We start from the raw sequence: 288358 nt of genomic DNA on the forward strand, positions 1-288358 counted from the left end.
CTTGCTATAGATGTGTTTGGAATGCTAACCTTCTTTTGGTGATGTTCTTGATGATGTGAAGATTTTTAGGAAGTTTTTCATGGTTGGGAATTGTTTACATGTATATAGGATTATTTTCTGGAGTTTCTAGAGGAGAATTTACTGAGTTTTGAGGTTTACCAAAGGGTAAAACAAGTTACCAATGGAGTGAAAACATAATAACTTACATTTCCTTCATTAGACGTAAATTACCTCTCCTAGTAAGGCCCTTCCTAGAGGTAGGAACAACGTTACCCTCTCTAGACTTTGTTTCCAACATTATATGCACATGCCAAATAATTCTAGAGGTGTTTTACCAGATGTTTCTTCATGGTTATGTGTGGAAGAATCTATTGACTTAATCCACAGTTGGAATAATTGTTTGAGGTGTGAATCCTTTGATATTTTGAGTATTGGAGATAGTGGATCAAGTAGGTTAAAAAGATGAGTAGATCTATCATTGTGCAGCTATAAAGTGCTCACAATGACTTGCAAAGTTTTATGTAGATGCTACAAGTAGAGATAGCGAAGGAGGTGAATACATAGAAGTATATCAAAGAGATTAAAGGATATTATCATGCATGAAGAGGCCAACTACAATGACACAACTTGTGATGTAGAGGAAAATATGAATGTGAAGGTTATGATAGACTTATAGAGGCTATAGAAGAGGTAAATTAGAGGGAGAATGTGTTGGGTTAGAGCTTTATGGATGGCAAGAGTTCATAGCATGTTGTAGCAGATATTTATAGTTTTATGGAAGAGGAGAAGAGGAGAGTGTAGCTCCTTGATTGTATCACTGATCTATTTATGATTGCAGGGTGAGAGGCTTCACATATATGGTTGTAGCATTGTTTCTTGGTTTTTATGGGGTTTCCATAGTTACATGGATGATTTTTTGAATTTAGTTTTATTATGTTGCTAATGTAGATGTTATTGATAGTGTGAGTGCAGGAGGTTTTAAGTGTGGAGGTGTTGTAGGAGTTTTATATATGTTGTTAGTTGTTGTTGTGAGTTGAATTGTTGAGAGATGATGTTGTTGTTGATGTGTTGAGGGTTTATTTGTTGAGTTGTTGCTAATGTATTGAGACATTATGTGATGAGCATGACGTATGGCTGTGCATGAGAGAGCTATGTGTGGGATTTTTATTGGTTGTATTGGTTGTGTTTTACCATAGAGTCGGTGTGAACCCAATTTGAAAATTGATGAAAAAAGGTTCACATTTATTTGTATGTTGAGTATATGGGCCTAGTATGAAATATTTTGAAATGCCATTTATGAGGGTTTGAAGATCGAGGACCTTAGTGCTACAGGTAAAGGCTTGCAAGTGAGTGGTGTCTTTCCAAGGGAGTAGTGGAATCCTTCTAGTAGAGGCTGGAGAACTTACTAAGGGAGAAGACGCTTCCTTCTAATAGTGGCTAGAAAACTAGTGAGGGTGGTGCCTTGCACAATTTATGGGAGTGGCGACTTCCAGTGAGTGGTGGCTTACATCTCTTTGCGAGTAGAGGCTTGCACACTGGTGGTGGCTAGTGAATAGGTAAAGAATAATTTTTATATAATACAAGAGTAGACGACAAAGAACCACCAACTGATGGTGGCTTTTACCCTTGTGGTTTCCACCTTACATATGGTGTTTCTGTATGATGTTCTTATTGATTGGTTTTTTCTATATTCTTTGATGGTTTATGTTTTATGCATTGTTGATATATCTATATCTATATCTATATCTATATATATATATATATATATATATATATATATATATATAGCTATATGCTCATTAGTATTGTTTCCCATACGATCATGATTATATAGATGGAGTTTTCTACTAATACAATGTGATGTGTTGGTTAATTTGTGCATTAATCATTTTTTTTGAAGAGAAAAGATAAAATTGAAAAAAATATATCATATGTCACACTTCTTATTCACGCCCCCTCTCAGTAGCTCTCAATATTTATAACAAGCATTTCACTTTAAAAATGGAATACATGGACAATGGAAGCAACCAAGAAATTACATATTGTAACCTTGACAAGTGAGGAATTCAAGGAAATATGGATTGTTGCATATGAAGTAATAAATGAATCATTTTGGAAAAACATATATTGGTAGAAGCACAATATAGAGCAGCTGGCAGGATATATGGAGTAGGGTTTTAAATATTTTTGAATCTTAACAAACCATTGGTGTTGATTCCCAATGTTTTAAATATTTTTGAATGTTAACAAACCATTGGTGTTGATTCCCAATGTTTTAAATATTTTTGAATCTTAACAAACCATTGGTGTTGATTCCCAATGTTTTGTCAAATTCTAATATGTCCAATTCATAGAGGAAACAATCAACAATAATCAAAAGTGAAAAGAACAAAATCAAATACATGGACTTCCAAGTGGATAAGAAGCAAAAATCACTACAACTATGAGCATATGATTAGACAAGGGAGTTGTACCAAAGAGACTATACAGAGGCAAAATTAGGTTTTGGATCATGGATGGTTGCAAGAAGTAACATAGAAACAACATGATAATATGGCAAGTAAAAAGAAAAAACACAAGATTTTGGATCGAAGAGGACTTCAATAGTATGAAAAATAAAAATCAGGAGATCATGAATAACTTATTGTTACGATTGTGATGAAGAAGCATGGATTAAACTCAAATGACCGATAATATCAAAACTTTTATACAAGTTGGCTCCTCAAAAAGTGTGGGATTTTTTTAGCTGGATTTGGATTAATATTGTTAAATGCCATATCATCCCTTTTATTTTTATAAAATTGTTAATATAGCAGTTTAATTTGAAGCCAAAATTGGTCCATTAGATCTAGTATTCATGGATTGTGGATGATGCCATACTTGTATTTTTTCATATTTGAATTTAGTAAAAAAAAACACAGAGAGCGAGAAGCGATTTTGAGTGTGTAAAAATTGCAAAAATCGATTGCATCTCTTCCCTATTATTTCTATATAAATATTTCCCAATTATTCATTAATTGTTTTCTTATGGTCAGATTTGATCCCAGATGTGTCACAAGGGCATCTTTTGTGTATGTATTTCAGTTTGTTTAGCCCCTATGTGATCCCCCTCAAATCCCTGTCAAATTTTTCTTTTTATTCACGTAATTTAGTTATATCTGAGTGACGTAGTGAGAGTCTTCTTTAATTTTGAATCGGTAGGAACTTATCGCAGTTTGGTCACCCTTTATTCATCGACATAAATGTGAATATTTATAGAACCACCAAACACTTCGATTTATTAGGTTCAAGACAATATGTTAATTACTGGGGACTACGACAATGGGAGGAATTTACATAAAAAATCTTTGTCCTGCGATTTATTTTCCTTGGAAGTTATCAAAGGAGCTAAAATTCAGAGAAGAGAACACCTCAAGATCAACAGTTGCCATTGTCGAACGCTGAATTTGTTAACCATCGTGAAAAAGGGAGAAGGTCAAAGTGCTAGGACAATTTTTTTATTTACAGGATAGCATTTTGGAGAGTGGAAATTAAAAAAAAATATAAATAAATAAATAATCCATCTTCGAAATTTCAAAGGCATGTCATTCGTAAACCAAAAGAAAACACACGCAGCTGAGGTTTTGGTCATGAGTATGGTAATATATCCCACATTCGGAAGTAAGGGTCAACTAGTCATGTACTTATATGTTATATCGGTTTGTGATATGCTGGTTCTTAAGCCTCGGACCCATATCGTTGGTTTTCAATAGGATGTCCTACTTCATTTCCCTTTTACTTACATATTATAAGCCCTTTTGTATTTATAAAAAGGGAACACCACATAGGTGGGGACCTTTGGTGTATTCCACTTTTGGGGTTAAAATCCATATTTGGTCCACGTATATATATTGGCTTGGATCCAAAGTGGTGGTCTTATAAAGAGGGATTGCATTTGATAGTTCTATTATATAAAAGAAGCAAGCCCTCCCATTCGGCTATTTTATATTACAATTCGTCTAATTTATATTACAATACACTTATAGCTCGGAACTTGCAACGAAGAATTTATATTACAATACACTTATAGCTTGGAACTTGCTCCCATGTCTTGGTTGAAGTGGTTCTGTTCCCATGTCTTGGTTGTAGTGGTTCTGTTATGAATATAAATTTGTATATATATATATAGATTTTTAAATAAGTTCCCATGCCTACACCAATCTTATCCTCAAAACTATGGAGAATCCAATGTAATGAATCCTTTCTAGTAAGCAACTATAGATGAGGAGTACAACTCCCTCATTAAGAACCAAAATTGGGACTTTATTCTGCTTCCTTTAAATCGTACACTTGTGAAATGAAAGTGTTCAATAGGAAAATGCTAGTTGTGGATAGACTTGTGAGTAGATACAAAGCATGGTTGGTGGTAAAAAGATTTCAACAAGATCATGGAATTGATTATGATGAAACCTTTGGTCTAGTGGCCGAAAATGGACTCTATTCAGTCAACTCTTGCCGTTGCAGTAGCAAGAAGGTGGAAGGTATAGCACATGGATGCAAATAATTCATATCTACATGGTGATATCAATGAGGAAATTTACATGGAGCAACGAAAAGGATATCTACAGAATTCATCTTTAGTTTACCAACTCAAGTAGTCTCTTTATGGTCTCAAGTAATCACCTACACAATGGTATGTTAAAATGGATTTCTATTTACTCTCTCAACATCTCATTTGATTTAAATCTCATCCAAATGTTTATGTGCTAAGAAAATATGACTATTGCTCATAGTGCTCTATGTAAATGATCTACTGATTGTAGATAGTTCAATCTCACATATTTCTACAGTCAAAACTACATTGCATGACAAACTTTCTGTGGGAGATATGGTTTTATTACACTTCATTCTTCGACTATAAATAAACTATAATGATTCAATGATCAAATCTTATAAAATCCAAGTGTGAAAGGTCTCTGAATTCACCTTCACATGACCAAGTGCAAGCCTACAACTACACCTTTCTCATCAAGGGTACACCATGAGGATGGAAAGGATACATCTTTGGTTGAACGCCCCATGTACACATAGCTTGTTGAGAGTCTCCTCTATCTTAGGTATGTCTAGGTAACCATCAACTATGAGATTCATTATTCAGAAGGATGTACCTCGGATCTCATTGGCCAAACTAATTCAGATTGGGCTAGTAATAACTAGTAATAACATTGATTGCAAGTCCACTTTAGGATATGTTCTCAATTTGGGTTCCACCCCTATTTGTTGGTGCAACAAATAGTAATATGCAATTTCTCTATCACTGAAAATGGGAAAATAGAGAGGTGCTATGAAAATTTCCATTTAGACCATCTGGTTGCATAAATTTCACATTGAACTTGGTATCACATTTCATCGTCTCACTATCATCTCCTATCACAATTGAAGAACAATAAGGTTTTGCAAATATCCAGTGTAGTGGAATTGAATGAAACGCATCAAGATCCACATGCACTAGATCGAGGAATTGCCACATGATAGGGTTATTGATTTGTAGCATTATCCCAATTCTGAAAGGACTACCAACATCTTCACAAATAATTTCACTAAGAAGAAGTTTCACTTTCTATAAAACTGCCTTGGCTTCAAGTACATAACCACCTAGAAGTTGTATTTCTTTTTTGGTATTTTATTTTGTGTTTGGGTGTGGGGGGGGGGGGGGGAAGGGGGGGTCTATTACCATGTGCTTTTCCTTCTTTCTTCATCTTGCAGTTATTTTATGTTACTTAGATACATTGTAAAATGGGTACATTAGATGGCTTCTTTCCACGACCCATTAATTTTTTTCTCTCTATTAGTGCTTTTGGGGAAAGGAGGGAGGGTATTGGAGACAATATACACTTAATTGCACTTTCATTAACTAGGACTACATCCACTTGCATGAGATAGTTAATTGATGACTACATGGCCATTTAAATAGGACTACATTTCATTTTTATTTAGTGCATGTTCACATCACTCAGGACTCTCGAATTGTATTCTCTCATAATTTTATTTTCAATGCATGAATATAATTCATTAATCAATTCCTCTATGAATTTTCTTTCTTCTTTCTTTGAAAGTTTTGTTCATTGTTTTCTATGTAGTTACAACCTATGAAGTTTTGCTACAATTTTAGATATATAGATATATATATATATATATATATTAAACTCTCAAACTTGCATTCTAATTCTCACAATTAAAAACATTATATTTGCATGTTTATCTTTAAAAGTAATTTTTTTTTCTTTCTAAAAGTCTAATATCAGACATTTTCAAATGATAGTAACATTATCTATGTATTATTACAATCTTTATCATAATGACTTATGATTATTTTTTGAATTCCAGACATTAGTAGATCTCCTACAATCACCCATTAAGTAGCTTAATCTCAATATCTTTCAACTCTAGCTCTAAATTTCTTTTGTATTAGCTAATTCTATCATAATACTGAATGGTGAGCAATAGTATGGGCATAGGCATGTCTAACTTGGAATAGGTTTACAAAATTTTAATTTAATTGTCAATAATTACCAAGTGGATTTTAATTATAGAATATTCTTAATCAAAGGTTGGAATTTGTTTCCAAAGTAGTTATGTTTTTTTTCTAACTTTTTATTAAATTCATTAATTAAAAAATTCCACATGAACAAGTATGACATGAACTGAGTTATGGTTTCCTAGAATGTAGTATTGTTAAGCCACATTATTGGCCCAAGATATTGTAACAAAGCCTATTTATAGTTAACAATCCATGATAAAGTGGGGGTGAATATCTATGGTTAAGAATCTTGTTCCATGTTTCCTAAAAATTATATATGTCTAAATTATATATTAATTATCTTTCTTATTAATAATGATACTAATTTTAGATAAATCTATAATTTAGTTAATTCTTATGACATTTTAATTTTATCAACTTGAGATGTATGATGATGTAAGTGTTTGGATGATTATTATGTATTGATTCCTATTAGTATTTATGATTAATTTAATTTATATGGATGCATGAGTATACTACATTTTCAGAAAAGTTAATTATAAAAAATTTTGATACAATAGATTTCCTTCTTAAAATATAAGTTACACCACTTATTCCACTACACAAATATCATTCGCATATGCATTGCTTGTGAAATCCACCAAAACAATGATGGACACATGTTATTGGCCCATCATATTAGCCTATACCATTATGACAAATTCTACTTAAGTTAACCATTGGGAGTATTATATACATGTTAGGAAATGAAGAGTTTCATTTATTAAAGATATCCAAGAAAGGAAAACATATTTTAGAGTTAGTACACCTAGATGTGTTTGGTCAATTCAATGTTGAGTCTTAAAGAGCATTCTCATATTTTTTTACATTCATAGATGACTTATTCACAAATGTTGGGCACTACTACCTATAGAAGAAAGGTGATGTGTTTGAGATATTTCATAACTTCCATATTTCTATTGAAAAATATGTTAACAATAGATAATAGTGGAGATTATTGATCAATGAATTCAAGGATTATTGTAAAAGGTTTAGCATAAAACATGGAAAATTGTCTTAGTACTCCTCAAAAGAATGGTATTGTAGAAAAAATGAATTGCACTATCATGGAGAAGGTGACAATTATGTTTTCAAATTCAAGGATGAAAAATAACCTTTTGGAAAAAAAGAATATCACGTACTATATCTTTGGATGGTGGCATCCCTGAAGAAGTTTTGACTCATAAGAAGTAAATTATTTTCGCATTATAAATTTTAGATGTGAAAAATTTATGAATATTCCCATAGAGCATGGAATCAAGTTAGAAAATAATTCAATCAAATGATTTTTTTTGGGATATGTGGATGGTGAATTTCATTACCATATATTGGATTTAGTTTAAAAAAAATTATGAGTTACGGCTTCAGTGATGTGAATAGTTTAGATCTAATTCTTCTCAACAAAAAAAATTGTCGAAGAAGGGATTTCATATTTAGTGATTCAGAGATATATAAAATGGCTTGAATAACAAAAACAAAATATGCCACGATTCCAATAAACCGAGTATAAAATTCAAGTACATGGTGGAAAACAAATAAAAAATGAAAGACAAGAGAAATAATAAACCTTGCAATAGATGTTACATTATATCCAACATAAAAATAGACCACCACAGTTGGTTCATAGGTTTAGTAGGGCTCATAAAAAATCAAAAAGGTATCCATCCTCAAATTATGTTTTGGTAATTAGTGAAGGTGAACCTCATATTTTTTAGGATTCTTATAATGTGGAGACTAGAAAAGTGTGGAAGAAATCAATGGAAAAAGAAAAGGACTCCCTATTTGAAAACAAAACTTTAGAGTTAGTAAATCTTCTGAAACAAAAAAATTCATAGAAGACAAAGGGGTATATAGGATTAAACACGAGGGTAAGGGAAACAACAAAATGTACAAAGCAAGGTTGATGGTAAAGTGATTTTCCCAAAAGGAAGGTATTGACTTGAATGAATTATTTTCACCCATTGTTAAGGTGTCATCAATAACAATTATTCCTGGTATTGTTCCTTCTTTATATTTCAAATGTGAATAATTAAATGTAAACATCATTGCTTCATTGAGAATTGAATGATGAGATTTATATGGATCAGCCAAGAGGATTCAATGTAAAAGGTAAAGAGAATCTAGTTTCCAAGTTGAAGAGGAGTGTTTATTGGATGAAAAAGGCACCTTAGCAATGGTGCAAGAAGTTTGGTTCATTTATGTTGGAGGGTACTTTTAAATTAATCAAGGATGAAAAGTAAGTTTACATTAGGAGATATACATAAGAAAAGTATATTATATTTTTTTTATACATGGATGACATCCTAATTGTTGGACATGATAAAAACATGATCAATACATTGAAGAAGAATTTGCGTAGTCAACTTGTGATGATGGATTTAGGTATAGCATAAAAAATATTGCATAGGAGGAACATGCATGACAATAAAAGCATAATGTTGTGGATATAAAAAGAGTAATGCATTGAGAAGGTATTAAATATGTTTAGCATGAAGGATGGAAAACTATTTCATACACCTCTAGCATCCCACTCCAAACTCATTGTTGAGTTCATCCCTTGTGAAGACAACAAAAAGGAGGAAATGAGTAAAATCTCGTATACTTCAACACATGACAACTTTAATTAAACCATGGTATGTATGTTACCATATCTTTGACATGCACTAGGGATCATAAGTAAACTCCTTGAAAATCCATAAAAAGAACATTGTGAAGTGGTAAAGTGGATTCTAAGACATCTCAAGTGTAGAAATAATTATTATTTATTCTTTTTTAGAAATAATAATTCCATCCTTGAAATTTATATAGATGAAAATATGGATGGATATATGGACAATAAGAAGTCCACCACTAGCTATTTATATACTTCTATAGGCGAAACATATTCTTGGGTGTCTATATTAGGAAAAATACTAGCCCACTTCACCACAAAAGTATAATATATAGCTCCGAAAAAATATTGAAAAGTGATGTTGTGGATGCATTGATTCTTAGGAGAGATGTGAATAAATAAAGGCATGTGTTGCTTGTAATAGTGAGAGGTCCCTTCATTTGGAAAAGAAATTCCAACATATCATTCTGAGACAAATCTCATTGATGTGATGCTATATCATTGAGTTAATCAAGCTCTAGAGCTTGTGATGGTAAAATTTGATAAACTACACATAAAATATAATCCATCTCATATGCTAATAAAGATTTTTCCAAGGGATAAGTAGGAGTTTTATAGAACATTTGATAGGCTAATACAAACATGATGAAATACATATTAGGAGAGGATCAGTAACAAGGAGAACGAATATTCACTCAACCTTCTCTTTGGTATTGATTGGGAGACCTTTAGATGTGAGACAAAATCAAATTGAAATAAAATATATATTATTTTGACTTTTCCATCTCAAATTTTTACAGAAGGATTCAAATGAGCTGGGGTTATTTGGGCCCATGGTCTTAACCCATGGTATTGTAACAAATCCTATTAGAAAGCTAGGAATAATATATGGTAAACTGGGCATGTGTGATTGATATGTCAGTGTAATTATGTATGCATTTTTAATTAAATAATTCATTTTTACCGTGGTCTCTTTTTATTGCTAGGTTTCTCAAAGTATGTTGTATTGTTGTAAATTTTGTCTTTACTCTTTTTTATTTTAAATTTATTTTTGGTCCTTTGCTTTTTGTTTTATTAACAACAACATAAAACTACTCAAGCTTCATTTCATTTCCCTAATGTAATTTTGTTGTTAAGAGCTTTGCCATGTAAGGTAAAACTAGAACAACAAGGAGTGGATAAATGCTAATTTCATAAATAAGTGTTCCTAAAAATCTAGCAAAACCTACATAGCATTTAGTAAATAACCACTGATCAGGCTTCTAATCCCGTAGTTCAATTATCCTATATCTTTTATCCGTTTGGTCATATCTCTTCATATTTGACATATTGAACATGATTATTTTTATTTAGTTTGAGAGGTTATAAATTTCATATGTATATTTGAAATGCTCACTCTTAGATTTTCGAACAAGTTTTATTTAGAGAGATTTCAACATGTAAGAAGATTTATTCTAAAGATATCACAAAATTGGAATGACCTTATCAGGGCCATTCTATCTCTTGATGAATTGATTGTTTCACTCGCTAGGGAGTAGGATATGCCAGTGTTCTTTAAAAAAAAATAAAAAATTTATTATAGACTCATGCAAGAATGCAATTAACTAGTTTTTCATATGTATTTTTATATCAGATAATATGAGATCACATATATCTCAATTTGTGTTTCTTCATTTATATTTTTTCATCACATTGCAATATTAGGTAATTTCCATCACAATGCAACATCTAGTAATTTTCCTCACATTACTATATTAGCTAATGTTAATCACAATGTGGAATCACGTAATTTTGATATGCTTGTTTATTACATAGCAACACCATCTTGTGTTCATGACATTGTGGTGTTGCACTGTAATAATTAGGGAATGTTCAGTGCACTATGATGTTGGCTAGTATTCATCATGATAACTGGGAAATGTGTGACATTTTAACTTCAAGTAACATTTGTATCATTGCAACATTCTACTATAATGTTTTTCATATTACATTATCTGGGGATGGTCATCACATTGCAACATGAGGTGATTCTTTATACGTTACATATTTTGAGTAGTTTTCATTATATTCTAATGCTTAGGAACTATTCATGTCATTGTGTTGTAGTGGCGACAACCACCCTCCAAAATTTTTGCCTGCACCTGATTTCAGAGCCTCACTTGAGAGTTTCACTTGATGACTGCACACACCCGGGTTCACTCTATGAGCTTGTGTGAGTCTTCACATCCACCTTGCTTGTTCATTTCACCCAAGTCTTTACATGTTGATGTCAAAGTCATGCTTGCAACCATGTTTTGGTACGCTCAAATTCTTCTCTTCGTGTGTACTTGATGTGTTCGATATGAAAACATCTGTCGCACTCACACATGGATTCACATTTACTATAGCGCAAGCATCATCATGGTCGATCAACGATCAAGCACAAGTGTCGCGCTTGTCACTCATGCTATCAGTTAGTCATGTTGAGTGTGTGTGCTTGGATGGTTTGGGTCGTCTTGTCATCAAGTCATGTGGGTGTGTTTTTGTAAGATCACATATGCATATTTCACTCATTCACACACTTAGTCATTTTGATGAAGTTTTGATGACTGGACCCCCCTCCGACAGTCGGACCACCACCTCACTATCAACGCAATCGACTGTCACCCAAAACAGTGTAGAAGCACCAAGAAATTCATTTCAAGATGTGTTGTTTACAAGCAAATCAATCAGCCTTCATGCTGGTCAACTAGAGAGTTTGACCCGTTAGTCACCTCTGGACTGAGTCCCCTAAAAAATTGCACAGAGGCTATAGACCATGTCCGCACCACTGACTAGGAAAATTGTGCACACAGGTCACAGAGACACAATGCCTCCCCCTGTCTCCCTCAAAAAATTCCACAATTTTCCCAACAAGGCCTCTTGATAGTCGACCAACTGCTCATCAAGAAAATTGCCTAGTATTCATGAGAAAGCCCTCTACTACCCAGTAGTCTGCTCAGCTCGAAAACTGCACAGAGGTGATCAACAGGTCAACCTCCTAGCATCAACATAGTTTTTCTCACCAGCAGATCCCAGTGGTGGACTGCCAGTTCCTTCCATGAATTGTGCAGGTTTTGCTCCAAAGCTCCAGCAGTTGACTACCAGTTCCCCTTAGGAATTGTGCAATTTTTGCTGCGAGTGATCGAGAAACAAACTCCCAGTTCCCTCGAGGAATTACACAGTTTTTTATGTCAATGTCCGAGGAGCCAGCTACGAGTTCCCTCCAAGAATTGCACAATTTTGGCTACCAAGCTCCCACTGCCTACTCGTTCCAAAAACTGCGCAAATTTTTCCTGCCTAGCCTTCTTGCAGCCCAGACTATTCCTACAAAAGACTGTGCAGTTTGTCCTCCAGCTGAGCCAGACCTCGTGGATAGTCACTATCCATCCTGATTACCCATACTCATCACCCAGTGACTCTTGCGCAATTTTCATTAGTAGCGCCCAGAGCCTCCATCCCGCCTCGCAACCTTATTACCTCTCCGGGTCACTTGCATCCAAAATGATGATGTATCATGGTAGACTAGTAGGTTTTTGGATTTGATGTCATCTCATCATAAGTGACTATAGCTATAGGTACACAAACAAACATGGCGGGACAATGGATGGGATGAAGGAATGGAGCACATGCAAAAGGATAGGTTCACCAATGGACGAACAAATGTTGCATGCAAAGAGATGTGCTCACAAATGGATCATCATGCAAATATGTTTTTGAGGATGCATGGATGAGCAAACATGCAAAATGTGCTCATGGATGGACCAATGAACGAAAATTCACCTTTCGTGAATAGACAAATCTGTCAAGCCTTCCAAGATACAAGAAAGGAACAATGTGCAAAAGCAACATCAAGGGAACTGATAACAATCGAAGACTCCACACACTTTTCCATGAAGAGGTGAAGCTATGACACACCATGAGGACATCCATCACTCAGCAACACTATAGCTTGACATTCACACCAGCAGCAGCACGAGTGTACCGGCACTGTCATGTCTAGTCATGACATGAGTCGTGTCATCCACATCTCTATTGTGGGACATATTGTCAATCAATGTAATGTAAAGTGGAAGTCCAAAAGACCCACTTGTTATAAAAAGAGTCATGTAATGTAGAAAAGTGATGGAAGTCAAATAGTCGTGAGGGTAGTCGAACAGCCACAAGGGTCAGTTTCACCCTTGGCTATAAATACTGGCTCATTTGTACATGGAATGGACCTTTCAGCTCAGCTTCTCGCACATAGCCCTCAGAGTCTATAATATTTTCTTTGAGGAGTAAGTAGTGGCTTCAACGCCCCGCCCACGGGGTTAGTGATGTATGGTGTAATGATGTGTCTTGGAACTTTCACTTAATTCAGAAGCCTGCTAACAGGCCAACACATTTTCACACATATATTGTAATTGTTGTAAGACTAATCTTGAACACTTATGATGCATGTTTCTTTAACCTGTGTTTCACACTTAAACTCATTCACTTGTTGTAATACATATCTATTAATGAAAATGTGTTGTATATGTTGCTAACATTGTCCTGCCCATGGTGGCAACCTCCCCGAACATCAAACAAACCTTTCACATAAAAATTTCTATAACAACTCTTGTACTTGCACAGACTCATCCACTGAGTGTTGTATGTGTTATCCTCCCTTGTGTGTTGCGACTGTCGCATCCGTGTGGAATGTTCTTCTAGAAGTTGTGCACATCCTATTATGTTTTGTGTTCCTCAAAGTGTTGGGGCTTCCTCCCAACTGACTTGGGACTCACACCCACCCTCTCCGTCTACAACGAAAGAACCATTGACACAAATAACACTAAAAATCAGTAGGAACGTGAACCTAAATTCATGAAGACAAAGCAGACCACTCTCCTGTGCTGACAAGAAAGAGTTGAGGCAAATCTTTAAGATAATGGAAACCAGACCATCATACCAGATGGGACTCCCACACCAAATGGTGTGAGGTATAGTTGGGACATCATAATGGGGTGATCCCCTAAATGTTGGCAGGTCCAACACCATCAACATTTTGAGCACTAGAAGGAGGGAAGCTAGTTGTATATTGTTGAACATCCTCTCACACTCATTCATCAACCATTTGGTCAAGGTAGTAGCTCGTAGTTCCTCTCACTTACACACGACTTTGCAGTTGGTTACTTCTCACCTCCAAGGACTGAACACAAAATTCCATATCATCAACTTTGCTCCCTCCATCCCATCACCTGACAGTTTGTGAAAGTAGTCAGACTGGTCCCAGACATACAACATCTTCCATATGTATCAAGAAAGCCAAAATCCACTCCCACAGTCGTTGTTGTATCATCAGTGGAAGAAGCAGTTCTTGCCACACTTGAAGTTATGGAAAAAGATATTGAAGACAGAGAGGAACATCTAGTCTTCCGAAAAGGGGAACGAGATACCCTTGTGATGATGGGATCAAACTTCGGTACAAGAGGCGGAGGGGAAGGTAGTGGAGGAGGTAGAGGTGCTGACGAAGCAACAAACCCAAAGTTAGAACCATTAGATTCTGAAGGAGAGGAGGAGGAAGAAGAGATGACTGACCAGAATCTGGAATGGATGACTCAGGGACCATTTTCTCTTCTTGGTGTCTTGCATAAGATGTCGAAGCGAGCAGAGGTAATGAACATCAAGTTCAACCGTAACAACATGGTGAAGGCAAGAAACCATTTGGACAACTTCTACCTGTAGTTGCAGACCCTTGAGGTACTATATGACAACGTAGCATGTAGATTGTTTCCATGTACCTTGGATGGTCATGTAATTGCATGGTATCATAGCCATCCACCGAACTCCATACAAAACTGGGGTGCATTCAAATGCATGTTCCTTGAAAATTTTGTTGATGACACGACCCAAACCATGCTACTCAAATAATTGGGAAGCCTGAAGATGGAGGGAAAGTAGAAATTCAAAGACTTCAATAAGAGGTTTACAAGCATATTGAACAAGTTAGTAGATTGCACTAAACCTCATGACTCCATCACTGTTGATTACTACATGTTCACACTGCCAACTAGCATCATGGAGTTCGGCAAGCGAGCTATGAAATCGACACTCTTAGAAAGCTGTGAAGAGGCTATTGTTGTTGAGAAAGACCTGCATGCGATTGGAGTCATTAAGGATGATGAACCAACAAAGGACTCCCAAGACGCGAGTAGGAAGTCCTAAGTGATGGTGAGTAAGGCTAGAGACAAGGAAGGAGCCGACATTGAAACCCTCACTCACCTCATCAAGAACTTGACAACATAAGTGTTTGAGCTTAAACAATGGAAAACAAACACATCTACAAGCAACCATCCAACCAGGCAGAGACATGCAAGTAGCTCATCAGGAAGCAACCAGTTCACTCCAAAAACTGTGCAAAAATCCATGTTCCATGTCAAATAGTGCATAAATCCTACGTTTTGTTCATTCCAAGAAGAAAATCACCCCGAGAACTCTTGTTTGGACTGGAAGTGAGTTACAAGCTCTATATGTAGTCATACACTTGATGCAGAAAGAAATATCAAGGAGTAGCTAGAAGACACTAATGATGACGAAGAGGTTGCACCTGATGAAGCATCATGTTCTGGACATGTGGTGAGTGCATATTAGTGCTCACAAGTAATGTCGAATATGAACACTGAGAAGAAGCCCCAAAAGAAAAATGATCATTACAATATTAGGAGTAAAGAGGCTCCACTTACACTTGGGCAAGCACAAGAAAAGATGAGACTGTTGTTGAGGAAGGTTGATCCACCAACAACCCCAAAGCAGAAACAAAAAAAAAATCCAAGAAGACGGTCGTGGATAGGAGTATCTCCATGAGTAGAAAAATGTAAAACAGTCCACTAGAAAACATGAACATCAGTGCTACCCTGGACACCTCGGTGAGCCTACCACCTATGGACTACAACATTGTAGATGACGTGAAGAAAACTTGAGCGAACATTAGTTTGTTTGAGTTAGCTAAGATCCAGAATCAGCGAGACATCCTATTGCGTGCATTGGGACAAACAGCTGCAGATAGCGCAACCTCTACCAGCAAGGGAGAATGCAGACATTCTGGATCACTTTCCACTATGCTCAACACACTTCGAATGGAAGAAGAAAACACAGGTTGCCTTCCATTCCTGCTATCATTTGAAATTTGTAACTATAATGTTAACAACTGCTTGGTTGATTTTGGTGTGGCTTCCAACATCATGCCACTCTCTATTGTGAAAAAGATCAATTCATAATGGAGTGAGACATCTGCACGAATCATCCAACTTGATCGAACATCGGTACCAGGCATTGGTGAACTGCGAGACGTGATCATCTGACTATCTCATGACAGTCAATTCCACCAATGCATCAACATAGTTTTTTTGGACATACCAGAAGTATACGGACTATACTTAGTAGAGATTAGTCTAGCAAGATGGACGAATATTTTTCTAAGATTGGTCCCACATGTGGCTTCCGTACAAGGGAAAATGCAACCAAATCTAGATATTGTCTGAGAGGTATATGGAGCACATTGTTAGCCCCCTTAATAGTGAGAATGAACCATTGGCCTTCGTAGAACTCATGTTTGGAAACTACTTCCTAGAAACAACATTAGGGTGTTATCCTGCAAGGCCAGCTCCAACCCCACCAGACACGCAGGTGGGACTCCTTCGTTGCCCAACTGATGGTAATGAAACATGTACAATGCGTTGTACCAATAATAGCACTAGCAGTAGCAATGGTACAAGTAGTAGTACTAGCATTTCAAATGGGCCGTGTACAGACAAGCTGTAAGCCATGAATTTTGATGGATCAAAGATACATGATAGCTCAAGAACCGAGTATATCTTAGTCACCCAAAATAACAGAAAATGCATGATTTCAATATGCTTGAAGTTCGAGTGCGCAAACAATGTTGCTGAGTATGAAGAACTCATGTTGGGCTTACAAAGGGTCATAAACCTCAATGTAGTTGCACTCAAAGTACTACTACACCCTGCGAACAATTTTTATGCTTTCAAGGACACAACAAGTGATGAATATGAGCATGAGAAGCCCCTAAAAACTGTAGGTGATGGCAAGAAAGACAACCCCATCCCCAAGGGTGTGGTTTCTCTCAACAAGCTCTATCATTTGCAAAACTTTTGTCAAGGGTCAAGAAACAATAGAACCCATAGGTCCACCACTACAAACAAAGAGAGAAACCTGGGAACCAATCACGATCTGAAGATAGTTTGTCTTAGTAGAAACCGCATACTGCAGCAGTGGAAAGCTTTTGATCGCTTGATAAAATAGTACCAGGATATGTTCGCGCGGGATGATGATGACCTTAGTACATATGACACACAAATAATTAAACACAGGATTCCAGGTAAAGGAGGAGCCAAGCCATTGCAACAAAATCCAAGTAAAATACATATGTCGTTTGAATTTCTTATAGAAACAAAATTGACTAAGATTTTTGATGTTTGGATTACTTACAAAGTTCGTCATCATACACGTGTTTCTAATTTAATTTCTGCACATAATAAATATCAGGGAATTCACTTATGCATTGATTTTAAAAACTTCAACCCTCCAAGAATAAAAACAACTACCCCATGTCATCATCAGAGCCTATGTTGCATGCAATATCTGAAGTAGTATTGTCATCTTCACTTAAAGGTCTTTTGGAATACCACCAAGTTCCGTTAGAGGAACTTGGTAGGCTTATACTGGTTTGTGAGAAGCTTGGGACACGCACGCGTTGTCTGTAATCACTTCACAGGAGGATTGAGAACCTTCCTATCAATGGCCAAGACCTCAAAAACTACTTCTAGTAAGTCAGACTGTGCCCCGTGCCATGTACATAGTTTGCTTGCTGCTTGTTATTTCATTTTGTTTGCGTTGCTTATTGTCTTTATTTTCATTTGGTTGTTTCACTTACTATTTTTGTTTTCATTTGTTGAGTTTCTTAATAACTTACTATTTTTGTTTTTGAAAATAAGTGCTGCCAACTATTATGTTTTGGCTTTCGAATAGAGTACGTGGCAAAAATTTGTAGAGACTTGTGACATTGAACCACTTGGCCAGTCTCGTGTTCGTCTTCTCTGTGCTTGGTTACAACCTTCGACCATTGAAGTCTTGATGAAAAATATGAGCCATCTGCAAGGGAAGTTTTGGTCCAACCATGAACCTGTGTCCACACTGGGAAGCCCCATGCCTGTACTTAGACTTCTGCTCTGTGTGTTCAAGCTCATCCAACTAGTAGAAAAATAGAAGGGGGAAATCTAAACGAGAAAACCTCTCTCAGAGGACTTACATGCTTCTCTAAAGGAACAACCTTTCATGCTCTCAATAAGTCAGGATCCCTCTTCCACCCTGTTTAAGGCTCAAAAAATTAGGTCTACAACAAGGGGGATAACCACCCGGTCTGGACTTTAATGCAGATCCTTTTCCATTTGGAATAATGGCTCCGACTGGGGATGATGGGACATGTTTCCCAATATATTTATGATGTGTGTGCTAACGGGATCATGTTCTTCTTTTTGGGTTTTTATGGGGTGAATGGTTGTTCTAAATCAAATCTATCTTTTAACTATCATATGCAATCTATTGTAATCAAAGAAAATATCTAACTCTAAACTGTCCTGGGAGTAACATTTACTTATGCGATCTAAAGTAATTTCTAACAACAATTGATAATGAAAATCATTCAATCACCACGAGAAAGGAATCCATTAGAAATGATTGTTTTGTATAAAAAGTTAGCCAAAACAACTATGAGAAATATATCACATAAGAGTTATTCATATATTCAACATAAAAAGTAAGTTATCACCATACAGAAGTGCAATAATGACAACTAAAAATTCAAACTTTCATATATCAATAATTGAAAATGATTTATCACTTGGCACATAAGTAAAAAGTATTAGGAGATAAAAGTACCATTGGTAATAAGTTTTACTCATGAGCTGCAACAATATAGATTTATCCTCAAATCACTTAACATCAACTTAGAGTACAAAAGTGCATTTCAGTAGCAGATATCAAATTCATATAAAAATAAATCTCGTTCCATTCATTTTATCAAAACCTCCTCAGTGGGGGTCAAGATGCACATTCTGAAGAATTGTTTTTTATAAAACTCTAGACCCCTCTCTAAATGCATGAGAGGGGTTTAAATACTACTCTATGAAATCTAAAAATAAATATTACAAAAATAGACGAGAAGGCTTAAATGACCTGCCTTATTTTAAGCAAAAATGAACTAAAACAAAACTAAACTGTATCTACGATATATCCTACATCTGATCCTTTAGATTGCAAATATCCAGCATCGGTTTCAAGAGCATTGGTTGGTCGACTTCAGCTTTTAACTATCCTGCAAATATAGCGTTGGCAAGAGCTGGCACTATCTTCTCAGCAGAGGTTATGAGGCATTTCAGGGTCATCCATTAGCTATGTGGCTTTGCTAGGTACTGCCAGTATGTGTCCCAATTTAACCTGTTTACCTATTTAATCACCTTTGCCTTTTACTTTGCTGTTTGTTTCCACTTTGTTTGAAGTTGTTGTGCCTTTGGAAGGAATCCTGGGGTACTCTCTGACATCAAATTGGCCTTGTGCAGATTTTCATTTATGCACTCAATGACATTGTTCACTGCTGCCACTGCCTCTTCCATTACCTGTTATGCTTCTCTAAGCTAGGAATCCCACTTCACAAATAAAATCTCTTTGTGCAATCCATCAATTCTTGGCAATTCTGCTCTTTTCCCTTCTTCAGATCTTTGCCAGTTCAAGAAGTCTGAAACCTTCTTAAAAATTGAATCATAATCAAGTCATAAATCTACGACTTGATTTGGAATATTATCGCTCATTTCACAATGGGAATTCCATTGTGAGATATTCTGGAAAAGTATTTCTTCCTGTTGTAAGAGCTGGGAATTAAGAGCAAGTGCTTCTGTGATAGATTCCCCAATTTTGGGATCATCTTTATGCAGTTCTATCATAACTTGTAATTGTTCTTCTTTATTAGCCAAATTGCTTTGATGATCCAATTGCATCTGATGGAAGTTTTGCTGGAGTTTTGCTAGCTGTGTTTCTACTTCTTGATTGATGCTAATTTGTTGTAGTTGCTGTTCCAAAAAAAAAATCCTATCCTCTTTCTCTTTATGTAGTAATTGAGCCTCTGTTTCTTTATCAATTGTTGCAAAAGCATATGCTCCTATGATCTCTGAGAGCCTAGTTCGATTTTCCAATGGGTCTGTAGTGGGGTCTTTCCAAAGAACATCCAAAGGTTCATCCTCTGGAGCGAGCACAACATCTACCTTTCTTTTCTTTCTTTACCTCCTAACGACGGCCTTATGTTGAGGGCTATAAAATATGTCTAGAGGAGGAATTTCCTTTATCCTTAGTACAATTTCAGACGATGGAGCAATAGGAATATGCTCCATTTGCTGAGTATTGATAGGCCCTTCTATCACCATTTTTGTGGTTGTCTCTTTTGGGTTTGTCAGTGGCTCTGTGCTCTATTCTTCAGTGTCATTAACTTATTAAAATTCTTCCATTCCCCTTCTAGATCCACTATAAGTGGTTTTGTTGGCTTTGCAAGGAGAGTGGGAACTTCAACTTGTTTTGGGGACAAAGCCTGCTAGTCAAGCTTTTTTGTAGATTGAGTTGTGTCTTTAATTGACCCCTCACTTTTGCTGTGTTCAATCTTGGATGGATCACCAAACTTTTCAGTTGATTCTTTTCCAGAATTGGTTTAGATTTCTCTTTTGAACTTCCACTCATGCTAACACTGGGATTAGGCTCCCTTATTGGCTCGATGAGCAATTGGTCCAACGAGAGCTTTGATAACCTCTATTTTCTGTAATTGTCAAACTTTTGGAGTTTTTCTTGGTCAAACTGAATTCGTGCCATATGTAGAACTTCTTTAAAAGTGTTCTTCTACAGAAAGACATCGTCAAAGAGATCTTCTTCACTTGAAAACACTTTTTATTTTAACCATTGTAATAAAATCACTTACAACACCAAAGGGATCATATTGCCTCCCTAGGAACTTTGGTAGTTGTAAATATAACATATTATCAACTTCCTTAAAAGCATGACCTAAGTCATGCAATGCAAAAGCTCCACATATTATAGGAAATTGGGGACAAATGGCCTTCTTAGAATCTTTCAGTACCTTACTCATTCCCCCCACACCACAGATCTGATAGGCTATTTCCCTAGCCATTAGTTTGTCAGGGACGTAAAAAGGTAGCACATGGGGTGAAGAAATGCTACAAATCACTCTGATATACGTGAAAAACTCTTCCCCAAACCATCTTGACACAAGGAGAATGTCCACCTCAGCCTCCGGGGAAAACCTTGGGGCATCTCAGTTGTAGAGCATTTTATGAATAGGGAGCATAACTCCATGACAAATCTTGAAGAAATGTGGGATAAAATTGGATTCCCACAATACTTTGTGATAAACCTAAATGGGAAGTGTATTTTGTACCATCCACTTCGATCTCATAATAGGGAAATCAGAAACAAGACAAATAGCGTCCATGACATAGGCACTTAAAAAGAATGGAGGGTAAACCCTTGAAGTAAAGTTTTTTTTAGTTCTATATCTAAAATTGAAGTGGCTAAATTATTTGATAGAATTTGGGCCCAATCCATTATGGTGGCATTGGTGGCCACATCCAATAGAGGTAACCATTATGATGAAAACATGTTGATGTCTGGTCTCCCAAACAGTCTACATAACATTGCAGTGGCAAAACAATAAGCAGAAGAAAGAGAGCCAGTGGCATACATAAGGTTTTTAACCTTCTTCAATCTTTCCTCATTGTTTGACCAGTGCTTTATGCATTCTGTCAAGTCTTCTTTCTCCTTGGCGAAATTTTCTACAAATTGCTTGTTGTAGCTAGCCTGGTGTTCTAGAAAGTGCTATATACGTCTCAAATTGTTTGTAGTAAACGAACCCATGACTTGTTGACTGGCCATCTTGAACTCTCTATCAGATATGTTTGTGTGATCTATAATCCATTTCACCATATCAATGTAGGGGAGTATCTTCGGCCTCGCAGCAATGCAGTAACAAGCATGCAAGCTCAGTTAGGGATGCTTAAGAAGAGACGCATCCATCTGCTGTAACTATAACTTTCATAATTCTCAGGTTTTCCTCTTCTAACAACTGGTACATAGCTTCCCAGGTAGATATCTCTGCGTCCCTACTACAGGTGGTGTCTGTGAATAATGGGGTTATTTTTGTCTTCTTAGATGGAGGAGCCTTGCTTTTCTTCCCCATTTCTTTGTATATTACACTCTAGGTATTCTTCCTGAAAGTTTCAAGCAGAGAGCAAAGATATGATAAAGATGATAGTGAATACAGGAAAATCAACAGAAAGAGAAAAATAAGGTGACAGGAAAGCTTTAATTCTAAATCATATCAAAATTTATCAACTTGCGTCAAATGGTCCTTTACGCTGATCTGAATCATTTTTAATAAATGAGCACTAATGGAACGTTAAGCTAAACTTTAATGTTCATAACTTTGCATTGAACACCAGAAAATACTGTCCTAGAACTTTGAGCCCTTTGATCCACAATAAAAGAAATTTTGCAATTTGCTTCGCAATATCGCAGATCGCAATATCGTAAAACCTGCTATCATTAAAAACCATCGTTACGTTGGGTTGTTGCAATATGCGATTTGCGAGAGGCTATCACATTTTGTGATATTTGGTTGTGTCACATAAAGTAATGCTGTGGTATTGGAATTTGCGATGTGATGAGGTTGTAAGCTTTGTGATCTCGCATTCTCATGGATCCCACTTTTAAGGGGTGGCTTTTATAAGGGATGCCCACTGTGACCTTTTGCGATGCGATAATAATTGTTTTAAAGAGGGTTTTTCAAGCTCTCCTTAATGTTCAAGACTTTCCATTATAAAGATTTTCTTAGGTTTTATGGTCATGTAGCGCTCTTTATAAGGAAACAAACAGTTTGTGATGTTTTATGCGCTTGGATTATGAAAAGGTAAATTTACATGTTTTAGCAAGTTCCACTTTGATACCTTATTTTATTCTAAAAACAAAAAGGCAACATTAAATGCTAAGATTGATTTTTTTGGAAGGGTCCCCATTTATTAATGTTATTACTAACACTAATAAAAGGGGGGTTTTTGATGGTCACAACAATTGGCGATTCACTTGAAAGAACCATTTATCTCTAATGGTTTTTTGAATTTTGTAAAACTTCTAAAATAGATATGGTTTTGAAAATGAAACTTCATTGTAGAAATATAAGGTACACAGTGCTATTTATTAACAACAATATTTTGTTCTAACTATCTTTAATCTGATTATCTTCTCCCCAAAGTTAGTCATTTTACTTAAATCAGTCATTACTTGGTTGTAAAGATGAAAACAAAGACATCTCTTTAGATCAGTTTAGGTGTACACATTTGTCGTAGGTAGTGCCTTTGCTGCCAGTAGGCATCCATAGCCTTGACAGGGTTACCAGTTACCCAGCAGTGATCCAGTGTGCCACTTTGAGAAGCATCCAATTTTAAAATATAAATCCTAATATACGCTTATTGCTTTTTCTTTTATTATTTCTCTTTTAATTCTTAAAGAACAATGCCTTGGTTTGGTGGCCAAAATTGACAGTGCCATTCACTTGATTTATAACTTAACTGAAGAAGCTGGCTCGTGATGAGACGCCTTGTGTTTTGGTTGAAACAATCTCAAGCCATTGCCTTGTTTTGGTATGCACTATGGCAATGTCAGTTAGTTATAATCTTTATGATCATGATACGCCGGCTCTTGATGAGACCTCTTATTCTTTAAGTTTGAAGTGCATAGTTGGATTACTCTTTGAATCTTGCAATTTCCTAAAGTGGGGAGGAAGTCATTGGTTCCTTAAGAATTCTTCCAGATGACAATTGTAGAGTTTAAAAATAGCTTTTCTGTAGAGAATCTTTGTTTTGTTATTGGTACCTTTTATCATTGATATGAGGAAAACTTCTTCCTAAGGTTGATTCCAACCAAAACTTGTATAGTTGAAACAAAATAACAAGTAAAAAATTTCAGACTGATAGCACTTGACCCTACGTTTCAAAAATAAAGATTAATTTTCCTAACCACTCCCACTTATACAAGTGAAAAAACAAAATTGACATGAGACACTATTCTTTTCATGGAAACCAAAAGTAAACATTCTAAACCTGTTTTATTATCAAAAAGAAACCTAAACTAAAAACAATAATCTACAGAGAATAGAAGAGATCATCTTCTATGGGAAATATTTCTTTAGGATTTGTCCATTACCAGGTAAAGACTCTCTTTTCCCTGCTAAATCTTGTAGCATGGAAGTTGATGGACCAATGATTTCGACAATCTGGAATGGTCCAAGCCACATCTGTTGGAATTTATTATGCTTTCCTTTCTCTTAATGGGCCTTATCCCATTTTAATACTAAGTCTCCAAGCTGAAAATCTTTTCTAGATATCAAGTTTGAATCAAAAGAAGCTTTTACTAATTGTTGATAATGTGCATGGGTAATTATGGCCTTTTCTCATTCCTCTCCAAGCTTAAGGATCTCCAATTGTCTTAATTGCAAGGATGAGGAAGGGGTTTCTTCAATGAATTGAACTAAGGCTAAAGAAGGAATAGCTAGATTTGTTGGTAGGACCACTTCTTTCCCATAAACTAAATTAAAAGGAGAAGTGCCAATAGAAGTTTTCTGAGTTATTCAATTTTCCCAAAGAGCATATGTTAAAGACTTATGCTAGTTTTTATGATTTTGATCAATAGTCCATTTAATGATTCTAAAGAGGTTTTTGTTCATTGATTCAACCAACCCATTTCCTTGCAGATAATAATTAGCAAAATATTTAAGCTTAAAACCTATTTTGAGCACAAATTTAGTCATAGAATTACCTTAGAAATATGATGCATTATCAAACATTAAAGCAGAAGGTAAGCCAAACCTGATAGTCATGAATTGATCTATAAATTCAATGATACTCTCAGAGTTGGCTGTCTTAAGCGGAACTACTTCTACCAACTTGGTAAAGTAGTCGGTAGTTGTAAGGATGTACTTATGTTGTTTAGAAGAGTAAGGAACAATCTCACCTATTATATCTAATCCCCATTGTTCAAATGGTTGATCGATGTTAACCAGTTGTAATGGCAATGATGGTTTCCTCTGTCTTCTAGTAGCAGTCTGGCAAATCTAACATTTCCTTACATAGCTATGTGCATCTTTAAATAATGTTGGCTAGTAGTAACCTACGCACAAGATTTTATGTGCTATCGCATCTCCTGCGTAGTGTCCACCCGCTGGTCCGTCATGAAGTTCCTGCAATACTTTTTTGGCTTCAGATTTCTCAAGGCATCTAAGGAGAACAAAATCATAATTCATCCTAAAGAGTACATCATTTACAATTTGATATTGTTTAGCTTTTAACCTCAAGGCTCTTTTCTTTGTATGATTCAAATGTGGAGGAGCATATCCATTTTTTATGTAAAACATGATATCCACATATCTTGATTCAGAGTCGTTTAGGCTTACCTCATACATTTGTACTTCACTGTATGGAGACTCTGTTTCTGACATGTGCGATGCTCCAGCCAACATCCTGCAAAAACCTTGACCTTTCACAATATTTTCTGGTCTAATTTTAGCATCATATTCTTGCAGGGCCATGACCCAATTTTCCCTCTTTTCGCCCACATCTTTTTGTACCAAAAGATTTCTTACCCTGGAAATGGTACTATTATTTTCGTATGAGTCTTGAGAAGGAACGGTCTAAATTGTTTGATTTCTTTGAATACTACATAAGCTTATTTGTCAATGTCAGAGTAATTTAATTTAGCTCCTTGCAAGTTTGAACTGAAAAAGGAAATTGGGGCTTCGACTTTATCTTGATTGGCTTGTGTGAGTATTGCAGATTACGATTTTTCAGAGAGAAATGTATACAAAGTGAAAGGATCAGAAAAGCTTGGAGTCGCTAGAGATGGGGCATTTATAATTGCTTGTTTTATCAAACCAAATGCTTCATGTCTTTCCTGACCCCATTTGAAGAGAGAGTTTTTTTTATCATGGCTTGGAGAGGTGACACTATTCTTGAGAAGTCAGAGACAGATCTTTTAACAAAACTGATCTGACCAAGGAATGATTGCATCGCTTTTTGGTTATGGGGTAGGGATATCTCAGAAATTTCCTTTATCCTATCTGGGTCGATATGGATTCTAGATTTAGACACTATGAATCCAAGAAGCTTTCCTTCACTTAATGCAAAAATTTTTTTTTTTTGGATTAAGTGAGATCCCGTATTTTTGACATCGTTGGAAGATCTGTTTTAAGTCTCTGAGGTGACTACTACATTTTTGAGAATACACTGTTATGTCATCTAAGTAAATCACCATTGACCTATTCACTAATCCTTTAAATGCAATGTCCATGGCCCTTTGAAATGTGGCACCAACGTTAATCAGCCCAAACGACATCTTTCGATATGCATAAGTGCCCAATTTTGTTCTAAATGTAGTCTTCAATTGATCATCTGGGTGGACCAAGATTTGATTATACCCTGAGAAGCCATCTAAAAAGGACATTAGTTCAGACCCTGCGACCGATTGTAATAATTGTTCCATAGGGGGTAGTGGAAAATTATCCTTTTGACAAGCTTTATTGAGATTTCGAAAGTCAATACAAATCCGGATATCTCCGTTTTTCTTTCTGACTGGTACCAGGTTGGAAACCCATCTAGAATGCCCAGTAGGAAAAATAATCTTGGCTTTCAGTAATTTTTTCAACTCAGACTTCATTTGGTTTTCTAAATTAGGATGGATTTTCTTCAATTTCTGCTGGACAGGTTTATCATCAGTGATCATCTGAATTGTGTGTTGTATAATCGAAGTGTCGTAAGTTTTGAGATCATTGTATTTCTAGGAAAAGACATTTTTGTATTGTTTTAATAGTTGAATGAAAGCTGATTTTTCCTCGGGTGTTAGACCAAGACCTAGGTTGATGTTTTGTTGTTTTATGTCAATCCCCAGATTCACTAATTCATATCTCAGAGTTGAACTCTGAAGTTTTGAATTAGTGGACCATTTGAATCTATCCTTTAAGTAATATAGGTCCTCCAACTTGACTACAGATTTGAGTATAACGTTATTGCTGTTTCCTTGTTCCATCTGCTTGTTGTGTTGGTCTTCATCAATTATCTGATTATTGTAAGAGCCTTCTGAAGCCAGAAAACTCACAATATCAGGATCATCATTGAAAACTCTCCAGTTGGTAATGTTATTAGGAATGGAGGGTCTAAAGATTAATTCAATCAAAAATCTGTCTGGGCTATAGTCCTCTGATGGAATAAGCTTGGAAGTTACATTAGCAAGGAGATCAACACTAGCATTTTGGAGTCTTGGAATGGATGAAATATTAAATGCTATAAAGTGTGAAGTCAGATTTTGTACTAACGATTGATAGTGCTTCAAGTGTCCTGACAGACAATGTATAGTATTTCTTACCTGTTTGATAACAATTTCAGAGTCTCCAAAGACTTGCAGATATTTGATATCAAGCAAGATTGCCTTGTATAACCCTTGAACTAACGCTTCATATTCAGCAGTATTGTTTGTGCAATCGAACTCGAGTCTACATGTTAGCATGGTTTTCTTTCCTTTTGGGCCGACTAATATACACCCTGCTCCTGCTCCATCATTAGACTTAGAACCATCAAAAAATAATTTCCAAAACAATGTTTTATTTACAGGTCTATCTACAAAATTAATGCATCTAGAAGTGTCTGTTTGAGAGAAATTTTCTATCTGAGATAAAAAGGAATTTTCTAAGAAAGGTAAAGTATGAATGTTGAAATTCCCTAAGAACAAATCAATAGAATAGTTTCCAATTATATTGTTGTTGTACGCTATAGGCTCGTTTTCTCCTTCTAACTCCATCACTATATACTTTTGGTGTCTTTCTCATTCAACCTTTGTCTTGTTTGGTTTACCATTGTAAGGGACCCACATATGAGACCAGTCAGTCACAAAGTAACCATGAAGCTTCTCTAACCAATCACTGCTAAGGATTAGTCCACAAAATTTAGGAATATCTGTGACAAGTATATCAATAACTTGACATACCTTTGGGTTTGATGAAAGCCTTATGGTCACCTGATTAAGTTCACCGATAACCTTGACTTGAGACCAATCCAGCTGCACTATGCGTACTGCAGATTTCTGAGGTTGGACATTTAACTTTGCGCAAACTGTCTTAGGAAAAGTATTAGATGAAGCACTAAAATCTACCAGACAATTATGCAATTTTTATTGAAAACTTCAAAGGTAAGGAGAAATGGCGGAGTATGGGATTTCAACCTTCCTCCAATCAAAGCAATGTCATTTTGATTGACTTTATTTGACAAGCCAGTCTGAGGTCTTCCCATTTCATGAGTAGCTTGTGAAATTACGGTGGCAGGTAGAGGTGTAATAAGTACTACATGGAGCTCTTTCAAGAGAAATTTCTATTGATGCTTTAATTTGCTGAGTTCATGAAAAGTAATATTAGCCCTAGTTTTATTCATGTATTCAACAATGTTATACTCCATTTCATTAGAGGTGATAAGCATTTTAGATGGATTTGTTGAATCAGATTGGACTGGGTTTTTCTGAGTAGCCTTTGGTGAGGATTTCTTACCTGCAATTTTATCCTTAGGAATCGGGCTTGGATATTTCTGTTTAGCACTGGATTGTGGAGAATCAAGTTGATTTCTACTTCTGGTAGCAATTGGTAACACATCTTGATCTTCTTCATCTAGAAGAATGAAGTCCCACATTCCTTATAGTTCTACAACTTCATCATCATCGGTTTGTTCCTCATTCGAAACTTCTTCTTCTTCCCCTTTCAATTCTGCGTTTGTTATAGAATTTGGTGGTTTGGGATTAGTTGAAGGATTTCTCCTAAAGGTTTTAAAAGGTTTCTTAGAAGAGGTTTCTGCTACTTGTTTCTTAATATCAATCATCTCGTTGGACATGGTTTTCAAAAATTTCTATAACTCTTCCAGGTCGAATGGGTCCTTTGATTGTTCTTTCTTAGGATCATCTCTAAAAGAGACCTTTTTAGACTTTCTTTCATCTACATTGTTTTTCATTTCTACAGCTAGGATACATTTCTCTACATCTATCGCCTCTTTCATATTTTGAGCTAACGTTGGCTTGGAAGCCCTATCTACAAACATAGTTGAATTTGAAGGAAAAGTGGAAATATACCATTTATTTTGGACTTCGTTGCTAGGCTTCAACATTGCTGGTATTTTGTTTAATAATTTATTGAAGTGAGAATTGAAATCCTTAATTGGTTCTGCTAGTTCGGCTTTCAAATTGGAGACGTCATTTATTAAAGTTGTTGTAGATTGGTCATCTACAAATTTTGTCAAAAACTGATCTTGAAATGTATCCCGGTTATTAATGGAGCTTGATGGTAATGAAAAATACCACGATCCTCTTCTATTACTCCATTTAAATTAATAGACAACATGAAATTATTTATGTTCTCTTCAACTGATAGGCCATTGTCAGGATTGAACTTGCAGAGCCATTTCTCAGGATGAGCTGGTAATTGTGATAAGGGTGCAAGCATTCTCACAGCTCCTGGATTGGCCCGTGGCCTTGGTGGAGGATTTCTTGCCATCGTTGGGGTATGAGTAGGAGGAGGTGTTGTAGTAGTTGAAGGTGGTTGGGTAGAGGAGGACGTTGCTTCTGTACTGGTGTGAACCACGATCTGGAGTTGAGGGATGGATGAATGAACTTGTGATGATATGGATGGGATGGTAGATGAAGATGATGATAAAACCTCACTCTAAGATTATTTTGGTGTTTTCCTAGCTTTCTTATGACTCGGTAAAGGGAAATCAACTGGTGGGATTCCTAACTTTTCGCTTTGTGCTCTAGTCAGTCATTGAGTCGGGGTTAGATGAGAAGTGACACTACCTTGGGAAAGCTTAGATTCCTCTTGAGAAAAAGAAATTCCCTATAACTTTTGAATTAAATTTTGTAACTCAGTGGGCTCTGAAGAAGAATGATTTGGCTTATTTGGGATTTCAGCAATGTGCTCTGTATTTTTCTTTTCAACTTCTGGTTCAATATTGGAAGATTTGGAATGTGAACAAGAAGTTGAAGGTGATGGTGAGCGAGTTTTACCCTTAGAATGGCGTGATGATGTAGATTTACTTGCCATTCACAGTCAAGCCCTCCTTCTAACGCCAAATATGTTGAAGGCTCAAAAAATTGGGTCTACAACAAGGGGGACAACCACCTGGTCCGGACCTTAATGCAGCTCCTTTTCCATTTGGAATAGTGGCTTCGACTAGGGATGATGGGACTGGTTTCCCAATCTATTTATGATGTGCGTGCTAACGGGATGATGTTCTTCTTTTTGGGGTTTTATGGGGTGAATGCTTGTTCTAAATCTAATCTATCTTTTAACTATCATATGCGATTTATTGTAATCAAAGAAAACATCTAACACTAAACTTTCCCGGGAGTAACATTTACTTATGTGATCTAAAGTAATTTCTAACAACAATTGATAATGAAAATCGTTCAATCACCACGAGAAAAGAATCCATTTGAAATGATTGTTTCATATAAAAAGTTAGCCAAAACAATTATGAGAAATATATCGCATAAGATTTATTCATATATTCAACATAAAAAGTAAGTTATCACCATACAAAAGTGCAATAATGACAACTAAACATTCAAACTTTCATATATCAATAATTGAAAATGATTTATCACTTGGCACATAAGTAAAAAGTATTAGGAGATAAAAATACCATTGGTAATAAGTTCTACTCATGAGCTGCAGCAATATAGATTTATCTTCAAATCACTTAACATCCACTAAGAGTACAAAAGTGAATTTTAGTAGCAGATATCAAACTCATATAAAAATAAATCTCGTTCCATTCATTTTATGAAAACCTCCTCAGTCGGGGGCAAGATGCACGTTCTGAAGAATTGTTTTTGATAAAACTCTGGACCCCTCTCTAAATGCATGAGAGGGGTTTAAATACTACTCTATGAAATATAAAAATAAATATTACAAAAATAGATGAGGAGGTTTAAATGAACTACCTCATTTTAAGAAGATATGAACTAGAACAAGACTAAACTGTATCTATGATAAATCCTTCATCTGATCCTTTAGATTTCAAATATCTAGCATCAGTTTCAAGAGCATCGTTTAGCCGACTTCAACGTTTAACTGTCCTGCAAATACAGCGTTGGAAAGAGCTGGCACTATCTTCTTGGTAGAGGTTATGAGGCATTTCAGGGTCATCCATTGGATATGTGGCTTTACCAGGTACTACTAGTATGTGTCCCAGTTTAACTTGTTTACCTGTTTAATTGCCTCTACCTTTTCCTCTGCTGTTTGTTTCCACTTTGTTTGAAGTTGTTGTGCTTTTGGAAGGAATCTTGGGGTAGTCTCTGATATCAAATTGGCCTTGTGCAGATTTTCATTTATGCACTCAATGAAACTATTCACTACTGCCACTACCTCTTCCCTTGCTTGTTCTGCTTCTTTAAGCCAGAAATCCCACTTTGTAAATAAAATCTCTTTGTGTGATTTGTCAATTCTGGGCAATTCTGCTCTTTTCCCTTCTTCAGATCTCTATTAGTTCAAGAAGTTTGAAACCTTCTTAAAAATTGAATCATAGTCAAGTCATAAATCTACGACTTGATTTGTAATATTATCACTCATTTCACAATGGGAATTGCATTGCAAGATCTTCCGGCAGAGTATTTATTCTTGTTGTAAGAGCTGGGAATTAAGAGGAGGTGCTTATATGATAAATTCCCCAATTTTGGGATCATCTTTATGTAGTTCTATCATAGCTTGTAACTGTTCTTCTTTATTAGCCAAACTGCTTTGATGATCCAATTGCATCTGATGGAAGTCTTGTTGGTGTTTTGCTAACTATGTTTCTGCTTCTTGATTGATGCTAATTTGCTATAGTTGCTATTCCAAAAACAAAATCCTATCCTCTTTCTCTTTAAGCAGTAATTGAACCTCTGTTGCTTTATCAATTGTTGTCGATGCATATGCTCCTACGATCTAAGAGAGCCTAGTTAGATTTTTCGATGGGTCTGTAGTGGGGTCTTTCAAAAGAACATCTAGAGGTTCATCCTCTGGAACGAGCATGACATCTAGCTTTCTTTTCTTTTTTTTCCTTCTGATGATGGCCTTATGTTGAGGGCTATAAAATATGTCTAGAGGAGGAATTTCCTCTATCCTTAGTACAATTTTAGACGACAGAGCAACAGGAATATGCTCCATTTCATGAGTATTGATAACCCCTTCTATCACCATTTCTGTGGCTATCTCTTTTGGGTTTGTCAGCGGCTCTGCACTCTGTTCTTCAGTGTTTATTAAATTATTAAAATTCTCGCATTCCCATTCTAGATCCACTACAAGTGGTTTTGTTGGCTTTGCAAGGGAAGTGGGAACTTCAGCTGGTTTTGGGGACAAAGCCTGCTAGTGAGGCTCTTTTGTAGATTGAGTTGTGTCTTTAATTGACCTCTCACTTCTACTGTGTTCACTCTTGGACTGATCACCAGACTTTTCAGCTGATTCTTTTTCAGAACTGGTTTTAGACTTCTCTTTTGAACTTCCACTTATGCTAACACTGGGAGTAGGCTCCCTTATTGGTTCAATGAGCAATTGGTCCAACTAGACCTTTGAGAACCTCTGTTTTCTATAATTGTCAAACTTTTGGAGTTTTTCTTCGTCAAACTGAATTCTTGCCATATGTAGAACTTCTTTGAAAGTGTTCTTCTATAGAAAGACATCGCCAAAGCGATATTATTCATTGGAAAACACTTTTATTTTAACCATCGGAATTTTTGCCATATGTAGAACTTCTTTGAAAGTGTTCTTTTGTAGAAAGACATCATCAAAGGGATCTTCTTCATTGGAAAACACTTTTATTTTAACCATTGTAGTAAAATTACTTACAACACCAAAGGGATCATATTGCCTCCCAGGGAACTTTGGTAGTTGTAAACATAACATATTATCAACTTCTTTCAGTACCTTGCTCATTCCCCCCACACCACAGGTCTGATAGGCTATTTGCCTGGCCATTAGTTTGTCGGGGACGTGAAAAGGTAGCACATGGGGTGAAGCAATGTTTCCAAACACTCTAATATACATGAACAACTCTCCCCCAAACCATCTTGCCACAGGGAAAATGTCCACTTCAGCCTCTGGGGAAAACCTTGGGGCATCTCGGTTGTAGATCATTTTATGAATAGGGAGCATAACTACATGAGAAATCTTGAAGAAATGTGGGATGCAATTGGATTCCCACAATACTTTGTGATAAACCTGAATGGGAAGTGGATTTTGTACCGTCCACTTCCATCCCATATAGGGAAATCAGAAACAAAACAAATAGCGTCCATGACATAAGCACTTAAAAAGAATGGAGGGTAAACCCTTGAAGTAAAGCTCCTTTTAGTTCTGTATCCTAAAATTGCAGTGGCTAAATTATCGGATAGAATTTGGGCCTAATCCATTATGGTGGCATTGGTAGCTACATCCAATAGAGGGAACCATTCTGATGAAAACTTGTTGATGTCTGGTCTCCCAAATAGTCTACATAACATTGCAGCAGCAAAACAGTAAGGAGAAGAAATGGACCCAGTGGCATACATACCATTTTTATCCTTCTTCAATCTTTCCTCGTTGTTTGACCAGTGCTTTGTGCATTCTACCAAGTCTTCGTTCTCCTAGGCAAACTTTTCTACAAATTGCTTATTGTAGCTAGCCTGGGGTTTTGGCAAGTGGTACATACGTCTCAAATTGTTTGGAGTAAAGGACCCCATGATTTGCTGACTAGCCATCTTAAACTCTCTATTAGATATGTCTGCGTGATCTATAATCCATTTCATCATATCAGTATAGGGGAGTATCTTCGGCCTCGCAGCAATGCGGTGTAGAAACAAGCATGCAAGCTCAGTTAGGGATGCTTCAGAAGAGCCACGTCCATCTGCTGTAACTGTAACTTTCATAATTCTTGGGTTTTACTCCTCTAATAATTGGTACATATCTTCCTAGGTAGATATCCCTACGTCCCGACTACAGGTGGTTTCTGTGAATAATGGAGTCATTTCTGTCTTCTCAAACACAGGAGCCTTGCTTTTCTTCCCCATTTCTTTGTATATTATGCTCTGGGTATTCTTCCTGAAATTTGCAAGTAGAGAGCAAAGATATGATAAAGATGATAGTGAATACAGGAAAATCAATAGAAAGACAAAAATAAGGTGATGGGAAACATTTAATTCTAAATCATATCAAAAGTTATCAACTTGCATCAAATGGTCCTTTACCCTGTTCCGAATTGTTTTTAATAAATGACCACTAATGGACCGTTAAGCTAAACTTTAATGTTAATAACTTTACATTCAATGCTAGAAAGTACCGTCCTAGAACTCTGAGCCCTTTGATCTGTGATAAAAGTGATTTTGCGATTTACTTCACAATATCGCAGATCGCAAAATCACAAAACCTGCTATTGTTAAAAACCATTGTTACGTTGCACTACTGTGATATGTGATTTGTGAGAGGCTATCGCATTTCATGATATTTGGTTGTGTTACATAAAGTAACATCACGGTATTGGAATTTGCGATGCGATGAGGTTGTAAGCTTTGTGATCTTGCATTCTCACAGATTGCACTTTTAAGGGGTGGCTTTTATAAGGGATGCCCGTTGTGACCTTTTGCAATGCGATAATAATTGTTTTAAAGTGGGTTTTTCAAGCTCTCCTTAATGTTCGAGACTTTCAGTTATAAATATTTTCTTAGGTTTTATGGTCATGTAGCGCTTTTTATAAGGAAACTCATAGTTTGTGATGTTTTATGCACTTGGAGTATGAGAAGGTAAATTTACATGTTTTAGAAAGTTCCACTTTGATACCTTGTTTTATTCTAAAAACAAAAAGGCAACATTAAATTCTAAGATTGAATTTTTTGGAAGGGTCCCCATTTATTAATGTTATTACTAACACTAATGAACAACACAACCCAAAAATAAATAAGTGCCCATGCACATTCCTCTTGAAAAAATACAAAGGCGAAAGAAGAGAAAAGCTTCCTGCACAGAGAGGTGAAGCATGCAACTCCATCGAGGTAATGACTAGGCTCGCTAGAAGTGGAGCAATGCATGTCTTCCTACGTGACTCCACTGAGGTACTTTCCAAGCATACTTGCAGCGGAGCAACATTAGAGATGAAAACTTATACTTTGAAAATCTTCAACTCATGAGCTAAACTACCCATCCCGAATTCGAAATACTGTGATCATGCTGAACTTTTAATTGTGTTTGACTCAGCTGGAAAAAAAGTGAACCATGTATGTCCATGGGGTAAGTGGGGAAGCTGAGGTAACCCACATAGCGATTCAATACTCCAGAAATACCAAGGCCCTGTGTTAGAAATGAACCAAACAGAGAAGCTAGAGTTCTACTAGTGTGTCACCAAGTGTTGTAGTGGCTACAATCACAGTCCAAAATTTTGGCCTGCACCCAATTTCAGAGCCTCCCTTGAGAGTTTCACTTGATGACTGCACACGCTCAAGTTCACTTTGTGAGCTCATGTGAGTCTTCGCATCCACCTTGCTTGTTCATTTCACCCAAGATTTTTCATGTCGATGTGAAAGTCATTCTTGCGACCATGTTCTACTCATGCTCAAAGTCTTCGCTTCGTGTGTAATTGATGTGTTAGATATGAAAACATATGTCGCACTCACACAAAAAGTCACATTGATTGTCGTGTAAGGGTCACCACTGTCGATCAACAATCAATCACAAGTTTCATGCTTGTCACTCATGCCATTGGTCAGTCATGTTGAGCATGTGTGTCTAGATGGTTTCTATTTTCTCGTCGTGAAGTCATGTGGGTGTGTGATTGCAATATCACATACACATCTTTCACTCGTTCACACACTTAGTCATTTTGCTAAAGTTATGACGACCAGACTCCCCTCTCACAACAGGACCATCACCCTACTATTGACTCGATCAACTGTCACCCAGAACAACACAGAAGCACCAAGAAAGTCATTTCAAGCTCTGCTGCCCCCAAGAAAATCAATCAGCCTTCATGTTGGTCAACTGGAGAGTTTGACCCAACAGTCACCCCACGACTCATTCCCCTAAAAAATTGTGCAAAGGCTACAGCCCTCGGCCGCTCACCGCTAGAGACATGTTGGAAAAACACCCAGTGCTCGCCCTTGCCTGCCTTAGGAAATTGAGCAATTTTTCCAGCAAGTCCTCTTCACAGTCGACTGACTACTCAGTAAGAAAATTGTGCAGTTTTCATGAGCAAGACCTCTGTTGTCCAGTAGTGTGCTCAGCTTAGAAGCTACACAGAGGTGATCAACAGACCAGCCTCCCAGCATCAGCGCAGGTTTTCTTGCCAGCAGCTCCTGGCAGTAGACTGCTAGTAGTTCCTGGTAGCAGACTGCCAGTTCCCTCCAGGAATGTGCAGTTTTTGCTGCCAAGTTTCAACAACTGACTCCCAATTCCCCTCAAGAATTGCATACTTTTTACTATCAGTGACCTAATAGCAAACTGTCAGTTCGCTCTAGGAATTGCACAATTTTTGCCACTAGTGTCCTCGTAGCCAGCTTCCAGTTCCCTCTAGGAATTACGTAGTTTTGGCTACCAAGCTCCCACTACCAGCTCATTCTGGAAACTGTGTAAATTTTTCTTGCCTAACCTTCTTGTAGCCCAAAATGTTCCTCCAAAAAATTGTGCAGTTTTGTTCTCCAGCTGAGCCAGACCTCGCAGATAGTCAATGCCGATCCAGATTGTCCATCTTCCTCACCCATTGACTCTTATGCAGTTTTCATCAACAGTGCCCAAAGCATCCATCCCACCTCACAACCTTGTTACCTCGCTCAGTCACCTTCATTCCAAATGATCATGTATCATAGTAGACTAGGAGGTTTTTGGATTTGATGTCATCTTCTCATGAGTGACTATAGGTGCACGTACAAAAGCAAACATGGCGCAATGATAGATGGGATGAATGAATGGAGCACATGCAAAAGGGAAGGTCCACCAACGGACGAACAAATGATTCATGTGAAGATATGTGCTCATGAACAAATGATCATGCAAATATGTGTTTGCGGACGGATGAACAAACAAACATGTAAGACGTGATCACGAACAAACCAACATATGAACATGCACCTTTCGTGAACAAATAAACCTGTCAAGTCTTCCAACATACAAGCAAGGAGGAATGTGCAAAAGCAACATCAAGCGAACTGAAGACCATCGAAGAGTCTGCACACATTGCCATGCAGAGGTGAAGCTATGACATACCATGAGGACATCAATCACCCACCAACACTATAGCTCAACATTCACATTAGCAGCAACACAAGTGTACCAACACTATCATGTCGATTCATGACATGAGTCGTGTCATCCAAATCTCTACTTTGGGCCATACTATCAATCAATGTAATGTAACATGGACATCCAAGAGACCCACTTGTTGTTCAAAGAGTCATGTAAAGTCAAAAAGTCATGGAATTCAAACATTCATAAGGGTAGTCAAATAGCCACAAAGGTCAGTTTCACCCTTGGCTATAAATACCCCCTCATTTGTACATGGAATCAACTTTTCACCTCAGCTCCTCCCACATAGCCCTGAGAGTCTATAATATTTTTTTGAGGAGTAAATAGTGGCTTCAATGCCCCGCCCAGGGGGCTAGTGATGTATGGTGTAATGATGTGTCTTGGAAATTTTGCTTAACTCAGAAGCCTGCTAACAGGCCAACACATTTTCACACATTTATTGTAACTATTATAAGACTAATGTTGAACACTTGTAATGCATGTTGCTTTAAGTTGTGTTGAACACTTGAACTCATTCACTTGTTGTAATACATATCTATTAATGAAAATGTGTTGTATATGTTGTAAACGTTGTCCTACCCATGGTGGCTACATACTTGGACATCAGAGATACCTTCCACATGAAACTTGTTATAACAACCATTTCACTCGCACGGAATCATCCGCTGAGTGTTGTATATGTTATCTTCCCTTGTGTGTTATGACTGTCACAGCCATGTGGACTGTTCTTTTGGAAGATGTTCACATTCTATTGTGTTGTGTGTTCCTAACATAGTTGGGGCTTCCTCCCAACCGACTTGGAACTCACTCCCATCCTGTCCCTCTATAGTGAAAGAACCATTGACATAAGTAACACTAACAATCACCAGGCACGCGAACCTCACTTCCTGAAGACAAAGTAAACCACTCTCTTGTGTTGACAAGCAAGATTTGAGGCAAATCTTTAAGATAATGGCCACCAAGCCATCATACCAGATGGGACTCCCTCACCAAACAGTGTGAGGTCTAGTTGGGACTTCATACCGGGGTGATCCGCTAAATGTTGGTGGGTCCAACAACGTCAATACATTGGAATGTTGAGAAATTTTCAACAAATTATGACATAGATAAATTTTCATCACATTACATCTTTAAATATTTTTCACCAAAATATTCATGTCTCATTTCAAGATTTAGTAATTTTTATCATAATGTGACATTTGGTTATTTCTTTCATATAACAATGTGAAGAAAATTTATTCACAACATGATTTTGGGAAATGTTTATCACATCACCATGAATGTTTGTCATGTGTGACCAATCTTCATCATGTTCGTCACATTGTAAAGTTGGATAATGTTTTTGATGTTGCAATGTCAGCTCACACTTACCACATTGCAATCTCAAGTAATGTTCATGACATCGAGAGATCAAATAATCTTGTTACTTTATAACATCTGAGATTGTTCATCACCTTGCAATATAGTATTATGTTATGCAATTGAAAGGTTGGTTTATGTTAGAAGCATTACAAGAAAGAAGTTTTGGCTAATTTTTCTAGAAGCATTTCAATGAGGTTTTTACTTTGTGTATAAGATAGGAACTTTCAATTGCTGAAATTCTAGGTAAATTATAATTTATCATAGTTTATTGGATAATCATTTCATAATTATTTAAAAGGAAGTTGATATAATAAAATCACCCTCAAACTGATGAAGTTTAAAATTTTTTATTTTTAATACCAGTGGTTGTGCTAGAATACTATTAAAAATTATTAATATCAAGTGAAAATTAACTAAAATTATATATCGTTCTTGCTATCAATATTTAGTATTCAATGGTTTTCATTAATGTTCAACTTTTCTCTTTAATTGTCCATGTTGAATGGTTCTTAATAGTTTTTAATGTTCATTGGTTCCCTTTAGTTTCAATGGTTCTAACTATTGTTCTTGTTATTAATATTGTTCTTGTTATCAATGGTTTTCATTCTCATTGTTAAGTGAAAGCGCTACATATGAGTTTTTCATCATAAAATGTATACTCTAGAACCCCTATTCTAAAATAGAGGATGCCTAACGATGTGAATATTTGAGAGTAAGCCTCATCCTCACTTTGTTTAAATCTATTTACAAAATATTGATAAAAAATCAATTTTGTAACACTAATACACTCTTTATATAATGATATTTATAAGCAAGTGAAAAATGGAATGTGACATAGGTTGGCGTATATGAATGACTTTATTAATATTTTTGTGCTAATATTAATATGAAGTTATTAATTCTTTAATTGTTATTTCATAATTTGACAATCATAAAAAATAAAAATTATAAATCATTAATATTTGAAATTTAAAACTTAATATTAATATTCAACTTTAAAATAAGAGATATTAAAACTTTATTTTAGTACAAATTAAGAAATTATGATATTATATTCCTGAAATTTAAAACCTATTATTCAAATATTATAAAAAATAAATATTAATTGCAATATTAAATATAATATTGAAATACATATTATTCAATATTGTGTACTTGAAATATTATAATATGAAGGTGTAAAAATAAACTTATAACATTAAGATTATGATATAAATTAACTATACATTGATTATAATATAAAATAAACTTATATTATATCATAATATAAATATGAGCATTGACATCTATAGGAGTAAAAACAGAGTGGTCTCACTCCTCCCTCCATCTTTTGGAGAAAGACCTATGTATTTCATTGTAAGGTGTCAAACAATTAGTGATCACATATTTAATCGAAAAAAGAATGAGGAAATAAAAATAGCCCAGTCGTGCATATGAACTGAGGAAGGATGTGAAAATTTGGAGCACCATGAAGTGAAGGCGAAATTTCAATACTTGAAGTGGCTAAGATGTAGATAAAAGGGAAGATTAAAAACAAATATTCTAGGGTATAGAGGAAGTATACACCTATTGAAGAAGTGAATAACTAGTGAATAAGCGAACATAATAGAAAACATGTTTTTCCTTCCTAAGAAAAATGAGAAAATGGAAAAACAATCAAAATTAGGGTTTTATAGCAATATCAACCATTTATTCCTGACGGACATGAATAATATTTGGTAGATTTTAAATATTAACCATCCGCATATTAATTATCAACCAAAGACAGTTAATTTGAAAGCCCAATTCTAAAATAAAAAGCTCGTATCACATAAATACATACCCATTAAAAATAACAATATCTATCATTAATAAACTTCATTTATTCACTACAATTACCATGTCAATTTATCTTTCACTGAAAATCAAGTATCAATCTTCTCAAATTATAGTGTTTAATGTTGTTTACCATTAATGAAATTTCATTATTTTCACTAAAATATATGTTTTAAATGAATGGTTAATATATTTTTTTTTTTTTTAAATAAAATGGTAATTTTAAGAACTTGTTCAAAACAAAATGGTAATAGATAAGTTGAAAAAAGAATTTTAAAGAAAAACGAAATGGAAATGTCTAAGATTTCTTTTCTTAATTAAAATCACATTATCTTAAAATTTTAGTATTTATCATAATAATATATCCTGGTTCATGCAAAACTTTCTCTCAATATATTAGTAGGGAAACTATATTTGTTGACTATTGATTGAAGAAAAAATAATTTAAAGTAAAAACATCTAATACTCAGAAACTACTAAAACTACCATATATTAGTGTACAAAAAGAAATAAAACAATTTCTAGAAGGCACAACATGATATGAAGAGTTTGAAGAGTTAGAAGAGGTAACTAGAGTAGGGTCTTAAGTGTTAAAGATAGCAACAAGAAATCCTAATTTAATTTGCCCTTGAATTAAATTAGGAATTAAATAGAAATTCTATTCTCATAGTAACTTATAATAATTAACTAAGTTTATTTGACTTAGCTGTATCAGTAAATTCGAGTTAGAAGTCTATATAGAGTCATGTAGAGTGATTCCTAAATTTTAGGGGTCCAAGTTGAGTTTTTTTGAGTTGTAATTAACTAACTTAGTCTAATTGAGTTATAATTAGTTAAACTAGTTCAAACAATTGGAAGAACTAGTAGGAGGTCTAGAAGTGGGGATCAACTTCAGTGAAACTTCACTGATCCACCAGTTAACTGAAGATTAACTCATAAATAACTCACGCATGTAAGTTTAGAGGAAGACTTAGTTGATATTAGAGTTTAGGGACAATGTAATATAAGTTGTATACTTTTCTAAGTTGTACAAATGGTGCATGCAATCAGTAGAAGGCCTATTATGGATTGCGCAGTTATGAGTGGGGAATTTCCCAATTAAATATGGGCTCATTCTCTCAGGAATTGTGCAAGGAAGTAGGGGCTTGGCAAGTAGCAGAATTGACTAAGTGTTGTCTTGAGCTAGCTTGTGAAGCAGAGAGATAGATTGTACTTGTGCAAGAATTGTTCAGGTTGAAAAAGAATTGTATTTTCTTCTCAGATCTTCTAGTTAATGAATAAAGATAGTCATGGTTTTGAGAAGTTTCTTTTGCCAGAAAAATATTGTGTTGTCATTGAAATTATTACTTTTCTTCTCAGTGCTTTTATCGATCAATTGTTATTTCCACTGATCAATTGTGATTTTAACATATCACACAAGTTTTTCAATCTACAAATAAAATATACATGGTATCGGAGCTGAAGACATTATAGAAGAGGATAATTCAATATTTTTTTCCAGGTGAAATCGAATTTGCAAGTTCATACTTTAGAGTCAGCAGTATGCCATTCTACAGTTTGAGAGTTGAGTGTGCCCTTGAGGGAAGCTTAAACTATGTAGCTTGGAAGGACAGACTAAAGGTAGTGCTGGAAGATAATGACTTGAATTAATTCATAGATCATGATATTCCAAAGCCTCCAACATCTAATGTTAAATATCTAGTTGATTGGAGAAAGTGTGTGGGAAAAGAGAGAAGGATTATCCTAAAAGGAGTTAGAGATCATATTGTCTTAATCTCTTTGGAAAGGAAACTCCATTTGCAATGTTGAAGGCATTGATGGGCCTATTTCAAAATAGTAGTGATCACGGGAAGCTGGCACTGAAGGAAAAACTTAGAAAGATGAAGGGTGACTCTATTTTGAAGTACTTGACCAAGCTCACCCAATGCCGGGATGAGCTTGGAAGTGTCAGGATTACTTTTGTCAAATATGATCTGGTGAACCTAGCACTTCTAGGACTTCCCAAGAGATGGCATAGTTACCAAGATTTGGTTAATGTGATGCAGAAGCTACCAGAGTGAGATTGATTTTGGTACAACTTGGTAAAGGAAGAGATTCGACGAAACAGGAGAGATGGATCCTCGTCAAAGCACGATGATTAGGATAATTGTGCCTTAGTGAGTGATCCAAAATGGATCCTAAACACCATCTAAGTCTTCAAACATGCAAAACTATCACATAAGAAGAACCTTTAAAAATGGCAGATTGCACTATTGGGAGGCAAAAACATGAAGAAAATTGTGAAATCAAGCCTATATGAGGCTTAAAACAACTTTGCACAAGAGCCATCAGATCTATCTGATCAATAGTCCAGATCCGATCAACATATCGTAATTGGTGAAGGCAGGTGGAGCTTATCGGAGGTAGCCATATAAATCTTGCGATAGGAATCAGTGGGTTCAACAAGGATGGTCAATCAAGTGCGCAGATTGATGGCCTAGGTTAACCCGCCATATCACATCAGCAGATTACAATGGAGTGCTTACAACGGCCCGAGGGCTTATGCGATATGCAATTGCAACAAGTTGCATCATAATATCACATCCGAGCAACACAAAGGAGCAGGGCCGATGCATGTGACTGCGATAGCCAAATCCGACGGGATTATAAATGAAAACACATATATTTTGAGTTCTGAGAAACAGGGTTTTCCTTTGTATTCGTGCTTTCGTTAAATAAATGAAAAACCAAAGAAATGCAAATAAAGCGATGAAAGCGGACCCAAAAGGGTTTATACATGTAGGTGTATATGTTTTGAGATCCGAAACAAGTGAAATTTCGGGCGGGCTGTAGGCAGTAAGTGGTCTTGACAGGGCTCCGCCTGATTCCATCCACTGGCCGACATGTGGCATGAGAAAATTGTCTTTTTGGGCGGGTAATATTCATATGCCTTCGACGCCTAAAATGAATCTCAGTCGTTGGATCGAGATCCCTCAGATTAATGGTGGAGATGCGATCATGATATAAAGGTAGACCCAATAGGAATATAGTGCGGATTTATGAATATTTGAAGTCTGAGGAACAGTTTTTTGGCGGATTTTTCTAGTGTTTTATAGTGTTTCTCTATGTAAACAAAAAATGATATTTTTGGGGATTTCAAAGGCCCGATGGTCCCTTTCGTTGTAAAATAGGTGGCCACCTTCCCTGAAGATGTTATGCAATGATTGCTAATGCTTAGAAGAGGATTCAAGCGGACAGAGGCCGGGAGCCAGAGAGCCCGAGAAGGGGAAACAAACAAACAATGCTGATTGGATTTAGAGCCATAGACTAATAGAGACAGAAGGGAAGCAATGCTGAGACAGAGAGAAAACAGAGATAGAGAGTTAGTGAGGAGAGTCCGTGTACTCCGAAAGACTTGGGGGATCCAAGTAAAGCCTTGTTGTTTTGTATCTATTGTGTGAGACTCAAATTGAGCTCACTTTTGTAAAACTTTGTTTTCAAAGACATAATAGAGATGTCACCACTAAAGGCTGGACCAAGAGACGTAGCCCAAGAGTGTTGGGTGAACTCCATATTAAATTTGTTGTGTTATGTGTGTTTACCTATTATGTTTCTTTAACTGCATCATTGTCTATGTTATTCACAATCTTATAGATCCATTGCACTAAGTAATATAGATAAATCCATGCACATGAGTCTATAATACCTTAAAAGTAATCTAGGATCTTCATTTTCAGATCAAGTGGTATCAGAGCTTTAGATTTGCTAAGGTTAGACAAGCCTGTGTTGGATTGTTGAACACTAACTAGGTCAAAGCTCAAACAAGGAGAAGGAGAGCTTGTTGAGAGTAATCCAGAAATTGGAAGAGTCTATCCTCATAGGAAAATGGCAGAAGAGATTCCACTGGAATCAGAATCTCAATTCATGGAGAGTTTCATGACCACGAGAGCCATGGTGGAAGAAATGTATCAGGAATTTAAGAAGGATCGAGGTGGAAGCACCTCTACACCCGAAAAAGGCAAAGGAGTAGAGGAACCTCTTCTATTTTCTCATTTAGAAGGCAAAGGGAAACGAGAAAGCCTCCTCCATTAACTCCTCCTTCTAGCCCTGAAAATAAAAAGAAGAAAACATCTTTGATTAAATTAGATATAAAGTTTTATTTGCCAATATATGATGGAGAATTAAATGCAGTAAAGCTAGATAACTGGATTAGATAGATTGATGTGTATTGTAGGGTGCAGAACATTGATTCAAAAAGGAGTAAGATTCAGCTGGCTAGCCTTCACCTTAGAGGAACTACCCTAGTATGGTGGGAAGGCAGGACACAAGCTGATTTGAAGAAGCATATAAAATTCTTTCTACCTAGATTGAATTTATTTCTGCCCTTAAAAAAAAATTCTATCCACTACATTATATGCAACAAGCAATGATGAGTTGGCAAACTCTTCGCCAATTAAAGGGTCAAAGTGTACAAAGCTAAACCCAGGAATTTAGAAAAAGAGCTTTAATTATAGGCATTTCTCTAGACTCACCTGAAACATTGTTGAAGTATATAGGTGGTCTACATAGCTATTTGAGGCACACCATTCTCATGTTTAACCTTACTGGCATAGATGAGGTATCATTTCAAGTGACACATCTAGAGGCTAGAGGCAAGAATGTGAACCCAGAGATCTGGGGATCATCAAAACCCACTGCAAGCAAGAGAAAGGAAAGGAAGAAGTAGAAATGGAAAGAGAGGAAGGAAAACACTGTACAAAAAGACAAACCTTCATGCATTCACTGCAAAAAGGATGGACATGATGATGCACATTGCTAGTCTTTGCATCCAGAGCTAAAACCCAAGAAGTTCGATGGCAAGAAGAAGAAGATTGTTGCTGCTATTCAAAAAGATTTGCTGTCAGACTCATGTGATGAAATAACAATCACAACCACAAGTATAAAAGATAAAAATTCTGAAGCATCTACCAGTAATTCTGCACAATCTATTGATAGTGAAGAAAATGAGAGGAAAATACATTACCTTTTTCATATTATAGTTATTTCTAAGCATCAAAAGATTGATACTTTATTCGATAGTGGTTCACAAGTAAACTTTATTTTTGAAGCAATTGTAAAGAAGTTGGGACTACTAACCACACCTCACAAGAAGCCATATCCGTTAGGTTGGGTATGTGATAAAGCAAAGCTACAAGTGACTAGACAATGTAAACTTAGGTTTGCTTTTGGGTCAACATTTGTAGATGAGGTTGAGTTAGATATAATTCCCTTGGATATATGTGGTATTGTTCTGGGAAGTCCTTACTCGTATGATAGAAAAGCCATTTTCTATAGAACTAAAAATAAGTATCAACTCACAAAAAATGGAATAGAATATATTGTAAGAGCTCATTAGCTCAAAAATAACTACACTCTCATTAACTCAGGGTAGATGAAAAGAATTGTGAACTCATGCAAGCAATTTTTACTAATGGTTGTAAAGGAAAAGAACCTTGATAAAACCAATGTATTTGAAGGTTGTGATGCTAAATAGAAATTTGATTTAGAAAAGGTTGTTTCAGAATATGAAATCCTATTTCAAGAACCTAAAGGTCTGGCAGCCAAAAGGGAAATAGTACATGATATTCATTTGCAGCAAGATGCTCCATTGCCTAACATCGCAATGTACAGGTTATCCTTTTAGAGAATGCATAGATCAAGAAGCAAGTACATGAGCTACTCAATAAAGGGTTCATAAGACGAAGCACATCACCATGCAGATCTCCAATCGTGTTGGTGAGAAAGAAAGATGGTTCGTGGAGGATGTGCATTGATTACAGTGCACTGAATAAAATAATGATCAAGAATCTTTATCCTCTTCCTCGCATTGATGATCTATTAGATGAGCTGAAAGAAGCTGTTTACTTTTCCAAGTTAGACTTGCGTAGTGGTTACCATCAGGTCAGAGTAGCAGAACAGGATGCATGAAAGACTACTTTCAAAACAAAGCAAGGGATGTATGAATGACTGGTTATGCCTTTTGGCTTAACTAATGCTCCTGCCACTTTCATGAGAGTTATGAATGATGTACTCAGGCCTTTTATTAATGATTTTGTAATTGTATATTTAGATGACATTCTTGTTTTCAGTAAAACATGGGAAGAACATTTGAAGCATGTAAAGCAAACTTTAGATGTTTTGAAAAGAGAAAATCTATATGTTAAGTTATCAAAATGTGAGCTTGGCAAAACATCTTTAAATTATTTGGGTCATATTGTAGGGGATGGTGAATTGAAGATAGATCCCTCTAAGGTTGAAGTCATTATGAATTGGCCTAAACCCAAATTTGCTATAGAAGTTAGAAGCTTCCTAGGAGCAGCATAATATTGGAGAAAGTTTATTGCTAACTTTTCCTTGATTGCAACTCCCTTACATGCTTTGACAGGATTGAACAAGGTGTTTCAGTGGGGTGGCAAACAGAAAAAAGCCTTCGACGCCTTGAAAGAAAAATTAGTACAGCACCAGTACTAGCATTACCAGATCTTCAAAGACCATTTGAGATTGAAACAAATGCCAGTGACTATGCGATGGGAGCAGTGTTGATGCAACACGGTAAACCCATATGTTATCATTCTGAGACATTTAATTCTACAGCAGTTAATTATCCCACATATGATAAAGAATTGTATGCATTAGTGTAGAGTGTGAAAAAGTGGAAACATTACCTATTGGGCAAAGAAACAATTATACATACAGGTCATCAACCACTTCAATATTTTCACTCACAAACTAAATTGTAGCAATCAAGACATTATAGGTGGATGGGGTTTCTACAACAGTTTCATCTTGTCATCAGATATAAGAAAGGCATACACAATAAGGTTTCAGATATGTTATCCAAACCAATCATAAATGCATCTACTATACTTAAGCATAACTCAATATTGCATGAAAGCTACATTGAACAATATGATCAAGATGTAAATTTTAAAGATGTATATGCAACTTTAAGTCATGGCAAACAAGTAGAAGAATTGGATTATCATTTTAAGGACCAATTCTTATATCATTTGGGAAAGTTATGCATTCCTCAAACTAAAAGAGTTAATATAATCTGAGAACCACATACTTCTCTAATATCAGGTCATTTTGGGGTAAGTAAAACAGTTGCACAACTACAATGATTCTGCTATTGGCCAAGAATGCATGAAACGATTTTTAGATATATTAAATGGTGTACCATGTGTGCTAAAAGCAAGACCAGTAATAAAAAACTAGGCTTATACACTCCCCTTCCAGTTCCTTCTCATCCTTGGGAAAGTGTTTGCATCGACTTTGTTGGGGGATTGCCAAAATCTAGAAAAGGTCATGATTATTTATATGTTATTGTGGACAGGTTCAACAAAATGTGTATTTTAATACCTTGTAAGAAGCAGATTACAGCAGAACAAATGACAAAGTTGTTCTTTCAGCATGTATGGGTTCATTTTGGGTTACCCACTTCCATTGTATCTGATTGAGACTCCCGATTTGTTGGGAAGTTTTGGTCAAGTCTATGGGAATTGATGAACACCAAATTGAAGAAGAGCACAACCTTTCATCCACAAACAGATGGCCAAACAATGGTGGTCAATAGGACAGTGATCCAGCTGCTTAGGGGATATTGCATCAAGCATCCCAAGCTTTGGGATGAACATTTATGTTATCTGCAACATGCATACAACCGTGCTAAACACTCTTCTACATAAAGATCTCCTTTTGAGACTTGTTTCGGTTTTACACCAAGGTCTCCCTTGGATTTTGTCTTTACTAAAGACATGGTAGTTGATGGACACAATGATGTGGACAAAAAAACCAAGTTCAATGAACAGATCCAAGAAATTCACCAAGTAGTGTAGGAACAACTGGAAAGAAGACGAGCCAGGTATAAGGCAAGGCATGATAAGCATGGAATTGATAATAGCTTCCAAGTTGGTGATCAAGTCGGGTTGTACATCAACAAAGACAGAATGCAAGGTGAAGGTAAGAAGCTAAAGCCAATAAGGTATGGGCCTTTCAAGATATTTGAGAAAATTGGTGAGAACGCTTTTCGCCTTGATTTGCTAGCTTACATGCACATCTATTCAGTAGTTAATACATAGAACTTGAGACTGTTTGATCCTTCATTGATTGAAGATCCCAAAGAGCAAAGTCAGTTGTCTTCTGTTGATGATTTGTTGCCTGAATATCTTAATGAGTTACAGGAAGACATAGTTCTGGATAGGAAGGTGAGAACTACGCACAGTGGGGATGTTGAGTACCTGAGAATTGGACTCAAAGGTTCAAAACCAAGCAGTGCAAGATGGATAGAGATTGGACAAGTGAGGAAGCCGTATCCTCACTTGATTGATGCTTAACAACCAACTTTTGGTGATCCAAAAGATTTTTCAGTGGGAAGGCATGATCCAAAATGGATCCTAAACACCCTCTAAGTCTTCAAACATTTAAAACTACAAAGACATGAAGAAAACAATGAAATCAAGCCTATCGGAGGCTTAAAACAACTTTGCATAGGAGCCGTCGGATCTGGCCGATCAACAGTCCATATCCAATTGGCATATCGTAATCAGTGAAGGCAGGCAGAGCTTATCTTAGGCGGCCATATAAATGTTGCGATAGCAATTGGTGGAGTCAATGAGGACCATTGATCAAGCACGTAGATCGACAGCCCAGGTTAACCTGCCATATCTCATTAACAGATTAAAATGGAGTGCTTACAATAGTTTGGGGGCTTATGCAATACACGATTATGACAAGTTGCATTGCAATATCGCATCCAAGAAAAAAAAAGGAGCGAGGCCGATGTATGCAACTGCAATAGCCAGACCCGATGGGATTATAAATGAAAACACATATATTTTGAGTTCTGGAAAATAGGGTTTTCGTTTGTATTTTACGCTTTCGTTAAATAAACGAAAAACCAAAGAAATGTGAATAAAGCAATGAAACTGGACCCGAAAGGTTTTATACATGTAGGTGTATATGTTTTGAGATCCGAAACAAGCGGGATTTCAGGCAGGCTATAGGCGGTAAGAGGTTTTGATAGGGCTCCGACCGATCCCATCCACTGGCTGACACGTGACGCGAGAAAACTGCATTTTCAAGCTGGTAAGCTCCGTATGCCTTCGACACGCGAAATGAATCTCAGTCATTGGATCAAGATCCCTCAGATCAATGGTGGAGATGCGATCATGATATAAAGGTAAACCTGATAGGAATATAGTGCGGATTTATGAATATTTGAAGTTCGATGAACAATGTTTTGGCAGATTTTTCCTCTGTTTTATAGTATTTTTCTGTGTAAATAGAAAACCTATTTTTGGGGATTTCAAATTCCTGATGGTCGCTTCTGTTGTAGAACATGTGGCCACCTTCCCTGAAGACATTATGCAATTATTGCTAATTCTCAGAAGGGGATTCGAGCTGACAAAGGCTAGGAGCCATAGAACCCGAGAAGGGGAAATGAACAGACAATGCCGATTGGTGTTAAAGCCACAGACTGACAGAGATAGAAGGGAAGCAGTGCTAAGACAAAGAGCAAACAAAGATAGAGAGTCAGTGAGGAGAGTCTGTGTACTCAGAAAGACTTGGGGGATCCAAGTAAAGCCTTATTGTTTTGTATCTGTTGTGTGAGACTCAAATTGAGCTCACTTTTGTAAAACTTTGTTTTCAAAGACATAATAAAGAGGTCACCACTGAAGGCTAGACCAGGAGATGTAGCCCAGGAGTGTTGGGTGAACTCCATATTAAATTTGTTGTGTTATGTGTGTTTATATATTATGTTTCTTTAATTGCTTCATTGTCTATGTTATTCACAATATTATTGATCCATTGCACTAAGTAATATAGACAAATCCATGCACATGAGTCTGTAATACCTTAAAAGTAATCTAATATCTTCATTTTCAGATTAGTGAGTAAGGAAAAGAAAGGGAAGGGGAAGTCATCCCATTCAAAATCACATTCTTATCAAGGAAATAAGAAGAAGGGCTTGTTGAGAATCAAGTGTTTTCACTGTCATGAGCTCGGACACTTTTCCACAAAGTGTCCGCTCAAGACAGCCAATAAGAAACCCTTAGGAGGAGTAGCAGGTGAAGATCTTGCTTCAGAGTTCGAACTAGATTTTATCCTCATCACTTGTATGGTGTCATCGATGATGGGAAATGTGTGGTACTTGGATGGTGGAGCTTCATTCCATAAAACTGGTAACAAAGAGCTCTTTAGTAACTTGGAGGAAAAGGATCTCTACATGCATATCGATATGGTTGATGATGGAAGGTATAGCACAACCTGGATTGGTATAGTAACTTTTCAGAGGGAGTTTGGTTCTACCCTCACTTTGTGAAATGTTATGTATATTCTGGGTTTGAAGAAGAACTTGGTTTCTATTGCCATGTTGGAGGATAGAGGCTATGATGTGATATTTAGTAAGGGAAATGCGCTCCTTCATCACACAGCCACAAGACAAGTGAAAGGGATAGGGTTTCAAGTGAAGAACCTCAACAAATTGTAGGTATAATATTGCACTCCTTTGAGCACTATAACAAAGAAGGTGCTGAGCCGAGACATTGGTGAGTCGTGGGAGAGGAGATTGGGTCACTTGCATCATGGATCTTTGAAGATATTGTAGAAAATTTCTACGATAATTCCCAAGGGTACACTAGAAGAGAGACACATGCAAAGGGTGTACATTGGGGAAGTACACCAAATCTTTCTTTCATGAAAGATATAGTCGAGCACATGAAATCCCTAATCGAGTTCACTCAGATCTATGTGAACAATTCTCGACAACATCCATGGACAAGAACATGTATTATAGTATATTTGTTGATGATTGTTCTTGTAAGTTTTGTATTTTCTTCATGCAAAAGAAAGACTAGATGTTCGAAAAGTTTTGTGAATTTAAAGCACTTGTCGATAAATATACTTGCATGAAAGTTAAAACTCTCATAACCGATAGTGCTAGAGAGTATGTGTCAAATGGGTTCATAAAATTATGTGCATAAGAAGGCATTCAATGGGAGTTGATAGCACCTTATAACCCACAGTAGAATGGGGTCGATGAAAGGAAGAACATGAGTATTGTGGGAGCAGCACAGGCAGTGTTACATGATCAAAGGCCTACCATTTCACTTGTGGGCTGAAGCATTCAACATAATTGTTTATTTTCAGAACATAAGTCTTTATCGAATTCTCGAGATGAGTACACCGAAAGATGACTTTTCAAGGAAGAAACCATATGTGGCACACTTTAGGATCTTTGGTTGATCATTCTATAGCCATGTTACCAAAGATGTATGAAGAGCCAACAACAGTGTTGGGCATAGTTGTGGGGTCCACTTATACACCTCAAAAATATTGAGTGTACCTTCCAACCAATAGGATGACAATGGTTCACAGAGATGTAAAATTCAATGAAGATAAGGCTATGAGATGTTCCCTTGCGAGGGAGCATCAACTACATGCATATGAGGAGCTTTTAGCTTGAAAGGAGGAACAATAGGATGATGTCGAGCAACCACATGCAGAGAGGAGCAGGGAGTGGAAACACCTGCTCATGCCGAGTATAATAGAGATGGTAGAAAGTGCACCAGAGAGGTTGACAGGTTATTACATGATTATAGAGAGAATGTGGTAGCACTCACATCACATCGCAGGAAGAGAAGGTCATGAAAGATGTACATTGGCTACATTTCTCTAATAGGCGGGAGTGTAGAGATTGAGCTATCCTATTTTGAGGAAGCAATGCAACAACTAGTTTGGTTTGATGCCATGGTTGAGGAGTATGACTCTATTATCAAGAAAAGTGTTGGGGAAGTGGTCCCAAGACCGACATACAAGTCAATGGTGAGTTCCAAATGGATTTATAAGATAAAGCAAGCAAATGATGGTAGTGTGGAGAAATAAAAGGCTAAGTTTGCAGCCAAATGTTTCTCTCAGGTGGAGGCAATTGATTACGATGAGAATTTTTCCTTTTTAGCATGGTACTCATCAATCAGATCCATTATAGAACTATTAGTGTAGATGGGATGGAAGATACATCAAATGGATGTAAAGACAACATTCCTTAATGACATGATTGAGGAAGAGGTGTATATTGAGCAAACTGAATGATTTGAGACCTTCAACAGAGAGTCACACGTGTGTAGACCCAAGCGAGCACTATGTGTATTGAAATAAGAACTTTGTGCTTGCTACACTAGGATCGATATCTACTTCACCGATTGGGCTTCACCAAAAGTGGTGAAGCAAATGAAAACCTTTACCATACTGTGGGTGAAGGTATATTGTGTATTATTTTTTAATATATCGACGATTTGATTATGAAAGGTGATGATAAGATGATCAATTATTGCAAGAGAATCTTGCAGGAGAGTTTGAAATGAATTACTTGGGGGTTGTGCACTACTTTCTGGGGATGGAACTATGGCAAGGAGATGAGGAACTTTTTTTCTCTTCGGGCAAGTATACCAACACGATATTGAAGAAGTTCCACATGGACAGAAGTAAACCCATGGAGACTCCTCTAGTGGTTAATTGGAGGAAGGAGGATGCTAGCTCAGGTGAAGTAGTGGATGCTACTATTTATGGGAGTTTTGTGGGTTAGCTAATGTATATGGTGACCACATGACCAAACATGTGTTATGCAGTTAACTTACTTAGTCAATCTATGGTTAAGATGACCAAATTGTATTGGAAGGCAGCCAAACATGTGTTGAGATACCTCAGAGGCACCACTCAGTTTGGTGTTTGCTGTAGACGAACAAAGGGGCTGAAGCTTCAAGGCTTCATTGATTCAGATTGGGCAGGGAGTCCATCAAACATCAAGAGCACATTAGGTGGTATCTTTATTATTGGGTCAACAACTATTTCTTGGTACAACAAGAAACAATGATCAATTGTACTCAATTCAACAAAAGTAGAGTACATGGCTACCAGTAAAGAAACTTGTGAGGCTATCTGGATGAGGAAGATTCTTGTTGGTTTGTTTGGTCATCAGATGGATCCAACAATGATTTACTGTCAGAATCAAAGTTGTATCAAACTCTTTGAGAATCCAATTTTTCATGATTGGCCCAAGCATTTTGATATTTGATATCATCATCTTCGAAATTATATGCAGAGGAGAATCATGTTGTTGGAGTACATTCCCAGGGAGGAGTAGGATGCATATATTTTGACAAAGGCCTTCTCAAGATGAAAATTTGAGTTTCACAGAGGTAGGATCAGGGTAGCATATACTCCCTTTATTACTGAGAGGGATTGTTAAGAATAGCAACAAGAAATCCTAATTTAATTTGTCCTTGAATTAAATTAGGAATTAAATAAAAAATCTATTCTCATAGCAACTTGTAATAGTTAACTAAGTTAATTTGACTTATTTGGCTCACTAAATTCGAGTTGGAAGTCTACCTAGAGTCATGTAGAGTGATTTCTAAATTTTAGCTGTCCTGGTTGTGTTCTTTTAAGTTTTAATTAATTAACTCAGTCTAACTGAGTTATATTCATTTAAACTAGTTCAAACAGTTGGAGGAACTAGTAGGAGCTCTAGTAGTGGGGATCAACTTCAGTACAACTTCACTTCTCCAATAGTTTATTGAATATTTACTCATAAATAACTCATGCGTGTCAGTTCATATGAATACTGAGCTGAGATTAGAGTTCAGGGACATTGTACTATCATTTGTATAATTTTCCGAGTTGTATATATGGTGCATGCAATTAGTAGAAGGCCTATGATGGATTGCGCATTTATGAGTGGGAAATTTCCCAATTAAATATGGGCTAATTCTCTCAGGAATTGTGTAAGGAAGTAGGGGCTTGGTAGGTAGAAGAATTGGCTAAGTGTTGGGTTGAGAAGGTTTGTGAAGTAGAGAGATAAATTGTATTTGTGCAGGAATTGTTTGAGTTGAACAAGCATTTTTCTTCTTCTCAGATCTTTTGGTTAATGCAATATAGATAGTCGGGGTTCTGAGCAGTTTATTTTCCCAGAAAAATATTTTTTTATGTGTGATTGAAATTATTCCTTTTCTGCTTAGTTTTTTCATCGATCAATTTTGGTTTCCGCTGATGAGTAGAGTAGATTCTTGTCTTATGTTTTAGCATATCAGATAAGTTGTTATACCTACAAGTAAAAATATACATTAAGCATTAATATCAGTTAAAGTATGAGGCTTTTTGTCACACTGAAGGTGGCTTTCTAGATGAGAAAGATCAGCGTTTAAACTAGCATGCCATGAGTGTTGATATCATTTCACCCGCTTGATTTCTTTGAAAGAGGAGATTATATCAATGGAATATTCATGTTTTTCCTCCAATACCATACCTAGAGGTGTTTTCATATGCTAATGGAGGGCAATGGAGTTCAAGTACTAGTTTTGTCTTCCCCAGGTATGATGAGGGTTGGGTATGCAATTAAATATGTCCTCTTGGATTTATGAATTAAAATAAGCTTATCAATCATTTGTTGTGAGGGCTTTAGGTTGAAAAAATTCTTTATGACTTCAAGGGGTGTGGCAAATGGAAGATGGCTATAACTTTTAGGGCATGGGGTTGGCCACAAGGCTTGTCCTAAGGGGCTTTTCCCCAAGCCCCCTGGTGACTGGATATTCACTGATGTGGTGTAATGTGCATGAAAAGAGATATCGAGTTTAGATAAATTAACCACAACATCCTATGACTTAGAGGAATAAGGCGGAGAAAAACCCGAAGAGAAAATCAATGGATTTTATGAAACTAGGTTAGACAAGGATAATATAGATGAAAAAACAAATGAAAATAATTAATAGATAAAATTCTTCTAGTAGAGCCTAGCACATTATAGGAGACATTGAAATTCTAGCCACCTACCTAACCTAGCTAAACTCACAACCAAGGTAACATGCATCCACTAGTGAGAAACAAAATGAAAGGATGACATTAATGAACTAGAGATATAAGAGAATACCTTAAATTTTCTATCCCATCAAACCTAGACCATAAAAGTCATATACTTTGAAGGAAGGAAGATGTCATAGGCTCCTATATCCGTCATATTGAACACAACAAGGGAGGTCGCGAAATTTGAAATCTCTTTCTTCCCAAAGCCTAAATCCTAACCATTTATCCACTACAGAAGTATCCATTGCATGCCTCTATACCAAGAGACTATTATAACTCACATGCAAGTGCTAGTTAATTCTACTCCATGAAAAAAGGCCAACATCCATGCCTAGTTAAAATCCCACAGATTATACAATGACTATGATAATTGCTCGCCACACATAAACCCTTTTGTCAAATTCCTATGGGAATTGTCCCAACTATGGTGAAAGAATGGTCCTGGCATATTATAAAATCCAAGAAATAAGATACCTTATATAATAGTCAAATGAAAGAAGGCTTGACATTATAATGGGGATAGTAGATGCAATTCGCATCTGTGTTACATGGGGATTGCTAGCCATGCTACCCTCATATTCTAAATTATGTGGGAGGTGGATGGATTCACCTACACATCCTCCCATGAAACCCTTCTAGACCATGATTTTGTTAGAGAAATGTTCTAAATGATGTGGGAGGTGGAAGGATTCCCGGACACATCCTCCATGAAAGCCCTCTAGACCATGATTTTGTTAGACAAATGTTACAATCCAGGCGCTTCATCTTGGCCAGATAAATCAGCCACTTGATTACCCATTCAACAGAAATATAAATATTTAACATAATGGATTGATTACTATTATTTTCAATAAAAAAAACATTCTTTCAATTTATATGATTATAATGATTAATCTCTTTTAAGTTAAAATTTATAAATTTATTAAAAAAAAAAAAAAAAAAAAACTTACAATTAAAATGTGATAAGGAAAAAGGATGGAAAGAAGACGAAGGCCAACTGCATTTTATACGCTACAATTCAAACATTAGCAAGTTAATTAATCTTAGAATTATTTATTACATGTCAAAAGGATAAATCCATTTCATTAAAAAAAAAAAAAAAAAAAACTTACAATTAAAATGTGATAAGGAAAAAGGATGGAAAGAAGACGAAGGCCAACTGCATTTTATACGCTACAATTCAAACATTAGCAAGTTAATTAATCTTAGAATTATTTATTACATGTCAAAAGGATAAATCCATTTCACTCTTGTATTGATTTATTGACTTTAGAAATATTTTTAATAAAGTATTTATAAACCATTTAGGAGAAATTGCTAAAAGTAATTGCTAAATTTGAAAATAATAATGGTTAGCTAGAAAAACTTAAATGATGTTTTGGAATAAAATTTCTGTGCCAGCAATATTTTAATTAGAAAGGTTATCATCTTCTTCTTTATAATTACTATATTGTTTAAAACACTATAAATTTTATCATCTTATTCCTTTAATTACTATATTGTTTATGTTTTTAAAAAGCTATTTGATATTTAAAAGCATTTTAAAATTTGTATAGAATTTTTTGTTCTAATATATATTAAATTAGTTAATATACATGAGACAAAGGTTATTATAAAAAATTTGGAAACCATTTATCATAATTTTATATATGATTATAAAAATTAAAGGAAGTTATTTCGTACAAGCATGTTAAGATTGAACTTAATTGCAAGACTAACATAAAACATAAGTGTTGAGATAATCATTGATATATAACGAAAAACCTATTTTTGTCTTAAGAACCTATGTATTTTTTAGTTGAAAAAAGAAAAATTATATTTTATATATTAATTATTAATCCCTTTATCCTCAATTACTATAGAATTCATTTCACAATTAAAATGTATCAACTCTTCATTATTGCACTGTGTTTTTGCAATTTTAACCAAATTTTCTAGAAAATACTTAATATTTCTATTTTTCATAAATTCTAAAAAAAAATTCTAATTTTAACAAAATTTATTTCTAAGTTCTATTTGGTTGAGGGAGCTTTGATGGGACATAATTCCCTAGTGAAGGGCATTTTATTTTCAGTGTTTGTTAGTTCCTAACAATTCGGTTTAAAATTAAAATAAAACTAATTTTGTGAGTGGTCATTTCGTTGGTGAGTTCTCTCACACTAACACTATTATGTTAGCTCTTTGCTCAATGATGCTAGAACTGATGAGATTGTAGGTTCTTTGAATAGGCATAGGTGTGGCAGTGAAGGGCCTGAACAAATATCCAATTAATATTATTATGTTTCCTCATGTGGATCTTTTACTGTGCAGAGGATGAAGTACGTCCAGGAGAACAGTGGTCCTTTGCACATGCAGGGGTGCTCTAACATTGACACTATTTTGTTATTGCTCTACTTAATGATGCAAAAATTCATACAGTTGTAGGTCCTTTGCATACGTCGGGGGGGTGGGCGCTGAACAAATTTTGAATTAATATTATTATGTTTACTTGTGAGGAGCTTTTACTATGTGAAAGATGAAGAATGTGTGGGAGAATGGAGTATATGTGGCGAAATGAGGCCATTTGCATAACTAGGGTGTTGTGACATTGACATTGTGGCTGAAAGTGAAGCTTTTACTGCATGGAGGATGAAGTGATTTTAGATATTAGATGTTAATTCATGGCTTAGATGCCTTATCTCTTTTGACAAAACATTTGTAGGCATGTTGGCTATGAAATAAATTTATTAATGTTCGTCTTGCAATGATTGGACAAAACTACATCGAAATATTCAAATTAATATCAAATTTTGTTATAGAATACTATGTGCATTTGTTATTTTCAATTGAACTCATATTATGGAATATTAAATAAATTGAAGTGTTGTGTGGTAAAATGAATATATGAACCATACTATGAGTGAGTCAATTGAGTAGCAAGTTGTGCCATGAAAATTTTGGTATATGTATGCAAAATTAACTAATCAATGAAACACCTTCATGTTTCTTTTTACAAGTCTTTTCTGTGTAGAGAAAGGAATGTGTTCCTGAGAATGTGGTTGCATAGATGACCTTTTTTTTGTAGAGAGAAAATTAATTTTAAACTCTTTCCTATTTAAAATGTTTATCGATCTAGTTGTGTGAAACAATAGTTTCATAGAGTTTTGAATATGTGTGGAATCAAGGATGCTTGAAGGATAGTGTATGTGCGACAAAGACAAGGTTGGAATATAGAGTTGAAATGTGCAGATGATGGGTTATGTGTGGGATAATAAGGGTGCAAAGATGACTTCGTTTCACAGAGATGGAATTATTTTTAAACTATTTTCCATTTAAAACTTTTAAAGATCTACCTATGTGGAAGAACATTTGCATGGAGATGTCAATATGTGCAGAATGAAGGATGGGATAAAGGATCTTTTAATTGTGATTAATTTTGGAGTTAGTACATGTGAAATTTGACCTTCCTCATTTATTATTATGGTTATCTCAGTGTAAGTAGGAATGATTCACTTTTTTATTATTAGATTCTGCGGAGTGTGGAGGTCCACACAATGAAATATTGAAACATTCGTTCACAGTCTGGCATAATACAAGTGGTTATTTTATTATTAATAGATTGTGCGGAGTGTGGAGGTCAAAAAAATGAAATCTTGAAAGATTCCTCTGCACAATGGATTTCCTATGTAGTCCCACATATATGAATTTGTGTTATTTTGAAAATATATGTTAGTATTAATATTTTAATTCTTTAAAATCATGCAGCTTAATTTGATATTTTAATGCTTGTGTTATTTTATCGTTTCGTCTACACATCAGTACATTGAATAAATACATGTGCAAGTGTGTTGTTGGTGAATTGAATTTTTATAGGACTGATATTTTCCCACGTCAGTGTTTTTTATTAATCATACGATAAGCATTTGGTCGATACAAAATCTTGATGGAAGGTTTATCTTTGTAATGTGTTTCGAACAAAAATTAGTAGCAGGTGGTGATTTCTAGGGAAACAAGTCTACAATTATTTGAAATAGCGATTATAGTGAGGAAAAAACATTATTTGCAGCGATACAAGTAAGTCCTTTTGTCCCGATTATGTTTGTCGAATAGAAGAATGTGTAACTTTTTCTCTTTCTATTATATTTCATTTTCAATGTTGTTGTCTTACAACTAAATTTCCCATGATCAAATTTCTTTCCCACACATGTTATTGCTTCTTAAATTTGTGAATTAAATACTAATGATAGGATGGAAAGTCTGACGATAAAAATATCTGGATTCGAGCTTTATCTCTGATACAAAGATTTTGGGACATATGTTAGACACAAAAATGTAACATGTCTTGATTTATAGGGAAATGAGTCAAAAATCATTTGAAATCATTAATGGAAAAAGGAAAGAAGACATTTTATCATATCGATAAGTGCCTTTTATAATCACCTACATATTTCGAATAACAGATCATGTAATGGTTTCTCTTTTCAAACTGGATTTAAAAGCTTGGACTATTGTGTGAGCTTTTGTTTCCCTAAATAAATTGTTATCTCTAAAGATGAGGTTGCATAAAAGCAAATAATTGGCTTCAGCAGTGTCTCAATGGTGTCTCTATTAATTCATGGTTGGTAGAAGTAGTGTAGAAATACATAAGTTGTACAATACTATGTGCGTTTAAATAGATTCACCTTTGGCAATTTTCTATTGACATTTAATATTCGTAGTTTCTTAGCTGATTATCATCATCATAGGTAGCTCAAACTTATTTTATATGGTAAATTATTGCTTCCTAACGTATAAATATGATAATAAAGCAGTGGAAAGTGGAGATTAAATTCATGTGATGGTGATTAGATTTGGGATGTTTAATTGCTAATTATAGTGTGTGTCAAGAGTAATAGTTTTGACACCGGTAATAGTAAAAATTGTGGAAGAATGGGTGTGTTGAGAAAGGAAGATACAAATTTTCATTGCAATGTTGCATATGTGCATATGCATTCAACATTATAGAACTTCATAGCAAGAGATTGTTATTAGAGGTTATCATTCGAAGACTGGAATGACAAATATCTAAACATAGTACTAATGGGAACTTTTCTTTGTGCGAAGCTTCTAATGAAAGTACCTATGTGGGGTTTGGATACATTGTAAATGATGGAAAATTAATTCGCATAATGTATGCAGATGTACAAAGAGTTGATTTTTATGTTCCTTGACTTGTGTAGTTTGCATGACATTATTGGTCCTTTGTTTCGAATGCATTCTAATGTAAAATGGAATTTTCCCCCATTATAGTAGTGATTTCAAATGATTGATCATTTGTTTCCCTCAAAGTCACTACCTACTACTATTTTACATCTGAAACATGTTACCAAATATTTTTCTTGAAGATAAACCTGGTATTCATACTTTATATCCTTTCGATGTTTATTATTTTATTAAAAGAAAACACTACTATAGGTAAATATCAGTGCTTTTGGCATTCAATTTATTGAGTACGCATGTGTAGATGTATTTATTCAATCTACTAATGTGCATAGTGTATCAATGTTTCCCATCTTTGTTGCACATATACATTATCTTGCAGAACGCTATTTGTTCACATGCATTAAAAAGACTATCTAATATTGCATAATAATAATAAGTATTTAATCCATAAAATATTGATTATTTCTAGCTTTCAAATGATCTTTCTTTAGTTTCCCCCATAGTGGTTACCTAGCATTGGTGATGTCATAAAGTGTACAAAGTCATTGCAGAGTACAAGACACCTGGCCATGCATTCAATCTCTCAGTGTGCCGACACTCGACTCAACATGATACTCACACTCATAAACCATCGAAGATTATGCATTAGAATTCACTTCCCTTGTGGGATCATGATGGTATCTCATAATTGTTCATTACAGTTTTTGGTAAGGAAGAATGGGGATGGTGTCAATACGATCTAGTGTCCCTCATTGAGCCCTCTTTTAATTCTGCCAAGCTCCAAACCATACCATTCATCAAAGGCAATGATGATTATGGTAGATGGTATGAGCGAGAACTATGCTTCTAATGTTAATTCTCTCCTCTCAGTAAAAAATGGGCCTATTCATAAGTATGATCTATGTATCACAGCGTTGGAACACACTCATTGCATTTCAACTACATTTCAGACATCCTTGGCCTCCTCAATTCACAGGGTGGTCATGGTATCTATAATTCCCCCCTGGTCTTACAGTGTTCACTTCACCCACCAACGAAATCCTTTGTTTCATCATTATTCATAGGTATTAGGCTAGAAGAGAATTCATGGAGATTGGAATAATTTCATCACCCTCTTCATTATGAATGGTTTTTGTCAATATAGTGTGGTCTTGTCTTGGGATTTAGATCAGAATGACATTGGAATATTCCCCTCTAATCACTATGAAGCCTAATTCATTGTTGTTATGCCTTCAAGGATGATATTTCATATAATTCAGCTCCATTTTGATCTACTTTGCCTCTCAATGAAACTTAACCAACACCCACAAGCGCTTTGAGGCTTGATCAGTATTCCTCTTGGGATGGTTGACCAACCTCAGCTTCCTGGTAGCTCAAATTCTAGTGCTGACCCTTCTCAAGGAATTCAATGGCAAGTTTAGATGCAACCTGAATGGATTGAAGAGTGGACTCAATTGAAGACTTCATCGACCACTTCTCACATTAGGATTTCAATTGGATTATGGTGTTGGAATTATCATGCATGTGTTGTACTTGATGGAAACCCACTTGTAGCAGAACAAGTATATGGTAACTAGATGAATCTATAGGACATATGAGAGATTTGATACATGGATATTGTTAGTGTGTGTTGTCCTTGATAAGAGTTTTTATTTGATGAATGAACTAATTGATAAAAGTATAAACAAGATGTGACTAAATGCATGGGATTTGTGTTTAGAGATGTGACAAAATGTAGGGTAGTTCAGAGGAATCAGTTTAGAAGTAATGTACAATAACAAATCACATTATAACAAGTCTATTAAGAGGTAACATAGTAATGGTACAGAAGAACGGAATGATGGAACAAAGGACTATAGATTAGAATCAAGAAATTGAGGAAAAAGAATGCTTCAATGTATGTTAAGTTGTATACCTGGGTTCACCTAGTCCAAGTAGTGTATAAAAATAGGTTCACTCTACAAAAAGAGTGTATACGTATGCATGCACTTTCACAAGAAGAAAAGCACGTATGGGATGGAAAATTAAGGAAAATTAAAGTTAAATAATACCAGGGGTCCATACCATCATATTAGCCCATAATATTGAGTGGAATAATAGTTACTTGATCCCGTCTAAGAACACCACAGGTTCTAAGTGTTGTTTTGCTTTGAGGTATTTAGAATGGCTAAAAGTATATAAGGAGGAGAAGATCAAGGGGCTAAGTTCATAAGTAATGAATAACTTATGAAGTGTTAGATGAAAAGAAAATATGCATATTATGGGTTGCTGATGCTTTTCTTGATCTGGACTAAGTATGCACTTGAGTGTTTGATGATGGATGAGATCTAATAATGGATCATGATCATAATGATTTATCATTATGTGATTTGATAATGGATAGGCTAGATTTGAGTTCTCACAAATGTTTTGTCCTTTAAATACTATGATATGTGTATATCTGAAGTCTAGAATAGCTGCGAAGTTATAAGTTTTTATTTTCAGATCCATACGCTGGCTCGCCTTGGTGAAGCCACGTATACACACTGGTTTGACACTTCCAAGTAGCATATTCATAAGAAAATATTTTTGTTTAGGGATGACCAATCTATCCGATCAGTGTTGTTGTTTTACTGTTGTTTATCAATGAGTTTTCATTAGATATGAAAGTAAAATTGATTGTATAAGGATATTGAGTGTAGTTGATTGATTGATTGAGTAAGAAGGGTGATCCTTTCTACCATCTGTTCAGAAATTTGTAATATGACAATAGATCTTTAGAATGTCATTGGTTGGTACAACTTTGATTCATAAGTTTTTATGGTTCAGTATCCTTAGAGGTATACGCAGGTTGGGTTAAAGGCGGTAGTGTATACATGTAGGTCGGCTTCATTGAAGTAGCATATACAATCTGACACATGATTTTCGAGGTTGTAGCTGGTTCTGGTTGTTGATGAGGTGTTCTGGGTTCAGATTCGTGTTTTCGTTACAGTGATCTGACTGTTCCAGTTGATTGGTTTAATTTTGATTATTTATCGGTTGATTCGGTTTTGAGTAAATGGCTAATTCAATTATGCCAGAAGTTCAGTCATTGTTTGATTCAATTGTGTCGAAGATTCAGTGATTTTTCAATGATTGGTTGATTTAGAAAGTGATGATTAGGTTTCAGTTATATCAGATATTGATGATTGGGTTTCAGTGATTGGTTGATGCAGATGTATTTGATGGTTGTATTGCAGTGGTGATTGATTTTGAGCTTCAATGTTACTGATGGGTCCAGGATGAAAATTCGATGAAATGTGGCCTACATATTGTGTTATTGTGTACTAGGAGTATCCAGTCTAAAAATTTATGAAATGTGGTCCCTAGAGGATACTGAGGCTTGGATGTGTTAGTGAGGAAGTCTAATCTTCCTACTAGTAGTGGCTGGTGATTACATCTAGGGGCTGGAGCTCCCTTCCAGTAGCAGTTGGCAAACGAGAAATGTAGTATCCTTCTGTAGGCAAAATCCTACGTACTGGTAAACATATCATCCAATACAAGAGCTAGGGGGTCGTAGCTCCCTTCCAGTAGAAGTTGGAGAATGAGAGAAGGTTGTAGCCTTTTGAATGTTGGTGCTTGTGTACTGGTATGAATCTGCACTAGTACAATATTGTAAACAACTTATTATTTATATTAAAAAGAAGACATAGACAACATCAGCAGGTGGTGTTTCTCCTGCATTGGGTTTCTACCTTAAATCTTGGTGTTCATGTGTGTTGTTTATGTGTGATGGTTTATTATGTTATTACTACACATGGTTACTATTTAATGTTTAATAAAGTATTGTGCACTGATTAAATATCAACATAGGATGAATTAACTGAATCATAAGTTCATTGGATATACATTGGTTGCCTTAAGAAAAGTTGCATGCACACGCAGGTTCCCTTCACTGAAGTACCATATATAAATCTAATTATGAAATGAAAAGGTTATTGATTTGTGAATATTGATTCACCCCCCCTCTTAGTATTATTCCCAACATATGGTCAACTTTGCACACTGATCAACAGGCAACATTTGGCTAGAGGGCATGCAAATGTAGCGAAATTCCATGCCACTCTAAGCTCACCAACTCCCCTTTGGCTCAAGGTACATGGTTATTCGAATGTCTCATTACAAAATTTGACATGTAGTTGCCTTCTTATGGATATGTTTACATAATTTTGTCATAATATGGCTTGCTCCTCCTAGAAAAGCCATCAATTTAGTAATCAACAGTTTCATCGCTCGAGACTGTGTCATCAAATTTTTTTACCAAACAAGATAGTTAAGAAAAGTATATACAATCTCAAGAAGCTCAACATGTTTTATTGGGTCAATTTCCCAATAGGATGGCCCACAACACCAAGAAAAACACTATGTATTTTTTTGGCCACAGTAATATAAAGCCATGCCATTACAAAAAGAATAATTTCTTCTAGTTTTGTCCATTACATTATGAATAAAGTTTCTATTTCTAGTAATTAAATTAATTTCACATCTACATAATAAAGTAACCAATTCACCTCGTCCTCCACACATATTTAATTCTACATAGATTCACAACTTTATGCAAATGCACTTTCACACAACTAAGTATTTACAAGCTTGAAGTAGGAATTTGATTCAAATTTTTATGCATCTACTTTTTTGCACAGTTAAATCTGTAAAAGTTTTCAATGGAAGAGTTTAAAATTAAATCTGTCTATACAAAATAAGGTCCACACTACATCGAAATTTCCTGTCAAGCTGTGAGGGAGATAGGTATATGGGAGGAATTTGTGGGGGATAATATGCAACTCCATCCATCTCGCTCGAATGCGTCTTGAAACTTAGATTTATGTCATAATGTTCAAAATAGTGTGTCTGGTAATTCATAAATCAAATTTGGTCTAGTATTACATAGTAGCGGGGACTAGCTATCAAGTCGATTCATCATAGAAGGTAGTTGAATATGTATTTTGTATAATATTTATTTGCAAATTTCCTTGCATAGTTTACTATTTTTAACTATTATTTATATTTTTAATCTAAATTCCATGATCATATTCATACTCTAGTGAGACTTCAAATTTGTTCGGAAAAATAATAGAAATTCTAGCACATTCTTGATAAAATCTGGGATAATTTCTTTGTAACTCTAGATAACAATAGTCAACTTTCTTAGGTGTCATTGGGGTTTTTGATGATGTTGAATGCATTTCCACTATGAAATACATGATTCAAACACTCATACTACCAATTTTTTTTTGAAAAAAAATATCGAATTCATGTGATTTTTGGCCGTGTTGGAAAATTTGTGGCCTCGATAGACAACACCTATTATTTTATATCACAATTTTATGGTTATTATAACACATATATCAATGATATTGAAGCATGAGAAAAGTGCGGAGTAAATGGACAAGATGCTTTTGGAATTTGCTAATTTTTTTCCATTACTTTCTGTAAACATTAGGTTGGGTATTTTTATTTACTATTTATTGAAAGTGTCATATGTAATAGTTTGCATATGAGCAATAGCAACAACCAGTGATAATGAAGAGAATGGAGAATTATAATGTTAAACAATACTTGAGGACTTTATTCATTGACTAAGTATTTTTTATTTCAAAGCAAAAATGGGTAGGAGAAGATGGAGAGAGGCTATTTGCAGTGGTACAGTTAACTGACTTGTTGATATCAATGATAGCTTTCAAAAGTCAACATTGTATGAGAGATATGTGAATCTATCAAGCAAAAGCTAAAACAAGAAAAAATATTTGGAATAATTTATTAGCAAAAGTTAGGTGTCTTCCAGAGGTCTTTAATTTCAAAGAAATTGTTTATCTATATGCAAATAATTTCAATTCAAGAATGAGAAGAATTAAGCGAGGAGTGACAAAGTTTCCTATGAGTCCCAAGGAATTCAGATGGTTAGTCAATATACTACAATCAAATGACCATTTATAATTGTATAATATGAATAACTTCCTAAATGTAGAAGTAGGCAGGAATGTCATTGTTCGAGAATTCATTTCTCCAAATTTTGAGGTTTCTCTCGATCTTTATTTGCTAGATATTTGTTTGTTTAGAAAATTGTTTAGGGATTTATATTGGCTCTTTACCCATGTAATAGGCCAATAAAGCAGGTGGATTGAAATCTGAGGAAGAATGGAGGCGCGTCGAGGACTTAGGGTTTCAGTGGAAAAACTCTGCGCCGTCGAGGTCCCAAATGGCCTGATCCGTCTTGGATCGGCTAGATGCATGGTCGCGGGAGATTTAGAGATCGATGCCTCACATGGTTTCTGGTCTGGATCGACTGATGGAAAGGTTTCTTTCGAATCAAATCACAGCAAACAGCGACTGGGGTGATCCTCCTCATTCAGTTTGCAGATTGTTTACCTCACGGCGGCAACGAAAACTCTCTGTCCGGAGCTTCTTACTTCAAATCAAACGGTTCTTATCTTGTTCTGGATTGATACGCCCGTATTCAAGAACACACTGCTTAGGTATGGAAACTCTGCTTGCGAATACGGAGAAAAGAGGTGCATGCCAGCTTCCAAGCCTCGTATTGGTACACCGGGGCTTCGTTTTGCAGATCTAGGGTGGTTTTTAAAATGGCAAAGCCATAGATCAAGTATGGGGTGGAGTAGGGACTTGGGTTCGCGGGGGAGTAGGGACCTGGGCTATGAGGTCCCTATATTTCTGGCAGCGCAACAAATCTTCATCAGAGCAACTGAAGGCAGACATTTTTGTCTGCAGATCTGGGGAAGCATGAGGGTTCTGGAGCTTAAAAAAAAAATCCAGGACAAACTGGGAATCCCAGCTGCATTTCAAAGCTTAATATTTTCTGGGATATGCATACAGGAACAGCACACACTCCAGCACTACAGGGTAGCAAAGGACTCAACAATTATCCTCAATCACCGTCTGCGAGGTGGGTCAAAGGGATCTACATCAAAACCTACAGGCACCTATCGTGATGCAGCCAAAGGGAAAGAATCTCTAAAGGGGAAAGAACAGGCAGCAGTCAATATATCGCCGGGGCAGTATATCGTGGATCAAATGCCAGAGAGCCCCTCCATATGGCTGGATATTCCAGAGGTAAAGTGCATTTTTTCAGATCTGAAAAAAAATGCTGTAATTTGTAGATTTAACGGTTTCTGGCCTAAAACTGAGGCTTTGTATCAATGGATCCACACGGTCTGGACAAAAAACTGCCAGATCCACCTATGCTTGAAGGGCTTCTTCATAGTAGTTTTCCTCGTAGATGAAGAAAAGGAAAAAATTCTCAGTGAGGGACCATGGTTCTGGGGCAGTGCGGGATTATTTGTCACCCCATGGTTTCCAGAGTTTGATGCCAATACTATGGTGGTATCAAGGATGCCAGTATGGGTAAGATTGCATAATCTCCCAATACATTTTTGGCATTTCAAGACCTTATCAGCTATAGGGAATACCCTTGGAAGAATGTTAAAGATTGATACAGATAGACACTTAAAAGGAATTTTTACTTTTGCTAGGATATGTGTCGAGGTAGATCTCAGCCAAGGATTACCTGAAAGCATCATCCTGAATTTCAACAATATTCAGTGGAAACAACCTTTGGACTATGAGAACACAACATTCAGGTGCAGGGGATGTCAACAAACAGGTCATTTGCTCAATGCATGTCCCAGCAAAAGTAAGCCACAACAAAGGAAGCACAAAGGATGGCAGAACATAGATGAAGTCTTAAAGAGGAGAACCGCACGAAAGAAAGCCCCTTCGGTAACAGAAGAGGAAGAAACAGAAGCAGAAGAGGATGATACCACCATAGAGGAAGTTGAAACAAAAAATCAGAAGGAAAGTAGAGCAGTCAATAAGGATCCACAGCCTCATACAAATCAGGGAGAGCCCCAACAAATCAATGCAAAGATGACAAGCGTGGATCAAAGCATGGGAGGCAACAAATGGAAACATCACTCAGATACCTCAGATTCAGATAAAGAATCAGGGCAGCCGAACGAAACAACTCAGTTAGTCATTGCTTCCAACGAGCCCACTCTGGGTGAGTGGCGCAAGGTCGAAAAGAAAAAGGGGCGAAAAACATGAAGCATGAGTTTTGCTCATTGCTGGAGTCTTTTTTCCCGTCCTTTCTTGCTCTTTGTGGGGTGCTTCAGCACTCGTGCCCAAGTGGCAATTTTCTGAATGCTTCATTGCATATGCTAGTGTAACTTTTCATTAATTTTTTAATAAAAGGTTACCGTTTTTTTCCTTGGAAAAAAAAAAATAGGCCAATAAAGTATAACAAATGTTCTGGAATACATTTTCTATGCGCTTTATGAGACATACAAAAATAATTATATTTTTTTATTGGGCTGATGTCATTTCTAATCAATTAGCTATTTAATTAAGTACACTATCCAAGAACAATAAATTATTGACAATGGTGTATATGATAATAGTTGTCTTTTCAAGACATGTGTTTGATGGTTTACCCATTAATCCTAAATTCATTTTCGGCAAGGAACCAATGCAGATATGGTATCCTATATTATGGAATCATAGAGTTGCTTTAAATTCAAGATGTCTTTGTAAGGAATGTCTGTTACATGGTAATTGACAAGAGCCTCCTTGAATATCTATAGAGTTTGAGTTTTTCCTATCTGGAAAAGGGGAACATGAGGAAGGAGGAAGAAATATTGCAATTAAAACTTATGGTTTTGAAGATAGGTTGTTTCTCTTACCGAATTTTGTTCTAGATGGGTATTTTGTTGTTGAAGACTATAGGAAATATCATCATTGGCTACCTACATTTGAATAGAAAAAGAAAAAAAAAATATTTCCTTTTTATTTACTATTAGAAACGTCTTTGCGAAGAGAATGGCTCATGCTAACATTCTTACAAAGTCTTTAGATTATTTTAACTTAGGTGAATATGAAGATATTGAAGGCTTTGATAGAGCAAAAACTAAATATGAGAACTTGCTTCTAAGAACTAGAGAGTGGAGCAAGGAAAGGCACGATGTATCAAAAAAAAAAAATCTAGTAGGTGTCAAAGAGATCACTAAAAAATAGATCACTGACACAAGAGGAAGATACAAGAAAAGTGGCACAAATCCTATGGAACAGTCTCAATATTTCACACACAATGATATTACAACCTCATCTACCAGCCAAAATAGGAAAAATACTACTGCAATAAAAAAAATAATTGGTGATAGACTATTAGGTGGTGGGGACACTGAAGAGCCTCTTTATAGAGTAACTCTAGAAAGAGCACACATGGATGAATCAATTAGATCCAAGAGTCCTATAAAACAGGGAGCATTGAAGAGTCCATTGAACATAATAATGGAGAAAATTTTCTAAGAGGTCATTACTTTGATGGCCTTTCTATCAAATTGCAAGATATAAATTATTATAGAGGCAGTAAAATAGTGAATATTGAAAGAGTACAACTTTGTAATAAAAATTGTGTTGATCGAGCATAGTTGAATGTTGATTTGTCTAGGATTGCAGCATCAGGGATGATGAAATTTGATCAAGCTGTTGGTGATGTGCTTGTAGAGTCTATTAGTCAACAAAAATAGAATATTTGAAGTTGAGGTAAAAAATAAAAAAGCTAGAATATACTCTAAGCTTGGGTCCTTCGTTGAAGATTCCACTAGAAATATGTTGATCACCATTGCTAATTTCTTGTCTTGGTAGATCTCATAGATTCAATAGAGCCTTTGATCTTATCAGTTGAGTGAAATCGTATATTATTAGTAATATGCCTAAAATATTGTCAATTATTGAATCTACATGGCAAAAAGCTTTAAATCTATAACATTTAAGGTAGAGAAATAAGTCTTTTGCGAGTTGGTCAAACATGAGCTCGAGGGAGAAAAGGAATTCATAGAAAATGACCTACTAAATTTTAGTTGAAAACTTTGTTTACTATACTAACTGGAAAAAGATGAAAAAAGGGCTTTAGGATGTTGATCGAATGAAGTAGATGAAGGTTACATGCTTTGAGAAATTTAGAACATTACAGAACATTATTTATAAGTGTGGAGGCATAGAAACTAAAAGAGATGATTTCTATCTCAAAGCGGTAGTGATTGTTCATGGTTTAAATAGCCTATCTATTACATATGAGTCTCGCTTAATTCCAAAATATAAGTTGATGATTGAATTGAATAAGTTTAAAACAATCATAGGAAGGAAAGCTCGATGATATAATTAGTTTTACTATAGAGGAAATTATCAAATGGTTAATTAGCTTTGTTAGTGGTAACAAAAAGTACTCTCCCTTGGCTTCATAGATGTAAGAAGGAACTAGAGAAGAGGTATTCAATAAACATGTTAAACGTGACATTACTATCGCTCCAATGAAAGAATTTATTGAAGCTAAAGTAAAGGAATTTGTTGTAGAAAGTGTGAATAAGAGAGATAGATGAAAACTAAACAATGTCATGCTATAATTTTGCATCTTGTGATTGTTTTAATACATTGGAAAATTTGTTTTTATGTTCATAGTATTTAACTATTGAAGTTTTTTGGGGACATTATGATGGAATAGTCTAATTTGTGAATGCATTTTCTTATTTTTCGTTGCAGATGACTTTTAGAGATTACAGTCGACGAGAGCCCAATCCTTGTCCACATTGGGAAGAATGCATTTACTTTTACAACTTAAGTATTAGCATTTTTATAAATTCTTTATCCAACAAAGGATATTTTCTGGACCATGAGTCGATAATCATATCTTGTTTGCATTTTGGTTACTGTCTTTTTTATTTCTCAATATGCTTACTAATTATTTAAACAATTATCAGATAACATTTTACATGGGATTTGTATAGGCATGCATTCTAAGATGTTGCATAAAAATAACTAATTATATATGTGTTTTCTAGTATTTTCTTTGAGATTTATTATATGAGCTAATGTTATGTATTTCATGATAATTAAAATGGATTTATGTTTACTCTATCCTAATTCTGAAAGTGCTTAATAGTTATATCAATAAATTTTAGATAATTTTTTTGCATGTAAATGTGTATTACAATGGATTCTATAGCATTCTTCCAAAACATTGATTGAACATATGTTCAAGAGATTATGCTTTTGATCTTTTATATTCCATGTAATGGTGTGAAATTCATGACAATGAAAGTGAATTTTTAGGAGTTTTGGTTGACATATATCTGTTCCATTTGTAATGCTTGTTTTAATGATATATATAGTGATTATCATTTGAATTTGAATAGAATTGTTGTTACTGTAACTGTGTTCATTACTGTTCAAGGATTATGAAGAGAAAAGATTGATTAATATGTTCCAATTCTATTTACAATAGAAATGAATGTTTGGCAAACATTTTGGTTGTCAAGTATATTTTTCATTTGTAATGTTTATTTAATGACATCTACGATGATTAAGATTTAAATCTGAATAGAGTTATAGTTGATGTAACTATGTTGATTACCATTCAAGGATTATCACATAGAACGATTGATTGATTATTTTGTCCCAGTTGTATGTATTTATGAATACATGTACAAAAGAGAGAGTAGCATACATCAATGTTTCATTGTGCAGACCTTGGAATGAAAGTTTTCATCCTACAAAGTAAGCTTCCTGTCTAAAATAAAAGCTTCGCACGATGGAACATTAACTAAGACTAAAGCATAATTTTTTAATAATAACTTTTTTCAGTTTGTAAGAAAACATGAGGAACTAACGAAACGATAATTTATTTTTCTCAACTTGAAAGCAATATCTCATAATAATAATAATACATTAGACTATGGTTTATATTTTTCAAAAAATTGTGTTAAACTCCATAACTTGTTTTGCAATAGTTAATGGTAAATAAGTCTTTGTAAATAATGTAGTTATAGGCATGTAAAATTTGTTTTCTCGAAGAAAATAAGTATTTAAATAACTCGTGCTAGACATAGAAACCTCTTTCCTAGTGCGGAGCATTTCTTAGGTGAAACTCATATTAAAGTTGACATTGTTCGCACAAAGCTACTTCCACACAATGAAATATTTTATCAAACAACCATAAACTTAAAGAAAATAAATATAAATAAAATTAATTTAACTTTAGGATGGAATTAATATTATTTAATAACAAATTTTATCCATTGCAAAAACAAAATTAATAACGTTATTATGAATGTAAATTTAGTTATTTTTTAATACATGTATGAAAGCTTTGACCTTATATTAAACTAAGAACTATAATTGTATGTGTATTTTCCATTATATGGAGCGAGATTATCTCTGTTTCAATTAGATATCAAGTTTGTGGTTGAAGTTTTAGTAATTCCATGCATGCATAATCATTTTCTTCCGATTATAATTGTTGAATAACGAAGTCTGTAATGTTTTATCTTTACACAATATTTTTTAATACTATATGCATTTTTAATAAGTGTTATTTTAATGCATGTGATCAATTATTGTTGTGAGGGAGAACAAGTTTTGCATGTAAATTTCCCATAAACAATTTCTTTCCCATACCCATTGTTGCTTCTTACATTTTTGAATTAAATACTAATTATCAAATACTTAATTAAATGTTTTTTAGTGCATGTGAGAAGCATTACTGTTATTGAATCAATACTAATGAAAGTCTACAATTATAATGAATGGGAAGGGGCATGTTGCAAATGGAAAAAGGAACAAAACTATAAACTAGCGTTATTTACAAACGAAAAAAAAAGATTTCATTGTGGGGAATATGCTTTCCTCGGTTTCATACTTGGCATAATGAAATTAACAATTTATATTCTTATCGGGAATGACTGAATCAACATGTAATCAGAGACGGTAAATTTTACTACCTATAAACTGACATCAATATAGTAGTGGGTTTGATTCGAACTATGAAGTCATTTTGTAATAGAGATTATTGACGACCTATAGCCTAGCTATCATTATTACAAAAGATTCACATTTACTTTGTTTCGTACATGGAGTAAATGGTTTCAAAATTTCTAGATTTATTTTTAAATTATTTCCAATATTTCTTAGAAACGTCGAATTTTCTATTTCGTATTTTATATTTATTCAAAATTTTCCATCAAACAGATTTCACATGCAAAATAGTAACAAATAGCTGAAATGGAAAAAGCACAAAATTGCAAATTAGCATTATAATTTCAGTATTCATTTCAACATTATTTTTGGTAGAAATGGATTCAGTGGCATAACAGTGACCGTGAGATTGAAAATCCTGAAGCTTTCCAACTGTAATTCATTTTTCCAGAAATTTGTGTCAGGTTTTCTAAGAATGGTGCCAAAATTTGTATTGTTTTATGGGTAGAATTATGGCATGTTTAGAATATGCAAATTATTTTCTACTATTTCTCTTAAATGTAAGCTTTGCTATTTTAAATTACTATTTATTGATAGTGTCTTGCAAAATATATTTCACATGCATAACAGTAATAGGTTGTGATATTCTAGCATATTGATAAATATATACTTAAAGGATAGTGAAACCGTTACTGATTGACAAAATATTTTAAAATTGCAAAGAAAAAATGGAAACCAAGGGAAGGAAAGAAGATATCTTCACTAATGTGATTAACTCACTTGTGCTTAATGATCAAAGCTTTGAATGTTCGACTACGTATTAGTGATATGTGAATTTGTCCACGTAGGAGAAGAATAGTGATAATATTTGGTCCATTGTATTAGTGAATGTTGCATATGTCCTAGAAGTGTTTGATTGCAAAGAAATTGTTTATTTGTGCAAACAAAATTTGATTTAAATACGAGAAAAAATATGCGAGTAGCCAAAAATATTCCTATTTATTTAATTCGGAAGGCATTCAGGTGCATAGCCAAGCTATTGAATCCAGATATATGCTTAAATTTTTGAAAGCGAATAGTTTTTCAAAGTCACAAGCAAGTGGCTCGAACTATTGAGAAGTTGGGAGCCTAAGAATTTACTTTAGATTTCTCTTCCTTTAGTAATTTCTTGTGACTTTTGTTCATTTCTTATTTATTTTATTTTGTTTCTTTCATCAAAAGATTACCTAAAATATCAAAATAAAGATCACATAAACACAAAGAACACAAAATATAGTGTCCAAGCCAGGGACAAACCCATCAAAGGCTTAAGCCCAGAAAAATTCTCTTCTTATAGAATCAGATCAATAGTGATGTATCCAAAAAGAAAGGCCACAAAAAAATCCTCCTCTAAATGCAAATTCAATCCATTCTTCTTTCTAGTAGCTCCATCGACAAGAGACTAGCAACAAGAGATGTACCAAGGAAAAATTTCCACAATTTCTAGCTTAAGAAGAAATCCTCTCTTTTGCACTTCATCCCTCCACTTATTTTCCCTCTTTGTGATATTTCAAACAAAAATCCATCAAGTGAGCGTATCCAAAATACCTCCATCTTCTCTATATTTATAAATTTCAGAGGGGTGCAAATAGACACATCCATTGGGATAAGGTTTCCTTGACATGCTGGCCAACTTGACACCTAGAGTGGTTTTTGACCCAAAGTTAGATATTTGAAAATTTGTCTTATTTTTCTATTACAATAGGTTCAAATAGGAATTTGACTCTCTCTCAAAAACCTAAAAGCATGAACGAGATGCTTTCCTAGAAAAATAATAATAATTTTTCTTTTTCTTTGCTTTTAATATAAGATACATAATGGTACAAATTATGAAAACCAAACATAGTTAGATTCTACAACATAAACCCTTAAATAGGGATGTATTCATAATTATACACTTGGTACAAGGATACTCTCAATTTAAAATGTTCACATAAGAAGAATCAGATTAATAAGCCATCTTTAAGCATTGACATCATAATCAAAATTTTCAACCTAGAAATGAATTGACTAAAAAGCTCTATTGTTCCACTAGATGAGAGCATAATGTCAGGAGGATTTGCATGAGATACCACAATACCTATTAAGGCACATACCACATCTGAGTTTTCACCAGCTATGTCCTTTTAGGACTATTCTTGTCTTCGATTTTGAATCCTCAAAGAATATCGGTCCTCTTTGACCACTCTTGTCCTGGGTACCTATCAAATTCTCAAAGAGTATTGATACAAAAGACTAATTCCTATCTTGGATTCCCAATCCTCAAGGATTATTATCCTTATATGCTTATCCAATCCTCTAGACCCCATTCTCCCTCCATGGACTTAATTCAATAGACATATGGATGTTAGCTTTTTCCTAGTGCATGACTCATGAAGGTGAGAATATAATGTCCATCATCACTCCCTATCAACCGAGGAGGAGATCTTCATTCCATATCAATAAGGGAATAAATCCTTTCTCCTTCTGAAATATTTAAGGATACTTCTTACTCACTCTCAATCATAGAGGAGATTCCTTACTTCCTTTTAATTGGGAAGTCATAACCACGAGCTCTTTAACTTGTCTTAATCAATACATTAACTACTAGTTCTTCATGGATATATTTAAGTAGTAATTGCATGCCTCCTCATCCCCTTCTCATCTCATCATATTGAGCTTTTGTACTGGAGCCAAACTTTCTTTAGTCTATGACAGGGCTTAAGCCATCAATATTTCATATCACTTTCCTCTAGTCATCATTAGTAGATGCACTATATCGATCCAATCGAGATATAGCTAATCATATCTTCCTTTAGTCATAAAAGTGATATTCATTTCCATTGAAACATACATATGGTGTTAACTTCTTGTAGTACTATATTTCAATCCCAATATAATGTATACATCTTGACCACATAATCATTCAAGGATTACCAAAGCCATCCACTCAATCCATGTATTCAATGAGTTGAGTTCAAAAAGAATACTTGTCTTAAATTCTGTTATCCACTTTTGCAACATCTTTCGAGTCAAAAAAACCATATACCAATAAGATGACCAAAATCAAATCATCAATAAATTACCTCATTATGATGGCCTATTTTCAAGATATTAAATTTCACTTACTTGATCAACATACTTTGACATATTATACAAATATCACTCTCGATGTTTTTCACTTTTTCAATCAAAGCTCTTATGGAGCTAACTAATCAATAAGCTGCAATATCTTCTTTCTTGGAGTTGTCACTGTCAACTCTCCCTCTTTCTTCATAAGACGATATTTGGTGTTGATTAATATCATCATACGAAATGTCCTTCTGCCTTCTCTACATGATTTTATAATATGTCTTACATGGGATCCAAGTCATATCCCATGCAAATCATCAATACTAGAGTTGTAAAATCATAAGATCCTCTAGTTGAGGCTGTTACGTCAAATTATGTTGCTTGCTTCCTCTGAAGTTAACATCCTTTTGCATGTTCTATATTCACATTGCAACAAGTTTTTGCTTCATCTTTTAATCATCAATGTTTTTTTGAAATGAAATCATCAGCTAGAAGCTTCAACGTCATTTCCTTTAGGGTCCTTATAGTTCCCTCCTTCCATCATGCTCTTCATTTTCAAGGAGTCATCAATAAGCATGAGCGTTTCTCTACTTTTTTTTTCATCCTTATCATATTTCTTCCCTAATTTTGATAGCTTTCATTATGTGCCTTTAATTATTAGGATAAAGGAAAACTAAGAAAAATATTCAAATACAATAGCAAGTTCTCAATTTTGTACTTCTAGGGTTCCTACATTTCCTGATTTAACCCTTAATGTGGTTTTTACCTTCAACGGAAATATTATTCCTAGGGTTTTGAGTTTCAATCCTGAGAGTCTATATAATTCAACCCTTGCTAGCGTTTACCACATACCCTATATTATTATTAAAAATTTTAAATTTGTAAACCTTAGATATTATATCTCGGGTGCTAGGGTTCCTTAAGAGGGAACAATCAAATAGGGTTAGGGTTTTCATTATCCTAGGGTTTTCAAATTCAACACCCATCTAGGGTTTATGATCCAAGGATACCAAAAACCTTTAAAAATGTAAGATCTACAAACCCTAGATTCTTACAATGTAAAGTATACAACCACACCCTAATGAATTTTATATTAATATCTAGTATGCATCATGTCATTAGTCTCTCTATTAATTATGCAAACCCTTATCCATCATAAGCTAGACATGCATATAATAATTATATATACCACATAAACAAAGAATATGCACCTTTATCTTTCTTGATTACAAGGAAATGCTTCAAAAATACTTTTCAAATAGCATGAATACATTATACTATCCTCTTTGCAAGATTTATGTTGAGCAACCATATTATGCATTGACTTCATCAAGATTTTCATCAAACTCAAAACCTTGGTCTTCCTTTTAGATTTCTATAGTTGGAGTAAGTTATTTGTTTATGAGGATACGATTTCTCATAGTAATTATTCTCACAAGATAAAAAAAACTAGAACCAATTTCAGGTTATCCTTTTTTAGAATAGGTTTATCCATCAACCACCATTATCAACCATACACTATTTTCATTGTTTTATGATAGTTTTGGTTCTTTTAGTATGAACCATGACAAGGTAACATTCCAAACTTAAGTCCATTCCATGATGAAATTATTTCTTATATTATGTATAGTTTAACTTCATAATGCTTCATACTTCATCATCCACTTGTCATAAGCCATATAAGAATACTATTGTTATCACTTCGAATCCAATTTCCAAATCACATGAATACATTTTGTCCATAATTCAACCACAGATTTAATAAGCAAGCCATTGTTGTGTCATTATATAATATTTTGTTTCCCTCTCAAAATATGGCTATGCCCCAATGTCAAATTTCTTCTTAGAATATCACTTCCATACATGAATATTGAGTTATTATTTATTGTTTCAACAATCACTATTTTTCGAGTGCCATAGTCATGTCTTATTGACATTATAGTGTAAGATCATTTGTCATACATTGTTTTCCTCATTCGAAGAGTGATAGCATTCACTACAAGAGTTCATTTGTAGATTGAAATTGATGCCATAGGTGTCAAATCCATATTTCAATTGTGAGAGCCATGTGAGTCCATAACTCTCAGTTACTCGTCAATTTATGTGAGCTTTAGAATTGTGCTTTAGAGAGACAACAAACTATTGAGGTGATGAGCCATGGTGCGAGCTTCTTGAGATACTCTAGATTCCAAGAGTAATATAGTGATTCCGAAAGCATTTTCAAGGGTGATTCCATCGAGAGTTGTAATAAAACCATTGTGTATACATGTCGAGCCTCATAGAAATAATGAGCTAGTACCATAGAGATAAATGATTTATTTTAGAGAAAATGAGGTACCCAAGTGTATAAAAAGTTATATATTTATAATCCTTCAATTATAGGAATTCATTTGATCCATTCTTTAGAAGTCCGAGTGAGAATTATGTTTAATACACAAAAACTATCCAATAAAACCACAAATATGAGTTTTATGTTAATGAGGCATATACGAATCACAAGCATAGGTCAATGAAACAATCCATAGTGAGCTTCTTCAAGTCATAATATTTACATCGAGATTATGTCAACTAATGAGAGCCACATGATACAAGAATGTAAGGTTGTGCCCAGAAATATGGTCTGAAAACATTGTGAATCAATTCCAGTGAGAAGAGGGGTTCGAGCCATAGAAGATGATCATATCATAGATATGAAACTATCACAAAAGGTATGAAATTATGGTATAGAGTGGTAGATCATTCAAATCTACTTAAAACAAAATTCTAACATAATATGATCTCCAATCGTTATTCTATACCTTAGCTTTGATTCCATGTTGAAAAATAGGGAGGCTAATAATTTACTTTAGATTTCTCTTTCTTTAGTAATTTCTTGTGAATTATGTTAGTTTCTTGTCCATTTTATTATTTTTCTTTCATCAAACAATTAGAAAAAATATAAACATGAATATGAAAAAAATAAGAAGAACGCAAGATATAGGCTCAAAGCCAGGGAAAAACCTCTCCACGGGGAAAATGCCTGCAAGGGGAAAACCCAAAAAAATTCTATTCTTGGAGAATCAAATAAATATTGAGATATCCAAGATGCAAGTCCATAGAAAAAATTTCACCTCTAAATCCCAATTCAAGAATTTTTTATTTCCAATAGCTCCATCAACAAGAGACGTACCATAGCATAAATTCCACAATTTCTAGTTTAAGAAGATATTCTCTCTTTCAGACTTCGGCCCTCCACTTCTTTGACATCTCTGAATTACTTCAAACCACAATCATTTAAGTGGTTGTATCCAAATGAGCTCCACATTCCCTCTATTTGTACATTTTATAGGGGTACAAATAGAAATGTCTAATGGGGCAAGGTCAAATTGTCACCTAGAGTAGTTTTTGACCCAAAATTGAATATTTCATTTTATTTTATTTTTAAATTGGTCCTGTTGTCCTCTGAGATGATTCTAGATTAATTAATTATGCCAGAGCATCTAAAATGTTTTGTTGTTTTAAATTTTTTTGGATGAACAATATTTTGAACAAATTAAGGCATGCGCTGAAACCTTATTAATATTGAATATTAAGAAAGGGTTGATTCTTTACCTCTAAACAATAATTTGATTTAAAAGTGTGTGGAAAGGCACAAATGTAAGAGGCTATGTTTTCCTAAATATTCAAATTGAGTTTTTAGTTAATAATAAGAAAGCATGCAAGTAAACAATGTTTACAGCTCAACAAAATATATTTAATCTTATGAATATGGTTGAAAATTTATAAATGTAGAGGAGCTTATAAAGACAAATATTCCAATAAACTAATCTCTAAAATACTTTATAACTTCAAAGGGGATATAAGATAGATTGATATTCATTTTTCTCTTACCCAATTATCTTCACAAAAACTTAAATACATGAAAGACAACAAAATGAAGTGAAAACATAAGACAAACTCACAAAGTAACAAGTTGTTTGAAGAAAATCCAAAATCATTTCATTAATATGAAGCCATTTCAATTTGATACAATTCTTCTTTAGAAAACTTATCCAAGGGTTCAACCCTTAATACATCAAATTCCTACCTATTTATACAAAATATTTTGGATTTTAGAAACATCTAAATGACTACAAAAATAGTAAAAAATTGTAGGAATTCTTAAACTATTGAGATTGCTAGCACTATCTTCAAGGAAATTGTTGATGAATTGGCCCAAAAGTATGTTGTCTTGTTCTCTTTGTATTGGAGATAAAACATTTTTACTTGATAGTCTCACACAATTGGTCCCACCTTTCATTATTTAGTATAGAAAGATTTATTAGCTTTCTATAAACTTCATCTAATTCAATATATTTCTTGAAAGTTGGCTTGTTGATGAACATGTTCTTGATTTCATGTTTGATAGTTAAATCAAACTCCAAGGCTTCAATGAAAGCTTTTCTTAAGACATGTCCTTTAATACTTGCAAACTTGGATGCATCTGGTGCAATAGTGTAAAGTTTCCCACAATAATCTTCCAAGCTCATTATTCTGTTATTGGGTTCTACTAACCTTGGCAATCCTCTTTGATTCAAAAAATTAAAATTTAGCATGAAATCTCTGGACAACATTTTCTAGATCTTGACGCTTAGTCTCCAACTGAGCCATTATGTTTTCTGCAATACCTTCTTGATCTCTAGGATTGTGTTTGTCCTATCTGCAATCTAAATCTTCTCTAACTCTAACCTAGTCTTTGAGTTCAACACTTTGATCATGGATGTAGCCTCAGCTAGTTATTGTCCAAGTGTTGTTATCACTTGTTTAATTTCTGTTTGGCACTTGTCGATTAACTCTTCTTGTTCAAAAATAATCTGAATGGATGGCCAAACCTTAGTTATGGCATGATTGATATCAACCCAAATCCTTTCCTTGGTTTGGGCCAAGGTGTGAGCCATCAGTGACTGATCTATCTTCTTGGCAAGTTGATGAGATTTATTCATCTCTTCCACCAATAGGGTATCATTTTTTATCTTTTGTTCTTCTAGATTCTTTAGTTTATGTTGGAGCTTATCATGTTATTGTCTCTTAAGAGACAGGTCCTGGATAAGTTTGTTCAAAGCCCTTGTTACTGATTTTGAATCCCCTGCTATCACTGCAACTATAATTGATATGGATGTTACTGGAGCTATAGTTAATTGTGAAACCAATTCTTTTTCCTTAAGTAGCTTCTCTATCTATTCCTACATCTCCTTTATTTGTATATTTTGCTCAATGATCAATTTGAGCATGTCTTCTTTATGCTGCTCATTTTCTTCTATCTCTTTTGTTTTTGGATCCTCTATAGAAGGTAACACTATATGTTTCCTGAGTGATGCTATGTCTAAATTATCTTTCTTGATGATCTCTTCTAATGCTCTGACATCACTAGGATCATAACCCAGCTAGATCACCAAACCTTCCAATGTTTTTATTTTGATGTCCTTTGCTAATGAAGAAATTTTCTCTAATTTTAATTGTGTCTAGACATTTGTGAGAGATGTCCTTAACTTTAATAGTTCTATTGCAGTATTTTTCATCGTGGATAAAATAATTTCTCTAGATTGTCTATGCATATACATTTCATCAATGGAATTTATTTGATTCGCATCGAATGAGAAGATAATCTTCTTATAATCCACAGTAGTTTTTGGAGATGGTACTTGAGCATGTAAGAATTCCATTTGCATCCTTCCTTTCGCACTATCAAATGTTGTTAACAACCTGTGTTGGGAGGTAGAATTCTGCTTCCAAAATTGAGCATAGTTGTTGGCTTTGAGTGTTTCATTTTTCTACTTAATCTAGAAAAACTTACTTAATATATTGGGAGATAATGTTCACCCAATTCTGTTGACTGTTATTTATCGAAAGGATTCTTTGAGGCCAAGGAGGATGCGATGTTAGGGAGGAGTTCCTCTAGCCCTGTGGAAAACTGTAAACCACTCATAACAATAGTTTTTTGTTCTTCCTCATTCTGAATGGTGACATGTTTCAGATCTGTCCACAGCTTTTTCTGTTGAATAACGAATTCTTGTGCACTTATTTTTGTACTTGCTAGAGATGAAATTTCTTCTTTTTTCCTTTTCCCATGTTTATCTTGAGGTACTGGAGTGTGGATGGTGGTTGTAGACAAAATCTTGTCTTTTGCTTCTTGTATTGTATTTTCCTCCCACTTGTCTTGATTCATCAACTTCTCAAATTATGGTCTGGGGGTATGATTATAAGGTGTGGTTTTGAGTTCCACCCTTAAATTAGAAATTATGCTAAATTGATCATATGACCAGGTAAAACTAAGCTGAAAATTGAATTGCTTGAGGATTGTGTCTTCCTCATGTCCTCGTGTTTTGGAATTACTTATGACTGGTCCCACTTGAGTCTTGATCTTGAATTGTGATTTTCTTTTACCTGAGACAAAATGGATTTCATCCGTACTAATCATATGTCTTATGTATTCTAGAGAGAAAATACTCATTGGAGGATATTTAGAAAACTTGTAGGGAGCCAACACACATCCATATACTCTTATCTTTATATAATTCTGGTATAAATATGAGTCTCCAGTCTTTGTCTGCTCACTCGAGTACAAAACCATTTTAATCCCTGAATTGATCCTTCGCTCACTCTGATTGCTAAGAATACATGCAATTGTATGAACAAAACTGTCTATGAATTCTATAAATTTAAACTTCGTTGACATTTTTATGACTATTGAAGTCCACTATATCATTGATTGGTTGATTCCTTGATCATATTGCTTATGTAGAGTTATATGAAACTTATCTCCTTGCTAAAAAAGAAACATATAGACTAATACATATGTATAATTAAACATTCCTTCTATAGTAATTTTAATCATCTGTTCATGCATATTATGAGCCAAAAATTGGCTAAAATTGAACATGAATGTTGGCTTGTTTTCATTAGATAAAATAGATAAAAGCCTAGAATAGGCTTATCTATCCACTGGTCTAATGGATACCCTAAAAGGCAAGAAACTAAAGTAATGATTTGTTCAGCTTTATCTAGGAACATAGAAGCTGGATAAGTGGGATTTTTCTTAGGAAGCTGACAGTCTTTTCGAAGGAAAATATCGAAAATCTAGGCTCTCTGAGGAAAGGTGAGCTTATGATACAAATACATAAGAACAATTGTAGAAAAATTAGGGAGGGAGTCATTTTGAGGAATAATAAACATTTGGTTTATGGTTTTAGGTGCAATTGAGATGATAATGTCTCCATTCTGAGCCATAATGTTTATTTGCAGTGGATTGTATCTAGCTTGACACCACATGAGCAAATCAAGGAAATAATGTGTTTGTGGGAAAATGAACATGGGCAACACGAATTCCCAAAGGTTAATCTCATATTGTTGGTCTAGGTAGTTTTGCTTCACCCAGTGATGTAATTCGAACAGGTCAAGTTCACACTAGATGTCAATAATTTTGAAATATTGGTCTGTTAATGGCATATGGTCAAGGTCCAAGGTAGCATAGATGTTAGGGTTATCCTGACTCTTTGATTTACTACCAAAGGATTGGTCCTTTCCATTTGGTGCCATGCTTGAGGAATTTTAATAGGAAAATATAAGAGAGGACAAAGCTTTGTCTTGAATAGGTACCTGGATAAGCAATGAATCTATGTTAAGTGTAGTGGGTTATGAATTGCTGAAATTGACAAGTTCTAGCAATAATAGGGGTTGGAAGAGATGAAAAAATACCTGGAATTAAAAATAGTGACAACACACCTAGGAGAGTCGTATGGGATGAGACAAGGTGATTTTATAGATTTGATCACTTATCGTTACAGTTAAAGCCCTTACAGAATGAGATCAAGGTGAATTAATGGGAAACGAGAAATTTGTAACGAATATGGTATAACAAGAAGATAGAAATGGGAATGGAATCTGAGAAAATGGAGGAATGCCAAGTGGTGGGATGTGATTAGTGGAAGGAAAAGCATGGGAGGTGACATGGTGACTCTGGGTGGGAGCAAAAGAGTGATAGGCAGATTTTTTTTTTTTTTTGGGGGGGGGGGGGGGGGGGGGTGTGATGGTATATGGTTTGGATGACGGGATACAAAGTCATGTGGGAGCACCATGTTGCGTCGGGCCTAGGAAAATAAATACCACTTTTCGAAGACCACCCCCCCCCCCCCCCCCCCCCCCCCCCCCCCCCGCCCTTGGCGTTAATGCTAAATGAGATGAGGGGGTGCGAAGTGGTTTCCTCACTTTTGATATGGGCATGGAAAATCATGGTCATTGAAAAGTGCTCTTTCGATATCACAAGCCAATAAAACATCATGTCACTGCCTGACTTTATAATAAAGCTCAATGTTTCATTCTTATTACATCTTGCTAATCATGTTTAAATGACATGATTAGTTCATTATTTAACCAAAATTAATATATCTAAAGCATAATTTAAATTCCTAGGGGCACATTTAATCTAGCAAACCCTTTTTTATTTTTAAAGTGACTTATGACCCTATTCTAGTTCATAAAATGCAATTGACCAGGATTAAATGCTTTGGTCACTTTTTTTCTAACCTATTCTTTCTACTAATTTCAACCAATATTAAACTATTACGTTGAATTATTTCCTGAACTAAAAAAAAAAAATTAAACATGCTTGATCATGATTATACTATATCATTCAAACAAGAATTATTTCAAGTGGCATTTGAGCTTACTTACTTCTACACTTGTTTTTCTTTTCATGGGTTTCTTTTCATATTCTTTCAACAATTTTCATATTTTCTTTCTTTTATTCTATTTTTTGTTTTTTTTTATACCCTCTTTTGTACATATATAACTTATCAAAACCATTTATTTTAAAATATTGACTCCAATTGGGGAGTGCTTCCTCCTGCAAGATCCAGAGAACTTTCAGATCCATGTGCCTTCAACTTAGGCTAATGGTGTCTCTATTGAAAACAATTACACACTCAAAAATAAAAACAATTCGGTTATGTACAAATGATGAATGAATGAAGGAATCTTAGTATTGGATATAATGCTTCAAATATTACCCATTGACAAGAAATTAGGAATATTGTCCTTCAAAGTTTTTCAAGATAGAAGTGTTGTTTCCTTCAACCTCTGCAATGCTAAAAGGTCCAAACCAGATACTATCATACTTTCCATGTTTTCCTTTATCATCCGTTTTTGCATCACATCTTAACACTAAATCTCCTTTAAAATCTCTTTCTCTAGCCTTTCTGTCAAACAAACTTTTCATTTTGTTCTGATATTTCCAAAGCTTGTAATGAACTTCATCTATGTTTTCATTAAGTTTTATAATCTAATTGATTCTCCTAGAAAAATCATCAGGTTCTTCATTTGCTTCTTATAAAAATCTCATGATAGGAAAAGCTAGATGTGTAGGAAATATGGCTTCCTTACCATAAACAAGCTGAAATGGAGATTTACCTATTGACCTCTTTGGAGATATTCTGTTTGCCCAAACTGCATATATGAGATGGTTGTCCCAACTCCTTTTTTGGTATTTCAGTGTTTTCTTAATGAGTTTAACCAAGCTCTTATTTGAAGACTTTGCCAGACCATTTCCTTGTGGATAATAGGCGATATAATGATGCAACAAAATTTGGTATTTCTAACAAAATTCAATCATTTTGACACTGCTGAATGCTGTTCCATTATCTATAAATATTTTTTTGGGGCATCCAAACCTAGATAGTATATTTTCTTCAATAAATTTAATAATTATAGTGTTAGTTGAATCACTAACTGGAATTTCCTCTACCCATTTAGTAAAGTAATCTATGGCAGTTAATATGCATTTATGTTGGTTTCTTGATGGTGGATGAATTTCTCCAATGAAATCCAATCCCCACTGTAAGAAAGGTGCTTGAACTAGTACTGGAACTAGAGGAAGTGTTGCTAATATTTGTTTTCCATCAAACATTTGGAATTCGGTACATCTTCTAACATTTGCTCCTACTTGTGAAAACAATGTGGTCCCGTAAAATCCCGCTCTCAAACTTTTATATGTTGTTGCTCTCCAAGCATAGTCTTCTCCACAAATACCTTAATGAAATTGATCAATAATTCCTTCTGTCTCACTTTCTATTAAGAAAAATAAAAGGATGTTGAGTGGGTCTTTCCAATACAGATTTGCATTGATGATACAATACTTTATGGCCTTGAACTTTAGTGTCTTGCATTGATTCTTTGTAAATTCAGATGGACACTCAAAATCTCTACGAAAATGTACAATATTAGTGTAACATTTAGATAAAAATAACTTCTCATCAATATGTATAGGAGTTGATTGAATGGAAGATGAAGGTTCTTATGGATTCTTCTCTATTGAAATCCGAGAAGGTTATTGTGGATTCTTCTATGCTGAAGTCTAAGAAGGTTCTTCTGGATTATTTTATGCTGAAATTTCCAAAACAGAATTTATCCCCAAAACTTTACAATTTAACTTAGCTAAAATTTTAGCCAAACCTTGACCTTTCACCAACTTAGTAGTTTTGATAATGAGGTCAAATTCTAATATCTGAGTGATCCATATTCCTCTTCTTCAATCAGTATCTTTTTTTTTTCTCGGTAAAGACTAAATCTATTAAGAAAGATATAGTACAAACAGGAAAAGAAAAGACCGGCAGACCAGAAATGATGGATTCATCAACCTCGGTCCCGGAAGAAAGATACAAACTCAGCGCTACATCAAAAAATTTGAGAGCAAAGACTGACTAACGGGCTTTTACCCCAGAGGGTCAGTGACTACAACACAATGTTTTTTCCCTTTCTTTTTGTTGACTTTTGTCCAGCCATCTTGGGGAGAATGCGCTGGAACAACTTGAAGACTGGAATTTTCTATCTTCGGGAACTCCTTCTCTGATTCAGAGGATGAAGTCTCATGGGCTCGTTTCTGGGAGCTTGCTGTGACATGGGTGTGCCCCATAGTGTCCGTGGGCGGAACCATCGGCTGAGGCGCTGGTTCTGGTTCTGAATCGCTTTCCTCCTTCTCCATACTTGGGGAGCTAGAGCTCCCAGCTGGCGGCGGTGGACAGGGAGCCCAACGCTTGGGCTTGGATTTTGCGAAGATGCCTTTTTTCGTTCTTGCTGTCAGCGAAGGGCAGGAGTTATGCAGGTGCCCTGTTAGGTGACAATGGCGGCATCGGAAGGCAGTGTTTTCGTACTCTAGAAACTGGGTCCAGACAAAGTCATTGATCTTGAGATTGATATACTCTGGCAATCCCTTGCTTAAGTCAAGCTCCACACATACTCTAGCATATGTATAGAGACCTTGCCGTTCCCTCTTGTAATCTCCCATTAAAAAGCAACCCAAGGTATTGCCTATTAGCCTGTATACTTCTGTGCGCCACAGGTGTATTGGGAGATTTGGAAGTCTGATCCATACAGGAGCTTTAGTGATGGCTGCTGAAGCTGGGTCAAAGTCTGGAAACCATGGAGTTAAGAAGAGGCCTGCTGAACCCATGAACCAAGGGCCTTCTTCTAATGCATTTTCGTAGTGCTCGAGGTTATCGAACAGCACTATAAAATATCCCTTTGCACAGAAATAAACCTTGCAACGGTCGGTCCAGTTGTCCTTGATCCAGTCATAAAGATCCTTTGAGCGTGGCCAGAGCCCATTGAATCTGCAGATGATGGCCCTTTCAGCAAATTTTTGGGTTTCGTCTGCTAGATCAGAGAAGGAGATCTCAACCGAGGGAACTTCCTCCAATTTATCAACCAAAAAAGGTTTGGGTTTGGGAAGTTCCGGGGTTGCGGGAATCTCAGAGCGGACTGCATCTTTGTAGGAGTTTGGAGGAGCAGAAGAGGATTGCCCTGCAGCTCCACCTCTCAAGCGAAAGGAAAACACTAAAGAACTGTTGCTTTTTATGCTGTAAAAAGAGAGAGGAAGAGGATCTTCGAGCTGTTTACCTTGGAAAATAAGTCTCTGAAGGGCTGAGGGGATCCCCAGTCTGAGCTCCAGATTTGCTTTGAGGTTCTGCACCAGATCTGTAGGGTTTACCCATTGCAGAAATGGTTTTGCCAGATATCTGTGCTATTTGAATCTGAAAGGGGGCAGAGGAACTTTCAAAAGATTTCTGGAGCAGCACGGGGCCAGAGTCTTTTGCATCTTCTAGCTCTCGACGCAAAGGAGGCCACAGGTGAGAAGAAGTCTTCTGCCTGAGGTATTTGTTGCTCCATCGCTGATCTGCTGCAAAGGGATCTGAGATTCCTCTATTGAAACGTTGCGTCAGGGTGAAAAAGGCCCAGATCTGCGCAGCCGAGAGCAGAGAAATCTCTAAACATCGAGGATCCAGGTCCATATTCCACCCCCAAACTCGATCTTCGACCCTGTCATTTGAAATCGACCCTAGCTTGTCCGATCGGAACCGCGTCTTACCAAAATCGGGCATGGAAACTATGCGCCTCTGTATTTCATAGACGCAAACGGATCTGCCATGCCTGAGCAATGCGATCACGGAGGGGGACGCATCTAGACAAGGCTGGGTGAGGATCGGTTGAATTAGAGTGAAAACCTCTGGATGAGAGGCTGGTGCCGCCCTGAGGTAATCGACCTGCTCCCAAAAGAAAGGGAAACATGCCGGACTCTTTTTGCTGTAGTTTGAAACATTTAAATACTTCCCTTCAGTGAATCCGACCCAGGGTGGGAGGGAAGCTTCAAGCATTGAGTAACCAGCGAACAGGCTTCTGGCCGTTCGAGAGCAGAGCAAACCTTCAGGGGCTGCGGCGGCGCAGTCTTCTGAAACCCTAATACCGAAAAACGCCTCCATCGCTCAGAATCCAAATCCTCAGGACTCAACCGGTCTCTTCTTCAATCAGTATCAGGTTGAGTTAACAAAGCTTTAGCAACACTATTGGGAACATAGGAAATAATGGAAAAATGAAGGACATAGACTCTAAAATATTTTAAGGCTTGAACTAAGGAATAGGCATGTTTTTCAATAATATCATATTTGAGTTCAACATCTCTCATCACTTTATTGAAAAAGGAAATTGAATGGTCATCTCCATTCTCATTCTTTTGTAAAATAAAAATAGATAAGGTGGTTTCAGAGGCAAAGGAAAAAATGCAAAAGGGTTCAAAATAGTTTGGACTGGCCACTATTAGGGCTTCAGAAATAGCTTTTTTAATCTAGTCAAAAGAAAATATTGCTAGAATTTTCCATTTGACTTCATGATCTTTCCTCAACATATCAATGATGTCCTTAACTATTTCAATCTAGTTAGGTATAATTTACTTAAAAAGTTGACTTTTCTAAGAAAATCCTAAATTTCCTTTTTATTCCTTGGCAATGAAAGTGCTTGGATAGATGAAACTCTTCTAGGATCAATGACCACCCCTTCCTTAGAAATAATATTGTCAAGAAAATTTTCCTTTCTTGATTGCAGATAGGGACATTTTGGGATTGAGTGATATCCTAAACTTCCTACACCTATAAAAAAATTTCCTCAAGTTCTTTAAATGTTTTTTTATCAGAATTAGAAAATACAGTAAGATCATCAAGATAAATGACAACAAATTTATTTGTCTTACCGACAAATGCTACAATCCATAGATCTTTGAAAGGTAGCTTCAATGTTGGTTAATCCAAAAGGCATCCTTTCATACATAAATGTACCCCAAGGAGTTGTGAATGTTGCCTTTTCTCTATCCTCTGGGTTCATCATGATGTGATTGTATACATAAAAATAATCTAACATAGAAATTATATTAGCACCTGAAATTTTTTAAAGCAATTGGTCCATCTTGGGTAATGGATAACTTTCTTTCAAAGTTTGTTTCTTTAAGTTACTGAAATCTACACACAGTCTAATTTCACCATTTTTCTTTCTTACAGGAACTAAATTTGCTACCCAATTAGAATACCTCAACCGAACTATGATCTTAGCATCAAGTAGTTTTTAAACTTCTTTCTCAATGGTAGGAAGGACTGGATTAATTCTCCTTAACTTTTGCTTCAAAGCTTCAGCTTCTAGTTTTAAAGGGACCTTATGTTTAATGAGTGTTGTATCGTATGTCTTTAACTCACTACAGGACCAAGAAAAACATCTTTATAAGCTTTAAGGAGATCTAAATATTTATCTTTCACTTCCATTGGTAAAGATGTAGAGACTAATATTTCTAATTTCTTCTGAAGTTCCAATATTACATTCTTCTATATCTTCTTCTCGTAAATTTGATAATCAATTTTTAGGAACATCATTGTGGTCAAACAGTTTTTCAAGAGGAACTAAGCCCTTAGGAATGAAATTGTTAGATAACTGAATGATGTTATAATCACCAATTGTTGAATCTAATTGTGAAGTTTGATTTTCCTTATTCATCTCATTGTTATCATGTTGTTCTTCTTCAATTTGTAAGCCTGAAAATTCATCAATTAATTGCAAAAAGGATTTCAATTATTCATCATCATCAAATATTTGCCAATGTTTAAGATTATCAGGAATTGAAGGCCTATATTTAACTTGAATTTGATATCGAATGAGCATTTGATCAGGAATTTTAAAAGAACTGGTTGAATTTTAAAGAGTCTGCATGAATATTCTCATCCCTTAGAATAGCAGTGATATTAAATTCTTCGAATAAATTATCCATTGAGTCCCATACCTCATTTCTATAAGATCTAAGTCTAGCTTGTTTTGTTTGAAAATTATTCCTTACTTGTTTAACAATGAATTCTGAGTTACTAAATACACTTAGATTTTTCACTTTAAGAGTTTTGGCTAATTCCAATCCTAGAAGGAAAGCTTCATATTTTGCTACATTATTTGTAACATCAAATTCAAGCTTATAAGATTGAGTTATATTCTCTTTGTTTGGTGAAACTAGTACAAAACTAGCTCCAACTCCTTCCTTTGAACAAGAACCATCGAAGTATAACCTCCAAATATCAATCTTAATAGTCTTTGGTTTTTCTACAATGTTTTCAATGCTAAGCTGAGTGTTTTGTAAGTTATTTGATGATAATCTGAAACATCCAAAATCTTGATCTACTGCACAAATGGGATGATCTCTTTCTTGATCTAATTTGCAAATAGTATTCATGAATCTTACCTCTCTATATAACCTAAGATGTTCATCCCAATATAAAGCAATGGTAGCATAAGACATGTCCATTTGAAAACTTCCTCCTAATTTGGCACAACATGATCTCAATAATAACATGGAAAATTTAGAAGGAATATCAGTAACTACAATATCTAATACGACACTCTTAATAAGGATTTGAGTTAAAATGATCACTAGATCCATTATAAGTCCAAGACATGGTACTTTCTTGGAATCAAAAGTATATAGATCATGATAAGATTAGGTGACTTCTAATTGAAGTTGATCCATAATTACCTTTGCCATCGGATTATAGGAGGTGCCAGAACCTAACATGTAGTTGTATAATAAGAAATCATGAAACTTTAAAGTAACATAGAAAGGTGGTACATTTTCATCAATCATATATGAGTTGGGTCCAAATACTAGTGAAGGTTTTTCATCTTGTAAGCTTATTACATCTCCTTCAGCGTCAACACTTCATGACTAGATCCATTTAGAAACTTGACTTTTATAACCTAGATTCTTTGAAAGTTTAGGCAAAGGAATGGGTATTTTGACTCTTTCTAAATCCCTTTCAATATTGAAAGTGGTTAGAACAATTTTATCAATTGAAGTTGTTTCATTTGGATTATTCAATGGATGGATTGTAGTTGTTTGATATTCAGTAGATTTAATTTATGGTTCATTTACAGTGGTACTTTTGGGAGGTTTAGTAGGCCCTAACCTTGGTATCAAATCATATCTTCTATTAAGTTTTTCAATTAAAAACTCATAAAGGGCCTGATGTTTTGAAGCTTGTGAGTTTTCTTGATCTTGCTGAGAAGATTGATTTAGAGGAAGAGAGATAATAGCATTTTGGATATATGAATAATCAATAATATTGATATCCTCAGTAATCAAAGTGCTAGTGTCTTTAGGTTGTTGATCATCAATAATTAATGGAGGTTGAATTTGTTGATCAGAATTTGGTCTTTGTAATATTTGGGGTTGGGGAGCTCTCCTAAATTCAGTTTCAAGTCTAGCAACAATTTGTTGAATTGTTCTAGGCTGAGCTTCTATTTTTGAAATCCTATTTCAAATATTTCTAAGAAATTAAGTGATTTCATCTATCTTTTGATCTTCCTTTTTAGTTTTTGAGGAAGAACCATCTTCCTTGGCTTTCATTTTCCTTTCAGTTTTTTCTACCTTAGCTTTAGGTTTAGTTGATGCTGACCTATTGGCTTTAACTTTTATGGTCTCTTTTTGGATGTATTCTAAGGTATGACATGTTATTTCCCTAAGAATAACTGCAAAAATCATCTTCAAATGCTTTGGAAAATCTAACTTTGGCTACTCCTAGTGGTGGTTTGCAATCAAGTGGCATTTTATGATAAATTTTATTAAATCTCTTTATAAAATCAGCCACTGGCTCACCAGGGTTTCTTTTCAGTTCTTCAAATTCTGTAAGAAAATACACAGGATCCTTCTTCACCCCCCTTTGAATCTTAGAAATGGTAGTTAATTCATTACAATATCAGATAGAATTTGGTCTAAGTTTTCTAAACCAAATTCTAACATTCCCTTCTAGTGATTGAAAAAACAATATCACATATACATTTTCATGCTCAATATTCATGTTATCATCAAAATCTAAGAAGGACGCTAAATGCTCTTCAACATACTAACTAGTTTCTCCATTAAGCTTAGGTAGGTGTTTTAAATACCCGTCAAGAAAATTATTGAGTATATTGGGAAGCTATAAAGAAACATACCTAGCTTGAACAATACATTTAAAAGTAGCCATACTTCAAGATGAAGATGAATCAGTAGAATATGTGGTAGAGGATGATGAAGTTGTAGGTGAAGATGGAGGTGTAAAAGTAGGTGGAGGAGGAAAGGAGGGGGGGTTTTCTTAAAGTTTTTAAATGTGTTTTGATAACTAACTTCTAGGCCTCTATTTCAACCTCTTCTTTGCTTTCAAACAAAGGATTTGAATATACAGAAAATGTTTCCTTAGGTTGGGCAAAAGTTGATGCAGGAGCATCTGACCACTCTTAATTAAAATGAAATTCAAAACAGTGAAAGGGGAGACATGGACAACAATTCGAAATGGAGCACTAACTTCCATGAAATTCAACTCAAAGTGATAAATTTGTTATCGATGTGGCATCAAGAATATTTCAATTCGTTTCAAAATCTATTATGTAATTAAAAAATGAGTGATTCTAGGTGATTTGTGGGAGGAAATTGTGGATCCTAGATGATCCACACTTTTGTAGTTTCTTTTTAAATGTGAAGTTTATTTGGTGTGGAGACAGAGCTATAATGTAGATCAGCTAGTGAAAACTAGGGCCTTGGGAGGCCACAGAAAATGTAAATTAGGCTTGAGATTTAAATTAAGAAAGTGTGTATTTTATGTATCCAGGAATATTCTGTTTCATATGTTATCTAAGTGCATTTTATATTTGTCATTATCTTCTTGGGCGTGTTTATTTGAGATGTATACCTGCATGAATGTGCTTTGTAGCATTGATGTGAGTTGGTGTGGAGCCACAGAGCTGAGCACTATTTGACCGAGACATCTAATCGCAATTGTTCCAAAGTGTTCCCATAGGGTATCATATATCGACAAAGAGAGTCGCGGTTCATGATGAATTGGATGAGCGAGGGACGAAACCGCAATAAGCTGAGATCGTGATCTGCCGAAGTGTGACATATCTTAAAATATGTGATATTGCAGAAAGGGCTAGATCTAAGATTTGCGATCAAAGTGGTGGAAAGTGGAAATTAATCAAGTTTTGTGGGCCATAACCCATAGGTCCATGCATTGATTTCAGGACATAGTTTTGTTGCATCATAAGTGGTATCAGAGCATAATAATATTCTGCGTGTAATTAAAAGAGGTGCAAATATGTTGAGAATTGGTAAGCGTATGGTGTTTATATTGTCGTACAGGTAGCGGCAGAAGAAAGTGAGAATATTGCAGCAGCCTAGAGCCAGGAGTGCTCAAATGGTTCCAAAGAAGAGAGAACCAGAGAGATGCCGAAGGACTGAGCTCAGAGGAGAGAAGCTTGGTGAGGTAATAGGTAGCAAGGAGGACTTGTTACTGTAGAGGTTTTGTTGCAGCTCACGGAAAGATCATAAAGGTAATTTCATAGAGGATGTCGGTAGAATTGCTAAGGGATGAAGAAGGCATATGACCAAGAGGTCATAGAAAATTTTTGTACCTCAAGAGTCTGATGTAGGAGCATCTGGCCACGCTTAATTAAAATTAAATTCAAAATAGTGAAAGGGTAGACGTGGACAATGATTCAAAAAGGGGCGCTAAATTCCATGAAATTCAACTCAATGTGATAAATTTGTTATCGATGTGGCATCTATAATATTTCAATTCGTTTCAAAATCTGGTATGTAATTAAAAAATGGGTGATTCTAAGCAATTTGTGGGAGGAAATCGTGGATCCTAGTTGATCTACTTGTAATTTATTTTTAAATGAAAAGTCTGTTTGGTGTGGAGAGAGAGCTACAATGTAGATCTACAAGTGAAAACTAGGGCCTTGGGAGGCCACATAAAATGTATAATCAGGCTTGAGATTTAAATTAAGAAAGCGTGTATTTTATGTATCCAAGAATGTTCTGTTTCATGTGTTATCTGTGTGCATTTTATAATTGTCATTATCTTTTTGGGTGTGTTTGTTCAAGATGTATGCCTGCGTGAATGTGCTTTGTAGCATTAACATGAATTGATGTGGAGCCATAGAGCCAAGCGCTATTTGACTGAGAGATCCAATCAAAATTGTTCCAAAGTGTTCCCATCGCATATCATACATAGACAAAGAGAGTCGCAGTTCATGATGAGTTGGATGAGCGAGGGGTGAAACCACACTAAGCCAAGATTGTGATCTGCCGAAGTGTGACATATCTTAAAATATGTGATATCGTGGAAAGGGTTGGACCTGAGATTTGTGTATTGATTTCAAGATGTAGTTTTCTTGCATCAAAAGTAGATGGAAAAGTATAAATAGTTGGAGAGATAAAATTAGTAGGTTTTAACTCAGGCAAATGAAGATCCAATTCTTCTTCCGACTTAGGTGATTCTTAAGGTAATTCAAGAATTTTATACGATTCTAGTGAATGGACTAAAAGAGATGACTACAGATCAACTCCTTTGGATAGTAGTTCTAAAAACCTAGGTTCTAAGTCTACCAAATATAAAGGAGATGGAACAAACATAAAGGGATCAATGGATGAAATATCCTCACGTTGCAATGGTACAGAAAAACAGGAAGAAGCTTCAAGTCTTCTTCTTAAAGAGGCTTCTCTTATCAGTCTCTATGGATCAGATAATGGAGAAACCATTTCAGAACCAAAATGATATCTAGTGTGTCTTGAAGGATCCAATTTTGGTTTGTGAAGTCACCAGGTGAAAGATTTTAACCTACTAGTCCTTTATTCACCTTAAAGGAAAAGTTCAATCATTGCCTGAGGGAAAATAATTAAATTTCTGTTCCCTGGCAATAATGCCAATCTGATGTTGTCCTCAAAGATAATTCTACGCTAATTAATTATGCCAGAGCATCTAAAGCATTTTGTTGTTTTAAAATTTCTTGGATGACCAATGTTATGAGCATATTAAGGGAGGTGATTAAACCTTATTAATACAGGATATTAAGATACGTCTGATTCTTTACCTCTGAATAGTAATTTGATTTAAAAGTGTGTGGAGAGGCAAAACTGTAAGAGGCTATGATTTCCTAAATATTCAAACTAAATTTTTAGTTAATCATAAGAAATCATGCAAGTAAACAATGTTTACAGATCAAAAAAAATATATTTAAGCTTATGAAGATGGTTGAAAATTTATAAATGTAGAGGAGATTATAAAATAGTCCAATAAAATAATCTCTAAAACATATTATAACTTCAGAGGGGGTTTAAGATAGACTGATATTCAGTTTTCTCTTACCCAATTATCTTCACAAAATCTTAAATACAACATAATGAAGTGAAAACATAAGAAAAACTCACAAAGTAAAAAATTGTTTGAAGCAAATCCAAAATCCTTTCATTAATATGAAGCCATTTCAGTTTGATACAATTCTGCTTTAGAAAAATCATCCAAGGGTTCAACCCTTAATACATCGAATTCCTACCTATTTATACAAAATATTTGTATTCTAGACACATATAACTGATTACAAAAATAGTAAAAAAATGTAGGAATTCTTAAACTATCGAGGTGGTTGGCACTATCTTTAAGGAAATTGTTGATGATTTGGCCCAACTTGTGCTACCTTGTTGTCTATCTTTTGGAGATAAAACTTTTTTTACTTGATAGTATCACACAACTGATCCCAACTTTCATCATTTGGTATAGAAACATTTATTAGCTTTCTATAAACTTCATCTACTTCAGTATATTTCTCAAAAGTTGGCTTTTTGATGAAAATGTGCTTGATTTCATATTTGATAGTTAAATCAAACTCCAAGGCTTCAACGAAAGCTTTGTCTATGACATGTCCTTTAATACCTCTAAACTTGGATGTATCTTTTGTAATAGTGTAAATTTTCTCTCAATAATCTTCCAAGCTGATAAATTTATTAATGGGTGCTACTAACCCTAGAAGTCCTCTTTGATTCATCAAATTAAATTTAGTATGAAATATCGGGACGAAATTTTCTAAAGCTTGACACTTAGTCTCCAATTAAGTCATTAATTCATTTTCTACAATACCTTCTTGATCTCTAGGATTGTCTCTGTCCTAACTGCAATTTGAATCTGCTTTAACTTTGACCTAGTCTTTGAGTTCAGCACTTTGATCATGCTTGTATCATCAACTGGTTTTTTTCCCAGTGTTTTTCTGACTTATTCCATTGTTGTTTTTCACCTGTCAATTAACTCTTCTTGTTAAAAAATAATATGAATGGATGGTCAAACCTTAGTTATTGCATGATTGATATCCACCCAAATCCTTTCCTTGGCTTGGGCCAAGATGTGAGCCATTGGTGACAGATTTTATACTTGATCTATCTTCTTGGAAAGTTGGTGATATTTCGTCATCTCTTCCACCAAGAGGGTATCATTTTTTATCTCTTTTGCTTCTAGATTCTTTAGTTTATGCTGGAGCTTATGATTTTATTGTCTCTGAAGAGACATGTCCTGCATAACTTTGTTCAAATACCCTATTACTAATGTCAAATCCCATGTTTTCCCTGTAATTGTAATTGGTATGGTTGTTACTGGAGCGATAGTAAATTGTGCATCCTCTTATGTTTCCTTAAGTAGCTTCTCTATCTACTCCTCCATCTCCTTTATCTATATATTTTGCTCAATGATTAATTTGAGCATTTCTTCTTTATGCTACTCACTTTCTTCCATCTCTTTTGTTTTTGGATCCTCTGTAGAAGGTAACTTCAGTTGTTTCTTGAGTGATGCTATGTCTACATTCTTTTTCTTGATGATCTCTTCCACTTCTTTGAAATCACTCAGATCATAACCCAGCTTGATCACCAAATACTCCAATGTTTCGATTTTGGTGTCCATTGTTAATGAAGAAATTTTCTCCAATTTTAATTACTTTTGGACATTTGTGAGAGGTTTCCTTAACATTTATAGTTCTATAGTAGTATTTTTCATGGTGGAGAAAATTATTTCTCCAGACTGTCTATGCATATCCATTTGATTAATGGGATGTATTTGATTTGCATCAAATGAGAATATAGTCTTCTTAATATCTACAAGAGTTTTTGGAGATGGTACTTGAGCCTGTAAGAATGTCGTTTGCCTCTTTCCCTTCTCACTATCAAATGTTGTTAACAACCTATGGTCAAAGGTAGAAGTCTTCTTCCAACACTAAGCATAGGTGCTCTCATTCAGTGTTTCATTTTTCTGCTTCATTAAGAAAACCTTACTGAAGATATTGGGATCATCATGTTCACCCAATTCTATTGATTATGACTTTTCTGAAGGATTTGTGAGGTTGAGGAGTGTGGGATGCTAGGGAGGAGTTCCTATGACCCGGTGGAAAAATGTAAACCACTCATAACAATAGTTTGTTGTTCTTCCTCATTCTAAATGGTGGCATCTTTGAGATGTGCCCTCTACATTTTTTATTGAATAGTGAATTCATGTGCACTTATTTTTGTACATGCTAGAGATGAATTTTCTTCTCTTTTCCTTTTTCCCTATTTATATTGAGGTACTGGACTATGGAGGGTGGCTGTAGACAGAAATTTATAAGGTGTGGTTTTGAGTTCCACCCTTAAATTAGAAATTATGTTGAATGGATCATATGACGAGGTAAAACTAGGTTGAAAATTGAATTACTTGAGGATTGAGTCTGCCTCATCTCTTGTTGTTATGGTATTACATATGAATGGTCCCACTTGAGTCTTGATCTTGAATTGTGATTTTCTTTTACCCAAGAAAAAATGGATTTCAACCATATTAATCATATTCCTTATGTATTCCAGAGAGAAAATCCTCATCGGAACATATTTAGGCAGCTTGTAGGGAGCCATCTCACATCCATATACTCTTATCTCTGTAAAATTATAGTATAAATATCAGTCTCCATTCTTTGTCTTCTCACTCAAGTACAAGACCCTTTTAATCTCTAAACTAATCCTTGGCTCACTTTGACTTCTAAGAAGCCGTGCAACCCTATGAACAAAATTGTCTATGAAGTTTGCAAATTTAAATTCCATTGAGTTTTTTCTCACTAATGCAGTCCACTCTATCACTGACTGGTTGATGCCTTGATCATCTTGCTTATGTATAGTTATAGGAAACTTATCTCCTTGCTGAAAAATAAACATATAGACTAATACAGATGTATAATTAAACATGCCTTCTGTAGTAATCTTCATCATATGTTCATGCATATTATGAGCTAGAAATTAGCTAAAATTGAGCATGAATGTTGGCTTTTTTTCATTAGGGAAAATAGATAGAAATCCTGCAATAGGCTCATCTACCCATTCGTCTAATGGATACCCTAAAAGGCAAGAAACTAAAGTAATGATTTGTTTGGCTTTCTCCGGGAACATCGAAGTTGGATAAGGGGGATTTTTCTTATGAAGCTGAAAGTCTTATAGAAGGAAAATCTCGAAAATATGGGCTCTCTAAGGAAAGGTGAGATTATGATACAAATTCATAAGAACATATACAAAAAAATAGGTGGGAGAGTCATTTTGAGGAATAAGCAGCATCTAGTTTATGGTTTCAGGTGTAATTGAGATTAGAATGTCTCTATTCTAGGCTACAATGGTTCTTTGTAGTGGTTTGTATCTGGATTGACACCACATTAGCGAATCAAGAAAATAACATATTTGTGTGAAAATGAAAATAAGCAATAGGGATTCCCAAAGGTTAATATCATCTTGTTGCTCTAGGTATTTTTGCTCCAACCAATGATGTAATTTGAATAGGTCGAATTCACACTTGGTGTCGACAATCTTGAAATATTAGTGTACTAATGGCATATGGTCAAGGTCTAGTGTAGCACAGGTTTTAGGGTTATCCTCATTCTTTGATTTACTACTAGAGGATTGGCCCTTCCCCTTTGGTGCCATGTCTGAGGAATTTTAAAAGGAAAAGATAATAGAGGACAAAGCTTTGGCTTGAACAGGTACTTGGATAAGAAATGAATCTCTGTCAAGGATAGTGGGCTCTGAATTGTTGAAATTGACAAGTTATAGTAATAGTAAGGGTTGCTAGAGCTCAAACAGTACCTGCAATCAAAAATAGTGAAAACACAACTAGGAGAGTCATGCAGGACGAGACGAGGTGATTTTATAGACATGATCACTTATCGTTGTGGTTAAAGTCATTATAGAACGGGATTAAGGTGCATTAATGGGCAATGGGAAATTTGCAATGCTTATGATATAGTAGGCATATAGAAATGGGAATGGGATGTGATCAAATGGAGGAATTGCAAGTGGTGGGATGTGATTAGTGGAAGGAAAAGTGCGGGAGGTGACGTGGTGATTTTTGGTTGGAGCAGAGTAGCAATAGGTGGATTTCGGGGGTGGGGTGTGATGGTATATGGTTTTGGAGGAGGGGGTTGTGAAATCATGAGAGAGCACCACATTGTGTGACACCTGAGAAATGAAATACCACTTTTTGGATTCCCCATTTGGCATTTACTAGAAATGGGATGAGGGGGTGCGAAGTGGTTTCCCCGCCATTGATCTAGGCAGGGAAAATCATGGTTGTTGAAAAGTGCTCTTTCGATATCACAAGACGACAAAACATCATGTCCCCTCCTAACGTTATAAGAAAGATAAATGACTAATGCTTATTACATCTCACTAATCATGTTTAAATGACATGATTAGTTCATCATTTAACCAAAATTAATCTATATAAAGCATAATTCAAATTCCTAGGCCATATTTAATCTGGAAGACACTCTTTTTATTTTCTGAAGTGACTTCTAACCCTATTCTAGTGCATAAAATGAAATTGACCGAGATTAAATGCTTTGGTCACCTTTTCTACAATCTATCCTATCTACTAATTTCAACCATGATTAAACAATTTGGTTGATTTATTCTTAGTCTAAAAACATAAATTTAAACATTTTTTATCATGATTATACTATATGATTCAAACATGAATTATTTCAAGTGAAATTTGACCTTGCTCACTTGTACACTTGTTTTTATTTTCATGGGGTTCTTTTCATATATTCATTCTTTTATTGTGTTTTTTGTTTATTTTTATTTTTATTTTTATACTCTCTTTTATACATATCTAACTTATCAAAACCATTTATGTTACAACAGATCCAAATAGGACTTTGACTCTTTGACTCAAAAACCTAGAAGCATGAAGAACATGTTTTTCTAGAATGATAATAATAAATTGTATTTTTCTTTTCTTTTTCTTTTTCTTTTTACGTAAAATACATAATTAACAAAGTTACCAATAAAATGATAATTATTACCTCAAAACATGAAATATAACAAAATAACGCCAAAAAACATTAAAAAATAGCCTAAAAATGAAAAGTGTCGACGCTCGAATAATGAATTTTTTTTTAGGTTAATTTTCAAATTAAAAAAAAAATGGAAATTAAATTAAATTTCTTTTGTGCAAAAAGCATCTTGAAAATGAAAAGTGTTGATGCTGGAATAACGTCCTTTTTTTGGGGGTAAATTCTCGACATATTTTAATAATGATGTTAAAGATAAAATATCATGACTGTGGAAAACCTTAAAAATCTAAGGATAGGCATGCCATTAAAGATAAAACATCACGTCTCTAAAAGTCTTAAAATTGCAATGATTTCCAGGCATGGTATTAAAGATAAAATATCATGTCCCTGAAAATCCTAAAAATGCAAAGGATTTTCAGGCATAGCATTAAAGATAAAATATCACGTCTATCAAAAGCCTTAAATTTCCAAACATTTTCAACAATGGTGTTAATAATATTTTAAAAAATTATTACCATTTAATTTATATTAATTTATTTTTCTTTTTTGTTTATCATATTAATAACAATTTGTCAAATGTAATGTATTGAAGTCGCTCGATAGGAAACACTTCACTTACGATGAATGAACAACTTTGCAAAACAAATGAACTTATATATGATTTTGGAGCTTTTTATATTCTCTCCATTAAAACATTAGTTTTTTTTGGAATTTTGTGTAAATATTTTATTTTGAAACAATTTTAAGATGTTCAAATTTGCAAATTATTTTCTAAAAATTATATTTCACTATTGTGAAATATAAATATTTTAATTTAATTTTTTTATATATAATATTAATAATATTAATAATAATTTAATATTAAAATTATATTTCTTCTAAACTTAATAAATTGAAACTGATAAACATCTTGAAGATTATGAAAAAAATTTATCATTTCTAGAAACCTATCAACTGCAAACAAAGTACATCATCAACACAAAATTGTTCTCCTACACTTATTACTTCTACAAACTCTTTATTTTGACATATATATCCAATCAAATATATTGCAAATATGAAAACAATGAAAAAATAAAAACTAAAACACAAAAATCACAAAAAAAAAAAAAAATAAACTAATAATAAGTAAAAAAAAAAAAAAATCACAATTACCAAAACAATATATATATATAAAATCAAACACTTTAAACACTTTAATTGAAAAATTGAAAAAAATAACAAAATTTAAGAATTTTTTATGAATTTTATATTAAAAAATGATGACATTTCAATTTTTTTTTTCCAAAGAAAAAGCTATTGAGATAGGATTTATAGTAAATTTAACAAAAAATGATATAAAAAAAAAATAGAACATATAGTTTTAAAAAATAATAAATAAAAAAAAAAAAAACGAAACAAAAATGTTAAAAATAAAAATTAAGAATATCAAAAGTTTAAAAAATGAACAAAATACACTTAAATTAAAAAAAAATGGGGGTTCAAAAAGGAAATAAAAAAATAAAAACAACAACAACAACAACAAAAACTTAAACAAAAATTAAATGAAAGAAATTATTTTTTTTCTCAAATTAAGCGCAAAAAACATTTGAAAAAATGAATTGAAAAAAATAAAAATATATATATATATATATATATATATATATATATATATATATATATATATATATATATATATATATATATCAAATTAAATATAATAATAATAATAATAATTAAAAATAATATTAAAGATAATAACTTTAAGAAACACATCTCAAAAAAAAATTTAAAAAATAAAATATAATTTGGTTCGGGCAGCTGCCGCGGGGCCCAGCCCTAGGCAGGCAAGCAGGTGCGGGCACAACTCCCCACCCGCCCAAGCTGCTGCAAGGCCTAGCCCTAGGTGCGCGAGGAGCTGCAGACACAGCTCCTCCCCCATCCAAGGCTAGAGCCCACAGTCCCCTCAGCGGGGACAGAGTTACCCAACCCCGAAATTTTAATTTCTTTTTCATTTTTTCTGTTAAATTTAATTTTGAATTTTTGTTTTTGTTTTTTTTTTATTTTTTTTTAATCTTTTAATTTTTTTAATTTAAAAAGAAAATGGCTCTTAGTTATTAATTTTAATTTTTAAATTTTTATCTAATAATTTTTTATTTTTTTTTAATATATCTTTATGTTTTTTTTAAATTATATATATATATATATATATATATATATATATAAATAAGTTTTTAATATGTTTTATTTATTTATTTATTTTTAATGTTTTTCTTGAGTCAATTTGAAAAAAAATATTGTTTTGATTTTTTTTCCTCTCGTGTTTGTTATTTTTTATTTTCTTTTTTTCTTTTTTTTTTATTTCTAATTTTTAATTGACTTGTACTATTTTTTTTATTTTTATTTTTATATTTCTATTTTTTATTTTCTAAGATATGCATATGAATCACTTTTTGTGGAAAAAATACTTAAAATATCATTATATTTGAATATAAAATTCATAGAAATTGCTATTTTTCAAACTTTGTATTCAAAATTTTTATAAAAATATTTTATTTAACATGTCATTTCACCGAAAAAAATCGTAAAATACATATTTTTTAATTATATATATATATGCAAAAATGTGTATTTTTTTTGGATTGTTTAAAATCATTAGTTTTTAGTGACAATTATTTTATGTGTATTGAAATATTAATTAATGATATATAAATATGTAAAAAATCTTAACCTCAAAATATTAATGTTAATATTTTTTTCAAACTTTGCAAAACAAATTAAAGAAATCATTATAAAGAAGCATTGCAAACAGAAACAAAAAACACATGTTTGAAAAACCCTTAAAAAATAAACAACTTACGACAAAAAACAAGAAGATGAATAAGAAAACTTGGAAAACGGTAAAATAATAAACATTTAAAAAATAAATATTCACAGTTAATACACTAGAAAATTTCAACTGTAAAAAACAAGCCCCCTAAAAAAGGGGGGTTCATGCTGCATCAACGCTTTTCAAAATCATCATGAAAATCACTAACATTAAAAAAAAGACGTTCATACTTGATATGTAAGAAGATTTAAAATGCCAAAAATATGCTCCAAAAAAAAAATTATTCTGAATAACCACTTTTCAAAATTAGGTGTTTTTTTTGCCGTCTCAAAAAAAGAGGTAATCATTCATTTTCTCGTTTAATTGGTAACTATGTTAATGGTACAAATTATGAATATTGAACATAGTTACATTCTCCAACACAAACATCATTCAAGAGTTCATTTTACCAACTTTTGAGGTCCCCTTTGATCTTTCCTTTCTAGACATTACCTTGTTTAGACAACCATTTAGAGAGTTTCATTGGCTTTGTTCTTGTCTAATAGGATAAGAAGCTATGGCCAGTGTCCCAAGATCCATTCTTTATGTGCTCTATTATTCATATAAAAAATTGTGTATTTGATTGGGCTAATCTTATTTCAAATGAATAGGTTTTTCAATTAGTGAATTTGTTCAAAAGAAATAAATTCTTCATGATGGTGCATCTAGTAACATCTGTCGTCTTGATTCATGTCTTCAATGAATTACCACATAACCCCATGGGAGATTCACCAGGGAAGAAATAAAATACCATGTGCATTCATATTGGGGGATATATATTGTGGACAAAATGAAGTAATATATTGAGCGTAGAATACGTGGTAAAGTGTTTTTATATATTGTGTATAAACAATGGAACTGAAAGTTAATAAAAATGTAAAGGGGTATAAAAAATGTTAATGGAAAAATGGATACCTACAATATCTAAGAAAGGACTTTTTTAAATTACGAAGGTGCATTGGGTTTGTATTGGCAGGGGGTTAAATAAAGTTAGTTTCAAAGGTATTTGCATTATGTAATCAAAATAAAGGTATTGTTTATTATGCCATGAGTGCATGTGTTATGTCATAGCTTAATTGAGTGAATCCCCCGTGCATAATCGTGGCTTTAATTTTAGCGAAGAATCAATGCATTTATGGTATTCCATTAGAGATATTTTTGTAATCTGGGTTATCTCCATGATAACTGTACAACATCCCCATGGAATATCTAGTGAAACACAATTTTTCTTATGGGGAAAGGGATAGATGAAGAAATAGGAAGTAATACAATAATTCACTTTTATGGGCTTTGAGGTAAACAATTGTTTCTTCCGAGAATTGTTATATACATATTTTGTTATCAAAATGTACATGCAAATGCTACAATTGGAAAGTTATATTCGAAAAAAAAAAGAAAAAGAATTTATTTCTTTTCGATTTAGTATTGTACCCATGAAAAAAGGAAGCCATCTTGCAGAGCTTGTGAAGTATTTTCATTGTTTTAATTTAAAATAAGATGAAGCCTCGTGAGGGTGCAATCCAAAAGGCCTATTTATCGCAAATTTAGTTGCTATTAGATATGAGATCTTGTTGAAAAGACCTGAAAATTGAAATAAAAAGGATTCACAATTCTCTAAGAAATAATCAATAACCGACAATGAATACTAGAGAAATTGTTTAAAAAGCTATCATCAACACTAAAACAAGGTACAATCAAAGAGGCAAAAACTAGGCACAATCATCAACTTGCACATTCAGAATTGGTTCGATTTCATTTTCAAGTCAAAGAAAGTGAAAAGATACTGATAGTGCAAAGTTGATTCATTTTCATCTATCAATTGGTGCGGATGACGAGGAGCCTCATCGAACATTTATTCCAGAAAATGCACATCATTGAATTGGCCAAATCTAAAAGTCTGCTTCAAAAAGGAAGCATTAAAGAATATATGAATGTGTAAAGTGAATAGTCTCCGCTACCTAATTGGGTCAATAATAGTTTGAAGAAAATCATATAATAATGGTGTAAATTTCCAAACAATATCTTAGTCTCAATGATTGTTTTATCATTTTTCAAGATGCAATTTGTAACAAGGATAGTAAAACATTGAAAATTATAAATAAATTATAAACCAATGTTGATATGTTTGGAATTGCATTCAGTGGACTCATGAGATTCCATGAAGCTAATAGGAATGCACTTGCATTGTATATTGAGCATCAGGAAGTAGGGAACCTTGTACTGAAAGAAAAAATAGAAGAGTTGGAAAATGCCTTAAATGTAGGTCCTTTATTGATGACTCAACTCACAATACGGAGACTGTGATTTGCAATTCCCATTCCTAGCACATTTCATGGATCTATTAAATCTCTAAGTCCTGTTAATGTAGCGAAATGTCATATCATCACTAATATATGCCAAATATTAGAAATTGTTGAATATGCATGGACAATAGTTTTTGATATACTACAGTTAGCACGAGAAATAAACTCATATGTTGATTTGGTGAGAAGTAATACTAATGAAGACACACATTTAATTAATAATGACTTACTTGATTTTAGTCAAAGGAATTAATTTCTATAGGATCTAGGCATGCTAATCGAATGAGGATAATCAAAGTTGGATGGTCCAAAGAATTAGTACACTAGAAAAAAATGTTTTCGAATGTGAAAGCATAAAGAATAGAGGAAGTTATGTGACTCTAGAGGTAGTGTAAATTGTTGAAGATCTAGATGGTCTAGGAATGATACAAAATTCTTAATTGATCAAAAAAGATACACTAACAGATGAATTGGAAAAGCTAAAAGAGTCCATGGAAGAAAAAATTGATAATATAATGGATTTTACTAAAGTATAAATTACAAAATGTCTAGTTAGATTTGTTATTGTTAATGATGAGAAGTCTATCTCAACTACTCAATTACAAGAAGAGGCTATGGAAGTCAAAAATCATATATTCAGTCAACATGTTAAGCTAGAGATTACAATCGATCCAATGAAATATTTCATTGCGGCTATGTTGAAGACATTGGTTCAATGGGTCATGGATACGAAAGATAGTTGATAGTGAAATAATTAGCTTATATGCTTTCACATATTGCAAGTGTCCTTAAATATTTGAATATTCATGTTTTATTTATTAGTATTTAGTTATTGAGTTTTTTTAATTTTATTAATGTCACGTAATCTAGTTGCTCAATGTAGCTCCTTTTTTTTCTTTTTAAGTTGCATTTCTCCATATTACAGTTCATAGGAACTCAATCCCAATCCCCATAGGGATGAACACGTTTATTAGGGATAGTTAAAGAGAAGATACAAAATAGAATAGTGAATGAGATAATGAGCTAAGCTATTGAGCATTTTCATTATCAATATAAGAGATTTCCACTGAGAAACATAGCGGTTACTGTTTTTCATAAGATCTTGTATGCATTTGTAGTCTGTGACGCTATTTAGAAACATTAATAGAGCATAAGTTACTGATTATAGTTATAATGAATAACCGATAACAACTTTAGATTTCAAATGTATGTTCTATGTATTTTATTTATTTTAATCTTAAATATCATGATTTAAATTTGAAACTCAAAAGAGCTCTTATTATTTTGATTTTATTTCTTAATGTTAGAGACATATGTTTTGAGCCTGTATTATGTCATGCATAAATATGCCAATAACACATACTAAAAATATATTTTTAAGTACTTCTGTTTGATATGAACCTTAAGAAATGTTGATTGTATTAATATTTTAATTTTTTACAGACTACTTAAATCGAAGAAAGGATTTTATCACGTTTTCCCCACATATCTTTATTATACATAATAAAATATTTTTCTGTATTTCGAAATGAAATTCATATTTTGATTTTATGCGATTTTGATTTTCAGTTATACAGTCGCTTAATATAAAACATTCAATCTTAAGTAAAATAATAACTTCCCGGAAAATGAACCAATATTGTTAAAAAATAAAAAAAAATTGTGGAATGTTTTGTGTGGAAATATTTCATTCTATGGAAAAAATTTCTTTGTGAAAACTACACAACCTTTAATTAATAGATTAGTGGTAGATATTTGTGTAGAGATTTTTCATTGTGTGTAGAGATTTCATAAACAGTGAACAAAGAGTTTGTTATACATATCACTTTTGACACAAATTGCCATAACAAAGTAGTGCATTGTGCACATTGAAATATTTTTAGAGAGAAGTCTGTTATTCCTCCACACTCCATAAAATGAAAACATTGACTACTTTCTCGCATAATGAAAGATTTTTCACCTTCATAATTCCTTATAATTCTAAGACATAATGTTGAGTGGAAACATGTGCAAAGTTCGAAGGTCTCACCAAACCTATATGCGGAGATAAGAAAAAGTGTAGCAGCTCTTTGTAAAATAAAAAATTTTACTCCACTTTCGCTCTCCACACAAATATCTTTCTATGAAGAAATTTTTCACACATTATCTCAAGAAAATCACTTCACGACATATTTGTTAACATTACAAAAGGATGCGAACGTGGCCTATCAATGTTCGCATCTTGATAGACCACCTTTCTGTACTTCATTTACCATCTGGATAGGTCCGATAGGTCTTGCCCTTCATAGGCCACTGTGAAGTATGGAAATGACCAGTTTCAAGCCTCTCTTCAATTGAAAAAGAGTAAGTCAGTAGTCAAGCCTCCTAACCTCACCTTCCAGGGCTTAAGGCTATGACTCTTAAAAGGCTCCTGGGCTTAGATTCTGGGATTCCCATTTCATAGCGAACCTAGGCGCCTGTTCTTTAGACCGTATTTGGCAGATTATACTCAAATTGTCAATCAACGTATATAACTACGTGTTGTATATCCGTGTTGGTGGGATGGATCGTGTAGTCCCTGGTGGTGGTGTCGTGTAGGTGTGAAGGGAAAGGAGGGAGAGAATAGATCAGGGATAGAGATAAGCTATCAGTCAGTGATCAATCGAGAAGAGATCGGGTGTATCGGTTTCCTCCTTCAGTCTCCCACCCCGCTCCCCCGAGTAGGGGGATATAATGTGACATAAGCGAAGCGTCCCGTGTTCATTCATTCAGTGTGCTCACTGGTTCGGGTTGAACTGTGTCACGATGGGTGGTTTGTGTGGGCTGGGCTGTAAGGTCAATGCTACTGGTCGGATAGGTGCTCATTCTTGTCTCTCCCTCATACCTCCTAATCTGGCCGCTCAGTAACGGCAAGGCAGTTATCTATTCGTTTCCAACCCCGACACATCCATCCATCATAGATTGTGCCTTCGTCCGGTGGACCACGCACGCCTCCCTCCCTACACACAGAAACATCTAGCCAGGCAGGAAGCACGTAAGTAATCCCGCCCGCCGTGTTGCATCATTCATTCATTATTGGACCAGCCCGTCCGTTCGTTTATTCTCCTAGCCCGGGTTGATTCGACCAGCAAGCAGCCGTCGTCAAGTTATTTCATCGTCTCCAGTTCAGATCCGGGTCTCAATCGAAAAGATCCATCCCAGGCAGGTATCACTCAATCGAGAGACGGACAGGTATAAAGATCTTCGATCTCAGGTGGATAGATCCGGGTAAGATAGATCTGGGTCTCAATTGAGATCCAGATATCAATCGAAGTATTGATCAGGTCGAAGGTAGCAGTAAGTTTGATGAAGGCAGGCGGCAAGATCGATGAAGTTATCAGGGGTAAGTTCGCAAGGTCGAAGGCAGCAGTAAGTTCAAAGCAGTAAGTCAGGCGGTCTCAGGCAGTTAGCAAGAGAGGTCGATATCAGATCGAAGGTTCAGTTTCTTGTTGAGCGAAGCATCATATCGTCGGGTTGTTCTAGCCACTCTAGCATTATGGGTTAACCATCCATCCCTAGGGGAGAATTCAACCAGCAGCCTGCCCGTAACGAACGATGCCTACACTAACTCAAAGCCAGCAGCAGCGAGGGTCCTCCCCCCCTAAAACATCAAAGGATTGTCTGGTGTACCGTAAGTCTTGCGTGGTTCATTTTCAAGGTTGCCAGGTCGAAGGTAGTAAGTTCAAGCGGTATCAGGCGAGCATCAAGATAAAAGAGAGAAGGGAGGGTAGTTGAACTGCTTTCGGTGAACGGTGGACGATCGGTTAACAGTGCACTCGTTGTTGGTCACATGGTCCTTAAGTTGAACGGCTGTAGGAGCATGGGTTCTATCGATCAATCGAATCAATCCAATCCAATCAATCCAATAAATAGATCAAGCCCGCAATCAAATCAAGAGGTAGAACGGTATAAGAATGTATATTCTATAAGCAGCTACGTGTGTAATAAGCACCACCCCACCTCATCAGATAATAAGGCAAAGCCTCACTTCACCAGCTGGACTGACTGGAATTATGAATTGAACTGGACTAGTGGTTAATCGTTCGCTCTTGGCGGTCGTTCCTTTTGGTGGTGGTTCTTTCTGGTTCTGAATTGTGCCATTACGTGGTGATGCGCTGGCATGCATAATGGTGAGCGCATCGTTCCCGCCATCATTTTCGTTATGGTAATGATGAATGATGAATGCGAATGGGGAAGGTTCAATTGCTTGCATTGATCGAAACATTTGCGACAGGTCCTAGCAAGCATTAGCATGAGCTTGTTGACGCCAGCTCTAGGAGAATGCAACTAATACCAATCAATCTCTCGATACCTCTCCTTATTAAGACGAGCAACTCTCTTTTGGGCCCCTCACCAAATAAGCACCCCATACGAACCCACTCTCCCGACCAAAGAAGGGGGAGGGGCCCCAAAAGAGAGGACCGACAGGGTGCGTAAGCACACTCGACTGGCCGCCATCGGCTCGACTGATAAGGAGAGGCCCGGTAGGGTGAGGACCGACAGGGTGCGTAAGCACGCTCGACTGTTAAGAAGAGGGCCCCATATTACTTAGGGGTCACTCACTCATTCCGATGGGTGAGGGGCTCGACTGCTAAGGCCGCCATCGTGAGCCTGTCGAACTCTCGACCTATGGGAGAGGTACGTTAAGTGACTCGACTAACAGGAGAGGTACGTTAGTGACTCGACTAACAGGAGAGGTACGTTAGTGACTCGACTAACAGGAGAGGTACGTTAGTGACTCGACTAACAGGAGAGGTACGTTAGTGACTCGACTAACAGGAGAGGTACGTTAGTGACTCGACTAACAGGAGAGGAACGAACGCTCGACTATAAGGCCGCCATCGACTCACTCATTCCGATGCCCCCCCACCCAATAAGTAAAATGAAACTTGAGAACTAAAAGGCCGCCATCGGCTCGACTCTTTTTTTTACTTATTTGGGGGGGCCAATAAGTAAATTGAAACTTGAGTTGCTCGACCAACGGGCCGCCATCATCTCTATCTACGTCATTTCATTCATGTCATTTCATTCATTATATATGTCATTATGCATGAATGAGATATGTGTCATACCAGATTGATGACTGATCTGATAGATGTCATTAGTTGCTCGACCCTGCTTTTTCACCCTGAGAATCCGCTAGCAAAGTAAGCAGTATATATATAGCATCAGCAGTAGCTGATCCAGTAGCAGTTAACCACATTCGATGACAACTTCTATCAGTAAAGCTCGGGTAATACGGAAATGAATCAATCCAAATTCACCAAAAACTTCTACCAGTAAAGCTCGGTTAATACGAAAATAAGCTTTTGGTTAATACGGAAATAAGATGGAAAAAAACAATTGGTAAATGCGGAAATTCTTCCAATACTTGAGCGAGCTACTGCCAGCAAGAAAGACAACCTGTAGCCAGTCATCTAAAGTTCGAAAGCCAGCCACCAGCCAGTCAGCTCTAGTCAGTTGAAGCACAAAGCCAGGCAGTCCCAAGACCAAGCCAGCCAACTCCCCCACCTAGCCAATAGAAAGCCATTCTCGCCGGTCACAAAGCCATACAGAGCCAGTGCTCACCGATAGCCAGTCTCATTGCCAGGTAGTCGACGACAGCCAGGAGGTCATAGCCAGGTAGAGTGGACCACTGCCCATTGAGACATATTTTCATAACTCCTATATCTACAGCTGCCACAAGTGAAGCATGATTGGGTAATACGCCAATTTGACCACTATTAGTAGATAGAATTATTTCTTTAACTTCTGAATCCCAAATGACTCGATTAGGAGACAGTACACGAAGATTTAGGGTCATTTTCAGAATTAACTTTCCATGTTGGAGTTTATAGCCTTCGCGGTAGCTTCATCAATATTACCCACCAAATAAAAAGACTGTTCAATAAGACCATCTAATTCTCCAGAAAGGATCATTTGAAAACCTCTAATTGTTTCCATGAGACCCACATATTTTCCCGGGGAACCTGTGAATACCTCTGCTACGAAAAAGGGTTGTGATAGGAAACGTTCAATTTTTCTTGCTCTTGCCACGATTAAACAATCTTCCTCCGATAATTCATCTAGTCCAGGAATAGCTATAATGTCTTGAAGTTCCTTATAACGTTGTAAAGTTTGCTTAACCCCTTGTGCAGTTTCGTAATGTTCTTCGCCTACGATCCAAGGTTGGAGCATAGTCGATGTTGAATCTAAAGGATCCACTGCTGGATAGATACCCTTCGCAGCTAATCCTCTCGATAGTACGGTAGTAGCATCTGAATGTGCAAATGTCGTAGCAGGAGCAGGGTCGGTCAAGTCGTCAGCAGGTACATAAACTGCTTGAATCGAGGTTATGGATCCCTTTTTTGTGGAAGTGATTCTCTCCTGCAAAGAACCCATTTCCGTGCTAAGAGTTGGCTGATAACCCACAACGGAAGGCATTCTGCCTAATAGGGTGGATACCTCTGATCCCGCTTGGACAAAACGGAAGATGTTATCAATAAATAATAGTACGTCTTGCTCATTGACATCTCGGAAATATTCGGCCATGGTTAGAGCAGTTAAACCGACTCTCATGCGAGCTCCCGGTGGTTCATTCATCTGACCATAGACCAGAGCCACTTTTGATTCTGATATTTTTTGTTCATCAATTACTCCCGATTCTTTCATTTCCATGTAAAGATCATTCCCTTCACGGGTACGTTCTCCTACTCCTCCAAATACAGATACCCCTCCATGAGCCTTAGCAATGTTGTTGATCAACTCCATAATGAGTACTGTTTTACCCACTCCAGCTCCTCCAAATAAACCAATTTTTCCCCCACGGCGGTAAGGAGCCAAAAGATCTACTACTTTAATGCCTGTTTCGAAGATGGATAATTTTGTATCCAACTCTGTAAAGGTGGGAGCAGGTCTATGAATAGGAGATGTTATGCGAGCATCTACAGGACCCAAATTATCGACAGGTTCTCCAAGAACATTGAAAATTCGTCCGAGAGTAGCTCCACCAACTGGAACACTTAGAGGAGCTCCCGTGTCAATCACTCTCATTCCTCTCGTCAAACCATCTGTAGCACCAATTATGAAGAACCGGAGAAGGTGATCCCTGGACTGATAAGGTCCTGAAAGGCAGGCCCCAACACTACTATTATGTCTTTCTATGGTGTGGTGTAACTAGTAAGGTCCAGGCCAGGCGGCTATCCCAGTCAGTCCTTTCTTGAAAGAGACAAGCAACAAACAAGGAACAAACAAGGAGCCCTTGAACAGGTTTGGTAATGAACGAATCGAAATTTCCCTCTTCGCCCGCCTCATAGTCCCCTTTCTTTATGCTTTGTTATGGCTCTGTCTCTAGCCCTCTTTCATGCTATGCCCTGGCTTGGTCCAGCATCAGTAGTAGGGGCAACTTACCTTCGCCCAGTTTCATAATTCTAACCAGTGAATGGACCAGTCGGTCGATCCAGTTGATTCATCAGTTTCAATGCCAACAGATCCCCCGAACGTGCATTCATAGCCCCACGATATCAGTGACCCGCTCAAAGTGAACAATGGAAGTCGCATCAAGCATGTCCCACGCTACAGGTATACCGCAACTACCGTAGCATTCTCTACTCCAGAACGCCAAAACTCTGCCTAGTCATCTGTCCCCTATCCATTCTGTATCAGCCCGGATCAATGTCTATCGAGAGGGAACACGTAGGTTCTATTGGTTCTCCATTCGCATTGATGAGTGGGTTATTGCTGCAGTTGAATGTGCTACGATTAGATGGGTTTGCTACTACGATTGGCTTAGTGTGTCGGTACTGTACTACTGAGCGTGTAGGGCTCCTGTAGGCGTTCTCCTCCTGTAGGTGCTTCTCTAGGTGCATTTGGTAGATGTGGTTTGCTTTGTTGTTCATCGGCATCATAGGTGTTACTTTATCGACTGTGTAGTTTCAGCGCTTTCGTTGTTCCCATCTCTCGCTTCCTTCCAGAATGAACGCACATTATACAGAATTATGAACCACAAACATTAGGTTGACTTTCCCTTGATACTAGATCCGCTTGCGGAATCACCACACCATTAGAGAAGCTGCTCAAGAGGGATGCTCGGACACCAGACTTTCAAAAAGATTTTGATACATTGAAGGAGAAGTTAGTGACTGCAACTATTTTTATATTCCTAGATTGGCCCCAGCTCATTCTTCCTCCTAACCTCTACCATGATATTATCAGACACCATTCGAAGTTGGGCAGGGGACAGATCAAAAGGCTAGTCCTCATTCAAGAATACTTCCTCCTCTTTCATTTATTCCTCCTCTCCCATCATTCCCCATTATTATATAGCTCAGCAACGAATTCGTTGGATTTGCTCCAGAAATGCCCATTATTCTTAAGATGGGAGGGCCTTCTTCTTCTTTCATCTCGGAATTAAGGCTTCGCCCTCTATGAAATGCTTTATTAGGGGGTGGAGAGAAAGATTTCACGGACGGAGGAAATGGTTGGTTTATCACTCACTGGATCAGGGGAAAGGGAAAGGATTTCTACTTCTTCTGGAGGGGCCCGGGGAAGGGAAAAACGAGTGTTTTAGTTATATAGTCTATTTCTTTATTGAGAGTGCGACAAATAGTTGGTTCCCATTTCTCGTTGCACAGGCCCCTCTTATGAAAAACATTTCAACCGCCTACTCGAAGAAATCCGGAACGACTCAATCTGCTGCTCTGCAGAGCCCCGTAACATCCCGGCCTCCCTATAGTGGTGACTTGCTAAAGTGAAAGTGAGGTGTCAACTCCAGAGAAGTTGATCAATTGAATTCATGGAGATTGTTCCGGAAACGAGATATGGTATAGATGCGTGCACGCCGCGAGGAAGAGTAACAAATTCTACAGTAGATCCAGTAGCAGCAGAACTCTTCATTGGAGATACAGGTCCAGTTCACCGAGATGATGAACAACCATGACCCGGATGCTTGAGCTGCGGTTCAATACATGGTTTTCCCCATAGAAAGAAATAGCGCTTCCACACTATATATTAGTGCCTATCCGATTCATCACTATTCAATAACCAGGCGGGCACCAACCTTACCACCTGTGGGCTTCGTTCACTGGGAGCGAGACTCCATTTACTTAGGAAATTGACAGGTTATGGCCGATAATCACCCGAGACTATTGAACCGAAGGAATTGACCAGGTTATGATAGCGAGTAGATTCATCATAGGCATGATAGGTAGAAACAAAAACAAAGGTGGAGGTAGTAGTGTAACCATGTAAAGATGAAGTTCCAGATGATACAGAGGCAAAGGCTGCACCTCGCCTAGTGTACCTTCCATATCGAAACCCTAAAGCGGGGAGGGTAGCATGGCTAACAATAGTAGAGGTGGAGACAGGAGAAGCTAGGGTGGAGGCACCGTGGTTGCATTTGACCGAGTGGTTGACCTTAAATCAGAGGCGAAGGGAGCAAAGAGAGCATTGGTTTTGATTCAATCTCCACCGCAGCGACAGGACCAGGTTCAGGTTATACGGATCCAGAGCTACCAGCATCATATTGAGATCCCTTGCCATTAGTTTGACCGCGTAGCAGAACCGGTCCTAAACCCTGAATAATTACTGTTTGCTTTGCTCACATCGCATTCGTGGGCTTAATAACGAAGCTAGGCAACTACGGGCAGTGAAAGTTTGATCAGCAGCATCTGAGCCAGGTACATATCTAGATGCGGAGTCTGCATCCCCGCCAGTTCTACTATTGCACTTAATATCTAACATACTATGCCATGTCTGGTGCTTCTAAGATAAGGTCTTCATGGGTTGTTGGGCATTCATATCCTGATGAAGCGGTAAAGAAAGTCAAGAGTAAGGCCGAATGATCAATATATCAGAAAGGGAAGGAAGGAGACGAGGAATAGAAGTAGGGGACCTATATACCTTACCTTGTTTCTACCCACTCACCTGCAAGGGAGCCCTAGACCAGGAATGCACGTAGTTAGGAGAGAACGTTATGAGCCCTTACCTTAGAAGCAACGAATGGGATGAGTTGATACCTTACCTTATGTCTAGAAACGTCACTCACTGTCTGCCATATGCCCTAGTGTAGTGGTGTTCCCTTATCCTTCCCTTACTGCCCCACACATAGCGTAGTAGAACCATCACGTAGCAAGTACATGTTTTCACACAGATGCTTGATTAGTTGCCATTCCTCACCCTATCAGCCCTATCTGCACTTGATTAGTGCCATCCATCTATCCAGTTTGCTCATCCACACCCTGGGGTAGGGGGCCCCTATCTGTCTGCCATCCCCCTTACCCTATTAGTTCCATCTATTCAAACAATCTTACCAATCTGCAATTATCCACCTGCTCGAATGAATAGGGCTTGAACGAACTATCTGTCTGCCATCCCTTACCCTATTAGCTCCCATCAGATAGGTGAACCATATCCGATCTTGATTGGCCTTTCACCCCTAGCAGCCACGGATTCATCCCCGTCTTTTGCCACATACGCGGGTTCGGTCCTCCAAGGCCTTAAGGAGCTCGCTTCAACCTCTCCCTATCGGTCGTGCACTCCGTTCCTATCACACGGCTCACTAACTCTGCCCCAACCCCAGAACTACTCAGTCCGCTGTCGCTCTCTGCACTTCGCTCGTCTTTGGCTAACTAACCCTGCCTCAACCACGGAATGGCTCACTAACTCAACCCCAACCTAAGAACGGCTTTGACACGGTTTCCCGATCAGAGGATATCCAGGGTGGATCACGGACGGTATATCCCATTTACTGCTCTAGCCCTAGGTTCTCCAATGAATCGTTATTACATACGTAATATGACCTGCTCCCATTCACTCATCCGCCGTAGTCGTTCGTATCATAGACGTATTAATACGACTGACTTAGTTCGCTGTCGCTAGGGGTCTCCTTTTCCTGGGGCCCCGAAGGTGAATTCGGTCATCATCCATGCTGTTTTCTAAGAAAGTAATGGTGCTTAGCTTGAGTTCATAAGCTAACTCCTAGCTCTACTCTCTGTGCTTAGCCTCTCTGTAGTGCGATAATGACTGGACTCTCTCTGTATCCATACGGACTTCTAGTTCAAGCATAATAGAAGCCGGTAGGGTAAGTGATTAGCCTTAGTAGGTTGGTTCAAGCCGGTTTGGTCAAGCCAGCCTGCACTCCGGATGTGATTGTTCCATTAATGATCTATTTTCTTTCTAATTGATTAAGCCTAAGCAGTTACCTATTCTAAGGTTGTACCTATTTCATAAGGTTTCATACACTGTAACCACTTGCATGAGACTCTAAGCTCTAATTACACTAGTAAACGTAATTTCCACTACTTGACCTGGCACTACGCTTGTTTCCCGTTTTCAAGCCATGACTATGACTTCCGTGGTGATCTAGCTTTAGTCCATTTGATTTCTTTCAATCAATCACTCTTCATAGGTGCACCTACCTACCTCACTCACTCTGTCGGGATGGGGTAATTATTTCATGTATATAGATTTCACGTATATGAACTGAACAGAACATCTGTATCTAATGGATTGAAAAGAACGTGTCTGCTGTAACTCCTATCCATCCATTGGTTCACATCTCTCATTCTTTGAAGTTGGCACCTTGTCATGCATGGATAAGTTGTTAGGGTAATCGGTGCACCTCCTCACACAAACACTTTCGGGATGGGTTGTTCTGGCTTTCACGTCTATAGACTTACCGTATCTGGACTGATGAACTGAACGTCTAGAGTATAAAGTATTTAGTATCGGTAGAGAGAAGTAGAGATAGCGGTGGATAGGTTACAGTAGAGAGAGGTAGAGATAGAGGGTAGAGGGGATAGAGGGATGGGGAATATAGAATTGTTTCTTTTCCTACCTAGCTCATGTCGTTTCTTCTGCCAGCCGGGGTTTCATCGACAAGCAAGTTTCTTGTCCCAGCGAGCAGTAAAAGAATCTCCAATACCGAAGCAAGTAACTCAAGCAGTACTAATTCAATTCTATTATTATACACGTAATTATCCAAAAGTAAGCTCAGCAATTAATATGCTTTTCCTTCCCCCCCCTCCTTTCAGAATCATATTTGTATTGTAGGCACCCTCTTCATTATTCTAGGCAGCGGTACCATCAATCATTCTGTCCAGCTATCCAGCAAGCAGCAAGTTCGAAGCAGGTCCACTGTGTCCTATCGTTTCTTCAAATCCCTAGGTATTCATAGCGTAAGTAAACAAGCATGGCTCAATGTCTTCTGATGGGAACATGGGGGAACTCATCTCAATCTATATCGTTCTGTGTATTGATTACAATGGGTGGGATGTCAAGCCAGGTCAATCTACTACTGGTGGGTTCAATGCTCTTGTTTCGCGAAGCACCATAATCGTGGGTCTAGTCACAGGTTCTAGCATTATGGGTTCGACCCTCCTGCCCGGGGTAATTCAACCAGCAGCCTGCCAGTAACTAACGAGGCAAGTAACGAACGATGCCTACACTAACTAAAAGCCAGGCATTTTGTAAGGCATAATCCCCGACCGTACTTGGCAGTTTGCTCATAAGCCCCGGCCGTACTTGTCGGACTTGGCCTTCAATCCATTCGTGAGGAAGCGAGAAGCTACTCTCTTTTGGGCTATGGGTCCTAAGACACAATCCAACCAAAGGGAGAGTCGGGAGAGACAGATATCGTTGCTCGACCAAAGGGAGAGTAAGGATGGATATTAACACCCTTACTTACCGGGTTGGAAGGCGAAGCCTGACCTCACACCCACTCCTATTGACGGGTTGGAAGGCGAAGCCTGACCTCCCTCCATCCATGGGCGCAGCCTTACCTTCCCTCCATCCATTTCGCTATTGCTCCTTGTACCCTTTCCTCGATATAGTAATTGACTCGATAGAGATAGTCACCCGAAAGACTTACTCCGACTCTTAAGGGAGCTCTGCTTAGGTTTTACAGAATTCCATCCGTGGAGTTATGTTTTCTCTTTCTGCACCAAAGAAAGGGTAATCCCACGCCCGCTTGCCAGACTGCCCGTACCTTCGGGTATATTAGCAGTTCGAAGAATGGAGGCAAGTCGAAAAGGAAGGGAAGGCCGATCTGCCGGGGCGAGCTCAGGTTCGCTTATTTCTTTCCTTCGCGTAGCTCAGGTAGGTAAGGTATTGACCGGCCGGGTATTAGAAGGGTTGGTATATTCGCTCGTGCCAAGGGTCGAAGCTTCAAGATCTTCCTCCATGCCCAGGTACACTCACCAGGGATTTTCAATTCCCAGAAATTATTGGCTCTGATCAGATGAGTGCGGATCCAAGTCGACCACACTGATTGTTCCTTGTCAGTGCATATGTGCCACAAATGCTTGAGCATAGCGGCCCTATTCCACTCTTCTAGACCTCTGAGACCAAGGCCCCCTACCTTTTTAGGAAGACACACATACTCCCAAGCGACTTTTGCCCCTCTTGTACTCAGATCGCTGCCCTTCCAAAGGAAGGCTCTAAGTGTTTGCTCAATCTGCTTGATCACTGCCTTGGGAAGGATAAATATCGAAGACCTGTAAACCTGGATGGCAAATAGAATAATCTTCACCAGTTGCAATCTCCCAGCATAAGAAAGGGCTCTACAAGTCCAACTCTTCGCTCTGGCAATGATTCTGTCCACTAGAGCTCTGCAGTCGGATCCTTTGAGTCTGGAAGAGATCAGTGGCACACCAAGATACCTAACCGGAAGACAACCTGCATTATATCCAAGCAAGCTCAAGATCTGCTCTCCCACATTCGCTGCTATGCCACACATGAACACGTTGCTCTTGTCAGGGTTAGGAGAAAGTCCGGAGAGCTGCCTAAACACCTCAAGGCACTGAGCAACACAGGAGACAGAGTGGATTTCACCTTTACAGAAAATAAGGTCCCGGAGGGGCTTGCGCTTCCTAGTGCAAGGAGATCATCAGCAAAGCACAAGTGGGATATCTTTTCCTTGTCGCACTTCCAATGGAACTTCAATTTTCCTTTGGATACCATGCTATTCATTAGTCCGGAAAATGCTTCCATGGCCAACACAAAGAGATAGGGGGACATTGGGTCCCCTTGCCTCAATCCTCTGCCTCCAGGGAAGAAGCCATTCAACTCACCATTAATCATAATAGAAAACCTGGTCGTAGTAACACACTCCATAATCCACTGTACAACTTTGTTGGGGAAGCCAATGGTCCTGAGTACAGCAAGGACAAAGTCCCACCTCACCGTATCATAAGCTTTCATTAAATCAACCTTGAGAGCACACCGGGGTGTTCCTTGATCTCTGTGGTAATTCCTTAACAATTCCTGGGCAAGCATAATGTTGTCCCCAATTCTCCTTCCCTCAACAAATGTCGTTTGCTGCTTACATCTGCGGTGGGGCAGGACTGGCTTGATCCTATTGGCAATGATCTTGGAAATGCATTTATAAATGGTATTGCAACAAGATATAGGCCTATAGTCTTTCCATTTTGTAGGGTTTGGTACCTTGGGTATCAGTGCGATAGCGGTTGCATTGACCTCCCTCAGCAAGCATCCTGAAGCAAAGAAAGACTTAATAGCCCTCACCACATCGTTCCCAACCCCACGCCTTCTTAAAGAATAGAGCATTATATCCATCCGGGCATGGTGCCTTGTTATCCTTCAGAGAGAAGAGAACATCCTTGCACTAGGAAGCGCAAGCCCCTCCGGGACCTTTATTTCACCCTCAGTAACCCCTCTCAATAGATCATTGCACTGGTCAGGGGTTAGTCTTCGAGGTGGGGCCTTCCTAAGCACCTCCTGATTGATAGGCATGTTGGATGGCACTTCACTAAGTAGTCTCTGAAAAAACCCCACTATTTCTTCCCGGTAGGATTCTCTACTCTTGTCCCATCTTCCTTGCACACTGACATGATCTTCTTTTTGCTTTGGTGATTCTTCATAGCCCTGAAGAAGAATTTAGTGTTATAGTCCCCCAAGTTTAGCCATTGCACCCGTGACTTTTGCTTGAAGAAGCTCTCTTCGGCTCTACTAAGATCACCATACTCTTTGACTGCACTCGCCTCTTCTTTACACAAGTTTCCATCTAACGTGCTGGACAAGTTTCTGGGGATTCTCCATCCTCTCTTTAGCCCGTAGTACCCTATTCGACAGGTCAGAGAATTGATCCTTATTCAACTTCTCCTTCTTGAGTCTTTTCAGCCTAGTACAAAGCTGATACATCGGAGTACCTGAAGCTTCCCCTCTCCAAACCTCATCAACCGAAGTCAGAAAGTGAGGGTGATCCACCCTAGAATCTGAATGGTTTTTTTTTCCTGGGCATATCTGCAAGTTTAATGATCATAGGAGAGTGGTCAGAAACCCCTGCAGGCAAAAATAGTGCTTCAGAACCTGGGAAGGTGTTCTCCCATTCTATATTGGTCAGAGCTCTATCTAGCTTTCTAAGGATAGGACTATCTTCTCTTCTATTTGACCAGGTGTAGAAAGCTCCCCCATACCTCAAATCATCTAACTCGGCATTATCAATGCAGACATTAAACTCATCCATCCAGCTAGGCCACACGGTCGACCTCCCAAGACTTTCATTCTGATTTCTGATAGCATTCAAATCCCCAGCAACCAACCAAGGGCTACCCTCCACAATAGTAGCATGGCATCCAATGTCAAGCCAAAGATCCTCTCTCCTTACATGGCAGTTTTCACCATATACAAAAGACACAAAGAAACTCCAAGTGTTGTCAATGGCATCCACTCTACATGACTTGGGCATTTTGGCTAATCAGAACTACATCCACTTCCCCAGGATTCCAACAAACCAAAATCCTATGCTTCCCACCGTAGACGCAACCCGGTCCGCTTCGAGATCAGTTCAATCAGCAGCTAAGTCCGCTTAAGTACTCACTTCCGCTCCACGGTAAGCATGCGAGTCAATTAGCCCCTTGACCACTTCTGTCTCTGAACTCACTTATAAAGTCTGACCTTTTCCCTGAGATCGGTTCATCACTCGCAAACCGGCCAGTCAGCGGTTTAGTCAACGAAAAGCAAATACAATACAAGTACGAAAGGAGCTAACCAACCAAGCTCGGAAATAGGGAAAGACTACCTAAAGACTCCTCCGCTTGTACGTTGCAGGTGCTTTCCTTGCCCTCAGAAGCGCAAGCCCTCCGGACCTTTTTTTTTGCAGCGGGATTTCGGGTGAGGTACGGTGTCTGGTTCATTCAACCTATTCTTTGTTGGTGCCTGCTCCGATTCTATAAAACCAAGACTCCAAGACCTACGAATGATTCTTTGACCATATTTTGGCGGTACCACCACATTCTCTTTCTATTTCATTAAGTAGGTTATAACTCTTTTTAACAGCCTTCTAACAAGTTCGGCTTGTTAGTTTCCCGGGAAAGGAAAAGTGCATCAATCTATTATAAAGAAATTTGAGTGCATTTGGATACTACCAGTCTAGTTCAGATTGTTAGTCATAGAGTCCCGAAGTACTCATTCATTCTAAGAGCTTGGCCTGGTTCAGATGCCCATTCCTTAACGGGCTCTCCTCTCTATGGTTAGCTAGCCCCAAAAAAAGTAAACAAGGGCAAGGTTAATACTGACTTTTACTAAATGCTCGCTTAAGGCCTCTACGAGTAGGGCTTTCTATTGGCTAGCCGGATTCCTAAAAGAATAGTGGTTTCCTCTTTCAGGGAGGACTAACTTAGATTATGTAATAGACGGCTGGCCCAACAAGGACAGTACGAAGCCTCTCAGATCGCGTTAGAACGACTTATACGCGTTCTTAAGCAATTCAATACGCATTTATCCAAGATGAAAGCATTTATAGAATCGAGCGAAAAAGGGCTTTCGAGTGAGCTTGGGGGATTCGATCGAGGTCAAGGATTGGTCTATGCAAATGGTAGTTGCTCATTTTTCTCCACCCATTTTCTCATAATGATCTTCCGATGGATAAGGAGGATCTTCCAGAGAATATAGATCTACTAGAAAAGAGATATTCGTTAGAGAATGGAGATCGAAAAAAATTGGGTAGGCGATTTTTCTCTTTCTCTTTCTGTATCGGAAAGTCTTTGTAGTGGATATAGTTTATATAAATAAAAAGGTTATGAAATTGAAAATGGGTCTTCCAGGACTGCTTGTACCGCTGTCTAGACAAAGCGAGGACCCTCCGGAAAAGCCAACTCAATGAAGAGCAGGATCTGAGCGAACCAGAGCACCCAATGTCTTTATCTAGCCTTAAGCCAAAGTAGTCAGTAGTCATTGTTCCTTAGTGCACCTTTCGGGTGTGGGATGCTCGTTTAACCCCTGTATTCATCTCGTCTCTTATTTACCCAGGTGCATCGCATTCCCAAAAGCTTCCTGTCGAACCGGCTCCTATTTCAATCCGTGTTGGACCGATAAATATACCAATAATTAAGTCCCCCATCAACCGGTGGAATACATCGCATCAACCTGGGAGCATTAGCCAATCTGGTACATCGATACATGTTCCTATGCTCATTCCAATCTTGTTCAACTTTGCTAACTTCCTCTTTCCAACCCGTATCTTGCTCGTTTTGGAAACACGTCTTCCTATTCCATCCTTTCCCGAATCTCCCTTAACGGAAGAAATGGAAGCTCGAGGATGGGATGCCAAAACCTAGTTCACTCGCTGTTCCGAAACCCCCTTATTATATATAATAGTAGCATAGAATGTACAATTCACTGGGTCCAGATCCCAATCCTTTGTTAGCGCCCGTACCAACCAAGCGGGCATCCCAACAACTACTTATTGGTTGGTTGGGGACTCCGAAGGGTTAAGAAGATCTCATTCATCGGACCGAGCTCATCTTATTTCTTCATTTCATAGGGGGGGGCGCAGAGCTTAGAGAGAGGTCCGCTCACTTTCTAAATCAATAATCGAGCACAGCCTTGAGCAATATATAAACCCCAAAATGGTTCGTTCGGGTGCTGCAGGCAATAGCATGTGTAGAGGGGGGAATGAATTGTAGGGTCTTGTTTCTGGCGGTCAGGACGTTCCTGCTGCCGGTTCGTCTTAGTTACTATTGGATACTCCACTGCACTACTCACCGCTGCTGGGCTAATTGACTGCTTGCCTTGGCTTCGCTGAACGGTTCGGTGGGAATCAAGATGCGGCATTACTTACGATGGCACCTCAGGATCTTCGCCATACACATGGTTTCATTCACGCTAGGAAGGTTGTGCCCGTAAGGGAGGTGGTTTGGGCTTGGATAGTTATTGATTGATAGCCCACATCTTCTGAGAGAGGTGGGGTCCCACGAACAGTTTCCCTTACACAGCTTACCCCTAGAACCGGAGTTCCCACCTTGGCTGGGATACTCAACTGGGCCTACTCAACTTTTGCTGCTGCGCTATTTGGCTGGACTAATCAAATGGGCTGATCAGAGCTATCAGGCTGGGCTATTGGCACCTCCTGGAAGTGATCGACTCTTGATTTCTTAGCGTAAAAGATGGATCGAGTGCTCATCGAAACCTGGATCAACTCTTGGATTGACTGATCGAGTAGCAGCAAAAGTCTTGGCATCGACTGCATCGACTCTAGGGCTTGAGTACCACCAACATTTAGTACCGGCATTGAGTCCTTGATTACAACTGGCTATCAGCCTGCCCCTATGGCTCTGTGACTGGCTGACTATAGTACCGGCTGGCAAGGCCTCTCGCCGCCAGAAGCCTTTCTTCACCCAACTCAAGTTTCATTTTACTTATTGGGTGGCCCCTCTCAAATAAGTAACTAAAAAGCCCTCACCCATCGGAATGAGTGAGTGACCCCTAAGTAATATGGGGCCCTCTTCTTTTGGCTTATCACCTTGGCGGAGGTTTTTCAAGATCTCCCTCTTCAATTTACTTATTGGGTGGGGGGGCTTTTGGTCGAGCACCTAAAGGTCCTCTCCTTATCAGTCGAGCCTGCTTACGCATCCTTATGCATGAATGCTTTCTTTCTTAACTTCAATTATCCACTAAGGTCGTTTCCTCTCTCTTAAGTCCTAGACTTAAGTTGCCTATAAGGACCCCCCTGAGCTTAGGGTCCGCCGATTAAGGCATCGTCTAAATGGAAAGACACCCCCTCATCGGGAAATCCGGCTCATCGGGGTGGGAAATCCTGGTTCAAGTCCAGGTGCTTTATGTTCCGGCGGAGGTTTTGGACATTCTCCCTTAATTTACTTATTGGGTGGGGGGCCTGGTCGAGCGTTAAAACCCTACTAATTTGGGCATTTTAGTTTGGCGGAGGTTTTCAAGATTTCGATGGCGGCCCGCTTCACGTTTCATTTGACTTATTGGGTGGCCCCTCTCAAATAAGTAACTAAAAGCCTGCTTCCTTGATGCTTATTGGGTGGCCCCTCTCAAATAAGTAACTAAAGGGTGGTCGAGCCTGCTTACGCATCCTTTCAGACGATTTCTGAGGTCTACGCAGCGAGGGCCAGCTTGAGCGTGTCAAGTAGCCGTAAAACGCGCAAATGCCCTCTCCTCTCCTCTCCCTTATGGTCGAGTACCTAAAGGTCCTTATCAGTCGAGCCCCCTAAAGGGACGGAGTCACTCACTATTCATATGGTGAGGGTCCTCTCCCTATGGTCGAGCCTGCTTACGCATCCTTATCAGTCGAGCCTACTTACGCACCCTTTCAGATGAGATTCCACTCTCAATGCATGCCTCTGGAAAGCTACCGCAACATAGGCTAGCTAAAGACTTGGAGGTTGAGGGACCAATCAATTGGTCACTTCCTCTTCTTTCTCCGGGTTGCAAGCAATAGCCAGCCTCGAAAGCGATATAAGACTTATTACATATTGAATCTCAATCAATCAATCAATAGGTGTCTAGTCAATAGGTCGAGGTCACCGACTACGGAAGCTACAGGTCATTCATGCGCCTTTGGGCTCAACCGACGTAAGGTCATTTATGGACCGACGTTAGGTTAGGGCCTTTAGGGTGCGCTCAACCATTCATGCGCCCTTAGGTCCTAGCATTAATGATCACGTTTATGCTGCGTATCTAATTCGACTGACTCGGTTCAGCAGGTCCAAGGTTGCTCGTGTCGGATCGGAATGCATCGGATGGTCTGACACCTGCCCGGTGCTGGAAGGTTAAGGTTGGAAGAAGTGGTACGTGAGTTGGGTTTAGAACGTAGAACACGCATGCCTATAGGTAGAACACTCAATGGGCTAGGGTGGCCTCAAGCTTGATCGACCAGAGCTATTAATAAATAAATATGAACATTATACTATTGATAAACATGAACATTAGGCGTGTTGTGGTCTCGAATTTGAATGGAGCTTCCTGTTTTTTGGAGGAAAAATTCCTCTTCACAATGAAAGGAAACTTGACTCCCCACAGCATTGTGAACATGTCACCATGTCGAAAGCACTGCTAGGTGATATGAATTTGTTTGTATATATTGAATTGCATTCCTAATGAAACCTTGTTGACACTGTGAATGAAATTTCCCACCGTAGAATTTAAAAACAAAAGGTAATACATTTACCATGTTTATCAAGTTTCTTGTAGAGGCACAAGTAGTGTTCAGAGCTTTACTTATGCAAACAAACATGGTGAAGAGCTTTAGTTGTGAAAAGATTTCCATATAGTGAAAGCTTTACACAAGAAAAGCTCTGCATAAGTCTAACAACTATTTTCATGAAATCAATTAAAGCCTATTGAAAATCCTAGCTCCTAAAATCTAGAGGTGGCTAGGCTATATTTCTACACATAAATTGATTCATACAAAAAAAACCAATATTATAATTAATGCTAGTGAGAACTAGGTGCTTTCATGAAAACGATATTGGAGGACGTCACAAAAACAAAAAGGTAATGATCTCATTAATTCACTGTTACAACATTTCCTGAAAATTGGATGAAGCTTTAAACTACCATTTAGTGTATTGTTGTCCTCGCAATAAAGAAAAGTGGCTTTAGTCTCCAAGAGGCATTGTTGAAGGGTTAAATGTGTCTATGCTACAAAAAACAACTACGTGAAGAGATAAGAAAATTTGATATCCACTTTCGCAGTTTATACAAGGAAAATATTGTTTACGCTTCTGCATTGCATCCTTAGTATTTGATATGAAATGAACTCTCCTTTTAACTACTAATTATGTTCAGTAAAATGTATAAATCCAAAGAATTTATAAATTGGTGTTTTCCGCATTCCGTACAATGTATCAAAAAATCTTAGTGTTCCATTATAATTCTAAGAGGGAAGCCAAACATGCAAGGAAGCATTTGTGTCATGGTCAAAGGACATTGACTTTGCCTTATTTTCTTGCGTGTTTGCAATTTCAACCGAAGTTTCCAAAAAAATCCTAATATTTCTATAAAATAAATTTATAATTTTCACCAAATCTTACTTCCAATTGTTAATTGCATGAGAGAACTCTGATGGCACATAATTCCCATGGTTGAGCTTGTTTTATTTTCAATATTTGTCAGTGCCCAACAGTTTATTGTAAAACAAAAATAAAAAACTTGATTTCATATTGCCATTTATACGAATTTTCTTATATTATTGGGGAGAGGTTCTAAACAAGTAATGTTGACACATTGTGCGGAGGGGTGAAACATTGTGAAAAATGCTTAAATATTATGTAGTTCCTTACTATAGTTTCATGTTCTATTTCATATACGAAAAATAGTTGGATATAGTAGATTCAGAGGACATGGAGCAAGTTTTGGAGTGGAAATACTGTTTATTTTTCTAGAAACATAACTAATATGCATAATTATTTAATACTAATAATATATTTGAGGAAAATGAGGAAAGGTGTAGAGTGGAAATGCTTTAATTGTGCAAAGAAGTCACGAATAAATCTTTTAGGAGCCGTTAGGAGCCGTCACCTCAAGGCTATTAAAAAAATTAGCTTTTGTACTACTTATCACAAATCGAATGGTGATGCTCTTATTTGGAATTTTATGCAATATTAAATGAACAGACTCCTTTGTGTAGAAAAATGGTTCTATGGGATAGGAAACAAAAACATTGTTCCCTAGTGTTTTGTATGTTAGTACACATTTATGTGTTCCTTTCTATATACAACATTATATGTTACAAAGTACATAAAAGATATAGAAAAAATAGAGTTGTTTAATGTGATAATAATAATAAAATGAGACAAAATTAATTTAAAACTCTTTTGCATATAAGACTTTTACAGATTTAGTTATGGAGAAGAGGAGTTGCATAAATATATGAATATGTGTGGATGGAATAATATACCAAGTATGTATATGAGGGGGGGAACTCGGGTGCAAATGGGATTTTACTCCATAGACGTAAATTCAATTTTACTAAGAATAAAAACTTCAATTCATAATGTAATAGGAAAAACTAGAAAGAGAAAGTGGGTGGGGTGACGTTTCTTCGATTAGTGCTTTGTCACTAACAAAAAAAAGTAATTATTCCTATTTTATTTATATTTTATTATTTTACATATTTATTTGTGGAGAACTAAAGAAGTGTAGATGACAAGGTAAGTGTAGGAGAAATTATACATCTTCACAAAGTTATCATTATGTACCATTGTCTCTAACTTTATCTATTATAATTTTCTTCATTTTCTCATATTTCACATTAAATTAATATTATAAATCTATTTTCACGTATTACTTTCCAATTTTTCTTGTAGAGTACCCTAGCATAGTTCTCACACAAAATTTCTCTTTCTTTTGCATATCAGATATTAACCTTATTAAACAAAATAGCTTTGACATTGCCAAGTAGATTTGATTTTGCTTGATTTCTAAATATGGAAAACGAGTATTAAGGTTTGATATAATCTTTAAGAATTCTGCATAATGTAATTTCTTTTGTTAATAACCGATATCTTTTTAGTCACTTTCGTCATCTACCTTAAACTAGTAATCTTCAGTAAATTCTAGCACATTTTATTTTCCTAATCTTTTCTTGTGGGGATCTTTCATCATGTGCCAAAGACGGAGGAGGGGAGTTTCTTTGACTAGTTCTCTATCACTAGAAGCAAGATAGTTATTCATATGTTTTTATCTTTTATTATTTTAGATATTTAATAGTGTGGAACAAAGTGTCTATAGAGGAGAGGGTATGTAGTGGACCTATAAATCTATATGGAGTGAAGAATGCACCGAGGAAGGGATATGTGTGAGAGAACTTTCATGTAGATAACAATTTATTCTTCAAACGCACACTTAATTTTAAAATCCTTTGAATTTAAAACTTTTACAGATTTTCTTATTTGTAAATTTATTTTAATAAATCAAATAGAATGCACTCGTTAATAAAGTTATCATTGTGTACCATTGTGTTTAATTCTATATATTATACTTGTTTTCATTCCCCCATATTTCACATCAAATTAATAATTCAAAGCTACTTTCACATATTACTTCACTTATGGCACTTTTGTATATGAAAACAATAATAATAATTTCCAAGAATAGTCCCTTTCGCTTTGTATAATGATGCATTGAACCAAATCATTTAACAATAAAATTTATTATTAATAGCAATTTTTTTGTGAGCAAAATGTGTTGACAACTCCCACCCTCACTAGAAACTATAATACTTACCTCGTGGTCAAATTTCGCTGACTATCTATTACTTTTTACTACAAAATTTCCTATTTTCACGTCAAACTTCGTTGACTATCTAATACTTATGTTGAATATTTATAAGGTAAGGTGACAATTGTAAGCACTAAGTTTGGTTATGTTGTTCATAGAAACATTCGCGAGGTGTTCATCGTGTAATGTTTTTAGAGTACGCATTATGGATGCATGTTACATTACTTTTTGGATGTGTTGGTTACAAAAAGATTCCTTCTCTGGGTTTTCCAATGTAGTTCTTGGAGCTGCATGTCATTTGGAATTATGTTTGCAATCTCATTTTGAATGAAAGTTAAAAACATGTACCATTTTTGAGAGGTAAAAAATGCATTGTTTCTTCTTTATGCAGCTACTTACAACGTTTATACAATATATGGTACAGTTATGTAGCAATGATGTACACATTTCAAATATTGGATAATGTGATAATGCTAAACATTTTTACACAAGATGGGTTACTGTCGTATAGCTCTTGCGTCTGAATTATTTTCGTGCTATGAAATTAGAACTTGTTATTTTTCTTATTTCTATATATTTTCACTAACTCATATTGTTAAAGAAACAAAAATCGACACAAGCAGAATATATACCATTAAAGAGAGTGATAATTTTGCTATGAGGTATGCTTCTCTTTTACTTATTGTCATTTGGATACCTTTAAATTATATAACCTAGTGTTTTATTTTACTATGTTTATAATGTACTATAACTAAAAACAAGGATTTTTCAATTTTGAGGAAACCTATAACACTTAAAGATTTGGATCTGGGACAACAATTACAAGGAAAAATGTACTTTGAACATTTCTATAAAACATTTGTATTTTTTTAAACTAAAATCTATTTAGAATTTATGTACATTAGCAATGAATTTGCATTATCTCATTTTGTTTTCATTAGATAGTTATTACTTAGTTTAAATTATAATGTGCTTTAACTAGTGATTTCCATGTATTATTTGTGAATAGGAAAATAATATCAAATTCAAATGACATTACTGTATAGATGGACAAGGGTGTTTATATAGTAATGATCAGTACTACAAAAACATATATCACAACAAACAAAACAAAAGGAACAAAACCATCGAAGAAATAAAATAAAATAGGTAGTTTTGTGCAAGTTTAGTTAACTATATATATACAATTTCCTTTTTCTATTTATGTTTGTTATTTAGAATTTATTTAAATTCAATGCTCATGAATACGAAAAAAAGAAATTGATTATATGCCATGTTGACTGAAGATATCATTAACAATATAAGTGGGATATTTTTTCATTGAATTGTCTTGGTTACATATCAAACATTTTGGGAAATGGAAGGAAACACAAAAGTAATACTTTGTGCAAACTTAATAGATAAGAAAGAGGATATGCCAATAACATTGCTTGTGCCAACACAATTTATTGAACAACATGAGAAAAAATTATTGTAAATTTTGTTGTTTCCATTAGAGACTTCAAAATAATTCCAAAGCATAAAAACAACAATGGTGACTATGAAAAACCTATTTGTCTAAATAGTTTTAGCAATGTAGAAGACATTTGACTTGTTTGTGTAGAGTACTGATTATTTCAAAATATGAAGACTGTGACCTATTACGTAATGAAGATGTGTTTCTAGTTGGTACAATCACATCTATTGCAATTTTGGTAATGTACACAATAATGTAATGTATACTAGAAATCAAAGACAACAATTCGAAACAGCACAGAGCAATAGTAATCTTTTATTTATTTGAATGTGTTGGGTCCCTATAATACTAGTGATTACCCCATTACTATTGCAGTTATACCCCTTATTAATATTGTTCTGCCCCTATTGCCCCCATATTGTTATTATTGTGCCCCATAGAATCCCTCTATTGTTATTTTTGTGGCTTTATATTATTATTGTTAGGTCGGTTGGATTATATTGTGACTCCTTAGACTCCTATATATAGAAAGGAGGTTTTGTCATATGAATCATCCAAGAATTGTTCATTTATGTAATGTAAAGGAGGTTGCCCCCTCCAAGAGGCTGAATTCTAAGGTGTTGATCTATCTTTTCTATCTTTTCTTGAGCTGGTTTCATAACATTTGGTATCAGAGCTTTGGATTCTAGGGTTTCATTGCTCCAAAAAGGTCATCGTGGCATTTTCGCTATAACTTTTTTTCTGCGACGTTTCAGAAGTTGCAAAAAAACCCATTTGAGAAGAAACTGTTATGAACCTCGGGTCTGAATTTCAGAGCTTTTCGCACTACATTTGTGGAGATACGATCTGAGGAAGTTGGTCTTTTTGCAAACTCCTGAATTACATTCCAAACAGGTGACCTAGGGAAAATCGTGATAACTTTCTCTCTGGGGATCAGATTGAAATTTCGTAAGAAGGTACAGAAAGAGGACAGACTGTAGTTTCTTGAATGCATTTCTCATATCCAAAGGTGGAAACAGTGACTCGTGGCATGTCGTACAAGTTCCCTCTACTGAACTAGTCTACAATCAAGTCACTGTGGGAGATTTTGCATAACTCTTCCTTGGAGAATCCAATTTGGGTCAGACTTGTGGCATTGGAAAGAGGACACAAAGTGCTACTACAGATCACAAATTCAGAACTAGATGATTGGAAAGTACAGAGATACATCGGAGGCAATATCGATCTCCTACAAAGTGAAAAAGGTGTGTAGATTTTTTTTAATTTTTGCTTAAGCTTGGTTTGAAAATTTATTTTGAAGGAATTCAAAGGGCATAGTAGAGCATTATTATCAGTAACTAATGCCCTGAGGAAAGAAAATGCTAACACCTAGTAAGGAACATGAAAGCTCTAGCATGACTCATGAAGGAGAGGAAGAAATGCTACATGATATATCAAAATTACAAGAGCAAGTGCAACAAATGTCACGCTCACAAAAGTTAACAGAAGCTAAGATAAATGGCGTGGAAGCTAAGATGAATGGCATGGAAGCTAAGATGGATAATTTAAAGATAGATTTGAACACAATTTGAAGACAGGCATGGCAGATTTGAAGACAGATTTGACAAATTTTCTACAACAAATACTTACTAATGGTGAAAAGGTAGTAAAGGAAACTCATGATGAGAACAAAAGAAATGTTAATCATGATTCCATAGACGCTAATGTTGGATCTAAGACTCGCCGTATTCCAGAAATCGATATGAGGAAGTTTGATGGCAAGGATCCCGCCACATGGATATTACAGATGGAGTAATTCTTTGATCTCAATAATGTGGAAAACACACAAAAGGTACGTATGGCAACTTTATATTTGGAACCAAATCAGTTTGTATGGTATCAATGGTTTTGCTCTTGTAAAAAATTTATCACTTGGGAAATTTTTACGGAAGAATTGGTAGCACATTATGAGGATACAAAAAGTAACACTTTTTTTAGCCAATTGATAAGTCTCAAACAAAAGGGTTCAATAATGGAGCACATTGAGGAGTTCTAAAAATTGAACATAAGGGTAAAAGATATTCCAGAGGAGCATAGGATTGATGTGTTCATAGGGTCTTTAAAGGATAATATCCAACATGATGTTCACCTTTGGAAATCTGATTCATTAGAGAAGGCATTCAGGTTAGCAAGAAAAATGGAAAGCAAAATTATTGCAACCAGGAAGCATACCACTCACAACTATAAAGAAGGAAGTGTTGTTGCCCCTAGATTTCCACAACCTATAAGGTTGACACCACAACAATTGGAAGAAAAAAGAGCAAAAGGGTTTTGTTACAGTTGTGATAGCAAATACACTAAAGGTCATAAGTGTACTGAGAAGAAATTATTCTACATAGATTGTGAAAAGGAAGAAGAAAAGGAGCAAGAAAGGTCAAAAGAAGAGGATATACTCCAGGAACAAACCCTAGATGAAGAACAAATAAATCCGACCATATGTTGTAATGCATTGGCGGGAATTACCGCTCCTGAAACCATCAAGATAGAAGGACAAATCAAGAAGAAAAAGGTAATAGTGTTGATTGATTCAGGAAGAACACACAATTTTATTCATTGTAAGGTAGCAAAAGAATTGAATTGTTTCTTATATCCAGCACCAGAGTGTCAAGTGATGATTGCAAATGGAGGAATAATAAATTTCTCTGGAAAGTGCCATAATATCAAGCTATCCATGGGAGAATATGTATTGACTAGCCCAATGCTTTCCATTCCAATGGGAGGTGCTGATGTTGTACTAGGAGTCCAATGGCTACAATCCTTGGGTACAATAGCTTTTAATTTTCAAGAACTTTTCATCAATTTTTTTACGGAAGGAAAGGAAGTTGAATTAAGGGGTATTGCAAGGAAACCAGGAAAGATAATCAGCTCTAATGGTATAACAAAGATTCTAAAAAAGGAGCAAATACGTGTAATTGCAAAATTATGCTTGCTAGATGTTTCCACATCGGAATCATCTATTTCTCCAGATCTCCAAAAAGTCCTGGACAAGCATTCCAAGGTATTTGAGACTCCCAAAGGTCTCCCACCTATGCGTGATAATGATCATGCTATTCATATGATTCCAGGAAGTGTTCCTCCAAACATCGGGCCGTACAGATATCCCTATGTCCAAAAGAGTGAAATTGAATGTATGGTTGCAGAAATGCTAGAGGCTGGTATAATTCAACCGAGTCAAAGTTCTTTCTCCGCTCCAATAGTATTGGTGCACAAGAAGGATGGATCATGGCACATGTGTCTGGATTATAGGGAGCTCAACAAGCTCACTATTAAAGATAAGTTCCCCATTCCTGTCATTGATGAATTACTCGATGAATTGCATGGATCAATTTACTTCAACAAGTTGGATCTTCGTTCAGGATATCATCAAATTAGAATGAAGACTGAAGACATTTCGAAAACAACATTTAGAACTCATGAGGATCATTATGAATTTTTGGTCATGCCTTTTGGCCTTACCAATGCACCTTCAACATTTCAAGGTTTGATGAATTCAATTTTCAAACCATTCCTTAGAAAATTTGTGTTAGTATTTTTTGATGATATACTAATCTACAGCAAGCCTTGGAAGGATCATATTGAACATGTTGACAAGGTGCTACAACTATTGAAGGAGAAACAATTATATACAAAAAGATCCAAATGTTTCTTTGGAGTCTAGGAGGTGGAATATTTGGGTCATATTGTATCTCATGAAGGAGTTAAGGTAGACCCTAGAAAAATTAAAGCCATTAAGGAATGGAAAATCCCCACATCCATAAAGCATCTGCGAGGATTTCTCAGGTTGACAGGGTATTATTGCAAGTTTGTTAAGAATTATGGGAGAGTAGCAGCACCTCTAACAACATTATTGAAGAAATATGCATGTTCATGGACTCTGGAAGCAACAAAGGCCTTTGAACATCTTAAAGAGGCAATGTGCCAAGCACCGGTCTTAGCTACACCGGACTTCACAAAAACCTTTATTGTGGAATGTGATGCTTCAGGAAATGGAATTGGTGTTGTTCTAATGTAAGATGAAAGACCCATTGCTTTTGAAAGTCGTCCAATCAAGGGAAAGTTTTTAAGAAAACCTATTTATGAGAAGGAAATGTTGGCAATACTCCATGCACTTAAGAAATGGCAACCCTACTGAATGGGAAGACACTTCAATGTAAAACCGGATCAAGATAGCCTTAAATACTTTTTAGAACAAAGATTATCCTCTGAAGAGCAACAAAAGTGGGTCACAAAGATTTTGGGTTATGACTTTGAAATCATCTACAAAAAAGGGAAGAAAAATGTGGTGGCAGATGCACTCTCAAGAAAGGATGAGGATGTGGAAGCATTGTTGTGCGCCATTTCCATTATCCAACCAGATTGGATAAACGAAGCAAGGGAGGAATGGAAGAATGATGAAGAAGTGTGGGCACTTATTCGAAAGTTACAACAAGATTCCAGTACATCTGATACATTTAGCTGGCAAAATGATTCGTTATGGTACAAAGATCGCTTATACCTCTGTAAGAATTCCCAGCTAAAACAAAAGATTCTTATGGAATTGCACAGTTCTCCCTTAGGAGGGCATTCAGGATTTTTAAAAACTTACCACAGGGTTAAGAAGGAATTTTTTTGGGATGGCCTTAAATCAGATATTCAAAAGTTTGTGGCGGAATGTTTGGTTTGCCAACAAAATAAAGTTGAAACAATTAAGACACCAGGTCTATTACAAGCTTTATCCATTCCAAGCCAATGTTGGGAGGAGGTTTCAATGGATTTTATCACAGGTTTACCCAAGTCTGAGGGAAAGAGTGTCATCATGGTGGTAGTTGACAGACTTACCAAGTATGCACACTTTTGTACATTATCACATCCATTTAAAGCCAGTAAAGTTTCTACTGCATTTATGGAAACAATTCAAAAGCTACATGGAAACCCAAAGATTATTGTAAGTGACAGAGATCCCATTTTCACTGGAAATTTTTGGAAAGAATTATTTTCTTGTCTTGGTACTCAGTTAGCTCATAGCTCATCTTATCATCCTCAATCTGATGGGCAAACTGAGATAGTAAACAAATGTTTGGAAGGATATCCTCGTTGCTTTGTATCTAATAAACAGACACAATGGGTCAAATGGTTGCCTCTGGCTGAATGGTGGTATAACACTTCCATACAGCAACAAAAATGACCCCATTTATGGCACTTTATGGGTATCAACCACCATCCATCACATCATATTTAAGAGAAAATTCTAAGGTTCAGGCAGTGGAACATCACATCGAACATCAACAACAAGTCCTCCAACTCTTAAAGGATAACCTCGTGTTGGCACAGAATAGAATGAAACAACAGGCAGATCAACATCGCAGTGATTGGGTATTCCTACTGCTACAACCATATAAGAAAATGTCCCTCAAGCAAGCTAAGAAGGATAATAAATTATCACCAAAGTATTATGGTCCGTACAAGGTGTTGCAAAAGATTGGTACTATGGCATACAAATTGAAGCTTCCTGCAGCTTCTCGATTGCACCCAGTTTTCCATGTTTCATGTTTAAAGAAGTTTATAGGCGACAAGATCCCAGTTCAAACAATATTGCCAGAACTAGACGAGGAAGGAAAAATTATATTGGAACCGGAAGCAGTCATAGAAACAAGAACTCGACAGCTACGAAATTGATCAATTTCATAGTATCTTATCAAGTGGAAGAACTTATCCGCTGAAGATTCCACATGGGAGGATGAGAATTTTATGCAGAAGTATCCAGAACTACTCAAGCGTTGAGGACAACACTTTTTTGAAGGAGAGGGGCATGTTGGGTCCCTATAATACTAGTGATTACCCCATTACGATTGTAGTTATACCCCTTATTAATATTGTTGTCCCCCTATTGCCCCCATATTGTTATTATTGTGCCCCATAGAATCCCTCTATTGTTATTTTTGTGGCTTTATATTATTATTGTTAGGTTAGCTGGATTATATTGTGACTCCTTAGACTCCTATATAGAAAGGAGGTTTTGCCATTTGAATCATCCAAGAATTCTTCATTTATGTAATGTAAAGGAGGTTGCCCCCTCTAAGAAGCTGAATTCGAAGGCGTTGATCTATCTTTTCTATCTTTTCTTGAGCTGGTTTCATAACAGAATGTTTCATTGTTACAAAGTTATTGTCCATCTGTTATACAATTTTCATGTATTTTTTTACAATAGATACATATGTAACAAGTTCAAGTACACAATAGACATGTTCTAACATGCCTTTTAGATCAAAGACATTTGCAAGAAAATGTTTTTTTGTTAATCTTGCTAAAAAATATAGTTAGAAAACAAGAAAACGTTTTATGAACTTCACAATCAACATTCATATCTCCATTGAAATGGGAAAGAAAGCCGAAAATCTCTGAAACCTTCTTTCATTGCCAAGTGGAGTATGCATGGTAAATTTGATTTTGTTATTTATATATAAATATACGAAAGAAAAGGAATAAAAATACATTTGATTTGATGTTACTAATCCTATGTTTTCTATATCAATTTTATAGTACTTCCAAGGACACCTGATAATGGCTAGTGCATATACAAATCCATTTGATACTATATGTTCGAATGTAGTAGTCCAATTAAAAGTGATAGAACTATGAAAACAATTATGCTTTATTGAACTACTTGCAAGTAGGGCTCTCGCTTCATTTATTTCCATCAATTAAATTGCATCATACATGCACGTGACAGGATTGAAATGTAGTATGTTCTGAGAGGCGTGGAATGGGAAAAAGTATTACCTCAACTATGACAAGTTTCCTATGAGCAATATTATATAGAAAAATCAGATGTTATTCATATGTTGTCCAATTTCGAGACACATGGCACATTTACAATAAACCATCAAAAGGTGAATATATGTATACAATATGGCTTTCTTTGTTTACATTGTAGAGCAATCTTGTAAGGGCACAATTCTCGTTGCTTGCATTGTCAAGCATCTTAACATTTCCTTATAGTTTCTAGTTCAAGAATTGTACCATTCTCAAATAGCTCTTTTGTTTTACTCGACGATTGGGATCTAATATCATATTATCAAGCAATATACTATACTTATGAGAAAATAATTAGGAATTCTACCATTAGAGAGAACAAGGAGTTTCTTTCTACTAACGCAAATGCTAATATGACATTGCACATGAACATATTTAAATTAACTATCTTGTTCAAGTTCTATGTTTTGTAATATTTTATGTCTTGTTTTTTTCTTGCAGTCTTGTTTCTTACATTTTTTTATTGATCTATCAAATTTGCAAGTTTTATAACCCCTCAGGAAATATTGCATCTTGGTTGCACGAGAGTCTGAAACTTTCTTAATCATTTTTTGATGACATTATTATTAATTAATGGAGTTTACAATCATGATTTTCTTTGTTTACATCATCGACCATTCTAGTATTCTTTCTATCAAAAAAGTTATTTCATGCAAGATTTAAATAAATGTCTAAATAAATCATTATCTACACGGCTAAAATGAATTTATAAACTAAACAAGAAAGACTACAATATAACTTATAAAATAGTTTGCATATATACATACGTATGTAATCCAGAATAGTCTGATATGTTCATTTTCTTTAATTGTGTCAAGAATATACAATACATAGCCTTTAGCATATATTGAATTTCAAAATTGGTTGAGCAAATAGAAAAATTTGGTAACGATTTCTTTACTAATTAACCATATTTTCTAGATATTAACACTTCTACTGAGAATGTTGCCAAAATGGAGATATTATTTCTCTATTCTTGTTTCTCAATAGCTCTACTGACAACGTTCTTACAGTGTCTAGTTCATCTTTGAATCGCCTATGTGTTTGTTGAAGTTCCAATGTCCTATCCATTAGCATTAAAATATCTTGACTAATCATTAAGATATCTTGGTTGAGCATAAAGATATGTTGGCTCTCTAAATATACCTCTTCTTGTGTGGTTTTCCCATTGTTTCTCTGAGCCATTTGTTCACTGTTAGTAACAAATTCAAAAAACAATAGAAAAATTATAAAGAAAAATCCAAAAACACAGTGGTTTTAGAAAAAACAAAGGAAGTTAGTTTCCTAGAACTTACTAACGAGTCTAGAAAAAATGAAAATTGACAAATTGCTTTGACAAGAAACATGCCTACATATATGAATCAAAGGTGATAAGTCATATAAATCATGAATTGACATCTATGTTATGAAATAACATGTAACTACTATAGATTTTAATTATATTAATTAACTAATGATTGACATAAATATGGCTAGTACTTATTTTCCTAATCAATAATCAGAAAAGACTATTATGAAGTTATTTACATTAAATCATATACGTTTTTACTTAGATTCCAATTTGACACTGTCTAATTGATACAATTAAGTTTCATGATGGATTTGTTTAACATGCTTTATAAATTGATATTGAGATACCATTTTATTAATATCCTAAACTAAACTCTATTTTGATTAACTAAAGCTCTCTTGCCAATAAAGAGAAATGCGGAGAAGTTGATTGTGTGGCATTGTATGCTTGCATTGAAATTTTCTGCACTCACTCTCCACACTCAAACAAAGTTGCACATTCATGCATGTGTTTCAAGAAACATATATAGTGAAATGTCTTACGCGAAAAAGAAATCGATTCTATGACAGTGCGGGAAAATCATTATTCTTTGCACCTTCGCGAAACCTTTGATTACGAAAAGAGTTTTGCACAAAAATATTTCATTATGTGGAGAGATTTCATTATGCTGAGAGCTTTTACTGTGCTAAGAGATATTGCATTATTACGTGAGATTTTATGGTGGAGATAGGTTTCTGGAACCAATATGCCTCATACCAAATTGAAATTGTAATGCCTCCTCCAACATTTACCCACTTTGACAAGATCCCCTGGGTAGTCATGAACTAAGTGTCACTATGGTATGACTCGATGTATAAGTTCCATATATGGAAGTGCTGCCTATAAATTGGAAGCAATCTAACATCCCTCAGAGACTACATATCACTCAAGAGAATACCAAACACCCCAAGTGAACAATGCCTGGGACACAACTCTATTTTGCTAGGTTTAATCCACAAACACACCCTTAACAAAACATCCATGTGGTTGGAATGCTATAAGTACACCTATGATCCTATCTCTAGAAAGTTATGACCTCAAATCCCCAGTTTTTTGCATGATGTGGCGAGATATATGCCACCTTTTCAAGCTAGCATCTAGAAAACTATTCAAAATTGCTTGTAAATTTCGAGTATCATGACGATGATGATAAAAATTCTATAAATTCAAATCTTGACCAAGATCTTAACCTAGACATGTCTAATACAAGATAGACTTTTCATCAAATAGATAGTAAACATATAACCTAGAGGTCATGAATTCATATATGATCATAAAATTTTGGAATTCATCTAAAAATCACCAAGAAGGATAAAAATATATGGCTCTGAAATGATGAAGAGATAATTGAGGCGGTGATAATGTGTTTATGTTGGAAACTAGGACTAGATCAATTTAGAGAATTTGGTGCGAAAAAGGAAGCTAAAATCCAACTATGACTATGAAAAATTGGAATTGCATAATAAGGAATTTCACATGGAAGGAGAAGGCCAACTAATACTTTCACTTTTCTTTTCCCTCAATGCCCTCTCAAGATAGTTTAAGTAACACTTGTGAACCCATGCAATCATCAACCATAATATAAACTATGACAAATCGGCCATAAGAATCACCATAATAACCAGTACAAGTTCTCATAGATCACAATATGAAAATACCTCATATTAACATATGAAAATTCCAACCAAGTCATGGAATTCCACATACCACTTAATCATATATTGGGCTAAATAAACTATTTCTTTCAGTTAACTGCCCTCGCCCCATATTCCAAGCATGAATGTGGGACCATAAGGGTTAAAAGAAATAGAACCAACCAAGAATTCTAGATGCCAGACCAACTCAATGCTCAATCACAATGATCTCACCAATATGGTCCAGAAATAACCAACATCAACCAAATTTGTCTCTACCCAAAGTACCAAGGGCTCCAGGAACTAGTAACTCAACCAAAAACCTCCAAGGAACCTGAGTTTCTTTAGGGCTCCATAGAATTTGTTCCAACCCACAACCATATGAAACCTAAGAACCAATGAGAAAAACTAGGAACCCATTACATCATGGTTATCTAGGAAATGGAAACGCAAGGATGAAACCACTATCAATCCATGCAAATATACATGCCAATGACAACACATGACCAAGGAACCACATGCATATACCATGCATCCAAAAACCAGCAAGAAAATCACACATGCAACCTATTACTTGCAAAGTAATCATGTTGTATTTGTTGGTCTAACTATCCCCTTCCACTCCCTTACTTTTATTTTCTTTCTTTCTCTAATTAAAGTGATTGCTACAATGATCTGAGGATGTTCCAAGAATTCTCTAAGTGTGCAAGAGTATGAGAGAATGAACAATATCTAAACTCCAAACTATAAAAAAGATAGAAATTGATTCTTTGATGCATTTTTATTATTGATGTCTCATTTTTCTTCACTTTCCTTCATTTTTCATCTAATTTCCCTTGGATGCAAGTTTGTGTCTCTTCACCCCTTTTCTCCTATTTTAATTTATTTTCATAATTGAATGTCATTTGTTGCCTCTTTTCCTTTGCCAATTTTGATAGCCATTATTGAACCACAAGTGATACCCATTATAATGTTTTCCCACCTGTAAGAGCCCTGGTCAAAATTCCATGTAACAAAGTTAATAATTTAAAACTAATAACCAAGGCCATCGGACATGTTCTCCAAGATGAATGTTGGTAAAGAAATCCTAGTGTGGGTCTACATTTGGTTTATTATGGCTACGGAAATTGTCAAAGGCAATGGAAAAGGAAATGGAAATGGCTTTGGGAAGGAAACGTGGCATTATTTGGCATTTTATTTATGAAAATATAGGAAATTAGGAGAAAAGGAATGTGAAAGGTCACAGGTTGCATGTGAGGAGCAAATTGAAGGAAAAGAATGGAAAATTGAAGAGAATAGATGCCCCATTAATAAAAAGGCTTCATAGGATCAGTTGGTACCTTTTGTGAGTTCAATTTTGGATCTCTCTCCATTCCCTCCCTCTCACACTCTTGGACACCTAGATGATTTTTGGGTCACTCTAGCATTTGATCAATGAAAGTAAAGGAAGGAATGGGAAGGAAAAGGAAAGAAAAGAACAAGAAGGGAAGAGAAACATATAGGAGCTACAACGAGATTATTTGAAGGTATTGATTTACATGTTTGATTTCCTTTCTAGATTTGGCATGCATCATACATGCATGTGTGGATTTGGTTCTCTTGTTGTCATTAGCATGGGTTTTGGTAGGCGTCACAGTGTTTTTAAGCCTTGTCTTGCCATTTCTGGATAGCCATGGTGTAATGCATTCCCTTTTATCTGGCGAACATGGATTTCCAAATGGTTTTGAAACATAGTGAGGTGGTCTCTACGAGAGATAACACAAGGCTTAGGCATCCCTGGACCATACTGACATTGTGTTAAAGGTGGATTTTCTATGCCTAAGTGAGTGTAGGAGTCCTCGATTGATTAATGGAGGGATATATGGTAAATTATAGAGGTGTGTGCCCTCAATCAGGCTTATGAATCCTTCACTGGTGAATGGTCGGATATACAATAAAGCCTAGAGGGTGGAGTATTGATTAGGCCTAGGAATTTACTTGCCTCCACCTTCAAGCTTTACCACAATTTGTCATTATTGGTTAAGGGATTCCTAGGTGCTTGGGAATTTTCTTAAGACCACCTCACCAGCTTCGAAAACTATCTGGCAATCCAAAGATCAACCAATGAAAGAACCCCATCACACCATGGCTATCTAGAAATGGCAAGGGAAGGTTGAAACCATGGTCACACCTAGAAAAATTCCATGCCCATGACATCAAGAGAACCAAATACACACATGCATGTACCATTAATGCAAGATTTGTATATGGCTACTCTATTTCTAGGTGGTGTTTAATCTTGGTAAACTTGTAGGACCGTATCATTTGTCATGGTTGACTTCGGGAGAAGATGCACAGAACTTAGATGACAATATTCCAAATGCAAAACGTTTTTTTGTGACCATGGTGTATAACCAATTTTTCAAAATTGCAAGACTTTTCAGCATGTAAATGGAACCGCAAGAGTATACAGTCATGTAGAAGAAGCAGTTTGTGGTAAAGGCACACAAATTTCAGTTAATTTTAGGTTCCCTCTGTAAGCTAGGTGGATATGAAATTTTGTGCAAATGCATGAGTGGGATATTATTTTGTTAGAAGCACATTGATGTGTGGCTGGAGGACACTATGCAGGACTATCCATGGTGCATAAGATCCTTCGCACAATACTATAGTGGCTTACTCTAGATACCCATGCCAAGGAGTTTTTCATAACCTATGATGTATTCCAGTGAGTAGGGAAGGCATCCCATAGAGATGAAATGTCATTGGCTCCAAACTCACTCTACAACCATTTGAGAAGTGGGTGATGATTTTATAGGCCTCATTAATCCACCAATGAGGAGGACCGATGCGCAGTACACAATCACCACAATGATTACCTGAACAAATGGGAAGAATATGCACTAGTAAAGGACTACAATGCAGAGCAACTACAAGTTTCTTATTTGATAATAAAGTGACCATGATTATGTGTTCAAGGATTATCATGAGTGACTATGACACTCATTTTATGAATAATGTAATTGCAACACTAACATGTGAGTTTCAGATATAACATCAAAAGAAGACTCCATACCACCAACAAGCTAATGGTGCAGTGGAGGAATTTAATAAAATATTAGATACTGTGCTTACTAAAGTATGTAATTTATAGTGTGATAAGTAATATTTGAGGATACTAACATTTTTGTGGGCATATATGACAACCTGCAAAAATTTGACCTCACAAACACCTTTTTGGTTAGTATATGGGTAGGAATCCATAATGCCAATGAATGTTTTTGTGTTGAGCTTGCACATTACAGTAGTCACATAGTTCACAAATAGTGAAAACTACTATAAGTACAAGAGGATCTCATAGTAGTTAAATTTCACCAAGAAGTGTAGAAAGCCAAAGCAAAGGCATGCAATGATAGAATAATTAAACAAAAGGAATTTCAACTTCAAGATTTGGTATTTTTTTATGACAAAAAGTTTTTACAACACACATGAAAATTTTGGATGCATTTGAGGGGACCATATATTACAAACATGTGACAAATGCAAAAGTAGTGCAAATGAAGAAATTGGATGGTACCTTACAGGAAGCTTCGATCAACAAGAGTCCATTGAAGTTGTACATGCACAACTGAGCTCCTGCACATTAATTGTCAAGGAGACTGATTGAATTCTTCTCTTTTGTACACAAATAAAGTAGAATCATTGATTTATACAATACATTTGTGTTGTTTTTGGTTGAAGTTGCATATAGTAGTTCCTTTTGGATCTTTAGAAGTAAAAATTTGTAGTGCATTGGGTACAAGTGTAGAACGCTCTACACTAGGAACAGTTCCATGCAATATTTTTGTTATACTGAACAGTTCATAGCTTTTGGAGCCATCCTATTTTAGAGATGTATGTATGTATGAGTGATGCGATAATAGATTAGTGGAAGTTAACCCAATCTGTGTAGCATACGATGTGTATGATAGTTGGAGTCACATCAACAATCAACATAAGGGAATTGAATGATTGACAGACTTATCAGAATGATTAAACTAGAATGTGGATGGTATAGAGTATGGAAGATCAGTGTCACACATAATTACAACATCCAATCCATAATTAGTAGGAAAAACAAATACCCATTATGGAAATTTTCGTCATCAAGGAATGGTCGTAGTTGGAAACCATGTCGATACACCCACCTACAACGTGAGTAGACTAGATTGAATGGAATATTTCCTTAGATTATAACAATGAGATGAAGTGACGATTTTAGAGTACGAGAATAATGCATGTGGGCATAAGAGTGGAGAGTGCACACATCTGGCACGTTTGTGGAGTATGAATAGTACAAATAAATAATTAAAGAGAGAGGGAGCACAAATTATGGTTAAATGTTGTGTAGAATTACAAAGACAAGAGTGGAGAAATAGGATAATTTGCTACCAATCAATGCGGAAAAAGAGCAGGTCCTCAGGGGAACAAATCCCATAAAACAATATTTTTTGAGGATTTACTATTTTTGCTATGTACAGTATTGTAGGAAACTATTCTATTTTAAATTTCATATGTATAGAATGTAGGAAAATATTTAATAAAAAACATGTAATTTCCTTCTAAAATTGGAATTGTTTTGGAAAATTTCATCCATTTAATCATGTATATGTAAAAATAAGCGATTTTTTTAATGAAATTGGCTAATATTTTTTTCAAAAAATGTACAAAAAAGTTCCATTTTCAAAATTTCACCCCTAAAAATTTTCCCATGAGTAGGATCTTCTGCTGGTTCTCCATTCATAACTGAATAGGAGACCATTGTAGCGTGGGTCTGCCCATGCGTTCCCATGTTTGTTTTGGTAGTACATTTGTGTCTGATACGAAATCCAAAATTACCTTATCCATTTTGTATTCTCTGATTTGTGCAGTCAATTTCATTTCCCTTCCTGTGCACAATGCATGCTTTCCAAGTTTGTGGACCACGCACAATTCTCCTGACCCCACACACCCAGTGATAAGTTCTTGTAGTCCTTTTACATCCTTTCTGTCATGCAGTAGTTCCATGCATGTCTCTAGAAAGGTAGTGAGCATTGAAGGATCCATCCCTGGTTCTAGTTGATCCTTATTACCTGAAGTGGAGGCCTCCGTGAAGCTTTTCCTAGCTTCCATGAATGTTTTCTTCACGTCCTCCAAATCAAATTTAGGTCCCTTTGTACGAGCCATATGAACCCATGCACTTTCTTCTAATTGCTTACCTTTATCATCTTCAGTCGTGATACCGCTTTTGAGCACTATGTTTACATTTGGGTCCTCTTCGCGCGGCTCAAACCTCATCATTTGCAAATTCTAAGTCGGGGGAGGCTGGAGTACCCCTTTTCACAGAACCTCGCTATGAATGTAGGGCAGTCCTCTTCCTCATGATCAAACTGAGTACAATACAAACATGATGTTCTCATCAGGTTCGTACAATCGTGGGCATAGTGTCCTGGTCCTCTGCAATTGTAACAAATTAGTTGTCTGTGATCCCTTCCTGGTCCCATTCCACCTCGACCTTGTCTGCACCCCTGAAATCCAGCGCACGCCATTCCTACATTTGGGTCGAGGGCTCACGTTTCTGTCTATACTCTGTAGGCAGGAGTCTAATCCATCATTAGTTCGTAGCTTCTGTAGGTGCATTCATCATGGCCTACCAACCTGCAGAAATTACAAAACAATTTTTGGGACGTCTAGCTATACTTCTGCAACAGATGACAATTATCCATAATGTGTTTTCCTCCTATTTGACAAATCGCGCACCATAATACAGGCACCATGCTTGGTCTTGCTTATACCTCAAGTCTTAGTGGCATCAACCCTCCTCCCGCCAAGTAATTCACAAAGACTGGACAATGGTCCTTGTCATGCCCCTGGCCTTTGCATTCTATGCACCATAACTCCTCGTGAAACTCTGGCCAAGGTGTGGTATCCTATTTCAAACTCTACATTTCTAGACACAAATTCTGAAGTTGCACATGGATCTGTTGGACTCCCAAACCATGATCTTGTATAGGGTCTCATGCAATCTCATTGCCATCTCTAAAGCTTCAGCTTGGGTGGACAGCTTTTGTTTTAACAACACCATTGTTAAATGCGGTGTTAGTGACACTACAAACCATGTGTGCTGGTGTCCATCTGTCAAGGTCATGTTGGCTTCACGAATCATACTCTTCAGTCTATAGCCCAGATCCTAGGGTTTCTTGCCTAGAAGCATCATGATTTCCTTAAACCTGATAATTGATCGCGTCTCTGATTTTGGCCTGCTAAATTCCTTGTTCAGCGCGGCCTACATTTCTACAATTCCTACATTTGGATGGTCATTAGAATGCTTAATGTACCATGTTAGTGTGTGATCCTACAACGTTCTTACCAGCGTAGCCTTCTTTATATTGTCATCCACGACTCCTCGTGCTTCCCATACCGCCCTTACCATGAACATAAATTGGTCCAAATCTTCATTCCCCACTCCTCTGAATACCAGCAGTTTGATTGTGCTCGTCATACTGAACTCTGGTGGTGGTGGAGGTGGGGTGGACAGAGATGGAGGTGAAAATGGTGAGATTGGTGGCGGTGTAGGTGGAGGTGGTAAGCGCCAAATTTTCTGCCTTATCAGACTGACCGCACTTCTTGGAGAAGCTTTTGCTAGTTCTTCCTCACTTTCCCGTGAGGGTGAAATTAAGGGACTAGTTTCTAATTCCTCACTACCTTTGTTTCTATAGATCTTCCCACTTTGCGTAGTCCCAAACATTAGTTTATTCCCATACCCCACCTTTCACACAATAGATTCTTAGTCCATGTGTTCAAAGATTTAATATACTTACCTCGTGGTCCTTTAGGGAAGCATTATTCTACCTCGCTATAGCTAACAGTCATATCTACCATGAACTCAATGATAAATCCTCTTATAATTCGATCAAGCCAATGGTCCATAGCTTGTGCGATCTTATCTTCTGACGCTTCTAGTCTATGCACTAATTCCAGAGTTCACATGATTGGTTTGTCGAGCCTACAACTTCCCCGACTGTCTGCTAGCTTCACGATCCACTCATACAACTCAAAAGGAAAGGATGCAAAGAAAATTTCGTGGATTTCCATATATAAGTAGCGCTCCAACCGACACCATGAACTTGTGAATCTTCTTCTCCAACAACCCTTCAATTTCTTTCTTTGTTGGATTCCAGTGACACAACATCAGACATCCCTTCTACAGATCCTGGTCCCAGCAAGAGAACCATTTGTTGGCTTGTAGGGGCACGACCTAGGTTCGGAGGTGATTTAGCCAAACAAATCCTGGTACTACTGGCCCTTTCTGCAATAGTCCGTAGAGCGCGGATTGAGGTCTCACCCAAAGTAGTATGGGAGGGTGCTAGAACCACATTTCTGCACCCTACAGATGTTTGATGATTTCAGGTGGTCTGCGGTTTGACCCTGCACGCATGTCACTACGTGCACCTATCAGTACCTCATAGCCTACGATGCTACCTTCGTGCAACCCTACTCGGGGCTCGATCCGTGTTATTCCCCAATTCCCTACTATTAACCTGATATTAGTTGATCACTTAGCTTGTCTGTGTGTGTCTAGTGACAACCTGCAGTAAGAACTAGTACTTGTGTATATAGCACTGTTGCTTCCAAGTTTGTTATGAACTAGTGGGTTGATAAGAGTAAAGTAGGTAGCCCAGGAGTTGCAACATTATTGTTGGAATACTAGTGCTCACCACTCTTTGGCGTCGTTGCTAGGGAAGCGTTAGAGTATTCTGTGATTACTGCTTTCTTCTATTTTCTTCTTGCAACATTCTACTAATAGTATATTTCAACAAAACTATAATAGTCATTTCCTTCTTTTAGTTCTGCATTTCTTTTGCTTTCCTTTTCAATTCTGTAATTTCCATTTTAGCAAAAGTAGATTAGTCACTTCCTTTCTTTCAGTTTTTCATTTCCTTGTCTTCCTCTTCAATTTTGCAAATTTCATTTCAGCAAGTTCATTTCAGTTACTTGCAAATTGTTTTGTTCAATCAATTTCAGTTTTACAGGTACTATTAGTGTGGGGAAAAAGAAACAAAAACCAACTACAAATATTTCCTTTCATGCCTCATAGAAATAGAGATAATTCAGGAAAAAAAATTCCCAACACCCCCACTGCTTCACACAGCCAACGTTCTCTCTTCTTCGGTGGTTGCGATCAAGAAGGATCCTCAGGTGAACAACCTGACATATTTGAAGAACCTATAGGGGAAGAAGAAGAAGAAAACATTCCTTTGGAGCCAATGGATGAACACAGAAATGCTAGGGGGAATGGAGAAAGAATAGAGGGTACCTTTCCCATTTGGGAGACCAATGGGGACACCAAAATGAAGAATATAAGCCCTTCCACCCTACCTCATTTTCATGGTCTGACTACAAAAGATCCTGACACCTTCTTGTTTGAGTTTTTTGTTATCTGTCAAACCTATGACTATGGAGAATATGAACAAAAGTTGAAACTGTTCCCTTCTATTCTCAAGGATGCAGCATTGTGCTGGTTCACGGGATTACCTGGCAATAGTATCACAACTTGGGCTCAGATGCAGCAAGCCTTTAACAACATGTATCAAGACTATTGTAGGTCAAAAGATACTAAAGAAGAAATTTTCCGAATGACTATAGGAAGTGATGAGTCCCTGGAAGACTATGAGGAGAGGTTCTAGCTCAATTACAAAAGGGTCTAGTGTACACTTCACCCTGAGTCTCTGAAGATGGTCCTGCTTAGGGGAATTCGGGAAGATATTTTAGACACTCTCCATCTACTGGCTGGGGGAGACATCTACTAACTATCATATGAAGACATAAAGACTGTTTTTAGAAACCATTCTAGAGTAGCCAGAAAGAAAGGTAGGAAGAGTCCACATGTAGCCCGTACCTCTTCCTCTAACTCATCCATCAAAGGAGAAATTAGAAACATGTTGGAAGACTTCAAGAGTGAGATGTTGTAGACTCTTGCCATGGAAATGGATACCTTGCATATCAAAAAGAAACAAGAGGAAGCAGAGAGGCCTTTGGCCATCTTTTGCCCTAGATGCACCAAGAGGCATCCTAGGAACGAATGCCCATTGAACTCTATAGAGATTTGTTCAGTTTGTGAAGAAAATCATTCTACAGATAAGTGCCCTTCATTACTCGGACTTAAAGTTGTATATCAAGGGGGTGAGGGAGTCACTCAACAACTCTATTACATAAACCAAAGAAGGTTGCATAGACCTAGACCATACTAGCAGGGGCTGCAAGGGACATCCCAGGCATACTACAACCCCAACCAAGTCACTTCCATACCTTCTTGGGGTCCCCCTACTCATCCTTCCTAGTTTGCACCTCCTCCTTGGTCCTTCACATCTCAATATCATGCCTAACCAACCAACCATTCATTGCAATCCTATGCTCGTCCACCACCTCAGTGGAATGCACCTCATGAGGGGTGGAGGCCGCAATACAACTCTCTTCCTGCTCTTTTGCCTCCACCACCTGCCGAACCACAACCGTTACCTCCTGCTCCTCCAAAGCAACCCCAAATGCCTGCCCAGCTGAACCTGAACCCAAACAATAGACAGGCTCAACAAGTGTATAGTGGGGAACCATCATGCCCAACTTATGCTGTGGAGATTCAGGAAATTAACTTAGGATATAGGAAAGTTCTCCCATACAGTCAGCCTCCACCTAGAGAGGTTGACGAAGATAAAGAGGAAAGTGAAGCTAAATCAAGTCCACCATTTCCTGAGAGATTATCCATGACAATCTAGCCTACCCCAGAAGAAACTGAACTCTTGGGGGAATTGAAACATCTATGTGTGAAGATACCACTTCTCCAAGCCATAAAAGATGTGCCTATCTACAATAGGTTGATGAAAGAGAAGTGCTTTAGCAATCTAGGAAGGTGCAAGAAAGATGCCCCAACCATCAATGTCATAGGGCAGTGGTCTGAACTAATGTTGGGGTAGGTAATATGTCCAAAATATTTAGACCCTGGAAGCCCAGTAGTTGATGTCCACATCAACGACACCATGATCCCACATACCTTGATTGATCTAGGAGCTACATTAATGTGATGACAAAGGACATAATGCTCAAACTCAACCTCCATGGCTCCTTGAGGAAGACCACAACCATGCTACAGTTAGCAGACCACTCTACCATGACCCTTGACGGTATTGTGGAAGATGTGATGGTCTCCATTGATTCTTGGGAGTACTCTGCTGATTTCTTAGTTCTCTAGCCCAAGGCAAAGCTCACTCGGTATCCTCTCATTCTGGGAAGACCTTGGTTGGCTACTGTCGATGCTCACATCAACTGTTAAGCTGAGAACATGATCATAAAGAATGGGCATATGTCCAAGCAGTTAATCCTATATCCTCCCACCTAACATTTTTTAGAACATGATCTACCTCTCTGGTTGGAGAAGGAAGATGAGGATGGAGTTTATTCTACATCGCTTTGTACATTAGAAATCACCATGGGAGTAAAACAACAAGATGAGGATGATATGATTGAAAATCGGATTCAAAATCCACCTCCCAGTGTATCACCCTTAGAGGACATAGTAAGAGAAACCCAAAATAACTCCTCAACTAATCTCTGTGTGACCAACTCCACCCCTCTCCATGTTAAGATTATAGAGTTCGGTCCAGAAAGAACCTTGAAAATCAATCCATCCCTATCCACTTCCCAGGAGAAGGAAATATGTAGCCTGTTGAGAAAGCACTTAGATGCCTTCACCTGGAGTTATAAGGAGATGAAGGGAGTGCACCCTTTAGTCTATACTCATCATATATACATCAAGGAAGGTTGCAAGCCAATCAGGCAGCCTCAAAGGAGGATGAATTCAGCACTTAAAGATATTGTTAAGGAAGAATTGCAGAAATTGCTTGATGTGGGATTCATCTATCCCATCTCTGACAGTGAATGGGTCTCTCCTTTGGTGCTAGTGCCAAAGAAAAATGGTAAGTGGAGAATATGTGTCGACTATCAGGAATTGAAAAAAGCCACTAAAAAGGACCATCTCCCTTTACCTTTCATAAATCAAGTGTTAGACGGTCTGGCAGGGAAAAAGTTTTTTTCTTTCCTAGATGGGTTTAGCAAGTACAATCAGATTCAAATCAGCTCGGAAGACCAAGATAAGACCACTTTCACTTGTCCTTGGGGTAGCTTTTCATACCGGGTCCTTCCTTTTGGTTTGTGTAATGCACCAGCTACTTTCCAAACTGCGGTACTGAGTGCATTTTTTGAATTAGTTCATGATGCAGTACAGATATACATGGATGACTTTACTCCTTATGGCTCTGACTTTCAGAAAGATTTATCTAACGTAGGAAAAGCTCTAGACAAGTGTATTTAGATGAACCTATCCCTCAGTCCAGAAAAATGTGAATTTTTTATGACTGAAGGGACCATGCTAGGTCATGCAATATCTCAACAAGGACTATAGGTGGACCCTAACAAAATTGCCATCATCCAAAGGGTCCCACCTCCTCAAAAGGTGAGGGATGTCAGAAGTTTCCTAGGCTTAGCTGGGTATTAACAAAGATTCATTAAAGATTTTAGCAAGCTAGCCTCTCCAATGTTTGGTCTTTTAGGTAAATATGTCTAATTTATATGGTCGGAAAAGTATCAAGAAGCCCTAAATACCTTGAAGAGCAAACTTGTGACTGCCTCAATTTTGAGAGGCCCAAACTGGGCCCTTCCTTTCCACATTCACACAGATGCCTCGAACAAAGCAATAGGAGTAGCCTTGGGACAAATTGATGAAAAATTACCTTATGCCATATACTTTATAAGAAAAAACTTGTCAAAGGCGGAGACGAACTATACAGTAACCGAGAAGGAGCTCCTGGCTGTCGTGCATTCCTTAAACAAATTCAGACATTATATCATAGGTTATCAAACCTTTGTGCACACTGATCATGCTGCAATTAGATATTTAATGAACAAACCAGATGTAAATGCCCCCATTATTGGATGGTTGCTTTTACTACAGCAGTTTGATTTGACCATTGTTGATAAGCCTCGTAAAGAAATGTTGTTGCTGACTTTTTGTCTAGAGTAAATTTGCCTGCAGGTGAAGAAGGAATGGTGGATGATGAAATGCTATATGAACACCTGTTTTCTATCTCAGTACTCTCTCCATGGTTTGATGATATAGCAAACTACTTGGTTTCAGCACAGTTCCCACCACCCCTATCCTCAAAAGAGAAGAGCAAGATAGTAAGGAAAAGCACGCCTTTCACCTGGATTGGGGGCAATCTCTTCAAACATGGCCCAGATTAGATCTTGAGAAGATGTGTTAGGGAGGAGGAGGTCTTTGACATCCTCCTGACCTATCATGATGGGCCTTCTGGAGGTCATTTTGCAGCAAAAAGAACTACCTTCAAGATACTGCAAGCAGGCTACTATTGGCCCACTCTTCATCAGGATGTGAGGAGATATACCAATCAATGCGATTGGTGTCAAAGGATGGGGAAACCTACCCCAAAGGATGAAATGCCCATACAACCTCAAGTGACCTTTGGGCCATTTGAGAAGTGGGGCATGGACTTTATGGGAACTATTAGCCCTCCTTCACATCAAAGGAAATACATCATTGTGTGCAATGATTACCTGACAAAGTTGACAGAGAAAAAAGTAATCAAAGTAGCAACAGAGGAAAAAGTAGCTGAATTTTTGAGGGAGAACATATTCTATAGGTTTGGGTATCCAAGAGAGTTGGTCACAAATCAAGGCAGCTAGTTCAATTCTAATTCGATTGAAGATTTGCTCACACATCATAGAATCAATCATAGGACTTCCACCCATTACCATCCACAAGCGAATGGGCAGGTGTAGGTCACTAACAGAGCATTGGAAGGGATCCTGACAAAGGTAGTGAGCAACAGCATAAAATATTGGGTGGACAGATTGGTTGAGGCCACTTGGGCCTACAACACAACATGGAAGACCACTACAGGGTTCACACCCTATGAGCTGGTCTATGGGAAGAAGGCTTTGTTGTCAATAGAATTTGAATTCAATACCCTGAGGATGGCAGCCTAGCCAAACCTAAACCTCAGCGATGCACAAAAAGAAAGATTACTCCAGCTCAATGGATTAGATGAACACAAAATGCAGACCGTTCTCCATACAGAGGTATTTCAGCTTTAGAGAAAGATATGGCATTACAAAAACATCAAGGAGAAGCAATTCCAAAAGGGAGAGGGCACTACTCTATTATTAAAGATACAAAGATTTCAAGGGCAAGCTAAGGACAAGATGGCTGGGACCCTACACTGTGGAGAAACGCAATGACAATGGTTTAGTTCTAATCAGAACCATTGATGATGAAGCCATCCCCATGCTTGTCAATGGACACTGGTTGAAAGTCTACAAGAAACCCCTCTCCATGTGAGCGTCCATTGAAGGTTTGAATAAAATAGTGATGGTATTGGAGCATGTCTTAGCCTCCACTTCACCCACTCACTGAAGAAAAAAAAAAAAAAAATAAGGACTCAAGTGAAAACCTACATGAGGTGCTTCAGTCCCATCCTTGGGTTGAAAAACTCTACTGAGGTAGCCCTGTGATGTCAAAAAAAAGGAGAAGAAAGAAAATAAGATCCGTGGGTGAAAACTACCCTTGGAGTCGCCTAGGGCAAGTAACTAGGGTGAAAACCTCCCTGAGGCACCTTGGTTGTTTTAAAAAAAAAAAGTATGAATTTCCAGTCACATTATAGGTTTGCAGGAGGACTACAAGAAGTAGCAGACAGTGCCAAGGGAGCTCTAAAACCAATACCAACACCTATCCTACCTTCCCACACCTTTCTCCATCATTATTGGCATTATTTTCACCTCACTGTGCTTCTTTTTCAAAAACTGTGTTTTCTACAAGAGGGTCTGTGTTTTCTATAAGAGTCTCCTATAGGAATTACAGAGAGCCATAAATGAATATAAAAAGTAGTTTGAGGGGCAGGGAAGCTTCATAAAAGATGTATAAATCCTCCTGCAGTCTTCAAACTTCCTTGCCATCACTTTCAGACCTACACCACATCCCAAGCATCATTATTCTTCCTGCCCAAGAAAAAACACAGAAAAACAGTTTTTCAGAAAAAAGGAAAAGAAAAAAAAAAAAAAGGAGGAAACAACACCATCCACCTCACCTGAAGCCTACCTATTACCTCTCCATCTCTATCTACATTCTTAGCGTCATCCTCATAGCTCCAATCATAGAAAGAAGCTAAAGTTTCAAAGGGAGAAGTAGCTACAGGAGCTCCTGTAGGAATTATTGTAGCAGTTGATCCCATTAAAATCCAGCATCAGCGACAAGAGGCTGAAAATATGAAGGTTGAAGTAGACACCTGAAGATCAGATCCAGCTAGAGAGGAACCTGCACAAAACATAGCCACACATCAGCAAGTAGACAAGCATGCATCAAAAAGAAATAAAGGCATGTAGCAGAGGAAGAGAGCCATAGCACCTCACAGTAAATGCATTCAGATCTCAGGTAAGTAACTAAACCGCTCCTCTTTTTGCATTTGTATAATTAGAAGGCATGCAACAAAAATGAGATGGTTGAGTTTGAATGAGGGAAAGGTAGCCAGCTAACTTGGCCACCTTCATCTAGTTGACTTCACTCATCTGAAGATGTCACCCACACGTGCACACAGTCAACTCAAGAGAGATGTCAAGGACAGGAATTGGAGGCATTGTGAACTCCGATGCAATCATGAGGGATGATTACGAGGAAAGGGCCATGATGACAAGGCAGGTGGGGACCAATAGTCCAAATAGGGCCAACGTACACTTGGCCAACTCACCCTCCATAGGAATATCCATAAAAAGTAATAAGTACTCCTCCCTGAGCACTCTCACCACATTTTCCTTCATTCTCTCCTCGAAACTCTGCTCCTGCAACCTTATTGTGCCCCCACAGCCTTGTAACCATTGTTCTCCATTAATATCTCCCAGATTCCTGCTCTCGGAGTTTTCTACAGGAGAACCTATAAGAATCCTATAGGAGGGCCAACAGGCTTCTATAGGAAGGCTAGTAAGTTGTTTTGGAGAGGGAAAACATGGGTTTTAGCATAATTCTGGGCTAAGGAGGTAGGTTCTATGCATACCCCCATTGAACATCTAAATATGCAAGCAGTAGTTTAAATTTGAGGAAGAAGTAAAGCCTTTAGGTGGAGGAAATACATAAAATAATTTCTACTTATTTCTTAAGAAAAACATAGTCTCTCTGTTTCTCTATTTTTCTTCAAAAAATTGTTGTCTCCATCTCCACATTTAGTTTCCCAAAGAAGCATAAAAATGAAAGGAGGTTTTATGAGGTAGGAGCCAACCAACTCCTCCATGCTCCATACACATCCCCAAGTAGTGGATATATTCACAAGAGCAAATTGGATGAACTTTTTTGAGAAATTTCGAGGGTTTGATGAGGAAATTGCTCAAGAATTTGCCCACTCTTTGGTCCCTCACACCAGAACACATGCCACTGTCCCCTTTAGAGTCCTCTCCATGGAGATAACCCCTGAATTTATCACTAGGGTCACTATCCTTCCTCTTGGGTTACCTTGGAGTAAGGATGAAAAACCAATTGGCCAAGCTGCCAAGAAAAACTTCTTCCAAAACAATGAAACCCCTCTAGAAGATAAAAATGGCATAAGGAGGGCTAGCATACCATATCCTTGGGATGAGGTTAGCTATCAAATAATCAAGTATATTTCCTGTGAGGGGAGGTACAACATTGTCTATGGTTACCACTTTAGAATCATGCATGAATTAAGGTATGGAATGGACGCTCTAGCCCCTCAGAAGCTCAACATCCCCTACTTCCTCCTGCAGTCCCTCATTGACTCCAGTACTAAAGTAAAAGCAGGAAATCCAGAGCAGCTAGCTCACCATGGGTTCATAAAAATTTTAGTGGAAGAAGCCTTCCATACATTGGCACTCCCCGTAGCATGGGAAATCTTCCAAAACATGACAGCTGAAGATGGCATAAAGACCCTAACCTATGATATCAGTCATACTAGTAGTGAGGAGGAAGAGCAGCAATGGGGAGAAGGTGAAGCGACTGGGGATTTAGAAGAACAAGAAGGGAAGAAGGAAGAAACCAAGATAGAGGAGGAGAAAGCTGAAGAAACAGAGCAGGGAGAAATAGAGACAGAGAAAGAGACAGAAGGAGGAGAAAAAGGGGTAGAAAAGACAGAAGTGTCCCCTGAGACCCTAGAAAGAGAGGCAACAGCTACTCTCACTGCCCTCAGTACACCAATTAAGCCAAAACAAAAGAGGAAGAGGCAGACCTCAATGTATTTCAGGGCTAGGAAGAGCACAAGAATCAAAACATGGAAACCCCAGCATTCTTCTAAAGTGCCAATTATTATTGAAGATTCACCCTCTGCCCAAGGAAAAGAATCCCCTTCCAAGGCACCTATCACTTATGAATGGGGGACTCTTAGATCTCCCACGTGGAAAGAAAATGTAGAACTACAGGAGTCAAAAATAGTCTTATAGGAGGCATAGACTGTTCTACAGGAGACCCTATTAAAACTATAGGAGACCCAAAAGCTTGATAAAAGGGTAGAAGGATAGCCACACGGAAAGGAGGAAGCAATAGAGGCACAAGAACCTGATCTCCAGCCTAGTCTTGGCTCCTACTACAGTCTTCTTGAGGGGGGAAGAATAATTCCACAAAAATTTGCAATTCCACTATTCTTTGAATTGGAGAAAGAAAGAATAAGGACTCATAGGTGGATGCAAATAGCCAAATCCAAAAGAGTTGAGGATATTGGCCATATGGAGAACAAACTTAGAGAAATGGGCAGAGAGTTAAGTGTTTTCAAACATAGAGAAGCAATCACAAGAAGTCACCATGAAACTGAAATTGAATTGCTAAGAAGACAGCTACAAGATCAAGAGACCCAACTGGCATGCATGGCCAGTTGGTCCATGGAGGTCTTGCAATGTAGGACACCAGCAAAGTCTTATGGCCTGTATCTCAAGGACCAATGGTTGCAATTTCATATAAAGACTTTGGCACAAAGAGGCATAAAGCCTTTCCAAGATTATAGTTATGGACCTCTGTGACCAAGGCACATCAAAAGATAAGCCAAAGATGGTAGAATTCTACCTGCATAACATGGCCCTCACATACATGAATGTGTGGGACCCCAATGCTAGGCTAAAGGACCTACAACTAATGGCCATGGCCTCATGGATGAACCATGAATAGTTAAGGGCAACAGAAATAAGAAGGCTGATGATAAAGGAGCAGAATTAGCCATTAATGATTAGAGCTGACCCATCAAATGCCATGGCACTCATCAACACACATAACCTGCTTGTACATAGCCCGCAGATTGCCCCTAGATATATTAGTGATCAGGCACAAGCCATTGCACATTTTAAGGATATGGAAAGGTTACTTGGGGATGATTGTGTGCATGCATGTATGAGGAGATGGAACACCTTACCACATAGTCTACAGATCATGGAGTATCATTCCCCAATGAGGATGAAAGAGGCATTAAGGAGAGTGTCAATGTACATGCACTCCATGCAGAGGTTGAAGGTCGATTGGATTGGCCTCACATTGAGGCCTCCACTGTTGCTAGGCATGCTAGAAGGAAAAAAAGAAGAAGAAGAGCAACAGTAGTGGGAAGAGGTAGACAGGAAGGTAGGATTCTAGGAAAAGGAAGAGGATACCACATCAGAAGCATGGGATGCTAGGGAGGCCACTAGGGCCGTAAACCATGAGGAGATGGACTAAGTTTATCAGAGGATCAACAACACTTTCAGTAGGGGGTGATTATGAGCCTCATAAATGGGTAATTATATGGGCTCATTTTACCTCATAACCTAGTCAAATCAACCATTTTCTTAGCTTATTGTATGATTTTCTAATTATATTTATGCTTATAGAGTGAGTTGAGTTAGTTATGATGCGATGTGGTATAATATGTGTTTAATGCAGATTATTGATGAATTTTGTGGTCAAAGTCAAGGATCCAGTGGACAAATGGAAACAATAACTCTCGAAGTGGACAAAGGAGAGGACTTATAGGAGGGAATACCCCTCATTTATTGCTCCTCACGTCGAATTCCCTTTCATTCAGCTTGGAGTACAAACATCCAAGTCATGCATTAGCAGGCAGCCGAGCAAGTGGAGGATAACTGATGATTATCCTGAGTTTGGAAGACAAGCCTCCGTGATTTTGAGGAAGTTGTTGGTAGCTTCATTTGTATAATTAGAGAGGCCTAGGCCCTCACTAGGGTCATATTTTTGTTGGATTTTTGCTACAGTATTGCTTATCTAAACTTTGCTCAACTTCGAGCTTATTATCTTGACAATTCATGTAATCTTGTTATTGTTTTGAGAATAAAGATGGAATCCTTTTTGAGTTAGTACTAATTTACCTCAGAGGGCTGAAGCTCTTGGATTAGGGTCCAATCCAAGTATCCAAGCTCCTCTTTACTTATATTTTTATGTTTCATTTCAGTTTGTCGAATAGGTTGTTGTTAGATGTATTTCTTTTATGGTTAAGAATAGGTTGCTTTTGAAGATTCAGTAGTTTGCTTCCATTTGTGCTTTCTATAGGTGGTTAAGTAGTGATGAAAAGAATATTCAAAAGGCTAGAAACATTTCCTTGGCCTCTCATCCTCCCTTTGGGACCATGATTTGAGGCAAAGACACTCTTGCTGCCCCAAAAACAAAGATTTTCCTCATTCATAGGATTTCTCATGTTTGCAGCTTCTTAGTTGGTTCATAGTCTAGTTTAGCTTTGCTCCAAAACTTCTTCATCATGCTCAATTCCTTATTTTCAATAGTCTTATTTCATGCTTTATTTTCTTGCAATGGTTATCAACATTTCCTTTCATAGATCATAGTTTACTTGATGAAAAAACTTTGTTTTTTTAGATACACTTATTTCCTTGCTTGCTTAATCTCATTGGTTTACTGTTGGTTGTTTATGCAGTAGATATCTTCTAACAGTAGGCCAGCCTATCAGCCATCCCATCCTCCATCTGATCCATGCCCTACAAGTCGCCCAAGTCTCCCCTCAATTCTGCCTTATTTTCCTGCATTTTCCATCAAATTTCTTCCTATCTCATTGAGCAAATCCAATCATATTTCTCTCTCCTAATGATTCTTGGTAGACCCTAGGTGCCCTAACACCTCATTCCAACCTTCATCCACCTCTTCCACCCACTCTCACACCCTCAAAACAGTGAAAACTGCTCTCAGCCTCCTCCTGTAGGCCTCCTGTAGAATGTTGTTTTTCCTCCTGTAGATTTCCTGTGTCCTCCTGTAGATTTTCCTGTAGGATTTCTTTTGAAGGTGAAGTGTGGGAAAAACCTCCAGAAGGCCACCTGAGACCTTCTAGGACCAATCCACACCATCCTACATCCTCTCAAGTCCCTAAACTGCCCTCCATCGCCACCTATTCACTGCCACATTCACAAACAAATAAATTACATGCATGACACATTCACATAAAAATACATAAAAATCCAAAAAGATGATTTTTGCTCATTTACTTCCATAAATAGCTTAGGTAGATGTTGTTTACTTCCTTGAGTAGGTAATAGAATTCTTTTCATGGTTTTCATAGTGCTTTCTACAAAAGTAGGATTAGTGGTTAACTAGGATTTCCTTGGTTCGCTTTAAATTTCAGCCTTCCTTTCTGCAAGTAGAATAGCATCAGTAGAGTAATCTCTCTTTTTCCTTTCATCACATATAGAGCTTCTTCTGGAATCCATAGAAGTTGGATTGAGCTCCTAGTGATCTGGCGCCGACTGACCAAATGACAACTTGGAGTAAGAACTAGTACTTGTGCATATAGCACCGTCGCTTCCAAGTTTGTTACGAACTATTGTGTTGATAAGAGTAAAGTAGGCAACCCAAGAGTTGCAACATTATTGTTGCAATACTAGAACTCACCAAAATGCGCATTATACCACAAAGAAAAATAGCCAACTCTAACTTATCTCATAAACAAAATATAATCAAAAGTATGCAATAAGTTGTGAGAATAGTTGGTTTGACTACACTAGGAGGTGAATTAAGGCCCATATAAATACCCAATGATCAGGCTCATCGTCAACCCCCCACTAAAATTTTTTCTCATCCTCTGAGCAACTTAGTCAATGTCCATGTCCTTCATGGCTTTGATAGCCTCTCTAACATCCCATGCCTCCATTGTGGTATCTTCTTCTTGTTCATAGATGCCTACTTTCTTTTCTACTTCTTCCCACTGCCTCTTTTCCTCTTATTCTTTTCTTCCTTCTAGCGTCCCTAGGAGTAGTGGTGGACTGAGTTTTAGGCCTATCAAATTGACCTTCAACCTTTGCATTGATTTCTTATATATAGGTGTCCTGTTGAGTGCCTATCTCAACCTTTGAGAGGAGTGATATTCCCTGATCTTCAAGCTGTGTGGCAGTGTGTTCCATCTCCTTAGGCAAGCATGTATACTATCATCTCCTAGAAGCCTAAACATATCCTCAAAATGTCAAATTGCTTGCTTTTGGGCAGCAAGATATCTGGGTGCCAGCTAAGGATCATTTGCAATCAAATTATGGGTGTTGATTATGTCCATGGGATTTGATTGTTCAGCTCCGATGAAAAGAGGTTCATTTTGCTCTATGGCCAATATTCTTTTCATCTCTGCAACCCTTGACTCCTCATGGTTCATCCATGATTCCAAAGCCATTAATTGAAGATCTCCTAGCTTGGAATTAGGATCCCAAACATTCATGTCTGTGAGTGCCATGTTGTGCAAATAAAACTTAGCCATGTTGTCCCTATCCTCTAGTGTAGTTTGATCACAATGATCAATAAACTACCTGTAGTACTAAAATGGCATGGTGCCCCTTTATGCTAGTGTTTTAATCTGAAACTGCAGCCATTGTTCTTTGAGGTAAAGAGAATAGGATTTAGCTGGCATCCTACACTAGATGGCCTCTAAGGAGAGGTTGGCCATACATTCTAATTGGTTCTCCCTTTCCTATAGTTGTCCCCTCATCCATGCATTTTTCCTCTCAAGTTGATCTCTCATTATTGCTTCTCTGTCCCTTAAGCCACTTAGCTCTTTGCCCATTTCTTTGAGCTTCTCTTCCATGTGTCTGATGTCTTCCACCCGTTTTGACTTGGCGATTTGAATCCATTGGTGGGTTCTAGCCCTCTCCTTCTCAAGTTAGAAAAACAATGGGATGGAAAATTTTTGAGGTATCACCCTACGTCCTTAAATAAACCAGTAGTAGGAGTCCAGGTTAGGTTGGAGTCTTTGTCCCTTTGTTTTAGGGTCTTCTTCTTTTGTTTCTTACTGCTCCACTACCTTGCCTTCCAATTTCTGTGCTTCCTGTAGTTTTTGCAGAGTATCATGTAGGACTATTTTTGCTTCCTATAGTTTTTGTTGTGGATCATGTAGGATGGCCTTACCCTTTAAGGAAGTTGATCTGGTACTAGGCCTCCTTACATAGGTGATTGGTGACTTAGGGGAAGGGATTTTTTCTCTTGGTGTATGGGAATCTTCAATCTCAATAGGAATTTGTTTTTATATTTGCGGCTTCCCTTGTTTGATTCTTGTGCTCTTTCTTGTTCTAAAATATAGTGGGGCTTTCCTCCCTTTTTTCCCTTTTTGCTTCACGGGGGTGTTGAGAGCAGTGAGGGTAGTCGTTTCCTCCCTCTCAGTATCCTCTAGAGACACCCTAGGTGACTCCTCCTTTTTTTCTTCCCTTTCTGTTTCAATGCCTTCTTCCTCTCTATTTTTCTTGTCTTCTTCCTCTTGTTTTTCTTCCTCATATCCATCAATTTCTTCCTTAGTTTCCTCCTCTATTCCATTGTCATCCTCCTTCTCTTCTTTCTCTTCTTCTTCTACTTCATCATGCTCCTCTGTATCAATCTCTTCTTCATCCATCTCATCCTTATCTATCTTTGTATCTTCTTCTTCCTGTTTTGCCTCCTCCTCACTGACAGAGGGACTAACATCATAAGTGAGGGTTTTGATGTCATCCTTTGCTGGCAAGTCTCTGAAGGCTAACCATGTTATATGGATTTTGAGGTTTTGGAGGGAATTCTCAATGAGGATCCTAATCAACCCATGGTGAGACAATTGCTAAGAATTCCCTTCCTTTACTTTGTTTTTGGAGTCTACGAGTGATTACATCAAGAAATAGGGTATGCTGGGTCTTTGGTGAACTGGTGTTTCTACCCCAAATCTTAATTCGTCATGGATCCTAAAATGGTAGCCATAAGAAACACTATATCTACCCTCACATGAGATATATTTGATGATTTGGTAGCTTACCTCACTCCATGGGTATGGCATACTGTCTCTCCTTACTCCATTTTTGTCCTTTGTGGGTTCTTCACCTTCTAAAAATCCTTTTTGCCCCCTGACTGTCTCCTTTGTCTTCTTTTGTACATTGAATTCCTAGGGGAAGTGTGGTGACCCTATTGATGAAATTTGGGCTGAGATATATAGTGAGGCCTCTAAATAAAATAGTGGCATGGATTCTGTTGTGTGGAGTGAGGGAATGAGCAAATTCTTGAGCCACCTCATCATCATACCCTGTGAATTTTTCGAAAAACCCCATCCAGTTGTGTCTTGTAAAGATTTCAAGCACTTGGGGGTGTTGTTGTATCCTCACAGTGTTTGTGGGTTCTCTCCTATTAAACCCTCCTATCATCTTTCTTGTGAGGCTTGAGGAGAAAATGAGAGGGTTGACACAAAAAATTTTAAATTCAAGAGGAAAACAGAGTTTACTATGTATGTAATTCACCTCCCACAATTGCTAAATTCACTAGATTTTAGAGCATTTCTAGTTCATTTGCCTGTAAATGGGGATGGATTTTTATAACCTACCTCTTTAGAATGGTGGCAGTAGACAATTCCCTTGATATCCCCTATTGAACTCTTCTCTGCCTATCCTATAGACTGCCTCTGTGTATCCTGTAGACTGATGTTGTAGATTGTATCTTGTAGACTCTTCTTGTAGAAATTCTCTTGCAAAACGATGGATCCTTGCTTTTGGTGGGTGGCCAGAGTTATGAGAGCGACTTGAGTGAGGGAGTTTTGAGGAGGTGAAATGCATGAATACATGCAAAGGATGTTTTATTTCCCTTTATGGTGTTTCGAGGTGAGGTGTTGTGCTGGCAGCAGAGGTATGTTGCCATTTTTGGACCATTGGTCCCCACTACCACCTCATCATTTCCCACTCCTCATAAGCAGCTCCCACCTCATAGATCTATAGTTAACCACTTCTTGTCCTACTCCTCCTCTGTCTTTGAGTTGATCACAGCCACGTGTGAGAGGACACTTGGTTTTGCATGTGATGACTGAACGAAGGTGGCCAAGTTAATTAGCCACCTTTTCACTTATAAACCAACTATCTTGTAACCTTTACAATTTTTTATTAAATGATGCATATGAGAGAGTGAGCGAGATACATACCTATTGTTTTGATGCCATGGTGCAGTTGTCAAAGATCAGAGGTGATGCATTGTTTATTTGTTGCATGGTCATTCTTCTTTCTCCTCTTGTTGTCTATTGATGGTTTCTTTGCTTTTGTAGGTGTTTGTGACTAAAGATCTGATGTTGCTGCTATTGTGGAGATCTTGGATCATCCTAGTGAAGACCTGTAGCTTATGATTCACATTCTGTGGGATAGGCTACTACAACATTTCCTACAGGATGTCCTGTAGCTACTTCTCTCTTAGAATTTATTAATCATGTTGTTGGATGGGGCTGTGAGGATGGTGCATTGAATGGACAGAGGGAGTAGGAGTTTGTGTGGAGCAAGAGACATGTAGGTAATTCTCTTACTCTCCTCTGTTTTTCCTTTTCTTTTTTATCATAACTGGCAGAAACTGATCTCTTTTTGTTTTGGATGGTGATTGCAGGGATGATGATAATAGGTGAGGTGATGTGTTAGATCATGTCTAGGATGAATTTTAGGGACCTACCAACCCTACCATTCACCCTCAGATTGCTTCTTGTAGGTTTTTTGGGCCACTCTAATTCTTACATGATCATCCTATAGGTTTTCAACGGATCCTGTAGAAAACACAGTCTTCGCCTAAATGGAAGCAATGGAGTGAAAAAACAATGGAATTGATGGACAGATGCTTTGTAAGGATTAGAGGAGATGAAGATGTGTGAGGCATGGTTCCCTTTGGATCATATTTTTTCTCCTTGACTATCTTTCTTGTCCACCTGCAAATAACAATTACATATTTTTTTTATTTTTTTTTGAAAAACAACTAGGTTGCCTCAGAGAGGTTTTCACCCTAGATGTTTGCCCTGGCCGCCTGAAGGAAGGTTTTCACCTAGGGATCTTCTTATTCTTCTTTATATTTTTTCTCATCCTTGGGCCGCCTCACGAGGGTTTCAACCCAAAGATGGGACTCAGGCGCCTCATGGAGGTTTTCACATGAGTCCTTATTCTTTTTCTTAATGAGATGATGAGGGAGGAGCTGGAACTTGCTCCACCATCATCACTGTTTTATTGATATTTTCAATGAACTCTTTCTTTGATAAAGGCCTCTTGTACATTTTCAATAAGTTTCCATTAACAAGCAATGGAATGGCTTCTTCATCTATAGTTCTGATTTGCACTGAACCATTATCATGGCATCTCTCCACCATATAAGGTTTGAGCCATCTTGTCCTTAGCTTACCCTTGAAGTCTTTATACCTAGAATCATATAGCAATGCCCAATCACGCTCTTGAAATTTCTTCTCCTTAATATGTTTATCATGCCAGATCTTTCTCTAAAGCTAATGTATCTCTGTATGTAGGAGGGCCTACATTCTGAATTCATCCAAACCATTCAATTGGAAAAATATTTCTTTCTGTGCATGACTGAGATCCAAATCTAGTTGGGTGGCCATCGTCATTTTGTTATATTCAAACTCAATGGAAAATAAAGCCTTTTTTCCATAGACCAGCTCATAGGGTGTAAATCCAGTGGTGGTCTTCCATGTTGCATTATAGGCCCAGGTGGCCTCAACTAGTATCTCTGCCTAATCCTTTCTGCTGTTGCTCACTACCTTGGTTAAGATGCTCTCGAGTGCCCTGTTGGTCACATCCACTTGCCCATTAGCTTGTGGATGATAGGGAGTGGAGGTCCTATGCTTGACTTTGTGATGGTTGAGCAGTTCTTCAATCATGTTGGAGGTAAACTGGCTGCCTTGGTTTGTGACTAGCTCTCTTGGGTACCCAAATTTGTAGAATACATTCTCCCTTAGGAACTCAACCACCTTCTCTTCTGTTGTTGCCTTAATTGTTTTGGTTTTAGTCCACTTAGTCAAATAATCAGTGCACACAATAATGTATTTTTTTCACTTTGAAGGAGGGTTGATAGGACCAATGACATCTATGCCCCACATGTCAAATGGATCGAAAGTCACTTGAGGCTGTAGGGGCATTTCATCTCTTGGAGTAGGATTTCCCATCCTCTGGAACCGATCACACTAACTAATGTACTTTTTCACATCCTGATGAAGAGTGGGCCAATAATTGCCCACTTGTAACACTTTGAATGTTGTTCTCTTTACTGCAAAGTGACCTCCACAAGTCCCATCATGACAGGTGAGAAGGATGTCAAAAACTTTCTCTTCCCTTACACACCTTCTCAAGATTTGATCTGGGACAAGTTTGAAAAGATTACCCAGAATCTAGGTGAAGGGGGTGCTTTTCCTGAATATCTTGCTCTTTTCTTTGGAGGGAAAGTTTGGTGGGAACTGTGCTGATACCAAATATTTTGCTATATCAGCAAACCATGGAGAGAGAACTGAAATAGCAAACAAGTGCTCATATGGTAACTAGTCGTCCACCATTCCTTCTTCACCTGCAGACAGATCCATCCTAGATACAAATTCTGCAACAACATTTTCATTACTAGGATTATCAACAATGGTTATATCAAACCGTTGTAATAAAACCAACCATCTTATAATTCTAGCATTCACATCTAGTTTGTTCATGAAATATTTTATTACAGCATGGCCAGTATGTAGAAATGTTTGATAGCCTGTAATGTAATGCCTAAATTTGTTGAATGAATGCACAACATCTAGGAGTTCCCTTTCGATCATAGTATAATTTAGGTCAGCCTTTGACAGGTTCTTACTGATAAAATAGATGGCATAGGGCAATTTCTCCTCTACTTGACCTAAGGCTATTCTTATGGCTTTGTGTGAGGCATCAACATGAATATGAAAGGGGAGGGCCTAGTTTGGGCCTCGAAGAATTGGTGTTGTGGTTAACTTACCCTTTAAAATGTCTAAGGCCTATTGACAGCTTTTTGACCATATAAACTCAAAATCTATGGCCAGCAAACCAAATAAAGGAGAGTCCAACTTGCTAATGTCTTTTATGAACCTTCAATAGTATCCAGCTAATCCTAAGAAAGTCCTAACATCTCTCTACTTTTATGGTGGTGGGACCCTTTGGATGATTGCTATTTTGTTCGGGTCCACCTACAGTCCTTGCTGAGATATTAAATGATCTAGCATGGTCCCTTCAGTCATTAAGAGTTCAAAATTTTCCAGACTAAGAGATAGGTTCATTTCAATGCATTTGTACAATACTTTTCCTAGGTTAGTCAGGGCTTCTTGAAAATCACAGCCATGCGGTGTAAAATCATCCATATAAATTTCCACCGCATCATGTACTAATTCGATGAAAATACTCAAGACTTCTCTCTAGAAAGTGGCAGGAGCATTGCATAGACCAAAAGGAAGGACCCTATAGGCAAAAGTACCCCAAGGACAGGTGAATATGGTCTTATCCTGGTCTTCAAGGTAGATTTGGATTTGGTTGTAGCCACTGAATCCATCTAAGAAAGAAGAAAACTTCTTCCTAGATAGGCCATCTAGCACTTGGTCAATGAAGCGTAGGGGAAAATGATCCTTCTTTGTGGCTTTGTTCAACTCCCTGTAATTGACACAAATTCTCCACTTACCATTCCTTGGGAACTAGCACTAAAGGAGAGACCCACTCACTATCAGAGATAACGTAAATGAATCCTACATCTAGTAGTTTTTGCAGTTCTTATTTGACTACATCTTTAAGAGATGGATTCATCCTCCTTTGTGGTTTCCGGACTGGCTTGCAACCTTATTTGATGTATATGTGGTGAGTACACACTGAGGGGTGTACTTCCTTCATTTTCTTGTAACTCCAAGCAAAGGCTTCTAGGTTTTCTCTCAACATGTTGCATAGATTTTCCTCTTCGAGAGAAGAAAGAGATGGATTAATTTTCAAGGTTTTCTCTGCGTTTAATTCTATGGTTTTGACACAGAGTGGGTTGGAATCAGCCAAGAATAAGTCAAATGGATGATTGTTATGGGTTTCCCTTACTTCTTCTTCTAATGGTAACGAACCAAGAGTTGGACTTTGGAGAAGGTGTTCAATTAATTCATCCTCATCTTTCTGTCCTCCTCATATGGTTGCTTCCAAAGCATAAAGTTGGGTGGAATAAACCTCATCTTCTTCCTCCTCATCCAACCATAAAGGTAAATCCTGCTCTAAAGAAGGTTGAGTAGGAGGGTATAGGACTAAACTTTTGGACATATGCTCGCTCTTGATAGTCATATTCCTAGCTGTGTAGCTAATGTAAGCATCAGTTGTGGCCAACCATGGCCTCCCAACAATGAGAGGGTAACCAGTAAGCTTAGCCTTAGGCTCGAGAACTAAAAAATCTACAGGGTACTCATAGGAGTTAATGGAGACCATTACATCCTCCATAATTCCATCAAGGGTGACTATGGAACGGTCTACAAGTTGTAGAACTATTGTGGTCTTCCTCAATGACCCTTGGAGGTTGAACTTGAGCATGGTGTCTTTGGTCATCACATTAATGGCAACCCCAAGATCGATCAGAGTGTGTGGCATGATGGTGCCACTGAAGTGCATATCTACTATAGGGCTTCTAGGATCCAAATATTTTTGACATATTACCTACCCCAACATTAAGTCGGACAACTGCCCAATGACATTAATGGTAGGGGCATCCATTTTTCTTCTTCGTGGATTCTTGAAGCACTTTTGCTTAATTAAATTATTATAAATGGGGACATCTTTTATTGCATGCAGAAGGGGGATCTTTACACATAGATTTTTCAATTCTCCCAGAAGTTTAGTTTATTCTGGGGTAGGCTGGAGTGGTTGGGCTAATCTCTCAGGAAAGGGTGGATAGACTTTAAGGTTGATTTCCTCTCTTTCTTCCTCAACCTCCCTATGTGGAGAGGGAGGTTGGTTATTGAGAGATTTCTCCCAGATCTTAGGTTGATCTCTTGGATTTCTACAACATAAGCTGAGTAGGATGTCACTCCACTATATACTTTTTGACCCTTTCTATTGTTCGGGTTTAAGTTTGGCTGGGTAGGCATCTGGGGTTGCTTGGGTGGAACAGAGTGTAGGAGTTGTGGTTGGGTAGGTGGTGGAAGCAATAGGGTTGGAGCATTGTTGTATTGGGGCCTCCACCCCTGGAGTGGTGTATTCCATTGAGGTTGTGGTGGAGTGTAAGGTTGAAATGACTGGCTAGTTGGCTGAGAATGATACTAAGATGCATAGGACCAAGGAGGGGGTGTAGAATAGGAAGGATGAGCAGGGGGTCACCAAGAAGGTATAGCTATGGTTTGGTTTGGGTTTTAATATGCATGGGATGACCCTCACATACCCTGCTAGTATGGTCTAGGCCTAGGAGGTCTACTTTGGTTGATGTAGCAAAGCTGCTCAATGACCCCTTTAGCTCCTTGATATACATCTTTGAGTCTGGGTAAAGAAGGGTACTTTTTTGCGGAGTGGTCTTCTTCACAGACTAAGAAAATTTCAATATAGTTCAATGGACATTTGTTCCTAGTATGCCTCCTAGTGTATCTAGGACAAAATATGGCTAGGGCTCTCTCTACTTCCTCTTGCTTCCTTTTGATGTTCATGGTATCCAATTGCAAGTTAAGGGTTTGCAGCATCTCACTTTTGAAATTTTCTAACATATTTCCAATTTCACCCTTGATGGATGAGTTGGAAGATGATGTATTGGCCATAGGTTGACTACTCCTACCGTTTTCCCCGGCTACCCTAGAATGGTTTCTAAAGGAAATATTGATATCCTCACAGGGTAATTGGTAGATATCTCCTCCTGCTAACAAATTTAAGATATCCAAAAGATCTTCCCTTACTCCTATGATTAGGACTAGCTTTAGTGACTCGGGGTCAACTGTGCACCTCGCCCTATAGTAATTGAGCTAGAATATTTCTTCGTAGTCTTCTAAGGATTCATCCTGGTCCATGATCATCCTTAAAATTTCTTCTTTAGTATACTTTGACCTACGGTAATCCCGATATTTGTTGTTAAAATCCTGCAACATCTGAGCCCACGTTATGATGCTATCTCCAAGTAAACCCATGAACCAGTGCAATGCTACATCCTTGATGGTATATGGAAACAATTTTAACTTTTTCTCATCATCTGTATAGTCATTGGTTCGGCATATGACAGCAAACCAAAATAGAAAAGTGTCGGGGTCCTCTGTGGTCAAGCCATGGAAAGGAGGTAGGGCATAGGGGCATATATTCTTCATCTTAGTGTCCCCATTGGTTTCCCTGATGGGGAAGGCACGCTCAACTCTCTCTTCATTCCCTCAGTCATTTTGGTTTTCATCCATTAGTTTAGTAGGAATGGGTTCCTCTTCTTCTTCTTCCCCTATAGGTTCCTCAAATATGTTAGGTTGCTCACCTAAAGGTTCCTCCAGTTCACAACCACCGAAGAAGAGAGAAGGTTGGCTGTTGGATGCAGCAGGGGGTATTTGGCAAGAATTTCCATAAATTGTCCCTATTCCTACGAGACATGAAAGGAAATGTTTTTGGGTTGGTTTTTGTAAGATTTTTTTAAGCTGGAAAGCACTTTGTAGAAATGAAATTGTTGATTGAATAAAAAATCACTGACAGAATGAAGAAGCTACTTACTGAATTGAAATTATACTTGCAGAATGGAAAGGAAAGAAAATAATGAAAAACGAAAGAAAGGAAGCTACTAGATTACTTTTGTAGAAATAAACTAATGGAAGAAAATTGAAGACAAGAAGTAGAAGAAAAGAAAGCAGTAATCACATTCTACTCAGGCACCTCCCCGGCAACGGCGTCAAAAAGTGATGAACGCCAATATTGCAGCAAGGATGTTGTAATTCTTGGGCTACCAACTTTAGTTATCAACTCGGGGTTCATACAAACTTGGAGCGGACAGTGCTATATGCACAAGTAAATGTGAAGGTCCTTCCTTTTTTCACTGTTCATCCAGTGAGAGACCCCAGGGGTTCCAAGTCAAACTTATATAGAGTTAGAAGAAGCTTGATTCTTTGATGGAAGAAGAGAAAATTTATTCTAAGAGAGCTACTCTACTACAGTAATGAAGAAAACAACATGTAATGCTAAATCACACCATATCCTAATTAACCATTTAAATAGCTATGCTAAGTAGAATTGCTAAATCAACACTAACCTAACGCTGCTATCTATGTTACAGAAGTAAAGAGCATCAAACCATACTAATGTGTGAGTAAGAAAACTAAACTAAATATGTTTTCACTTTTTTTGGTTTTCTTTCATCAAATCAAGCATGCAATTTAATTTTTCTTGCCGATGTGACAGGTGGATGGAAGGTGGTTGAGGATGGCTAGAAGGTTTAGGGAGTGCTTGGATGGTGTGGAAGGGTCCTAGGAGGATTCTTGTGACTTCCTAGATGTTCTCCATCAATTCAGCCTCAAAACAGGCTGTTTCAGGAAAACCTACAGGATGTACTGGAAACCTACAAGATGATCCTGTAGGAATTATAGTAAACATATAGGATACAACCGAGAGCTAATTGTGAGGTATTGGAGGTGTTGGGAAGCTTGGAAAGGGTGTTGTATTAGTGGGACAATGTGCTAGAAGGTCTAGGAACACTCATGAGTCAATATCCAAGAGAAGAGATGGCTAGATTCACTTAATGTGTCTAGCGGAAGTTCAATAAAAAAACGACAAAAATCTAGTGAGGGTGATGGTGGAACAATAGATGGTTGAGGTGGAAGATGGTACTAGAAATAATATTGAGAGGGGGGTGAATTAGTATTATTAGATCAATTATTTTATTTCCCAAATAGATTTATATATGCTACTTCAGTGAAGTGAACTAGCGTGTACACACGACTGTGCTTAAAGAAACCAGCGTATATGGAGAGAACCTATGATTTAGACAGTTTATCATGTGTTGATCTCAAACCAGTATATCAGAGATTTATTAGATAGTGCAGTAAAAGCAGAATAAAGCGTCACACATAAGAAGCACACATGAACACCAAGATTTAAGGTGGAAACCCAATGTGGGTGAAAACCACATGCTGTTGTCCTCTCTATATTCTTTTAATGATAAGAAAATCTATTTACAACATTGTACTGGTGCAGACTCATACCAGTACGCAGGCTTCTACCTGCAAAAGGTTACAACCTTCTCTCATTCTCCAGCTTCTACTGGAAGGGAGCTACAACCCCCTAGCTCTTGTGCTAGCCGATATCTTTACTAGTATGTAGGCGCGACCTATAGAAGGCTACGACCTTATTTCTTCCTCCAGGGACCATGTTTCATAAATTATCAGACTGGATGCTCCCGGTACACAACAGTATACATGAAGGCCTTGTTTCATCCAATTTTCATATTGGGCCCATAAACAACATTGGAGATTAGAATCAATCATCATTGCAATACAATCATCTACTACATCTGAATCAACCAATCTCTGAAACTCAATCATCACTCTCTGAATCAACCAACCTAAATCAATCACTGACAACCTCTGAACCTCTAACACAACTGAATTAACCATCAACTTCAACAAATCCACTGAAACAGATAGATCACTGTAACCAATACACAGATATTAACCAAGAATATTGCATCATCATTCAAAACCAGTTGTAACCTCAAAAACATGCATCAGAGTGTATACACAACTTGGAATAGCCAAACCAGCGTGTGTATGCAACTTGATCATAGCGAGCCAACCTATAGATCTGCAAATACTTACTTATAACTTCGCTGCACTTCCCGACTTCAGACATACCCAAATCATCAAATATAAAGGATAAAACATGTGTTAGCAATCAGATGTAGCCCATTAGATCACATATTGATTAGTCATTATTATCTCGATCCATCATTAGATCCCATCCATCATCACTGAAGCAAATCACAATCAATCAATCTAAACACTGTCACTAGAATGCAGTTACCAAAACATAAAGCAAAACCCAGAACTCTACATCAACAACCAGAAAAAAATGTAACTTCAAACATCATAGTTCATAAGGTATATGCTACTTTGATGTGTCAAACCAGCATGTATACGTGCTTTTACCAAAGCGAAACAACATACATATCTGCAAATGCTAACTTAAAACTTCACAGACATTCCAGACTTCAGTTGTACCCAGATCATATCATTTATAGAATAAAACATGTTTCAGTATTCAGATCTAGACTTTCCATGATCAAACCACATAATGATAATACATTTAAGGCTTTATGATCCCAATCCATCAACCATCATCAACACAAGGGCGCATCCCTGGATCAGATCAAGCAACGTTTCAGAAGCTCATAACCTACATATATGATCTAACATTTCAGAAGATATTCAATACTTGCACACCTGGCCTAATGATCTTCTCCTCCTTATATACTCTTAGGCCTTTGTCAATACCTTGGACCAAGACTACTTAGGATCAATACCTTGGACCAAATACCTCGGATCAAAGACCTTGGACCAATACCTTGGATCAAAATACCTTGGACCAAATACCTCGGATCAAAAATTTGGTTTTCCAACATGTACGCATTTTTCCTCCTATGAAAGTGCATGTATACATTATACACTACTTTTTTTCTATTAAACCGCGTGTATACGCGCCTTGGAAAAAGTGAACCAGCATATACCTCTCTTTCTTCATTATTTGGAGTTTGATCTGTAATCCTTTGTTATTGACTTGCTATACTGTGAACTTTCATCTCAGTGACTTGCCATCAAGGACAACACCTGTATCATAATGCCAACAGATGGATGCTGGTGATGAAGTCTAGACCTCCCCCTGAAGTACCTGCAATTCTTAAAACGTGTTTGTCTTCCAAGAAGAATGCAACAAGATACATTCTCATAAACTATAAAATCATGAACAATCTCCCATATTATGCATGAAGAAAGTGCTGAAGGAAATGAGAACATGAGTGAGATCTTATTGCAAAAAGAGAGTGATGAAAAAATATGACAATGCAATGAACCAAGTATTGAATCAAGATAACAAACTCCAAAGCTCATGCAAGAATGAGAAATCTGAGTTTTTGGGGTTACTGAAGGGTCTCTTCCTCAATTCATGGTCCTAGAGAGAGGAGGTGAGGACAAGACACCTTCTGACAACCATACAGTGATCTTTTTCTCCTTGCTAACCTGCTAATTGAAAGAAGGCACGAATGGAAGCAAACAAAAATATAACCAATCTACTCTGCACTACTGTAATTGAAATGCAACTACTTAAGCAAATGAACAAATAAACCATGAATCTATGCTAGCATACATGTACAATAAAGAGGAGCCTTGGCTACCATGGTTGGTCCCTAACCCAAGAGCTTCAGCCCTCTGAGCCAACTCTGTGCTGGCTCAAAACAAAACTCATTCTTATTATCAAAACAATGGGTTACATAAAAAACTGTCACAAGTTTTGTAGCTCGAAAATAGAGTAGATATTTACAATCAAAAATCTGAATTGTACTGAGGTCCTAGGCCTCTCTACTTATACATCTGAATTCTCCAATGAATTCCTTAAAATTATGGAGGCTCAGCTCCCAAAATTCGAGATAAACTAGTGCTTTGTATTTGACTTGCTCGGCTGCCTTCTAGTACTCATGAGTTGGTTGTTTGCACTCCAAGCTAATTGACAAATATTTGAATGGAGGCGTAGTAAATGAGGAGGATTTGCCTCCTATAATTCCTCTCCCTTGTCCCATTCGAGTTTTTACCAAGCTATTTGCCAAAATTCCTTGCTTCTATCCTCTAATCCTACATTAAATGCACATTAGACAACAAAGTAAAATATCCAACTCTACCTCATCTCATAAATAAAATATAATCAAAAGAATGCAATAAGTTGTGAGAATAGTTGGTTTGACTAGGCTAGGTTGTGAATTAAGGTCCATATAATTACCCAATGATGAGGCTCGTCACTAAGAAAAGGAAGAGCCACAAAATCCTTAAACTCAGGAAGTGTGTTGGTGTGGTCCACACCAGAGGAAATTTTAGAAAGAAGAGGACCAACATGAGAGATGGAAAAGGAATTCTTAGTTATGTAGGAAAATACAAAGAAAGTGTATACTCTCAGATGTTTAAGGATAAATATTGAGGAAAATGTTGAAATATTAGCAAATATAAAGGGCTGGAATCATAGTGAGGAGTGTGGTGTAAAGTGAAATACTATTTTGTTGAGAAGGTGGAGTCACAGTAGACATTGGATTCCTGCGAAGTAGGTGGGAACACTATGTAGTTTGGCACTTATTCTTGTGTTTCCTAGTTGGAGAACCTAGGGGTAGACTCTGGATTCCCATGAAATCTATCAAGTAGAGGCATGGTGTGCTCTAGGTTCCTACCAGTTATAGGTTGAGGCACTGTGGGCTCTAGATTCCTACAGATTGCAAGTTTAGGCACTGTGGGCTTTGGATTCCTATAGTACGATTTGGATGGAAACACCATGGGATTTTGATTCTTATTCTAATTGTTAGGTGAAGCACTATGTGGTTTGGATTCCATAAATTGTTTGATTAGGTGGAGAAATTGTGTTCTTTGGACTCTTAGGAAGTAGGTTGAAGCACTATGTGCCCTCAATTCCCATGTGATCTAGTTAAATTGTGTGGGTGTCAATTCCCTTAAGTGCATGAATCCTCAGTCTCTGAATCCTACTAAGGGGTAGTCAGTTACAACAAAGGTTACAATGTATCTAGCCTATTATAGGGTGAAGAGTTGATGTCTCTCCCCCAGTTGATAGTCATCTAAGTGAATCAGATAAATATATTCACCTCTACATATGTTGCATTATGAATGGTAAATGATATTGTTATCTATTATGGCGATGCATGTAACAACACTATTTATGGAGGAATTTGTTATTCCTATATGACTTTAATGAGATGTTAGCTCTATGTTATCATGGTTATGATAGAGTGGGAGGCCTCTATGCTTGTTGATAGTTTGATTGAGCTATATAGTTGTTTACATGGCTTGAATGAATTCTTGATGTGTATGGTTAACTTTATAGTGTGAGGATTCCTTTTTTGGCATGGAAATGAATATTTAACTAATAAATGTTTTCAAATTTCCTTATGTTACAATATGTATTTTACTAGTAGACCTAATGGATTCTTCTTTGGATCCATTGTGTCATTAATAGTATGGTGCTATGTTGGAAGCACATAGTAGTGTCAACATGGTTTGGCTCATTTTTGTGCTTGATGATAGGCATTTAAAATGTGTCATTGATGTGCCATAGTTATGATTAATGTCGTGAATGCTAGTGTCGAATAATATCTTTCTCCCTATAGACTTCATTCTTAGAGAAACATTTTTCTAAAGGGAAAGTTTGGGCATGTCCAGGGAAATCCTTAGGAATTTCTAAGTTAGAGTATAGAAGAAATTAGACTTGTACCAGGGACCAATTTATCCTATTAATGTTGACTATCCCTCATTGTTTTTAATGATTGGTTTATGGTTCAGTTAATCCAAGGGATTAAATCTTAATCCAACTTCGTGTCTAATTTCTAAGTGATAACTCTTTCGAATAGGTGTGGTAGACAAAAGTCGCAATGTTAAGGGTAGCCGTTAGATGACAAGAATTTTCACGTCACTCCATGTATTATCACTAGGATCAATTGAACCATGTTTAATCCAATCATGGTTGATAGATAGCAAGACAAAAGCTCCCTCTATTTATGAATGAAAAATTATAAATTGGTAGGAAGAGCTCAAACCTATGGGACCTAAAGCAAGTTGAGTTGGTAGACACCACGAGGGCCATGTAAACCTGTTCGAATTTCACAGATATCAAATTATGTGGTAAGGTTTCTGATGCCAAACATTGTTAGTAAGGCATGTGGCAAGTAGACATGGCCCATTTGGAGGGCCAAGTGGATGATTTTTTGATGATATGTGGCACTGGTAGAGGATTCCATGTGGTGGGGTGACATCACCTTGATTTTAGTTTCATGTCAAAAATATGCATGGAAGGTAGGGTGATTTGGAGATAAAGGATTTGGTTTCCATGCATAGACATGGATACCAAGTGGTGCCACATGATACACAATGTCATCCTAGACCATGCCTATCAAAAGATCCATGAGGGCCTCCCTTGTTTCTTAGCATTGGTAACAAAAATATCAACATCAATAATTATATCCATAAGGAGTCTCAATATTGATAGCCTTGCATCCACAACAAAGTATAGTTGATTTATCCCTAATTGGGGGCATAGTTAATAAAATCCATGATGGAGGGATCAATCGTTAAATAACATGGAAAGTGTTAGCAACAACTCCCACTAACTATTAGGGAGATAGGGTGTTTCTTCATTAATTCAGACTAAAGGTTTAACTCATAAGATGGTTAATCCATTGGCCACATGAGGTTTCATGCAGCGCCACATAATTTTTCAATCTTCATGAGGGAATAACTTTTAATCTAGAATTTAAATTAAGATAACTTTTAAATCATCGTAAATATCTTAATGATATCGATGTAATGGTGTTAACCAAGGTTAATTCTACCAATCTTGGAAGTGAAGGAAATTTTGTGACCCCATTAACATAATGAGAGATTAGGGGTTGGACTAATTAAAAGTAACACATCCCATAATCCTAGGAAATTAATTAAAAGTGACACCTCCCATCATCCTGGGAAGCCTGAGGTGGAGTGGAGCATTACAAGGTGGTATATGTTGGAAAATCGAGAGACTTATGCATTATGGATTATTTTCCTTAACATGATAATTACTTGTGATATGTGTTTCCATTTTATTAATTTATTAGATCTTTGTTCATCAAGTAGTTACCAAAATAATGAAGATCACAAAAACACAAAGTACACAAGATATAGGCTACAAGGTAGGGAAAAACCCCTCCAATGGGAAAAACGAGAAAAATAATTATTTTCTTCTTTATAATTTACTTACAAATAGGATTTAAAGAGCAAAACCAACAACCCTACCAAGCACCAAGTTAGCCCCCAACAAGGTCTTCTTCGAGGTAGCTTCCAAACTTCAACCTACTGAAACTTCATCCCATAATTTTGGCCCTAGAACTTCGCACATAGAGAGAGAGAGAGAGAGAGAGAGAGAGAGAGAGAGAGAGAGAGAGAGAGAGAGAGAGAGAGAGATATTTAACCCAATAAACTTCACCTTTTTATTCCTTTCTTCATCCTTTTAGCTCATCTTCTCCATTGCTATTACATATCAAACATGACTTGGATGATTGTCTCAAATGAAGTCAATCTCTGTGTATTTATAGCCTCCTTGAGGGGTCAAATAAACCTCGTTTAGGCTGACTTGATCTTTCTGTTGGGTTGACTTGGTCTTGGGATACAAAATGAATTTTCTTGATAAAATAAATATCTTTCTTTATTACAATGAGTCCAAAGGGAACTATGACACATGACCTAGAAAGACCTGGAAAGACTTAGAAAAAATTAAATCATGAAGAAGATTATTTTGAATCAAACTTTAGTATGAAACCAATCCTCCAACTTAAAATATAATTTATATTTCTTTTGTTTTCTTTCTTTATAAGGAATTTACAATGTCATGATTATAATCAGGACATTATGAACATCGAACCTAGTTACAATTTTCAACACTCCCTTTTAACTAGCGAGGTATGCATAATCCCATTACATGGTAAAAGGAATCTCAATCTTGAAACATTCTCATTAAAAGAGTTGGATTGATAAGCCATATTTTGTCATACATCTTTATCATAACCGATATTTTCCTTGAAGGCCTTAACTAGGAAAGCTCATTTTTATTTGAGAGCATTATGTTGGGAGGCTTTACGTTAGTTGCCACATTACCTCTAAGGCACATACCCATATGGATGTTCAATAGGTATGTCCTTTTAGGAATATTCTTATCCTTGGTTATGTAGGTTTTAACCCCGTACAAAAATTACCTGCATATCAATTGTAAAACATAGAAAATAAACAATGCAAGAGCATAACACATAAAACACATATACACAGAGATTTTCCCCCGGATCCCAAAAACGGGACTACCAACTTGATTTTTCATTATGTTCCTTTCAATGTTACAATACATATTTATACATGATGAAGCATCCAATACCATGGATTGAAAACCATACCGTCCAAAACCATGGACCAAAACCCATCGCGTCAAAAAACATGTGCGAAAATCATGCACAAAACCATAGGTGGGTCCACCCAACCTAACATAGGTTCCAAAACCAAAATTTTTTGGGGCATTGCCCCGGACCCCATAAAGTGCGGTTACCTTCACCCCTCAAACTCCCCAGTTAAGTATGTGGTCTAGTCATGGAAAGAATATAACACAACCCAAAATTATCCCACTTGTTGTTTTCTTTCCATAGGGGGCCACATCAGAGATTAGTCATTTATCCAGCCCTGCAATGCTCATTATTTCTCTACACCAAGAGAACTTCTCAGAGCTCACAGATTTTATCAATGCATCTACAATATTCTTCAAAGTGTCCACCTTTACCAGCAACACCATTTTGTCTTCTATCATATCCCTCACAAAGTGATACTGAACATCAATGTGCTTTGTCTTTGAATGATATGCAGGGTTCTTTGCCAAGAAAATTGCACTTTGGTTGTCATAGTCTATCCTTATAGCTCCCTGTACTAACCCCATACTTGAACACAATCTCTACAACCAAACTGCTTGCTTTCTTGTATGAGTGGCTGCCATGTATTCTACCTCTATAGTTGATAGTGCCACTACCGATTGTTTCTAACTCATCCAACTGATTACACCTCCAAATAGGTTAAACACATACCCACTTGTAGATATTATCTTATCCAAATCTCCAGCCTAGTCGGCATCAATAAAGCCATGAATATCCAACACTCTATCCAATCTTGGTATTCCTTGGTAGCACAAACCATAATCACTAGTGCCATGCAAGTACCTAAAAACCCGCTTCACTGCTTCCCAATGCTCCTTCCTTGGTTTTGACATAAACCTGCTCAATACTCCCACTGCATGTGCAATGTCTGGTCTAGTATAGACCATCACATACATCAGGCTACCGACCGCGCTTGCATATGGAACACGGGACATGTCCTCTTCCTCTTCTTCTATCTTGGGACATTGTTCAACAGATAACCTCACACCTACAGTAATAGGAAGCTTCACCAGTTTACTATCCTGCATATTAAACCTCTACAATACTGTCTTGACATCCTTCCTCTGGTTTAACCAAAGCTTCCTCTTTGCCTGATCTCTTTTAATTTCCATGCCCAAAATATAGTTTACAGCACTAAGATCTTTTATGTCAAATTTGGAGGACAAATGGTTCTTCAAATCCTGGATAATTTCTTTGTCATTTCTGACTAGCAACATATCATCCACATACAAGACCAGATAAATAACACGGTCACCAATTAATTTAAAATACACACAGTGATATGCTTTGCTTTTGGTGAAGCCAAGTCCCCGTATAAATGTATCAAATTTCTGATACCACATCCTTGGTGACTGTTTTAACCCATATAAAGACTTCTTTAACTTACATACCAGTTCTTTCTTACCCTTCACCGCAAAGCCTTCAGGTTGCTTCATGTAGATCTCCTCTTCTAGATCCACATAAAGAAATGTTGTCTTCACATCCATCTTTTCTACCTCAAAATCAAAAGTAGCAGCAACATATAAAAGTAATCTAATAGAAGTTACCTTGGCAACAGGAGAAAAAATATCACCAAAATCAATTCCCAACACCTAGGAATAACCTTTTGCTACCAACCGAGCTTTGTATTTCATCACTTTTCCTTCTGCATTTGTCTTCTTTTAGAACACCCATTTTCCGCCAATGGGTTTCCTTCTAGCTGGCAACTCCACTAGATCCCAAGCCTCATTTTTGTGCAAAGATTCCATTTCATCAACCGTGGCCTCTTTCCAGAGTTTTCCATCATCTGAATCCACTGCCTCCTTAACAATTCTGGGATCATCATTAGTAACAAACAATTCAAAATTTGAACAAAAAGTAGATGGACTATACCTTTCTGGCTGCCTTCTTTCTGGAACTGATCTTCTCACACCCGATCTTTATGGCCCTTCATCTTCTGATTCCTCCTCTAGTGTACAGTTTGATTCTTCTTGCTTTAGCTCAAACTCTATCTTCTCAGGTTCTTTTGGTTGGACTTCATGTTTAATAACATATTTCACCTCTCTGAACACCACATCTCAGTTGTACAGAACCTTCGTTGTTATTGGGTTCCAAAGCTTCTAACCCTTTAAACCATCCTTATACCCAATAAAGATGGACTTTTCAGATTTACTATCCAACTTGGTTCTTTTCTCCTTTGGAACATGTACATATGCATCACATCCAAATACCCTCAGATGTGAAAGAGAGATTTTCTTACTAGTCCATACCTCTTGTGGAGTCTTATCCTCCAACACTGATGAAGGTGATCTGTTGACCAGGTAACATGCTATCTCCACTGCCTCTACCCAGAATTCCTATCCTAACCCAACACCACTAAGCATGCTTCTTGCCCTTTCCATCAACATCTTGTTCATTCTTTTTGCAACTCCATTTTGCTGAGGTGTATATGGAGTAGTCTTCTACCATGCTATACCACACGTCTTACAGAATTTTTCAAATTCCTTACTGCAAAACTCTCCACCGTTATCTGTCTTCAGCACCTTTATCTTCTTCTTTGTCTAGTTTTCCACTAGAGCCTTAAATTCTTTAAACCTGTCAAAGACTTCAGATTTCTTCTTAAGGAGATATATCCATGTATTCCCCGAGAAGTCATCTATAAATGATACATAGTACATAGACTTACCCAGTGATGGAACCTTCACAGGTCCAAACACATCACTGTGCACAAGCTCTAATATATGTTTTTCCCTCTTACCACCAGAGGGGAAACTCACCCGATTCTGCTTCCCATATACACAATTTTCACAGAAATGAAAATCCAGAGAGCTATTACTCATACCTTCTACCATACCTTCACCATGAAGTATTAGAAGGCCCTTCTCTCCAACATGTCCAAGCCTTTGATGCCACAACATGGTCTTTTCTCCAGAGGCGACTAGATTTTCTTCTCCACTTTCAGGAACCACAGAACTCTTGCACCCATTAATAACAGTGCTACCTTGCAGCTTGTACAAAGTTCCAATCCAATCTCCCTGCATCAATACTAGTGCTCTGTGAACCATTTTGTAGGTATCCTTTTCAAACATTGTTTTTACACTTGCATCATCCAACTTGCTTACAGAAATCAGATTTCTGGCTAATACAGGAATATGCAGAACACCCGAAAGTTTTCTAACCCTTCCACCTTGAAACCTCAACTTTAATTTTCCATGACCAATGATTCTTGCCTTTCTGTCATCCCCCAAGAAGACATCACCACCATCATATTTCTCATAGTCGCAAAACCACTCTCTATGGGGAGTGAAGTGAAAGGATGCACCTGAGTCAATCAACCATGCCTCATGATCTACATGTGTACTTGAAGAAGCCAAGTACACATCCCCACCTTCATCTGAGGTGGTTTTCACCTCTGCAGAAGGAGCATCATCAGATCCATTTCCTTTATCGGGAGCTTTAGATTTATATTCCATTTTGTAGTGCCCTTCCTTTCCACATTTCTAGCAGACCACCTTTACAGGTTTTCCTCAAGATTTAGATCTCCCTCTAGATTTAGATCTCCCACTCGATGACTTATTTTTGTTTCTATTCTGGGGCCATCAACTTACAGACAAGGCATCACCATTTTGGATCTCCATATTTTTCCATCTCATCTCCTCCATCAGCAAGGATGAGACAATTTCATCAAACTTCAAGGCAGTTGCATTACTACCTATTGCAATAACTAGACTGTCCCATGAATCTAGTAGAGAACACAACAAACTGATGCACTCATATTCATCTAAAATTTTAATATCAACAGATAATAATTGACTTACCACAGTATTAAATGCATTCAAATGCTCTGTCACCGAGTCTCCATCTTTCATCCTTAGGTCATACAACATTTTCCGCGGGAACAGTTTATTCACCAGAGACTTAGATTAGTACAAAGTCCCTAACTTGTCCCACAAAGCCTTCGTTGTAGCTTCCCCTGATACATTCAACAATACTGAATCTAAGACACACAATCGTATTGTGCTCTTTTCCTTTCAATCCAACTTCTCCCATTCTTCATCAGACACTCCCGTTGGTTTAGTACCCGGATCTATCGCCATCCACTGATCTTTATCCACCAATAGATCCTCCATCTTGAGTTTCCACAACTCAAAAATCTGACCATTAAATTTCTCGATTTCTATCTTTCCACTGCTCGCCATCTTCTTTCACCACTAGAATCGATCTCATAGATCTCCCACCGAGAAGGGTCTACCACAGGCCCAAGTGAAACCCCTCAGCAACAAAGGTGTCCCCTTGAAGCCAAAATAGCTCTGATACCAAATGTAGGTTTTAACCCCATACAGAAATTACTTGCATATGAATTCTAAAACACAGAAAATAACAATGCAAGAGCATAACACATAAAACACATATACACAGAGATTTTCCACTAGATCGCAAAACTGGGACTACCAGCTCGATTTTTCATTATGTTCCTTTCAATGTTACAATACATATTTATACATGCTGAAGCATCCAATACCATGGACCGAAAACCATACCGTCCAAACCATGGATCGAAAACCATCGCGTCCAAAAGAATGTGCGAAAATCATGCACAAAACCATAGGTGGGTCCACCCAACCTAACATAGGTTCCAAAACCAAAATTTTCTGGGGCGTTGCCCTGGACCCCATAAAGTGGGCTTACTTGCACCCCTCAAACCCCTTAGTTAACTATGTGAGCTAGTCATGGAAAAAATATAACACAACCCAATAGGTTAACAAACTTGAATCCTCAAATAATATTAGTCAACTTCAACTACTCTTATCTTGGATTCCCTACTTCATCCTCAAATATTATCAGTCAGTAACTTATTTTCTTAGATTCTACAATCCATAAGGAGTCTCAATATAAGATTCTTATCTAATCCTTTAGACTCAATTATTTCTTTATAGCCTTTGTTGGGTGTGGAGCTTGATTATCTTCTATATTCAAAGGTATCGCCACATTGGACCCGAGTTCGAAATGCGTTGCCGCCCGTAAAATATTCACTGCAGGGGGGGTCCGGGGGGGGCGGGGGGTTTCGAGGGCAGCGCCCCCGAAGCTAAAAACAACTGTAAAATTGCCTTGTAAAAGTATAGTAATTTCTAGTCAATCTGGGCCGTTCATTAGGCAGATGATCTGACAGTAGAACTTATGTTTAGTTTAGGGTTTTTTCCCTAGAAGGCAACCCCTCTCTTTCTATGAGGGCATTGTATTTGAGGCTGTGTGATAGATGTGTATTCTGTGAGCCGGAAATAGAGAGGTGAGATTGTGAGAGAAAACAGAGGATATTACAGCAGATCTGTTGTAGGTTGTGTCTCTTCATTTTGCTGGATAATAGAAAGGAAGGACTGGCTGTTCGGGTGGACGTAGCCCAAACTGGGTGAACCACGTATATCTGTGTCTCTCTTGTTTTATGCGCTTTCTGTGTTTATATTTCTACAATATTTTATGTGTTCCATTGATCCATAATATATAATTTTCTAACAGCCTTCACTAAGAATGATGGATGCTACTCCTAGTTTAGTGCATGATCCTTAAATACAAGAACTATCCAACATCACTCCTCAATTAGGGAAAATATGTCCACGAAACCAATCTTACCTCTCAAGTACTCAAGCTTCTTTTTTTGTAACACTTTAGTCAGTATATCTACTAATTTTTCATTAGTAGGTGGATAATGCAACTCGACGGCCCTAGATCATACCAAGCTTCTGACATATTGGTTACTTATTATTTGTAGATTTTTACTATAGGTTTAGCAACTTATGTGATTTTCTAAAACAAAAGACAAGACTCTACTCTACTCCTCAGTAGAAACCAAAATTGATCGATGAAAAAAATAAGAATAAAGGGAATAATTTCAATCGTACATAACACAATATATCTCCGGGGAAAGCAACTACTAAAAACTTGAATATCTATATTGCATTAACCAAAAGATATGAGAATAAAGTACAATTTGTGTTCGTCCTGAACAATTCCTACACTAGTACAATCTAACTCTCTGCATCCTAGGCTGACTCTGGCCAACACATAGCCAATTTACTAGCCTTCCAAGCCCCTATTCCTTACACAATCCCTAAGGGAATTAGCCTCTATTTAATGTGGAAATTCCCTCTCCATAATTGTGCAATCCAAACATAGGCCCTAAACTAATTGCATGAACAATTTGTACAACTCAGAAAATTATACAATTGATAGTACATTGTCCCTAAATTCTAATCTCAATTGGGTCTTCCTCTAAACTAACATGCATGAGTGATTTATAAGTGAATCTTTAGTTAACTAGTGTGGTACTGGTCATGAACTGGTGCACTGGTGCACTACAGTATAAGATCTCTACTAGTTCCTCCAATAGTTAGAACTAGTTTAAGTGACTATAACACAATTAGGCTGAGTTATATAATTACAACTCAAAAGAAATCAACATGTGCCCCTAAAATTTATGGATCACTCTACATTACTGTATATAGACTTCCAACTCGAATTCCCTAATCCAGTTGAGTAAGTTTAACTTAATTAACTATAGCAAGTTGATATGAGAATATCATTTTGATTAAATTTATAATTTAATTCAAGGAAAAATTTCATTGGAATTTCTCGATGTTATTTTTAACTTTTCTTGTTGCTATTTCCAACACTCCCTCTTAATAAGAAAGGAATTCAAATATATCCTGATTTGGTACCTTTCAAATGTTCTGCATGCAACACTTCTCTCCAGTGTTGTTGCTATTGCAACTTTTGAAATAAAAAAATGTCCAGGCTGAATCAGTGTGATGCATCTATCACCAGAGTCTCTAACTGCTGCAAGCTCTACCTCAATCGACTAAAAACTTTGTGGTTCTTCTGACTTTGCTTCTGTGTCATTTATATTGTTGTCAACTCTACTTTGCATTCCCTAGTATCTGACTACTACTAGCCTCTGCCTCTGTCACACTAATATATGACTGCATCAACCATGACTAATCCATCTTGCTACTGTGTATTGTGGGCTCCCATAGCAAGGTAATGATCCATGAGACAAAACCTCTCAATCGACCTTGCCCAAATTTTTGTAGTCTTGGGGCTAATATCTCACATCGCCCCACCTCTCACTTGGAGGTATGGCTACATGTGCTCCCTCTACTCAATTGGATCAAAATTTCCCCCTACTGGAGGTCTCTGCTTGAGTGGATGTCTCTGTTGACACCTAATCCTTGTGATTTGGTGAATTTATGTAAATAAATAAATTAGAAATATGAATAGTCATTGGGAGATGAACTGAACAGTCTCTCCCTCATGTATATAATAAAGACCTACCTAATGGAATAATACAGTCGAATCATTTTTGCTTTATAGAGTTACTGCCTGGCTTGACATGGTATCAGATCCAGCTCCTTTTTTAGCTGTTATGTCCCTTGTAACTCCCTAGTCTGCTCTCCATATAGCTGAGCTGCTCGTCCATATAATTAGCTGCTCATGACATCGTAGCTACCCCCTCCATACTTTCCAACGTTGTCCATGCTATCCTGCCTGTCCATAAACATTTCATAAAAGAAGCGTTGTCTGGACATGGTTTCATAAAAGAAGCATTGTCTTGACATGGTAATTTTAGCGTTATCCATCCGCAATCTTTTTTGCTCAAAAAGAGTCCTCTCCACGGTTATTCTCGCTACAGTTTTCCTGTAGGCAAAAAAACTCAATCCTGCAAAATCCCAAGAATATCATCCTCTCGATACAAGTGGTACTCGTTTTTTGCAAGTTTTAATTCTGTGCCACCATATTCAGGAAGAAGAACATGGTCACCCTCCTTGACACTAACAGGAATAGTGTTTCCATCCTTGCTACGAGAACCAGGCCCAACTGATATGACCTTTCTTGAGTTCAACTTGCTAGTGCTCTCTGGAAGCAAAATGCTGCCAACGGTCTTGCTCAGAGCAACACATTTCTCTATCAAAGCCCTATTAAGCAAGCGGATAAGCTTATTCACCATTGGTTTGGTATTGTAAGGGAAGAAACCCTTATAGCTAGAGGCCTTTTATATAGAGACCGTGCAATTGCAAAATCCTTCTGCCTCCACCATCACACAGGCAGCACACAACATTCGGCGTCTGTGGAGACTTGCGTTCGAACGCCATTGTTGTTCATTGTCTTTTTTGTGGCTAAAAGAGGAAGTGAAGCCTGTTTCGACCCTTGATAAAATCAATGAGATTGCATGTTCTGTACATTGGGTTACATTTTCAGTGAACCCAATATAGTGACATGAATGTTGGACTAAACAATGCCAAGAGAAGGACTGACTCTATTGCATAAGCTTGGTGTGGCTTCTCAGTGTGATGTTAAGGCGTGGCTTCTCAGTGTGATGTTAAGGCATGGCTGCTCAGTGTGGTGTTAAGTGCTAGCTTCAATACAAAGCATCCTCTCTGTAATTTCTTCAGATACACCATCGGATAAGTCTAGGATATTGTTCTTACGGTTTGGTCAAATGTTTCCATCATTAATATTATCCAATTGAATTATATAATATGTCAGGACTACGTTCTTCGGCCTTTTAGTGGACACAGTGCTTTATGCTATTGAGGGTTTTTTTTAGTATACTACGATATTCTATACTTTAACATTGTGCAGATGAATGAAAATTGATATTTGAGTTTGCTGTCCAGTCACATCAAAACTATATTTTTTTTCATTAAGAGTAAAAGTTTTGTAGTAGAATTTTTTGCTACAGTATGCATTCAATCATATCCATGGTGGGAATAGTTCTCACTAGCAAGGAGAACTATCCTGAATGGTCTCGGATGATAAAACACACCCTCATTTTCAATGAGTTGTGGAAAGGAGTGTGTGTCAGAGATGGAGACAATGAACCAGTATAGGCTACCTCAGACAAAGAGCTCGATATTTGGGAAAACAAGAACAGAAAAGCTTATGCATTAATCACAGCATCTGTAAATGAAGAGGTGAGTCACCATATTTCGTCATATTCGACTGCCTTTGAAGCCTTACAAAAGCTTAAAGAACTCTATGAATCACATTCTGCACTTGAAGTTGTTCAACTCATGATTAAACTCTTCACTCTTGAACTGAAAAATAATTATCCTCTTGCTCTTGCATCTGAAGTAAAGTCTATAATGCATGATATCAAATCCACTAAGGCTGAATTGGATATTCCTCTTATCACTTTTCTCAAGGCACTTTATCCTACTTACTCCAATTATCTTGAGTCATTGCAAGCAAATGGAAATCTCAAAGATATAGCCTTTGACTCTCTTGTGAAAAAGTTTGTTGAAAGAGAGAAAGCTTTTGGAAAGAAGACAGCCCCCAAATCTTCTAAAGAGGCTATGTGCCTTGCTCATAAAGAAAAGCATCCTTCTCAAGATTCTACAAGAGGAAGAGGTGGTCGAAGAGGAAGAGGAAGATATTTCAGAGGTGGGGGGGCAGACATTCTCAAGGAGAAAAGGCAGATCTGCACTGCATACGCTGCAAAATAAATGGATCACATGATGCCTCTACATGCAAGCTACCATGGGACAAAATTGAGCAGAAAAGAAACCAACAAAAAGGTAAAACTAGTGATACAGACAAAGGTAAAGCACCTGAATCCACTCACTATGTTGTGGCACAATGTAACATTGGAGCAAATGAAGATTTATTTAATGCTTCACTTGCTTCTTGGAAAAATGATTGGTTGCTTGATTCAGGAGAAACCTGCCACATGGCTCATAGAAAAGATTTTTTTTAAGATTTCACTGACAATGTTGATGGAATAGTATACTTTGCAGACCAATCAAAAATCAAGCTATAAGGGCTTGGCACAATCAGGCTTAAACTGCCTGCTCTTCAAGACTTTCTTCTGCATCATGTTCTATATCTCCCACAGCTGAAGAGAAACTTGTTGTCCTTGGTCCACATCCACCAGAAAGGTCACTCAATTCATATGTTTGATGGCAAGCTTGAGGTAAGAAAAGCATCTGACCACTCACTTGTCATGAGGGGAATAGAAGAAGAAAGGCTTCTCAAACTACAAGGAACCTCTGCTCATGCACAACATTTCTCATACAATTCTCATCATGAAGAAGGTACACTTCCATCAAGTTTATTATGGCATGCTAGATTTGGACATTTGAACTATGAAAGTCTTTGCTTGTTGAAGAAAAATGGTGTTGTTGGTTTGCTTGCAATTCCTAGGAAACTTAAGCAATGTGATGCTTGCATTCTAGGAAAGCATAGCAAATAGTCTTTTCATGATTCACATTCAAGAGCACATACAAAACTTGAACTCATTCATTCAGATTTATGTGGTCCAATGCCTGTTCCTTCTGCAAATGGAAATAAATATATCATGACATTTATTGATGACTACACCGGAATGTGTTGGGTTTATTTATTGAAGAAAAAATCTGATGCTTTTCAAACATTCAAGAATTTTCATAAATGGATTGAAAATGATGCACAATATCATATTGGGTCTATTCGCACTGATAATGGAAAAGAATACACATCAAATGAATTTGAAAACTATCTTCACCAACATGGGATCAAACATCAAACAACTGTGCCTTATAATCCCCAACAGAATGGTGTAGCTAAAAGAATGAATAGGACAATCTTAAATATGGTACGATCCATGCTCTTTTTCAAGAATGTAAAGATAATGTTTTGGGCTGATGCTATTCTATGTGCTGCATATATAAAGAATAGATGTCCATCTAATGCTATTAGAAACAAGACTCCTTATGAAATGTGGTATGGACATGTTCCTTCGGTAAAGCATCTCAGGGTCTTTGGTTCCACTTGTTATGCCTTGATACCAAAGGTACATAGAAGCAAACTTGGTGCTAGAAGTCATAAGTGTATCTTTCTGGGATATTCAAACACCTCCAAAGAATACTGCCTCTGTAATGAAGTAAATAAGAAGTTTGTTGTATCTAGAGATGTAATTTTTCTTGAATCATCCAAAATTGACAATGTTGTTGAGCGGCAACTTGATCGCTTCGATAGATTCACAAAAAAAAAATCATTTCAAGAATTTGATAATCAGATTCCACATCTTGAAGGGGGGATTCCTATACTAGATCAACATCTGGAATCTTTTTCTGAAGAACACTCTCCCCCGCATGAAACTCCAACAACAGATTATGCTTTAAGTGATGCAATTGATAGAATTGGGAGACTCAATCTTGACTCAGTCCCAAATAAATCAATGGAGCAGCCTGGACCATCTAAAAAAGGTCCCCCAAAGTGGGTGACAAAGACACTTGAAAGTGTTCATCCTGATGAAGTTGGAAAGACAGGAACCAGAAATTCAAACCGACAAAATGGAGGTGATGTAGATGACTCTAATTCACCTGTTGATATGGATGCTTCTTATGATTTTGAATTGAACTTGTATACAAATTTTGAACTAACTTCCTTCGAAGAAGCTGCTTCTCATGATGAATGGAAAGAAGCAATGCAAAAGGAGTATGATGCCCACATAAAGAACGACACTTGGAAGCTGGTTGATCCTCCATTAGGAACCAAACCAATTGGCTGCAAGTGGGTCTACAAGAACAAGTGTAAAATTGATGGCTCACTTGACAAGCACAAAGCTAGGCTTGTGGCAAAATGTTTTGCATAGAAGGAAGGGGTCTATTATGACGAGACTTTTGCCCCCACAGCAAAATGGGCTACCATCCGGACACTCTTTGCACTAGCAGCTCAGAACGGTTGGAAATTCCATCAAATGGATGTAAAAACGGCTTTCTTGAATGGAGATATAAAAGAGATTGTTTTTATGTCCCAGCCTAAAGTATTTGTTGTGAAAGGACATGAACATAAAGTATGCAAACTTGTGAAGTCCTTGTATGGCCTCAAATAAGCACCGCGAGCCTCGTATGAAAAACTAACTGAGCATCTTTTGAAACTAAATTTCAAACATTTTGATCTTGATGATGAAACTTTATTTGTCGAGAAAGTTGTCAAAATAGTTGTATATCCTGTGGTATATGTAGATGATCTTTTGATGACAGGGAACAATGAAAGCTACATTGCATCCATAAAGAAGGAATTGGGGAAAAGTTTTGAAATGACTGATTTGGGCTATGTTCATTACTATCTTGGCATTGAAGTAACCCAACATCCAAAGTCCATATTTCTTTCTCAAAAGAAATACATTGGAGATCTGTTGAACAGGTTTGGCAAGACAGAGTGCAATCCTCTTACTACTCCAATGGAACAAAACTTAAAGCTCACATCTATTGAAGGAAATGAATTTGAGGATGCAAAAAAGTATAGATAGCTTGTAGGAAGTCTCAACTACCTAACTACCACCAGACCAGACATTTCATTTGCTGTTGGAATCCTCTCCAGGTTTATGCAAAACCCTTGTGAGGGACATTGATCTGCTGCAAAAAGAGTTCTAAGGTACTTGAAGGGAACTCAAGAGTTTGGAATCAAGTATACATAGGTGGATGACTTCATCTTGATTGGATACTCTGATTCAGACTTCGATGGGATATGATATGGGTCTTGGATCAGGAGCTGTCTCCTGGAGATCACATAGACAATCAGTTCCAGCGGATTCCGCAACAGAAGCAGAATACGTGGCAGCAGCTGAAGTAACAAAAGAAATTGTGTGGCTCAGGAAAATTCTTGAAGATTTGTAGGTAAAACAAGTACAATCAACTCCACTCATGATTGAAAATACCTCTGCAATAAAGTTTGCCAAGAACCCAAAGTTCCATGATCAAACGAAGCACATCAATACTAAATATCATCTGATTCAACATCATGTTGAGGCCAAAACAATCCATCTCTGTCATTGTTCCACAAATGAGCAAATTACAAACATCTTCACCAAAGCGCTTGGAAGAGAAAAACATGAACGATTCAGAATGATGCTTGGACTCACCAACATCCCTTCAGATTAGGGGGGGAATGTTGACACTTAATCCTTGTGATTGGGTGAATTTATGTAAATAAATAAATTAGAAATATGAACAGTCACCGGGAGATGGACTGAACAGTCTCTCCCTCATGTATATAATAAAGGCCTACCTGATGGAATAATACAGTCGAATCATTTTTTCTTTATGGAGTTACTGCCTGGCCTGACAGTCTCCACCTGGTATCCTTTCTACTTCTCTAATTGTGGATGCTCCACAACTTTCAGAGGTTGATTATTATCTTCTTGGGAGGATCTATCCACTGGGTCTCCTCTCTGCTTCTCTAATTGTGGCCACTGCAAAACTTTCTGAGATTGCTTCTGAGGCTCCTTTTGAGGTTTCATGTTGCGAGGTAATTCATGCTCCCTCTCAACCACAAAGTCTCTAATATTTTCCTTTGTCCTCAAGACATTACATGCATCTTGTATGTCAAGTGCATATAGGTTCTTGACTTGCACAAAAATCTATTTCATTTGTCCTGACGTCATAAAATTTTCTTAAAAAGGAGCTAATTTTAAATCGATGATATCTCCCTCATCGACACTCTGATTCAGATGTCTTTTTTTGTGAATTTGGGAATTGTTTCGCAAGGAATCTAGATATGCTATTTTTTTGGAAAATTTTCAACAAAACGTTTCATATTTTCTATGCAAACTCGCCGCCTCAAAAATTTATCCTCTAATACCATGTAGATTTTTACTGTAGATTCAACAACTTATCTGATTTTTTAAAGCACAAGACAAGAATCTAGTTTACTCTTCAGTGGAAACCAAAATTTGTCGATGAAAACAATAAGAAGAAAAGGAATAATTTAAATCACACATAACATAATATTTATCTAGGGAAAGCAATTTCTAAAAACACCAACTATCTATACTGCATTAACCAGAAGGTTTGAGAATAAAATAAAATGCTTGTTCATCCTGAACAGTTCCTGAACTAGTACAATCTAACTCTCTTCTTCCTAGGCTGACTCTAGCCAATTTACTAACCTTCCAAGGAACTAACTCCTTGCGCAATCCCTAAGCAAATTAGCCTCTATTTAATGAGGAAATTACCTCTCCATAACTATGAAATCCAAACACAGGCCCTCAACTGATTGCATGCACCATCTCTACAAATCGGAAAATTATACAACTGATAGTACATTGTCCCTGAACTCTAATCTCAACTGAGTCTTCCTCTGAACTAACATGCATGCATTATATATGAGTGAATCTTCAGTTAACTAGTGTGGTACTTGTGATGCACTAGTGCACTACTCCGCTACTAGACCTCTACTATTTCCTCCAACAATTAGAACTAGTTTAATTGACTATAACTCAGTTAGATAGAGTTATCTAATTGCACTCAAAATAATTCAACATGTGCCCCTAAACTTTAGGGATCACTCTGCATGACTCTGGATAGACTTCCAACTCAAATTTCCTAGGCCCATTAAGTTAGTTCAACTTAATTAACTATTTCAAGTTGTTATGAGAATAGAATTTCGATTTAATTCCTAATTAAATTCAAGGACAAATTAGATTGGAATTTATAGATGTTATTTTCAACATTTCTTGTTGTTATTTCCAACATTATTTATATGTTTTTTCATATCATGAAACAACAGGTCTTCCTTTAATTTATGAAACATTCAATATCATGGTGTATCTATGTAGGGCTAAGTGGTCCTTAAAACAAGTCTGATAATAACTTCTTTAGCCAAACTTCTTCCCAACAGACTTTGCTCACAATAACATACTTAGCTTCAACACTACTAAAAGAAATTGTATCTTTCTTTCTGCTCATCCATGGGACCATGGAAGCCCTGGGGATGAAGCATCCACCTGCTAGGCTTCTTATGTATGTCTCACTACCACCCAATCTGAATCTATATATCCCATGACTTGGATTTCATTACCAATATTCCAGAGGTAGTGATGTATTATTCCATGCAAATATCTGAGGATATGCTTGGCTACAATCCACTGATCATTTTTTGGCTCCATTTGAAACTAACTGAGGAAATTCATTGCAAAAGAAATGTTTGGTCTCATATTTACGAGCTACATGAAGGACCCAATCAACTATATATAGCAAGTAAGATCCACTGGAATAGACTCTTAACTACTCAACTTCTTTAAATTTGTAATGATAGGATTCGTCATAGGCTTATGCTCCATCATGCAAACTTATTAAGTATCTTGATCACATATTTATCTTGACCAAGATATACCTCACCTAGTTTATGCCACACTTCTAGTCCCAAGTAATAAGGCATAATCCTATTATCCTTCGTATCGAACTCGATGTCTAACTACTTCTTTCATTCTTGAATCCAATGCTCTACATTTGTAGCTATTAGATCATCCACATACAAGAGTATGATAAATGGTTCACTATATACCACCCTAATATATAAGTTATGATATGCAATACTCTTGGTAAAACCAAGTCTCAATAGATATGCATATCTTCTTGAAATACCAAGCTATAGGTGCTTGCTTTACACCATATAAAGATTTTGTCAACCTGAAAACATGAGTCTCCCTCGAATTTATTTCAAATCCTTGAGGTTTCTCAATGTAAGCCTCCTCATCTATTGTCCCATTTGGTAAATTTTTCTTGACATGCATTTTATGCATTTTCCATCCCATAGTAGTAGTCAACAAAATAAGTGAGCTTATTATTGTATATCTAGTTGTGGGTGAAAAGGTTTCCTTGTAATCAATTTGTTCTTTCTCTAAGAAGCCTCTTGCTACAAACCATTCCTTTTATCTACCAATGCTTTCATCTACAGTTTTCTTTATCTTGTAAATCCATTTGGAAGTGACTATAGACCTGTCACTTGGCCTATGGACAATCTGCCAAACGTAATTCTTTATTATGGGTTGGTAATCTTCTTACATTGAATTTCTCCACTCTTTATGTTTATTTGTATCCGCATAGGAGGAAGGCTTCACTTCAATAATATTTGTCATATATGCAACATGCCTAGAATAAATCTTTAGTATTTTACTTTTCCTTAACTTCTGTAATGTTGAATGTCCTTTCGCTTCTTGTAGAGTAGTTCTCAACCAAGTAGGCCTCTTTCGATTTTCTAGAATAATCACTTGTTGTATCGGCTCACTTAGACCTTCAACATCTCCTTGAGTTGATGTATGATCTTGAAAATAATTGTCCCTTGAGACATCCTCAAGGAAACATATCTCTTATTCATTAGAGTCAACCAGAACATCCTTTATTTTTTGTAAGATATGTTCTCAACAAAGATGACATCCTTGGTTACTTCAATTCAATGAGCCTCCTTAACATAGATTCTATACACCTTTGATGAACCACTATACCCAACTTCTTTCTCTTGTCCTTAGCTATATAATTATAAATATGACACCCAAATATTGGAACGTGATCCACACTTGGCTTCTTTCCCGTAAATACTTCTTTAGGAGTCACGTTGTTGAGGATTCCATGAGGACTTTGATTCTGCAAGTAAACAGTTGTCATACATGCTTCTCCACATAGAAATTGAGGTATATCTTGATCATGAAGCATGGACCTAACACATTCTTCAATAGTTCTATTCTTCCTTTCAACCACACCATTCTATTCATCATTATAGGAAATGATAAGCTCCCTCTTGACCACAACTTCCTTGAAAAAATATGTAAGCTCTTTGGAGGTGTACTCTCCACCATTATCTAACCTTATAGTTATGATATTGATCTCAGTTAGATTCTCCACCTCATTCTTGAACTCATAAAACTTTTTGAATACCTCATCCTTGTTCTTGAATACATATAACTAAGTTTTCCTTGAGAAATTGTCAATGAAGGTTACATAATATTGATTCCCACCAAGAAAATTAAATTTCAAAGGTCGAAATTCAGCTGAATGTATGAGATATAGAACTTCCTTAGATCTATTATCACTTCTTACAAATGGATTCTTTACATTCCTTCCTAGAGAAAATCCCTTACAAGTCCCTTCGTGTTCTTCCTTTCTTTCAAGGATGCCATTAATGATTTGACTTAAGATGAAAAAATATTATAATGAAGCTTTCCATACCTTCTATGCCATACTTTGGAATGGATCACATCCAACTAGACTAGGGCATGAGATAGAGGTGTAAAAGATGTATATAATGTCCCCTCATGGATCTCAATCACCTTAGCATCATGAATATTAAATACCTTACCCCAAACCAAAACGTTGCCATCAACAAATGAAACTATATCACCCTTATCCTGTAGAGAAGAAATAGGAAGTAAGTTTTTCTTCAAACCCGTAACACATAAAATATTATTGAGGTGAATGCTTCAACCAGACTCGAGCTCCAATCAAGTAGATCCAATCCCTTTCACTCGATACCTCTTCTTGTCTCAAATTTTGATTGAATGAGAGGAATTTCCTTTAGAGAGAGTTTGAATTTGATTGCATTCTCTTGTCATATGTCTGGAGGCACCACTATCAATAACCCATACATTCTCATCCTTGAAAGTGTCAGATAAAGTCGAAAACAAAATTCCATCCACTACTTCCTTTGTGATCTTGGATATCATATTTAACAGGAAATCCTACATAGATGTAGCGATATTTCCAAGAAAATTGAAACCATTTCTTATAACCTTTGCCATAGTTCCAACTAAGATTTGATCTCTTGTCTCCTTCTTGCACCTTAGCTCTGATTCCAATGTTCAAGAATCATGATACTTATGCATTATAGATGATTTTCCTTAACTTACTTATGATATGTGTTGGCCTTTTATTACTTTATTATATATTTTTTCATAAATAAAATGCCAAAACAATGAAGATCACAACAAGAGAAAGTACACAAGACATAGGCTCCAATCCAAGAAAAAACCCCTTGTTAGGTCCCTATAATACAAGTGTATTTCCTTATTATTATCGTCATTGTAGCCCTTTATTATAATTATTGTGCACATGTTGTCCCCATATCAGTATTATTGTGCCCCATAGAAGCCCACTATTGTTATTGTTGTGCCCTTATATTATTATTGTTATGTCACCTCTTATTATATTGTGACCCCTTAGACTCCTATATAGAAAGGAGGTTTTTTCATTTGAATAATACAATAATTATTCATTTCTGTATTGTAAAGGAGGTTTCCCCCTCGAAGAGGCTGATTTTGAAGTCATTGATCGATCTTTTATTTTGTGAGTTGGTTTCATAACATTTGGTGTCAGAGCATTGGATTCTAGGGTTTCACTGCTCCAAACAGGTCATCGTGGAATTAACCTTTTTTATACGAAGTTGCAGAAGCTAAAATTAAAACCCATTTTCACTAAAAGCCTGATGAACCTCAAGACTAAACTTCATATCTTGTTCCACTATATTTTTGGAGATATGATCCAAGTAATTTAGTGTTTTTGTAGGTTGCCGAATTACATGCCAAACAAGTGACCTTGGGAAAATCATCATAAATTTCTCTCTGAGAATCAGATTGAAATTTTGTAAGAAGTTACAAAAATATTACATACTATAGTTTTTTTGGTAACGTTTTCCAGTAGGAAGGTTGAAATTGTGACACATGGAACTCCATACAAGTTTTCTCTATGGAACTAGTCTATAATCAAGACATCATGGGATATTTTGCATACCTCTTTCTTGGAGAATCCAATTTTGATCATAATTTTAGGGTTTGAAAGAGCACTCAGAGTTCTACCATAGGATTAAATTTTAGACCTTGGGGATCCTAAATTACATAGATATAATAGATTCAATATCGAGCTCCTACAAAGCAAAAAAAAGTGTGTTGTCTTTTTAGACATTTCATAAGTTTTGTTTGAAAAATTAGTTTGAATTAATTAAAATGGAATGGTGAATAAAATTATCATTAATTTATGCCTTGAAGAAATAAAATTGCAACACCTAGTAAGCAACCCAGAAGATCTACTATGACTCATGAAGAAGAGGAATAAATGCAACATGATATTTTCAAATTATGAGACCAAGTGCAACAAATTTCATTATCACAAAAGGTAACAAAAGCTAAGATGAATTCTAATATGGATGGAATGGAAACTAAGATGGATGGTATTAAAGGCAACATTGAAGATTTGAAGAAAGACATGGAAGGTTTGAAGGGAGGTTTGGAAAATTTGCTACAAGAAATTCTTCCTAACAGAGAAAAGGTAGTAGAGGAAACTCATGATGAGAACAAAAGAAATTTTAATCATGATTTCATAGACTCTAATGCTAGATTGAAGAATCACCATATTCCAAACAACGATATGAGGAATTTTGATGGCAAGGATCCCGTAACATGGATACTACATATGGAGCAATAGTTTGATCTCCACAATGTGCAAAAAACACAAAAGGTATGCATTGCAAAGTTATATTTAAAACCCAATCAGTTTGTATGGTATCGATGGATTTTCTCTCATAAACAAATTGTAACTTGGTCAATTTTTATGTAGGAAATGATAACACATTATGAGGATACAAAAAGCAACGCCCTCTTTAGCCAATTAATAAATATCAAACAAAACGGTTCAATGTTGGAGCACATTAAGAACTTTCAAAAATTGAATAGAAGGGTAAATGGTATTCGAAAGGAGCATAGGATTGATGTGTTCATAGGGAATTTAAAGGATAACATCCAATCTGATGTTTTCCTTTGGGAACCTAATTCACTGGACAACGCATTCAAGCTGGCAAGAAAAAATGAAAGAAAAAATTATGGCAATAAGGAAGCGTACTACTCACAAGTATAAAGATGGAAGTCTTGTTGTCCCTAGTCTTCCACAACCTACAAGGTTCACACCACAACAATTGGAAGAAAAAAGAGCAAAAGGGCTTTGTTATAGTTATGATAGAAAATACACTAAAGGTCATAAGCACACTGAGAAGAAATTATTTTACATAGATTATGAAGAGGAGGAAGAAAAGGAACAAGAAACGTCAAAAGAAGAGGATATATACCAGGAACCAACCCTAGAGAAAGAAGAAATGAATCCAACCATATCCTATAATGCATTGGTAGGAATTACCACACCTCAAACCCTCAAGATAAGAGGACATATCAAGAAGAAAAAGGTAATAGTGTTGATTGATTTGGGTAGTACCCATAATTTTATTCATTGTAAGATAGCCAAGGAATTGAATAGCTTCCTAAATCCATCACAAAAGTGTCAAGTGATGCTTTCAAATGGAGGAAACATAAATTTCTCTAGAAAGTGCCATAATATCAAGTTATGCATGGGAGAATATGTATTGAATATTCCAATGCTTTCCATTCCAATGGGTGGGGCTGATGTTGTACTAGGCGTCCAATGGCTACAATCTTTGGGTAAGGTAGCTTTTAATTTTCAAGAACTTTTCTTGAATTTTTTTGGGGAAGGAAAGGAATTTGAATGAAGTGGTATCTTGGGGAAACTAGGAAAGATAGTCAACTCTAACAACATGTCAAGTCTTCTAAAGAAAGAACAATGTAGAAAAACATGTACATCCACAAGATCATGTAATCTACTAAAACAAGAGACAATAATATACTTCTACTCTTTACAGCGGAAGCCCATAAACATTTAGCAAAGAATAATCAATAGAGGGAGAGAATCAAAAGCACATAGCACAATAAATATCTGGGGAAATCCACAGCTCAAAACTCCACTATCTGTTTTGTATTAATCCAGAAAACCAAGATGAAATTACAATTCTTGTTCTCTCTAGAACAATCCCAACGCTCAACAAATTCAATCTCCAAGTCCTAAGAAAGATCAAGTCCAACTCTTAACCAGTTCACAAGCTATCCAGGTCTCTATTCTAGTGTGTACTTCTTATGAAGGATGGCTTGTATTTAAAGGGAAATAGAGCCTCTAAAAATAACACAATCCCTCAAGGATCAGTTCCTGAATGCATGTACTATTAGCGAAACTTAGAAAAATATAAAACAAATAGTACAATTTCCATGTACTCTAGTCTCAATTGGGTCTTTCTCAGAATCGACATGAATGAGTTTCTAATGGTGGAATCTTTCGTTAACTAGAGTAGCACTAATTAGGTCACTATTGTCCCAATGGACCGTTTACTCACTATTAGTTCTTGAAACTAATTGGAACTAATTTAACTGGATTTAACTCAGTAAACTGAGTTAACTAATTACAACTCATTCATAACTCATCGTTAACTCCTATAAGTTAGGGAGAACATATAGATGTCATCTAAAATACTTCCAATTCAAATTTCCTAAATTAATTAAGTTAATTAAACTTAATTAATTATTTTCAAATTTGTATGAGAAAAGAATTTTATTTTAATTCACAGTTTAATTCAATGACAAATTAAACTAGAATTTCTTGTTTTCATTTCTCAACAAACAACTGGGCATAATTGCAAAATTTTGTTCACTATAGGTTCCCACATCGAAATCATCTATTTCTCCAGATCTCCAAAAAGTTTTGGACAATCACTCCAAGGTATTTTAGACTCCAAAAGGCCTCCCACCTATTCATGATCATGATCATGCTATTCATTTAATTTCAGGAAGTGTTCCTAGAAACATCAAGCCTTAAAGATATCCATATGCCCATAAGAGTGAAATTGAATGTATGGCTGTAGAATGCTAGAAAAATGCTTCTCCTATTCTTTATAATCTGCTTGCAAAGATAATTCCAAGACCCAAGCACTTAGTCAGCCCCCAACAAAATCTGCTCCAAGGTAGCTTCCAAACTTCGACCTAATGCAACTCTGTCCCAAAATTTTGTCTCTAAAATTTCAACCTCCTACAACTATAGCTTCAAAAACCCTAGCTTTGCATGTGTGAAGAGATAGAGAGAGAGAGAGAGATTTAGCCCAAGAACCATTTCCTTTGCCTTCCTTTATTTTTTCTTCTAGCTCTTCTTCTCCTTCGCTATTGTAAATCAAATTTCTTTTGGATGATTTTCTCAAATGAACTTGAGCTCCTTGTATTTATATCCTCGTCGAGGGTTTGAAAATCCCTTCTTTAGGGTGACTTTATCTTGGTCTTGGGCTGATTTTTTCTTGGGATACAAAATGGCTTTTTTTGTATAAAATAAATATCTTTCTTTATTATAATGAGGCCACATGGGACTATGACACATGACCAATAACATTCTTTATCCTAGAAGGACCTATAAAACCTAAAAGCATGAAGAACATGCTTTTGACTCAAGCTTGAGTATGAAACCCATACTCCAAAAAAATATAATTTCTATTTCTTTCTTTTTCTTTATTTATAAACAATATACACTGCCATGATTACAATTAGGTCATTATGAAGACTGAACCTAGTTATAATTTTCAATAGTATCAGAGCACCCATTTTCAACACTCAAATTGAATGGGCCTAGCAAGATAAAAATTTATATCTCTATTATGAATTTGTATGGCATTAGAGAAATATTTAAATATTGGACCCTTGGAGATAATATTTATCTCCATCATTGTGTGGACTACCACTCTATGTTATATAAAGGATGATTGTTTATTGTGTGCCTATTGTGGATTGGGTGTTTTGTTCCTACACATGGTGATATAAGAATTATGACATGATGAATGATTGGAAGTATAGGTCGTTGATATGTTTTTTTTCATAACTGGAATATTAACTTGATAATTAATGTTTCAGATAGCCTCAAATTGATATTCTTATTATATATAAGGCAACATGATTTCTAAATATGATTATTTATATATTTGGTTGGTTAATGGTTATGTGTGTGTAACAACACATAATAAGATACCAAGGAAATTTGAGAATGTAAAATAATGAGTAGTAGGATCGTGTAGTATGACACTGATAGATTCTAGGATGGTTATGAGGAAGAGCCAGTTGGAAAGAGAAGAGAGGAAGACTCTCTAAATTGATTGAAACCCTTATAAGTTTAAGGGTTGAGCTAAGAAATTGTAAGGATGAAAATGAGAATATTTTCAACACTGAAGGGAAGAAGGAATAATTAAATGTATTTGTATTATAGGTCTTGTCATATTTGCAAGGAAAAAAAAATCATGAAGTAGGTGTTAGTTACCTAGCAAGGCATAGTTATATGCATATTCCAACATGACTTAGAAATAATGAATTGAGGACCGATGGTGCAGAAGGTATAAGATCCAAGAAAAGACAAAGGTAGATGAGTGGAGATACAATGAGATGCAAGACTCCACTAAGTATTGAGGAGTTGATTCTAAGCATTGACAAGAAATGGTCTAGCGTTGTATCTAAGAAGAACTTCCAATGCAAAAGGAAAGAAATGATTTAATTCTAAAATAATTTAAAATGGAAAAACCTCCTATAATTGATGGAGATGTGAATAAGACTAGGGAAGTGGAAGGATGATTACTAGGAATGTGGAATTAATTTAAAGTACAGGATTAATATAGGAATATGAAAGCACGAGTATCCATTCTCATATTGACGTGTAAAGATGATGGTGGGAAGACCTAGGAAATGTCAAAGAACATCAAAGAGAAAGAGCTATCATGCCAAAGGTTTGAGAGGTATTTCTAGGAGAAGTATCTATTTTAAAGGTAGTATGATATGAAGGTGAAAGAATTATTTGAGAACAAATTAGGGAAATTGACAGTTGATGAATACACCAATAGATTCTTGGAGATGTTGAGAGATTTTCCTTACATCAAGGATGAGAAGGTGAAAATATAGAACTATCTCAATGTACTTACATAGGCATTTGGGGATAAAATAGAGTTTGAAGAACCAAAGACCTAGGATGATTCCATTCACAAAGTGAGGTACTATTTTGAATAGTTAATGCATAATACCGAGTTTCAAACAAAATGGAAGGAAAAGGGAATCCTTGGTTTTGAAGAAAAATCTCTGACATAAATCCACAACTATTGACAGAGAACCTATAAAGTGTTGGACTTGTTGAGAAAAATATAGGTAGAAAGAATCTCCTAGGTGACAACATAGAAACCCAAGGTTATATAATATCCAAGAGGTATAGATAGTGAATGATGTAGCTTAGGATGTGCCATGAATTTATGCCATGTTGGAAAACATGCAAGCCAATCATCTAGGCTCAATCATTGAGATACAAGAGTTGGTTAGAAACCAACTCATTTAAATGTTAATTCACCCAATTTCCTATTTGAGTTATGTAAGTCCACATCTTCTAGAGAAGCATCCAATATAGAATATAACACATGAAATATCATTGTTAGTTCGGCTACTAACGAGAAATAAGAGATGAGTTGAAGGCATGGTGAAGTCATGCCCAATAATGATAAATGACATGCCCACATCTACAAACTTGAATATATTTACATTGGGTTCATAAGATGTGTTAATTGGCATGGATTGGATTATTGGACACATGACCCAAACTAACTGCTACAAAAATCGATGGAATTTATCAGTGATGAAGGGGAAAGAAGGAAGCTACAAAGGATAAGGAAACATGTGATTGTGAGCAAAATATCACTTCTATATATGAAGTTGCATAGCTAGGAAAGCTATGAATCATAAGTTTTCTAGGGCACCAATGAATGAGAGGATGATAGAGAAGGAATGGAAGAGTACCCTATATTAAAATAGTTTAGTGATGTGTTTCATGAGGATATTATAGGATTATTAGCAAGAAGAAAAATTGATTTCTTGATTGAATTATTGCTAGGATCAGAACTAATGTCAAAATATTAGTATCACATGAGCACACTGGAGTTGGTGGAGCTAAAATTACAATTAAAAGAAATGAACAACAACAAATACATTAGACCTATTGTATCGCCCTAAGGATCTAAAATAGTGTTCAAGAAGAAGAAGTGGGATGGAACATTAATATTTTGCATCGAATATATGAAATTAAATAAAATCACAGTCAAGAACAAGTATCATTTTCCTAGTATTGATGACTTGCTCAACAAATTGAGAGGAGCTGCTATACTTTCAAAGATAGAATTAAGATGTCGGTATCATTAGGTATGAATTAAGAGAGAGGAAATTTAGAATAAAACCTTCAAAACTATCTATGGGAATTATAATTTTGTCATGGTTCCATTCAGACTCACTAATTCTCTAGCAATGTTCATGTGTTTAATGAACATTATTCTCAGTCTATACTTAGACAAGTTCATGCTATTCTTTGTAGACAACATTTTGATTTATTCTAACAAAAAGGAAGAACGCAGAGAGCATTTGGTAGTAGTTTTACAATTTCTAAGAGAACAAAAGGTTTATTCCAAGATCAACAAATGTGATTTTTTCCAATCACAAGTCTAGTAGTTGAGACATATTTCTTCCTACAAATTAATAAAATTAGTTCCTTAGAAGATTGAAGCCATCATGGACTGACCTACACCTAAAAATGTGACATAAGTCAGACCATTCATGGGATTTGAGGTTATTACCAAATGTTCCTTTGAAATTTTTTCAAATATTGGACATCTAATCTTAACATTATAGAGAAAATGAATTAAATTTCAATTGACGCTAAAGTGTGCAACCGATTTTTAGAAATTAAAACATATTCTCGTGCATGCACCAATATTGCGAATAGCATACCTAAAAAATTATTTTTCGGTTTGCACAAATTCCTACAGGGAAGATCTCAATGGATTCCTAATCCAAGAAGGACATATATTTTGTTACTAGACAAGGATGCTAAATGAGCATGAGAGAAATTATGTCACTCTTGATTTGGAGCTATTAGCGATAGTGAATGCATTAAAAATGTGGAGGCACTACATGCCTGGAAGGAAGTCTTTTTGACGTCATATCATACAAGGTTGATGTAATTATTTGACCAACCTAACTTGAATGCAAGATAAGCAAGGTGGATAGCCTTTATTAGTGAATTTAACTTTTAAATAATATATGTCAAACGTAATGGAAAAAAAGTAGCATATGAACTTAGTAGGAGGATACAAGTAGCTTATGTAGTAACCATTAATACTGGTGAAGTCAATATTAAGGCAAGGATTAGATAGGAAATATGTTAGATGAGGACTACCATAAATTGATGGAGCACATGTAGCAATAACTCGAAGGAGCAGGTAATGTTTCCATCTAGACGTCTCCTCCCACTATTTCGAAAGGGTTGTTCCCTCAAACAGTGAACTATCAGATGTCCTTATGCCATTGCTATTGCTTTTGGGTCCCTCCTGTCTGGTCGTTTCCATGCCTGAAGGCCCCCTCCCCTAGCTAGCTTCTTCTACTCGCCCCCCGTCGTCGGCATCCCTACGGTTCATGGATAGTTGCATAGGACCTGACCACTCCATTGACCCTTTAGGTTACTCAGAACACCCTCGGTTTGTTGCTCCTCATTACCCTTCATTTGCCCCTATACGAGGACCCTTGGTACTACATTAAGTGACCCCATTTCCTCAACATACGACACCTCCCACCTCTGCTTTTTCTAGAGGCTTTTCTCTAGACCTGGAAGCACACTCTACAGGGCTTCGAGCTCATTAGGTTGAATAATTTGGCATGGGTCACAGGCCAGGGAAAAAGGCAAAGTGTGTTAAGGCCATGACCTAGAATATTGCTCTATGTCTGGGTGAGTATATCCAGTGGGGCAAAGTCATGGACACTGCTGATAAGGTTTTCGTAGGTAGGATTCGAGGGAGGAACTACACCACTACTAGGCTCAGGAAATGGACAGTAGAAATTTGGGGACACCACATGGCTGAGATGCCTTTCGTTCAAACCTTCGTGTGGGGATGGTTTGCACTACATTTTGCTAGAGCCGAACATACCACTTAGGTATATCTAGTTTCTGTCACATTGAGCAAACCCTGTGCTCCTCAAAAGATGGAACCCTCTCTTCGACTATGAGATGGAGCAATTGGGCATAGGACCATAATGGGTCCAATTACCAGGTCTTCCTCTTCAGTTCTAGTCAGAGGACATTTTCAGGCATGTCAGGAATGCTCTAGGAGCCTATTTAGAGCATGATAAATTGTACTTGTCCTCAGGCATCATGGCGTACGCAAGGATTCTGGTTCATCTTGATACGAGCGAGGGATTGGAAGAGCACATTAATCTTCACTGGAAACATTACCCTTGAGTACAGATCCTTGATTGTGAGGGGGTCCCCTTCAGGTGTAGGCAGTGTCACAAGGTGGGACATTTATTTAAGGATTCCCCTTTGAACGGGATAACTAAAGCAGTGGACTAGGGGAAGACGATCACATCTAAATCTACCAAGGTACTTGAGCAGCGCACCAGCACTGAAGTGGCAGCGATAAAGACACACAAGGAGAATCTAAAAAAGCATGGTAATGCTCCCATTTGGCCACCCTCTCCTCCTTTGATCAGGGCCCAAGCAGCTGTAGCGGCTGCGCTCTCTTTGGGTATGCCTCTCTCTACTCCTTGCACTTTGAATTTCACTACTTCGTCTTGTTTTATTTCACCATCCTTTGTTGGTCATCATGGTGATACATCTTCCTGCTTGACTCCTCGATCCCTGGCTTGCTCTCTACAATGCCCCCCCCCACCACCCACATTCTCTTGCACCCCCCTTCCCTTCTAGAAGGTGAAAACCCTAGCCCTATTCTCTGACTCTGAGAAGGGGTCTCACTCTCACAGCTACCCGCCTAGATCTCTATCCCGATCATAGTCTCTTGACTCGATCAGCATTGGTATCGTATCCCCTCCCATCCCGCCGAAACCTCCTAGGGGCAGACCATCCTCCCTCTCTAAAGAAAAATAATAGGCAGGTGTGGAAGTCATCTCGAGTCTCCAACTAGCCATTAACTAGGTTCTTAGAGCATAGAACACCCTGGTACCATCTCCCTCATGAATCTTCTCTCCTGCAACTGTCATGGGTTATCTAGTCTTGAGAAAAAACTAGCATTTCGGGGGTTGCTAAGTATTGAGCTAGTAGATGTCATATTTCTTCAAGAAACTTTGGGTTTAGCTGATGCCATCACTCACCTCCTTGAATCCATGCTTCCTTGTTAGCTCTTACTAGCCCTTGATGTAAATGGGAGATCAGGAGTAGTTGTGATGGGGTTCAATACCATGGCTATCAATTTATGTAACATTCGTGGAAGATCAGGTCATATTGAGAAAGACATCTACTCATCTGAATTAGCCATAGACATCGGACTCATTAATGTATATGGTCCATGACAAAATAGAGGAGTCTAGTGGGATAATCTACTAAGATCCAATCTTCTACAAGTTGATAACCTTATACTAGCAGGATATCTTAATTTATCTATTAGATATTGATAATCATGGGGTCATCATGCTCAGATTGATCCACTATTTGATTTCTTCGAAAATATTGAGGAGGACCATAGCCTAATTGATATCCCATTAGCTAAATTACAACCCACCTAGAGGAACACAAGGACTAGGGAGGTTGGGTTGTCTAGAAGACTAGATCACTTCCTGATCAAAGAGAAAATGTTGGGTATGGGGTATAACTATAGGCAGTCGGTTGGATCAGGGGGACTGTTAGACCACTCGCTGATATACCGTGAAATTGGAGGTGGTATGAACAAGCCAAAAGCACCATATAAGTTCAACTCAACATGGTTAAAAGATGCTGACTACATTAAACTTGTTACTGATTATTGGAAGTCACACCCTCCTACTGGGGGTGGGAACATAGCAGAAGGTTTTGCCCAAAATCTAAGAAAGTTGAAGAGACTATCAGAAAGTTGGGCACACAATAAGGGATTGATGAACGACCAAACCCTGAGAGGCACTAATGTTGAGATTGTTGTGCTGGAAAATGAGCATTGAAGCGGATACACATCACCTGAAAAAAAGGAGAGGCTCACAACCTTAGTAGCACAAAGAGACAAAATCCTAACAGAAATAGAGGAATCATAGAGGTTGTGAAACAGAGCCATTTGGCTTCTTGAAGGCGATGATAACACAAAATTCAATCATAAGTTTGCTAATGGACGAAAAGAAATTAACACGATTTGGTACTTGAATAATGAACAGGGCATCAAAGTGAATTCCTTTCAGCACATAGCCTCCCTTGGCACATCTCACTTCAAGCAACTCTAGAATGCTGCCCCCCAATCCATGTTTGGCTGAAATCATCAAAGTGGCATAATTGTTTCCCCTATTCATGGACTAGGACAATGCTATGGACCTCAACAAGGCTATTAGTATGGGGGAGCTCGAAGCCACACTAAAATGGTTGAAGAGAGACAAGAGTCTAGGACCAGATGGTTGGCCAGTTGAGTTCTACATTGCTTTTTTTGGACTTCTTGGAGAAGACCTCCTAAAGGTCATTGAAGATTGTAGAATCTCTAGGAAAATGTACAAGGCTTACAACACCACCTTCATAGCACTCATCCCTAAATATCATAACCCTAGCTCTTTTGATGACTACCATCCCATCTCCCTCTATAATTTTACATATAAGATCATTGCCAAGATCATTGCTAATCACCTTCGTCGCATTTTATCCTCACATATTTCATCTGAACAATTCACTTTCCTTCAGGAACACCAGATTTATGAAGATGTACGAACTACACAAGAGGTGTTGCACTCCATTCAGATGAAGAAATTGAAAGGTATGATTCTCAAGGTATACGTCTCCAAAGATTTCGATCGTGCTAGTTGGTTATACATCAGAATGCTCTTAACCCATCATGGTTTCCCCATAGAGTTTATAAAATGTATCACGTATTACATAAAAAATATAACTTTCAATGTCCTTATCAATGGATCAACATCCCCTTTCTTTCACTTAGAAAGAGTCCTTAGGCAGGGATTCCCTCTCTCTGTTGGGTCCCTATAATACTAGTGATTACCCCATTACTATTGTAGTTATACCCCTTATTTATATTGTTGTGCCCCCATTGCCCCCATATTGTTATTAATGTGCCCATAGAATCCCTCTATTGTTATTTTTGTGGCTTTATATTATTATTGTTAGGTCGGCTGGATTATATTGTGACTCCTTAGACTCCTATATATAGAAAGGAGGTTTTGTCATTTGTATCATCCAAGAATTGTTCATTTATGTAATGTAAAGGAGGTTGCCCCCTCGAAGAGGCTGAATTCTAAGGCGTTGATATATCTTTTCTATCTTTTCTTGAGCTGGTTTCATAACATTTGGTATCAGAGCTTTGGATTCTAGGGTTTCGCTGCTCCAAACAGGTCATCGTGGCATTTTCGCTATAACGTTTTTTATGTGATTTTTCAGAAGCTGCAAAAAAAACCCATTTGAGAAGCGATCGTGCTGAACCTTGGATCCGAATTTCAGAGCTTTTCGCGTGATATTTTCGGAGATATGATCTGAGGAAGTTGGTCTTTTTGCAGACTCCTGAATTACACTCAAAACAGGTGACTTGGGGAAAATCGTCATAACTTTCTTTCTGAGCATCGGATTGAAATTTCGTAAGAAGGTACAGAAAAAGGATGGACTGTAGTTTTCTTTTATATATTTTTCAGAGTCAAAGGTTGAAATAGTGTCACGTGGCACTTCATACAAGTTCGCTCTACTGAACTAGTCTATAATCAGGTCACTGCGGGAGATTGTGCATAACTCTTTCTTGGAGAATCCAATTTGGATAAGACTAGTGGCATTGTAAAGAGGACATAGAAGGCTACTATAGATCACAATTTCAGAACTGGATGATTTGAAATTACAAAGATACATCAGATTCAATATCAGGCTTCTACAAAGTAAAAAAAAGGTGTGTAGTTTTTTTTTAATTTTTGCATAAGCTTGGTTTGAAGGAATTCAAAGGGCATAGTAAAGCATTATTATCGGTAACTGATGCCCTGAGGAAAGAAAATGCAAACACCTAGTAAGGAACCTGAAAGCTCTAGCATGACTCATGAAGAAGAGGAAGAAATGCTACATGATATATCAAAATTACAAGAACAAGTGCAACAAATTTCACGCTCACAAAAGCTAACTGATGCTAAGATAAATGGCGTGGAATCTAAGATAAAGGGCATGGAAGCTAAGATGGATGATCTGAAGACAGATTTGAGGACAGATTTGAAGACAGATTTGACAAATTTTCTACAAGAAATACTTACTAATGGTGAAAAGGTTGTAAAGGAAACTCATGATGTGAACAAAGGAAATGTTAATCATGATTCCATAGACTCTAATGTTGGATCGAAGACCCACCATATTCCAAAAATCGATATGAGGAAGTTTGATGGCAAGGATCCTGCCACATGGATATTACAGATGGAGCAGTCCTTCGATCTCAATAATGTGCAAAACACACAAAAGGTACGTATGACAACTTTATATTTGGAACCAAATCAGTTTGTATGGTATCAATGGCTTTGCTCTCGTAAACAATTTATCACTTGGGCAATTTTTACGGAAGAATTGATAGCACATTATGAGGATACAAAAAGCAACATGTTTTTTAGCCAATTGATAAGTCTCGAACAAAAGGGTTCAATAATGGAGCACATTGAGGAGTTCCTAAAATTGAACATAAGGGTAAAAGATATTCTAGAGCAGCATAGGATTGATGTGTTCATAGGGTCTTTAAAAGATAATATCCAACATGATGTTCGACTTTGGGAACCTGATTCATTAGAGAAGGCATTCAGGTTAGCAAGAAAAATGGAAAGCAAAATTATGGCAACCAGGAAGCATACCACTCACAAATATAAAGACGGAAGTGCAGTTGCCCCTAGTCTTCCACAACCTATAAGGTTGACACCACAACAATTGGAAGAAAAAAGAGCAAAAGGGCTTTGTTATAGTTGTGATAGCAAATACACTAAAGGTCATAAGTGTGCTGAGAAGAAATTATTCTACATAGATTGTGAAGAGGAAGAAGAAAAGGAGCAAGAAAGGTCAAAAGAATAGGATATGCTCCAGGAACAAAGCCTAGATGAAGAACAAATAAATCCGACCATATCTTGTAATGCATTGGCAGGAATTACCACTCCTCAAACCATCAAGATAGAAGGACAAATCAAGAAGAAAAAGGTGATAGTGTTGATTGATTCAGGAAGCACCCACAATTTTATTCATTGTAGGGTAGCAAAAGAATTGAATTGCTTCCTATATCCAGCACCAGAGTGTCAAGTGATGATTGGAAATGGAGGAACAATAAATTGCTCTGGAAAGTGCCATAATATCAAGCTATCCATGGGAGAATATGTATTGACTAGCCCAATGCTTTCCATTCAAATGGAAGGTGCTGATGTTGTACTAGGAGTCCAATGGCTACAATCCTTGGGTACAATAGCTTTTAATTTTCAAGAAATTTTCATCAAATTTTCTATGGAAGGAAAGGAAGTTGAATTAAGGGGTATTGCAAGGAAACCAGGAAAGATAATCAGCTCTAATGGTATGACAAAGCTTCTAAAAAAGGAGCAAAGGGGTGTAATTGCACAATTATGTTCGCTAGATGTTTCCACATTAGAATCATCTATTTCTCGAGATCTCCAAAAAGTCCTGGACAATCATTCCAAGGTATTTGAGACTCCCAAAGGTCTCCCACCTATGCATGATCATGATCATGCTATTCATCTGATTCTAGGAAGTGTTCCTCCAAACATCAGGCCGTACAGATATCCCTATGTCCAAAAAAGTGAAATTGAACGTATGGTTGCAGAAATGCTAGAGGCTGGTATAATTCAACCGAGTCAAAGTTCTTTCTCTGCTCCAGTAGTATTGGTGCACAAGAAGGATGGATCATGGCGCATGTGTCCGGATTATAGGGAGGTCAACAAGCTCACTATTAAAGATAAGTTCCCCATTCCTGTCATTGATGAATTACTGGATGAATTGCATGGATCAATTTACTTCACCAAGTTGGATCTTCGTTCAGGATATCATCAAATCAGAATGAAGATTGAAGACATTTCGAAAACGGCATTTAGAACTCATGAGGGTCATTATGAATTTTTGGTCATGCCTTTTGGCCTTACCAATGCACCTTCAACATTTCAAGGTTTGATGAATTCAATTTTCAAACCATTCCTTAGAAAATTTGTGTTAGTATTTTTTGATGATATACTTATCTACAGCAAGTCTTGGAAGGATCATGTTGAACATGTTGACAAGATGCTACAACTATTGGAGGAGAAACAATTATATGCCAAAAGATCCAAATGTTTCTTTGGAGTCCAGGAGGTGGAATATTTGGATCATATTGTATCTCATGAAGGAGTTAAGGTAGACCCTAGCAAAATTAAAGCCATTAAGGAATGGAAAATCCCCACATCCATAAATCATTTGCGCGGATTTCTTGGGTTGACAGGGTATTATCGCAAGTTTGTTAAGAATTATGGGAGAATAGCAGCACCTCTAACGACATTATTGAAGAAAGATGCATTTTCATGGACTCCGGAAGCAACAAAGGCCTTTGAACATCTTAAAGAGGCAATGTGCCAAGCACCGGTCTTAGCTACACCGAACTTCACAAAAACCTTTATTGTGGAATGTGATGCTTCAGGAAATGGAATTGGTGCTGTTCTAATGCAAGATGAAAGACCCATTGCTTTTGAAAGTCGTCCAATCAAGGGAAAGTTTCTAAGAAAAGCTATTTATGAGAAGGAAATGTTGGCAATACTCCATGCACTTAAGAAATGGCGACCCTACCTAATGGGAAGACACTTCAAGGTAAAAACGGATCATGATAGCCTTAAATACTTTTTAGAACAAAGATTATCCTTTGAAGAGCAACAAAAGTGGGTCACAAAGATGTTGGGTTATGACTTTGAAATCATCTACAAAAAAGGGAAGCAAAATGTGGTGGCAGATGCACTCTCAAGGAAGGATGAGGATGTGGAAGCATTGTTGTGCGCTATTTCTATCATCCAACTAGATTGGATAAATGAAGCAAGGGAGGAACAAAAGAATGACGAAGAAGTGTGGGCACTTATTCGAAAGCTACAACAAGATTCCAGTACGTCTGATACATTTAGCTGGAAAAATGATTCGTTATGGTACAAAGATCGCTTATACCTCTGTAAGAATTCCCAACTAAAACAAAAGATTCTTATGGAATTGCACACTTCTCCCTTAGGAGGGCACTCAGGATTTTTAAAAACTTACCACAGGGTTAAGAAGGAATTTTTTTGGGATGGCCTTAAATCAGATATTCAAAAGTTTGTGGCAGAATGTTTGGTTTGCCAGCAAAATAAGGTTGAAACAATTAAGACACTGGGTCTATTACAACCTTTATCCATTCCAAGCCAACGTTGGGAGGAGGTATCAATGGATTTTATCACGGGTTTACCCAAGTCTGAGGGAAAGAGTGTCATCATGGTGGTAGTTGACAGACTTACCAAGTATGCACACTTTTGTGCATTATCACATCCAATTAAAGCCGGTACAGTTTCTACAGCATTTATGGAAACAATTCAAAAGCTACATGGAAACCCAAAGATTATTGTAAGTGACAGAGATCCCATTTTCACTGGAAATTTTTGGACATAATTATTTTCTTGTCTTGGTAATCAGTTAGCTCATAGCTCATCTTTTCATCCTCAATCTGATGGGCAAACTGAGATAGTAAACAAATGTTTGGAAGGATATCTTCATTGCTTTGTATCTGATAAACAGACACAATGGGTCAAATGCTTGCCTCTGGCTGAATGGTGGTATAACACTTGCTTTCATACAGCAAAAAAACTGACCCCATTTATGGCACTTTATGGGTATCAACCACCATCCATCACATCATATTTAAGAGAAAATTCTAAGGTTCAGGCAGTGAAACATCACATCGAACATCAACAACAAGTCCTCCAACTCTTAAAGGATAACCTCGTGTTGGCACAAAATAGAATGAAACAACAGGCAGATCAACATCGCAGTGAAAGAAGTTTTGATGTAGGTGATTGGGTATTCCTACGGCTACAACCATATAAGAAAATGTCCCTCAAGCAAGCTAAGAAGGATAATAAATTACCACCAAAGTATTATGGTCCGTACAAGGTGTTGCAAAAGATTGGTACGATGGCATACAAATTGGAGCTTCCTGTAGCTTCTCGATTGCACCCAATTTTCCATGTTTCATGCTTAAAGAAGGTTATAGGCAACAAGCTCCCAGTTCAAACAATATTGCCAGAACTTGACGAGGAAGGAAAAATTATATTGGAACCGGAAGCAGTTATAGAAACAAGAACTCGACAGCTACGAAATTGATCAATTTCAGAGTACCTTATCAAGTGGAAGAACTTATCCGCTGAAGATTCCACATGGGAGGATGAGAATTTTATGCAGAAGTATCCAGAACTACTCAAGCGTTGAGGACAACACTTTTTTGAAGGAGAGGGGCATGTTGGGTCCCTATAATACTAGTGATTACCCCATTACTATTGTAGTTATACCCCTTATTTATATTGTTGTGCCCCCATTGCCCCCATATTGTTATTAATGTGCCCATAGAATCCCTCTATTGTTATTTTTGTGGCTTTATATTATTATTGTTAGGTCGGCTAGATTATATTGTGACTCCTTAGACTCCTATATATAGAAAGGAGGTTTTGTCATTTGTATCATCCAAGAATTGTTCATTTATGTAATGTAAAGGAGGTTGCCCCCTCGAAGAGGCTGAATTCTAAGGCGTTGATCTATCTTTTCTATCTTTTCTTGAGCTGGTTTCATAACACTCTCCCCTCTATTATTTTTGCTCATTACAGAGGGCCTGAGCAGACTCATCTTGGAAGAACACAAGATGGGAAGACTACAGAGCATCAGGATTACAGACAGATGCACACTGACCCATATTCACTTTTTATATGATGCATTGATCTTCCTTAATGGAGGTATAAGGGATCTGACTAGTCTACAGAACATCATGGTTATATTTCGAACTGCTACAAGTATGGAGATCAACAACCTAAAATCCACAATAATGGTATTAGGATGCTCACCTCATGAAATTCAGTTCACCCTTCACAGATTCCCATTCACTCTATAGTATTTGGATGATGGCCTTAGGTAGCTAGGATATTGACTAAAATCTCTTAGATACAAGATTACTGATTGGACATGGTTAATTTCTAAGCTAGTGTGAAGACTTAATATCTAGCACCACAAGTACCTCTCCAGAGCTGGTCAGGTGGTCCTTATTAAAGTTGTACTTGAAGCTACCCCTATATATTTGATGTCCCTAGCTTGGATCCCTAGGGGCATACTCACTCAAATACGAAATCTCTACTGTAGATTTCTATGGAAGGGAAAACAAACAGGAAGAATTTATTCCTGGACTAGATGTGAGTTACTAGCATGACCAATGAAATGGGGAGGATGGGGAATTAAAAGCCTGGACGATTTCTCTACTGCACTACCTACCAAGTTAGGATGGCAACTGGTTACAACAAGAAGCTTATGGACAAGGGTGCATACTTGAAATATATATCCCCCCACAATAGGATGTACTAGATCCGACAACCCAAATAGAACATGTCTTGGATATACATCATATGGAAAGCAGTAATAAACTCCCTACCCCTCATCTGTGATGGGATCACATGGAAAATACAGTCTAGATCATTGGTGCACATTGGTTTAGATCCTTGGATTGGTAGTGGAAACTCTCATAGGCTCCCACAACAATTAACCCTCCTACTCAACAATTCTGGTATCATTAACATTAGCCACGTAGCGGATCCAGAGCACACCTCTATATTTCAACAGCCATGGAAGATTGCATGTCGCCTATGTCTCCCTCAAATTTGGTATCATCATAGGGGGGAATACATTTCTGCACTGACTAAATCTCATATCAAGATTACTGAGGGGGAAGATGAGATCATATGGGCCCTTGCAAAAAATGTCATATACTCTCCAATGGAAGGATATCTTTGTATCTTTGTCATCCATTGACCACCAACTTTTGAACATTGGTGGAAATTTAAAGCACCTCCAAGAATGAGACTGTTTATGTGTACAGTACTCAAGAACAAGGCCCCCACGGGAGACAACCTGAACAAGTGAGCCCCCATCTTGGTGCTGCATATGCAAGAATAACACTGAAATTATCGATCACCTCTTCCTAAACTTCCTAATCACTGTGGACTTGTGGAATACCACCCTTCAGGCCATCAATATTCACTATCGATGGCAGGGTACATCTGTTTTGGATGCATGGATATCATGGTGGACAGCAGTTGCTCCGAACAAGGCCAGAAACCTACCCCTACTACTCTCATGGGCTAGCTGGATAGCATGAAACCAATAAATCTTCCAAAATACCATCCCTTATTGGCCCTCTATCTCTACTTTCATATTGGCCACGTATAACTCCATCCCTGACGACGATGTTGCTCCACCCTCTATCAGCATTGTCACTGAGGTGATCAATTGAGACTACCCCTGGGCTTATTTTGATGGATCTACATAGGATGCAGGATGTCAGGGGGGTGCTATTCTATACCTCTCTGACTCTCATTACTTTAAAATACAAATGGGACTGGGAAGTGGCACCAATAGTTATGTTGAGCTAATCACTCTCAGACATCTCCTACACTTTTCCATAGAGAAACATTGCAGAAATATCCAAATCTTTGGGGACTACAAGAATGTTATCAACTAGATAAATAATACATCAATTTGTCATGCATATTCTCTGAGACACATTTTGGAAGAGGCACACAGATTCATTGCACATTTTGATCTTTTTGTTTGTTGCCATATCTACAGAGAATGTAACCAGATTTCTTATGAGCTATCCAAGGAAGTTGTGAACTAGCCTTGTGGTACATTGATGATTCATGAGGAGAGGGATGGTGAACACTATCAATACTACCATCGCCCATATATGGATTACATAGCATAACTAGCCCAGAGAGGCCTGATTTACAAGTTTATATTTTTTCTTAATTTATCAGTACATATGTATATTTCGATCTACTAGCTATATATATAAGATAGATAATCGTACTCCCTGTGAGGAGTCTTTTTACCTCTTTGAAAAACACAAAAGAACACAAAAGACATGTATCTCCCTATGTGGAGAATCACATATCATTTTTTATACATTATTTTTTTATAGGCGAATAACCTCACTATATAGCACAAGGGACACTGCATCTACAATATCTAATTTTCTTATATCAATGAAAATTATGCTTTTTCCTTCGGGAAAAAAAATAACTTGAAGGAGCATTAACTAAATATTAGTCACTTACAAATGATGGTTTGTTGAAGTTTAAAGGTAGGTGGTATATACCTTGCATGGGAGACTTGAAGAAGCTCATCCCTGATGAGTTTCATAAAATACCTTCTTCAAGTCATCCTAGTTATGAGAAAATGATAACATCTATGAAAAGAATTTACTATTGGCGAGGAATTAAAAGGGTATGTTTCTAAGTATATTACAAATTTATCAAGTGTTAGTAAGTGAAAGGGAGTGTAGAAATCCAACGTGATTCTTACAAAAAATTCCCATTCCTAAGTGGAAGTGGGAAGTCTTCTCTATGGACCTCATCATAGTATTACCACAAACATATGGGTAGCATGATGCCATAATGGTAATGGCGGAGAATCTAAGTAAGGTAGTCAGTTTTATAGTTGTCAAGTCCACCCATAAGGAAATTGACATTGCACAGACTTTCATGTAAGAAATATTTGGATTGCATGGTATGCACAAGAATATCATCTCGAATTGGGATTCCAAGTTCACCTTGAAGTTTTGGAAATTGTTGTTTGCTGGACCTGGAATACATTTGACATTTAGTACAATGTACATTCCTCAAATGGATGGATGGACTAGAATATTAAGGATGGTGTTGCGTGAATTTCTAAGGATGTATGTCATGCATTAGCCTATGAGCTAGGAGATTGTATACCTTTGGTGGACTTTTCCTAAAACAATGGGTACTAGGAATCATTAAGGGTGAGTCCATTTGAGGCTGTATATTTCAAAAAATGAATTACAGCTATCAACTATAATGATCTAGTGAACATGGTGATTCTTGGACCCAATATGTTGAAGGAAATGGAATATAAATTAGTTGTTATCAAGAAGAAACTAAAAACATCTTAGGACAGGAAAAGTAGATATTCATATTAGCAGAGAAATCACAAGAAATAAAAAATGGAGGAACATGTTTACCTCTACATCAGGCCAAGAAAAAAATGATTGATCATTGGTTCTTTTCCTAATTTAGCACCAGGATTTTATGGACCTTTTCAAATCTTAGAAAGAGTGGGTCTAGTGGCTTATGGATTAGTCATTCAACCCATAATGAAAGAACATGATGCTTTCCATATTTATTTATTAAAATGTATGCAAATGATTCCAATGATGTTGTTGATTGGTCTATGATATAGATGGAATTTGTCGGATAATTCCAACCAAAACCACAAGGAATTTTTGATTGGAGGTGGATCACGCTCTAGAATCAAGTGACTGGGAAAGTCAAGGTGGAGTGGAAGCACTTTGGACAAGACAAAGACGCTTGGGTAATGACTTATTAGATGAAGATATCATATCCATTTTCTTTTACAGTGTAATAAAATGTAAAAAAATGATTTGTGTGCATAAAGTTAGTTGTTAAATTTTTTGTTCACATATAGAACAATGAGGATGGTGTTCCTTTAAGGGGGTGGGGTCTCTGACAAACCTTTTTTATACCCCTCTTGTAAATTTCAATATTAATTTTAATTCATGTAAATAATTTGGAAACATGAAACAATGACTAACCTTAAGGAGTGGACATAGATTTAGAGGTTTGAGGAGGAAGGCTTGCTTGTAAACAAAAAAATATTGCATTCATTTTATCACCTATCTCGTTGAAGAAATTATGGTGTTGTTGGTTCAAGGATTAAAGAATGTATGGAATTCCTTATCAAAGGAAAATCCATATATTACATAATATTTGGGAATTTTTTTGTGTGGTAACACACGAGGAACAGTTAGAAAGAAAAGCCCCAGTGTGAGAGATGGAAAAGGAATGCTCAGTTATGCAAGAGCATATGAAGATAGTAGGCACTCTAAGATGTGTAAGGATAAATACTAAAGAAAAGTATGGAATCTCAGTTAATGGAAAGGCTTGGAAGCATAATGAGGAGTGTGGTGTAAATCAAAAGACTATTGTGTTGAGAAGGTGGACTCCGAATAGACTCTAGATTCCTATCCAGTAGGTGGAGACGTTATGTACTTTGGTACTTCCTGCAATGTTTCATATGTGGAGACCTTCAGGGAGGAATTTTGATTATCCTTAAACCTACTAGGTGGAGGCATGGTATGCTACATATTATTTCCAAATTGTAGGTGCAAGCATCATCAACTTTTGATATATATAGTGTGAATCAGGTGCAAACTGAGTTGGCTCTAGATTCCCATAGTGATTATTGGGTGGAGCACTCTGTGTGTTGGATTCCCTAAGGTTTTTGAATGGGAGGAGAGACGTTTTTCTCTAGACTCCAAATTATTAGGTGGAGGCACTCTGTATTCTACATTTCCATGTTCTAGTTGACTTGTATCAATGTGAATTTCCTTGAGTATTTGAATCTAAATTCCGGTCGAAAGTGATTAGTCATAAGAAAGTTACGTTATAATTGGCCTATGGTTAGGTGGATTTTTGAAGTACCTCCATTCATTGATAGTCACCTAAGTTAATCTGATAAGTGTACATTCACTTGTACATATGTTGCACTATGAATTGTAAATGACATTTGTTTTGTATTATGACAATGCATGTAATAATATTGATTATGGAGGAATGTGGCATTATTTGTTTTCTCTGGTGGGATCTTAATTATATGTTATCATGGTTATGAATGGTTGCGATGTCTCTATGCTTGTTGATTTTTTGTTAAGTTACAAAGTTATTTACATGGTTTGAATGAATGATTGATGTGAATGGTTAATTGTTGTAGTGTATGGATTCCTTTGTTTGGCATGGCCATTAATATTGGACTAGTTAAGACTACTGAATGCATTTATGTTGCAATATGTGTTTTAAAAGTAGATCTAATGGATTCTTCCTAGGGTCCATTGTATGATTAATATTATGCTACTTGTTTTGAAACTACAGAGTAGTGTATCCATGGTTTAGCTCATTTCTATGCATGATGGTAGACATGCCAAATTCCTAATTGATGTGTCATGGCTATATTTAATGCCTTGAATGCTAGTGTGGAATAAGGGGTTTGGACATATATATTTCAACACCCTAAGAAGCATTTTTCTCCAGGGAAATTTTTTCCAAGTGTATGGAAATGATGCAAAATATCTAAGTCTAAGAATAGAAGAAATTGAGCTTGGATCATGGACAAAGTTATCATGCTAGTGCTAATTGGCCCTAAGTATTTTTAATGATGGGTTTATGGTTTATTTAGTCTAAGGGATTAAAGCTTAATACAACTCTAGACATCATAACAAGTAATAATTCTTAACAATGGGAACAATAGACAAAAAGCATGATGTCAAGGGTAGTCATCAAACAATGGGAAAGTTCATGCTGCACCATATGTTAGAATTAGGATCAGTTTAATTGTCTTGAAACTAGGCATGGTTAAAAAGGAAAATGATAGACTTTCCATCCATTTATCAACAATAAAGAATTAAGTTGGATGAAGGGCTTAGACATATGGAACCTGGAGCATGATAAGGTGGTAGAGGCCACAAGGTTCAGGTAAACGTATATGGATTCCATGCAAGTAGAATTTCATGGTAAGGTTGTTGGTGTGGTACATTATTTGTGTGGCATGTGGCAAGTAGAAATGGCCTCTTTGGAGGGTCATGTGGCTACTTTTGAGATGATACATGGCACCAATAGAGGATGCCATGTGGTATGGTGATATCACCCTAATGTCAATATGACATTAGCAAGATGCAGGGAAGGTAGGGTGACATGGAATTAGAGGATGTGCTTTCTACATGGACACATGGATAGAAGGTGGTGCCACTTGACATGTCATGTCAGTCCAGATTTTGCCTATTGGAATATCCCCAAGGGTATCCCTTTTTTATTAGCACAAGTAACAAAGAGCATGATGTGAATATTCATGTTAACAAATGGGAAATTTTATGTCTATGTCTTCCATCTAGAGCTTAGTACAGTTGACTCATCCCTAGTTTGGGGCATAGTTAATAGAAGTTGTGATGTAGGCATCGATCATTAAATAATATGGAAAGTGTCAGCAAGGGATCTTGTTGTTAACATTGACTAAATGTTTAAACCATGAGGTGGCTAGTCCATTGGCCATATATGGTGCAATGCGGCAGCACCAAATTAGGAAATATTTAGAAGAGCATAACTTTCAATGCATGAGTCAGATTGAGGTAAAGTTTATATCATCAGAAATCTCTTGACAAGCTTGATGCCATGGTGTTATCCAAGGTTAATTCTACTAAGATTAGAAAGTAAGTACATTTTGAAACTCGATTTCCATAATGAGACATTGGAGTTTGGTTTAATTAGAAGTAACACATCCCTTTATATTGGGAATCCCGAGGAGGTGGCAGGGAATATTACATTAATTGGGATTAAATTTATATCACCATTGGTTCTATCAAAGTTAGATAAACAAAGGATGATTTGCCGAAAAAGAGAGCCTTATTGTGGAGACATGTCTAATATTCTTAGATGATAAAACGTATACTTCCATTAGTCTATAACACATATCTGGTACTCTAACATTCCATAGGAAAACAAAAATGAAAATACAGTCTAGGTTTCTAAAACTTCTGAAGTAAGTTGCATGACCAAAGCTTTTGATTGTGTAGGCACTATGTCTTGAAGTGAAGAATACTTTTATAGGACATAGAGGATGAAAAATCTCAAAGAGGTTGGTAGGAATATACTCCAATTGATATGAAGCCTCTTTAGAAAGATGTTATAGATCTTGACCCCAAAGAGAGTCTTAGCAACTTCTAAGGCTAATTATTTTCGAGAGGAATTAAAAGATGAAGTTTAGCTCTTAAGGAAATTTTTGAAAGAGTTAACTACATAATTAATGGACTCTACAAAACCAAAAATTATTTGTATTGTCTATATGTTTGTATCTAACTTTGGTCTTAATCAATGAATCTCCAATCGATGGAAGGCCCTTTTTATCCACTAGCTCGCATGCTTATTTTGTAGATGTTTTAGATTTTCTTTTCTAGTTGAGTGTAGTTTTTCTTACTTGTCATTTATTTTCACTTACACACGTATTTTATAGCAATTGTGTTTTGGATTATTCCACATTATTATATTCATTAGAGGATATTTCTCACAAGGAGGAGGGTCCACCCATCTTTGGATATAGTATAAACACACAACCATCATATACTTAGCTATGATATGGGAATTTTACATTTGTTCTTAGGTGGTCAAACCCATATTCTAAGAAGTGGTTGATGAAATTATGGCACCTCATTCTCATTGTCCTTTGACCCATATTTCATATCTCATATTCCTTGGTGAGCATGTATATCTGATCATATACTTCTATCTAGATTTCCTTTAAGAAGATTCAATTGTGATTTGTGTTCAAGAGATATAATAACCTAGTGTGTCCATGCCTAGTTTCCTTGGAGTTGTCCTTGAGGAAGCTTCCATAATTCCTTTGCCCACCACTATTCATGTCCCCACCATGACCAAACAATCCCTCTTCCCCTTTTGTTAAAATAACACCTTATTAATTTATATTCCATTAGGGAAATCCAACATAGGTGCCTCCACATCATCAATTATGATACCTAATTCAAATCCAAAGTAAGCTCTAGTTCCACTGCAAGTGGCATATGCACATCCATTGAAGGAAGTTCAAACCATGTATCTACATTTGGGTCTATAGGGAAATCAATTGGTTCTAGTAATATCATAGGTCATTTTGTTAAGACCCAAATTGGGGTTCCATTTTGGTTGGAATATCAACACTAGATACATGCCATTCCCAACCACACCTAGGGGCACACATATCCTTGGGGAAGTAAATCTTTATGGGGACCAATTGTTTAAGGGAATACTTAGTTTTATTTGCAGTGTCCAAGGGGATGGGGAAAATATCCCACAAAATACATTCTATCCTTGGGGAATAAAATACTTTTGTCAACCGTTTGGTCTAGAAGGCTTTAATCTTAGTGCATTATTTAGTCTAGAAGGTCCATAAACTTTCAGGAGTCTCTTCTCCAATAGGGTTACATCCCCTAGGGGAAATGATCATTACGATGCCACCATGGTTATTGGAGCTAACCCCTGTAGTAACCATGCATCCTTAAGTATCTCTTCTACTTCTAGAAACCATGTTATGGAACTATCAACACGTCCATCTAGGATGCAAGAGGAATCTCCTCCTCCGTAGACATTGTTTAAGACACATTTCTCGAAAACCTTTTCATTTTCTAAATCCCATCAAGCACAACCATGGATGGCCTATGTTCACATCTAAATTACCTACCACCATCCCTAAATTTGGTGATAAATATGTAGAGGACCCAAAAATCTATATAACCAATTATCATCTATGATTCTCATCCAATTAGTTCATAGATGATAACATTTGACTTTGACATTTTGAGGGGACTCTTACAAACAATATTGAAAAATGATACATTGATATTGAAAGTGTCACTTATAATATGTTCATCTTAAACACATATGTTTTTCAACCATTATCAGCTACCTATTAGGTACAAAAAAGGAATTCCCATACTCATTGACTTCCATCAAGTTACCTCCACTCACATTTCTGATCATATACATGAATGGAGGTGAAGAAAAAGTATTCTTAGAAATAGTTTCCTCACTAAGATAATTCATGAATGGTTCACCAAATCACTACTACCCATAATTGTTGAATATGTGGTTAAAGTAGGACCACAAACCAAGAAATAGGCAATAATTCCTTCCCATAAACTAACTTTAATATATACAATCAAGCGAGAACTTATATGAAATCGTACTTAATGCCCCTCATTCATCAAATATTTCAAAACCCAACCTAGGATCCTACACTAATGATGTGATGAGGTCCATATACTTATGAAAAAAATCCAATTAGCAAGCCATATGGACCAACTAAACATTGCTTCTAGTTTTCTAGATATTAAGCCTAGCAATCAAACACCTAGTTCTCCAATTGAAACCTTTGAGTTGATCTTAGTGCATTCTGGAATCCACACCCTTAATGAATCCTCAAAAATCTATATGAAAGAGGAAGAAAAGAATTCCTAATAAAGATTCTAACACTGAACAAGGAGCACGTTAAACCCATGAAATTTATAAGAGTGGAAAAAATGATATAAATACAAAGAGTTATTTTCCTTGCAAGATTTGTGGGGAGGATCATTGATGCGTGATCTAATTGTTGGTTAAATTACTTCATTGAATTATCGACCAGGGTTTGTCATCTTGTGAACTATATGTACATTTTATATGCTAGGAAATATACTTTTATAGATGAGGAATGAGGAATGACCTGTTATAGAGTTTTGTGAACCCAACGTTTCTAAACAAATTAATGAATTAACTAAACAAATTATTTAAATAATTAATTTTATATAAAATTAATAAACATAATAATTAATCCAATAGAGAATAAAATTAATTAATTAATTTATCCCTTTAATCTTATTAATTAACTAATTAATTAAACAAATTAATAAATTAATTAAATAATAACAATAATAATAAATGAAAAATTAATAAGATAATGGCCGACTAAATTTCATATATCTTTCCTTTAAAAACCTATATATACCCTAAATTGAGCTCTTGGATAAATCATTAAAATCTAGTGAATATCTATTGATGCATCCCCTAATGATGGACTCACTTGGTAGTCCGAAATGTTGGGTTCACAAAACTCTATAACAGGTCATTCCTCATTCCTCATCTATAAAGAAATCCTCACCTTTATGGATTCATTATTTAGAAAGATACTTTTAATTAAACAAAACTAATCTAAATACAAAATAAAAATCAAACCTACTTGTTACTAGATATTATTAAGTGTACACACATGTTCTGTTTAAAAAGTATATTTCAAAATTCAATGTAAATGAACTTCAAAGTAGATTATGGTAATGCTCAAGGAATCGAAGACTAGTACTAGTAAATAGAAATTGAAAGCTATTCTAGTTAAGTATAAATTGAAATCTATTTTAATTGAATAGGAAACGAAAAACTATTCTATTGGAAGATGAAAAGAAATCTAATCTAGTTTAATTAAAAATAATACTTACTCGAGAAATTTTTTGAAATGATTCTATTATGATTATGATCTATAGAACTCAGAAACAAATCTATTCTAGAGAGATGAAAGGAAATCTAACTATCCGTTTGAAAACATGGCTACTTTACCAGACTTTTAAATGAAACCAAGTTAGCAGTGATTAAAGAGAAATGAAATGAATGAGAAAAATCCTTCATAGGTTACCGATCTATGGATTCATAACTAGACCTAATCATAACATCCAATATAATTCTGAGACTAAGCATAAAAAAATGGGTTTTTTTTTTTTTGCCAAGTGTTCAAACAATCATGAACCAAAGGGAAATAAGAAAAAATGGAATTAAAATCCAAGAAATTAAAACATCTATCTATTCAAAGAATTGAATTAATATGGATAGTAATATAGCTACAAACTAGAAACAAAATCAAAATTATAAAAGAAATATCTACATTATCTATCACAACTCCATAGGGGGTCCTCTTAGTGAGTGAGATAAGCTAAGGATTTAGATGACGAAGTTTGAATTGTACACACAGTGACAATTACGCCATAGAACACAGTATTTTCATTATCTGAAAAAAGAAAGTCTTCTTCTCTAGAAAATAACAAAAATAATTCAAACTTAACACAAACTATCTTCAACTTCTAAATAAAAGAATTTTATAAGGTCTTTTGGATTAAAAAATTAAGATATTAATTCCAAGAGATAAGTTCTAAATTTGACATCTAAGTTTTGAAATCACAGTAGGAAATTCACTCTCATGATTGTCTATTTAAGGAGAGAATCATGAGAGCACCTTTATTGACACATAATTAAATAATATTTTAGATTCCATATCTCACTTGTTTGATATTCTCCATGCTCATTTGACGATAAGGTTTATTCCTTGAAATTTTGCATGAATAAAACATTCCATAGCCACATTTGATTTTGACTTTGACTAATAATATTCACACATCTTGTGAGATCCTAGCTGTACCTAATAGGTGTATGTCCATGTGGCTGACATCTAGAAATTATTCATATGTCCTCTTTGTCTTCTAACCAATGCAAGCCTCTACAACTTAGGATTTTGATTCGTAAATGACATTTAGCTGCAGAATGTGAATCTTTTGGTAGCTATAGCATAGTTTAAATCAATTTCACAAAGAAAACATAGACTATGAGATCAGAGTGGATGATTACCATTTTATTATAGCTTTGCATGACTTAGATGACGTAGATGAAGTAAAAATGTGTACAAAATGGATGAAATAAAGGAAAATGGATTACCAAAAGGAGGAAAATTCAAAGGTTCAACAATAATCTTATTCAATAGTGTCCCCAAAATGCATGAGATTCATTGATATTTCTTACAACAAAAAGCTACTTTTAAACCTTCTATCTCAATCAATTAGAAGCCTAGAAAAAACAAATGGTTTTCAATACTCTACCTCCTCAGCAATGGGGAGGTGGGATTAATCCTTCACATACTACCATATCATACACACATGATATCCTTATCCTAAATCAACCCATCCATGTAACTTCTTGAGTTGAAAATATTGATACTCTTAAGAGTGGTCCTTCCACTTTGGAACTCGTGATCCCTATTAATCATTTTTTCTCAATAAAAAGAGAAAAAATTGTATTTCAAACCTAGAGTAAAGTTATGAACCAATGAAAAATTAGATAAAATATTTTTATTTTTGTCTAATTCATGACCAAAAATATGGTATACAACATAAGTCGAAGAACCCAGTTTAATACCAACTAGAAATGAAGAAGACCTTGTTACTTATAAATGCAAGAAATTGGTTGATATATATATCTATATATATATATATATATATATATATATATATATATATATATATATATATATATATATATATATATATCAAGATTTATCTTTTAAATATGAAAATGAAAAATAATTAACCAAACTATTTGTAAAATGTCTTTACCTCTTCCTCAGTGATGTGCCAACCTACATTCAAATATCAGAGCTAATGATGGCTACCCCATGGTTGGTTTAACAATTGAGCTAGGTTTTCCCACTGCAAAACAAAAATATTTTCCACTAAGTATAATAAATGTGTTTCTAGACCTGATAAACACAAACATCAAATACGATGGATGGAAATAAAAGTTTAATTGTTCTTCTCCTTGTCCATGTTGAAACAAATCTAGCTTTCTAACCATTGCAATAAAATAAAACATTGAATGAAGTTTTTGTGCACAAATTTCCTTGTGATAAGAGCATTGATTTTTATGTCATATGTTGGGTAGAAGATCCCCCCCATAGCATGTTTTTGGGGCTTGAAACCCAAATTTTGGTCAAGTGTAATGTAAAGACCCTGCAAAATGTGGGCACGGAGTGCAAGAGTCTAGGGTTGTTTGCCCTAAGATAATGTAATTTAATGTAAAGTGTTTCGGCCTACCCATGTTCAGCAGACCATGGGATTTTATAAATAGAGCGAGGACCTAAGTGTAAAGGAAGTCTTAGTTTTGGACAAGTAATAGATAGATGTGAAGGCATGGTTAGAAGATAGAAGTGAACCTGAAGTGTATTAGGTTGTAGTGGTAGGTAGAGGCTCTGCAGTTGAGTGCGCGGAGGCCTAGTAGAGTCCGTAGCAGTGTACGCAGACCCCTGCAGTTGAGTGCGCAGGGTGGAGTCAGGTTTGTAGCTGAACTTGAGAATTAATAAAGATAACATTGATTCAAAATATTGTGTGTCTGTTTGTAGATCTATATTTCTATGTTCCGGTTATCTTTATGCATTTATATTGTTTTTGAGTCCTCGCACTAATCTAGAAGTTGAATAAATATTAAGAGTATTGGGCCCGCACAAACTAAATTAAACACTAATATAATAGCACAGTAAGGATTGGATCGAAATAAGATGAAGGTGCACATGGGTTACGAAGAATAGAATGCTGTAGGGAGCTGCGCAACGCGCAGATTAGGATCGCGAACCTCCAAAACCCTCATCAAGATATCCCTAGGGTGTGGAAACTTGGTTCCAACACCCTCCCATACTATTTCAGGTGAGACCTCAGTCCGCACTCTACAGACTATTGCTGAAAGGGCCAGTAGTATCGGGATTTGCTTGGCTAAACTCACTGCTAAACCTGGGTCATGCCCCACGTAGGGAACAAATGGTTCCATTGCCGGGACTGGGATCTGCCTAAGGTATGTCTGATGTCGTGCCACTGGAACCAAACAAAGAATGAAATTAAAGAGTGGTTGGACAAGAAGATTCACGAGTTCATGACATAGGAAAATAGAACTTTGATGTTATCCGAGAAAATGTGGCTAGATCGTTACGTGTGTACGAAAATCCACGAGATCTTCTTCGCATCCCTTCCTTCTGAACTGTATCAGTGGATTGTGAGGTTTGTCGACAACCAGGGAAGGTGTAAGCTCGACCAATCAATAATGTTGACTCCAGAATTAGTGCACATATTAGAGGCATCAGAAGATAAGATCGCGCAAGCTATGGAGCATTGGCTCCACCGGATAATAGTGGGATTTATCACTGAGTTTGCATAGATATGACCATGAACTACAGTGAAGCAGAACGACGTTTTCTCAAGGGACCACAAGGTAAGTACATTAAATCCTTGAATACCTAGATCAAGATGCTCTTACATGAAAAGCGAGTTATGCGAATGCATTAATGTTTGGAATGACATGGAGTGGAAAGATCTACAAAGGTAGTGGGGAATTAGGAAATAATCCCTTAATTTCACCTTCATGAGAGAGCTAGGAAGAGCTTGCTCAGGTCTCTCCAAGAAGTACGGTTAGCTTGATAAGGCAGCGTATTCCACAGTTACCACCTCCTCCCATGCCACCACCTACTTCACCTCCTTCACCTCCATCTCCATGAACTCCACCTCCACCAACCCCATAGTTTGGCATGGCAAGCGCGATTAAACTACCTGTATTCAGAGGAGTCGGGAATGAGGATCTGGACCAATTCTGGTTCGTGGTAAGAGTAGTGTGGGAAGTGCAAGGGGTCACAGATGACAACATTAAGAAGGCTACATTAATGAGTGCACTGGAGGATCGTGCATTGACATGGTATATCAAGCACTCTAATGATCACCTAAATGTAGGAATAGCAGAGATCCAGAATGCACTAAACAGAGAATTTAACCGGCCGAAATCAGAGACACAGTCAATCATTTGATTTATAGAGATCATGATGCTTCCAGGCGAGACCCCTTGGGATCTGGATTAGAAACTGAAGATTAAAATCCGCGAGGCTAATATGATGCTCACGGATGGACGAAATCGCACATGGTTTGTGGCATCTCTAACACTGCACTTGAGGATGGCATTGTTGCAACAAAAAATTTCTACCCAGGCAGAAGCATTGGAAATGGCAATGAGGTTGCATGAGACAACGATACAGGATCCAGGCTGGGAGTTCAACAAATCCATGCACAACTACAAAATCTTTACCTAAAAATGTAGATCTTGAAGCATGATAGGGAACCATGGCTAGAGGTGTGCGAGGATCTATGGTGCGTAAAATGCAAAGGTCAGGGCCATGACAAAGACCACTACCCAGTATTCGCAAACTGCTTGGCAGGAGGGGAGCCAATGCCGTTGAGACTGAAGGCACAGGCAGGGCCAAATGCGACACCCACATTATGGTGCATGATCTGTTAAATAGGGGGAAAACACACGACGAGTAATTTTCATTTGTTGTAAAAGTATACACAGACTCCACAACAGTTGTTTTGTAATTTCTGTAGGTCGGTAGGCCATGACGAGCGCACTTGTCGCAGCTACTAGTTAATGATGACCCTAGCCTATAGAATGCAGACAGAAAAGCGAGTCCTCGACCCAGAGATGGGGATGGCATGTGTAGAGCTATAAAAAGGGTTTCTTTCACCTCTAATTACCTCACATTAATATGTCAATCCGGGAGCATTTTTTTATTTCAAAGAGTGTCTCAATCTGAGGCTATCATTTGCCAGAGTAATGGTAGTAGTACAGTGTTCAGAAATACAAGAGTAAACAGATGCTTGTCTATGGCCCAACTACTTCAAAAGAGTAAATCACACACCCAAGAGACTAAGCAACTTATCAGTCAAGGGTTCAATACCGATAACCCATCCCTTTGGAAACCGATAGAAAAGGAAATCAGAGAACAGATCGTGGATCTAGGAGCCAGACAGTAAATGCCAAGGCTCACTATAGCCTTAGATCATATCCCAGACCAAAATAACAAATGCCAGTAAATGGAATGACAGATAAGAAAATGGAATAGCAAATAAGAAATCGAACAACAAGTCTGTAATGGAACAACAATTCTTAAATGGAATAGCAGCTAAGAAATAGAACAGCAACTAAGTCTCACAAGCAGTAACAAACTTAATCTATCAAATCAAATGCATTAATCATAATCAAATGGAAATCTTTCACTCTTAAGGCAGATCGAACAGCACACACCAATGGAACAACACTGATTACTAATAAGTTATGGAACAACACTTGAAAGCCATACACGCACACAACACACTTAAATAGTAATCTGATCTAAGCATCAATCTCAGTTAGAAGGAATATGACTGCATTTCAAAATAGAACAGCATTGTTCGTCAATTCAACAATCGTAAAGAACATAACTCCCAAGATAAATTCCGTAACGTGAATCTACAGCACAAAAGCTCTGTAATGCAATTGTAACAGTATTCTATTGAGACTAATAATATTAGATCAACTCTAAAAAGAACAGTAATATGATGCAGAGTCAATACAGCAGTTCTGTCCGTGGAAACCTTAATGAATTAAACATAACAGGGCATGTGATGTAAACTTATAAAACACACCAAATTACCAAATAACGACGATGAACAAACCACACATAAACCAACGTAATAATACAGGAGCAACTGTCCTCCAGGGCTGGGCCCTTAGCCTCCAGGGGTACACCGCTTGAGGTTAATCCAGACTTAGAGATGAAGTAATCACCAAGTTTGTATTAATGCATAAAGTAAAATTACAATAAACCAGTTCTTATCGAGACTCGATGATCAAATTTTTGATCTTAAAAGAAATTACATAAAAACATAATCATATCTAACTCCCTCGAGCTAACAATGTTGTCCTTTTTATAAGGGTGATGGTGGAGATGTCTAAGTGCAAAAATAGATAAAGCAGCGATCCCTCAGGATCAAGGATCTTGAGGGATTCGCCGAACCGTTAATCCTCAATCATTTCTTTTCTCTCCTGCACCGAGCTGGTATCTCCACCTCCTTTTCTGGGCCGATTTGCTTTGATTTGCTTTGCCTTGTTTGCGTTCGGTCTCACGTCAAAGGGATAGCGGTTATCTCGTCCTTTTCCTTTCCTTTGGAAAGGCAACTTCTCGTTTTCACTCCTCCCTGCATAAGGAAATGACAATTGTCAGCGTTTTAGTTTTACATGTTAATCTCACATGTTTCGTTATAATTCTTTATCATTTTCCAAGTTCATGATGCAAAAAGGTTTGCAAGTTCTACTGAAAAGATACTAAAATAATCATCAAAAACATACCTTTTTTAGTACTCCACACACCCCCCTGCTTACCCTGTTTCATGCCCTCATGAAAATGTTGTAGTTGACATGCAAGGCAGTGAGAGAATAGACTTGAGATGGAATCTCATGTGGAGGCCTACAACCATGATGAGTAACTAGGTAGTCAAAGAAATGGCATGTCTGACCCTCGGCATCTCATAAAGGGCTTGGTATCCGAGTGCAGGGTGCCAAATAATTGGACTCTGGAACCTATATCCTAACCAGGATGGCCCTGCCCTCAAAATGATTTCGCCATAAAGGTGCAAATGGTTGGTAGCTAACTTAAAATTCTCATACTTAAACGGTTCCCTGAGCTGGATATTCGGATTAGAGATTTGATACCAAAATTTGGCTGCATCAATGGCAAGGTATTTGATAGAAAGAAAGTATTCTAATCCCTGTTGAATGAGTGCCTCATGCATGGGTCCTAATGTTTCAATTACACCCGGAGTCTTCATGAGGTTTCTATGTGCTTTCCACAACTAAACTGGGTTCCTAGGCTCAGCCCTTACCCACAAATCTAAGCCGTTTTCTTGCCTCTGGAAAGTATTATAGGCTTTAAGCCATTTAATCTTATTAACCCCAAATGAGATGAATGCCTGCAATTGGATGTCTCCAACAAAAGGGCCAGGGTTCAGCTCGGTCTCCTGGTCTAGTACAAGCTTATGTAAATAGAACTCACACAACATTCTCTGGACTTTTACCCCGTAGTGCTTACAACAGTCTATAAAATCATTGACAGTGTTAATTTGTATGGTAGCACCTGCTTTAACAGCTTTTATTTTTAATTACACATACCATTCCAGTAGAAATAGGGCATAATTCTTGGTAGGGGCTCTACATGCTAAGACGTCATTGTATAAAGAACACAAGGTATCCATCTGCTTGATAACAATATCTAGCCTACGAGTTACCTTTGCAACTTTCTCTTGTTCCTTCCTCCAACCTTCAAAAGCCCGGCTTTCAGATTGATTGACATTCCTAAGCTGCTGCTGTAGCTCTTCATACTTTTCGCGAGGGACTGTTTGCTTTCTAAGCTTTTCCACTTCTTGCTGAGCTTGCTTCAACCCCTTTTGCAGTGTTACTATTTTTGGATCTCTTCTCCATGTAGCAGTGGAGGCCGGGAGTTTTACCTGAACTTTCCTATTGTGTTGCTTTGAGTTCAGAACCCTTATCACTCCTGAAGGTGGTACCTCCATCTGAATTTCCTTATCACAGGTCATCATGTCATCCATTTCTATCTTAACGTGAATATCAGTCTGTTGTTGTTCCTTTTCAATTAGAACAACAGTCTATTCCTCAGCATCATTTGGAACAACAGCTTGGTTTTCGACAGGGTTTTGAAAAGTAGGACGAATTCTGATGCTCCGCCCCTTTGCCTTGCGGTGTTTTGCTGGAGTGGTCACCTTTTTCCTTCCTGCTATCCTTTTTACCCTCTGCCTTGCTTTCAGGATCCTAATCTGTTGGTGGAGCTCGACTATTACGTTCAATAATCTTTGCTGTTCCTTTCGCAATTCTTTGATTTCCAAAATTTCCTTAGAAGGAACAGTAGGCTATTCACTGTGGCCTGGACTGTGACTAGTCCCCGGATCTTCCTTCGGGGGTGTTTCTTCATTGTTCTTCTCTGGTTGTTCTGGGGCAGGAACCCTAACTAGTTTTGTCATTTCTTGGGCGACTTCTCTTTCTGCCCCCGCTTCCTCCGGAATTTCTTCCGGTGTCTTCTGGTTAGGAACGGATTGTTCCTGTTCAGTATCTCCTATCATTTCTTTATCATGAACAGGCAGATTTTCTTCTTCTACCTCCTTTGCATGTGGTTCTTCAGGTGCATTTTCCTCCTGGGGTTTCGTTTCGTCATGGAGGTCTGATGGGCTGGAAGGTTGGCCATATTCACCCATATTGGCCAAGACTTCAGCCAATTCATCTTCTCCCACTGGGTCCTGCAATGGGCTACCTTCCTGCTGTTCCATTTCCTCCTCCTACTCAGATTTCTCAGCTTCTGTTTCAGAATGCTCGGCTCCTTCCTCATTTTCTTCTTCGGATTGCTCGGCCTCCTCTTCAGATTGCTCGGCCTCTTCTTTCTCTTCTCCTTCAGATTGCTCAGCCTCTTCTTCTGGCCGTGAGGGTTGCTTATCTTCAATTTCTACTGGCTGACTTGTGTTTTCCTGGAGCTTCTCCAGCCTCCCTCGTATTCGTGCTAATTGGACCAATTTCCTGCATTTTTCTGGCTATTCGGGTGTACCAGTGGCATGCTTACGCTTTGCCAATTCCTTGTGTTTTTCTGGATGCTCGAATGTACTGGTGGCATGTTTCTGTTTTTCTAATTCTCTGCGTTTTACTGGACGCTCTGGTGTACTGGTGGCATTCTTACGTTTTGGGGATGTTGCTGTCAACCCCCCATCTATCATTGCAATTAGCTCTTCCCACTTGCTCTGCTGCTGGGTGAGGCTATGACTGACAATTAACCGAATCAACCCATGCTGACTAACAACTGACTCTACATGCTATGCATTTTTTATGCTCTGTGCAACGTCATGAAGTAGCGAATTCAAAAATGCAGGTAAATTTACAGAGCATTTCTGCTTTAGAACGGCTAAGAGTTTAAGATGTCATGGTCTTACCACGTCTTTTCTGCCTTCACAGGTGACGTAGCTTTGAACGGTCCTTGCCGATTCTTCCCAGGGCTCTCCTAGCGTTGCTGGCAGAACTCCCTTTCCTTTAATTTCTAGGCTCTGGCCTTCGTCCTGGAATATTTCTATAATCTTCTGCAATCTCTCCTTTTTTAACATCCATACATGTCCGGTGGCTGGTAGTCCTGAGACTTCTGCGATTATGTCATCGGTGACTGTTATATGTCTCCCCCTCACTATGGAGTAATCCTCTTGCAAATTCTACAGGAATTCAATTGCCACCGTCTTGTTAGACTCCTGCAAGCGGTTGAGATAAGTCAGCCACCCTGCTCTTGCCAGGATTTCCCGGGCAGCAGCGGAGACTGTCAACACCTGCGGTTCCCTCCGGATCGCTCTTCCTCCCATGGTTTCACTGTAAATTCTCAATGGAACGGCAGCTGTTCGTGCTGTTTGAAACACAGAGAGGCTAATAGATGCAAGACTTATTCAAAAAATAGAGTATACCATAGAAATGGCTTATGAACAGCAATTCGTGCAAAAAAAAAAAAACATGCCGTTGAGCCATGCCATACCCTAGTACACAATTTTCCCGAATAGTGAGCTGACACGTAATCCAGGGAATAATGAGGTTAACCTTCCCCCTCGCAATGTTATAGGCTGTCCCAGCCTTCAAATAAAGGAGCAGCGCCCGCTCTGAAACAGAGTCATAAAGGAACAGCGTATAGAAATATGCCATGTTTACAAAAACAGCGAATTACCGAAATCGAGGCGTAGAGTTAGATCACTTATTACGTAAGAGGTTGCTGTGATATGATGCGAGGCTGGGAGGATAAGACATCTATCGTACTTTCTAAATCTCTTGTAGTCATTATCAATTACTCTACCATGATTGGTGATAATAAATTTACATGCGTTATATAATTTGGGGAATGATATATGATTAATTACTAAGGTATAAGAAACAGAAGGGTGTTAATAACTCACCTATTGGTGTAAATAATGTGACTTCGATACCATTAACAGTGCTCTACTGCCGACAGGTGTTCATAACCTCGGCAGAGTTGTTTATCTCACCCATGGAACCATGATCCTTTGTGTATACTTAGGGAATGTAATGTCAAAATGTAGGGCACTATGCTGGCTTGGTGACTAGTTAACCATAATGCCATTCATGAGGAAGGAGCGAAAAGTGGGCAGGCCGGCTCATGATGATACCTCCTGTTCCAAGGGTTGTTTATTTGATATACCTTTTGGACCATATCCCTGGTGTGGTGGCCATAGTGGGAATGCCACTTTTCTTTCATCAACATGATCATGGTAGGCTGGCTCTTGATGAGACCCCCTATCCTGCATTTGACAACTTATAAGTCGTGTTTACTTTTTTTTTTTTCTTTTCATAAAGTACTTCCCTTATTTATACACAAGGGGTGGTTCAACACTTCTTAAGAGTAGGAATGGTGGTAGAAGTCTTAACATCTCAATAGGAAGATATAAACCCTTTGCTCTTATTCCTAAATAATAATCAAAGAGGATTTAAAAAAAAAGGGTCGTTATGATAAAGATGAGCAATCATAGTAGAATTAGTAGAACGATGACAGCAAAAGATGATAAATAAGTGTGTCCTTCCTTTTCTACTCTTACCAATACAGAGCCTTATAAAGATAGCGATTTATGATTAGCTGATTTCAGTAGGTTGTGATTGTGTATCCATTACATAAGTGCATAGATGTATTCTAAAAGACTTGAAAGAACAGGAGAAATAAGCATCCTTAATTTAGATCAGCAAAAGGAACAAGCTGTTTCATAGGGTGAGAAAAAGCATGCAAGTGGTGTTCCTTTTGGAAAAAGGGCCAACAAGAGACCTCAAATAGAAAAATATGCAAATGTCGTTCCTTTGAAAAAGGAACAGCGGAACACACAGATGTTGTTCCTTTGGAAAAGGAACAGTATAACATTCCAATGCCGTTTCTTTGAAAAAGGAACAACAGAATAAAAAATGTTGTTCCTTTGGAAAAGGAACAACGAACACATGGAAATGCCATTCCTTTTGAAAGAGGAACAGCAGCAATTAAAAATGTTGCTCCTTTGAAAAATGAACAACAAAAGACGCAAGAAATGTCGTTCCTTTGGAAAAGGAACAACAGAAATAAAAAATGTTGTTCCTTTGGAAAAGGAACAACGAAACATGCAAAAATGTTGTTCCTTTGGAAAAGGAACAACGAAAATCGAACAATCTATTCCTTTGGAAAAGGAACAGTGAAACACGCAGATATGCCATTCCTTTGAAAAAGGAACAACAGAAATCAACATGCTGTTCCTTTAGAAAAGGAACAGAAAAACAAGAAAATGTCGTTCCTTTGGAAAAGGAATAGCGAAAATCAAGAATATTGTTCCTTTGGAAAATGAATAGCAGAAACACACAAATGCCATTCTTCTGGATAAGGAATGGCAAAAATTGAAAATGATGTTCCTTTGTAAAAGGAACAGCAGGACACGAAAAAAATAAAGAAAAAGATCCAAATTACAACGAGATGACGGCTGATCCAAAGGGATTTGCTTTTTTTGAAAAGGAACAGCCAGAAGAAAATGTTGTTCTTTTTGAAAGAGGAACAACAAAACATTAATTCAAAAATATTTACATAAAAAATGATTCAAAAAAAAGAACTTATATACAGACGGTAAAAGAAATGAATTCCTTAATGAATTACAGGTGAGGAAAGTGGTCTTTTTGTGTTGCTTTATTTAGCTCCCTATAGTCCACATAGATTCTCTAGCGTAACTGCTAGTAGAAGGATTCCCGAGTGAGTGGTTTACGATAGAGATGAACTTGGTGGCCATTTTCCTTGAAGGCATATCCAGAACCGTCAATAGTTATTAGAGTAAGGGTTCTATTGTCATGTACCTTCTGGATTTCGTATGGTCCCAACCAACGAGTCTGGAGTTTCCCAGGGAAGTCCTGAAACCTAGAGTCCTACAAAAGAGCCCAATCTCCCTCATGGAAGACTTTATTTTTAATGAGAGCATCATGCCATTTAGCTCACTGCTATTGGATCAGGGCAATGTTTTGAAGTGCAGAGAGCCTAATTTCGTCTAACTCATTGATCTGCTGCAATCGATTAATCTGTGCCTCAGTTAGATCTAAGCCAACTTCCTGTGCTATCCGTAATGTTTGGATTTCGAATTCTATGGGAAAAATGGGTTTTCTTCCAAACACTAATTGATAAGGTGAATAACCAGTGGCGCTTCTCCATGTTGTTCTGTAAGCCCACAGTGCTTCAGGTAGCTTGGCAGCCCAATCACGTCTATGTGACGCAATGGTTTTTGTTAGAATTGCTTCTATTATTTTATTACTGCTTTCTACTTGTCCATTCGCCTGTGGGTGGCATGGAGTAGTGATTTTATGCTGGACATGATAATTGTTGAGTGTTGCGGCTATCCTGTTCCCAGCAAACTGTGGTCCACCGTCTGTAATTATTTCTCTTGGAAGGCCATAATGTACAAATAGATGGAACAGGAATTGTATGACAGAGTCCTCTGTAGCTCTAGGAAATGCTTCTGCTTCAACCCACTTGGTGACATGTTCAGTTGCCACCAAAATATATGTTTTTCGGTTTGATGATGGGCTGATAGGTCCAACGAAATCAAGAGCCCATCGCTCGAATGGTTCAATGACTAACTGTGGTTTTAGAGGCATCTCATCAGACTAACCAGGGTGTCCTGCTCGCTGGCAGCTGTCACTGGCTTGGACAAATTTATTTGCATCTTTGAAAATCGTGGGCCAATAATACCTTGTCTGCAGCACTTTATGTCCAGTTCTATGCTCAGCAAAATGTCCACCACATGGTCCATCATGATAGGCTTTTAAAATGTCAAATATTTCATCTTCTCGAATGCATCTCCTGATATGCATGTCTGCTCCTGTGTGAAACAAATAGCCCCCAATCCACGAGAATCAAGCACTCTTATGAACAATCTGTTTTCGCTCATTAGGGGTTAGATGTTTCGGTAGTTTACCTACTGCTAGGTAATTGGCAACATCAGCATACCAGGGTGTTTGAACAGCAACAACAAACAGATATTCATCCAGAAATTAATCCTCAACTGCGGCCGCATCGATTGGCTTTGGAATTCTTGAGAGAAAATCTGCTACAGGATTTTCTTTGCCCGGTCGATCCTTGATTGTAATATCAAATTCCTGTAATAAAATCAGCCATCTAGTTTTTCTGCCATTTGTGACAGGCTTATTTGCTAGATATTTTATGGCAGAATGATCTGTATACAAGATAACAGGATATCCAGTGATGTAATGTCTAAACTTATTGATAGCATGTATTACAGCTAGGAATTCTTTTTCAGTAATAGTGTAATTTAATTCAGCAAGGGATACATTTTTGCTGATGTAATAAATAGCATATGGTTTTTTATCCTCTTCCTGCCCAAGGACTGCTCCAATGGCTGTGTATGAGGTATCAGATGATATCTGGAATGGCGAATCCCAATTTGGTCCTCGAAGGACTGGGGCTGTGGATACGAGCTTCTTCAGATCCTTGAAGGCACGTTCACATTTTTCTATCCAAAGAAAATCAATGTTACCAGTTAGTGCATATAGAGGTGCAACAATGTGCAAATAATGTTCTATAAATCTTCTATAATAGCTAGAAAATCCAAGAAAACTGCGTACCTCTGTTTGAGTGGTAGGAGTGGGAATAAGCAAAAGTATTTGGATTTTGGCTGGGTCTACCTGAATGCCAGCTACTAAAATATAGTGTCCTAAGATAAGTCCTTCAGTATCATCATATAACATTTTTCGTGGCTTAAACAAAGCCTGGTAGCAATGCAGCATTGTAGGACTTTCTCTAGGGTGTCCAACGCTGGATCGAAATCATCTCCATACGGTGTAAAGTCATCCATGTATACTTCAAGTCCATCATTTATTAAATCTGCAAAAATACTAAGGATAGCCCTTTGGAATGTGGTAGGAGCATTGCATAAGCCAAAAGGTAGAACTTGGTAGGCAAATGTTCCGCAAGGACAAGCAAAAGTAGTTTTGTCTTGGTCTTTAGGGGCAATCTGAATCTGATTGTATCCACTGAAGCCATCCAGGAAAGAAAAGAATTTCTTTCCTGCTAAAGTGTCTAATACTTGGTCGATGAATGGGAGAGGAAAGTGGTCTTTTTGTGTTGCTTTATTTAGCTCCCTGTAGTCCACACAAATTCTCCATTTCCCATTCTTTTTTGGTACCACCACAAGCGGAGAGACCCATTTACTATCAGAGATAGGATAGATAAAATTGACATCTAGAAGTTTTTGAAGTTCAACTTTTACCACATCTTTTAGATGAGGATTAAGTCTCCTTTGAGGTTGACGAACAGGTCTGGCATCATTTTCTATATAAATGTGGTGTGTACATAATTGGGGGTCAATTCCTTTCATATCAGGGTAATCCCATGCAAATGCTTCTTTATATTTCCTTAACAAATGGATGAGATTCATTTCTTGTTCAGGTGTGAGGTTGGCATTAATATTTAAGGTTTTGCCCAGTTCAATTTCCACAATTTTACTATTTGCAACAGAAGTAACAAGTATTGTTTGATCATGTGTGTCTTTCAGAGGCTCTTCTTCTAATTCATTATCAAATGTTGCTTCTATCATGTGACACTATGTGCAGGATCTAGATTCATTTTGACTAATGAAATTATTAATGGCATGATCTTCTATTTGGTCTTTAAAATCAAGTGCCTCTTGTATAGTTAATGGAGATCTAATGTTATCATTAAGGTATGATATAGGGTGCTTATTAGTTTTGATTATTATGACACTTGGCTGCGCTGGAGGATATAGAACTAAATTCTTGATATTTGGTCCTTTGGTTATGGTCATATTTCCTTGCTGCCAGCCAATGTAAGCATCGGCAGTGGCAAGCCAAGGTCTACCTAAAATCAGCGGGTGTCCATCAAGTCGGGTTTTAGGATTTATTATCAGGAAATCGGTTGGATATTCCTAGGAATCAACAGAGACCATGACATCATGTAGAGTACCCTCCGGCCTAACCATAGATCGGTCGGCCAATTCTAGCAAGGTAGAGGTGGGTTCTACAAATGTAATGCCTAGCTTTTGGCAAGTAGTGGCTGTCAAGATATTAATTGCAGCTCCTAGATCAACTAAGGCATTAGACAGGGTCTGTCCATAAATTTGGACAGTTACAATTGGATTTCCTGGGTCTTCATACTTAATGGGTGTTTCTTTCCTGGATAGTAAGTCAGATAAAGTGTCGACTACTTGGACTCTTGGATTATTTGTTGCATTCCTCCTTGGTTTCTTTATGCACAATTCTTTGATAGTTTTTGCGTATATTGGGATCTCTTGAATGGCTTGGAGGAATGGAATTTTTATGTACATATTTTGTAATTCTCCCAGAATGTCAAAATCAGGGTATTGTATAGGTCGAGGTATGACTAATCGTTCTGGGAACGGGGGAGAGGATGTGGTTGCTTGATTATGAGTTTGCTGTTTATTTGCATCCTCTTGTTGCGCCCGATCTTCAATCTGAACTGTCTTATCTCCCTCGGTTTCAATAATACGCCCAGATCTTAACTGAAGATCATTGCATTCTCTTAGATCGGCTCCTATTTCTGGTGTTTGTATAATTTGGAGAGATTGGACTGGTCTGTTATTTGGATTGGGGTTGGGTTAGGTTGGGACTTGTGGTCTCAGATTAGACTGGGGATTTTGTTGTAAGGCTGGCAGTGTAGGTTGAGGGAGCGAAATAGTTCCTACTGGCTTATGCATCGGTCTCTGCCAGTTTGTTTGCCAGGCTGAACTTTGTGAAGTAGGGGGGGTCCATTGCGATGGATATGAGTTACCTTGCCAATATGGTGGAGTATAAGGAAAATTTGGCCAACCAGATTGGCTTTCTTGATTCAGCCACAGGTTTGAAGAAGGAAACGACTGTGGTGACCAGTTTGGCAACGGGGGTTGGGATTGACTTTTCCACATACTATATTGTTGAGCATTATACTGTGGAGGCTGAAAAGAAGAAGTTGGCTCTGAAAACATAACAAATTGTCTCGGCTGCCACTAACGGTGTTGGTTGAGTAAATACACTGATTCTGGTTCTTCTTTCGCTTCCTTATATACCGCTTTCAATCCAGGAAGTGAGGGGCAGCTTTTCGTAAGGTGATCTTTTGTACAGATAGCACATGTTTGGACTGTATCCAATGGACACTCCTTGTGACTATGCTTTTTCTTGCATCGGGGACAGAAGATCGCCAAATTCTGTTCTGCCTTCATTTGCTTCTGTTTGGCCTGCATAATATCAAGTTGTGTAGTTAGTGTCCCTAGAATATCAGTTTTAAAATTTTCCAATAAATTTACAATTTCTACACGTGTTACTCCTTTTGTTGAAACTTTATTATCTCTTACAAACCAATCATGTTCTACCGGTTTTACTCTTGTGCTGCCTCTCGAGCTCCTGATACATAAATCAATAATGTCAGCAAAATTTTCTTGATAAATATCCTCTTTTCCCATAATGTTTAATGTTTCAATCCATTGTTCCTTGATGCCCCTTATCAATGTTGTTTTCAGCACATTATCAGGTAAAGGTAGTGATGCATAAGGAGATATTTGTAGATTATACTGGAAACATTCCACATACTCCTCTAATGTTTCATTCTATCTAGCTGTCATCTGGAATATTTTGTCCTTTAGTTCCCTAGACCTGCAATAATCCTGATATTTTTTTAGGAAAGATTCTTTCATTTGATCCCAGTTATTTATAACCCTGCCACCTAATCCCATAAACCATATTAAAGCAACCCCTTTTAATGTAGAGGGAAATAATTTCAGTTTCTGGGGGTCGGTGGTGTAATCATATCCCCTGCACAACACATCAAATTCAAATAAAAATGCATCTGAATCTTCTAATGTAAGACCGTGAAATGTAGGGATATGTTGAAGAGGGATTGCTTTCATAGGCGCATTTGCTGCAGAATCCACTATAGGGTATTGTAATGTAGACGTTTGAGTGTTTGGCTGATTTTGAGCCATAGGGTCGAATATATGCTAGTAGCCTTCTGGGATATCTAGGAGGGTATTCCTAGGTTGAGAGGGAATGGCTTTGACAGGAACAATTTTAATAGCACTTCCTCTATCTGGGATAATGAGAATGCCTGATGTCTGAGGAGATTGGGTTTCTTCAACAATGATTTTTGCAGCACTTCCCTTGTTTGGGCTATTTAAGGGCTGTGTTATTCCAATAGGAGATCTTGGTTCCTCACTTTCCCCTGTTTCTCCTTCTCCTTCACAAAGATTGCTGAAATTCCCTTCCTGCAATAGTTCTGGAGTAGAATTTTCAATTTCTTGAAAGTCATGCTCTTCCGTTTCACTATGCACCTCAGCAAAGGCTACAGATGGTGATCTTGTGGCCTGAAGGGAACTAGTAGGCTGTTTAGAAATGATTTTCCTGGGTCCTACTGATGGCTGAGATTCTGCTTTCTTGTAGATTTCATCTATAAAGGTCGTTTGGCCAAGAGTCACTGGCCCCTTAGCTTTCTCTGGCTTGGGTAAAGGTTTGGTATTTTTTTCAAGTTTTTTCTGCTTAGTCATGCACTCAAATTAACTACTAAATTGTATTCAAACAAAGCAACAGCAAATCTGTTAGGAAAGTGGATAGAGGAGCAGAGCGTTTACATGCTTCGTACGTAGGTTCTTACCTTCCATTTTTAAAATCAAACTCTTCCCTAGCAGGTTCGTACACTACTCTGAAAAAAAAGGAAAAATGGCTACACTTTTTCCCCGGCAACGGTGCCAAAATGTAGAGCTATAAAAAGGGTCTCTTTCACCTCTAATTACCTCACATTAATATGTCAATCTGGGAGCATTTTGTTATTTCAAAGAGTGTCTCAGTCAGAGGCTATCATTTGCCAGAGTAATGCTAGTAGTATAGTGTTCAGAAATACAAGAGTAAACGGATGCTTGTCTATGGACCAACTACTTCAAAAGAGTAAATCACACACCCAAGAGACTAAGCAACTTATCAGTCAAGGGTTCAGTAGCGATAACCCATCCCTTTGGAAACTGATGGAAAAGGAAATCACAGAACAGATCGTGGATCTGGGAGCCAGACAGTAAATGCCAAGGCTCACTACAGCCTTAGATCATCTCCCACACCAAAATAACAAATGCCAGTAAATGGAACGACAGATAAGAAAATGGAATAGCAAATAAGAAATTGAACAACAAGTTTGTGATGGAACAACAATTCTTAAATGGAACAGCAGCTAAGAAATAGAACAACAACTAAGTCTCACAAGCAGTAACAAACTTAATCTATCAAATCAAATGCATTAATCGTAATCAAACGACAATCTTTCACTCTTAAGGCAAATCAAACAACACATACCAATGGAACAGCACTGATTACTGAGAAGTTATGGAACAGCACTTGAAAGCCATACACGCACACATCACACTTAAATAGTAATCTGATCTAAGCATCAATCTCAGTTAGAAGGAATACGACTGTGTTTCAATATAGAACAACATTGTTCATCAATTCAACAATCGTAAAGAACAAAACTCCCAAGATAAATTCCGTAACGTGAATGTACAGCACAAAAGCTCTGTAATGGAATAGTAACAGTATTCTGATGAGACTAATAATATTAGATCAACTCTGATAAGAACAGTAATATGATGCAGAGTCAATACAATAGTTCTGTCCATGGAAACCTTAATGAATTAAACATAACAGAGCATGTGATGTAAACTTATAAAACACACCAGATTACCAAATAACAACGATGAACAAACCACGCATAAACCAACGTAATAATACAGGAGCAAGTGTCCTCCAGGGCCGGGCCCATAGCCTCTAGGGGTACACCGCTTGAGGCTAATCCAGACTCAGAGATGAAGTAATCACCAAGTTTGTATTAATGCATAAAGTAAAATTACAATAAACCAGTTCTTATCGAGACTCGATGATCAAATTTTTGATCTTAAAAGGAATTACATAAAAACATAATCATATCTAACTCCCCCGAGCTAACAGTGTTGTCCCTTTTAAAAGGGTGACGACGGAGATGTCTAAGTGCGAAAATAGATAAAATAGCGATCCCTCAGGATCAAGGATCCTAAGGGATTCACCGAACCGTTAATCCTCAATCATTTCTTTTCTCTCCTGCGCCGAGCTAGTATCTCCACCTCCTTTTCTAGGCCGATTTGCTTTGATATACTTTGCCTTGTTTGCATTCGGTCTCCCGTCAAAGGGACAACTGTTATCTCATCCTTGTCCTTTCCTTTGGAACAACAACTTCTCATTTTCACTCCTTCCTTCATAAGGAAATGGCAATTGTCAGCGTTTTAGTTTTTACATGTTAATCTCACATGTTTCGTTATAATTCTTTATCGTTTTCCAAGTTCATGATGCAAAAAGGTTTGCAAGTTCTACTAAAAAGATACTGAAATAATCATCAAAAACATACCTTTTTTAGTACTCCACAGCCTGCACTGGATTTCAGGGGCGAAGTCGAGGACAAGGAGGAATGTGACTAGGAAGGGGCTGCGAATAGTTAATTTGCTACAATTGCGAGGGACCGGGGCACTATGCCGGCAACTGTACCAACCCAACGAGAATATCCTATTCATACTGTGCTCAGTTTGATCATGAAGTAGTAGATTGTCCTACGTTGATCACACAGATGTGCGACAAAGGGGTACTCTAGCCTCCTCCGACTGAAAATATCCAAATGATGAGGTCTGAACTGCACAAAGAAGACCCAAATGTGAATATGATGCTTAGAAGCGGTGCAACCACAGGGGAGGATAAGGGGAAGTAGCCCGAGGAAGATACATGGGTTCGCAAGGCTCCTACAAAGGAACCTAAGTTTGACCTAGAATGTGTAAAGTAGATGTTCCTAGAAGCTAAGAAGAGATTCGTAAAGGCCTCTACTTCAGGTAATATGGATCAACCAGAGCCAAGGATGGATCCTTCTATGCTTACTACCTTTTTAGAGACATGCATGAAACTGCTACGTGACAATAAGGTAGTTAAGGGACTATAGGAATTGATCACCAAGTGTGCAGGGTCAGGGGAACCACTCGTACTTCGGAAACTGGGAATGCATGCATTGCACACTGAGAGGGAAATGAGATTGATGGCGTAGATTGGTGAGTATGAAATGGATCAGGTAATCCTAGACCTGTGTTCGGATGCGAATGTGTTACCAAAGAAGACATGGGAATGCATGCACAGGCCCACATTATAGTGGTCCCCTATTCAATTACGAATGGTGAACCAATAGAAGATTTTTCCCATGGGGAGGTTTTAAGGGGTAACAGTTGATATCAAAGGCGTGAGCACACAGATGGACTTTGAAGTAATAGAGATTGTCGATGGCAACAATCCTTATCCCTCGTTGCTAGGGACAAAATGTGCCACTGATATGAATGGAGTCATCAACCTGAAGAAGTGGAAGATGATATTCAAGAAAAAGTCCCTATGTGTAGTAGTTCTGCTAGATCCAGCTGAAGGAGCGCGCTACACTAAACCTGTGCGTGATGAGGGAAGCGAAGATGAGCTGGATTGTATCTGAAAGATAACTGTGTGAGATCAGTATTGGGTTATCCAACTACAGATTGAAGGATCTCGTGGAAGTGCGCAAGTTCCTGCACCTCAGATTCAGATGAAGGACATGAACGCTGGCACAATCAGTTGAATGAAGTGACAACGCTGAATTGCAACATGATAATTAGATCACTGCGTTGCATAACAACCCTAGCCCAAGATCTGCCAACATATGAGGGATTGATAGTAATGGATGAATTCTTGAGCAAGTGCAAAAGCGCAGTACCAGAACAACAGCGGCTTGATGCGTTGAAGTGGGTGTTGTGCGCGACACCTGCACTTTGGTGCGGAACACATCAAGGAAATTTTGAAAATTGGCGCGGATGTAGAAGGATGATGCGCCTATGATTTGGGAAACTGAAACTATAGATAGAAGATAAATATGATGGATGAGATGACCCTCACACGCACCTTATGAAATGGACCAAGGCCTATGGGGAAGAACCTTAGCCTGAATGGGTACACTTATTCTACCATACCCTGGATGTCATACCCATGAATTGGTATACTGAGACAGAACTCTGACATGGTATGGGTGAATGGGATGTCTTGCGCGAGGGATTTTTGTTAACATTCACATTCGAAGACCGATGGTCAGATACTGTTGACAACGCACTACACGCCATAAAAGCCGCCATATTCAAAATACCACAGGAACCACGAAAAGTAGTTCAACCAGCATGGGCAACCTAGTTAAGCAGCGCCCTAGAATTTTATAATGTGCAAGTAGAGGAGGATGATGACGACCCCTGAAATATTAATATTCGAGAAAGTGAAGGGTGTCGCGAAGTTAGAGGACCATCAATTGAGGATCCCGACATCACTGCGCCACTAAAAGAAAAGAGGGTAAACATTGGCATAGATGCGGAGCCAAAGTAGACGACACTTGGTGACTATTGGGATGATGCTACAGTAGATAAGGTCGCTGAGTTACTCCGCGAATATTAAGATTTGTTCCCGACCAAAATCACTGACTTAAAGGGGATCATTGGCAACTTAGGGATGATGAAGATCACTCTGAAACCGAACGCAAAGCCAGTTAAACAGTGACCTTACCATTTGAATCCAAAGTATAAAGAAAAGGTTTGCAACGAATTAAACAAAATGCTTGTAGCTGGAATTATTGAACTAGTGGAAGAATCCAACTCGGTGAGTCCCATGGTAGTATAGGAGAAAAAACAGAAGGGAAAAATTAGAATATGCGTGGACCTCAGGAAGCTTAACGCTTCCTGTGCTCACAATCCATTCCCGACACCGTTTACAAATTAAGTATTGGAGAATGTTGACGGTCAGGAAGCTTACTCATTCATGGATGGCTTCTTAGGGTACCATCAAATCAAGATCGTGCTGGAAGATAGGAGCAAGACAACCTTCACAACCGAATGGGGCTGTTTTCAATACACTATTATGCCCTTTGGACTGAAGAACACGCCAGTGATATTTTTGCACGTAGTGGTGGCCGCGTTCAAGGAATACATCCACAAGTTCTTGGAGGTCTATATGGACAATTGGACTGTATTTGGGTTAGTTAAACACCATATAGTAAGCTTACGTTTGATGTTGGATACTTGCCGATGACACCAGATTGCGCTAAATCTTAAAAATTGCACCTTCCTCGCCCCCTTTGGAAACCTGCTCGGCCATGTGGTCTGCAACTAAGGCCTGATTGTGGATCCTGTGAAGATTGTTGTTATTCTCAATATGGAAGCACCGCGAAGTGTCAAACAAGTATGCGCTACGTTGGGGCACACTGGTTACTATAGAAAGTTTACCAAGAGCTATGCACAAATAATAGCGCCAATGAAAAAAGTATTGAAAAAGGATGTACATATTGTTGGAATGATGATTGTAGGAAAATTTTGGATGTTCTCAAGGAGAAAATGGCATCTGTTCCCATCCTGGTCTTGCCTAAATGGGACATAGAATTTCATGTACATGTTGATGCGTCGTGTATTGCACTAGGAGCTGTACTTACGTAGGAAGGCGCAGAAGGTGTGGATCACTTGATCGTGTTCATGAGTCAGCGGCTATCCAAAGCTGAAAAGAACTACTCTACTACTGAGCATGAAGGGTTGGCAATGGTATACACACTCCAGAAATATTGACACTATTTACTTGGTGGGCACTTCAAGATGTATATCGATCATTCCGCATTGAAATACTTAATGAACAAGCTTGTGTAGGGGGGTGCATATGCAGATGGTTGTTACTATTTCAAGAATATGACTTTGAGGTCATCGTAAAGCCATAATGCCTAAATGCAGGACCATACCACTTATCACGAATTGAGACAGGCAAGGAGCCAACAAATTTGGAATAAGGACTACCTAATGCGCAACTCTTCACATTGCACGTCACGGATGGCCACTTTGAAGATATAATCCATTTTTTAACCATAGGGATTGTGCCAAAGTAATATTCAGTCTAGTAAAAGAAGGAATTGGTGGTGCGTACGACAGACTCTTTTGTCATTGCAGGGCACCTCTACAAAATGGGAAACAATGAGATATTGCGAAGATATGTACCTGAATTTGAACGAGGATAGATCCCCACGGAAGCACATGGGGGGGGCTACAGGAGGACACTATGTAGGATGCGCGATGACACAAAATATTGTTCACGCTGGGCTATGGTGGCCAACCCTGCATCAAGATTCGAAAGCATAGTTTCGGGCCTGTGACATATGTCAAAGGATTGGGAAACCATCACGAAGGGATGAGATGCCACTCAATCCACAGATGACACTACAGCCATTCGAAAAATGAGCAATCGACTTTGTGGGACCAATCAAACCTTAGGGGAAGATGGGTGCGCACTACATCATCACCATGACAGAATACCTGACTCAATGGGTGGAAGTACAACCAGTTAAGGACTACACAGCTGCTACTTCTTCGAATGTTTTGTTTGACAATGTGTTGACATAGGTTGGATGCCCAAAAATTTTAATGAGTGACCATGGGATGCACTTGCTGAATGAAAACATCAGCGCACTCACTGAGGAATTCTAGGTGTATCATAAGCAAAGTACACCATACCATCCGCAAGCTAATGAGACAATAGAAGCATTCAAAAAAAAATTGGAGACTGTGCTGACTAAAGTATGTAACGCGCAATGAAGCGATTGGGACATACGCATACCTGCTGTATTATGGGCATACAGAACCACATGCAAAAAATTGACGGGTTAGACACCTTTTAGGTTAGTCTATGGTACGAAGTAGTCATGCCAATGGAATACATCATACCCAGTTTACGGATAGCAGCAATTACAGGCATGTCGGACTGCGAAGCCTTGGAAGAGAGTGTTGCGCAATTAGAGGAACTCAAGGAAGAACGGTTTCTGGCAGGATTCCATTAGCAGGTACAGAAACAGCGTGAGAAATCCTAGCATGATCGCCATATCAAGTTGTACACATTCAAGGTAAATGATTTAGTGTTGTTGTATGACAGTTAGCTCGAAAAATTTCCTTGAAAATTCAAAATGCATTGGCTAGGACCATATGTGGTAAAAGGATTCACAGATGGAGGCACGGTCTAGCTAGTCAAACTTAATGGAGAACCCTTCCCAAGAAGAGTAAATGGCAGTCACCTCAAGCCCTACACGGGTGGGATAGCTATCTGACTAACCAACCAAAGCACATTCTTCGCAACCCGACAAGCCAGACAAAGGTGAGGGACTATAAAAATGGGTACTAGAAGCCGACATCAAAGGAGAGAATCAAGTCAGACGCAGATGATTCAAAAGCAAAAATGTAATAGATCCAGATAGCAACAGCATGGTGCGTTGCGGACCTTCCCACCGCACAAATACAGTTGGATGGACTTCACACAAAGATCGCCGCACCAGCAGAGTGACTTGGGATGACTCACGATGATTGTGTTGGGGGCTTGTTGGGCAGCGGATCCCCCCATAGCATGTTTTGGAGCTTGAAGCCCGAATTTTGGTCAAGTGTAATGTAAAGACCCCACAAAATGGAGGCACGGAGCACAAGAGTCTAGGGTTTTCCACCCTAAGATATTGTAATTTAATGTAAAGTGTGTTGCCTACCCATGGTCCGCGGACCATGGGATTGTATAAATAGAGCGAGGCTCTAATTGTAAAGGGAGTCTTAGTTTTGGAGAAGTAATATACAGATGCAAAGGGATGGTTAGAAGATAGAAGTGAACCTGAAGTGTATTGGGTCATAGTGGTAGGTAGACGCTCTGCAGATGAGTGCACAGAGGCCTAGTAGAGTCCATAGCTGTGTGCGCGGACCCCTATAGCTGAGTGTGTAGGGTGGAGTCGGATCTGTAACTGAACTTGAGTATTAATAAGGATAACATTGATTCATAATATTGTGCGTCTGTTTATAGATCTATATTTCTATGTTTTGGTTATCTTTATGCATTTATATTGTTTTTGAGTCCTCGCGCTAATCTGGAAGTTGAATAAATAATAAGAATATTGGGCCTGCACAAACTAACTTAGGCACTAATATAATAGCACAGTAAGGATCGGATCAGAATAATACGAAGGTGACCACGGGTTGTGAAGAATAGAAAGTTGTTCAGAGCAGCATAGTGCGCAGATTAGGATCGTAAACCTCCAGAACCCTCATCAAGACATCCGTAGGGTGTGGAAACCTAGTTCTAGCACCCTCCTATACTACTTCGGGTGAGATCTCAGTCCGTGCTCCATGGATTGTTGCCGAAAGGGCCAGTAATACTAGGATTTGCTTGGCTAAACTCACTGTTGAACCTGGGTCAAGCCCCACGTAGCCAACATAATATTTTATGATTCAACCTAAATTTATGTAGTCAAAATTAGTTTGTTACAAATGACATGATGAACATCCACATGCAACTTTTCAAAGCCCTACAAATTGTAATTTCTCTTCTATGTTCTTCAAAAATTTTATAGTACAAATAAAAGAAAGGAATATGTTGACCATGTGATATGGATTATTTTTATAAATGGAATGTGGTAAAGCTGATTGTTTTTCATTTCTCGAATTTGTTCTCTGATCATTGTCATGCACATTGTTTTTTTTCAATATTTTAAGTCAATTATAAATAATAAAATAATAGATTGGTCTGAAAGTAAATCCCGTATGTGAGAGCCTTCATTTTCCATGAAAAAGGAGGAAGTTGGGACATGGCAAGAAACACCATGTGGTAGTCATCTATAAATTTTTCATATCTCTTGTTTGTGTTTTAACAGGTGCGAACCTGTATAACTTAGGATTTGGCTATAGAAATGCTAGTTAGCTACGGAACGTTCATATTTTATTAGCTACAACATAGTTCAAGTCAATTTCATAAAGAAAACATTGACTGTGAGCTAAGAATGGATGATTACCTTTTTATTATAGTTTTGCATGACTTGGATGACCTAGATGAAGTAAAAATGTGGACAAAATGGATGAAAAAAATAGAAAAGGTTTTTCAAAAGGAGGACAATTCAAAGGCTCAAAATTCCCCCACACCAAGGATAATTTTAGGGGCGAATGTTCGCCCTTTGGTGAAATTAAGGGGTTTTAAATTTTTAGTGGGTGAATATTTTGTATCATAGTACATTTTTACAAATCACCTCAAATAGCCCACCTTATTTTAAGGGAGAGGGTAAAAAAGGTAAAATTAGCCCTTGAAATTAGGACTTACAACCTTCCATTCGCCCAATTTCAAGAATAGGTTTTATTTAAGTGAATCCTATGGGCCAAATACCATATTTATAAAAGAGGTATGGTAAATTAATATTAATATAATATATGAGAGGTATGGTAAATAAATAAAACATTTTTTATATTTACTCCATAAGTCACCTTATATACATGTAAGGGTGTAAACAAATAAAAATATAAGTAAAGTGGAGGCATGGTAAATAAATAAAACGTCTTTTTATACTTCTCAAAAGGTTTGGTAAATAAATAAAAATATAAATAAACTAGACGTATCGTAAGTAAATAAATAAAACCTCTTTTTGTATTTAGTCCATAACCCTCGTTCTATTTATGAAGGCTCAAGAAAGAGGTTTTATTTAAGTGAATCCTATGGGCCAAATACCATATTTGTAAAAGAGGTATGGTAAATTAATAAAAATATAAATAAACGAGAGGTATGGTAAACAAATAAAACATTTTTTTATATTTACTCCATAAGTCACCTTATATTTACGAACACTCAAAAAATGGGTTATATTTAGGTGAAACCTATGGCCAAAATACTATGGGACAAATACCATGGACTAGATTGTTATTAATACCATGCAAAAAACCATTATTAACCCTAATATTAGAATTAATAAAAATAAAAATGGCACATGGTACTGACCCATGGTATTCACCAAAATGGCACATGGTATTCACCTGGAATGTAGCCTATTTAAATGGGGGAATTAAACCAGCATGTAGCCTATGCTAAGATTCACTAAGACTTTACAAAGTTTTATTATTTAGTGAAAGACTCACCAAGATCTTACAAGATTTTATAATTGAGTAAAATATTCGCCATGCCTGGTGAGAGATTCACCAAAAAATTATATATACATATTATATTATTGATAAAATCACCTTCCATTTTTCCTATATACCATGGAGATTCGCCCATTTATTATATTTATAAATTTAGGGGGGGTTCTTAAAATTTTCCCTGCCCCACACTGAAGGTGTTGCATGTCCTCATGCTCAAAATTTCAAAAATTGGAGAGACGCCCTTTCCAAGAATTGCCTCTAATTCCTGGATCAAAACATATAATTTTGTTGTTGCTACTTTGTTCTATACATTCAATGACTACCTTCGTTTTCCCATAAAAATATTTCCTTGTAACCCTGTGACCTTTTGCCTAAGACCTTTATTATTTGCTTTCATTTTTTGGTTCTTCTTGTACTAGTAACACATTCTAAGTAGTAGGGATTCATTTTTTTAATTTCATAGGCTTCATTTTCATCTTTTGTGTGGCTATTCAATTTCTCTTGCTCATAAACTTTTTTTTAAGGTGTTTATAGTATATTTATCTTTATCAAAAGAAATATTGATTTCTTACTTAGATAAATCAAACATAGGAGCATCATTTTGTAAAATATCTTCGTGAAATTCGAGTTCCAATAGAGGATTTACCTGTTGTTGTGCCTTCTTTCCTAATGTATCTAGATAGTGATAAACTTGTTGTTGAGTAGAGCCAATATCTTGGTTTTTCCTTGGAGGACTCTAATCATATGAATATTTTGTGGAAATTTATGTTTCAATATTGTTTACTCCATCAATATCTATAGTTTTTGGTGGCTCCTATTTTTTTTTCTTGATTAAATTTTTGGTGATCCTCCTACCTCTTCTTAGTTTCAGTTCAAGTTTCATTATTTTCTAAATGATTTTTCTTTTGATTCCTTGCTTTTGTGTTTTCCCTCTATTTTCTTTTGGTGCTTTTGGTTGTTCTTCCTTTTCATTGGATTTCTTTTGGCTTGATGGGCTTAGACCGGGGTTCAGACTTAGTTGCGCTAACCAACAAAACCTTATACCAGCGACCCTTTCGGCAACGACCTCCTCGTGCAGACTGCAGTCTCACCCGACGTGATATTGGGGGATGTTGGAACCAAGTTTCCTTATCCAGAGGGATATGAAGTGTGTACCTTGGCTTAGTCTTACTTATAGGTCTATTACTATGCTACGCGATCTTTCATAGTATTATATTGAATTCAATCTATTCATACAAAAAGATTACTTTGCAGATCTAAAACTATATCTATTGTGCATAAATAAATGGATCTTTAACTGTAATTAATTGCAACAACATTCAAACATTAATTATGATCTTATCTTTTTCTACGCAACATAAAGGTAATAGTAATCACATAAATTAAAGTACAAATAGTGAGTATGCAGATCTGCCTTCAAAATATTCTTTATTAACTTCAAATATTCTCAATTACATTATTTCTTACCCTATGCACATAGCTGTATGAGCCTCCCCACACAACACCAGAACTACCAAGGTCTATGTGCACAGATCTGTAGGAGCCTTCCCCTTCGCTCGAACACAGAAAGATATGACAATTACAGACTCAAAACATGAGAAATTGATTACCTCCTTTGACTTACTAAGACAACCCTTTATATATACTTTTCCCTTACAATACCATGGTCCACAAATCTTTAACTTCTTTATTGACAAATAGAGTGCGTTGCTTCTATGTCTTTAGTCCATCGGTGACTCCCTGATGTAACTCATGCAATGTCTAAATTGGCAGTGTCGTAAGATTGATACTCAGATTTTTCCAGTGTTGTGTGCACTTATGATCTTTGATAGTTTAAAATGTTGAGCTTCACCTTCAAGTTGAATAGTCCGGAGCTCAGATGTTATTACTACAGTTGTGTTAAATTTTTCCATGCTTGCTTGACCTGCTCTTACCCGAGTCACACTTGCGTGAACCGTGCTTGCATCAACTTCCATCTTCTTGAGGCCCTATTGGAACTCTATCAAAATTACTTTATACTCGTCTTCAATGTTCCCCCATAATTCCTCTGTCACAACTTAGACTGACTCTCCAATCTCATCAATTTCCTGCTGAGTGAGGACCATCGGTTCTGTCCTAGTGGATCTATCCGATTTTTTCTTCTTCCATGCTCCTCCAACACTTGATTTCCACCTTTTAACTATGAAAGGGGAATCTACCTCCTTAGTCTAAAAAAAAGGGTCTTCACCACCTTGATCACCGCCTTCGGTGGTCTGTTCCTCCTGCTTAGTTGTGCACTCTGTCTCTGACATAGTGTCCTTCTCTATCTCTATTGTGACTTTCTTAGTCACCTTCTTTTGGCCCTTCTTGTTTCCCTTCTTAACTGGCTGCTTCTCGGTTCACGCACTTGAAATATTTGTCGATGATCGACCGGTGTCTGCTTATTTTTTCTTTTCTCCTTCCATTGGTGGAGTTAACCAATCACTTGGCTAGTTTCTCACCACTTACATGATTTCATCATTCATGATGAAGAATGGAAGCGCGTACCATACCTCCTCCATTTCCTTCTTGGCACAGATGTGTACATGGTGAAAGTCTACCTTAAATTCTACAATTGCTTTATATTTCTTAAATAAAAATGGTTGTGTGAAAAAGCTCATAGCCTGATCATTAATGGATCTGATGAGAAATCCCCTAGACTTCCTGATCAGATCATACTCATTCTTTATCATCTCATCCATATTTTTCTCCTAAGGTTTTCCATCGAATGCATTAGCGAGGTTCGCTCCTTGGTAGGGAAGCACATTTATCCTTCTAATTAGCATATCCTCAATGGTTATCCTCGCCCCTAGTAATCTTTCATGTTCATGAACTTGGAATCTGTTTCTGAGCCTATATTGACTTGCTTCATCTTGAGCGGTTGCGTTATGTTAGGTATCTCAGCTTCTAATCCCACGACCTCACACTGCCCCTCTAATTCAGGGATTTTGATGTTGAGTGGATCTTCCTTTCTTAATTCCGAAGTCATATTATACCATTCTATTGTGCATTGCAATTCCACATTCCAATCGGGTTGTACCCAAGTCGTTGGCTCATTTGGTGTTGAGAAATTTACTGCTCATATTCCCTGAAGGGCATCATCGATACACTAAAAACCATCTTTGAAGCTAAAGGTGAATATGAACCTTTCCTTCAGATCATACTAGTTGGCAGTGCCATGGTGTAGCTTCATTTCGAGATACCAATTCATCGGTATCAAATCCAAAGTATGGAAAAATATGCATACCCCATTCTAGTTGAGGTTCTTCACCCCATGCCATAGTTCAATAAGACAAACATTCTCAGGGATCATCCTTACCATTATACTTCTCTGTGAGCCTTGTGTTTGGATGACTGAACCTGAGCCTCATCAATCTATGATACTTCTTCAAATCTCCTAAAAGCTATATCTAAGGCATGGACTCATTGTTTTTGCAGTACATCCCTTTCAAACTCCAAAATAAATAAGTTGACATCACCTAGCATGTCATAGTATGGTAAATTACATACCTCTGTTGAGATGAAACGAAGAGATTTTGTAACTCTATTACAACACAGAGCAAAAACTTTGTGCAACTAGTTCTACTAGTTCTCCAATTCCGCATCAGTGTCTAAGACACATGAACTATCCTTCTGCTAGCTTATCCTACCATTTACGATGGGGTTTATCCAATCCTCATCTCATGTAGTTAATTTGTAGATATGGTCAATATATTCATCACTATATTTGTCACGGGCTTGTTCAATATATCGTGTTTCTTTAGAGGGATCCAAAGGAACAATGACCCTAGTACCATTCTTCTCGAATACCATACTTCTTATTTTTAGATTAGTTATGGTGTCCATATCTAAATCCAAATCAATTTCAAGTAAATCCAGGTACATATTTCTATCATACACGATCTCAATGACTTCAAACTCCACCATCATGCTTGCTACTTCAATGTCCACAACAATTCCATGAAATTCACCCATTGGGATGACTTTCTACTGATTGGCCATGTGTAGCTGAATCGGTGACCATTATAGCTTTTGTTTCCCCATTCACTCCCAGGTCTTCTTCGGTAATACATTGGCATCTAATCCCAAGTCAATAATTACTTGATCCATCTCGAATTCACCAATCTACACAATTAATTGCATCTCTCGGTTGGTTATTTTCTTATTTTTGTTAACTTTGTTTACTGCATGTTGTTTAGGTTGTGGCTTCTCCTTACTAGCACAGTTGTCAATTAGTTCTTTCAATAACTCCATTTCTTTTTGATCCCTTAGAAACTTCATACATGTCTACAGAAAGGACTTCATAATGGTCAGATCAGGGTTCTTCATCGCAGTAACCACTTCAAGATTATTCTTCTGGAGTACTAGTGGCATCTGCATTTTTTATGTCCAAGCTCTTGGGTCCATGAAATTATTCTTCACTTTCATGAAGGTTTCTTTCTCCCCCTACATATTGAACCCATTACTCTTTTCTCTAGCCTTCCTGATCCATGTATCCACCATAGGATTTTTTTCCCTATGTTTTATATTCTCATGTAGTCGTGCCACTTCATGTCACTATGTTAACACTTGGATCATCTTTGCGCGGTTCAACCCTCATCATTAGCAAGTTCTGTGTAGGCTATTGATCCTTCTTTTCCTCCATTTTAGCAATCAAAAGAAGAGAATCCTATATTACGTTGTTGATTTGTCTAAAATACTTACAGGAAAGGGTAGTGAGGTTTTGACAATCCTGTGAAAAATGTCTAGCTTCACCATAGTTATAACATATAATTTGATCTGGAATTCATCCAATGCCCCCTCCTCGACCTCATCCTCAACTCTGAAATCCTCCACAGATCATAGGTTAACCATGATCTTCCTACGTGTGGTATTCAACTTGCATTATGTACGTCATAGTTTTCTCCATCATCATATCATAACTGCCAAAATTTCATTTGTCATGTCCTACTGACCGGCAGAAGTTACAAAATATATTTTTTGGCACCTACACATACTTATGTAATAATTTAATAAGAGTGATTAGTCGGGTGCTGGCCTACAACTCTGCAAATACTACATCATACATTCGATCTACTACTTGCTCCAACACTAGGTTATGGTTTTAGAGGATTAGGACCTCCAACAACAAAATAATTAGAATAGACAGGACACTAGTCCTTATAGTGACCTTCCACTTTACACTTTATGCACCAAACGTGTGAGCGCATGTCACGCAGAATTTATTTTCTCTTCTTCAAATCTTGTAGCTCCATATGTAATCTCACTAACTCGATATGTATCTACTGAACTCCTATGTGAGTATCTTGTATTGAAAATGCTTCTAGCTTCATCACAATTTCTAATGCATCATCTTGCGATGTGATATTTTGTTGTGATAGCAGTAATGAGAGATGCAGTAATAGCGCAACTATATACCACTCTTTGTGTTGCTCATCAGAGATCTAAAAGATGAATTGTCCAAACAAACATTTTAGTCCCTAATCTAATTCTCAAGTAGTCTCATAGATGCCTTGCTTGATCTCTTCTATCTCCATAATGCACTGTGACTGCGACTTTGGTTTCTTGAACTCTGCATTCATTTATTTCTTTTTCTTAGCTAGAAAAGTGGTTGGGCTTGTTGTATTGTACTTAATATACCATGACAAGGCTTTGTCCCAGTGCAACACTATGAAAAGTTGAGCTTCCTTCATATTTTCATCATTGATTTGTTGTACTTTCCATACAGATTCTGTGACAAACCAAAATTTCTTGAGATCCTCTAATCCCTGACCCCAAAAAATAGGCATCTTTACTATGTTAGCCATATTAAATGGGGGAAGAAGAGGTGGAGGTGGAGGTGGAGGTCGAGGTGTAGTTGTATGAGGTGGAGGTGAAGGTGGAGATGGATTGGTTAGATGGGGAATCTTAGATGTGCATTGATTATTTGACTGTGATGCACTTCTAGGCATACTCGGGCTGCGTATTTCTTCTTCACTTTCTAATTCACCCCATAACAGATTGTGAATAGCTTTAGAAAAATTATTGTAGTTTATCCTGAATCTCTTTCTACTTTGCGTAGGTGCAGTCTTGTTTCCTTTAAACATCAATCCACTTGCATGTGCAGTACACCCTTTTCACATAGCAACATATTAATCCAGAGCTTTAAGGAATTCAAATACTTACCATGCCAACCCTTAAAAAGATGATGCTCAACTTCACTGTAGGATATTGATGTTTCACTCACAAATTCAATAATAAAGCCTCCGAGAACACTATCAGTATAGTAAACAATAGATCTTTTGATCTTATTTTTTCAGTATCCTTAAGTAACTGAATTGGCTCTGGGGTCTACGTAGTAGGCTTGTCGCACTTTCAATAGGTCTTCTATCCAGCTAGTTTTGAAATCCACTCTTATATCTCATTCGAAAATGATGCGAAAAATATCTCATGTTGTTCTGTATAGATATACCTCTACAACCGCATTTCTATTGAGAAGCACAGATTTCTATTCTCTTGTGCTGCAAATTCGTACAACTTCAGATCAACCCAATCTTGAATCTCTTTTTTGTTCAGATGCCACATCACATATCCCTTAGACAGATCCTAGTCCCAGGAATAGAACCATTTGTTGTATTGAGGGGCTCACACCAAGGTTCAGAGTTAGATGTGATAACCAATAAAACCCTATAGCACCGACCCTTTCAGCAACCACTTGCTCGCATAGATTGTAGTCTCACTTGAGGTGATATTAGGGGATGTTAGAACCAGGTTTTCACATCGAGAAGGATATGGAGTGTGGATCTTGACTTAGTCTTACTTACAAGTCTATTGTTATGCTACGTGATCTTACCTAATATTATATCGAATCTAATCTATTCATACAAAAAGACTACTTTGCAGATCTAAAACTCTATCTACTATGCATTAAAAAATGGATTTCGAACTGTAATTAACTGTAAAAACATTCAAACATTAATTTTGATCTTATATTTTCCTGCGCAACAAAAAAGTAACAGTAATCGCATAAAGTAAAGTAAAAACTGTAAGTAGTTAGATCTGCCTTCAAATTCTTCTTTATTAACTTTAGATCTTCACAATTACAATCTTTCTTACCCTACACACATAGTTATAGGGGCCTGCACACACAGTTGCAGATATACAAACGTATCCATGCACAAAGTTGTTGGATCCTTCCCCTTCTCTCGAACAAAGAAAGATATGACAATTATAAACTCAAAATATGAGAAATTAACTACCTCCTTTGACTTACTAAGAAAACCCTTTATATATATTTTTTATTTACAATACCATGGTCCGTAAACCATGGTCAGAACTCAAAACATACAAATTAATCCCATCCTTTTACAAAATAATGGGCTTTGACCTGCTTCGAAGCCCCTATGACTCCCAAATAAATGCGTGAACCACATTCCACTCCTCAAAATGTAGGATCTTTAGAAAAATTTGACCTAGGGAGACTCTACCCAACACTTTCTTTATTCTAACATCTTCATTTTTATTTTATTTCTTCTTTACTTACTTCATAAGTTGGCTAAGTGGGATATAGTCTTCTACCCCATCATCCTCAATCTCCATCTTTGTAGGTTTATCTGATGTCAAATTCTTGGATTCCTTTGTTCAAAACTCGCAGTTAAGGTTCCGGAGAACCCTATATCGACTTCTTCTAATATTATTTAGCTCCACTTCTTCAAGGACTTCTACAAAATGAGTTATGACGAGGAATTTTTTCCAGTTATCACCAGTGGTTTTAAAATGCACTTCTACAAGAATTATGTTAGTCTGTGATGATACAAGGCTCGATCTATATCCCTGGAATCTCTATATATGTTGAATTCCATATTTTTTAGGCTCTACAAATGGTAATCTTACAAATTCAACTCTTTACCCCTGATAAAATGCATCAAAATCCTAGCAAGGTGATGGGGGAATCACTATGGCATAAATACCACGCCACATTCATTCATATTGGGGAATATATATTGAAGAAAAAATGACATAATATATTGGGGGATATATAGGGGTAAAGGGTTTTTATATTGGAAGGTACAAAAAATGGAACTCAAAGTTAATGAAAAAATATAAACGGGTATAAAAAAAATTATTGAAAAGAGGATACCTACAATACCTAATGAATGTAGGGGTTTTTTAAATTTGGAAGGTGTATTGGGTTCATATGGGTATGGAGTTAAATAATGTGATTTTGGGATGTATTTTCCAATATGTAGTCAAATTAACGGTATTATGTAATATGTCACAAATGCACATGATATGTCATAGGTTCATTGAGTGAACCCCCGTGATTATGATAAAAGAGTAATATACCAAATATGTCTTCACATGTAAGGAATTTTTGAAGAACCAGTAACAAAATTCTCCATTTGGATCTAAGCACAACGACTAGAATTCCCCTTTTGAAAACTAAAACTTCCATACTTGTGTTGTGAAGGAATTTTTTCCACTGTCATCATTCAATTTTTGAGTCTTAAACCAAATATCACCACTTCTTGGAAGCTTTTCCTCCTCTACTAAAAAACACTCTGGAATCTTCAACCTTATATCTCCAATATCATCTTCTACATCGTCAAAATCACAGGCTAACACCCCAATTACTTCAGCTTCATTCCCAGTGAATTTTTCAAAGAACTTAGGCCACCATACCCTTTGTAACTAATCTTGAACATGTGGGTAAGAATTTAGAAAATTCACTCCATTTCGCTCATATTTGACAATTACAATCATCATCATGACAAAGAAGTGTTACATGTGAATTACCTCTTTTTCACAGGGTTTGGATGGAGAAATGAGAAATGAAATGTATGAACTTGGAAGTGGCAAGGTTAAAATTAGATGGATATTTTAGTGTGGTGGTAGGGTTGTAACAAAAATCTACCTTTTGGATTCATGATTTCTCAGGATTTTATAAATGTGATCTTATAACACCATCGTAAATTGCAGGATTTGGTTCATTCATATGCAGTGAGGGAGATATTTGATGTGATTGAATGACATATGGACTATGAGTGATGGAATATGGTTATTAGATATTAATAAGGTTGTATTTATAGGTAATTATTTAAAAAATTATATCAATAATATTCAATAAATCCATTCGCTCATAAATCTATTATTTACTTTGATGAAAATTGATTCAAATTTCTATAGTCACCTTATAATGCATGCCTATTGGTGTACTAATTTATCCTTGCAAGTCCGCAACTCATTCTCGGGGAAGACTAGCTACAAAATGTGAAAGCAACTATATAATGTTGCAAATTCTACAATGTTTCCTTTAACTTTGTTGTTGATGGATGTTGATAATACTTGGGAATTCTTATGACCGCTAAAAAGTTTATCTTTAAAAGAGAAACAAAATCTTCAAAGGTAGTTATTTCAGCTTGAAAATATTTACTGCAAAAGAAGATAGGGATAAAATAGAATGCGAAAAAGGAAAGGGAATGTGAAAATCTAAGCTACCAATGATCCCTTGATTTTCAGCTAAGATTTTCTACATAGAAATGTCAGCAATGTTGATTTTCATGCCTATGCTTTTATTTTTATTTTTCTCTTCTTCTTTTTTATTTTCTCTTTTGTTTTTTCTTTTTTCCGTTTTTTTTTTTTTTTTTTTTTTTTTTTTTTTTTTTTTTAATTTGAAAGAAAGGAATTACATTCTTTTGGTAACAAGGGAAAAAAATATCCCTTTTCTACCAACTTCAGATTAGAATTCTCTTGCGTATGTCTAACAAGAAGAAGCTCTTCCTTTGTTAATGTCTTATGATATAATTTTAATCTATGTCCATTGACAATGAAGGTAACTCATTGTTCATCAATAGTCTTGATTCTAACTACCCCATTATCAAAAACAATTTCTATTTCATAGGGATCAAGCCCTTGGAAATATTTAAATTTAGAATCAAATAGAAGAGCCCAATCACATAGCTTAAAATTTTTACTTTGATTAATTTGTCATGCTACCTAGTCGTTTGTTGTGGAATTATGCTTGCTCTTTGCATGCCATTTGGTCAGATCTCATATAGTTCACTCATTTATGCCATTAATTTCTCTTATGCTTTAGAGATATCAAGCCCTAACTTTTTTGCTATTCTAAAGGTCTCCACTTAGAATTTAATTGGAAGGAAGACTTTCTTTCCACATAGAAGCTCATACAGAGTATGTCCAGTAGTGTTTCTCCATGTGGTATGGTAAGCCCAAAGTGCCTCTGGAAGCCTATATGTCCAATCTCTTCTATGCACGTGTACATTATTTGACAATATAGCTTCAAGTACCTTGTTGGTGGATTCCACCTTCCCATAGGCTTTTGGATGATACGAAGTAGATTTGTGGTATTTTATCTTGTATTGCTCCATAATCATCTCTGCCAACCTAGATGTAAATTGAACACCTAGATTTCTCACAAATTCCCTTGAGACACCAAACCAAGTGAAAACATCCTCAAAAAAAAATGTAACTACACCATTTTTAGTATCAAAAGTAAGTGGCTTAGCTTCTACCCATTTTGTAATATAATATGTGCAAATAAGAATATACCTTTTTTGTCTGGATTGAGGGTTCATTAGACCAATGAAATCTAGTGCATGGTTTTTGAAAGGCTCTATTAATATCTGTGGTTGTAGAGGCATATTGTATAATTGAATTGGTGTCCCCATTCTTCAAAAACTATGATAGCTTTTGACATATTCCTTGGAATCCTTGAAAAGGGAAGGCCAATAATATCCCAAAAGAAGCATTTTATATGTAGTTCTTATATCAACAATGTGTCCTCCACATTGTGCATCATGATAATTTTTTAATATTTCTGGTACCTCATCTTCTCAAACAGATGTTCAGATAATCATATTAGGTCATGTTCGGTACAATTCTCCCTCTATCTATGCATAAGGTACACTAGCTTTGATGGCTTTCTATTTTTCTCTAGATGATAATTGTGGATGAAATTTTCTTAGAGCCAAATAGTTAGCAATTTCTAGAAACCAAGGAGTTTTAGTGGATACTGCAAAAAAATATTCGTCCAGAAAATTATCTACCACAGGATCATGATATTATCATTTTTCATCCTAGAAAGGAAGTCAGTAATTGTGTTTTCCTTTCCTGACCCATCCAAATGGTAATATTGAGTCCCTATAACAATAAAAACCATCTAGTAATCTTGCCATTAGTAATTGGATTATTCATTAAATATCCAATTTCATAATTATCTATATGAATGAAAGTCTCATAACCAATGATATAATTTTTAAACCCATTAATGGCATAAACAACAACTAAAAACACATTTTTCTATAATTATGTAATTCAACACCGTAGGAGCCAAATTTTTACTTGTATAATAAATAGTGTGAGTTAAGTCTTTTTGTCCCAATACATATCCTAAAGTTGTATTCAAAGCATCAGCTAAAATATGAAATGGGAGAGACCAATTTGGTCCTCTTAAAATTGGCGATTCATAAATTTCTTGTTTCAATTTTTCAAAATATTTTTGGTAGTCAGAATTCCAATCAAATTCACAATCCTTTATAACATGTTTGAAAAGTGTTGAAGCTATTTTAGTGAAGTTGTCTATAAACCTTCTATAATAGCCCGTGAAACCAAGAAAATATCTAATCCCCTTTGACATACAGGTACTAAAATTTTCTAAATAACTTCTATTTTGGATGCATCCACCTTGATTCCAGGACCTAAAATATGATTGCCCAAAACAATTCCTTCATTGAATATCATAAAACATTCTTCATGACATGATGAAATATTTTCTTCCTTTCCTATAATAATAAAGCATTCTAAGTTTTTCATAAGTTCTTCAAAAGTGTTCCCATAGATAGTAAAACCATCCATATAAAATTCTACATAATCATTGATCAAGTCAGAAAAATTACCTAAGACTTCTCTTTGAAATGTAGTAGGTGCATTAGATAAACCAAAACGAAGTACCCTATAAGAATGTGTACCTTATGAACAAGTAAAATTTATTTTTCTTGATATTCAACTACTAGTTGAATTTGATTGTACCCACTAAAAGCATCAAGAAATGGAAACTATATCTTCTATGCTAAAGTATCTAATACTTGATTAATGAAAGATAGCTAGAAATTATCTTTTAGAGTACCTTTGTTTAGTTCTTGATAATATATACATACTCTCCACTTTCTCTTCTTCTTAGGTACAATCACCCAAGGAGAAATCCATTAACTATAGGATATTAAATAAACGAATTTCACATTAAATAATTTTTCTAATTCCTCTTTAACAATTTCCCTAAGATTGGGATTCATCCTTCTTTTAGGTCAATGTCTTAATGGTTTGGAATTTTATTGAATATAAATATGATGTATACACGTATTTGGATCAATCCCCTTCATGTCAGTGTGTTCCTATGCATATGCAAAGGAATGTCTTTTTAGCACCTTTTTTAATTGTTTCTTTTAAAACTATTCCAAGTTATGGTTAATGTTTAATATTTTTCCTAAATAAATTTCTACTAAATAATTTCCAAAAAATTTCTTAGAATCTAAAGCTACTTTAGACGGTTGAGATGAAAAATAATCAATGTTACATTGTTCTTGAAGACTTTGATCTTGTTCACAATACGAAGAAGATTCATGATTATTCATCAAGTTTATTAATTGATCTTCCTCATCAATTTGTGAAATAAGCAATATTGGTTGAATATTTTCAAAGTCTTCATCATTATCTTCAATCCAAACTTAAGTTTCTATTTTAGTTATTGTTTTTGCAGATGAATATAATGTAAATTTTTTTGTAGAATTTCCATTAGAAATGAACATATCACCATATCTACAACTTACAAATGCATAAGTTGTAGCTAGCCATCGTCTACCAAGGATCAACGGATTTCATGCTAGATTATTCTTGGGGGTTAAAAAGTGAAAAGGATACTCCCATGAATTTAAGGATATTGATACATATTCTAATATACTACCAGGTTTAATAACATATATATCTTCCAATTTCCATAAGTTGCGGTATATTTAAGATTAGTTAATTTCAATTGATTCATAGTATGTTTGCTCATAATTTTAATGGATACCCCCAAATCAATCAAAGTTTTTTGGATTTTAATACCAATGATGTGAATTTTTACAATAGGGCTACATGTATCTAAATATTTTTTTAACTATTGGGTTCCCCGTTATAATATTTTAAAATTTTCATACCAATTGAATCTTTTTAATGTCCTTTCCATTTTCTTCCTAGTTTTCTTTATGCACAAATCCTTTCATGTTTTTTCAAAAATGGGCATTTCATTTATAGCTTGAGGAAAATGAATGTTGATGCAAATATTTTTAAATTGATCTAGCATGCTATAATAAAGTAAAATTATTTTCCTTTTTATTCCTTTGTCGATTTGAAATATCTATGGAAAGGGAGGACTTTGTAAGGAAATAAAAGGTTGTTTGTCTATAGGAATTGTAGGAGTTGATTTTATTTGGCTTTCATCTAATTGTCTAGGAATTTATTCCTTTGGAGGGGTCTTTTCTAGATCAGGAGATTCCTTCCTTTCTGGAAATTTATCCTCCTTCTATTCTTGGATGACAACCAATGGTGTTTTCTTTTGTAAAACTCGGTGAGATCTAAGTTGGACATCATCCATACTTAGAGGATATATCATACAAGCTTGAAATATTGAGTCTCAACATTATAAATGGGATTTTGAGAAGTTTTATTATTCATGTTAGGATGTGGTTGTGCACGTAGTTGATTATATTTCTATGGAAACGGATTGGATGGTAGTGGAAGGGGTTGGCTTGAACTTAATTTAGGTTGGAATTATGTTTGACTAGATTGTGGAGGTTGAGGAGGAGTGTAATACTGAGGTTGATATTAAGGATATGGTTGTTGGAAAGTTTGAAGATATTCTGTATTCCTACCATAAGAACCTTTCAAACCTTGTGACCAGGAAGGGTTTTGGGATTGAGGTGGAAAATATTTCCATGCTAAAGGTGTATTCCAATTACTTTATGGTTGTGCATAATATTGATACGGTACATTGGGATCTTGCGCGATACCTATTTTGTAAGGATACTAAGGCCTTCTAGGAGAAACATAACAAAGTGGTTCAATTTTACTTGTCCTAGCTTTGTGGCATGGTTCTCTGCACATATAACACATATTTCAACACTATTAAGGGGACATTCCTGGAATGCATGTTTTTAACTACATCTACGAGAAAAAATAAATAATGCAGCATTTTTGTATTTTTGCTTGTTTTGAATCCTTAGCATATCCAGTTGTTCACTGAGATTTTCAAGAATATTAGTTTTGAAATTATCAAGAAAATTACCTAATTTTTCTCTACTTACCATACCTTATGCATATTTTCTTACCCTTAACATGATTGGATTTCTTGGATTCTTGTCATATTTTGATTTTCATCTTGAGATGTGTTTGCATAACTCACAAATTTCTTGATATCACAATTGAGAAACAACTCCTTTACCCATTAGGTTGATACGATCAATATAACCATCCCTTGTTTCTTGTAGCAAGATAATATTTAGTATGTATTCTTTTAAATTATGTAACTAAGCTCTTTTAACATTATAGACAAATATATCCGCCGAATCTTCGAGGCTTTCATCCTCTTCTTGGGACATCTTAAAAACTCCATCATTAAGGTCACGATATATGCAATAATATTTATATTTATATATGAATATTATTTTTCATATCATCCCATGTCCTAATAGAATAAGTTCCTAGACCCATGAACCATTTAATATCTCCACCTTTTAGAGTAGAAAGAAATAATTTCAATTTTGGAGTATTAAGTGGATAGTCATATGATCTGAACAATACTTCAAACTCAAAAATAAATGTTTATGTATCCTTAGTTCTTAACCCATGGAATTTAGGGAGGATAGACGAGGAATATTTTTCATGGTATTAATATTATTAGTATTTGAGATAGGTAACCCAAAAGGATCCTCCTCATGAAAATCTCCCTCATCTCCCCTTCCACCTCTACCACCTCCCCTTATTCTATCTCTTCCCCCACCAATTCTTGATCTCTCCTATCGATTATGTACTTCTCCTTTTTCACCTACCATTGTAGATTCTTCCGAGATAATATAAGGTTCAATGATAGGATTGTATACCTCTTCCTTCTTTGGTTCCTTTATAAATGGTAATTCAGAAATATTTTCCTCTTTGACTTCTTCCTCTTCACTATGTACTTCTAACTCTTGTCCTCTGAGTTGTTCACCTATTGAGGAAATAAGTATGACTCCTTCATTGGGGATGTAGGTTCTTCAACTATAGTTTATGTAGATGAGGTTAGTGAATCCCTAAGTTGAATTTATTGCCTATGCACTTCAAGGAGTCTTTTTTTTCCTGCAAATGATGGAGTGCATGTAACGGAAGGTTGTGTGGCACTATGTGGTCTAGCAGGGTTGGCTGGTGATGTTGGTATTGAACTACATCTGTTGGCCTGTTGGGGCCTGACCGAGGTTCAAAGGTGATTTAGCTAAACAAATCCCAGTACTACTGGCCCTTTCAGCAACAGTCCGCGAAGCGCGGACTGAGGTCTCACCCAAAGTAGTATGGGAGGGTGCTAGAACCAGGTTTCCATAGGCTAGAGATGTCTGATGATTTTTAGTGGTCAGGGGTTTTAGCCTACACACATGTCGCTACACGCATCTATCAATACCTTGCCGCCTGCAATGCTGCCTTTGCATAGCCCTGCTCGAGGCCCAATCCATGTTATTACCCAGTTCCTTACTATTAACCTGATATTAGTTGATCACTTAGCTTATCTGTATGTGTCTAGTTATATTTAATAGTGTTCAGCATTCATATAAGTGTGCGCGATAAAGAAGACAATATAATTAAATAGGAAATAGCACAAGAACGAATACACAAGATTTGGAATCAAACTTCTCTTTATTATTTTTCTTCCTTTTGTTACAGACTCAACTTTGCCTATGCACTTAGATGCAGGGGTCCGTGCACTCAGCTGCGGACTCTACTAAGCCTCTGTGCACTCAGCTATAGAGCCACTTCCTACTACTACGACCCAAAAGCACTTAGACCTTTTCTCAATACTCGCTATCTTCTAGACTCCATTCCTTGACTACTTGTTTCATATCTCCTTTAAAACTTAAGCCTCACTCTATTTATACAATCCCATGGTCTGCGGACCATGGGTAGGCTGACACTACCTTCAAAACTTAGGGCAAACAACCCTATGACTCGATTGTACAATTTGTGCTTCGCACCCACAATTCGCAGAGTCTTTACAATAATAGTAGCCAAAACTTGAGCTCCGAGCCCCAAAAAAGGTTGTGGGGTGATTCCGTGCCCAATAGGCCCCCAACACAAACATCATGACTCATCCTCGAGTCACTCTGTCGGTGCGGTGATCTTGGCACGGAGTCCCTCCAGCTGGTCTTGAATGTTCTGAATGTTGGCAGTGCACAGAGTTGCTGCCTATTGAACCTGCTACCTTTGTTCCTCCCTATCTGAATTGTGTCCTTACATCTATACCAACATCCATTATGTATGTTTAGAGTCATGTGCCCATGTCTGATTCCTTGAGTTGCAAAGACTGTACTTTGATCAGTTAGTCAGATAGCCGGCCCTCCCGTGTAGGGCTTCAAGCGACTGTCATTTACCTTGCCTAGAAAGGGTTCTCCATTTAGTTTGACTAACTGGACTGCGCCTTCGTCTATGACCTCCTTAACCACGTATGGTCCTAGCTAGTGCATTCTGAATTTTCCCATAATTTTTTCAAACTTACTGTCATATAGCAACACTAAGTCGTTTACCTTGAAAGTGCGCAACTTGATATGGCAGTCGTGCCAGGCTTTTTCACACTTCTTTTTCACATGCTGATGAAATCTCTCCAAAAACCATTCTTCCTCGAGTTCTTCTAGTTGCACAACCCTTTCTTTTAGAGCTTCATGGTCCGTCATGCCTGTAAGTGCTGTTATTCATAGACTAGGTAAAATATATTCCATTGGCATGACAACTTCCATGCCATAATCTAACCAGAAAGGTGTTTGTCCCATCGGTGTCTTACACATTTTTCTACAAGCCCATAGCATTGCACGTATGTGCAGCTCCCAATCATTTCACTGTGCGTTGCATACTTTGGTCAGTGCAGTCTCTAGTATTTTGTTGAATGCCTCGACTATCCCATTAGCTTGTGGATGGTATTGTGTACTTTTCTATTGATACACCTGGAATTCGTCTATGAGCGTGTTGATGGTTTCATTCAGGATATGTGTTCCATGATCACTCATTAAGATTTTTAGACAACCAAATTGGGTCAACACGTTTTCGAACAAAAACTTCGCAGTTGTGGCAGCTGTGTAATCTTTCACTGGCTGCGCTTCCGCCCATCGTGTCAGGTACTCGGTCGCAGTGATGATGTAGCATGCGTCCATCTTTCCCTGAGGTTTGATTGGCCCCAAAAAGTTGATTGCCCATTTCTCAAACCGTTGTAGTGTCATTTGTGGATGTAACGACATCTCGTCCCTCCATGATGGTTTTCCCATCCTTTGGCTTATATCGCAGGCCTTACAGTGCACTTTCAAATCTTGGTGCAGGGTTGGCCACCATAACCCTCCGCGAAGAATCTTCAGTGCGGTCGCTCATCTGACATAGTGTCCTCCTGCAATGCCCCCATATGCTTCCACAAGGATTTGGCTCCGTTCAAATTCAGGTACATATCTTCGCAATATCTCATCATTCCCCAATTTTTTTAGGTTCCCCGTGATGAAAGAAAAATCTGTCGTGCGCACCACCAATTATTTCTTCTGTTGGATAGAATATTCCTTCAGCGCTGTCCCTATTGTCAAAAAAAGGATTATATCTTCAAAGTGTTCGTCCACGATGCGTACCACAAAGAGCTATGCATCAAGTAGTCCCTCCTCCAAATTAGTGGGTTCCTCACCCATCTCAATTCATGACAAGTGATCTAGTCCTGCGTTCAGGCATCCTAGCTTGACTATGACCTCAAAATCATATTCTTGTAATAGTAAGAGCCATCAACATATGCACCCCCCCAACACAGGCTTATTGACTAGGTATTTCAACATGGAACGATCAATATAGATCTTAAAATGTCCTCCGAGTAAATAGCATCTGTATTTTTGGAGAGCGTACACCATCGCTAACCCCTCGTGCTCAGTGGTGGAATAGTTGTTTTTAGCCTTGGACAATCTCTAACTTGCAAATGCGATCAGGTGATCCATGCCCTCCACACACTCCTATGCGAGTACTGTTCCCAGTGCAATACAGGACACATCAACATGTACATGAAACTCCACATCCCATTTTGGGAAGACCAGGATTGGAGCGGAGGCTAGCTTCCCCTTCAGGACATCCAAACTCTTCATGCAATCATCATTCTAGCAATATGTAACATCCTTTTTCAATAGTTTTTCCATCGGCGTTGTTATTTGGGCATAAATTTTGATGAACTTCCTATAGTACATTGTATGCCCCAAGGTAGCGCGCAACTGTTTAACATTGCGCGTTGCTTCCAATTTTAGAATAGCAACAATATTCACAGGGTCCACCATGAGCCCTTGTTTTCAGACCACATGTTCTATCAGGTTTCCAAAGGGGATGAGGAAGCTGCACTTCTTAAGGTTTAGCACAATCTGGTGTCAGCGATAAGTGTCCAGCATCAAGCGTAAGCTTGCTACATGGTGCTTAACTAATCCAAAGATAGTCCAATCATCTAGATAGACCTCCAAGAACTAGTGGATGTATTCTTTGAATGTAGCCACAACGATGCGCGAAAAGATGGATGGCACGTTCTTTAGTTCAAACGGCATAACAGTGTACTGAAAGAAACCCCATTCTGTCGTGAAGGTCATTTTACTCCTGTCTTCTAGTGCGATCTTGATCTAATGGTACCCTGAGAACCCATCTGTGAATGAGTATGCTTCCTGGGCACCAACATTCTCTAGTACTTCATCTGTGAACATTGTCGAGAATGGATCATGTACACAAGTGTTGTTCAGCTTTCTAAGGTCCACACATATTCTTATTTCACCCTTCTACTTTTTCTCCTGCACCACCATAGGACTCATGCAGTTGGATTCTTCCACTGGCTCAATAACTCCTACGGCGAGTATTTTGTCTAATCCTTCGTGGACCTTATCCTTATATTTCAGATTCAAGCGGTAAGGTCACTGCTTAATTGACTTCATGTAAGGTTTCAGGGTGATCTTCGTCATTCCTAAGTCACCAACGATCCCTTTCAAGTCCGTGATTTTTGTCATGAACAAATATTGGTATTCACAGAGTAACTCAGTGACCTTATCCACCATGGCATCATCCCAATAGTCGCCAAGCATTGCATACTTCAGCGCTGCCTCCATTCCAATGTTGACATGCTTTGTTTTTAGCGGCATGGTGATGTCGGGATTCTCAATTGACGGTCCTCGAGCCTCATAACAACCTTCTATTTCTACAATGTTGAGATTTCATGGATCCTCATCATCCTCCTCAACATTTACATTGTAACATTCTAGCACGCAGCTCAGATGTGTCACCCATTCTAGCTAGAGTACTTCTATGGGCTCTGAGGGTGTTTTGAAGATAGCTACTTTTACTGCCTGCAATGCATCATCAACAGTATCCCACTAATGATCTTTGAATGTGAAAGTTAACATAAATCCCTAATGCAATATATCCCATTCGCTTGTAGCATGGCGGAGCTCCATCTCAGTATACCAATTCATGGGTATGACGTCCAGGGTATGGTAGAACAAATGTACCCATTTAGGCTATGGCTCTTCCCCGTGGACCTTGGTCAATTTCGTGAGGTCTGTACATGGATCATCCCATCCGTCATACTTGCATACTAGCTGCAACTGTGGTTCCCAAATCATATGCACATCATTCTTCTGCATCCGCGCCAGTCCTTAATATTTTTCTTATGTGTACCACACCATCTTCCAGGTGTAGTGTGTAGTTTCCATTTTAGAGCATCAAAATGTTGTTGTTCTGGTACTTCACTCTCAAATTTGTTCAGAAAGTCATCCACCACAGTCAACCCATCATACTTAGGTAGATACTTATCTCCTTTGTCACATAGAGTAGTGATGTTATCATCATATTGCAATTAAGTGTTGTTACGTCGTGCAACTGATTTTACCATCACTCTATTTATTCGTCTGAATCCAAAGTGCAAGAGCTTTTGCACTCCCACAAAATCCTTCCATCTGTAGTTGGATTCACCCAATCCTGTTCTTCTACGGTTATCTTGTAGATGCAATTGAGATCATCATCACTATCATCATCGTGCATCGGTTGAGTGTATCGCGCTCCTTCAACCAGATCTAAAGGTACTACTACGCGTAGTGATTTTTTCTCAAAAATCATTTTGTGCTTCTTCATATTTGTGACTCCGTTCATATCAGTGGCCTAGTCTATGCCTAGTAGTGCAAGATCGAGATTGCTATCATCGACAATCTCTATCACTTCGAAATCTGCCAGCGCGCTCACGCCTTCAATACCCACCGTTACCCTTTGCAATCTCCCCATGGGTAGGATCTTTTGCTCGTTCACCATTCGCAATTAAATAGGAGACCATTGTAGTGTGGGTCTCCCCATTCGTTCCCATGTTTGTTTTAGTAGTACATTTTCGTCCAATTCGAGATCCAAAATTACCTAATCCATTTCATATTATCCAATTTTCACAGTTAATCTCATTTCCCTTCATGTGCGCTATGCATGCTTTCCAAGTTTCCTGACCATGCACGGTTCCCCTGACCCCGCGCACCTAGTGATAAGTTCTTGTAGTCATTTTACAACCTTGCTGTCGCGAAACAATTTCATGCATGTCTCCAGAAAGGTAGTGAGCATTGAAGGATCCATCCCTAGTTCTAGCTGATCCTTACTACCTGAAGTGGAGGCCTCTGTGAAGCTCTTCTTAGCTTCCATGAATGTCTCCTTCTCTCTCTCCAAACTAAATTTAGGTTCCTTTGTAGGAGCCTTGCGAACCCACGCACTTTCTTCTGACTGCTTACCTTTATCATCATTAGTGGTGATATTGCTTCTGAGCACTATGTTTACATTCAGGTCTTCTTCGCGTGGCTCTGACCTCATCATTTGCAAATTCTGAGTCGGGGGAGGTTGGAGTACCCCTTTTTTGCGCAGGCTCACTATTAAGGTAGGGCAGTATTTTTCCTCATGATCAAACTCCATATAGTACAAACATGATGTTCCTGTCGGATTCGTACAATCACGAACATAGTGTCTTGGCCCTCCACAATTGTAACAAATTAGTTGTCCGTGATCCCTTCCTGGTCCCATTCCACATCGATCTCATCTGCGCCCCTGAAATCCAGTGCACGCCATTCCTACATTTAGGTCGAGGGCTCATGTTTCAGTCTCTACCTTGTAGGCGAGAGTCTGATTCATCATTAGTTCGTAGCTCCTACAGGTGCGTTCATCATGGCCTACCGACCTGCAGAAATTACAAAACAATTGTCAGGATGTCTGCGTATACTTCTGCAATAGATGACAATTATCTATAGTGTGTTTTACTCCTATTTGATAAATTGTGCACCATAGTGTACGTGTTGTGCTTAGTCTTGCTTGTGCCTCAGGTCTTAATGGCATTAGCCCTCCTCCTGCCAAGTAATTCGCAAAAACTGAACAGTGGTCCTTGTCATTCCCCTAGCCTTTCCATTTTATGCACCATACCTCCTCGGGCAGTTTTGGCCAAGGTGTCCTATCCTGTTTCAAACTCTGCATTTCCAGACAAAAATTTTGCAATTATGAATGGATTTGTTGGACTCCCAGACCAGGATCTTGTATAAGGGTCTCATGCAATCTCATTGCCATCTCCAAAGCTTTGGCCTTGGTGGAAAGCTTTTGTTGTGAGAACGTCATCCTTAAATGTGGTGTTAACGACACTACAAACCATGCGCGGTGCTGCCCATCCATCAATGTCATGTTGGCTTCACGAATCATACTCCTCAGTCTCTGGTCCAGATCCCAGGGGGTCTCTCCCTGGAGCATCACGATCTCCTTAAACCTGATAATTTAGTATGTGTCTGACTTTGGCCTGCTGAATTCCGTATTTAATGCAACCTAGATTTCTGAGATTCCTGCGTTTGGATGATCATTAGAATGCTTAATCTACCATGTTAATGCATGATCCTACAATGCACTTACCAATGTAGCCTTCTTTATATTTTCATCCATGACTCCTTATGCTTCCCATACCACCCGTACTACAAACCAGAATTGGTTCGGATGTTCATTCCCTAGTCCTCTGAATACCAGCAATTTGATTGCACTTGCCATACTGAACTATGGAGGTGGCAGAGGTGGGGTAGGTGGAGATGGAGGTGAAGATGGTGAAATTGATGGTGGTATGTGTAGAGGTGGTAAGCACAGAATTCATTGTCTTATCAGACTGGCCACGCTTCTTGGAGAAACTTTCGCGAGCTCTTCCTCGATTTCCTACGAGGGTGAAAATAAGGGAAAGGTTTCTAATTCTTCAGTGCTTTTGTTTCTATAGATTCTACCACTTCGCGTAGTTCCAAACATTCATTTATTCGCATAACCTTCTTTTCACACAATAGCATCTTAATCCAAGTGTTCAAAGATTTGATATACTTACCTTACGGTCCTTTGAGGAAGCGTCATTCCACCTCACTGTAGCTGACTATCGTATCTACCGCGATCTCATTGATAAATCCTCCTATAATTCGATCAAACCAATGGTCCACAACTCACATGATCTTCTCTTTGGAGGCTTCTAATCTACACACTAATTTCGGAGTCCACATGATTGGTTTATCGAGCCTGCACCTTCCTTCACTGTCTACTAGCTTCGCAATCCACTCATACAGTTTAGAAGGAAAGGATGCAAATAAAATTTTGTGGATTTTTGTATATAAGTAGCGCTCCAACCACTGTTCCTTAGATACTTGTGGATTCTTGTTTTCCTACACTCCGAACTCGTGAATCTTCTTGTCCAACCACCCTTCAATTTCTTTCTTTGTTGGATTCCAGTGACACGACATCGGACATCCCTTATGCAGATCCTTGTCCCAGCAATGGAACAATTTATTGGCTTGTGGGGGCCTGACCCAGGTTTAGAGGTGATTTAGCTAACCAAATCCCAGTACTACTACCCCTTTCGGCAATAGTTCGTGGAGCGCGGACTGAGGTCTCACCCAAAGTAGCATGGGAGCACCCTAGAGGTGTTTGATGATGTAGGTTTTAACCCTGTACAGAAATTACCTGCATACGAATTCTTAAACAAAGAAAATAAACAATGCGAGAGCATAACCCATAAAACACATATGCACAGAGATTTTTCCCTGGATCCCAAAACCGGGACTACCAGCTTGATTTTTCATTATGTTCCTTTCAATGTTACAATACATATTTATACATGCTGAAGCATCCAATACCATGGACCGAAAACCATCGCGTCCAATACCATGGACCGAAAACCATCGCGTCCAAAAACATGTGCGAAAATCATGCACAAAACCATAGGTGGGTCTGCCCAACGTAACATATGGTCCAAAACCAAAATTTTCTGGGGCACTGCCCTGGACCCCATAAAGTGGGGTTACGGGTGCCCTTCAAACCCCCTATTAACTACGTGGAAAGAATATAACACAACCCAACAATCTCCCACTTGTTATTTTCCTTCCACAGGGGGGCCACAGGAGAGCTTAGTCATTTTTTCAGCCCTGAGATTCCCATTGCTTCTCTACACCAAGAGAACTTCTCAGAGCTCACAGATTTTTTCAATGCATCTGCAGTATTCTTCAAAGTGTCCACCTTTACCAGCAACACCTTTCTGTCTTCTATCATATCCCTCACAAAGTGATACTGAACATCAATGTGCTTTGTCTTTGAATGATAAGCAGGGTTCTTTGCCAAGAAAATTGCACTTTGGCTGTCACAATCTATTATTATAGCTCCCTGTACTAACCCCATACTTGAACACAATCTCTCCAACCAAACTGCTTCCTTGCTTGCATGAGTGGCTGCCATGTATTCTGCCTCTGTAGTTGATAGTGCCACTACAGATTGTTTCTTACTCATCCAACTGACTGCACCTCCAAATAGGTTAAACACATACCCACTTGTAGATCTTCTCTGATCCAGATCTCCAGCCCAGTTTGCATCAACAAAGCCATGAATATCCAACACTCTGTCCAATCCTGGTCTTCCTTGGTAGCACAAACCATAATCACTAGTGCCACGCAAATACCTCAAAACCCGCTTCACTGTTGTCCAGTGCTCCTTCCCAGGTTTTGACATAAACTTGCTCAATACTACCACTGCATGTGCAATTTCTGGTCTAGTACAGACCATTGCATACATTAGGCTACCCACTGCACTTGCATATGGAACACAGGACATGTCCTCTTCCTCTTCTTGTGTCTTGGGACACTGTTCAGCAGATAACCTCACACCTACAGGAATAGGAACCTTCACCGGTTTACTATCCTGTATATTAAACCTCTGGAGTATTGTCTTGACATACTTCCTCTGGTTTAACCAGAGCTTCCTCTATGACCGATCTCTTTTAATTTCCATGCCCAAAATATAGTTTGCAGCACCGAGATCTTTCATGTCGAATTTGGAGGACAATTGGGTCTTCAAATCCTGGATAATTTCTTTGTCATTTCCAACTAGCAACATATCATCCACATACGAGACCAGATAAATAATACGGTCACCAATTAATTTAAAATACACACAATGATCTGCTTTTCTTCTATTGAAGCCAAGTCCCCATATAAATGTATCAAATTTCTGATACCACATCCTTGGTGACTGTTTTAACCCATACAGAGACTTCTTTAACTTGCATACCAGTTCTTTCTTACCCTTCACCGCAAAGCCTTCAGGTTGCTTCATTTAGATTTCCTCTTCCAAATCCCCGTGAAGAAATGTTGTCTTCACATCCATCTGTTCTACCTCAAAATCAAAAGTAGCAGCAATAGATAAAAGTAATCTAATAGAAGTTACCTTGGCAACAGGAGAAAAAATATCACCAAAATCAATTCCCAGCACCTGGGAATAACCTTTTGCTACCAATCGAGCTTTGTATTTCTACACCTTTCCTTCTGCATTTGTCTTCTTCTTGAACACCCATTTGCTGCCAATGCGTTTCCTTCCAGCCGGCAACTCCACCAGATCCCAAGCCTCATTTTTGTGCAAAGATGCCATTTCATTGACCATGGCCTCTTTCCAGAGTTTTCCATCCTCTGAATCCACTACTTCCTTCACAGTTTTGGGATCGTTATCAGTAACAGACAAAGCAAAATTTGAACTGAAAGCAGATGGACTATACCTTTTTGGCTGCCTTCTTTCTCGAACTGATCTTCTCACAGCCGGAGTTTGTGGCTCTTCATATTCTAATTCCTCCTCTGCTGCAGAGTCTGATTCTTCCTCCTTTGGCTCAAACTCTATCTTCTCAGGTTCCTTTGGTTGGACTTCATGTTGAATAACATCTTTTACCTCTCTGAACAACACATCTCAGCTATACACAACCTTCCGTGTGACTGGGTTCCAAAGCTTATAAACCTTTAAACCATCCTTATACCCAATAAAGATGCACTTTTCAGATTTACTATCCAACTTGGTTCGTTTCTCCTTTGGAACATGTACATATGCATCACATCCAAATACCCTTAGATGTGAAAGAGAGGGTTTCTTACCAGTCCATACTTCTTGTGGAGTCTTATCCTCCAACGCTGATGAAGGTGATCTGTTGATCAGGTAACATGCAGTATCCACCGCCTCTTCCCAGAATTCCTGTCCTAACCTGGCACCACTGAGCATGCTTCTTTCCCTTTCCATCAACGTCTTGTTTATTCTTTCTGCGACTCCATTTTGCTGAGGTGTATATGGAGTAGTCTTCTGCCGTGCTATACCACACTTCTTACAAAATTCTTCAAATTCCTTGCTACAAAATTCTCCACCATTATCTGTCCTCAGCACTTTTATCTTCTTCTCTGTCTGATTTTCCACCAGAGCCTTAAATTCTTTAAACCTGTCAAAGACTTCAGATTTCTTCTTAAGAAAATATATCCATGTATTCCTTGAGAAGTCATCTATGAATGATACATAGTACACAGACTTACCCAGTGATGGAACCTTCACAAGTCCAAACACATCACTGTGCACAAGCTCTAATATCTATTTCGTCCTCTTACCACCAGAGGGGAAACTCACCCGATTCTGCTTCCCATATACACAATTCTCACAGAAATCAAAATCCAGAGAGCTATTATTCATACCTTCTACCATACCTTTACCATGAAGTATTCGAAGACCCTTCTCTCCAATATGTCCAAGCCTTTGATGCCACAACATGGTCTTCTCTCCAGAGACCACTAGATTCTCTACTCCATTTTCAGAAACCATAGAACTATTGCACCCATCAACAACAGTGCTACCTTGCAGCTTGTACAGAGTTCCAATCCGAACTCCCCGCATTAATATCAGTGCTCCTTGAACCATCTTGCAGGTATCTTTCTCGAACACCGTCTTTACACCTGCATCATCCAACTTGCTTACAGAAATCAGATTTCTGGCCAATGCAGGAATATGTAGAACACCCAGAAGTGTTCTAACCCTTCCACCTTGCAACTTCAACTTTACTTATCCCCGACCAATGATTCTAGCCTTCTTATCATCTCCTAAGAAGACATCACCACCATCGTATTTCTCATACTCGCAGAACCACTCTCTATGGGGAGTGAAGTGAAAGGATGCACCTGAGTCAATCAACCATGCCTCATGATCTACATGTGTACTTGAAGAAGCCAAGTACACATCCCCACCTTCATCTGAGGTGGTTTTAGCCTCTGCAGAAGGAGCATCATCAGATCCCTTTCCTTTATCAGGAGCTTTAGATTTACAATCCCTTCTGAAGTGCCCTTCCTTTCCGCATTTCCAGCACACCACCTTTGTAGGTTTTCCTGGAGATTTAGATCTCCCTCTAGATTTAGATCTCCCACTCGATGACTTATTTTTGTTTCTGTTCTGGGACCGTCCTCGTACAGACAAGGCATCACCATTCTGGTTGTCCATATTTTTCTGTCTCATCTCCTCCGTCAGCAAGGCTGAGACTATTTCATCAAACTGCAAAGCAGTTGCATTGCTACCTATTGCAGTAACCAGACTATCCCACGAATCTGGTAGAGAACACAACAGACTGATGCACTTATCTTCATATGAAATTTTGATATCAACAGATAATAACTGACTTACCACAGTACTAAACGCATTCAGATGCTCTGTCACCAAGTCTCCATCTTTCATCCTCAGGTTATACAGCTTTTTCCGCAGGAACAGTTTATTCACCAGAGACTTAGATTGGTACAAAGTCCCTAACTTGACCCACAAAGCCTTTGTCATAGCTTCCCCTGATACATTCAGCAATACTGAATCCGAGACACACAATCATATTGTGCTCTTTTCCTTCCGATCCAACTTCTTCCATTCTTCATCGGTCACTTCCGATGGTTTAGTACCCGGATCTACCGCAATCCACTGATCTTTATCCACCAACAGATCCTCCATCTTGAGTTTCCACAACTCAAAATTCTGACCATTGAACTTCTCAATCTCTATCTTTCCACTGCTCGCCATCTTCTTTCACCACCAGAATCGATCTCGCAGATCTCCCACTGAACAGGGTCTACCACAGGCCCGAGCGAAACCCCTCAGCAACAAAGGCGTCCCCTTGAAGCCAAAATAGCTCCGATACCAAATGTAGGTTTTAACCCTGTACAGAAATTACCTGCATACGAATTCTTAAACAAAGAAGATAAACAATGCAATAGCATAACCCATAAAACACATATGCACAGAGATTTTTCCCTGGATCCCAAAACCGGGACTACCAGCTTGATTTTTCATTATGTTCCTTTCAATGTTACAATACATATTTATACATGTCGAAGCATCCAATACCATGGACCGAAAACCATCGCGTCCAAAAAAAATGTGCGAAAATCATGCACAAAACCATAGGTGGTTCCGCCCAACCTAACATATGGTCCAAAACCAAAATTTTCCAGGGTGCTACCTCAGACCCCATAAAGTGGGGTTATGGGTGCCCTTCAAACCCCCTATTAACTATGTGGAAAGAATATAACACAACCCAACAGATGATGTTCAGTGGTCTGAGGTTTGAACTTGAAGAAAAGTGAAAGGAATGTTATGAAATGGTTTATAAAATGCTCATTTGAGTACCTGCAATTCATTTCTGGGTTATGTTGTTATTTTGCTCCACATCGAGTTGTGTCCTATGTGAACCTAGGGTTCTGTAAATTTTTCCTCCTACTTTCCTTTTTACTGCAATCTAACCAGAAGACTCATAGCATAGTTTGATATTAAATGACACCATGTATCAGGAACTCGTTTTCTTTAAAAGAAGACTTGAATATAATTTGACACACATACAAATTTTATTTCAACCCTCTATTCTTGATTTCTCTCCAATTCGGGATGGCAGAACCTCTCTCTTAGAGAAATTTGGGTTGGTTTATACCTTCCCAAAGAGTTCCAGGTGGTTGAGAAACTACCATTTAGTTGGCAACTGACTGGTAAAACTAACTTTTTTACTTTTACCTACTTTAACTTAATCACTCATAACTAAACAATTACCATGGCTATGTCAGCCCAATTTAACTTATTAGATAAAAGCCTAAACCAAAAATTCATTTCTTCTTAGTAGAAAGTAACTAGTTCATCGAGTTGTAGTTATTTAGTCAGCTGCTCCTGGATGAGGCTCCCAGGGTAAATTGAATTCATGGCTTCATGGACCTCTTGGGGTAAATTGAATTCATGGATCCTATCCATGAGCTCCTCAATAGAGTACCCAACTATTTGGATCTGTGTAGCATCCAACATAGAACAATCCTCAATAGGATGATTCTTCCACTTGACCAGATAATACAAATATTCTTTTTTTTGTGTCTTCCTAGCTACCTACGTGTCCAAAATCTGTTCAATCTCCAGTAGTTGTGCCATAAGCATCTACTTAACCCATGGTTCCTATTCATCCTAAGTATTCTTTGTTAAACTCTCTGAACCTTCTTCCACATTAACAACAACCGATGGGTACAGATCTTCCATATTAAAAATGGGTGAGATTCCTATACCCAGAGTGTTACAAATCCATTTGGGCACATCAAATCCCAACATCCAGATGAATGTTTTAGGGCTCATCAAACCCTACTTTCAGTTGCTTCATGCCCTAAACAAGTCACCCCTTTGAATTCCTCCTTCTCGAATAGTTGCACGACTTGAAGACATCCAAAAATAGCCTCTAGCGGGACTAGTGCAGGTAAGCCCTTATGAAGGTTCATTGCGTAGTAGTTAAGTCCACTGCGAGGGTGCTATGTGTTGGGTTGTCTTATATTCTTTCCACAACTGGCCCATGTAGTTAATCGGGGGGTTAGAAGGGGGCTGGATCCCCCCCTCGTTGCACTAATTGCGTAGCAGGTGGGGGTCACAGGGGGTTTGAGGGGCGTGTGTAACCCCACTCTATGGGGTCCGGGGTAGCGCCCGGGAAAATTTTGGTTTTGGACCCTATATTAGGTTGGGCGGACCTACCTGTGGTTTTTTGCATGTTTTTTGCACATGGTTTTGGATGCGATGGTTTTCAGTCCATGGTTTTCGATGTGACGATTTTCGGTCCATGGTATTGGATGCTTCAACATGAATAAATATGTATTGTAATATTGAAAGGAACATAATCAAAAATCAAGCTAGTAGTCCCGATTTTGGGATCCAGGGGAAAATCTCTATCTATATGTGTTTTATGTGTTATGCTCTCGCATTGTTTATTTTCTTTATTTTAGAATTCGTATGCAGGTAATTTCTGTACGGGGTTAAAACATACATTTGGTATCAGACCTCTTTTGGCATCAAGGGGATTCCTTTGCTACTGAGGGGTTTCGCTTGGGCCTGTGGTAGACTGTGTTCAGTGGGAGATCTATGAGATCGATTCTGGTGGTGAAAGAAGATGGCGAGCAGTGGAAAGATAGAGATTGAGAAATTTAATGGTCATATTTTTGAGTTATGGAAACTCAAGATGGAGGATCTGTTGGTGAATAAATATTAGTGGATCGTGGTAGATCTAGGTACTAAACCAATGAGAGTGTCTGATGAAGAATGAAAGAAGTTGGATCAGAAGGCAAAGAGAACAATACGATTGTGTGTCTCAGATTCAGTATTATTGAATGTATTAGGGGAAGGTACGGTGAAGGCTTTGTGGGACAAGTTAGGGACTTTATACCAATCTAAGTCTTTGGTGAATAAACTATTCCTACAAAAAAAGGTGTATAACATGAGGATGAAAGATGGAGAGTCAGTGACAGAGAATCTGAACACATTTAATACTGTGGTAAATCAATTATCATCTGTTGATATTAAAATTTCAGATGAAGATAATTGCATCAATTTGTTATGTTCTCTACTAGATTCGTGGGATAGTCTAGTTATTGCAATAGGTAGCAATGAAACTGCCTTGTAGTTTGATGAAATAGTCTCATCGTTGTTGACGGAGGAAATGAGATGGAAAAATATGGAGAGCCATAATGGTGATGCCTTGTTTGTACAAGGATGGTCCTAGAACATAAACAAAAATAAGTCATTAAGTGGGAGGTCTAAATCTAGAGGGAGATCTAAATCTCCAGGAAAATTTGTAAAGGTGGTGTACCGGAAATGTGGAAGGGAAGGGCACTACAAAAGGGACTGTAAATCTAAAGCTCCTGATAAAGGAAAGGGAACTGATGATGCTCCTTCTACAGAGGTGAGAACCACCTTAGATGAAGGTGGGGATGTGTATTTGGCTTCTTCAAGTACACATGTAGATCAGCAGGCATGGTTGATTGACTCAGGTGCATCCTTTCACTTCACTCCCCAATAGAGAGTGGTTCTGCGAGTATGAGAAATATGATGTTGGTGATGTCTTCTTGGGGAATGATAGGAAGGCTAGAATCATTGGTCAGGGAAAATTAAAGTTGAAGTTGCAAGGTGGAAGGGTTAGAACACTTCTGGGTGTTCTGCATATTCCTACGCTAGATAGAAATCTGATTTTTGTAAGCAAGTTGGATGATGCAGGTGTAAAAACAGTGTTCGAGAAGGATACCTACAAGATCGTTTAGGGGGCACTGGTATTGATGCGAGGAGTTTGAATTGGAACTTTGTACAAGCTGCAAGGTAGCATTGTTATTGATGGGTGCAATAGTTTTGTGGTTCCTGAAAGTGGAGCAGAAAATCTGGTGGTCTTTGGAGATAAGACCATGTTGTGGCATCAAAGGCTTGGACATATTGGAGAGAAGGGTCTTCAAATACTTCATGGTAAAGGTATGGTAGAAGGTATGAATAATAGCTCTATGGATTTTGATTTCTGTGAAAGTTGTGTATATGGGAAGCAGAATCGGATGAGTTTCCCCTCTGGTGGTAAGACGGCGAAACAAATATTAGAGCTTGTGCACAGTGATGTGTTTAGACTTGTGAAGGTTCCATGACTGGGTAAGTCTATGTACTATGTATCTTTTATAGATGACTTCTCAAGGAATACATGGATATATTTCCTTAAGAAGAAATCTAAAGTCTTTGATAGGTTTAAAGAATTTAAGGCTCTGGTGGAAAACCAAACAGAGAAGAAGATAGAGGTCCTCAGGATAGATAATGGTGGAGAGTTTTGCAATAAGGAATTTGAAGAATTATGGTATAGCACAATAGAATACTACTCCATACACACCTAAGAAAAATGGAGTTACAAAAGGAATGAACAAGACGTTGATGGAAAGAGCAAGAAGCATGCTCAGTGGTGCCGGGTTAGGACATGAATTCTAGGTAGAGGCGGTGGAGACAGTGTGTTACATGGTCAACAGATCACCTTCATCAACGTTGGAGGATAAGACTCCACAAGAGGTATGTACTGGTAAAAAACCCTCTATTTCACATCTAAGGGTATTTGGATGTGACGTATATGTACGTGTTCCAAAGGACAAACGAACCAAGTTGGATAGTAAATCTGAAAAGTGCATCTTTATTAGGTATAAGGATGGTTTAGAGGGTTATAAGCTTTGGGACCTAGTAACAAGGAAGGTTGTGTACAACAGAGATGTGATGTTTAGAGAGGTAAAAGATGTTATGAAACATGAAGTCCAACCAAAGGAACCTGAGAAGATAGAGTTTGAGCTAAGGGAGGAAGAATCAAACTCTACAACATAGGAGGAATCAAAAGATGAAGAGCCACAAACTCTAGGTGTGAGAATACTAGTTCGAGAAAGAAGGCATCCAGAAAGGTATAGTCCATCTACTTTCTATTCAATTTTTTCTTTATCTATTACTGATGATGATCCCAGAACCATGAAGGAAGCAGTAGATTCAAAGGATGGAAAACTCTAGAAAGAGGCCATGGTTGATGAAATGGCATCTTTGCACAAAAATGAGGCTTGGGATCTGGTGGAGTTGCCAGCTGGAAGGAAACCCATTGGCAGCAAATGGGTGTTCAAGAAGAAGACAAATATAGAAGGAAAGGTGTAGAAACACAAATCTCAGTTGGTAGAAAAAGGTTATTCCCAGGTGCGAGGAATTGATTTTTGTGATATTTCTTCTCCTGTTGCCAAGGTAACTTCTATTAGATTACTTTTGTCTTTTGTTGCTGCTTTTGATTTTGAGGTAGAATAGATGGATGTGAAGAAAACATTTCTTCACAAGGGTCTAGAAGAGGAGATCTACATGAAACAACCCGAAGGCTTTGCGGTGAAGGGTAAGAAAGAACTGGTATCCAAGTTAAAGAAGCCTATTTATGGGTTAAGATAGTCACCAAGGATGTGGTATCAGAAATTTGATACATTTATACAGTGACTTCGCTTCACTAGAAGCAAAGCAGATCACTGTGCGTATTCTAAATTAATTGGTGACTATGTTATTTATTTGGTCTTATATGTGGATGATATGCTGCTAGTTGGAAATGACAAAAAAATTATCTAGGATTTGAAGACCCATTTGTCCTCCAAATTCAACATGAAAGATCTTGGTGCTGCAAACTCTATTTTGGGCATGGAAATTAAAAGAGATCAGACAAAGAGGAAGGTCTGGTTAAACCAGAGGAAGTATGTCAAGACAATATTGCAGAGGTTTAATATGCAGAATAGTAAACCGGTGAAGGTTCCTATTCTTGTAGGTGTAAAGTTATCTGCTGAATAGTGTCCCAAGACACAAGAAGAGGAAGAAAACATGTCTCATGTTCAATAAGCAAGTCCATTCGGTAGCCTGATGTATGCAATGATCTATACTAAACTAGAAATTGCACATGCAGTGGGAGTATTGGGCAGGTTTATGTCAAAACCAGGGAAGGAGCAGTAGACAACAGTGAAGTGAGTTTTCAGGTATTTGCATGGCACTAATGATTATGGGTTTTGCTACCAAGGAAGACCAAGATTGGACAGAGTGTTGGATATTCATGGCTCTGTTGATGTAGACTGGGCTGGAGATCTAGATCAGAGAAGATCTACAAGTGGGTATGTGTTTAACCTATTTGGAGGTGTAGTCAGTTGGATGAGTAAGAAACAATCTGTACTGGCACTATCAACTACAGAGGCATAATACATGGTAGCCACTCATGCAAGCAAGGAAGCAGTTTGGTTGTAGAGATTGTGTTCAAGTGTGGGGTTAGTACACGAAGCTATAAGGATAGACTGTGACAGCCAAAGTGCAATTTCTTGGCAAAGAACCCTACATATCATTCGAAAACAAAGCACATTGATGTTTAGTATCACTTTGTGAGGGATATGATAAAAGACAAAAATGTGTTGCTAGTAAAGGTGGACACTTCAAAGAATAATGCAAATGCATTGACAAAATTTGTGAGCTCTAAGAATTTTTCTTGGTGTAGAGAAACACTGGGCATTGTAGGGCTGGATAAATGACTATGCTCTCTTGTGCCCCCCTATGGAAAGAAAACAACAAGTGGGAAAATGTTGGGTTGTGTTATATTCTTGCCACGACTAGCCCATGTAATTAACCAGGGGGTTAGAAGGGGGGCGGATCCCCTCCTTCGTTGCATTGATTGCATAGTGGGGGGAGTCATACAGGGTTTAAGGGGTGTAGATAACCCCACTCTATGTTTTTGTGCATGTTTTTCACACATGGTTTTGGACGTGATGGTTTTCTGTCCATGGTTTTGGACGTAATGGTTTTTAGTCCATGGTATTGGATGCTTCAACATGTATAAATATGTATTGTAATATTGAAAGGAACATAATGAAAAATCAAGCTGGTAGTCCTAGTTTTGGGATCCAGGGGAAAATCTCTATGTATATGTGTATTATGTGTTATGCTCTCGCATTGTTTATTTTCTATGTTTTAGAATACTTATGCAGGTAATTTTTGTACGAGGTTAAAACCTACACTCTGCAGAGCACTTAGGCCTCCTTTCACCTGCTCTCGGCGAGAATGAGTGAAATTCACATAGGGTTTAGGGAATATTCTTATCTTTTGGAGTCATATAGAAATTTCACTCACTTTTCAACTCCTATGAGCTCAAAAATGGATGAGGAATGAGTTAAGGTGCATCTTATCCTCTCATCCCTTCCTCTGTGGAACTAATTCTAAGTATGGAAGGTCATTCAATGCTGCTATTAATGACAAAACCTCCTTCATCTTCCTATTAATTGACCACACATCTAAGTGATTAGGGGCTATATTATGTTGAATTGTAAGGAGATAATGTTGCTATGAGATTTGTCTTTGAAGCAGGTATTGTGATGCTACAATTTTGTCATGCTTTTGATGTGATGTGGATGGGACCCAAGCTGGAGGAATGGCTTTGAATCAGACACCGATGGTTATAATTCCTTCTTCTAGCTAACAATGTATTTGAACCTTTTTCCCATATGTTTGTATTGTTTCATAATGCTTATGTGTGTGAATTGTATCTGATTCCTTTCACTTATGTTCCATAGATCATATGCTTTGATCATTTTTTGTCTTCTATTGTGTTTACAGGGTACTTCTCAAGAGGATTAAGTATGGGAAGGAGTGACAAAATTGATAAAAGGGTGACAAGAGGAATGTGAAATTACAGGTAGGCTCTCTATCTTCTCATCTTATCTATTGTCTATAGGAAA

At 37.2% G+C, this 288358-nt stretch overlaps 1 pseudogene; it reads right to left on the reverse strand.

The window, feature by feature from the left end:
- Positions 1 to 187695: 187695 nt before the first annotated feature.
- LOC149154329 (10 kDa chaperonin, mitochondrial pseudogene) lies at positions 187696 to 187989 on the reverse strand (annotated as a pseudogene).
- Positions 187990 to 288358: the final 100369 nt, after the last annotated feature.

Source organism: Pinus tabuliformis, chromosome 9 (assembly GCF_031772625.1).
Source record: "Pinus tabuliformis cultivar Carrire ecotype Pingquan chromosome 9, CPIR1, whole genome shotgun sequence".
NCBI lineage: Eukaryota > Viridiplantae > Streptophyta > Pinopsida > Pinales > Pinaceae > Pinus > Pinus tabuliformis.